Source organism: Pelodiscus sinensis, chromosome 18 (genome assembly GCF_052426305.1).
Source record: "Pelodiscus sinensis isolate ZL-2025 chromosome 18, ASM5242630v1, whole genome shotgun sequence".
NCBI lineage: Eukaryota > Metazoa > Chordata > Testudines > Trionychidae > Pelodiscus > Pelodiscus sinensis.
The window spans coordinates 8,104,536-8,312,500 of NC_143069.1; the positions used below are offsets into that span (position 1 = coordinate 8,104,536).

The following is a 207,965-nucleotide window of genomic DNA, read 5'->3' on the forward strand; positions in this document are numbered from 1 at the left end:
GCAGCCCCTCATTGCACTGCCACCCTCACCCAGCCCCGTGCACTGCAGCCCCTCATTGCACTGCCACCCTCACCCAGCCCCATGCACTGCAGCCCCTCATTGCCCTGCCACCCTCACCCAGCCCCGTGCACTGCAGCCCCTCATTGCACTGCCACCCTCACCCAGCCCCGTGCACTGCAGCCCCTCATTGCACTGCCACCCTCACCCAGCCCCATGCACTGCAGCCCCTCATTGCACTGCCACCCTCACCCAGCCCCATGCACTGCAGCCCCTCATTGCACTGCCACCCTCACCCAGCCCCATGCACTGCAGCCCCTCATTGCACTGCCACCCTCACCCAGCCCCATGCACTGCAGCCCTCATTGCACTGCCACCCTCACCCAGCCCCATGCACTGCAGCCCCTCATTGCACTGCCACCCTCACCCAGCCCCATGCACTGCAGCCCCGCATTGCACTGCCACCCTCACCCAGCCCCATGCACTGCAGCCCCGCATTGCACTGCCACCCTCACCCAGCCCCATGCACTGCAGCCCTCATTGCCCTGCCACCCTCACCCAGCCCCATGCACTGCAGCCCCGCATTGCACTGCCACCCTCACCCAGCCCCATGCACTGCAGCCCTCATTGCCCTGCCACCCTCACCCAGCCCCATGCACTGCAGCCCTCATTGCACTGCCACCCTCACCCAGCCCCATGCACTGCAGCCCTCATTGCACTGCCACCCTCACCCAGCCCCATGCACTGCAGCCCTCATTGCACTGCCACCCTCACCCAGCCCCATGCACTGCAGCCCCTCATTGCCCTGCCACCCTCACCCAGCCCCATGCACTGCAGCCCCTCATTGCACTGCCACCCTCACCCAGCCCCATGCACTGCAGCCCCTCATTGCACTGCCACCCTCACCCAGCCCCATGCACTGCAGCCCCTCATTGCACTGCCACCCTCACCCAGCCCCAGTGCACTGCAGCCCCGCATTGCACTGCCACCCTCACCCAGCCCCGTGCGCTGCAGCCCCGCATTGCACTGCCACCCTCCCCCAGCCCCGTGCGCTGCAGCCCCGCATTGCACTGCCACCCTCACCCAGCCCCGTGCGCTGCAGCCCCGCATTGCACTGCCACCCTCACCCAGCCCCATGCACTGCAGCCCCGCATTGCACTGCCACCCTCACCCAGCCCCAGTGCACTGCAGCCCCGCATTGCACTGCCACCCTCACCCAGCCCCAGTGCACTGCAGCCCCTCATTGCACTGCCACCCTCACCCAGCCCCAGTGCACTGCAGCCCCTCATTGCACTGCCACCCTCACCCAGCCCCATGCACTGCAGCCCCTCATTGCACTGCCACCCTCACCCAGCCCCAGTGCACTGCAGCCCCTCATTGCCCTGCCACCCTCACCCAGCCCCATGCACTGCAGCCCCGCATTGCACTGCCACCCTCACCCAGCCCCATGCACTGCAGCCCCGCATTGCACTGCCACCCTCACCCAGCCCCGTGCACTGCAGCCCCGCATTGCACTGCCACCCTCACCCAGCCCCGTGCACTGCAGCCCCTCATTGCACTGCCACCCTCACCCAGCCCCAGTGCACTGCAGCCCCGCATTGCACTGCCACCCTCACCCAGCCCCGTGCACTGCAGCCCCGCATTGCACTGCCACCCTCACCCAGCCCCATGCACTGCAGCCCCGCATTGCACTGCCACCCTCACCCAGCCCCATGCACTGCCACCCTCACCCAGCCCCAGTGCACTGCAGCCCTCACCTCCTGCTTGCCTTACACCTGTCATCCATCTCCCTGGCTTCCACAATGCACTGCAGCCCCTCACACTAGGCTAATAGCAAGGTGTGGGGGGCTGTAGGGATTGTCCACAGAGGACAGAGGTTTTACCTTCCCTGTCCAGTAAGAGGGGCCAGTCCTAGTTTGGATGGAGCACCATACGGGGGTAACAGTGGGCGTCCTTGCATTGCTATCCCTAAACAGCAGCTATAGCCTCTTTGGACTGGCTGGCTACATCCACATGTGCACTGTCTCAGTCCAGTCACATCTGGATAAGATGCTGGCCTATTACCATAGAGAGAGTGGAACTAGCAGACAGAAAGCTGCTTCTCCCAGTCCAGCTTTGGGGCCGTTGCCAGAACCTCAATATAGTGCTTGGCCCATGCCTAGAAAGTTCTGGGCAGTGTGGGAGGGTGTGACTACAAAGCAGGGGTGGGCAATAATTTTTAAATATGGGCCACTTCAAAAATTTTCAGAGTGGTCCTGGGCTGCCCCAAAAGGGGTGTGGCATCGGGCAGAAAGGTGGGCTTTAAATAGCAGGCGTTGAAAGGGCTTGTGCCTCCCCTGCAGCTCCCAGGCATCATGTTAGTGGGGGATGGAAGCTGCAAGCCCTTTCAATTCCTGCTATTTAAAGGGCTCACTGCTCTCAGCCTTGCTGCTAGCCCATTGCCTGGGAGCCAGGACGTGAGCCATTTCAACTGCTTCTATTTAAAGGGCTTGTGCTTTCCTGGGGCTGTTGCCTGACAGCAACGGGGCAGGCACAAGTCCTTTCAATAGAAGCAGTTGAAAGGGTTTGAGTCCCTGGCTCCTAGGCAACACGCTAGCCAGGAGCTGCAAGCCCTTCCAATTGCTTCTATTTAAAGGACTTGCATCTGCAGGATTGCTGCCAGGTAACGCAGCTACTCAGCCTGCATGAGCCCTTTAAACAGAAAGGCTGCGTCTAGACTGGCATGATTTTGCGGAAATACTTTTAACGGAAAAGTTTTTCCGTTAAAAGTATTTCCGCAAAAGCGTGTCTAGATTGGCACGGATGCTTTTGCGCAAAAGCATCCTTGGCCAGTCTAGACGTGATTTTGCACAAGAAAGCCCCAATCGTCATTTTAGCCATCGGGGCTTTTTTGCGCAAAACAGTTCTTCCCGGTCTACACTGGCCCTATTGCGCAAGTATTCTTGCACAAGAGGGCTTTTTCCCGAGCGGGAGCGTGAAAGTATTTGCGCAAGCAGCACTGATTTTTGTACATTACAAAGTCAGTGCTCTTGCACAAATTCAAGCGGCCAGTGTAGACAGCTGGCAAGTTTTTGCGCAAAAGCACCAACTTTTGTGCAAAATCTTGCCAGTCTAGACGCACCCAAGCAGTTAAAAGGGCTTGCAGCTCCTGGTGCCACTAGGTATTGCCAGGGAGCTGGGACATGCTTTTAACTGCTTCTGTTGAAAGAGCTCATGCGGGCTGAGTAGCTGTGTTGCCCTGCAGGTGCGGGGAAGGCATAAGTCCTTTAAATAGAAGCAGTTAAAAAGGATCATGTGCTCCGGCTCCTAGGCAATGCACTGGGGGCAGGGTCTAGAACTGCTGTGTGGGCCGGATCCGGCCCGCAGAGGGGCTTTTGCCACTCCTGCTATAGAGCAAGCACACTGCCATGCTGGGAACACGCTGCTAAGGACCCATGGGAAAGGTCCAAAGACAGTTCTTTTGCGGAAGAGTTCTTGTGCAAAAACTCTTCCAGAAGAGAGCGTCTACATTGGCATATGCCTTTGCGCAAGAGCATCCGTGCCAGTGTAGACGCTCTCTTGCGCAAGAAAGCTCTGATGGCCATTTTAACCATAGGGCTTTCTTGTGCAAGAAATTCATGTTGCCTGTCTACACTGGCCTCTTGCGCAAGAGAGCTTAGTCCTGAGCGGGAGCATCATAGTTCTTGCGCAAGAAGCACTGATTTCACACATTAGCATATCAGTGTTCTTGCGCAAGAACTCCCTGCCAGTATAGACAGGCAGCATGTTTTTGCGCAAAAGCAGCCGCTTTGGTGCAAGATCGTGCCAATGTAGACACAGCCTTGGGATTTAGAGAATGGCATAAAGCGTGAGGGCATAAAACTGGCCTAAAACTTGCTGGTTTGTAACCTCTCCTTGTCTAGAGAATACAAGCAGTAGGGGCTGGACAGGTATGGGATGAAGTGAGGAAAACATATATATTCTCTATGGCCTGGTCTATGCTATTAAGTTAGGTTGTCAGAAGATGCCTTGTGCATGCATCTATGGTCCAATATGTCCCCCACCAACATTTGTGCTCCATTATGGTGACCAGACAACCCATGTCCCCAGTGTGGCACTGACCTGCACAGGCCGACACAATGCGAACATACATCCAACATGGCACACGCTGATCCCAACAGTCCTTCAACAGCTGCTCCACCATGTTACGTTCCTGTGACAGTGACTGCTCTGCTCACAACTACAGACTCCCCTGCCCAGGACCCAGACTCTCAGAGTCCAGAAGCCACCCACTCCCCCCACCACCCCCTGGTTTTGAAATGCCTTTTCCTGATTGCCCAGCTTGGTAAGCATTCTTCTCAGCTCACCTTCATGCCAGGGTCGAATTAAGCAGCTTCCCAGTATCTCCTCTCTGCTCCAGGAGGAGTACACTCTTGACCCTGTGGCAAGAAAAGACTACAAACACAGCTACAGAATAAGTGTAGAAACATGGACATCTCCACTCAGCTTGCAAAAGGGATGCAAACACAGGGGTAGGACAGGGCTCAACAGCAGTGCCACATGAAAGCAAAGGAATTTCACCAGGAATACCACAAGACGAGTGTGGCCAACAGTCAATCTAGTGCTGTGTTGCAGACCTGCCACATCTTTAGGGAACCATGGTGATGATCCCAGCTGCTTGCTGTTAGTTACTTTGGAGGAGCCCAAGACAGAGTCCTATTAAAAGAGCAAGGAGAAGTGGGAGACACAGCAAAAGATTCCAGCCATGCTGTAAGCCAGGACCACAGTCTAGCAACCCAATATTTATAGACTGAGACAAACAACTCTCATACCACCTTACATGGTTCATGATATCTGCTTGTCACCTCCCCTTGCATCATGCTCCCAGTGCCTGGGACAAAACATCCTGTTTGGTGTTATCTCAGATGGCCTTGGACTAATCCTCTGGTGTGTGTTTTCACACATCCTCACTATCTGTCACTTCTTCGGGGTGCCTGTGATTTAGCAACACAAGCAGTATTTTTGCCAAGGTCATACAGCAAACTTGCAAACAGCTACTTTAACACATGGCCTCATTTTGATTGATAGTTTCACAGGCCTCAACATCTCAAACCGGGCCCAGTAGTTCAGGCCCTCGCTCTCCTATAGGTTGGTGCCCCAGGATCACCATTAGCATTTCAGCATTAATCTGCATGTCAGGAAAGAGGATGCCTGCTTGCAGCTTTCTGCCCAGCCCTGTGTTTTTAAGACATGCACGTCGTGCACTTTCCCTGACCAGTCCACGGAGATGTCAGTGAAGCATCCCCAGTGATCCCCAATAGTTGAACAATCATCAAAAAGCCCTTTCTGTTGATATCCTTTGGGACAAGATGGACTGTCACCAACAGAAATGTGCATGTTGTCTATTGCCCCACTGCTGTAAATCCATCCTCTGTGCCTTGCACACTACTGAGAGTCATAGGCCGGTGCAGCAGGAGACAAGCAACAGCCTTACATACTTTCATGACAGTGATGGCATGGCACCTACATCCCATCATGGCTGGGTATGTCTGCAGTCTTTAAACAGTCGCTGCCCTTGTAGCTTGAAGGACTCCTCTACTGCTTTTATTGGAATGGGCATGGCAGGACCCTGAGGCTTCCACCAATGTTCCTTCTAAATTTTTCCATCCATGTGAAGAATCAATTTTTGTATATGCACCAAGGCATGTGCGGATGTGCACCACCAGTAGAAACACATGCTGCCAGCTGTGGGCACTCTGCTGATCAGTGGGGAGGCATTATAATGTCCCCTGGGTGGCTGACCAAGTGTTCACCTTACAGGGAACACTGACCTCCATCCCATCACACCCTCAGAATGGATTTTCCAACTCCAGAATGATTTCCCATGGATGACTCCAGCTCCTCCATTGTCAGTGCAGCTCTACTCTGGTGTAACGGCACTCAAAGGCTGGGGCCAGCTCAGCCCCTAGATCCAGGAGCGTGGCCTGTCACACCGGAAAGCTCTGCAGCCACTGCATATTGTCCCAGCCTGCCTGATGATGCGATGCCACCAGTCAGTGCTCATTTCATTAATGTCACAATCTTGAATTGTTATGTCCCCCAGCAGACTGCCCTTGAGGAAATCTCACAACCTGCAAGTCTGCACACACAGGAGAATTGCATGTCCTGGGTTTGCAACGTTTGTGAGAACAGTGCAGAACACTGCAGGCTCCAGGTTTGTCACAGGGTGCAGACACAGAAGAGTGCCCAAAGGTTTGGGGATTTTTTTTTAAAAAAAAGATGAGATACAGATGCCATTATGAGAAGGAGAAAGTTGCAGGTTGGGAACTTGACCCCCTCATTCCCAGATCCCTGCCAAGACATACCTGTTCCACGATACATTGTGAAAATTTCCCAAAAGGCATTGTGCTGGACAGTATTGCATGCCACAGTGAGATAGCTGCCCATGGTGCAGCATCACACTGTGCAGCGACAAGCACTCTTGGGGTGCGTCAACACTGCAGCTGTAGCTTGAAATAAGCTACGGAATTTGAGCTACACAAATTGCGTAGCTTATTTCGAGTCAAATTTCAAAATAGCTTATTTGCCTACACAGCGCCAATTTTTAAATAACCCGCTATTCTGAAACGTCCCTTACTCCTCGTGGAATGAGGTTTGCAGAGACGTCAGAAGAGCGAGCTGGTTATATTTCAAAACAACGGGCTTGCTGTTAAGATGTGGGATACTCCCGTATCCTGAAATAGTGCTGCAGTGTAAACGTAGAAGCACGTGCAGCACCAACACTATTGGCCAAGTACACACGTGCCAGAGTGCTATACAAACTTCAGCACTCTCCTTGACAGCCTGGGGCACAGAATAGACTTGGAACAACTCGGCACAGAGCTCGCCTGATCAATTCCCTGCCACCACCCTTCAGTCGCTCCTCCCTGCCTGTGACACACAGTAGGACTGAAATGTTTTCATCTGACTCAAGTCCCTGGGATCAGTCCCAGTTGTCTAGGTGCAGGGTAACTCCCTGGTCAGGCTGGCCAGAGCAGATGAGCTTCCATCTGGGCTTCAACTGTACAAACTATGTACACCGTATCAAGAACCCGTCTCCAGCCTGTTCTTCCCCTGCCAGCCAATCCAGCCAGCCATGGACTCAACCTCTTAGCATAAGCCTTGTACAGATCAATTCCAACGGGTTCCTGCCGTCCTTTCCGGTTACATCAGTGGTTCCCAACCTTCTTTATAACCATTTAGCAAACCCATTCACAAACTTTTGGCAGACTGGTAATATTTTATTTGCATATTCTTTATGTTAATAATGCATATGCAAACATGGAAATAAAATGTTACTGGTCTGCCAAAATATGTACCCCAGCCAGGGCTGGCCTTAGGGAATATAGTGCCCTGGGCAAACTTGTATGTCGGCACCCCTGCTCCCCCACCCTGGGCATGGTGCCCCCCATTTCCCTTGGCTGCCATGGGCTCCCATACCCCTGGATTCTGTGCCCCCTTTGCCATTAACTCTAAGTTCTACACTGTTCCCCTACCCCCAACATTTTGTCACCGTTACTCCAACCCCTGCACTTCCCTCCCTCCTGCGCCCCCAGCTCCAGCCCTGCGTTGCCAGCGTGCCCACACTGCCTCCCTGCCCAGTATCACCCACCTGAGGCACTTCACTCCTCTGGCGCTCCAGCCCTACTGCGGGAAGGACAGGAAGGACTGAGTTCAGGGGTTCCCATAGACCAGATTTACTCTTCTGGGGTTCCAGGGTTAGTGGATTTTGTGGACCCTCTAGGCTCTGGGGTTGGGACAAAAATGGGGGGTTCAGCATGCGGGACAGGACTGCCAGTGAGAGGAATGGGAGTACAGGAGTGGGGGAGGGTCTGAGGTCTGGATGGGAAGAAAGATGCAGAAGCAGGCTGAGAGTAGGGTGTCCAGCCGGGGGGAGGGTGCAGGAGCACAGGAAGGTGCAGTGTGTGGTCAGAAGGAAGGGTGCAGGAGCAAGAGTGGGTTCAGGAGCAGGCTGGGGGTAAGGTGTCTGGCCAGGGGAAGGGTGCAGGAGTGGGCTGGGGGGAGGGTGCAGGAGCAAGAGTGGGTTCAGGAGCAGGCTGGGGGTAAGGTGTCTGGCCAGGGGAAGGGTGCAGGAGTGGGAGCGGGCTGGGGGGAGGGTGCAGGAGCAGACTGGGGTTGCAGGGTCTCAGCAGTGTGGTGGTACCTGAGCGGGCTGTGCGTGTGGGGGTCTGGGCATGAGCAGGTGGGGGGCACTTACTTGCCTTCGTTCCCCATGCCGGTCACAGACGCAGCCTCCACTGCTCCCATTGACTGGTTTCTGTTGGAGCGCCGGCACTGGCTTCCTGCTGGTGGGGGCGGGGGGAGAGAGAAAGCCCCGAGCCTTGCTGCATGGTCCCGTTCATGGGGAAGAAACACTCCCCCTCCCCTTCCCCCTGGTTGGGGGAACAGCTGCACATCCGCTGGGAGTGGGGGAGCACTTCTTCCCCACAGCAAGACTTGGGGCTTTCTTCCCAGTGGGAAGCCAGCATGGCACTGCAGCCTGCCCCCCCCCCCCACCCCAAATGGAGCACCAGAGCTGGCTTCCTGCTGTGGAGGAGGGGGAGAGAAAGCCCTGAGCCTCGCTGCCGGTTCCCCCAGCCAGGAGAGGGGGAGGGGCAATGTTTCTTCCCTGGGAGCTGTATCACGCACTGACGCACTGGGGCTCCAACCGCACGGGCGAGGGGGGGGCAAGGCTGCAGTGCCCTGGGCCTGGGCCCCTATTGCCCGACCCTAAGGCTCTGCCCCCAGAGCTGCTGTGAACAGACGGCTTCAGCTCTGGCACCCGCCGCAGCCTGGCAGCCAGTGGTTTGCGTGGACCAGCGGTTGGGAACTGCTGGGTCACAGGAGAGGATCAGGGGGAGCCTGAGTTCCATCCCCAGCTCTGGGAGGGGTGTGGAGTCTAGTGGTTATGGGGGCGGAGGCTGGGACTCTGGGTTATCTAGTGGGCTGGGGGGCACTGGGACAGCTGAGCTTGGGCAACGACTGAGCAGTACTTGCGGATCGGGGGCAGGGTCACACTGACCTGCTCCCATCCATCCCCTCTCTGGCAAATAGGGGTCTCTCATTACCCTTCCTGGCCACACATGGAGCAGACCCTGTGGGCAGGGGCCACCCCCCTCAAGGGCCACCCTCGACTTTTTGGCAGGAGCAGACCAGGAAGGAATCAAGAAGGAATCAAGGCTCTCACCAAGGCGGTCAGCTGGGGAGACAGAGCTGGCCTGGGCTCGGGGCTGACCACAATGGGCTCTTCTTGAACCTCCAGGTCTCTGAGCTACAGATGGCCTGGGCTGCGTGTTGCTGATGTTCACGATGCTGCCCAGCATCGCTGTCAATCTTGGCTGAGGTGCGCTGCCCCTGCAGAGGGAACCCGTCTCTCCCAGGAGTCTGTCTGCCTTGGACTCACTGCGGGGGCAGGGCTCTGAGGGCCAGGCAGGGAGCCCTCTCTCTCCTCAAATTGCCCCATGCCACAAACAGCACCTTCCAAATGGCATTTTATTGATGGGAAGCTTATAAAGTGTCACTTCCAATCAGAGCCCCCTCCCCCGCCCACCCAAGCACCTCCAGGCCCCTTCTCACTGCCCCAAGACCATGCGCCCTCAGCCTTGTGCCATGGGGATTTTCCCATCCCACGCACCCCCCCAGTACCACCCACTGGACCTGCTGGCAGGCAGGTCTCACCTCTCCACCCCAGGCAATTCCTGCTCTCCACTGCCACAGCAGCTCTGTGGGAGCAGCCCTGAGGCTGTCAGTCCACAGGGCACCCTGGGGCCAAGAGGTGGCTGGTCCTTTTAGTGCCTGACAGGGGGTGCAGCCACCCAGCGCAAACAAACTCCGGTTAGGGCAGCCGCCCAGTGCTAGGTGTCCTGCCCCTCACTGCCCGAAGGGGAGTGCAGCAAGCCAGGGTCATACAGGGGCTGCCCAGTCCAGAGGCGGGTGGCAAAGAGGTGGCGGCAGGGCCGGCGGCTGGAGACGTAGATGGAGCAGGAGCAGGTGGCCAGGTCGCGGCTCACCAGGAAGGAGCAGATGCCGCCATCCAGCAGGAAGCCCTCTGGCACCTCCTTGACATGGTAGTTGGCGTGCTTGGCCAGGCCCAGCTCCTCAGCGATGAGCGCGGCGCTGTCGGGCGGGCACACGGCGCGGTACAGCTCCGACACCCGCTCCTCATTGAGCGCCGCCATCTCCACCCGCAGCGCCTGCAGCTCCAGCAGCCCCCGCACGCAGGCCGCCAGCCCCAGGGGCGGGCTCAGGGCCGAGCGCAGCTTCTGCTGGTGGAAGCTCATGTGCTCCAGGAAGGGGCAGTCGCGGTTGCGCTCAAAGGCCCAGCACTCGGCCCACGTGCCCTTGTTGTGATGCCAGTGCTCCAGGTAGTACTGCAGGAAGGGCAGCGGCGCCACGTCCTCCAGGTCGCTCAGGTACTGGCTGTAGACGCGGGGCGAGCTGGCGTTGGCCATGTTGTGCAGCAGGTTGCGCACCTTGTCCTCCTTGGGTACAGCCAGCTCGCGCGCCTTGCAGTACAGAGCCTCCAGCACCTGCAGCCGGCAGATCTGCACCCGGGCACAGGGCAGCACCTCCTCCACCGCGTCCACGTCCGTGATGCCTGCCCCCACCGTCAGGCACTTCACCTTCAGCTTGATGTCTGGCGCGCTCTGCACCAGCGAGGCCACGATGAAGATGACCAGGTCGGGCACGCCCCGGCGGGCCACGCAGTAGGCGCACTCACGGCCCCGCCCGTTGCTGTCCTGGCACAGCACCGAGTAGAGCTCGAACTCGCTGTTGACGCAGGCCGCCTTGTCCATATAGAGGCAGCGGGGGAAGCGCTGCACCAGCCCCCGCATGTGTGACGTGGCCAGGAAGATACTGTTGAGCACAGCTACGTCCTCCTGGAAGACCAGCTTGACCTTGGCACCTGGGTCGCTCTTGAAGAGGCCGTCCAGCTGGCTCAGCAGCTCGCACATGCCCTTGTCCTTAGCCTTGCTGTAGTCCTCCAGGTTCCAGATCAAGTCAGGCGCCAGAAACCGCTTGGACACGCTGTTGGTGATGCGAATGGGCAGCCCCATGCTGGCCTCCAGCTGGTGACGCTTGAAGTAGTGAGCAAACTCCACCTCTGACAGCTTGTGGTTGTGCTCCAGGCTGGCCTCGATCACCACCAGCCGGTCCTTCTTGGGGCCCAGCCGCAGCGTGATGGAGGCGGGGCAGTCGATCTTCTCACTGCTGGGTAGGGGAAACAGAGGAGTCAGCAAGGGGGCAGCCTACAGGATGGCAGAAGGGTTCGCCTGAAGCAGAGCCAGGTGTCACCTGCTGCTGCCAGCGATGTGAACAGCTCTGGCCGGCCAGCCACACTGGCCCTGTGCCCGACTCATCCCTTGACCTGGGGAGACTAAACAGAGAAGGGCCAGCGAGATGCTCCAGCTGCCACAGCGCTAGGAGAGGGGCTCAGGCTGCAAACTGTCACACCTAGGGCAGGCCAGGGAGCCCCATCACCAATACGTTTAACCCTGGGCATGGCCCAGCCTGGAGACTCCCTCACCAGGAAGCAGCTGGAGCAGCCCCAAGTACAACTCAGCTGCAACGCCCAGCAATCCCCTGGCAAGGCTAATGGCAGCTCCCCCAGGCCCACACAGGGCCCCCTTGGCCACCAGAGCGGAAGGATCATGACAGGTCTCCAGCTGCGCCTAAGGGGAAGCAGAACACCATGCAACTGCAGCATCAGGACTGCGAGGGAAAACATCTGCTGTCAGAACCTAAATGCTGCAGTGTGGACTTGGGGAGAGGGGGGGTCTGTAGCCGGGGGGATGGGAGGGATTACGGTGGCCCAGCCAGCCCAGGGCCCCCACTCACAGCCGGTTGCGCTGCACAGTGCTCTGTCCCACATAGGTGCCACTGTGCTTGCAGATGAGGCGGACGAAGCGGAAGCGCAGGGTGGCGGCCAGGCTGGGCTGGTAGTGCAGCGGGTTCTGGCGGAGCGAGATCAGCGGCTTGAGGCTGGCGATGATGAACAGCACCTTGTGCTTCTCGCACCAGTCATCGAAGAAGCTGCTGAACTGATGCCACGTGTGGAACTCCTGGCCCAGGCCCAGATCCCCCATGGCCCTGCGGGCAGAGGGTGGGCGTGGGAAGCCACCGCCACTGCTGCAGGGGACACGGAGACAGCATCAGCTGGATGGGGGTGACAGACAGCTGCCTGCCCAATCTGGTCCCCTCCCACTCTCAGCCCCCACCTGCCATCCTCCATCTGTTGCAATGGGCCCAGCTCCCTCGATGCACCCTATGCCCCCCTAAGCAAAGGACCCCGACCTGGCCCGTGCAATGGACCCCACCCTCTCTCTGTGCAACAGGCCCAGCAGCCCCCTCTATTGCACCTCGTGCCCTCCCCCATGTAACAGAACCTGTCCCCCCTCCATGCAATGAAATGGACCACGCCCCCTCTCCATGCCCCCCTGTGCAATGGACCTGCCCCCTCTCCATGCCCCCCTGTGCAATGGACCTTTCCTCTCTCAGTGCCCCCCTTGCAATGGACATGCCCCCCCGCGTGCAATGGACCTCCTCATGTCCCCTCTCCCTGCAATAGACCCTAATCCCTCCCCAAGAAATGGACCTGTCCCCTCTCCATGCCCCCCTGTGCAATGGACCTGTCCCCTCTCCATGCCCCCCGGTGCAATGGACCTGCGCCCTCTCCATGCCCCCCCGTGCAATGGACCTGTCCCCTCTCTGTGCCCCCCCGTGCAATGGACATGCCCCCTCTCCATGCCCCCCCGTGCAATGGACATGCCCCCTCTCCGTGCCCCCCGGTGCAATGGACCTGCCCCCTCTCTGTGCCCCCCCGTGCAATGGACATGCCCCCTCTCTGTGCCCCCCGTGCAATGGACATGCCCCCTCTCTGTGCCCCCCCGTGCAATGGACCTGCCCCCTCTCCGTGCCCCCCGGTGCAATGGACCTGCCCCCTCTCCATGCCCCCCTGTGCAATGGATCGGTCCCCTCTCCATGCCCCCCGGTGCAATGGACCTGTCCCCTCTCCATGCCCCCCGTGCAATGGACATGCCCCCTCTCCATGCCCCCCTGTGCAATGGACCTGCCCCCTCTCCGTGCCCCCCCTGTGCAATGGACCTGCCCCCTCTCCGTGCCCCCCTGTGCAATGGACCTGTCCCCTCTCCGTGCCCCCCTGTGCAATGGACCTGCCCCCTCTCCATGCCCCCCTGTGCAATGGACCTGCCCTCTCTCCGTGCCCCCCTGTGCAATGGACCTGCCCCCTCTCCATGCCCCCCTGTGCAATGGACCTGCCCCCTCTCCATGCCCCCCTGTGCAATGGACCTGCCCCCTCTCCATGCCCCCCCTGTGCAATGGACCTGCCCCCTCTCCATGCCCCCCCGTGCAATGGACCTGCCCCCTCTCTATGCCCCCCGGTGCAATGGATCTGCCCCCTCTCCGTGCCCCCCTGTGCAATGGACCTGCCCTCTCTCCGTGCCCCCCTGTGCAATGGACCTGCCCCCTCTCCGTGCCCCCCTGTGCAATGGATCTGCCCCCTCTCCGTGCCCCCCGGTGCAATGGACCTGCCCCCTCTCCATGCCCCCCGGTGCAATGGACCTGCCCCCTCTCCATGCCCCCCCGGTGCAATGGACCTGCCCTCTCTCCGTGTCCCCCTGTGCAATGGACCTGCCCCCTCTCCGTGCCCCCCTGTGCAATGGATCTGCCCCCTCTCCATGCCCCCCGGTGCAATGGACCTGCCCCCTCTCCATGCCCCCCGGTGCAATGGACCTGCCCTCTCTCCGTGTCCCCCGGTGCAATGGACCTGCCCCCTCTCCATGCCCCCCGGTGCAATGGACCTGCCCCCTCTCTATGCCCCCCGGTGCAATGGACCTGCCCCCTCTCCATGCCCCCCGGTGCAATGGACCTGCCCCCTCTCTATGCCCCCCGGTGCAATGGACCTGCCCCCTCTCCATGCCCCCCGGTGCAATGGACCTGCCCTCTCTCCATGCCCCCCCGGTGCAATGGACCTGCCCCCTCTCCATGCCCCCCGGTGCAATGGACCTGCCCCCTCTCTATGCCCCCCGGTGCAATGGACCTGCCCCCTCTCCATGCCCCCCGGTGCAATGGACCTGCCCTCTCTCCATGCCCCCCCGGTGCAATGGACCTGCCCCCTCTCTATGCCCCCCGGTGCAATGGACCTGCCCCCTCTCTATGCCCCCCGGTGCAATGGACCTGCCCCCTCTCCATGCCCCCCGGTGCAATGGACCTGCCCTCTCTCCATGCCCCCCCGGTGCAATGGACCTGCCCCCTCTCCATGCCCCCCGGTGCAATGGACCTGCCCCCTCTCTATGCCCCCCGGTGCAATGGACATGCCCCCCCCCGTGCAACGAATGCTCCTCGCGGCTCCTCCCGTGCACCGCGCCCCCCGTACCTGCCGCGCTCCCTTCGGTCCCGCAGACCCGGGCACTGGGGCTCCACCCCACAATGCACCGCGCGCGCCGCGGCCGAGCCGGGACCGGACAATGCCTCGGTGTCCCAGCATGCACCGCGCGTGCCCGGCCCTGGGGCGGGACTGATGGGGAGAGGGGCAGTGCTGGGGGGAGGGGCGCAGGGACTCTCGGGGGGCTGTAGTGGGGAGTGGCTTGGGGGTATCCTGGGGAGGGGTACAGGGACTCTTGGGGGGTTGGGGGGGCTCGGGGTATCCTGGGGGAGGGGTGTAGGGTCTCTCGGGGGGCTGTGGGGAGGGGCTCGGGGTATCCTGGGGGAGGGGTGTAGGGTCTCTCGGGGGGCTGTGGGGAGGGGCTCGGGGTATCCTGGGGGAGGGGTGTAGGGTCTCTCGGGGGGCTGTGGGGAGGGGCTCGGGGTATCCTGGGGGAGGGGTGTAGGGTCTCTCGGGGGGCTGTGGGGAGGGGCTCGGGGTATCCTGGGGGAGGGGTGTAGGGTCTCTCGGGGGGCTGTGGGGAGGGGCTCGGGGTATCCTGGGGGAGGGGTGTAGGGTCTCTCGGAGGATTGTGGGGGGGCTCGGGGTATCCTGGGGAGCGGCGCAGGGACTCGGGGGTTTGTGGGGGGGGACTCGGGGTATCCTGGGGGAGGGGCGCGGGGAGGCTCGGGGTGTCCTGGGGGAGGGGCGCAGGGACTCTCGGGGGGCTGTAGTGGGGAGTGGCTCGGGGTATCCTGGGGGAGGGGCGCAGGGACTCTCGGGGGGCTGTGGTAGGGGAGGGGCTTGGGGGTATCCTGGGGAGGGGTGCAGGGACTCTCGGGGGGCCATGGTGTGGGACAGGGTGTAGGGAGGCTGTCCTTAAGGGGAGGGGCACAGTGGGTACCCAGGGCTGAGAGGTGTAAGGACTCTGGTGGGGGTGGGGAACCTTTTTTTCTATCTGGGCCATTGACCCACAGAAAAAAAAATCACTTGGGGGCCACAGGCCAGAGAAAATCAAGGCTAGGAAAACTGGATGGGCCCCTACTTTTGGGTGGGTAGGCAATGATGGGGGGACGACCTCTCCCCCTACCCCTGCCTTCCACCTGCAGTTCCCCCCTCCTGCTGGCAGCCTGGATGAATTTAAAATAGGGGACAGATCCGCTCTTGGGCTTGCAGCTTTCCTACCCGTGCCCTCGGAGGATGGGGGAAGGGGACTCTCCAAGGGGCTGTCCTAGAGAGATGGGGTGCAGGAGTGGATGAGTGGAGGATAGCTTCTGAACTGGATACCAATGCGGTCAGGGAGGCAGCGCTGAGGTGGGGGTGGGGTGTATTTATGGAACTGTGTAACCATGTGCATGTGGTTGTGCATTGTGCAGAGGACTGTGTTTAGTGTGTGTCCTGGGTGTGGTTGTTAATAGATGTGTGTGAGAGTTTGTGCAGGTGCTGTTGCCTAATAATGGCCAAAACTAAAATCAGTTTAAATCATTAATAAACTATAAGGTTTGGAGAGACTCAGTGGGGGAGCCATGTTAGTCTGTATCTGCAAAAACCCACAAAAGCTTATGTCCTAATACATCAGTTTCTAGAGGTGCATCTGCACAGCACCCTTAGCTTGAAATAAGCTACGCAATTTGTATAGCTTATTTTGTAATTTGGTGCTGTTTACACAGCATTGCAATAAGCCAATAGATTTCTAAATCTATTTCGAAATAACAGGCTGCTTCAATCGACATGGAATAGCTATTTCAGGATACTTCCGGTATCCCGAAATAGCTCCTCAGTATAGACGTATCCTAAGGTGCCAGAGGACTCATTTTAAAAAAGGTGTGGGGTGTTTTATATTGAAAAGCCATTAGCTTATCCAGTTAACCCAGAATGGCTTTAAAACTGCACCTCACCCTGACTCTCACACTAACCTTAACCTGAAACTTAATTCTAACCTACTCTGAGATCTGATGTTAACCACGGCCATTGGTGCTCTACCCCTGACCTTCTGCGCCATGGCTGCCCCTCACTCCACCCCTTCCCCCAAATCTCCATCCCTGCTCTACCTCTTCCCTTGAGTGCATCCCATCCCTGGTCCTCCTCCTTCTGCCCCAATCAGCTGTTTGTGGTGCTATGGAAGCTTTGGGAGGGCAGTGGAGGAGCTGGTCAGTGGGGCCACCAGTGGAAGGCGTGGGGCTGGTGGGGAGGGCGACAGAGGGCTGGAACTTGGCTGCCGGTGGGTGTTCTTCACCCTGCTAATTTTACCCAGAGAGTGGGTGCCTTTGACCGTAACTAAGGAGACCATTTGGTCATGGATCTTGTGACTTTAACAGATCTCCGTGCCTTCTTCGGCTTCAGATGGGCTGCTACGTCAGCAGCAGGCAGAAAAAGTAACTTGAATTTCTTATAAGTACTGTCATATTACAAACCCCTCCGCCCCCAAAAAAGGGGACTCAGAGCGGAGGCTGCAAGGTGTTACGGTAGAACTATAAGAATTGTAAGTGTGGGGTGGAGTGTGTGGCGGGGAGCTCAGGGCAAGGCTTGGGGGGGTGTGGATGTAGGAGGGCTCTGGGCATGGCGGTGGGGATGTGGGTGGTGCAGTAAGGTCAATAGGTTGGGTTGAGAGGTGTGAGGAGGGATCAGGGCAGGGAGTGGGGAACTTGGGGCTGAGAGGGCAGCCACTATGCTGCCTGGTCGTCCATTCCCCAGCACTGCCTGGCCGCCAGCTCCCCAGGGCAGGAGCCTGGGTGAACTGTGGCTGCATTGCATAGGGTGTAGTGACAAGCAATTTTTTTTGCTATGCTGGCAGCATCCAGAGTGCTGCCCCCAGCAGTCCAAATACTTACCAGTGCCCCATGCTGGCTTGCTTTCACCATTGACCTCAATCCCCCGCTCTCCCTGACCATACCCTGATTTTATACAGTTTTCCCACGACTTTCTCATGAATTTTATTTACATTTACTATGACAATAATAACTGTGCCCCAGCCCTGGTTCTCATCCTAACCCCTCAGGGTACTGGCACAAGGAGGTAGGTTAGATTTGGCACTGTGGGTCCTAACCCATTTCACACTCATTATAGAGAGGCATGGGCAGCGGGTGAACTATTGGCTAGTGTTCACTGTAAACGGAGCACCTGGGCAGCCACCCATGAGACATTCAAGTGCTACCCAGCTGATAAGCAGAATGCCCACAGCTGGCAGCATGTGTTGCTACTGATGCTACCCACTCATCTGCACATGCCTCAATGCATGTAACAAAATGTATTCCACACACAGATGGAAAAAATCAGAGGGAACACCTACAGAATGGGGAAGTGGATACAGGAAAGCAGTGTCTCAGAAGAGAACTTAGGGGCTATATTGGGCAAGCTGTTTGCCATGGGTGTCCAGTAAGATGCTTTGATGAACAAGAGTGAGTGCATCATTGGATGTAGCAGCCGAGCAGTGAGTGGGCGAGGGAGGTGACACAGAGACTGGAATAGTGCATCCAGCTTTGGTGACAACATTTGGAAAAGATGGTGAAAACTTGGAAATGGGGCAGGAAAGAGCCACAAAATGTTTTGAGGGCTGGAGAAAAATGCCTTTGAGTGAGCCAATGGAAGACCTCAAACTGTTTAGCTTAGAAAAAAGATTAGGACGTGACTTAATGGATGTGTTGAAATGGCTTCATGGAGAGAAACTGTTGGTATTAAAGGGCTCATTAATCAAGAGCCAGAGGATGGATACTGAAAAGAGACCAATTCATATGAGAAAAGAGGTGTGACTATTCACCTGTGAGAATGATTCACCAAAGAAACTTCCACGGAAAATGATGGGGATTCTCCATCTTTTTATGTCTTCTAATGAAGACCAGATGCCTTTCTGGCATATGTTAGATTTAAAACTAGCGACTGTGCTACATGGGAGGCCTATGATCTGCAGGAGTTCCGATTAGATGCACTAATTGTCTCTTCTGGCCAAAAACCTCCCACCTCTTTTGTCATCCATGAGGCCTGGAATTTGAAGGGGGTTAGATGATCTGAAGGTTACTTCTTGCCACACCATCTGCTAATTTATGAAAACGTGAGTGAGGCCTGGGGTGTAGCCTCTGATGTTTTATGGGGTAGCCAGCTTTCTCCCTAGAATGAACACTCGTTGTGTGAAATAATCCATGGAGAGTAGCTCCAACATCCAGTGTGGCTGGCCAAGGGCAGGATATTAACACTGCTAGGGAAAGGTGGGCATGGTGGTGACATCACAAGGGCCTTTTGCAGGACCTCATCTTATTGGCCAAAAGTGATGGGGAGGTGATGACCTCACAGAGAGATTCTGCTATCAGCTAACAGGCCAGGAGCACAGGACCAGGCCAACCTCAGAGACCCGTATGGCTTTACCTGAGCAAGTCTCCTTCTTGAGGTCTTTTCTGAAGGACGAGAGAGTATTTTGATTAACGAATGTGAGCACGAGGACAACTTTGGAGTTTTCTCTTTGTCTTTGACTGATTTTGCAGCGACTCTGATTAGATGCACTAATTATCTCTGCTTGACTGATTTTACTAGAAAATTGACATCCCCATTTAGAAGATAAGAGCCTCCAAGAGATTTGTTCAGTCTGATCATCCTGGCTCCTGCTGAATTCTAGGCACAGGGAACACTGGATTGAGATGTCAGTATTGTATTTTCCACCTAAGACTTTGTCTCTGAGAATCACTGGGGACATGGTTCTTTTTTGTTTTCTTTTCTTTTCCCTATTCCTCCACCCCTCCTTTCTCTTTTTGCATCTTTTGTCCCTTTCCCTTGCTTTCCTCCCATCATCATCAGCTCTGTATGTGTGGAGTGGGGGATTGGTCTCCAGCTCTCATTGTGGGAGGCCCTCATAAAGGGGTCATTCTAGAAGAGTGCTCCAAGAGCGATGCTCTCCGGTGGTGACCTGGCCCATCTTGGGGACATCAGGTGACTCCTACCACAGTCTCAGAGTCTTAACACTGATTGAGCAAGCATGGGGCTATTGAAAAGGAGGAGGCTCATGCCCTTGCTATTCTCTTTTAGGACCAAGGAAATGAGTCTTATCCAAACATGTATGTGAGTACTCTGGCTGCTTCCCTCCATTCATTGTCTCTGAGAAGTTCATGATTCTCTAATGGTCTAGTTCTTCTAAAATACTGAACAATGAGGTTTTAATTAGGGATGTTAAATGCTCGCTATCCTGCTGCCTCTCTCCCTTTGAAATGCACAAGAGCTACCCATGGCTTTTGTACATTTCAAAGGGAGAGGAGCAGCCGCCAGGACCTGGTGGGAGCAGGACTGTTTCAATCCCTACTGCCCTCTGCCTCCCCTGCCCCCTGCGGAGATGGTGCTGGGGGAACCTGCTTTTAAGCTGGCTCCTCCCAGCACCTGCTCGTGCTCCCCCCCCCCCTTGCTGCCTCTCTCTGGTAGAGGCAGAAAGGGCGGGGAAGTGACTAGTCGAGGTCCTACTTGACTATCCAATAAGCGTTTGCTTATCAGGTAGTCAACTTGTCACTTACATTCCTAGTTTTAATAAAGTCATATGCAAACCTAAGGACCAAAGGAGTCAGGCTGCACCTATGCCTCTGGAAAGCAGTGACTCTGAAAAGGATTTGGGGGCCAGAGTGGACAAGCCGCTCCACAGGTGATCTCAGTGTGGAGCTGTAGTAAGAAAGATTAAAGTCATCCTTGGTGGCTTATAGGAGTGAGTATAGAACAGGACGTGATCCAGCCTTGGGGAGACTGACACTGGAATGTTGAACCCAGTTCTCATGAAGGGGAAGGGAGTCCAGGAGAACTGGCAGTATTTTAAAGAAGCCTTATTGAAGGCCCAGGAACAAACCATCCTGATGCACAGTAAAAAAAGCAAACGTGGTAGCAGTGAAATCCTTGGTGAGCTTAAACACAAAAAGGAAGCTTATAAGAAGTGGAAACTTGGACAGTTCACTAAGGAGGAGTATAACTATATTGCTCAAAAATGCAGGGATATAATCAGGAAGGCAAAAGCGCAATTGGAATTGCAGTTAGCAAAGGAAGTAATGGGTAACAAGCAAGGTTTCTACAGGCATGTTAGCAATAAGAGGGTGATCAGAGAGGGTGTGGGGCCCTTACTGGATGATGGATGTAACCTAGTGACAGACGATGTGTGGAAAGCTGAAGAACTCAATGCTTTTTTTGTCTCTTCACAGACAAGGTCAGCTCCCAGACTGCTGCACTAGGCAACACAGTATGGAAAAGTGGTGGGCAGCCCTCATAAGAACATAAGAGCGGCCATACTGGGTCAGACCAAAGTTCCATTTAGCCCAGTATCCTGTCTCCTGACAGTGGCCAATGCCAGGTGTGAACAGGACAGCTCTTCTGCCATCCAGAAGGCCTAGGAAATGAAGGAGGTCAGATTAGATGTTCTAATGATTCCTTCTTGCCAGACCATCAGCTAATTCATAAAAACATGAGTGGAGCAGCCTTTCATGTTTTACAGGTGAGCCAGATTGCTGCCTAGAATGAACACTCTGTGTGGGGTAATCCATGGGGAGTAGCTCAAACATCCAGCTACATCTACACTAGCAGCTTCTTGCACAAGAACTGTTTTGCAGAAGAGTTCTTGTGCAAAAAGTCTTCCACGAGAGCATGTCTACACTGGCATGTGCTTTTGCGCAAGAGATGTGCTTTTGTGCAAGAGCATCTATGGCAGCATGGACGCTCTTTTGTGCAAAAAAGCTCTGATGGCCATTTTAGCCATAGGGGTTTCTTGTGCAAGAAATTCATGCTGCCTGTCTACACTGCCCTCTTGCACAAGAGCTCTTGTGCAAAAAGGCTTATTCCTCGTGAGGAGAGGAATAACTCTTCCGGAAGAAGCCCTGTTTTCCGACACTGTACTGTAAATTTACTTGTGCAAGAACACACGCGCAGTGTAGATACCCGGCAAGTTTTTGCACAAGAACCTGCCAGTGTAGACATAGCCCCAATGTGGCTGGCAAAGAGCAGGACATTAACACTGCCAGGGCAGGGTGGGTGTGGCAATGACATCACAAGGGTCTTTTGCAGGATCTCAGCCTATTGGACAGAGGTGGTATGGAGGCGATGACCTCACAGAGAGACCCTGACTTCAGCCAGTGGGACTAGGGCAATCTCAGCGACCCATGGCATTGCCTCTGCAAGGTCTGTGGTGCTGGGACTGGCAGATTGCTGGGATACAGGACCATAGCCAGGGTGGGGGAAGTAAGGACACTTTGCCAGGCAGAACATGGCTCAAGGAGTGAGACTGGCTCAGTTCCCTGACGCGCTCTCAAAAGGAAACTGATTGCTATTTACAGAATGGGCACCTGGGCTTTTTTTGATTGCCTCTTTTTGCGCAAAACCCCCGTTCCCTGTCCACACACACCTGTTTGCACAAAAGCTCTTTTTTTGCGCAAAAATGTGCTTGAGGTGTAGATGCTCTGTGAGTTTTTGCAGAAAAACTCTGCAGTGTAGACATAGCCAGAGAGATTAGTATCCAGCAGTTAGTGGTCACCTGACCAAGCCCTTTTCCAACCCTCACTACAATACACATCAAGGGTGTAAATGCAGCAGGGTCACAGTTCGCTGCCACCTTGGCACGGGGAGCCAGGTTCCGTATCTCTCACCCATGGGCTCCCTCCAGTGGCAGGCGCTTTGCACGGCCTGCCTGGATGCCAGGCTGAAGGGCCTGCTGGCAGCAACCCCCAGCACAAACTGCAGCCCCTGGGGGAGGTGAACTACATGGGAGGAGCAAAGGAATTGTCCCTTAGCTCTGGGAAGGCCTGGAAATGAGAGACTGGACGATCCACGTTTCTACTCTGTCCTAGGGCTCACCCCCAAACCTGGGCGGGAGCAGCAGAACGGAGTCCCACCCCAGCCCTTCCCCTGGGGCACTCTCTTCTCCCCACCCCGGGGCTATTTTGCTTTGGTTCTATGAGCAGGCAACAAACGGGAATTTCTCCATCTTTGAGGAGCTGCGCAGGGTTCCCAGAATTGTCAGACACTGTTACCCTGCTGCCTCAGCTGGTGAGCGTTCTGCTGCCACCAAGCTGGGTCAGCTGCCAGCACGTTGTTCACAGCTCTGCCAGACTAACACAGTGGGGGAGGGCTAGGTTGGATATTGGGGAAAACAATTTCCCTAGGAGAGTGGGGAAGCACTGGGGTGGGTTCCCTAGGGAGGTTCTGAAGTCCTGGCTTGACAAAGTCCTGGCTAGGAGGACTGAGTTGGGTTGGTCCTATTTGGGCAGGGGGCTGGACTCGATGACTCCTGTAGTCTCTTCCAAACCTCATCTTCTAGGAGTCTGTGAAATCTTGCCTTACCAGGAACAATCGGTGAACCATACCAGCCTGCCTCTGCCTTCCCCTGTGCCATGCCAGCTTGGGCAGCCCTCCTGGTGGCACTCGGTCTTGAGCTGTCGTCTGCAAGGAGATCAGAAAGTTCATAAAATGCTCCAGACAACTCCCACCTTTGGCCCAGGGTTCTCTCCCCTCACAGTCACTGCTGGCCCTGGTGCCAGCTGCCCCTCTTGGACCTGATGTCTGGTGTTGAAAAACTCACACTAAGGATCCTGACTCTTCCGTAGGGTTGTACAACTCAGGGCATTTTCCCCTGGAGTCTGAGGGTGAAACCTGCGTCCTGGACAAACTTCTATAGCCCACGTGGAGTTGTATCTCTCGAGGTCCCTACCGGTCCTAGTATTCTATGATTCTATGACTAGGTGCGGGGTCTCTTTATACACAGCTGCCCCACCCCAGAGGCAGCTGCATTTCAACATAGGGTACGGGGGCCCTGTATAAACAGCTGCATCACAGTAGAGGTGGCTGCATCTCCGTGCGGGGCAAGGGGTCCCTTTATAAACATCCCTCACGCTACACCAAGGCGATTTGGTGTCCATAGGGTTTGGTCCTCAGGCAGAGGGCAGGAACATGGCCCTGGTTCTAATGCCTGGAAGCGGGAGTGGCATCCCTCAGCAAGTCTGGAGTGCCCTGTTCAGTGGTATCGGGCCTGCAAAGTGTGGCCCAGCCTGGCCTTGTTCTGCTGGTTATGGTGGCCCCAAGCCAAGCTGTTCCCACAGGTGAGGCCCTGTGCTGAAGAGGTTGCTTCTGGCCCGCAGGTGGGGGGGCTGAAGATAGGGGAGTCACATGCTCTCTCTGCCCCTCCCACCCCCGCCCAGAGCAAATACCATGTGCTGTATTGGGGCCGTTGTCATGCTACCAGCACAAATGCCCCCAAGGGGATCCTAGAATAGGCCCTTGTTGTGGCCAAGTTGCCATGGTTCTGGGAAGAGGAATGGGCCAAGTCTCTGCCCCCCTGAGCCGTCCCTTGCCCCGCTCCCAGTCCTCCTTTGCCCTCCTGCCACCCAGAGACCTGGGAAAACAACAGAGGGAGCCACCCCACGGTACTTGGCCGTGGCAGGGGTCTGTTGATCATGGCAACCCAAGCTTCCCCTGCCGACCCCAGTCTCAGCAGCTCCCTGGGCTGGCAGGGCCCTCCCCTCGCTGCCCCATACCTTGCAGCCAGGGCAGGATCTGCAGGGGTCATGGGGATAGCAAAGGCATGGGAGGCGTGCATCAGCAGTCGGGGCTCCCAGCCCCCTGGAATAGCCTACTCAGAGCAATTCAGTGGTGGGACGGGGGGCTGCCTGGGGTCACGCCCCCATAGCGCCGACCCTAGTGCCCCTGTGTGGTGAAGGGGGTCTCAGATCAGTCTGACCAAAAGTCACACAAAGTCCAAACTGTTGCTGGGATTTCCACTTTGTGGGGGAGGGGCTGACGGACATATTCTCTGGTGTCTCAGCATCCTGGACAATCCCAGCCCCCTTCCTGCTTGAGAAACGCCCCCTCTCCACCTCCCTATGCCCACGCAGCCTGCCCAGGTGCTAGACCACCACTCACACACCCACCCCACAGGTCTGGTGCTGCAAAATGTAGCCCAGCCTGGCCTTGTTCCGGCCGGGCATGGTGCTCCCGAGCCAAGCTGCTCCCATGGGTAAGGCCCCCGTGCCAAAGAGGTTGTGTCCCACTCAGAGGGTGGGGGACTGATGATGGGGGGACTCAGCACCAGGAGAGGGGTTCCTTTGTAAACAATGCCCATGCCCCTCCCCAGAGGTGGCGGCAGTGTGGGGTGAGGGCTTCCTGTATTAACAGCTCCCATGCCACTCCCCAGAGGTGGCTGCAGGATTGGGTGAGGGCTTCCTGTATTGACAGCTCCCATGCCCCTCCCCAGAGGTGACTGCAGGGTCAGGTGAGGGGTTCCTGTATTAACAGCTCCCATGCCCCACCCCACAGGTGGCTGCAGGGTCAGGTGAGGGGTTCCTGTATTAACAGCTCCCATGCCCCACCCCAGAGGTGGCTGCAGGATTGGGTGAGGGCTTCCTGTATTAACAGCTCCCATGCCCCTCCCCAGAGGTGGCTGCAGGATCGGGTGAGGGGATCTTGTATTAACAGCTCCCATGTCCCACCCCAGAGGTGGCTGCAGGATTGGGTGAGGGGTTCCTGTATTAACAGCTCCCATGCCCCACCCCAGAGGTGGCTGCAGGATTGGATGAGGAGTTCCTGTATTAACAGCTCCCATGCCCCTCCCCAGAGGTGGCTGCAGGATCGGGTGAGGGGTTCCTGTATTAACAGCTCCCATGCCCCTCCCCAGAGGTGGCTGCAGGATCGGGTGAGAGATTCCTGTATTAACAGCTCCCATGCCCCTCCCCAGAGGTGGCTGCAGGATCGGGTGAGGGCTTCCTGTATTAACAGTTCCCATGCCCCTCCCCAGAGGTGGCTGCAGGGTCAGGTGAGGGGTTCCTGTATTAACAGCTCCCATGCCCCACCCCAGAGGTGGCTGCAGGATCGGATGAGGGCTTCCTGTATTAACAGCTCCCATGCCCCTCCCCAGAGGTGGCTGCAGGATCGGGTGAGGGGATCTTGTATTAACAGCTCCCATGTCCCACCCCAGAGGTGGCTGCAGGATTGGGTGAGGGGTTCCTGTATTAACAGCTCCCATGCCCCACCCCAGAGGTGGCTGCAGGATCGGGTGAGAGATTCCTGTATTAACAGCTCCCATGCCCCACCCCAGAGGTGGCGGCAGTGTGGAGTGAGGGCTTCCTGTATTAACAGCTCCTATGCCCCTCCCCAGAGGTGGCTGCAGGATCGGGTGAGGGCTTCCTGTATTAACAGCTCCTATGCCCCTCCCCAGAGGTGGCTGCAGGATCGGGTGAGGGCTTCCTGTATTAACAGCTCCCATGCCCCACCCCAGAGGTGGCTGCATCTCAGTGTTGGCTGAGGGGTTCCGGTATAAACAGCCCAGAGAGTGGCAGAAAATGTTTTGGGATCTGTTGGGGGTGAAAGTGTTCCCTGGAGCTTGACTCCAGCGGGGCCTCTGCCCTGTCCCTCCCCCTGCAGCTTCCCTATGGGCTACCAGGGTGGGGGGCTCCCCTACCTCCAGGAGCTGACTTTCCAGGAACACCTGGGACAAGCTCGTACTGGGGGGCCAGGTGAAGGGAGCAGTAAACCAGAGTGGGGGCTGGGGCATTCAGTGCCAGCTGGTAAAAATAACCCAGATAAGTGCCTGCTAATCCCCGCCCAGTGAATGCCAGCCCCCGGCACTGACCGCACCTGACCCCTGGCTCACACTGCTGCTTGGGACCTGCCAGGCACCACGGGACCCTCTCCAGCCCGGGGCTGACGGGATAAAAGGCTCAGCCTGGGCCACTGGGCAGACGCACAGAGGCAGGGAAGTAAAGGGGCTGGAATCAGCAGCTCCCCTGTGAGTAGCTTAGCAGGAGGCAGGTAAGTGGGGCCCCCCTGCAGCCCGGCACCCCCAAGCTCCCGGGCAGGTCATTTTGGTGTTTCCCCCTCTTGCTGTTGGCAGCTCCCTGCCTGAAGATGCCAAAGGGTATCTGGGGCTGCTGTTCCTGCTTCCACTGCACATGGTGCTGGGGGGCACTGACGCCAGTAGAAGCCATCCCTGGCTCTGGGAGGGAAGTGGGGTCTAGTGGTTAGAGCAGGAGGCTAAGAGCTGAAACTCCTGGGTTCTGGCTCTGGCATGGAAGTAGGGTCTAGTGGCTAGAGCAGGCGGTTAGGCACTGGAAATCCTGGGTTCTAGCTCTGACTCTGGGAGGGAAGTGGGTCTAATGGTTAGAGCAGGAGCCAGGCTGCCTAGGTTGCCTCCTAGCTCTGCCTAAAGCCTTGCCTACATGAAGAAGTTATAGCGGGTTTGCTGCTAGTATGATTTGGCCCAGGGCTCCAGGGTTGTAGAGGAGTCTGGGGCAATTCAGGCTTAGTGGGGCAGTAAGGCGTCATTAACAGAGCTGCTCATCCCCAGAGGCAGCGCATCAGTGGGGCCTTGAGTCAGTCTGCCCGGCCTCCACAAGCTGGAAGGAGAGCCCAAGGGGGGAGCCATGCCTCCTTGGTTCACAGCTACAGAAAGCCAGAACTTGGTGCCCCCGGACCCATGGGGGGAAGCAGCTGTCAGGCCTCGAGGGGCCATTACTCTTGTGTGAAACAGCCTCTGCACCCCGCCCCAGAGGTGGCTGCATTTCACCTCTGAGCGAGGGTCCGTGTATAAACAGCCCCATGCCCTCCCTGGAGGCAGTCGCAGCTCAGTGCCAGGGGCGGGGGTCCCTGTGTACACGGATCTATAGGCCTCAGCTTTTAAACTGTCTCTTGGAAAAATCCTGCAGTGCCAGCTCCCCTCCCCCACCGAGGGGTCTCCCCAAGAATGAATCCTGGGCTCCAGCCTCCTGCTCCACCCCACAAGCTCTGCCCAGTGAGTCCAACTCACCCCGAGTCCTGCGGGGGACTTGTCTGCTGGGCAGGGCCCCAGGCACCCAGGCGGAGCAGGGCCTGGGCGGTCTAAGGCCAATAACATGGTACCCCGGGTGGGCTGTCTGGACACTGCTCCCGGAGGTCACACCCCAGTCCCTTGTCCTGCAGCTATGGCCCTGCCCGCCCCATGGGGCGTGGAGCAGCAGCTGGAGGAGATGATGGAGTTGACGGCGCAGAACCTGCCCCATCTGGAGGTGACCGAGTCGTACACGGTCCTGAGAGAGCTGGGCAGAGGCTCCTTCGGCCAGGTGCTATTGGCCGTGCACCAGCTGCAAGGTAGGGCCTGGGCTGGTGAGGGAGCCAGTCTGTGCCCAAGGGGCCCTCTCTCCCACACACCCTACCGCTCCTGTTCCCCCGGGAGCGCCAGCGCCACACGCCCACCCTGATGGGCTGCAGCTGGGGAGGGAGAGCTCTGCCCCCAAGTCCCCACGAGCTGCCAGGCCCCAGGATCCTAGTCTGGCAGCTCTTGGCCCCACAGGGCTGTATGGGGTGGGGAAGGGAGGGCTGATCCAAGGAGGGGCGGGGTCTGGGCCAGCGAGGGGAGAGGTACATTCTTACGGGGGCAGGGGCAGCCCTGACCCCTCGCTCTGCCCCTCCCCCCAGGCCGGCCGTTGGCGCTGAAGTTCATCGAGAAGCGGGACACTGAGCTGCGGGGCTTCCTGAGCGAATACTGCATCTCGCTGAGCCTGGCCACCCACCCCTGCATCGCAGGCGCCCTGGGCATCGCCTTCCAGACGGCGCACCACTACGTCTTCGCGCAGGAGATCGCCCCTGCCAGGGACCTCTTCGCCCTGCTGCAGCCGCAGGTACCACGGGGGTGGGCGGGGGCAGACATGGGACACAGGGCCTTTCCCTCGAGGGGGCGCCGGTCCACACCCAGCCCCAGGGCAGGGGCTGGCTGGCACAGGGCGTGGGCAGTGGGACGTGGCCTTCCCCTCTTGGGGTGCTGGCTCCCCCTGGGTTTCAGGGCAGGGACTGGCTGGCTCAGAGGATGGGGTTTAGGGCCCTCCCATAGACCCTTTTCTCTCTCTGCTGCACCAGCTCCCATCCAGCCCCTAGGCAGGCACTGGCTGGGCCGGGGAGGGGAGAGGGGAATGGGACACGGAGCTCGGCTCCTCTCTGGGGCTCTGGCTCCATCCAGCCCCTAGGCAGGCATTGGCTGGGCCGGGGAGGGGAGAGGGGAATGGGACACGGAGCTCGGCCCCTCTCTGGGGCTCTGGCTCCATCCAGCCCCTAGGCAGGCATTGGCTGGGCCGGGGAGGGGAGAGGGGAATGGGACACGGAGCTCGGCCCCTCTCTGGGGCTCTGGCTCCATCCAGCCCCTAGGCAGGCATTGGCTGGGCCGGGGAGGGGAGAGGGGAATGGGACATGGAGCTCGGCCCCTCTCTGGGGCTCTGGCTCCATCCAGCCCCTAGGCAGGCATTGGCTGGGCCGGGGAGGGGAGAGGGGAATGGGACACGGAGCTTGGCCCCTCTCTGGGGCTCTGGCTCCATCCAGCCCCTAGGCAGGCATTGGCTGGGCTGGGGAGGGGAGAGGGGAATGGAACACGGAGCTCGGCCCCTCTCTGGGGCTATGGCTCCATCCAGCCCCTAGGCAGGCATTGGCTGGGCCGGGGAGGGGAGAAGGGAATGGGACACGGAGCTCGGCTCCTCTCTGGGGCTCTGGCTCCATCCAGCCCCTAGGCAGGCACTGGCTGGGCCGGGGAGGGGAGAGGGGAATGGGACACGGAGCTTGGCCCCCCTCTGGGGCTCTGGCTCCCATCCTCCTGGCCCAAGATGGGCAGTGGGTCCAGGAGCCCTTCTCTGAGCGCGCTGCGTGGTCCCTCTGCCCAGGTGGGGGTCGGGCTCGCGGAGCTGCCCGTCAAGCGCTGTGCTCTGCAGCTCTCCAGCGCCCTGGAATTCATGGGGGCCAAAGGGCTGGTGCACCGCGACGTCAAGCCCGAGAACGTGCTGCTGCTCGACCCCGAGTGCCGGCGCGTCCAGCTGACCGACTTTGGGCTGAGCTGCCCGCGGGGCACTGCCATCGAGGCCCTGCCGGAGAACCTGCCCTACACGGCGCCCGAGCTGTGCAACCTGGGGCCCTCGGCCCGCCTGCCGGCTCAGCCCAGCCTGGACGCCTGGGCGCTCGGCGTGCTGCTCTTCTGCCTGCTGACCGGCTACTTCCCCTGGCACACGGCCGCCGACAGGCACTACCGGGACTTTGCGCGCTGGCACCGCAGCCCCCGCGTGCGCCCGCGCCCGCCCCACTGGGGGCGCTTCACCGCCCAGGCCCAGGAGATGCTGCGAGGGCTGCTAACCCCCGACCCCGCCCAGCGCAGCCCAGCCGGCGCTGCCATGGCCCACGTCAAGTGCGGCTGGCTGGAGCCTGAGGGGCCCGGCACCCACCGGACTTTGCTGAGGAGCCGCCGTTACCGCTGAGCCGGGGCCCGTGGACACTGCTGCCAGGCACAGGCAGGGACCAAGGACACGCTGCTTACCAGGGACCATGGCCATAGGCCGGGGCGGGGCTGGGGCCAGGGACTGCAGAGATGGGGAGTGGGGAATAAAAGCAAAACCCTAATACAAACGGCTGGGAGCTTTCTCCACCAAACGGGCCAGAGCAAAGGGGCCCCCTGCCTGATCCCTTCCCCCAAACTCCAGGTCAGACCCATGGCTCATCCCCGCTGCTCAATCCTGCCCTCGCCCCTCAGGCCCCAGGCTGACACAGGGCAAGGAGGGGGCCCAGCTGGCCACTATCGGGGAGTATCAGGCCAGACATGGGGCAGGAAGGCAGTGGCTAAATATCTAACAGTGGAAATGCCGGGGGTGGGGCTGAGACACCCCACGGTGGGGCTGCAAGCTGTAGTTTGATCAGCACCTGTAGTGGAGAGGCCATACAAAGTGGGGGGAGGGCTGAACCCCATGTGGAGGCTGTATGGAGTGGGGGGAAGGCTGAGCCCCACGGTGGAGGCTGCTATGGGGGAGGAGCTAATCCCCACAGTGGAGGCTGTATGGAGGGAGGGAGGCTGATCCCCACAGTGGAGAATGTGGGGGGGGGGGCTGAGGCCATGGTGGAGGCCATACAGAGTGGAGGCCGTATGTACAGGACCCCTGGTGCACATCCTGTAGGGCTAGGGCCAGCGTTGCGTCCTGCGTCCTGCCTACATTTCCGGCACACGGCCCAAGTCTGACCCCCAGATGCCGAAGGCCTCAAGACATCAAGCTCCGGGTGCAGCTGTAACTGGAAACTGTCAGCAGGTGCCCAAGGCAGCAGCCTCACACAGCCACTAAATATAACCAGGGAGGGGCTCTCCCCACATCATCCTTAGCACAAATGGGTTCAGGCATCGACTTGTAGGGCTGGGAGGGACCTTGAGCGGTCGTCTAGTCCAGCCCCCTGCACTCAGGGAAGGCTAAGTATCACCTGGTATTATCTAAACATGGGGCGGTCCCCAGAGCTGGGGCAGCGGCAGGCTGCAGATGACGATTGAGGGGCATCCAAATGATGCACAGGGGGGCAGGGACCCAGCACCTAGTCTGTGTGTGTGTGTGGGGGGGGGGTCTGGCAGCACCGAGTCTGTGGGGGCAGGGACCCAGCACCTAGTCTGTGTGTGTGTGGGGGGGGGGGGTCTGGCAGCACCGAGTCTGTGGGGGCAGGGACCCAGCACCTAGTCTGTGTGTGTGTGTGGGGGGGGGGTCTGGCAGCACCGAATCTGTGGGGGCAGGGACCCAGCACCTAGTCTGTGTGTGTGTGTGGGGGGGGGGGTCTGGCAGCACCGAGTCTGTGGGGGCAGGGACCCAGCACCTAGTCTGTGTGTGTGTGGGGGGGGGGGTCTGGCAGCACCGTCTGTGGGGGCAGGGACCCAGCACCTAGTCTGTGTGTGTGTGGGGGGGGGGGTCTGGCAGCACCGAGTCTGTGGGGGCAGGGACCCTGCACCCAGTCTGTGAGTGTGTGTGTGGGGGGGGGGCCAGCAGCACCGAGTCTGTGGGGGCAGGGACCCTGCACCCAGTCTGTGCGTGTGGGGGACCCAGCAGCACCCTGTCTATGTATGAAGGGAACCCAACAGCCTGTCTGTGTGTGCGTGGGGGGGGGGGGGACCTAGCTCCCAGTCTCTTTGCTGGACCCGCACTTAGCGCATGCTCAGGGGGAACCGGTGCTTAGTCTTTGCACGGGTGCAATCAACGGGGCAGCTACATGCCAGCCAATAAGCTAAGGGGGTTTTCTGGACTCGGAGGACACATGAAGTTTGGGGCTATAAGTAGAAGGCAGAAACCGCCCCCCCTCCTTCATCCTGCACGTGGGCAGGAATTGGGCAGTGTGGGTACCCGCAGCTGCATCAGAGAATCTGGGGCGTGCTGCGGGCCTAGCATTGTGGAGCAGGCTGGCCTCGGCCGGTTGGGTGGCTGCCAGGCGGAAGGGGTCAGGGAGCTGGCACCCCCCTAAGAACCAGCAGGGGTGACATGGTGACACCCAGCTCTGGGCATCCCAAGAGCCATCCCAGGCCCCTGGTGGCCAGGCAGAGCTGGTCCAGTGTGAGAGACCAAGCCCTGTCCTGAGCAGAGAGCAGGCAAGGCAGGCGCCTGGGCCCGAGGGGTGGCTGGCTCGGAGCAGTGGAGAGCACTCCAGTGCCCAGGCTGCCTCACGCCTTCCACGCTGAAAGAGTCATTTCTTGCCTCCCCTCCATTGTTTGCTGTGGGCCTTTGCTATGTGGCACAGAGAGCCCCTGGCTACAGCAAGGCCTATTCGTTCCCAGCGACTATCCACTGGGCTTGGCCAGCACACAGGTCACAGGGAAATACAGCACAGGGAAAAGGGGGCCACGGCCGATATAATCACAGCGCAGGGAACGAGGGGCCACGGCCGATATAATCACAGCGCAGGGAACGAGGGGCCACGGCCGATATAATCACCGCGCAGGGAACGAGGGGCCACGGCCGATATAATCACAGCGCAGGGAACGAGGGGCCACGGCCGACATAATCACAGCGCAGGGAACGAGGGGCCACGGCCGACATAATCACAGCGCAGGGAACGAGGGGCCACGGCCGACATAATCACAGCGCAGGGAACGAGGGGCCACGGCCGACATAATCACAGCGCAGGGAACGAGGGGCCACGGCCGACATAATCACAGCGCAGGGAACGAGGGGCCACGGCCGACATAATCACAGCGCAGGGAACGAGGGGCCACGGCCGACATGATCACAGCGCAGGGAACGAGGGGCCACGGCCGACATAATCACAGCGCAGGGAACGAGGGGCCACGGCCGATATAATCACCGCGCAGGGAACGAGGGGCCACGGCCGACATGATCACAGCGCAGGGAACGAGGGGCCACGGCCGACATAATCACAGCGCAGGGAACGAGGGGCCATGGCCGACATGATCACAGCGCAGGGAACGAGGGGCCACGGCCGACATGATCACCGCGCAGGGAACGAGGGGCCACAGCCGACATAATCACAGCGCAGGGAACGAGGGGCCACGGCCGACATAATCACAGCGCAGGGAACGAGGGGCCACGGCCGACATAATCACAGCGCAGGGAACGAGGGGCCACGGCCGACATAATCACCGCGCAGGGAACGAGGGGCCACGGCCGACATAATCACCGCGCAGGGAACGAGGGGCCACGGCCGACATAATCACAGCGCAGGGAACGAGGGGCCACGGCCGACATAATCACAGCGCAGGGAACGAGGGGCCATGGCCGATATAATCACAGCGCAGGGAACGAGGGGCCACGGCCGACATAATCACCGCGCAGGGAACGAGGGGCCACGGCCGACATAATCACAGCGCAGGGAACGAGGGGCCACGGCCGACATAATCACAGCGCAGAGAAAAGGGGGCCACGGCCGACATAATCACAGCGCAGGGAACGAGAGGACACGGCCGACATAATCACAGCGCAGGGAACGAGGGGCCACGGCCGACATAATCACCGCGCAGGGAACGAGGGGCCACGGCCGACATAATCACAGCGCAGGGAACGAGGGGCCACGGCCGACATAATCACAGCGCAGGGAACGAGGGGCCACGGCCGACATAATCACAGCGCAGGGAACGAGGGGCCACGGCCGATATAATCACAGCGCAGGGAACGAGGGGCCACGGCCGACATAATCACAGCGCAGGGAACGAGGGGCCACGGCCGACATAATCACAGCGCAGGGAACGAGGGGCCACGGCCGACATAATCACAGCGCAGGGAACGAGGGGCCACGGCCGACATAATCACAGCGCAGGGAACGAGGGGCCACGGCCGACATAATCACAGCGCAGGGAACGAGGGGCCACGGCCGATATAATCACAGCGCAGGGAACGAGGGGCCACGGCCGATATAATCACCGCGCAGGGAACGAGGGGCCACGGCCGACATAATCACAGCGCAGGGAACGAGGGGCCACGGCCGACATAATCACAGCGCAGGGAAAAGGGGGCCATGGCCGACATAATCACCGCGCAGGGAACGAGGGGCCAGGGCCGACATAATCACAGCGCAGGGAACGAGGGGCCACGGCCGACATAATCACAGCGCAGGGAACGAGGGGCCACGGCCGACATAATCACAGCGCAGGGAAAAGGAGGCCTGTGCTGCTTGGCACGTGGATATGTGGGCCGGTGCTGCTCGGTGTGTGGCTCTGTGGGCTGGGGCTGCTCGGCGCGTGGCTCCGTGGGCCGGTGCTGCTCGGTGTGTGGCTCTGTGGGCTGGGGCTGCTCGGCGCGTGGCTCCGTGGGCCGGGGCTGCTTGATGCATGGATCCTTGGCCAGTGCTGCTCGGTGTGTGGCTCCATGGGCCGGGACTGCTTGGCGCGTGGCTCCGTGGGCAGGTGACAGTACAGAGGCTGTGGGACCGAACCGTGCAGTTCAGGCTACTGCCAGGGAAGCTGATTTCAGACAACACCCCCTCCGCTGAGGAACTCACTGCCACCAGACTGCGTCGGGCCAGGGCTCAGCACACAGCTGGCAGTGGCTACTGACGCCCTGGGGTGTGGTGCCCATGTGGGGAGGCTTAGGGGTTACACTCAGCACCAAAGCAGGGGGATGCATTGGGCTCCCTGGCCCGTGGCATCAGTCCCCGTCCACCTGCCCCAGCCCTGTTTACAGGGCCAGGATTTACTGTCCCTTCAGGGAACACTGGCTAATCCCCCCCCGTCCCCATCCCGAATCACTGATTAAAGGGAAGCCAGGTGCAGAGCCAATGCCTGTGCCCCGTGCTGCTCTGCTCCAGCCAGGGACTGGCCCAAACCGCTTCTGTTTATTGCGGAGACACCTCGCACGCTGCAGGCTCCTCGCGTGACAGCCCGAGAGCAGCCGGGGCTGGGTGCGGGGCCTGCCACAGCAGATGCTGTGGGTCAGATGGAAGGGACATCGGCAGAGCCTTGCAGGGTGGGGGCCAGGGCTGGACATGGGCTATGGGTTGGGACTGGGGGCCCTGGCAGAGCAGGGGCCAAGGGGCTGCAGGCATTGCAGGGGCCAGCCCACACGTCCCTGCTCTGTGCTCCTTGGCAGCGCAGTGACTTCCCAGCAGCCCCCTCCTCTCCTGCCCCCCGGCTCTGGGCCAGCCGTATCCAATTCTGCTCCTGGCGGCAAGCCAACCTCCCTGCTCAGCCCTATGGGGGTCTGGCCCTGGCCCTGCCCGTAAATCACGGGCCGTGTCCTGTGTCTGCCAGCACCCAGCAGCACAGAGCCATGTATGTCATGGAATCCCAGGGTTGGCAGGGGCCAAGGGGCTGCACACGGCTGCTTGAGTCCAGAGCCATTTGGGTGCTAATGCCGGGGCTCCTGCCACCAAAGCTTCTTGCAGATGGAGAGCTGCAGGAGCCTCAGTGCTGCACAGCCCTCTGTGGGGAAACTGAGGCCCAGAGAAGGGATGGCTCTACCTGTCATCATAGAGTCCCTCAGTTGAATAGAACCCAGGAGTCCTGACTTCCAGCACTACTATCCCCCACCCCCAATTTCCTGGGCCCTTGTGTAATACGGGGGATTTTGGGGCAATATTTTTATCAAAACTATTCACAGAGCCAGAGATTCCAAGGCCAGATGGAACCACTGTGATCGTCATCTGACCTCCTGTATGACACATTGTGTGACTCAGTTTCCCCACTCCCAGTGCATGGCTCCCCACTGGCTGGGAATGGGTTGATTTCTCCTCGTGGAGTGGGGGTGGCTTAGCACAGGCTGAGCATCATGGACACTGTCTGAGTTGGGACCAGACATATTAACAAGGTGTGATGAAGCTGGAATTTTGTGTAAACATTTTATTAGTCGGCTGTGTGCCTCAGTTTCCTGTTCTTGGCATGGCTCCTCAGTGGGGAAAAACAGGTCCAAGTCTGCTGTCAAGATGGACTAAAAGTCACAGGTGTGTATGTCACCTCCCAGTCTGGCTGGAATATCCACTAAGTCCGTGTTTCGCAACCTTTTTGTTTATAAAATACCCCTTTAAAACAATTTATAAGTACCCCCAGTACCTAGTTTTCAGACACACGGGTTTTTTTTCTACCATTGCAACACTTTTGTTTAAATAACTTAATCGTAGCCGGGCAGGCGATACAATTTTTGGGTGTAAAAAGTACAAAAATAATAAAGCACAGAAAAACTTAAAACAAAAATTCCGTTTTCTCCAAATTTCAGTTGTGTTGACATGCCCCCCAGATTTCTCTCGAGTACCCCAAGGGTCCTCATACCACTGGCTGAGAAACACTGCACTGTCAGAAGGGATTGGCTGAAACGGCCCCAGACCTGCCAGGAGGGCAGAGAGACAGTGTCAGGAAGCTGAGCACCCCCCAGCTGGCGAACAGAGGGGATAAGTGTGGGTTTGGCTCTGGGTCTGGGGTTCTCACTTGGCAAGCAAGTCAGAGAGAGACACAGATCCTGAGGACAGTCACGGCAGCTCACTGGGACAGAAGTGGTTCTACTTGAAACTCAGCTCTGTGCTAAGCTAAGGGCTTCCTAGGCTGGGTGCCACTCGGTAGCACTGTAAATCCGTGCGGAGGTGAATTAATCCCTGCAGAGCGGACAAGGCTCTCCCAGGAGTCTGGCTCAGCCGCACTCGCTGGGCTGAGCACGCAGGGAGAAGCAGGAGGCGGGAGCCCAGAGTCTCCGGCTCTGCTCGCTAGAAAGGCTGCCGTGTCCACTCCTGCGTAGCCCCTCTCAATCCCCTCCCCTGAGAGACAGTAGCTAGGTGGATGGGCGAAGTCTCCCTGCACCCAGCGCTCTTCTCACTATACTCAGCGAGGGAGTTGGGCCAGCCTGGCTTTGGGCGTAGACTAGGGATGAGAATGTTAACGGGTTAACCTTAGTAGGCGAGGGTCATCGGTTAAGGTTAACTGGTGGGGGCTGGAGCAGCTCCCCCCTGCTGAGGGCAGGAGGCTGCTCCAACCCCTTGGGGGCCCCGTGGAGAGGGGCTGCTTCAGTCTTCAGTCAGTTAACGGGTTAGCCAATTAAAGGGGATTTTACATCCCTCGTGTAGACGTGGCCTCAGTGTCGGACAGTGAGGCTGCGTGGTCCCTCCTGGGGATGTTTAGAAGCTGGGACGTAGCGCCCATCCGGGGGTTCTGGGCGGACTGCAATCAGCACACACAGCTGAAGCCAGCACCGGGGAAGCGGCTGGACACAACTGGGGGTAGAGGCAGGAGGTGTCGGTGGCTGTTTGTAAGGTGCCAGAAAGACCCAGGATGTGAGGAGCTTGGACACCAAGGGACAGGGACAGAGCCAAGGCGGATTGCCTGGAGGTGGAACCAGGGATCCGGTGTGAGGAGCCAGGGCTAAAGGCTCCTTCCTGTATAGACTTTCTGCTGTGCAGCTTCCCCAGGCTGCGTTAATGGCTCTCCCCCACTGGGGCCAGGCGACTGGCTGTTAAACGGGGCCTGTCTTGAACGGGCCGCGCTTCCTTGCTGCACCCACTCCCAGGGTGTCGCTCCCTGCTAGGATGGACCCTTTCCGCAGCTCAGTGCTGGGCAGAGAAACAGGCTGTGGGCCAGGAGCGTGTGAAAAGGCCAGGACGGAGCACAGAGCCTAACAGCTCAGGACCCTGCACAGTTTCTGGGTAACTGCACCTTTGACTCCCTGCCTGTGTAGGGTTACCAGATGGTTTCAAAAAATACCGGACACACTTGATCTCAGATGGGGGAGGGGGGACTGGCTGGGAGGAGGGAGGGGGAGAGGGGGAACCGGCTGGCGGGAAGCAGGGCTGGCTGGGAGGGGGTTGGGAGGAGCGGGGCTGGCCAGGGAGGAACCGGTTGGTGGGGAGTGGGGTTGGCTGGGAGGGGGTCGGGGGGAGCGGGGCTGGCCGGAGGGGCAGGGGGCAGGGGAACCGGCCGGCAGGGAGCAGGGCTGGCTGGGAGGGGGTTGGGAGGAACCGGCTGGTGGGGAGTGGGGTTGGCTGGGAGGGGGTTGGGGGGAGCGGGGCTGGCCGGAGGGGCAGTCAGAGGGCGGGGGAACCGGCCGGCAGGGAGCAGGGCTGGCTGGGAGGGGGTTGGGAGGAACCGGCTGGTGGGGAGTGGGGTTGGCTGGGAGGGGGTTGGGGGGAGCGGGGCTGGCCGGAGGGGCAGTCAGAGGGCGGGGGAACCGGCCGGCAGGGAGCAGGGCTGGCCTGGGCGCACGCAGATCCCGGGGTGCTGCCCATCCCATGCACGGTCCCGGTAGGGCACATGGCGAGTCTGGCCCTGGGGATTCCATCCCGCCCCGCCCCCCCACTGTGTGGTTGCTTACTGCCTGGCTGGTAGACACGCTCCGCAGAGTGAGCATGTCTACCAGCTAGGCAGGAGGCAACTATGCACTGCTACTCAGTGCTCGACAAACAATGTAATCTACTTGCCACAGGTGAGAAACCGACATTTCTATCTCCGGTATTTTCTCAATTTGTTTCCCGGACAGAAAGCTCGAATCCCGGACTGTCCGTTCAAAAGTGGACACTTGGCAACCTTGCCCCTGAGTGGCCGGCTCCAGCAAAGCCCCTCTGGTCTCAGGGCTCTCTCTGGGCAGAGTCCCACATCACACTCCCTCCAGAGCAGGGCGTTAGGCTGCAGGACCCTGCCACTCGGCCAGCAATGCCAGTGGTGCCTGGGGAGACCACAGATGTATGAGAAATGCCGCCGAGAGAACAGACCCTCCTCAGACCCTGCACGGAGCAGGACTTCCCATCGCCCTCCTAGGGCTGGCAGGGACCCTGCAGGGTGGCTGCCCCCTTGGCCCAAAGGTCAGGTCCATCTGACAGCCCCTTGCTCAGGCTGAGTTCACAGCAGATGCTCTTTGTCTCTTGGCCTCTGGTCCCTGGCTGAGCCAGGCCTCTGGATGGGGGCATCTCTGGAGCGGTTCCCACTGGCCAGCGGGAACAGCAGTTATGACCTATCCCCACTGCTCCGAGCTCCAGCAGTGTCCATCACACGCGGAGCGGCCCCCAGTGACCCTTTGCACATTCATAGCACTAGCCCAGTCAGACCCCATCTGGGATCGCAATCCATGCCCCCTGCCTGGATCCATGGCCCCAATACTGGCTCCCCACGGAGGCTGACTGAGCCCTCACTGGACCAAGGCAACTCTGTAGAGGGGGCCCTGCAGCCCTGTCCTGTCCCCTCCCCTCCCCTCTTGCAGCCTGGGAGCAATTCTCCAGGACAGCACCAGTGTGCCGGCTGGGTCACAGTGTGGAGGGACAATCCAGCCTCACAGGGAGCAGAGCAGGGGCGCGGCAAGGGGTGCTCTCTCCTCACAGTCACTGCTGGCCTCAATGCAATGACATATGGGGAGATGATGAGGCAAAACCATGGTCCTCCTCATTACTGCGCCCCAATGGGGCTGAGCCCCACTCCATGCCAGCACCAGCATGTGGCCACAGGGCCAAGCCATGCCCTTGCTGCATCCCTGCCGTGGCTGGATGGCTGCCAGAGGGCTGTTGTGTAACGGGGAAGAGGGGGTGTTGCTTCCCATGCTACAAATTTAGCTGCGTGGGTGAGATCTCTCATCACCATTCCAGGGATCAGCACACTGGCCGCTGTCCTGCCAAGCTCTGTATGTATGTGCGTGCATAGCTCTGTGTGCGTGTGCTGTTGGCAGGCCAGATGCCAGCTCACGCTAAGGCCCCGAGGTCTCGACTGAACGCTGAGAAACCCTGCACTGGAACCTCTGGCAGTGTTGTTAAAATAGGCATTGGAGTTACAAGAATGTGTTTAGTGTTTAGACTTTGTGAAATGCTTGTGAATTGCCACATGCATTAATCACTTATTGCAGCCGTATCCCGTGCTATAATTATATTTAAGAGTTTGCTTGGTAACTATAAATCACCAGACAGGAGACAAGCATTAATCAGTTTCAAATACTAGTTTCCAATAGGAGGTGTTACCCCCTACCCAACAAGAAGGCAGAAGAATATCAGAGGCCTTGTTTGCTTGTTGTTTGCTCCTCCCCTTGCAAAGGAATTCCTTCCATCCACTGCATTTACAACTCAAAGCAGAAGTGGGGAAGGAATATAAAGTCCTAACAAGGAGGAACTATAAGTCTCTGGTGCTTGGACTCAGAGTATGTCTACACAGCAAAATGAGGAAGAACGGCTCTTGTGGAAAAGGGGATTTTTGCACAAAAAGGAGCCGTCTACACAGCTCCTTTTTGTGCAAAAGCCTCTTGCGCAAAAACGGCTGCTAATTAATTATGCAAATGAAGTGTGGCGATATTCTACTCTGCACTTCGTTTGCATAAGCTTTTGCGGAAGAAGGCTGCAGTATAGACGTAGTCTAAGACAGGAATTCATGTGTGTATGTACATGTATTGACCTGCTTTAACCTTGTAAACAACTTTCATTTCCTTTCCCTGTATAAACAGCGAGAAGTCCTGTGGCACCTTATAGACTAACAGATTTATTGGAGCATACACTTTTATGGGCAAAGACCCACTTCGTCAGATGCCACAAGACTTCTCGTTGTTTATGCAGATTCAGACTAACACTGCTACTTCTCTGATATTTTTTCCCTCCATAACAGATCTTTAGTTTGTTACAGAAAAGCTACAAGCATTGTGTTTGGTGTGAGATCTAAGGTGCAATTGATTTGGAATAAGCAACAGAATCCTTGGGAGTAACCCAAAAATTGCTGTGACCTTTGGAGTAAATGACCAGTCTGTCACAGAGGAAAACTCATCTGGTCAGCAAGAGAGCTTGGAGAACTGAAGGGAACTGTCTCTAATGACATGGTCAGGCCATATAGAGCTTGAGGAGTTCATACTGGACACTTGGCTGGTGAAATGTAAATATAGAACTTGCAGTTTGTGTTCCCACATCCTGAGCTACTACAGGACGCCTTGACCATGTATATGTGAGAGTAGTTTTGTGTGTGTGTAGGTGTCTGTGTAGACGTGTGTGAGCACAATCTGGGTGTGTACATGTGCATAGCTGGGTATGAATGCACACAGCAGCCTGTGTGACTATGCATAGATCTGAAATTATGTGTGAGTAGCTTTCTATGAGTGTGCATGTAGAGTTGTGTATGTATGTAGGTGATGGGGGCTCAGTGTGAGAGCATGCATAGCTTTGCGTGTAGAACTGTATGTGTACACACTGGGTATGTGAACAACTAGTTGACCAATTGACTATCTGATAAGCAAATGCTTATGGGAGAGTTGACATCCTTGTCCACTAGTCACTCTCCCCCTTTGCTGCCTCTATCAGAAAGAGGCAGCGGGGGCAGGGCGGAGTGAAGGGGTGCTTCAAAGTAGCAGTATTGCCTGGAGCCCGGAGTCAGCTGCGGACTCCTTGAGTCCCCCGCTGGCCCTGTGCTACCTGCAACGCTTTCTCCTTTGAAGTGTAGCAACATCCCAGCTACGTCTACACTGGCATGATTTTCCGGAAATGCTTTTAATGGAAAAGTTTTCCATTAAAAGCATTTTCGGAAAAGAGCATCTAGATTGGCAGGACGCTTTTCTGCAAAAGCATTTTGCGGAAACGCGTCTGTGGCCAATCTAGACGTGCTTTTCCACAAAAAAGCCCCGATCACCATTTTCGCGATCGGGGCTTTTTTGCGGAAGAGAAATCTCTGCTGTCTACACTGGCTCTTTTGCGCAAAAGTCTTTCGGAAAAAGACTTTTGCCTGAATGGGAGCAGCATATTTCCACAAAAGCATTGACAATCTTACATGAGATCGTCAGTGCTTTTGCAGAAATTCAAGTGGCCAGTGTAGACAGCTGGCAAGTTTTTCCGCAAAAGCAGATGATTTTGCGAAAAAACTTGCCAGTCTAGACACAGCCCCCTAGTACACACAGCTGGCTGTGGAGGGATTAAGGTCTGTGTCAGGGGTGGGCAAAAGGGCCTCCCCGGGCCGGATCCAGCCCACCAAGCAGGTGGATCTGGCCCGCGGAGGCCTTGCTGCTCCCCTGCCCCCAAGCCAATTAGGGCCTGGGGGCAGGAAAGTGCCCAAAGCCGCAGGCTGCTCGCAGGGCGGGGGCAGAGCGGAGAAGGCTTCGGGCACTCCCCTGCCCCCAGGCCAATCAGAGTCTGGGGGCAGGGGAAGCTGCGTGAAGCTTCCTTCACCCTTCCCCCTCCCTGCGAGGAACCCGTGGCACTTCAAAGTGCCACGTGCTCCTCGCAGGGCCGGAGGAGGCTTCCCACGCTTCCCTGCCCCCGAGCCCTGATTGGTCTTGGGGTGGGGGAGCGTGTCAAGCCTCTTCCAGGGCATGGGTGCCTAGTGGGAAGTGGAGGGAAAGGGGCTCTCTCACCCTTAGCTTTCTGGGGTGGCCCGAGGATACTTCAAAAATTTTTGAAGTGGCCGCCGGGCAAAAATGATTGCCCACCCCTGGTCTGTGTGCATGTGGGTCAGTGTGCGGGGGCAGGGCCCTCGGGGTGTATGACAATGCTGCAGCCCATTGTCACCTGCTGGTTGGAGGGGAAGCTCCTTGTTGTGCTCCTATCCCCTGCCCAGCTGGTACTGGGGGCGCTGTCAACCAGGGAAGGGGGTGCAAGCTCTGGCTCCCGGACACAGGAGTGTTGGGGAAGATGCCAGGTGAGGTCCTTCAGGAGAATCCCCATCATTGCTGGCGGGGGTTACAGAAGGTGGCTGGGTGACTGTCCAGACCAAGCCAGGAGCTCTGATCCCACGTGCATGATGAAGACCCCGGTGCAGAGTGGGGCCCCCGCGGCCGTGGTGAGAACCGACAATCCGTGGCTCCGCTTGGAGCATGTGACAGTGGATCGTCCCTGGCTGGGTTTTGCAGATACAGAACTGGGGCACGGAGCCCGCAGGCTGGGGCACCGCAAGGCCTGCGAGTCCAGGGGGCAGGGGGTGGGGGAGGGGCAGGGCCAAGGTCAGCAGGGTCAATGTGGGGACAGAGGTCACTGTCAGTCACTGGGGGGCGTGTCCAATCAGGCTCCACCCCTCACGAGTCTGCTGAGGGGGGCCCTTGGTCCCTGCCCAGCCACTCATTGGCTGTTGCCATGGAGACTACACCCAGTGGTGAGGGGGGGTGAGCTCACTGCGCGGTGACGTCCCCCCTGGGTGACGATGTCTGTCCATCCCGGATTGGATTAGCCCCGCCTACACTTGCCCTCACCCAACATGGCCGGCGGTCGTGTTCGGGCCGTCTAAGATACTACACTTCCCAAGGTGCCCCGTGCGGAGCAGCCGGCCAATGGGCGCTGGCGGAGGGGGCGGGGCCGCGCGCGCGGCCCGGCGGTTAGTGTGCGCGCGGTAAAGGTTGGGTGTCTCGCGCCGGCGGCCGTTGGGAGACAGGAGCGGCCCCGCCCCCTCGGTCCCCCGCCACGCGAGGCGGCTGCCCCCCGCCCGCTGGGAAGGAGCCCCGGGCACGAGGTAGCGAGCGGGCGAACTGCCCCTCCCCACGGCAGGTGAGATTGCAGAGGCCTACGGGGGAGGGGCGGTGGGCGCTGCGCTTAAAGGGGCGGGGCTCCGCTTAAAGGGGCAGGCACGCGAGGCCGATTTTGTGTCCGCCAGGGGACTTTTGGCCAGTGTCAAGGGGCGGGGCGAATGGTTCTTAAAGGGATGGGTCCCGGGGCTTAAAAGGGCAGTCACTCGCTCCCCCCCCCCCCCCCCCGGCCCCCCCCCCCCCCCCCGGGCAGCGCTCGCCTCACTCACTGCCTGCCAGTTAGTGGGGTGGGGGCGTCCGCCAGAGAAGTGCAATGAGGGGCCGCCCCGGGCGGGGGGCTCACGCTGGGGAGGGGGGGTGGGACGTGGGGGGGCGTGTGACACGGGGCGGGGGGGGGGGTGGGGGGGCGGGACGTGGGAGGGGGGGGCGTGTGACACGGGGCGGGGGGGGGGGGGGTGGGACGTGGGGGGGGGCGTGTGACACGGGGCGGGGGGGGGGTGGGGGGGCGGGACGTGGGGGGGGCGTGTGACACGGGGCGGGGGGGGGGGTGGGGGGCGTGGGGTGGGGGGGGGGCGGGGCGGGGGGGGCGTGTGACACGGGGGGGGGGGGGACGGGGGGGGGGGTGGGAGGGGGGGTGGGACGTGGGGGGGCGTGTGACACGGGGCGGGGGGGTGGGACGTGGGGGGGCGTGTGACACGGGGCGGGGGGGGCGTGGGGGGGGCGTGGGACGTGGGGGGGGGGGGGGGTGGGACGTGGGGGGGCGTGTGACACGGGGGGGGGGTGGGACGTGGGGGGGCGTGTGACACGGGGGGGGGGTGGGACGGGGGGGGGGTGGGGGGGCGTGTGACACGGGGGGGGGGGTGGGAGGGGGGGGGGACGTGGGGGGGCGGGGGTGGGACGTGGGGGGGCGTGTGAAACGGGGGGGTGGTACGTGGGGGGGCGTGTGACACAGGGTGGGGGGTGGTACGTGGGGGGGCGTGTGACACAGGGCGGGGGGGTGGGACGTGGGGGGGCGTGTGACACAGGGCGGGGGGGGTGGGACGTGGGGGGGCGTGTGACACGGGGGGGTGGTACGTGGGGGGGCGTGTGACACGGGGGGGGGTGGGACGTGGGGGGGCGTGTGACACAGGGCGGGGGGGTGGTACGTGGGGGGGCGTGTGACACAGGGCGGGGGGTGGTACGTGGGGGGGCGTGTGACACAGGGCGGGGGGGGGGTGGTACGTGGGGGGGCGTGTGACACGGGGGCGGGGGGGGTGGAGGGGGGGGTGGTACGTGGGGGGGCGTGTGACACAGGGCGGGGGGGTGGTACGTGGGGGGGCGTGTGACACAGGGCGGGGGGGTGGTACGTGGGGGGGCGTGTGACACAGGGCGGGGGGGGTGGGACGTGGGGGGGGGCGTGTGACACGGGGGGGGGGGTGGTACGTGGGGGGGCGTGTGACATGGGCGGGGGGTGGTACGTGGGGGGGCGTGTGACACAGGGCGGGGGGGTGGGACGGGGGGGGGCGTGTGACACGGGGGGGGTGGGACGTGGGGGGGCGTGTGACACGGGCGGGGGGTGGGACGTGGGGGGGCGTGTGACACAGGGCGGGGGGGGTGGTACGTGGGGGGGCGTGTGACACAGGGCGGGGGGTGGTACGTGGGGGGGCGTGTGACACGGGGGGGGGGGGGGTGGTACGTGGGGGGGCGTGTGACACAGGGCGGGGGGGTGGTACGTGGGGGGGCGTGTGACACAGGGCGGGGGGTGGTACGTGGGGGGGCGTGTGACACAGGGCGGGGGGTGGTACGTGGGGGGGCGTGTGACAGGGTGGGGGGGGAGGTGGTACGTGGGGGGGCGTGTGACATGGTGGGGGGTGGTACATGGGAGGGCGTGTGACACAGGGTGGGGGGTGGCACTTGGGGGACTGAGTGACCCAGGGTGGGGGGCGGTACATGGGGGGCATTTATAGGGGTGTTGTGTGACACAGGATAGGGTGGTGGTACATAGGGGCTGTGTGACACAGTGGAGGTGGTATACTGGGACTGTGTCACAGGGTGGGGGGCAGTACACGGGCTGTGTGACACAGGGCAGGGTGGGAGGTGGTACAGGGGGCCATGTGACAGGGTCAGGGGCGGTATGTGAGGGGTTGTGTGACACAGGTGGGGGGGCTGTGTGATACAAGATGGGGGTGGTACAATGGGGGATCCGCACCCAGTGTACCTGCGTATATCTAGAGAGGGCTGTACCTGTAGTGCTTGGGCTGTGTAACACTGGGGAAGAGGGGGGCAAATAGCTCTTTCTACTAGGTTTCTAACAGTGTTGTTGATTAACCAATAAGCAAAAGTTTATAGGTTAATGCTATAGAGTACATGCATTCCCTCCCCGCCACTCCCACCAGTGAATTTTTTAGCAGGCTGGCCAGTAGCCCGGCTCAGTCCTGGCTCACGGCAGGTCCTGGGCCTACCTCCACTGTGTGTTTGCATTTAAAGTGAATTAGGAGCTAGGTGAGCAGGCAGCCCAGCTTGGTTCTGACTCGCACCAGGTCTGAGAGCTCAGCCTCTCTGCGCTGCTGCCTCTGATACAGAGGCAGCAGCACTGGGTGACAGGCAGCCAGTCTGTGAAGGGAGCTGGTTTTTAAACTGGCTCCTTTTATGGACCTGCCTGGCATCCCAGGCTGTTGCATCTAATACAGTATAGAGTGGCAGGGGGCTTTGCAGGAGCAGGGCTGCAACACACTGGCTGCTGGCCCCACCCCCGGGGACTGTAGACTAGCCAAGTAACCAAGAAGAATTCATGAGGTTAATCAACTATTCACGTAACCGATATTTAACATCCCTACTTCCCACAAACTGTTGGCGAGGGGAGCCTATGGGATCCTGTGCTGAAGTAGTGGGAGGGTTGCAGGTGGAAGTAGAGAGATTATTTTCTTTTTATTTGGCACTGATGGAGCCACTGCTGTGGTGTTTGGTCCAGTTCTGGTGCCCACAGCTGAAGGCTGTTGATAAGTTGGAGGGGGTCAGGGAAGAGTTATAGACCACCAGGATCCAATTTGGATATGGATAGAGACCTCTTTAATGTTTTTAATGAAGTAAATACTCATGGAAACTGCGTAATCATGGGAGATTTCAACTTTCCAGATATAGACTGGAGAACAAGTGCTAGTAATAATAGTGATAGAGATGTAGCCGTGTTAGTCTGGGGTAGCTGAAGCAAAATGCAGGACAATGTAGCACTTTAAACCATCTTGTTAGTCTTTAAAGTGCTACATTGTCCTGCATTTTGCTTCAGTAATAATAGGGCTCAGATTTTCCTAGATGTGATAGCTGATGAATTCCTTCATCAAGTAGTTGCTGAACCAACAAGGGGGGGATGCTATTTTAGATTTGGTTTTGGTGAGTAGCAAGGACCTCATAGATGAAATGGTTGTAGGGGACAACCTTGGCTCAAATTAGATCTGAGATTAGGGATTTTGATTTCAAAAGGGCTAACTTCAATAAATTAAGGAAATTAGTTAGGGAAGTTGATTGGACTAAAGAAATTATGGATCTTGATGTGGAGGAGGCATGGGATTATTTTAAGTTAAAGTTGCAGAAGTTGTCAGAAGCCTGTATCCCAAGAAAAGGGGAAAAATTATAGGTAGGTGTGTTAGACCAAGCTGGATGAGCAAGCATCTCAGAGAGGTGATTAAGAAAAAGCAGAAAACATATAAGGAGTGGAAGATGGGAGGGATTAGTAAAGAAAGCTACCTTATTGAGATTAGAGCATGTAAGGACAAAATGAGAGAGGCTAAAAGTCAGGTAGAGTTGGACCTTTCAAAGGGAATTAAAACCAATAGTAAAAGGTTTTATAGCCATATAAATAGGAAAAAAACAAACAAAAAAAAAGAAGTAGGACCGCTAATTACTAAGAATGGAGTGGAGGTTAAGGATAATCTAGGAATGGCCCAATATCTAAACAAATACTTTGCTTCAGTCTTTAATGAGGCTAATGAAGAGCTCAGGGATAATGGTAACATAACAAATAGGACTAAGGATATGGAGGTAGATATTACCATATCTGAGGTAAAAGCCAAACTTGAACAGTTTAATGGGAGTAAATCGGAGGGCCCAGATAATCTTCATCCATGAATATTAAAGGAACTGGCACATGAAATTGCAAGTCCATTAGCAAAAATTTTTAATAAGTCTCTAAACTCAGGGGTTGTACCATTTGACTGGAGAATTGCTAATATAGTTCCTATTTTTAAGAAAGGGAAAAAAAGCGACCCGAGTAACTATAGGCCTGTTAGTTTGACATCTGTAGTATGCAAGATCTTGGAAAAAATTTTGAAGGAGAAAGTAGTTAGAGACATTAAGGTTAATGGCAATTGGGACAAATTACAACATGGTTTTACAAAAGGTAGATCGTGCCAAACCAACCTGATCTCCTCTTTTGAGAAAGTAACAACTTTTTTAGATAAAGGAAATGCAGTGGATCTAATCTACCTCGACTTTAGTAAGGCATTTGATACAGTACCACATGGGGAATTATTGGTTAAATTGGAAAAAATAGGGATTAATATGAAAGTTGAGAGGTGGATAAGCAACTGGTTAAAGGGGAGACTACAGCGGGTCATACTGAAAGGTGAACTGTCAGGTTGGAGGAAGGTTACTAGCGGAGTGCCTCAGGGATCAGTTTTGGGGCCAATTTTATTTAATCTTTTTATTGCTGACCTTGGCACCAAAAGTGGAAGTGTCCTGATAAAATTTGCGGATGACACAAAGTTGGGAGGTATTGCCAATTCAGAAAAGGATCGGGATATTATACGGGAAGATCTGGATGACCTTGTAAATTGGAGTGATAGCAATAGGATGAAATTTAATAGTGAGAAGTGTAAGGTTATGCATTTAAGGATTAATAACAAGAATTTTAGTTATAAGCTGGGGACACATCAGTTGGAAGTAACGGAGGAGGAGAAGGACCTCGGAGTCCTGGTTGATTATAGGATGACTATGAGCCGCCACTGTGACATGGCCGTGAAAAAGGCTAATACGGTTTTGGGATGTATTAGGCAAAGTATTTCCTGTCGGGATAAGGAGGTGTTAGTGCCATTATACAAGGCATTGGTGAGACCCCATTTGGAATACTGTGTGCAGTTCTGGTCTCCCATGTTTAAGAAGGATGAATTCAAACTGGAACAGGTACAAAGAAGGGCCACTAGGATGATCCGAGGAATGGAAAACCTGTCTTATGAAAGGAGACTCAAGGAGCTTGGCTTGTTTACCTTAAACAAAAGAAGGCTGAGGGGGCACATGATTGCACTCTTTAAATATATTAGAGGGATAAATACCAGGGAGGGAGAGGAATTATTTAAGCTTAATACCAATGTGGACACAAGAACAAATGGATATAAGATGGCTAGTAGGAAGTTTAGACTTGAGATTAGATGAAGGTTTCTAACCATTAGAGGAGTGAGGTTCTAGAACGGCCTTCCAAGGGAAATAGTGGGGGCAAAAGATGTATCTGGCTTCAAGATTAAACTAGATGGCTACGTCTACACTGGCATGATTTTCAGAAAAGCGCGTCTAGATTTGCAGGACGCTTTTCTGCAAAAGCACTTTTTGCGGGAAAGCGTCCGTGGCCAAACTAGACGCGGTTTTCTGCAAAAAAGCCCCGATCGGGGCTATTTTCACGATCGGGGCTTTTTTGCGGAAAACAAATCTCTGCTGTCTACACTGGCCCTTTTGTGCAAAAGATTTTTGGAAAAAGACTTTTGCCCGAACGGGAGCAGCATAGTATTTCCACAAAAGCACTGACAATCTTACATGAAATTGTCAGTGCTTTTGCGGAAATTCAAGCGGCCAGTGTAGACAGCTGGCAAGTTTTTCCGCAATAGCAGATGATTCTGCGGAAAAACTTGCCAGTCTAGACACAGCCGATGGGTTTATGTAGGGGATGGTTTGATGAGATAACATGATCTTGGTAACTAATTGACCATTCATTATCAGTGGTAAATAGGTCAATGGAGGGATGATAGGAATTACTATAGAGAACTTTCTGGGTGTCTGGCTGGTGAGTCTTGCCCACGTGCTTAGGGTTTAGCTGATCGTCATATTTGGGGTTGGGAAGGAATTTTCCTCCAGGGTAGATTGGCAGAGGCCCTGGAGGTTTTTCGCCTTCCTCTGTAGCATGGGGTACAGATCACAGCTGGAGGAGTCTCTGCATCTTGGGGTCTTCAAACTGTTTGAAGGCTTCAATATCTGAGATATAGGTGAGAGGATTATTATAGAAGGGGGTGGGCGAGATTCTGTGGCCCGCATTGTGCAGGGGGTCAGACTAGATGATCATAATGGTCCCTTCTGACCTTAAAGTCTATGAGTCTATGAGTAAGAGCCATGACAATGGTTAAGGGGCTAGAAAACATGCCTCAGTGTGATAGACTCAATGAGCAAAATCTATTTAGCATAACAGTCAGTCCTTCGAGTGATGTTCCCGTGGGTGCTCCACCGTTGGTAATGGGTCACCCAGAGCTGTAAATTGGAGCATTGCAAAGCAGTTCCTGCCCCGCCCCCTTGCCAGGTTGTGCATGCACAGGAGGCATCTTGTGCCACTGCCTCCCAAGCGCCTGACATGCGCGGCCCGACCCTTCCCCTTCAGTTCCTCTTCAACTGCCCTCAGCTGCAGACAGGGCTTCAACATGTTCTCTCACTCATTACCTCAGATAGTCTTTAGTGTTTGGACAGTTTCTTTTATAGGATAAGTGTTAAAAATTTGTGTAAATAGTTTCCCTCCTTCATTTTTACCTAAAAAAAGTATTTTTTTCCCCTCAGGGGATTTGAACGCGGCATTAGCCACTCAAGCGTGGCGAACCGAGCACCTTTTGGTTCCCTGGTTCTCTGAGGGGGGGAAAAAAAAGAATGGAGTTGAATCAACAGATATTAACTAATATGTCTGCCTCGTCAGACATATTGGCTTTAAGAAATGTACAGACTGCCGAGAGCCCATGCCAGTATCTGATGACCATTCCCTCTGTATACGCTGTTTGGGGGAAGCCCATAACCTGCAAAAATGCGAGCACTGTTCAAGCCTGAAGGCAAGAGTGAGAAAAGATAGAGAGCTGCACCTGAGAATGATAAGATGCCTCCTCTAACCAAGACGGCTCTCCAAAGAAAAGGACTGCCTCCCTGCCCCTCAGGAAAGCCATGAATAAGAGAGCTTCTCCAGCTCACTTTCTCCTTCCTTCCTCCTCCCCAAGAATTAGCAGGGAGAGAGACCTGGAACATCTGGGGCCACCACCACAAAATCAGCAGGCAGAGCTCATACTGCAGCACCTACACTGATGTGCGCCTCCTTGGTTCTGAAAGAAGCACCAGGGCGCTCTACTCTCCCAGAGCTTGGCACAACAAAAAGCTGCGGCGCCATAGGCAAAAACAGCGCGTTCTAACAAGCCAGCACTGCCTTCACTGCCGCCACCCTCGGCACCAGCTATGCTGGCACTTGATACAGACCCGCAGCTAACATGGGCAGTATCTGGCAGATCCAAACTCTTTACCTGACAGCCAGGGCAAGCACACTCAGTCACGGCCTGCTTCTACAGGTCTATCACCTGCAGTATATCCAACTTGCATCCCCCATGTGGGATTGGGTCTCCAGTACTCTCTCACCCAAGTACCTTGCCCTACTTCCTACTCCATTCCTCTTCAGGGACCCCTCTCACAAGAGCCTGCTAAGACAGGATGTCAATCATCTCCTGCTGCTCAGAGCTCTAGAAAGGGTAGAAACGAATTCCACGCATGGGGGTTCTACTCCAAGTATTTTCTTACAGTACTGTACCAACAGATGTCCTCACATCCCTACACTGGTGGACATCAGTGGACAATCTCCTTGCAGGCATCCCCTTCCACCAACCCTAGCTCAGTGCACAAATCGCAACATATGCATCCCTGCTGGGTTGGGAAGCCTATCTTCAAGAGCAGGTAGTTCAGGACAAGTGGTCTCTACACATCAGTCTGTTAGAACTCAGGGCAGTGAGAAATGCCTGCACGCACTTTGTGTCTCAAATTGCCAACTGTACAGTTTGAGTCCTCACAGACAATATCTCAACAATCTTTTACATAAACAGGCAAGGCAGCGCCCACTCCTGTTCCCTGTGCACAGAGGCCATCAGCTTATGGAACTGGTGCATCTGCAACCAGGTTACACTCGTAGGATCATACCTCCCTGGTGTCACCAACACCACTGGGACACTCTGAGCTGCAACTTTTCTGCGGACCATAAATGGGAGCTGCATCTTGAGGCCGCAAACCTGACCTTCTGTCAATGGGGCTGACCAGCATTAGACCTTTTTGCCTCTTCCCACAACACCAGATTACCCTGATTCTGCTCCAAAGTGGGACTTGGCCAGGGCTCACTTGGAGATGCGTTCCTGACCCAGTGGAGGGCCCCTCTACGCTATGCCTTCCCCCCCATGCCACTCATTCCCAGAGTACTCCACAAGAACTGTGCAGTAGGGGCTTAAGTCATTCTGATAGATCTATTCTGGTCACGCCAAACATGGTTTCCAGTTTTGCACAGGCTGTTGACTCAGCCTCCATACCCATTACCACGTCGACGCAACCTCTCCCAGAATTGTGGGACGATGCTGCATCCTCAGCTGCACACCCTTCACCTCCTTGCATGGCTTCTATCTGGTTTAGGGAACTAGAGACCCAATGCTTTCAACAGGTGAAGAATGTTCTCCACAGTAGGAGACCTTCCACTCAAAAAACTTAAAAAATGGACTCGTTTCTCTCACTAGTGTCAAAGAGTGATGAGGGACCTTGTGCGTCCCCACTGAAGATCATCCTTGATTACATGTTAGAACTTAAGATATTGGGATTTCACTTTCTTCCCTCTGGGTACGTCTACACTTGCTCCCTAGTTCGAACTAGGGATACAAATGTAGCTGACCAAAATTGCTAATGAAGCGGGGATTTAAATATCCCACGCTTCATTAACATAATCTGGCCCGCGTGCTATTCCGCTCGCCAGCTGATTCAAACCAGGAAGTGCGCTCCAGGACGTGTTAGTTTTAATCAAACCCCTTGGTTCAAACTAAGATTACTCCTCAAAAAAATCCCTTCTTCATTAGCAATTTTGGTCGGCTACATTTGCATCCCTAGTTCGAACTAGGGAGCAAGTGTAGACGTACCCTAAGAGTACACCTGTTGGCTATAACAGCTTTCCACAATAAGGATGTTAAAGACTCATTGAGGAGGAGTAACGGTAGTTTGAATTAGGAGCTTTAATTCGAACTACCTAGCCTGTGCAGCGTGTAACCGCGGGCAGGTAGTTCGAAATACGGGGCATTAAAAATGGCGGCGCCCGGAAACATGCAAATAAAGCCTGGGATATTTAAATCCCGGGCTTCATTTGCAAGTTCGAATGACTACATTAGCCACCCTAGTTCAAACTAGGGTGGCGGTGTAGACATACCCTCAGAGACTTTATTTCCATTGCCGAGCGATTGAGAGGCATGCCTATTTCATCTCAGTGAATCTCGACTTGGATATCGATGTGCATACTCAGATGCCATTCTATGGCTAACAGGCTCTTACAGCATCCATCATGGGCACGTTCCACTTGAGCTACAGCTGCCTTCACAGCCTTTCTGAACAATGTCCCCCTAAGAGACATTTATAGAGCTGCAACATGGTCCTCAGACCACACTTTTGCGAAACACAATGCAATACTACCACAACTAGCATCTGACTCAGCAGTGGCCGTTGCATTCTTGTCCACCGCTGCCAAACAATGACTCCGACTCGCTCCATCCAACAGTGGAGCACCCACGGGGACATCACTCGAAGAAGAAAAGGGAGTTACTCACTTTGTGCAGTAACAACTGCTCTTCAAGATGTGTGTCCTGTGGCTCCACAACCTTTCCTTCCTCCCCTCTACTTGGAGTCTTAGGGTATGTCTAGACTGCATCTCTCTGTCGGCAGAGGGATGCAGATTAGGCAGGTCAACATTGCAAATGAGGCAGGGATTTAAATATCCTGTGCCTAATTTGCATAAAAGGGCCACCGCATTTTGCCAACTCAGCACTTTGTTGGCAAAAAGCAGCAGTCTAGAGGGGGATCTGTTGAGAAAAAAAGCCTTTTTCGACAGATCCTGTAAACCTCTAGACTGTTGCTTTTTGCCACCAAAGTGCTGAGTCGACAAAACGTGATGGCCATTTTTATGCAAATTAGGCACGGGATATTTAAATCCCTGCCTCATTTGCAATGTCAACCTGCCTAATCTGCATCCCTCTGCCAACTAACATACCCTTAGTTACTTGGACGGAGAAGAGGAACTGAACGGGAGGGGCCAGGCCGTGTGTGTCAGGTGCTCAGGAGGCAGCAGCATGAGATGCCTCCTGTGCATGTGCGGCCTGACAAGGTGTGTGTGTGTATAGTGTTTGTGTGTGTGTGTGGGGGGGGGGGACTGCTTTGCAATGCTCCAATTTGTGGCGCTGGAGCACCCACAAGGACATACATCTTGAAGAACAGTTGTTACTGCATGAAGCAAGTCCCTTTTAAGTGGTAACAGGACCACAGTCTGTAAGTACCTCCATGAGAATCAAATACTGAATAATGGGCTCTCAGTCTATCAGAGAAAGGTAGAATATGTCCAGTGGCTGGAAGCTGGAGCTGCATAAACTCAGGCTGGAAATAAAATGTACATTTATAATTACATTAGCCCTCAGAACAATTTCCCAAGGGTTGTGATGCATTCTCCGTCACTGACAATGTTTAAATCCAGATTAGGTGTTTCTCTAAAAGTTCTGCTCTAGGTATTATTTTGGGACAGGTCCCTGGCTACACAAGGTCAGACAAGACCAGTGGTCACCAGCCAATAGATTGGGATCTACTGGTCGATCTTGGAGCCTTTAACAGGTGATCCTGTCAGGTTTGGCTGGGGAGCTGTCGAGTGCCAGGACTTCATCTGCCCCCTCTCAGCACTGCTGTGCTGCTCCTGCCCTCTGCCGTGGAGGTGCCCCCCCCCACTCCTGGGAGCATCTTGGTTGCTACGTAGGGCACAGGAAGAAGAGGAGGGGGTGCTGATGTCAGGATGCTCCTTCCTCTACCCTGTACTCCATCTCCATAGAGAAGAGGGGGGGCAGGGATGGAGAGAGTTTGATGGCTGCTTTTGGGAGTGATGCAGGGCCAGATGAAGGGTGAGCCTGCCTTAGCCCCCTGCATCACCACCTGGAAGCCACCTGTGGTAAATGATGCCCAGCTGGAGCCTGCATTCCAAAAACCTGGCCCCAGTCCTGAACCCCTCCTGCACCCCAAACCCCTGAGTCCCACTGCACCCAAACTCCTTCCCAGAGCCTGTGCCCATTCTGCACCTCAGCTCCCTGCCCCAGGCTGAGCTCAGAACCCCTGGCACACTCCAAATCCTTTAGCCCAAGATCAGAGACCACATTCTCCTCCCTCGCATCCCAACCCTCTATCCCCAGCCTGATAAAAGTGAATGAGGGTGGGGAAGGGATGGAGTGAGCAGGGACTGCGCCTTGGAGAAGGGGTGGGAAGGAGGCAGGGCAAGAGTGTTTTGGGTATGAGGTGGATCCTGGATTGCATTTAAATTCAAAAAGTGATCTCATGCTTAAAAAGGTTGGAGAACATTGGACTCGATGATCAGAATGATCTTTTTTGGCCTTTGAATCTCATTAACAGCATAACAGAGCAGTGGTGCACGAGGCAGGGCTGGAGGTGCCAGGGCCAGTGACAGGAATGAGTGAGGATGTGGTTCAGCTTTGTGACATCTAGCAAGTTTCCAGCCAAAATTCTGCTTGGAGCTCAGAAATCACCGCTGGATTTGTTAAAAGCCACCGGACAGGAGGCAGGGATACTTCAAGGCTGGGTTCCCAGGGAGCCAGGCTGTCAGCAGCACAACAGCAGGATACATCTTGGCTGGTACTCCCATAGTGGGGTCAGCTTCCACTCAGGTAAAAACAAAGTGCAGTTGAGCAATGGACAGGAGCCAGAGCAGTCCTGGAGGTACAGGGCTGCTCCTTTACCAACCCTGCTTTGACAGAAAGCCACAGAGTCCCAGTAACCAAGGGCTTAATGTGAACCACAAAGTTTAAAATAGAAGAGAGGTTACCCTGACTGTTGGGGGATCCGTATTCTGATCTCAATTCTCCCAAGACTGTCCTGGAGTCACCCTGACATCATTGGCTGGCTCTGGGCAGCTGCCGATTCTGGATATCTGCAGGTTCTGGCCCAGTTCTGGCTGGCATTGGGCTCTGGACTGATTGTTGGTCTCACCAAACTAAGTAATTGGGCAACAAAATGGCAAATGAAATTTAATGTTGATAAATGTAAAGTCATGCACATTGGAAAAAATCATCCCAACTATTCATACAATATGATGGAGACTTATTTGGCTACAACTACTCGAGAGAGAGATCTTGGAGTCATTGTGGAGAGTTCTCTGAAAACAACCACTCCATGTGCAGCGGTAGTCAAAAAAGCAAATAGTATGTTAGGCATCATTAAAAAGGGATAGAGAATAAGACAGAAAATATTTGATTGCCTCTATATAAAAGCACGGTACGCCCACATCTTGAATACTGCGTACAGATGTGGTTGCCTCGTCTCAAAAATATACATATTGGCATTGGAAAAGGTTCAGAGAAGGGCAGCAAAATTGATTAGGAGTTTAGAATTGGTCGCATATGAAGAGAGATTAAGAAGACTTGGACCTTTCATCTTAGAAAAGAAGAGACTACGGGGGGATATGATAGAGGTCTATAAAATCATAACTGGTATGGAAAAAGTGAATAAGGAAACCTTATATATTTATTCCCACAAAATAAGAACTAGGGGTCACCAAATGAAATTAATAGTCAGCAGGTTTAAAAGAAACAAAAGGAAGTTTTTCCTTCACTAAGTGCACAGTCAACCTGTGGAACTCCTTGCCAGAGGATGAAGTGAAGGCTAGAATGTTAACAGGGTTAAAAAAAGAGCTAAATAGATTCATGGAGGGTAGGTCCATCAATGGCTATTAGCCAGGATGGGTGGGAATGGTATCCCTAGCCTCTGTTTCTCTGGAGGTGGGTGACAGGAGGGACCTGTTGTGATCCCTCCCTCTGGGGCCGTGGTCCCCAACACGGTGCCTGCGGGCGCCATGGCACCCGCGGGGGCATTTCAATGCGCCCGCCAGGTGCTCGGGTCTGGCCTGGCCCCGGGCACATGATGCACGGGCGCTTGCGGGGGGAGCGCGCTTGGCGGGGGGCGCGCCGGGCGCGCGGCACTCGGCGGGGGGAAGCGCCGGCCCCAGGCGCGCGGCACTTGGCGGGAGGGGGGGAGCACCGGGCGCGCGGCACTCGGCGGGAGGGGGGGAGCGCCATGCGCGTGGCACTCGGCGGGATGGGGGGAGTGCTGGCCCCGGGCACACGGCACTCAGCGGGGGGGCGGAGCGCCGGGCGCGCGGCACTTGGGGGGGGGCGGAGTGCCGGGCGCGCGGCACTCGGCGGGAGGGGGGGGGGGAGTACCGGCCCCGGGCGCGCGGCCCTTGGAGGGGGCCCTGCCCCCGGGCGCGTGGCTATGGGGGGGCCGCCCCCGGGCGCGCGGCAAGGGGGGGGCCGCCCCCGGGCGCACTAGTGTCCCTGCCCCCTGGCGCCCGGCGGGCAAACGGCCACGCCCCCTGGCGCCCGACAACTTCAAAAGGTTGGGGACCACTGCTCTGGGGCATCTGGTATTGGCCCCTGTTGGCAGACAGGATACTGGGCTAGATGGACCTTTGCTCTGATGCAGTATGGCCGTTCTTATGTTTTTATGGTGTTTTGCTGACATGTGCCCTCTTTCCCTGCAGGCTCGGCTGAGATGGTGGGAGCCCAGCAGCTGGAGATGGCTGAGATGCAGCCAGCCCCAGTGCCGCAGCCGGGTGCCAGCGACCACCAATATGAGTGCCAGGAGTGTGGCAAAGTGTTCAAGTGGTCGTCGCGACTGATTCATCACCAGCGCACACACACGGGTGAGCGCCCCTACAAATGCTCCGAGTGCCCTAAGGCCTTCAAGGGCTCATCAGCACTGCTCTACCACCAGCGCAGCCACACTGGCGAGCGCCCCTACAAGTGTGCTGACTGTGGCAAGGCCTTCAAACGCTCGTCGCTGTTGCAGATCCACCAGAGCGTGCACACGGGTCTACGCGCCTTCAAGTGCGCTCTGTGTGGCATGGCCTTCAAGTGGTCGTCGCACTACCAGTACCATGTGCGCCAGCACACAGGCGAGCGCCCCTACAAGTGCACGTTGTGTGAGAAGGCCTTCAAGAACTCATCCAGCCTGCGGCGCCACCGTAACATCCACACCGGCGAGCGCCCCTATGTCTGTGCCGCCTGCGGGAAAGCCTTCACCCAGTCCACCAACTTGCGGCAGCACCAGCGCATCCACACAGGAGAGCGTCCCTACCAGTGCACTGAATGCCCCAAGACTTTCACCCACTCCTCCAACCTGCTGCTGCACCAGCGCACCCATACCGGGGGACGGGCCCACAAGTGCCAGGCCTGTGGCAAAGCCTTCATCTCGGACGCCTACCTGCAGAAACACCTGCAGACGCACGCAGCCAAACCACTGGCACCCTTTGGCGAGGCGGAGCTGACCTGTGCACCAGCTGAGCTCTTCCTGGCTCCTGCCGAGCCTGTAGAGACAGTGGAGATGCTATGGAAGTGTGGGGAATGTGAGCTGACCTTCCCCAGCGAGGAGCTACTGCTGGGCCACCAGCACAGTCACCTGGCTCCCCCAGTGCCCACTGAGCCGCCCGTCCCACCGCTCTACACCTGTGCCACCTGCGGCAAGGCCTTCAAGAATGGCTCGGGCCTGGCACGCCACCAGCACAGCCACGTGGGTGAGCGCCCTTACAAGTGCTCCATCTGCGAGAAGACATTTGTGCAGCTCTCTAGCCTGCTGGGGCACCAGCGCAGCCACCCGGCCGAGCAGCAGCTCATCCAGGCAGAGGCCGAGGTCACCTGTCCCCAGACGGCGACCGAGCCAGCCCCACCCCCTGTGCCTCCTGAGGTGGCCGAGCGCCCCTACAAGTGCACCGAGTGCGGCAAGGCCTTCAAAGGCTCATCAGGGCTGCGCTACCACCTGCGCGACCATACAGGCGAGCGCCCCTACAAGTGCTCGGAGTGCGGCAAGGCCTTCAAGCGCTCGTCACTGTTGTCCATCCACCAGCGCGTGCACACCGGCCTGCGCGCCTTCAAGTGCGCCGAGTGCGGCCTCACCTTCAAGTGGTCGTCACACTACCAGTACCACCTACGCCTGCACACGGGCGAGCGCCCCTATAGCTGCACCGACTGTGGCAAGGCCTTCAAAAACACCTCATGCCTGCGACGCCACCGCCAGCTGCACACTGGTGAGCGCCCCTTCGCCTGCCTGGTGTGTGGCAAGGCCTTCACCCAGACCTCCAACCTGCGGCAGCACCAGCGCACGCACACAGGCGAGCGCCCCTACAGCTGCCAGGAATGCGGCAAGAGCTTCACTCACTCCTCCAACCTGCAGCTCCATCAGCGCACGCACTCCAGCGAGCGCCCCTTCAAGTGCTCTGTCTGCGCCAAGGGCTTCGTCATGGCTTCCTACCTGCAGCGCCACCTGCGCACCCATGCTGCTGAGGCCAAGGGGGAGAGCCCAGGCCCAGGTCTTCCCACCCCACCTGCCACCCAGGAAGTGCATATTGTGCCCAACTTACAGGCCACCCTCAACCTGGAGGTGGGTAGCACGCCCAGCGCCCCCAACTCACAGACTTTCCTGCTGGTGCAGACAGCCCAGGGGCTGCAGCTTATCCCCAGTGTCCAGCAGAGCCCCCAGAAACTGCTGCTCCTGCCCAGCCCACAGCTGGTGCCGACGCAGCAGAAAGTGTCTGTCCTCCAGAACACCCCTAATTTTACACTGGTGCCCAGCGGCCCTGTAGCCCCAAGCAAGCCTGCCCCACGCCAGCAGAGCAAGACCAGGAAGCAGGCAGCACCTGGCAATCCCCAGAACATCATCCTGGTGCCTGGTGGTGGGCCAGTGCTGCCCAGCATGCAGATCCAAGCACTGCCAGGCCCACAGCCAACACCAACCCTCCCGGCTGGGCAGAATATCATTGTGCTGCAGAATGTGGCCGAGCAGCCTCCTGCAGATGTGTCTGGAGTCCGGATCCAGGCCCAGCCTCAGGAGGTGGCCAGCATCCAGCTACAGGCTCTGCCGCCGCCCCCTGCTGAGGCATCAAATGTGCAGACTCTGCCCCAGCCCCCAGAACTAGGCAGCATGCAGCTGCAAACCCTAGTGCAGACTCCCCCAGTAGGGGGTGAAGAGCAGCACCTGCCTTGCTCCTCAGCACTTTCGGGTACTGTGGGTTCTGGGCCAGATGTGTCGGGCCTGCAGGAGAGTCAGGATCTGCTGGTGGTGCAGAGCGGGCCAGGGGAGGAACTGCTGGGGTCGGGTGGGGAGGTGGGTGTGCATCTGGAGACGCTGCAGACGGAGGAGGGGGTACAGAGCGTACTGGTGCTGCGTGGTGCTGATGGTGAACAGACCCGACTCTGTGTACAGGAGGTGGAGAACCTGCAGGAACTGCCCCCAGACAATGGAGTAGGAGCCCTGGCACCGGCAACAGGGCAGAAGCTCTTCATCATCCGCAGTGCGCCTGGTGAGCAGACTCTGCAAGTGCTGGAAAACATGGGCTCTGGCAGTGGCACGGCGCATGGGGTGTCAGCTGGCGGGCAGCCCTCTGCCACCAGTACCCAGATGGTGCAGCTGCTGCCAAACCCAGTACCACCCCCCCAGGAACTGCCCTCTATCCAGATTGTGCAGACAGTGCCCAGTGTGCAGCTGGTTCACACCTTCTGAGCCCCTGGCTACAGACACCAGCCGGGGTATGTGCAGTGGGTTGGCATTGCAGGATCTGCTAGAGCTCGTGTTCCCCGATTGTCTTGCCTGTGCAATATGAAAATAGTGGGATATCCCCACATGATGACCAGTGGGGGCCGCAAGCTGTGAGACTTGTGCAGGTAGCCTGGTTCTGCATCATCCTAGCTATCCTGGCTGCAGACTCCTGAGTTCTATCCTCAACTCTGGGAGGAGACTTGGTTCTAGGGGTTAGAGTGGATGGGTGGGCTGGGAGTCAGGACCCCTGGGTTCCATCCCTGACACTATGGGGTCTAGTGGTTAAAGTGTATGCAGGTTTGGGAGCTAGGTCTCTTGGGTTCTGCTGGGTGAGCCTGAGCAAGTCCCTCCCTGGTTGGAGCATTTTCCCTTCTGTGGGCTGAGCATAGCATTCCGGGAGGCTAAATGCATGAATAAGAGGTAGGAGCTCTGCAGTCAACCCGTGGGTGGAGCAGTTGGTGCTTGCTTCTTCACAAGTGGTTCCTATAGGAGAGGGGTTCCCATGGCACTGGCAGACAGAAGACTGGCATGAGAGCAGTTGCCACCTTCTGTATCTTTGTCCTGGTAACCAGGTAATACCTACTCCCCAAAGCCCTGGCCTATTCCTCCAACGCCCAGATGGCCTCCTGTGTAGGCAGAGCACCCCTGTCTCTTCTAGAGCCCCTTCTGTATTAGGGCAGTTGGCACAACCCTTCAACCTACAAGGCAAATAAAAGACTGATTTGAAAGTGCCTCTGTTTGGTTTGTTCAGTGCATGAAGGGTGTAGGAGAAAGAAAGAGCCTGAAGAGCTGGGTGCTTGAACCAAAGTAAGCAAAAGTTTTATTACGAGTAACAGACAGTCCATGTCAGAAGCAGATGTTTGCTCGCAAGTCAGTGTCTCTCATTCCTAGAACTGCTAGCACTGATAAAAGCACATGAAGTATGTAAATACATGCCACCAGGACAATACAGGGACACCCACCTGAGTACACAATAAAATAGTTTGAAACAACAGGAGTGAAAGCAGAACGGGTAATGAATGCTTTGGAGGAAAGTATAAGAAGAGGTACCAAACACGTCATTAATGCGTAAGATGATATGTATGGCGTGGATCATAAATTGTTCATTTCTGACTATAAATGTGGGGGTACCTCACTTAACTCTTTAGCTGGCCTAGGGGGAAATAGTGAAATCCATACTATTGATTGGCTGTGTCCATTGTCCTGGGTACAAATATGTAGGGGGCTCAGAGGCCATCTGGCTACCAACAATTATTAATGTACTTCGTTCAACAATAAACCTGACTCAGGTGCCTTTGTATCTTATCTAAGTGTGTGGTCTTTGGGGGCTCTCGTAAAGTCTATTATGCTAGCTACCAGCACAGAGCAGGCATAATATACTGAGGGAGCATATGAAAATGCATGGAGCCGAACATTTATCACTAACGGATCAGGAGACCTGTCAGAATGCCACACCAGTAAATCCTGGATTTGCTGTATCACTATCCTGTCTTACTACAGACGGGGATGTGGCCTCACGCCTACACCCATCTTGTGGTGGCTGAACACCACAAAGGGCTGCATGGGAACTGGGCCTAATTGGTAGATAGTGCCCTCCTGCTGCCACCACAGCTGCAGCTCCTGCACTAAGCCTGGCTGAGGCTGGTGGGTGCCTGCAGGTTCAACTTGGCAGCTCTGTGTGCATGAGAGACACTAGCATCTGCTCAGATATGGTGCTGGGTTCCTGCGCTAGAGCTGCTGGGTGGGAGGAGGTATGCAGGGCCCCGCCAAACCTGAGTGTTCATCAGATAGCCTTTATGCTGGGGGCTGCAGGGCCTTGCCTCAGCAAAGCAACCATCTGTGGGTGCTGAGCCCAGTGTTCAAGGATGACACTAGCAGGCCTGTGCTGCAGAGAGAGGGGTGTGGCTCAGCAAGGGATTTTTTTACCTCCCCCGCATACCCTGCACTGTGTTGGATGTGGCCTGCCCATCAGGTCACTGGGTCCAGCTTAGCCTGGCCCCTTGCTCACTGGTCTAGCTCAGCTTGCTCACTGGGTCTGGTTCAGCTTGCCCCCTCAATCCGTCAGCTGGCTTGGCTCACACATTGGTCTGGCTTATATTACTTATTCATTGCTGGAACTGGCTGGGCCTACTGGGTCCAGACTCACCATCTCGCTCATTGGTCAGCAGGTCCCTTAGGGTCCAGCTCAGCTTGCCCCCTTTCTCAATGGGCAGCAGGTCTGGCTCGACCTGATCCCTGGGTCCAGCCCGGCCCCTCTCTCGGCGCTCACCGGGTGCGTCTTGGCACTCACCAAGTCTGGCTCAGCCCCTCACTCAGCAGTCCTTGGGTCTGGCTCGGCCCCTCTCTCGGGGCTCCCCGGGTCCGGCTCGGCCCCTCTCTCGGGGGTCCCCGGGTCCGGCCCGGCCCCTCTCTCGGGGGTTCCCGGGTCTGGCTCGGCCCCTCGCTCCGCGGTCCCTGGGTCTGGCTCGGCCCCTCTCTCGGGGATCCCCGGGTCCGGCTCGGCCCCTCTCTCGGGGGTCCCTGGGTCTCGCTCGGCCCCTCTCTCGGGGCTCCCCGGGTCCGGCTCGGCCCCTCTCTCGGGGGTCCCCGGGTCCGGCCCGGCCCCTCTCTCGGGGGTTCCCGGGTCTGGCTCGGCCCCTCGCTCCGCGGTCCCTGGGTCTGGCTCGGCCCCTCTCTCGGGGATCCCCGGGTCCGGCTCGGCCCCTCTCTCGGGGGTCCCCAGGTCCAGCTCGGCCCCTCTCTCGGGGGTCCCCGGGTCTCGCTCGGCCCCTCTCTTGGGGCTCCCCGGGTCTCGCTTGGCCCCTCGGGGGTCCCCGGGTCTGGCTCGGCCCCTGTCTTGGGGATCCCCGGGTCTGGCCCGGCCCCTCTCTCGGGGGTCCCCGGGTCTGGCCCGGCCCCTCTCTCGGGGGTCCCCGGGTCTGGCTCGGCCCCTGTCTTGGGGATCCCCGGGTCTGGCCCGGCCCCTCTCTCGGGGGTCCCCGGGTCTGGCCCGGCCCCTCTCTCGGGGGTCCCCGGGTCTGGCCCGGCCCCTCTCTCGGGGGTCCCCGGGTCTGGCTCGGCCCCTCTCTCGGGGGTCCCCGGGTCTGGCTTGGCGCTCACTGGCTCAGCCCCTCGCTCCGCGGTCCCTGGGTCTGGCTCGGCCCCTCTCTCGGGGGTCCCCGGGTCTGGCTCGGCCCCTCTCTCGGGGATCCCCGGGTCCGGCTCGGCCCCTCTCTCGGGGGTCCCCAGGTCCAGCTCGGCCCCTCTCTCGGGGGTCCCCGGGTCTCGCTCGGCCCCTCTCTTGGGGCTCCCCGGGTCTCGCTTGGCCCCTCGGGGGTCCCCGGGTCTGGCTCGGCCCCTGTCTTGGGGATCCCCGGGTCTGGCCCGGCCCCTCTCTCGGGGGTCCCCGGGTCTGGCCCGGCCCCTCTCTCGGGGGTCCCCGGGTCTGGCTCGGCCCCTGTCTTGGGGATCCCCGGGTCTGGCCCGGCCCCTCTCTCGGGGGTCCCCGGGTCTGGCCCGGCCCCTCTCTCGGGGGTCCCCGGGTCTGGCCCGGCCCCTCTCTCGGGGGTCCCCGGGTCTGGCTCGGCCCCTCTCTCGGGGGTCCCTGGGTCTGGCTCGGCCCCTCTCTTGGGGGTCCCCGGGTCTGGCTTGGCGCTCACTGGCTCAGCCCCTCGCTCCGCGGTCCCTGGGTCTGGCTCGGCCCCTCTCTCGGGGGTCCCCGGGTCTGGCTCGGCCCCTCTCTCGGGGGTCCCCGGGTCTGGCCCGGCCCCTCTCTCGGGGGTCCCTGGGTCTGGCTCGGCCCCTCTCTCGGGGGTCCCCGGGTCTGGCTCGGCCCCTCTCTCGGGGGTCCCTGGGTCTGGCTCGGCCCCTCTCTCGGGGGTCCCTGGGTCTGGCTCGGCCCCTCTCTCGGGGGTCCCCGGGTCTGGCTTGGCCCCTCGCTCCGCGGTCCCTGGGTCTGGCTCGGCCCCTCTCTCGGGGGTCCCCGGGTCTGGCTTGGCCCCTCGCTCCGCGGTCCCTGGGTCTGGCTCGGCCCCTCTCTCGGGGGTCCCCGGGTCTGGCCCGGCCCCTCTCTCGGGGGTCCCTGGGTCTGGCTCGGCCCCTCTCTCGGGGGTCCCCGGGTCTGGCCCGGCCCCTCTCTCGGGGGTCCCTGGGTCTGGCTCGGCCCCTCTCTCGGGGGTCCCCGGGTCTGGCCCGGCCCCTCTCTCGGGGGTCCCCGGGTCTGGCTCGGCCCCTCTCTTGGGGGTCCCCGGGTCTGGCTTGGCGCTCACTGGCTCAGCCCCTCGCTCCGCGGTCCCTGGGTCTGGCTCGGCCCCTCTCTCGGGGGTCCCCGGGTCTGGCTCGGCCCCTCTCTCGGGGGTCCCTGGGTCTGGCTCGGCCCCTCTCTCGGGGGTCCCCGGGTCTGGCCCGGCCCCTCTCTCGGGGGTCCCTGGGTCTGGCTCGGCCCCTCTCTCGGGGGTCCCCGGGTCTGGCTTGGCGCTCACTGGCTCAGCCCCTCGCTCCGCGGTCCCTGGGTCTGGCTCGGCCCCTCTCTCGGGGGTCCCTGGGTCTGGCCCGGCCCCTCTCTCGGGGGTCCCCGGGTCTGGCTCGGCCCCTCTCTCGGGGGTCCCCAGGTCCAGCTCGGCCCCTCTCTCGGGGGTCCCCGGGTCTCGCTCGGCCCCTCTCTCGGGGGTCCCCGGGTCCGGCCCGGCCCCTCTCTTGGGGGTTCCCGGGTCCGGCCCCTCTCTCGGGGGTCCCCGGTCCGGCCCCTCTCTCGGGGGTCCCCGGGTCCGGCTCGGCCCCTCTCTTGGGGGTTCCCGGGTCCGGCCCCTCTCTCGGGGGTCCCCGGGTCCAGCTCGGCCCCTCTCTTGGGGGTTCCCGGGTCCGGCCCCTCTCTCGGGGGTCCCCGGGTCCAGCTCGGCCCCTCTCTTGGGGGTTCCCGGGTCCGGCCCCTCTCTCGGGGGTCCCCGGGTCCAGCTCGGCCCCTCTCTCGGGGGTCCCCGGGTCCGGCTCGGCCCCTCTCTCGGGGGTCCCCGGTCCGGCCCCTCTCTCGGGGGTCCCCGGGTCCGGCTCGGCCCCTCGCTCCGCGGTCCCTGGGTCTGGCTCGGCTCCCCTCCCTGTTATCACTGGTCCCAGCTCAGCCTGGCCTGCGCCCCCGCAGGGTGCCCGGGCTGGCCCGTGTGACGATGCAGTTGCGGGGGGGGGTATTCCTGGAGGTTTTACACAACACCCTCGCTAATTCCAGGCCGCTCCCAGGGCAGGGCTGCAGGGAGCAGATGGGGCCTCCCAGCCTCTCCTCAGCGCAGGCCTGGCCAGCGCAAGATCAGCTGTAGGAGCCCATGGGGCGGTGCCTGCTGGGAGAGCCCCCGTGCCCGCACGCGCCCCACTGCCCTCGCGCCCCCGCACTGCGAGGCAGGCGCTATGCGGGCGCGCTAGGCCGCAGTTGTGCCCTTAGCAACGGTTACTAAGTAAAACCTGGGCGGGCGGAGGAAAGTGGGGGGGGGAGGAGGGGAAAAGCTGCGGCGCATGCGTACTGGGCAGAAGGAGCGAGGCTATCGCCGGCTGCGCGCTGGGCTAGGGTGAGAGGCTGGGCTAGCTTGGAGCGGGTCCATTGCGCACCGGGAGGGGGTGGCGTGGGTTGTGGGAGGTGCCACAGGGTGTTTAGGGCTCAGGGCGTTCCACCGCCTGTGCTGCGGGGGTTGCATTCTCTGGGGAGGAGGATTGTACCATTCTGTTCTTGAAGGGAGGGGATGATTACGGGGGGAGAGGCGGGCAGTCCCATTCCCTTTAATGGGGGAAGGGTCAGTGGTTGCAGGGGGCGGGCAGTCCCATTCCCTTTAATGGGGGAAGGGTCAGTGGTTGCAGGGGGCGGGCAGTCCCATTCCCTTTAATGGGGGAAGGGTCAGTGGTTGCAGGGGGGCGGGCAGTCCCATTCCCTTTAATGGGGGAAGGGACAGAGGTTGCAGGGGGCGGGCAGTCCCATTCCCTTTAATGGGGGAAGGGTCAGAGGTTGCAGGGGGCGGGCAGTCCCATTCCCTTTAATGGGGGAAGGGTCAGTGGTTGCAGGGGGGCGGGCAGTCCCATTCCCTTTAATGGGGGAAGGGTCAGTGGTTGCAGGGGGGCGGGCAGTCCCATTCCCTTTAATGGGGGAAGGGTCAGTGGTTGCAGGGGGCTGGCAGTCCCGTTCCCTTTAATGGGGGAAGGGTCAGAGGTTGCAGGGGGCGGGCAGTCCCATTCCCTTTAATGGGGGAAGGGTCAGAGGTTGCAGGGGGCGGGCGGTCCCGTTCCCTTTAATGGGGGAAGGGTCAGTGGTTGCAGGGGGCGGGCAGTCCCGTTCCCTTTAATGGGGGAAGGGTCAGAGGTTGCAGGGGGCGGGCAGTCCCGTTCCCTTTAATGGGGGAAGGGTCAGAGGTTGCAGGGGGCGGGCAGTCCCGTTCCCTTTAATGGGGGAAGGGTCAGAGGTTGCAGGGGGCGGGCAGTCCCGTTCCCTTTAATGGGGGAAGGGTCAGAGGTTGCAGGGGGCGGGCAGTCCCGTTCCCTTTAATGGGGGAAGGGTCAGAGGTTGCAGGGGGCGGGCGGTCCCGTTCCCTTTAATGGGGGAAGGGTCAGAGGTTGCAGGGGGCGGGCGGTCCCGTTCCCTTTAATGGGGGAAGGGTCAGAGGTTGCAGGGGGCGGGCGGTCCCGTTCCCTTTAATGGGGGAAGGGTCAGAGGTTGCAGGGGGCGGGCGGTCCCGTTCCCTTTAATGGGGGAAGGGTCAGAGGTTGCAGGGGGCGGGCGGTCCCGTTCCCTTTAATGGGGGAAGGGTCAGAGGTTGCAGGGGGCGGGCGGTCCCGTTCCCTTTAATGGGGGAAGGGTCAGAGGTTGCAGGGGGCGGGCGGTCCCGTTCCCTTTAATGGGGGAAGGGTCAGAGGTTGCAGGGGGCGGGCGGTCCCGTTCCCTTTAATGGGGGAAGGGTCAGTGGTTGCAGGGGGCGGGCGGTCCCGTTCCCTTTAATGGGGGAAGGGTCAGAGGTTGCAGGGGGCGGGCGGTCCCGTTCCCTTTAATGGGGGAAGGGTCAGTGGTTGCAGGGGGCGGGCGGTCCCGTTCCCTTTAATGGGGGAAGGGTCAGTGGTTGCAGGGGGCGGGCGGTCCCGTTCCCTTTAATGGGGGAAGGGTCAGTGGTTGCAGGGGGCGGGCGGTCCCGTTCCCTTTAATGGGGGAAGGGTCAGTGGTTGCAGGGGGCGGGCGGTCCCGTTCCCTTTAATGGGGGAAGGGTCAGTGGTAGCAGGGGGCGGGCGGTCCCATTCCCTTTAATGGGGGAAGGGTCAGTGGTTGCAGGGGGCGGGCGGTCCCATTCCCTTTAATGGGGGAAGGGTCAGAGGTTGCAGGGGGCGGGCGGTCCCATTCCCTTTAATGGGGGAAGGGTCAGTGGTTGCAGGGGGCGGGCAGTCCCATTCCCTCTCATGGGCGGAGGGGTGGATCTCTGTGAAGGGGTTCATCCATTTCTTGGATGGGGGTGAAGGGAGGAGGCTGCCCCAAGGCAAAGTGTTGAGACTGTTTCTTCCCCACCTTGTCTCTGTGGCCCCACCCCCCTCGCCAGCTTCGTCATGGGCCCTTTCCTCCTCTAGGGGATGCTGGCTCCAATCTGGCCGTAGGGCAGGGGCTGGCTGGCCCAGGGGGCGGGGATTGGGGCTTGTCCTCTCTGGGGGGCACTGGCTGTGCTGCTGCCTGAGAACACCACGTGGGTCCAGCCCCTGGACCTGCCCAGCTGCTCTCTGGGCTGCCGTGGCTGAGTGACTCTAGTGTAGTGATGGGGGGCACCGGGCTGGGCGCAGAGCTGGAGCAGGCAGTGCTGGGGGAATGAGCTGCTCGGAGCCTCACCAGACCTGTGAGGGGGAGGAAAAGCCCTCGGCATTCAGCCTTGTTTCCTGCCTTGCAGGTCATCTTGCTCCCACCAGGCGCCATGCCCACGGTGGATCCTAGCCAGCTCGCCATCCGCGAGATGCAGGAAGATGAGGAGCAGATGGTCCTGGAGCTGCTAAAGGTCTGGGGAGAGGGCATTGCCTGTCTGTCCAGCCCTGGAGATGTCTGTCTGTCCGTCCATCCAAGCTCTAACCCCCTGCCTGCCTTTAGCCCTGTGGGGATCTCAAAGCTAAAGAATGATCCTGCATGATTCCCTACCCCTACCGAGATATGCAAGTCAGTATGAATCCCATTGTTTGTGGAGGACGCTGAGGCACAGAGATCCCAAGCGAGCAGCGCTTGAAGTCCCAGAGGGTCGAGGAAGAGCTGAGATTAGCACTGACCTGGTTTCCTTGACCTGCCATTTCACATTGTGACCAGAGTCCCATCCATAGAACAGTTCAGGGTGGATGCCCTGGTCCCTGTGCTTTGGGGGGGCCCTGCAGCAGCCATCCCAGCCATCCAATGGGGCAGTCCCCCATACTGATGGGAGCCCATGGAGCCCCGGGTGGCTTGAGGATTTCAGGGCTTGGGGAGGAGACGCGGAGCAGCAGGGTCCCCCTGCTGCACTCAGAGTGGCAGCGGAAGCCTGGGAAGCAGTATCTCATGCAGCAACTTGAGCTGCTCTGCTGTCATATCCCAGCCTGGGTGCTCCATTCCCCCAGGAGATGTGGGGCTTGGGGAAGTGGGCTGGGCTTGGGATGCTCTGCTTCCTGTCGCCGTGGTGAAGTCAAGCAACCCGGCTGGCAGATGGCAGCCAAGCAGAACAAGCTGTGGGTTGCTCTACTCCTGCAGCTCCTGCTGCTGTGGTGAGTGCGGGGTGGGCGGGGGGGCCAAACCCTGCTGCCACCTTGAGCTAGGCTCCCCGGGTCACGTAGCTTCAAGGAGGGGAGTTTGGGGGAGGTACAAGGGGGCCAGGAGGGAGCAGAGCAGGGGCAGGAAGAGGCAGGGTGGAGGTGGAGCAGGGGTAGGCCTTGGGGAAAGATGTGGGTGGGAAGAGACAGAATGGGGGCAGTGTGTGGGGGGGATGTGTGTGGGGTGGTGTCCATGGCCCCCTAGGGACAGCCCTGACCATGAGCATTAGACCCTGCTGTCCTCCAAAGTGCAGGGCTAGAACCCAGACATCCTGCCAGCTTCTCTTTTCTCTTAACCTTGTGCTCTGTGCACTACCTGTGAGAAATGCATGGGATTGGGCCCCTGTGTCCCATCCAGGACTTCCCTCGAGACCAGCCCCCCTGGCCACAGTGCCCTTTCTGGTAGGGTTACATCCCTCGGGGAGAGTTGCTGCCTGTGGCAAACCTGCCATCACAGCTGCACTCCCACCTGGCCTGGGCACGCAGCAGGCCCCCTGCCCTCAGCCCCCTGCTGACATGCCCTCTTCCTCCCCAGGATGGGTTCAAGGACACGGAAAACCGGCTGATCCTGTATGTCCTGACACGGCCCCTGGCACTGCTGCTGCTGGCCGTGGTGAGCAGTGGCCTTCGCTTTCTGCTCAACTCCTTTGTGGCCGCGCTGCTGGGCCCCGTGCTGCTCACCATCCTGGCCCTCAAGCTGCTGCTGCGGCGCTCTCCGGACCTGGGCCGCTTGCACGCGTACTACCGCTCAGGGCGGCGTGGGCTCTGGGTGGCGGTGTACGACGGCGACGACGTGTGCGGCTGTGTGGCACTGGAGCCCCGCCCACCGGGAGAGTCCCGTGCTGCTGAGCTGAGGCGCTTGGCCGTCAGCCGCTGGTACCGGCGCTCGGGCGTGGGGCGGCGTCTGCTAGCCTTCCTGGAGGCGCAGGCGCGGGCACAGGGCTACGAGTGTGTGGTGCTCTATGCTGCTGTGGTTGCCAAGGCTGCTGTCAGCCTCTTCGAGAGCAGCGGCTACCGCCCCACCGGTGGGCGCAGCTGGCTTGGCTACACCATCCTGCAGGAGTACAGCAAGGACCTCTAATACCCCCCACTCCTCAGCCCTGCTTGGGGGGACTGGCTTGTAAGTAGTCTTGGCCAAGAGCTGGTGGGCCGTGTCTGTCCTCATGCCCGGGGTCTCTCTGCTCCACGGACGCCACCACAGGACGTGGGGTATCGATGGCTGGGATGTGGGATTGGGGTGCAGCAGCCCTGGCCTTCATTCTCAGGATGCAGGGCCACCTCTTCGTTGACCGGAAACAGCGAATTCTGGATGAGTCCCTTTCTGGAGCTGAACAAGACGGGCTGAACCCAATTGTGACAGACTGGGTTCTGACTGTGTGTGTGTGTGTGTGTGGAGGGGGCGGGGGAGGGGTTGTGACTGTGTGTGTGGAGGGGGAAGGGGTTGTGATTGTGACTGTGTGGGGGGGTAGAGGTGGATTACAGATTCGATTGTGACTGCAGGAGTGTGGGGATAAATTGCAGACAGATGGTGATTTCAGGGTGGTGCAGGGGGGATCACAGACTGCTCTGGGGAAGGGGCTATCGAGTGGGTGGCCTTTAGGCATGGAACAGAGCAAAAAGGAAGGTAAGCTTGGTGACTGGGAAGTGCTGCAGGGGTGGAGGGGCAGGCGTTGAGGTTCAGGGGGACCCCAGCATTAGCGCGGGGCTGTGGAGAAGGGGGCTCTCCCCTCACCAAGTTGGCTGTGTGAGGGAGTTTGGCCGTGATTTGCGATGGGCATGGGCCTGGCTGAGGATTGCATTGCTGAACCCAGGCGAGAGAATTCTGGATCTGTCAGTTGCCCCTACAGCTTGAGGGCCAATGGAACCTTGCTGCAGCCATCGCGGGTCCACGTGTGTCACTGCATGTTGTGAATAAAGCTTGCTATTGCGGATACTGCGGCTCCATCTACCTCCTGCCCTCATGGACCCGGGGCAGCTCCCCAGCCAGCAAGGGGCTCCACTCAGCCCGGGAGGCCAGCAGGAGAGTCGCCCCCAGGAAAGGCTGATGGCAGCTGTCTCTCCATCTCCAGACATGCTCTGCTCCGGTTGTCGCCAGCATAAAACAACAAATATCCCTTCCTCCATCAATGGCTCGAGGTCTGGCTGGCGGTTTCAAGGGGGGTGCCCCCGGGGTCGGCACTGGGGCCAGTTTTGTTCAGCATCTTTATTAATGATCTGGATAAGGGGATGGATTGCACCCTCAGCAAGTTTGCAGATGACACTAAGCTAGGGGGAGAGGTAGATACATTGGAGGGTAGGGTTAGGGTCCAGAGTGAGCTAGATAAATTGGCGGATTGGGCCAAAAGACATCTGATGAGGTTCAGAAAGAACAAGTGCAGAGTCCTGCCCTTGGGACAGAAGAATCCCAAGCATAGTTACAGGCTGGGGACCGACTGGATAAGCAGCAGTTCTGCAAAAAAGGATCTGGGGATTATAGTGGATGAGAAGCTGGATATGAGTCACCAGGGTGCCCTTGTAGCCAAGAAGGCTAATGGCATATTAGGGTGCATTAGGAGGAGCATTGCCAGCAGATCCAGAGAAGTGATTACTCCCCTTTATTCAGCACTAGCAAGGCAACATCTGGAGTACTATGTCCAGTTCTGCCCCCCCCCCCCCCCCACTACAGAAAAGAGGTGGATGCATTGGAGAGGGTCCAGCGGAAGGCAATGAAAACGATTAGGGGGCTGGAGCGCCTAATTTTTGAGAAGCTGAGAGATTTGGGCTTGTTTAGTCTAGAGAAGAGTGAGGGGGGATTTGAGAGCAGCCTGCAACTACCTGAAGGGGCGTGTCAAAGGCGATGGAGAGAGGCTGTTCTCAGTGGTGGCAGGTGGCAGAACGAGGGGCAATAGTCTCCAGTTGCAGTGGGGGAGGTCTAGGTTGGATATTAGGAAGAAGTATTTCCCTAGGAGGGTGGGGAAGCCCTGGGATGGGTTCCCTAGGGAGCTGATGGAATCAACGCCCCTAGAGATTTTGAAGTCCCAGCAAAGCCCTGGCTGGGATGATTTAGTTGGGGTTGGTCCTGCTTTGGGTGGGTGGGGTTTGGACTGGATGACTCCCGAGATCTCTTCCAACCCTGTGATTCCTTTCATCCTATGTGCACCGGGGAAGGGGGGGCACTGACTGCAGGGTGCCGGGGAGAGCGCCCCCTTCTGGGCCCTGCAGCACAGCCCCCTAACACTGCCCTGGAGCAAGGAGGCCATGACTGCCCGGGAAGAGAGCCCCTGCCCGCCCCTTGCAGCTGCCTGCCCATTCCTTGGCAGTCTCCATCCGTGGCAGGCCAGGCAGGCTGCAGCGTGGGATGTTTCGTTGTATGACAACACAGGTTGCTATGGTTGCCAGTATCCTGGACTCGCAGCAGCCGCAGTGGCGATTAGAGTCTGGGGAGCAGCCAGGCCACAGTGCTCCATCTGCCCTGTGGTGCAGCCAGCCACGCAGGGGCAGTGCTTGGCATGAGGGGCCAGGTGGGCTGGGGCCCCAGGCCTGCCCTGTGTCTACAGGCATCCCAGAGACCCGGGCTGGGCCGTCCCTCCTCGTGACGCTGCTGGCTCTAGGCTAGCCTGGCTCTCACACACAGCGCTGACTCAATCTTTCTATGACTCGCCCCCAGCTGGGACCGTGCAGCCAGGCCGTCCCGGGCTGGGGAACACAGGCATGTCCCAGCCCAGGCCCCACACCCTGGTGGGACAGGACCCCCCACTCACAGCCCTGGGCCCGGATAACAGCACAGCACCCAGGGTGCACTGGAACCACGGGGCGTGTCAGGCTCTGTGCACATGTGTGTGTATGTGAGTGTGGATGATAGGTACGTGTATCTGGGCCTGTGTGTGAATTGGCGGGGGGTGTGTGTCCACGTCTGTGTGCCCATGTGAACATCTGGATGTGTGTCCATCCGTGTGCATCACTTGGTATGTATATTTGTGCAGGGGAGGGCTGGGGGTGCACGTGTGTGTCGGTTTGCACTGCACACACAGGCATGAGCCCAGCTGTTGCAGCTGCTTCTGTAGCTGCTCGTTAACCCATTGGCTGCCGGGGCAGGGCTGGAGGATGCCACTCACTGGGCTGGGACATGTGGCTGGCAGGGCTCTGCCATCCAGCATCCCTGGTGCTCCGCTTGCCTCCGCCTGTGCTTGGGCTCCCCTGCGGCCCCTGGCTTCCAAGGTCACCACCCTCAGCTGTGGGCGGTTCAGGCTCCCTGCTTCTAAATGGTGTCTGGGCTGAGTCATCCCCTGGCCTGGCCAGTCCTGCTCCATGAAACACCCCTTCGCGAGGCCACTGTGCCGTCTTGGCCCCGGGCTTGCTCCACACCAGCCACCATGCGGCTGCCCCTGCTCCTCCTCGGTGAGTACCAGCTGCTCGGGGGGCGAGGCTCAACTCCAGGGTCCCAGCTCAGGTACTGCCAGAGCTCCCAGATGCTCAGGGCTGCAGGGGCACTGCGGGCCAGGCAGAGGCCACTGGGCAGGGTGCACCAAGCACTGAATGCGAGGCGCTGGGCACTGGGCGCTGAGCACTGGGTGCTGAGCACGGGGCAGAGGGTGCTGGGGTGGGGGTGCTGAGCGCTAGGCACAGGGTGCTGAGTGCTGGGCCAGGGACACTGGGCAGGGGGTGCTGAGCTCTAGGCAGGTGGCACTGTACACAGGGTGCTGAGAACCGGGCAGTGGGTGCTCAGTGCTGGGCAGGGGGTGCTGGACACAGGGTGCTGAGAACCGGGCAGGGGGTGCTCAGTGCTGGGCAGGGGGTGCTGGACACAGGGTGCTGAGAACCGAGCAGGGGGTGCTGAGCGCAGGGCAGGGGGCGCTGGACACAGGGTGCTGAGGACTGGGCAGGGGGTGCTGAGTGCAGGGCAGGGGGCGCTGGACACAGGGTGCTGAGGACCGGGCAGGGGGTGCTGAGCGCAGGGCAGGGGGCGCTGGACACAGGGTGCTGAGGACTGGGCAGGGGGTGCTGAGCGCAGGGCAGGGGGCGCTGGACACAGGGTGCTGAGGACTGGGCAGGGGGTGCTGAGCGCAGGGCAGGGGGCGCTGGACACAGGGTGCTGAGGACCGGGCAGGGGGTGCTGAGTGCAGGGCAGGGGGCGCTGGACACAGGGTGCTGAGGACTGGGCAGGGGGTGCTGAGCGCAGGGCAGGGGGCGCTGGACACAGGGTGCTGAGGACTGGGCAGGGGGTGCTGAGCGCAGGGCAGGGGGCGCTGGACACAGGATGCTGAGGACCGGGCAGGGGGTGCTGAGCGCTGGGCAGGGGGCGCTGGACACAGGGTGCTGAGGACCGGGCAGGGGGTGCTGAGCGCAGGGCAGGGGGCGCTGGACACAGGGTGCTAGGACCGGGCAGGGGGTGCTGAGCGCAGGGCAGGGGGCGCTGGACACAGGGTGCTGAGGACCGGGCAGGGGGTGCTGAGTGCAGGGCAGGGGGCGCTGGACACAGGGTGCTGAGCGCTGGGCAGGGGGTGCTGAGCGCTGGGCAGGGGCATCAGTTGCAGCCAGACACACACTGGGAGCCCAAGGTGCCTCACTCCAGGGCTTGCTCTGTTCACAGACATTTGCAGCGTTAATCTAAATGCTGCTCATGCCGGTTGTTCTGGGGTCAGGCTCAGATTGGCCAGGCCTCCGCATCCGCCAGTCCGGACTCTCTGACCCGCTGGGCAGGGGATTGGCTGTTTGCTGGGTTTGGCTCACCCGCTGCGCTCTTGTTTTTCAGTTGCTTTCCTGGAATTTCACTGCTCAGGTAACTGCGTATTGTGGGGGTGCATGCCTGTGTGTGCGTGTGTGTGCGCCCTTGTGCACGTGTATCACTGACGTGTGGGCGAGTCCCCGGGCCCTGCACCCCCATCCACAGTGAGATGTGACTCTCAGCCGGCAGGTAGAACGGGGTTTATTAGTTGACAGGGACACGGCGTAGAACTGATTTGTCAGCACAGAAATCAGGAGCAGTCAGGACAGTCCATCCTGGGGAGAGGGGGACCCAGACCCAGGGTCTTGGCCCTCCCTCTGCCTCCCCATGCACGGCTTCTGGTCCCAGCCGCCCCAGCCAGGCTCTTCCCTCTGGCCTTTGTCCTGCTTCCCAGGCAAACGATGTCACCTAGTTGCACCCCCTCCTGTGCTCAGAGTACAAAGGGAGGGGGCCCGCAGCCTCCCTCAGTTAGAGTCACACCCACAATTCCCATCACCATCTAGGAATTGGTGCAGCGCCCAGGGAAACTGAGGCACATGCATGGGGTTAGTACAAGACCATAAAAAACACATGCAACATAACAAGGAGACTAAAATCCCCCCCATCCCCACTACGTCACAATGCGGCCCTGTCTGCTGTCTGTATGTGTGCGTGTAGCTGGGGGGCTGAATGCTGCAGTGGGGTGGAGAATTACAGGTGGCGAAGCATCACGGTGGGGTATAGAGTGTTGTAGTGGGTGGAGGCTCAGAGGGGTGTGGAGTGTTGCAGTGGGGTGGAGGCTGACGGGGGGGGTTGCAGTGGGGTGGAGGCTGATGGGGGGTGTCACAGTGGGTGGAGGCTGACGGAGGGGGGGTCGCAGTGGGGTGGAGGCTGACGGAGGGGGTGTCGCAGTGGGTGGAGGCTGATGGGGGAGTGTCACAGTGGGGTGGAGGCTGATGGGGGGGTCGCAGTGGGTGGAGGCTGATGGAGGAGGTGTTGCAGTGGGTGGAGGCTGACGGGGGGGTCACAGTGGGGTGGAGGCTGATGGGGGGTGTTGCAGTGGATGTAGGCTGACGGGGGGGTCGCAGTGGGGTGTAGGCTGATGGGGGGGATCGCAGTGGGTGGAGGCTGATGGAGGGGGTGTCGCAGTGGGTGGAGGCTGATGGGGGGAGTGTCACAGTGGGGTGGAGGTTGACGGGGGGATCGCAGTGGGTGGAGGCTGACGGGGGAGTGTCACAGTGGGGTGTAGGCTGACGGGGGGGATCGCAGTGGGTGGAGGTTGACGGGGGGATCGCAGTGGGTGGAGGCCGACAGGGGGGTCGCAGTGGGTGGAGGTTGACGGGGGGGTCGCAGTGGGTGGAGGCCGACAGGGGGGATCGCAGTGGGTGGAGGTTGACGGGGGGGTCGCAGTGGGTGGAGGTTGACGGGGGGGATCGCAGTGGGTTGTAGGCTGACAGGGGGGTCGCAGTGGGTTGTAGGCTGACGGGGGGGGTCGCAGTGGGTGGAGGCCGACAGGGGGGTCGCAGTGGGTGGAGGCTCACGGGGACTGACGGTTCAGGGTGTGACAGGCCGTGCCGTGCCTGCAGGCCCGTTCCAGGTGCGTCTGTCCGGGGGCCCCAGTGCGTGCGTGGGGCGTGTGGAGATCAGCCACAAGGGCCGCTGGGGCTCGGTGTGTGACGACGAGTGGGATCTGGCCGACGCAGCCGTTGTGTGCCGCCAGCTGGGCTGTGGCACTGCGCTCTCTGCCCCCGTGGGCGCCTGGTTCGGGGAGGGCACCGGCCCCATCTGGCTCAATGAGATGCGATGCCAGGGCTCCGAGCAACACCTGCGCCACTGCCGCCACCGGGGCTGGCGCCAGCACGTCTGCACCCACGAGGAGGACGCCAGCGCCGTGTGCTCAGGTAGGGCCAGTCGGAATGCGTGATGTGCCCACTGGGTTCTCCCCACCCAGCACTGGGCCAAGGGGAGCCGGGCCCCGGGCCCCATTCCCCACCCCCTGGGGCCGGATTGGAGGACATGGCCATAGTGGGTCCCTGTGTGTCACTGCAGCAGCGGTTCGCAGGCCTCATGTGGCCCAGTTAGCACCCAGCCGTGGCCTGAGTGTGTGCTAAAAGGTGCCAGCCTGCGCAGAGAGGTCTGGATTCCTGGCTGCCTGTGCGGCAGGGTCCAGGGTGGGGTTGTCCCTGTGGGAGTCTGGGGGCGCTGCCCAGCTCTGCACAGTGAGAGTGTGGGACTGGTGCTGGCGGTGGACCTGCTGGGGTTGGGATCAGGGTTCCCAGCCAGCTGACAGACAAGTCCAGGGTTGGGCCTGCCACCCGGCCTAACATAAAGGGGTCTGGGCCCTGCCCAGGTCCCCATTCCAGGCCCTACTCTGTGGAGGGGTCTCTGGGCAGGTGGCGCTGGGCATAGGGGTTGGTGGAAGGGCTGGGGGGCGCACTGCGGTTTTCAGCCTGCGGCCAGGTAGCACACGGTGGTTCAATGCTAATTAGGGTGAGAACCACTGCACTACACTGGGGCTCTGGATGTGCAGGTGAGAGGGCCCGTCCCATGGCTGTGCCCAGTGTGGCTGGCACTGACCCTTCTGGGGCCCAGGCACCACACTCTGCATGTGGCCATGTCTCTGTGCCCGTCTGACCCTGCCGCGCCCACAGCTCACCGCTTCCTGCCCTTCATCACCACCGAGCCCTCGGTGCAGCTCAGGGACCCCCGACCCCCAGCACAGAGCACAGCCCGGGCTCCCACCACGCCAGCGCACAGTGAGTACGAGACACACCAGTCCCCCCGGCCCCTCTGCTCCTAGCACATGCCCCCCTCCACTCCAGGCCCCTGACTTCCTGGGCTTCATCCCAGGGGAAGTGGAATTGCTTGTTCATGGGCCTCGAGTGGAGCTAGTGGATGCGACTGGCCCCTGGTGGGATGAGCGCTGGAACGTTAAAATCAAGGGTAGGGCCTGTGGAGCAAGCATCGCGTGGGCAAACCCCATCCCGAGAGCGGCACTGCTTGTTTCGGAGTCACTGATCAGTAGCTTGGACTTCAGTTCCAAGGCCAGAAGGGGCCGCTGGGACCATCTGATCTGACATCCCCCCCATAACTCAGGCTTGAGAACGCGCCCAAGTCATTCCCAGAGCAGAGTTTTGAGAAAAGCTTCCACTTGGAGCGACCTCCCCTGGAGGGCTCACGCTGCCAGGATCAAAACGTCCTCTGAACTTCAGAACACCGTGACAATTTCCTCACACAAAGAGCGCCACAGCCGGTGTGTGGGGGTTTTACATTTGAGCACAGCTATGGCTGTTACCCGCTCTAGGGCACCCCACCTTTACCCTGCCATGGGCTCAAGGCAAATTTCAGTACCATCACCCTTTCCCAGTTCCTAGGGCTCCGGGCAAAAGGCACTTACCCTCACCCAGGTCCTAGGGCCCAGAGCCACCCATCCCCCATTTCTAGGGCTCAGGGAGGAATCTGGGGGCTCAGAGGCCTTTTCGCCAGTGAAGAACCTGACACAGTCATACCCAGGTCTCTGTGCGCTAGCAGCCACCCAAAGAGAATGCAGATGCTGAGCATACAGCGCTCCCCAGCTGCTCCCAACAGGGCAGATGAAATATCCTGCTGGCTGCCCAGGACCAGGTCATGTGGGGCTCTGGCTTCCTGCAGGGTGTGGGTGCAGGGTGTGGAGGTCTGGCAGCTCTGATCAGAGGCCGTTTCCTGGACTTAGGTTCCAGTCCTAAAAACTTCCTTTTGGACCCCAGTTTATCTAGTGAAATCCAGTCCTGCTTAGCTGTACCGTAACCAATCAGTTTAGACTAAAGAACCACAACACAGTGTTTTTCCTCAGTCCTAGCCCAATACGAAATAATTCTTTAAGTACGCATACTCCCTCCCCCCCCTTCGCTGGTTTAAATCTTGCAAAATGAGTTATGCAACACACAGAGCCCAGATAGGTAAACAATACAGAAGTGAGGTGGGGACCTTAAGGGCAAAATCATAAAGAAGTGGAGACTTCACCCCCCCAACGACTGACAGCATTCTGTCTGGCAAGGGCGCTTATCACAGCTTTCCTTGATGGTGGGTGCTGTTAGGAGAGGAGTGCCTCTTCAACAGCCCCATATTAGTTTGCTTTGATAAAATCTAGGTGGAAAGGGAGGATGTGACTTTCTGCTCCTTAGCTCAGGGCTGTTGCTCTCCTGTGTCTGCAGAAAAAGGCTGTGGGCCTTGCGAAACAGGCTGCACTCACAGCTTAGGTTCGAGTCTCACAGAGCCCCAGGATTGATGCTCCATCCCAGTGTTTAAACAGGCTCTTGGAGGAATCCCTGCAATGTGCCAGACCCCGCAAGGGGTCTCACTTTCTGCCAGGGCAGGCCAGGGGGTCTCACAGACCCCAAAACAGCTCTCTGGGCAGAGCCGTCCATACACAGAAATACACAGCTGCATAGGGCACCCCAAATGTTGGGGACCACTGGTCTTAGTGTCCCCTCACTCGGCTCTTCCCATCCCTGCTCTCTGGCTCTGCTTCCTCTGGAAAGGAGGTAGTTCACTTACAAGTGGCAAAGCCTGGCAGAGCTCGTAGCAGACACTGAACCTGTGAAAGAGCCATAACGGGCATTTGCCAACCCCAGGCATACACTGCCAGTTTTTGAATGTATCGTGTGAGTCAAGAGGACCTTAGTTAAAATGTACTTCAAAAACTATTTCACTAGCAAAGACCCACTTCGTCAGATGTCTTGCATCTGACGAAGTGGGTCTTTGCCCACGAAAGCTTATGCTCCTACACTTCAGTTAGTCTATAAGGTGCCACAGGACTCCTTGTCGCTTTTGCAGATTCAGACTAACACGGCTACCCCTCTGATATTTCATTAGCGTGTAGCTGAAGATTATTAAATCACAGCTCTAAAAAGTCCACCCCCCCCCAGCTGCCATTGGTTATGGGGCACCAGTTTAATAGTACTGGATAGAGTCCCATTGGGATGGCCCTGTCTTTGGGCTCCAGCCTGCTTCCTTTGCCCCACAAGCGCTTTCCTGCCAGGGAAACTCAGCCAGACTCCTGGGAGAGCCTTGTGAGCACTGCCAGGATTAATGCACCTCAGCACGGATGGGCGGAGACACTCAAACCATCCTTCCAAAGCCGGTGGGCTTGCTCGGCCCTGGCACATGGGCAGGGAGTCCCGAGGGCAGCGCAGAGAGAGGAAGGTTCCAGCAGAGCCAATTCTGGTCGTCCCCGAGCCTATCTTCAGGCTCTGTTCCTTAGTCACTTGCCAGGGGTTTCTGCAGAAAAGGACCTGGGGGTTACAGTGGATGAGAAGCTGGATATGAGTCAACAGTGTGTCCTTGTAGCCAAGAAGGCTAATGGCATATTAGGGTGCATTAAGAGGAGCATTGCCGGCAGATCCAGAGATGTCATTATTCCCCTTTATTCGGCTCTGATGAGGCCACATCTGGACTATTGTGTTCAGTTCTGGGCCCCCCACTACAGAAAGGATGTGGACGCATTGGAGAGGGTCCAGAGTAGGGCAAACAAAATGATTAGGGAGCTGGAGCATATGACTTATGAGGAGAGGCTGAGGAACTTGGGTCTGTTTAGTCTGCAGAAGCGAAGAGTGAGGGGGGGATTAGAAAGCAGCCTGCAACTTCCTGAAGGGAGGTTCCAAAGAGGAAGGAGAGAGGCTGTTCTCAGTAGTGACAGATGGCAGAACAAGGAGCAATGGTCTCAAGTTGTGGTGGGGGAGGTCCAGGTTGGATATTAGGAAAAACTATTTCCCTAGGAGGGTGGAGAAGCACTGGGATGGGTTCCCTAGGGAAGTAGTGGAGTCTCCATCCCTAGAGGTGTTTAAGTCTCGGCTTGACAAAGCCCTGGCCGGGTTGATTGAGTTGGGATTGGTCCTGCCTAGAGCAGGGGGCTGGACTTGATGACCTTCTGAGGTTTCTTCTAACTCTATGGTTCTAGGATTCTATGGTTCCATAGTTCTAGGTAAGAACATGGAGGTTTCTGCCAGAGCCCACCCATATCCCCGTCCCAGGCCTCTGTCTCCAGGCAGGTTCACAGCCACGCCTGCTGGGGTCATTTGGTGGAGTGTCCATTGTTCCCTCCTGGAGCTTCCATTGATCCTCTGGCTGGCTTGTGGGTCTGGGCTCTGTCTAGACTGGCAGTGTTAAAGCGCTGCCGCAGCAGAGTTTCAACAGGACAGTGTGGTTGTGAGTGACACCAGTGCTGGGGGAAAACACGCAGAGCACATGCGGAAAACCACCTCCACAAGGGGCGCAGCTCCCAGGTGCTGCTGATTTTTCACTCCCCCGAGTGAGTTTCAGTCCAGTAACTGGTCCGTGTAGACAAGCCCTGGGTCTGTTTCAAACACTTCCTTCAGGGCCATTTGATCCATCCAAACAGCGAGATAACACAGCACGATAACGTACACCTGCACCCCCCCCATATATCTAGTGCTACCCCTCTGGGCAGCAATGCAATCTTCAGAGAGAAACTGAGGCACACATAGGCGTAATAAAATATTACCCAAAATTCCTGCTTCCTCACAAGTGAGCATGATTTGATGACATTTGTAATAAGCAAAAAGGAGAAACTCCAGTCTGCATTCTTGGTGCTTGAGAAGGGGCAGTTTGACAAAGTTGAAAACAAAATTATGAACAAAATTCTCTGGGAGGAAGAATTAACATAAAATAGTAGCCCAATGTCTGTGACTCTGTAATGCTGGCTGTTCCCTCTGAGCGGCGCTGTTGCCTCCCTGGCTGTTCCCTCTGAGCGGCGCTGTTGCCTCCCTGGCTGTTCCCTCTGGGCGGCACTGTTGCCTCCCTGGCTGTTCCCTCTGGGCGGTGCTGTTGTCTTCCTGGCTGTTCCCTCTGGGCGGCGCTGTTGCCTCCCTGGCTGTTCCCTCTGGGTGGCGCTGTTGTCTCCCTGGCTGTTCCCTCTGGGCGGCGCTGTTGTCTTCCTGGCTGTTCCCTCTGGGCGGCGCTGTTGCCTCCCTGGCTGTTCCCTCTGAGTGGCGCTGTTGCCTCCCTGGCTGTTCCCTCTGGACGGCGCTGTTGCCTCCCTGGCTGTTCCCTCTGAGTGGCGCTGTTGCCTCCCTGGCTGTTCCCTCTGGACGACGCTGTTGCCTCCCTGGCTGTTCCCTCTGAGTGGCGCTGTTGTCTCCCTGGCTGTTCCCTCTGAGTGGCGCTGTTGTCTCCCTGGCTGTTCCCTCTGGGCGGCGCTGTTGCCTGAGTCACGTCCTTTGCCTCCCGCCGTAGCACTCGACTGACTTCTGCGCCGCTCAGCCAGGCCGCCGCGGGGGAGCAAGCAGCCATCTGGGCGCTGTGGTCCCCATGCATCACAGGGGTGGCTGAGCGGTGCAGGAGTCAGCCGAGTGCCACAGTGGGAGGAAAGGGGGGCGGTGACGTACACGGCCAGGGGGTGGGGCCTGCCTGTGTATGTCACCGCCCTGCCCCCCTTTGCACCCCCCTTCGCCTCCTGCCGTGGCACTTGGCTGACACAGGGGAGCCGAAACAGCCGCTGCGGGGGAGCCCAAATGGTGTGACAGAGGCACTGGGCCCTGCCCCCTGGCTATGAACATCACTGCCCTGCCCCCCTTTGCCTCCCGCAGTGGGCTCAGCTGACTTCTGCGGCGCTCAGCCGGGCCACCGCATGGGAGAAAGAGGCGCAAGTGACCGTTTGGGCTCTGCGCTCCCCATGCAGCACAGGGAGCGTGGTGCCCAAACGGCTCCCTGCGTGGGAGGCAGGAGGGGGAGAAGAGAAAGAGCGAGACAGAGAGGGTACGTGGAATGAGGAGTAACAGTAGTTCGAATTAGGATCTTTAATTTGAACTACCTACTCTGTGCCGCATATAGCCGCGGGCACAGAGTTCGGACTAAGGGGGATTTAAAAATGGCAGCGCCCGGGAACATGCAAATGAAGCCCAGGATATTTAAATCCCGGGCTTCATTTGCAACTCCACTTGCCCTAATTACCCTACCTAGCTCGAACTAATGAGCTAGTGTAGACGTACCTAGAAAGAGGCAGGAGGCGGAGGAGAGCTGAGAGGGTATGTCTACACTGCCACCCTAATTCGAACTAGGCTGGCTAATGTAGGCATTTGAAGTTGCAAATGAAGCCCGGGATTTAAATATCCTGGGCTTCATTTGCATCTTGCCGGGCACCGCCATTTTTAAATCCCCGTTAGTGCGGACTCTGTGCCCGCGGCTACACGCGGCACGGAGTAGGTAGTTCGAATTAGGCTCTCTAATTCGAACTACCAGTACACCTCGTTCCACGAGGACATCTTCTCTGACCCCCTTGCAATTCATCACCCTCCTTCTGGAATTGCGGGCATAGGAGGGCTCGAGGAATAACGGTAGTTCGGATTAGAGAGCCTAATTCGAACTACCTACTCTGTGCTGGGTGTAGCCGCGGGCACGGAGTCTGCACTAACGGGGATTTAAAAATGGCGGCGCCCGGCAAGATGCAAATGAAGCCCGGGATATTTAAATCCCGGGCTTCATTTGCAACTTCAAATGCCTATATTAGCCACCCTAGTTCGAACTAGGGTGGCAGTGTAGACATACCCAGAGAGAGCGGGGGGAGGCAGTAGGAGGAGGAGAGACAGAGAGAGGGAGAGACACGGAGTGAGAGACCGGAGGCTCAGGAGAGAAGACCGACGTGAAGGAGAGACCTGAAAATCCCCTCTTATAACGAGCTAATTGGCTAGTTAACATAAGAAGGGCCATACTGGGACAGACCAAGGGTCTGTCTAGCCCAGTATTCTGTTTTCTGTCAAAGGCCAATGCCAAGTCCCCGGAGGAAGTGAACAGAACAGAGGGATAATCAGAAATTTAATAAGAAAAAAGTGTGTATTGGGAATAGGCTGAGAATTGGACGCCACAAAAGCCACAGTCCTACAACTGAGGAAGAAGGCCTTGCTGATTTAAAAATCCAACCAGACTTAAAGGAAAAGTGAAAGCATGATAAAAATAAAAACAATGATATGCAACAAATGGAAGAAAAGGGAAGTTGGCAATAATGACTATATCTCAGAAGCTCCAGAGGGGTAGCCAAGTTAGTCTATAACAGGAAAAACTTAAAAACCAACAAATAGTCTAGTAGCACCTTAAAGACTAACAAAACATGTAGATGGTACCATGAGCTTTTGTGGGCACAGCCCACTCAGAAGCTAGGAACTGTAGAAAATTGATAAGGGAAGATTTTTTTTAAAAAGTGTAGAACAAGCAAAAAGAATCCTGACCATGGTATTGGCCCATTACTGGATGGAAATAGAAAACAAATGATGCTCGTATGGTGATAATAACACTCTTCTTATTCCACTAATATATCAGGAGGATAAGAAGAGAAGCTACAAAAGTCAGAAATGTTTAAGTTGGCAGGTCTAGATGAATTGCATCAACGAGTTTTGAAAGAGCTTCCCGAGGAGCTTGCTGGATCTTTACTTTTGATTTTCATTTGTGGAGGACTGGGGTAGTTGGGTAAACAGGATGACCCAGGTAGTTATAGGCCTGTCTTCCTGACATTATTCCTGGGCAAAATAGTGGAGAAATTGATATGAGACTTGATTAATAAGGAATATAAAGAGGATAATGTAATTATTGCAAATCAACATGGGTTTATGGAAAATAGTTCCTGTCAAATTAACTGGATATATTTTTGGAGGTATGATGGGTTTGATTACAGAGATCCCATTAAGACTGTCACTTGATGTGCTGAAAATACCACTGAGCTTGCCTTCCCGCCCTGGGAGGCATCCTGCCACCCTGGGGGACAGGAGACTGCAACAGGGTGGTACGGCTCACTTGGCACATTGGGAGCAAGCAACAACTTTAGTGGCTGGATGCAAAAGTATTGCTCTGGGGAGGAACAGTGCGGCTGCACTCCCAGGGGGCCTCTCTCCGGGAGCAGGGACTCTGAAACCGCCCCATGCTTCCCCCACTCTGCCCTTTCCTCCAAGCCCAGCTTCTGCCCCTGCTCCACCTTTGTTCTACCTCCTGCCCCAAGCAGTGCGACCTGGGATTACAAGGGGTGGCAATGGGAAGCAGAGGAGCCAGGCCCCAGCCTGCAGCGACCTGGCTGGGATATGGTGGAGCAGAGCAGGCTGGGGCTGGGTCGCTCTGCTTCCCACGGCTCCTGCCACCGCTGGTGTGGGGGCAGGCCTGGCCCTTGTTGCCGGCACAGGCCCCCGGTAACTCCTGCCCTCCCTGAGCCCTGCGGAGCCTGGGGCAGCTGCCCTGAGCCCTCCTATGCCTGCAATTCCAGAAGGAGGGTGATGAATTGCAGGGGGGTCAGAGAAGACGGTGAAGGGGGTAGAAAACCAGCCTCGGCGTGGCAGACTCAGGGAGCTGGGTCTAGGTGGCTGAGCAAGGAGACGGTCGCAGGCTGTAGGTAGCTGCCTGGGAACGAAGGTTCAATGCTGCGGTCAGATGCCTTCCAAAGGCTGGATGCTGAAGCTGGACGAGTTGAGTCGGGAACTCAGACGTTCCTTTGTGGCAGGGAAGTGCTGGAACAATTTACCGAAGGTTGTGGGGGGCTCTCCAATGTGGACGATTTTGGACCCGGTTGTTGTAAATGCTCTGCTCACGGAATTATTTGGGGGCAGCTCTCGGCAGGTCGTCAGCAACATGACCACCAAGGTCTCTTCTGGCCTCAGGAGCTGCAAGCATCCCCTTGTGTCCGCCCTGGCGGCCATGAGCCTGTCAGAGACCCGTCCCCACCCATCAGCCTGGACAGTGGGCTCCCTTCCCATGCAAAGACACCCTCCCCCCCCAGCCTGGCCTGCGGTGCTCCTCCCCGTACAGGTGGCCTGCCATTCTGGTCTGGGCTGTGGATCCGCTCTGTGATCCCCATCCCCTGGTGACCTACTATCTGCCCCGCAGGTGGCGCCCCCCTGCGGCTGGTTGGGGGGCCCCACAACTGCGCGGGGCGCCTGGAGGTGCTGCACAGGGGCCAGTGGGGCTCAGTGTGTGATGACGGCTGGGGGCTGCCGGAGGGCGCCGTGGTGTGCCGGGAGCTGGGCTGCGGTGCGGTGCAGGCGGCCCCCGGGGGGGCGCATTTTGGGACAGGCACTGGCCCCATCTGGCTGGACGACGTGGGCTGCAGCGGGAAGGAGGTGTCTCTGCGGCACTGCCGGGCACGGCCCTGGGGGCGCAGCAACTGCCAGCACAACGAGGACGCCAGTGTCGTTTGTACAGGTATCACCCGGAGCTATGTACCCCCCCAGCTACCCCCACTCGAACTTCCCCCCCTCAGCTATTCCCCCCCGGAGATACCTACCCCCCAGCTACCCCCACTCGAACTTCCTCCTCCCTCAGCTATTCCCCCCCGGAGATACCTACCCCACAGCTACCCCCACTCGAACTTCCCCCCCCTCAGCTATTCCCCCCCGGAGATACCTACCCCCCAGCTACCCCCACTCGAACTTCCCCCCCTCAGCTATTCCCCCCCGGAGATACCTACCCCCCAGCTACCCCCACTCGAACTTCCCCCCCTCAGCTATTCCCCCCCGGAGATACCTACCCCCCAGCTACCCCCACTCGAACTTCCCCCCCAGAGATACCTACCCCCCAGCTACCCCCACTCGAACTTCCCCCCTCAGCTATTCCCCCCCGGAGATACCTACCCCCCAGCTACCCCCACTCGAACTTCCCCCCCTCAGCTATTCCCCCCCGGAGATACCTACCCCCCAGCTACCCCCACTCGAACTTCCCCCCCTCAGCTATTCCCTCCCAGAGATACCTACCCCCCAGCTACCCCCACTCGAACTTCCTCCTCCCTCAGCTATTCCCCCCCGGAGATACCTACCCCCCAGCTACCCCCACTCGAACTTCCCCCCCTCAGCTATTCCCTCCCAGAGATACCTACCCCCCAGCTACCCCCACTCGAACTTCCCCCCCCTCAGCTATTCCCCCCCGGAGATACCTACCCCCCAGCTACCCCCACCCGAACTTCCCCCCCTCAGCTATTCCCTCCCAGAGATACCTACCCCCCAGCTACCCCCACTCGAACTTCCCCCCCCTCAGCTATTCCCCCCCGGAGATACCTACCCCCCAGCTACCCCCACTCGAACTTCCTCCTCCCTCAGCTATTCCCCCCCGGAGATACCTACCCCCCAGCTACCCCCACTCGAACTTCCCCCCCCTCAGCTATTCCCCCCCGGAGATACCTACCCCCCAGCTACCCCCACCCGAACTTCCCCCCCCTCAGCTATTCCCTCCCAGAGATACCTACCCCCCAGCTACCCCCACCCGAACTTCCTCCTCCCTCAGCTATTCCCTCCCAGAGATACCTACCCCCCAGCTACCCCCACTCGAACTTCCCCCCCTCAGCTATTCCCCCCCGGAGATACCTACCCCCCAGCTACCCCCACCCGAACTTCCTCCTCCCTCAGCTATTCCCTCCCAGAGATACCTACCCCCCAGCTACCCCCACTCGAACTTCCTCCTCCCTCAGCTATTCCCCCCCGGAGATACCTACCCCCCAGCTACCCCCACTCGAACTTCCTCCTCCCTCAGCTATTCCCCCCCGGAGATACCTACCCCCCAGCTACCCCCACCCGAACTTCCTCCTCCCTCAGCTATTCCCTCCCAGAGATACCTACCCCCCAGCTACCCCCACTCGAACTTCCCCCCCCTCAGCTATTCCCCCCCGGAGATACCTACCCCCCAGCTACCCCCACCCGAACTTCCTCCTCCCTCAGCTATTCCCTCCCAGAGATACCTACCCCCCAGCTACCCCCACTCGAACTTCCCCCCCTCAGCTATTCCCTCCCAGAGATACCTACCCCCCAGCTACCCCCACTCGAACTTCCTCCTCCCTCAGCTATTCCCCCCCGGAGATACCTACCCCCCAGCTACCCCCACTCGAACTTCCCCCCCTCAGCTATTCCCCCCCGGAGATACCTACCCCCCAGCTACCCCCACCCGAACTTCCCCCCCCTCAGCTATTCCCTCCCAGAGATACCTACCCCCCAGCTACCCCCACTCGAACTTCCTCCTCCCTCAGCTATTCCCCCCCCGGAGATACCTACCACTCAGCTAACCCCACCCCGAACTTCCTCCTCCCTCAGCTATTCCTCCCCGGAGATACCTACCCCACAGCTACCCCCACCCTGAACTTCCCCCCCTCAGCTATTCCCCCCCGGAGATACCTACCCCCCAGCTATCCCCACCCTGAACTTCCTCCTCCCTCAGCTATTCCCTCCCAGAGATACCTACCCCCCAGCTACTCCCACCCCGAACTTCCTCCTCCCTCAGCTATTCCCTCCCAGAGATACCTACCCCCCAGCTACTCCCACCCCGAACTTCCTCCTCCCTCAGCTATTCCCTCCCAGAGATACCTACCCCCCAGCTACCCCCACCCGAACTTCCCCCCCCTTAGCTATTCCCCCCCGGAGATACCTACCCCTCAGCTACCCCCACCCTGAACTTCCCCTCCCTCAGCTATTCCCTCCCAGAGATACCTACCCCCCAGCTATCCCCACCCTGAACTTCCCCTCCCTCAGCTATTCCCTCCCAGAGATACCTACCCCCCAGCTACCCCCACTCGAACTTCCTCCTCCCTCAGCTATTCCCCTCCAGAGATACCTACCCCCCAGCTATCCCCACCCTGAACTTCCCCTCCCTCAGCTATTCCCTCCCAGAGATACCTACCCCCCAGCTATCCCCACCCTGAACTTCCCCTCCCTCAGCTATTCCCCCCGGAGATACCTACCCCTCAGCTACCCCCACCCTGAACTTCCCCTCCCTCAACTATTCCCCCACAGAAATACCTACCCCCAGCTGCCCCCAACTTTCCCCTTCCTCAGTTATTCCCCCCCAGAGATACCTACTCCCCAGCTGCTCCCACCCCAAACTTCCCCCTCCCTCAGCTATTCCCTCCCAGAGATACCTACCCCCCAGCTACCCCCACCCGAACTTCCTCCTCCCTCAGCTATTCCCTCCCAGAGATACCTACCCCCCAGCTACCCCCACCCAAACTTCCTCCTCCCTCAGCTATTCCCTCCCAGAGATACCTACCCCCCAGCTATCCCCACCCTGAACTTCCCCTCCCTCAGCTATTCCCCCCAGAGATACCTACTCCCCAGCTGCCCCAACCCTGAACATCCCCTCCCTCAACTATTCCCCACAGAGATACCTACCCCCTGCTGCTCCCACCCCAAACTTCCCCCTCCCTCAGCTATTCCCCACAGAGATACCTACCCCTCAGCTACCTCCACAGCTACTCCCACCCTGAGCTTTCCCCTCCCTCAGATATTCTCCCCCAGAGATACCTACCCCCCCAGCAACTCCCCAACCCCGAACTCTCCCCTCCCGGAGCTGTTCCCCCCAAGAACTTCCCACTTCCCACAGCTACTCCTCACCCTGGACTCTCTCCCTCACAGAGCTATTTCCCCCTGAGCTACCTACTCCCGAGCTACTCCCCCCGAACAACCTTCCTCCCTGAGCTATTCCCCCCGAACTACCTACCCCCCAGCTACTCCCAACCAAACTCCCTCCCTCCCTGAGCTAATCCCCCCAGAGCTCCCTACACCCCCACATTGCCTCAGAGCTACCTCCGCCCACCTCAAAGTTACCTTCCCCCACCCTCGAGCTACCTCCCGTCACCCCAGAGCTACTTCCACCCACCTCAAAGTTACCTTCCCCCACCCCATGTTACCTCCCCCCGAGCTACTTCCTCCCACTACGAGCTACCTTCCCCCACCCCGAGCTACTTCCCCCCCGAGTTACCCCCCTCACCTCAGGCTACTTCCCCCCACTCTGAGCTACTTTCCCCCACCCCAGAGCTACCTACCTAACTTGCAGACAAGCTACCCCAATATCTCTGCTCTCTCCTGGGGTGTGTGTGTGTGTGTTGCTCTCTTCTTGGGGTTGTGGAGTGGTTCCTGCTGACTCCCCGTGTGTGGACTGGGATGATTTCTGCTGTCTTGCTGTGGGGAGGGGGGTGGTAAGGGGATGATCTGTGCTGTCTCACTGGGAGGGTAGGGGGATGGTGTCTGCTGTCTTGCTGTGGGGGGGGTAAGGGGATGATCTGTGCTGTCTCACTGGGAGGGTAGGGGGATGGTGTCTGCTGTCTTGCTGTGGGGGGGTAAGGGGATGATCTGTGCTGTCTCACTGGGAGGGTAGGGGGATGGTGTCTGCTGTCTTGCTGTGGGGGGGGTAAGGGGATGATCTGTGCTGTCTCACTGGGAGGGTAGGGGGATGGTGTCTGCTGTCTTGCTGTGGGGGGGGAAGGGGATGATCTGTGCTGTCTCACTGGGAGGGTAGGGGGATGGTGTCTGCTGTCTTGCTGTGGGGGGGGTAAGGGGATGATCTGTGCTGTCTCACTGGGAGGGTAGGGGGATGGTGTCTGCTGTCTTGCTGTGGGGGGGGGAAGGGGATGATCTGTGCTGTCTCACTGGGAGGGTAGGGGGATGGTGTCTGCTGTCTTGCTGTGGGGGGGGTAAGGGGATGATCTGTGCTGTCTCACTGGGAGGGTAGGGGGATGGTGTCTGCTGTCTTGCTGTGGGGGGGGTAAGGGGATGATCTGTGCTGTCTCACTGGGAGGGTAGGGGGATGGTGTCTGCTGTCTTGCTGGGGGGGGTCTCTGCTCGCTGGGGGGTAGGAGGATGATCTCTGCTGTCTCGCTGGGGGGGTGGGACTGATCTCTGCTCTCTTTGCAGGGGGTGCTGTGCTGCGGCTGGTGGGCGGGGCAGGTCCCTGCTCCGGGCGGCTGGAGGTTTTCCACCAGGACCGCTGGGGCACGGTGTGTGACGACATGTGGGCGCTGCCCGGCGCGGCTGTGGTGTGCCGGGAGCTCGGCTGTGGGGATCCCCTCTCGGCTCCTGGCGGGGCCTTCTTTGGTGAGGGCAGTGGCCCCATCTGGCTGGACAACGTGCGGTGCCAGGGCAACGAGTCGGCGCTGAGCCGGTGTCCCGCGGCGCCCTGGGGCGTGCACGACTGCCAGCACGCGGAGGACGCTGGCGTGGTGTGCACAGGTAACTGCGGGGCGTGGGTCTCTCTTCCCTGCACTGGCCTCTCCCCAGCCAGCACCCACGTTCCACCTCTCGGCTGCTCGGCTGCTTCCACTGCCAGATCCCTGCACCTGCCACGCTGAGCCAGAGGGTTCGCTTCATGGCCTGCAACTCAGAATTAGCCCTGCTGGGTAACTGGGTCCCATCTGCTCCCGCTCAGCCGATTCTTTTAACCTTCCCCAGTTGTACCTGGGAGGTGCCGAGATCTGCCACTATTCCCTTCCCCTCCCTGGACTACAGCGGCTAGGGGCGCTCTGGCTGGCTGGGGTTGGGGTCCGGCTGGAGCGGGTGAGGGGCACTGGCTGGGGTTGGGGTCCGGCTGACAGGGGTGAGGGGCGCTCTGGCTGGGGTTGGGGTCCGGCTGGCGCGGGTGAGGGGTGCTCTGGCTGGGGTTGGGGTTCGGCTGGCGTGGGTGAGGGGCACTGGCTGGGGTTGGGGTCCGGCTGACAGGGGTGAGGGGCGCTCTGGCTGGGGTTGGGGTCCGGCTGGCGTGGGTGAGGGGTGCTCTGGCTGGGGTTGGGGTTCGGTTGGCGTGGGTGAGGGGCGCTCTGGCTGGGGTTGGGGTCCGGCTGGCGTGGGTGAGGGGCACTGGCTGGGGTTGGGGTTCGGCTGGCATTGGTGAGGGGTGCTCTGGCTGGGGTTGGGGTCCGGCTGGCATTGGTGAGGGGTGCTCTGGCTGGGGTTGGGGTCTGGCTGGCGCGGGTGAGGGACGCTCTGGCTGGGGTTGGGGTTCGGCTGGCCTGGGTGAGGGGCGCTCTGGCTGGGGTTGGGGTCTGGCTAGCGTGGGTGAGGGGCGCTCTGGCTGGGGTTGGGGTTCGGCTGGCCTGGGTGAGGGGCGCTCTGGCTGGGGTTGGGGTTCGGCTGGCCTGGGTGAGGGGCGCTCTGGCTGGGGTTGGGGTCTGGCTAGCGTGGGTGAGGGGCGCTCTGGCTGGGGTTGGGGTTCGGTTGGCGTGGGTGAGGGGTGCTCTGGCTGGGGTTGGGGTCTGGCTAGCGTGGGTGAGGGGCGCTCTGGCTGGGGTTGGGGTCTGGCTAGCGTGGGTGAGGGGCGCTCTGGCTGGGGTTGGGGTCTGGCTAGCGTGGGTGAGGGGCGCTCTGGCTGGGGTTGGGGTTCGGTTGGCGTGGGTGAGGGGTGCTCTGGCTGGGGTTGGGGTCTGGCTAGCGTGGGTGAGGGGCGCTCTGGCTGGGGTTGGGGTCTGGCTAGCGTGGGTGAGGGGCGCTCTGGCTGGGGTTGGGGTCTGGCTAGCGTGGGTGAGGGGCGCTCTGGCTGGGGTTGGGGTTCGGTTGGCGTGGGTGAGGGGTGCTCTGGCTGGGGTTGGGGTTCAGCTGGCGTGGGTGAGGGGTGCTCTGGCTGGGGTTGGGGTTCAGCTGGCGTGGGTGAGGGGCGCTCTGGCTGGGGTTGGGGTTCGGTTGGCGTGGGTGAGGGGCGCTCTGGCTGGGGTTGGGGTTCAGCTGGCGTGGGTGAGGGGTGCTCTGGCTGGGGTTGGGGTCTGGCTGGCGCGGGTGAGGGGCGCTCTGGCTGGGGTTGGGGTCTGGCTGGCGCGGGTGAGGGGCGTTCTGGCTGGGGTTGGGGTCTGGCTGGCGCGGGTGAGGGGCGCTCTGGCTGGGGTTGGGGTCTGGCTGGCGCGGGTGAGGGGCGCTCTGGCTGGGGTTGGGGTCTGGCTGGCGCGGGTGAGGGGCGTTCTGGCTGGGGTTGGGGTCTGGCTGGCGCGGGTGAGGGGCGCTCTGGCTGGGGTTGGGGTCCGGCTGGAGCGGGTGAGGGGCGCTCTGGCTGGGGTTGGGGTTTGGCTGGCCTGGGTGAGGGGCGCTCTGGCTGCCTGGGGTTGGGGTCCGGCTGGCGTGGGTGAGGGGCGCTCTGGCTGGGGTTGGGGTCCGGCTGGCGTGGGTGAGGGGCGCTCTGGCTGGGGTTGGGGTCCGGCTGGAGCGGGTGAGGGGTGCTCTGGCTGGGGTTGGGGTCCGGCTGGCATGGGTGAGGGGCGCTCTGGCTGGGGTTGGGGTCCGGCTGGCGCGGGTGAGGGGCGCTCTGGCTGGGGTTGGGGTCCGGCTGGCGCGGGTGAGGGGCGCTCTGGCTGGGATTGGGGTCCGGCTGGCGTGGGTGAGGGGCGCTCTGGCTGGGGTTGGGGTCCAGCTGGCGTGGGTGAGGGGTGCTCTGGCTGGGATTGGGGTCCAGCTGGCGCGGGTGAGGGGCGCTCTGGCTGGGGTTGGGGTCCAGCTGGTGTGGGTGAGGGGTGCTCTGGCTGCCTGGGGTTGGGAGTCCGGCTGGCAGGGGTGCTACCTGCTGGTCAGCAGGTCTGTGTTCCAGGAACGTGGAAGCTGGGAGCGTGTTTGTGCCAACCCCCTCAGGTTGCTGGGATTTCCCCCGGTCTCCTCCACAGACGAGTTTGCCCATGTGGGGCAGCGCTCTGGCAAGCCCATGGCCCCACAGCCACGCACGCAGAAGCCCCGGATGCAGAAGCCCCGGCCCCGGCCCCCTTCAATGGCACCAGCCCAAGTATCCCCCCGGGCAGTTCTACCAGGTGAGTGATCTGTGGGGAAACCCTTCCCAGAAAAGCCCCTGCTCCCTAGTCCATCCCACCCCTCCCCCATCCTCCCACCCCCTCTTAGCTCCTGAGAGACCCCCCAGGGAGCCCTGCACCCCGCCGGGATGTGCAGAGAGCCAGCGCGGCCTGCTCAGGACAAGCCACGTCCCTTAGCAACCCAGCCCTGGAGGGTCCTTAGGGCAGCCTGGCCAAACTGCACTGTGGGGTTGGTATGGAAAGGGAGGGGAGCTGGTGGGGGGGGATTCATCTGGCGAGGGGTTGGGGGGCTGGCTGGTGAGGGGGGTGGGGGATTCATCTGGTGGGGGGGTTGGGGGGCTGGCTGTTGGGTGTAAGGGGGATTCATCTGGCGGGGAGTTTGGGGCTGGCTGGTGGGGGGAGGGGGTTTCATCTGGCAGGGGGTTGGGAGGGCTGGTTGTGGGGGCAAGGGGGATTCGTGTGGCAGGGGCTTGGGGGGTTGGTGGGGGGAGGGGGATTAGTCTGGTGGACGGTTGGGAGGCTGGTGGTGGGGATGAGGGTGTTTCACCTGGCAGGGGGTGTGGGGCTGGTTGGGGGGAGTTGGGGGTCCAGCTGGTGGGGATAAGGGGGTTTCACCTGGCAGGGGGTGTGGGGCTGGTTGGGGGGAGTTGGGTGTCCGGATGGTGGGGATGAGGGGGTTTCACTTGGCAGGGGGTGTGGGGCTGGTTGGAGGGAGTTGGGTGTCCGGCTGGTGGGGATGAAGGGGATTTGTCTGGCGGGGAGTTGGGGGGCTGGTTGGGGGGAGTTGGGGGTCTGGCTGGTGGGGATGAGGGGGTTTCACCTGGCAGGGGGTGTGGGGCTGGTTGGAGGGAGTTGGGGGTCCGGCTGGTGGGGGTGTTACCTGTTGGGCTGGCTGCTCTGTGCTCCAGGCAAGTGGAAGCCGTCGCTGTTTCTGGAGCCCAGCAGGCCGCGGGAGGCTGCCCCACCAGAGGTGAACACGCGGCGCCCCCCTCCCTCAGAACCAGAGCTGCCCACGGCTGGGCCCACAGGTCAGTCTGGCATCCTGCAGCTTGTCCTGCCTGGCCCCATTGACGCCTGCAGGCTCCGAGTGCTCTGCTGCTCACCCAGCACCGCCCCGCAGTGCATGAGGACCAGTGTGGTCCACTGTCCTCTGTCAGATCCCCCTGCCGGAGAGGTGGTGTTTTGGGATGGGTGTGCTGGTTGGTAGCGCTGTGCTGGGTGGTGTGGTGGATGGGGGTGTGGGGCGGGGCGGGGCGGATGTTAGGGCTGTGCTGGGTGGTGGGGGGTGAGATGTGCTAGCACTGCTCTGAGTGGTGTGGGTGTGTTAGCACTGGATGGGGTATGGTGGTGTGCATGTGTTAGCCCTGCACTGGGTGCTGTGAGGCAGGGTGTAGTGGTGGGGGGGATGTGTTAGCTCTGCACTGGTGGGGCCAGGATGGACATGCTGAGTGGGGGCAGAGCTGGGTGGACAGTGTGGCTCTGGTCTGGGCACGCTGAGCTGGGACAGGGCGGGGTGGGCAGGGTGGGGCCAGGCTGGGCACATTGAGCGGGGGCAGGGCCGGGTGGGCAGTGTGGGGCCAGGCTGGGCACATTGAGCGGGGGCAGGGCTGGGTGGGCAGTGTGGGGCCGGGCTGGGCAGACTGAGCAGGGGCAGGGCCGACCTAGGGCCTGGCTGAACTGTGTGGGGAGCAGGAGGGACCTGGCACTGGCCTCGTGTCTGTGTCCCCCCTTGGGGGAGCTGCCCGACTCGGGGGGGAAGGGGTGGGGGTTAGGGGTTCTGCAGGGGGAGTGTTACCTGCATTCCAGCTCTGCGGCTTTCTCCCCACAGCCCAGGCTGCGACAGATGCTGCTGTGGGGGTGAGCAGCCCCAGGGATACCCCCCGTCCTGGACGGCATGGAGCCCCGCGGGCGCCGCACCCCGTCCTGAAGAGCCGGCGGCCCCGCCCCAAACCACTGGAGACACGCCCAGGTATTGGTGTCACTGCCCGGTGCGCTGCAGCCAGTGCCCACCTGCCACTGCCCCTCTGAGCCCAATTCCCCGGGGTGGCACCAAGGGCCCTGTGCTGCAGAGAGCAGGGGGCTGAGTAGGGGCGCTGTCCTGGGCACAGTGCTGGGGGGGGGGCGTGCTGCTGGACACTGGTGCCTGGAGGTGCTGTTGAAGGGGGTGAGGTGGCTACAGGTCGCAGTGCAGAGCTGAACCCTGGTGTCCAGGCAGCATGCCAGGGAGGGTCAGTTATCCTGCCCCCCCTCAGGTGGTGCTGGGCACAGGGGGCTGGGCTCGGGGGTGTGGAGGGGCAGAGCCGGGTGGGAAAGGCCCAGCTGCCCTCAGGGCATTTTGGAAGCCTGTGTCATTCTCTGTCTCCTGCCTTACATAGATGCTGTCCGGCACCGAGCTCCTGCTGCCACCCCCACCCTCAGGACCCGCACTGGGGCCCAGACTGACCCCCATCTGCCTCGCCTCCCGCACCGGCCCGGAGACAGCACCCTAGCGACTGTGGCTTCCCCAGTCCACCTTCCCATCCAGCCCCACAACACCTGGACCAGCCCCGGCACCCACCCTACCACTCTCTCAACCAGCCCCACAACCACCTACCCTCCCAGCCAGCCCCACAGCGCCTGGACCAGCCCACGCTCCCTTCCCCTCACCCTCACAACCACCTTCCCTCCCAGCCAGCCCCACAGCGCCTGGACCAGCCCACGCTCCCTTCCCCTCACCCTCACAACCACCTTCCCTCCCAGCCAGCCCCACAGCGCGTGGACCAGCCCACACTCCCTTCCCCTCACCCTCACAACCACCTTCCCTCCCAGCGAGCCCCACAGTGCCTGGACCAGCCCACGGTTCCTTCTCCTCACCCCCACAACCACCTTCCCTCCCAGCCAGCCCCACAGCGCCTGGACCAGCCCACGCTCCCTTCCCCTCACCCCCACAACCACCTACTCTCCCAGCCAGCCCCACAGCGCCTGGACCAGCGCACACTCCCTTCCCCTCACCCCCACAACCACCTACCCTCCCAGCCAGCCCCATAGCACCTGGACCAGCCCACACTCCCTTCCCCTCACCCCCACAACCACCTACCCTCCCAGCCAGCCCCACAGTGCCTGGACCAACCCAGGCGCCCCAGCCCACACACCTGCCTCCATAACTACTTTCCCTCTTGACCAGCCCCACAGCCCCCAGATGGGCCAAAGCTCCCCCTCCTCCACAACAGCCCACCCTTCCCGCTACCCCCACAACACCCAGGTGGGTCTGGCCTCTCCAACCCTCTTCCCAATCCTCACAGTGACCGACAGAGCCCAAACAGACCCACGCTCCCCCATTCCCACAGCCGTCCAATCTGTGGAGAAGACCCACAGCACCTGGCTAGGCCCAGCCTCTACATTCCCCTCCTATGCAACCTCCCAGCCTCCTAGCCAGCCCCACAGCACCCAGATGGGCCCAGCTCCCTCCCGCCCCACAACCCCTCAGCCTCAGGATGAGACCCACACTGTCCAGATGGACCCAGCTCCCTCCAGCCTCGCAATAGCCCAGCTTTGGGATGAGACCCAAAGTGCCTGGACCGGATCAGTTCCCTCCCGCCCCACAACCCCTCAGCCTCAGGACGAGACCCAGAGCGCTGGGACGGGCCCCGCTCCCTCCCGCCTCACAACCCCTCAGCCTCAGGATGAGACCCACAGAGCCTGGACGGGCCCCGCTCCCTCCCGCCCCACAACCCCTCAGCCTCAGGATGAGACCCACAGAGCCTGGATGGGCCCCGCTGCCTCCCACCCCACAACCCCTCAGCCTCAGGATGAGATCCACAGCGCTGGGACGGGCCCCACTCCCTCCCGCCCCACAACCCCTCAGCCTCAGGATGAGATCCACAGCGCTGGGACGGGCCCCACTCCTTCCCGCCCCACAACCCCTCAGCCTCAGGATGAGATCCACAGCGCTGGGACGGGCCCCACTCCTTCCCGCCCCACAACCCCTCAGCCTCAGGATGAGACCCACAGTGCCTGGATAGGCCTCGCTGCCTCCCGCCCCACAACCCCTCAGCTTCAAGATGAGACCCACAGTGCCCAGATGGGCCCCACAACCCCTCAGCCTCAGGATGAGACCCACAGCGCCTGGCCGGGCCCAGCTCCCTCCCACCCCAAAACCCCTCAGCCTCAGGACGAGACCCACAGCGCCCAGACAGGTCCCGCTCCCTCCCGCCCCACAACCCCTCAGCCTCAGGACGAGACCCACAGCGCCCTGATGGGCCCAGCTACCTCCCTCCCCACAACCCCTCAGCCTCAGGACAACACCCACAGCGCCCAGACAGGCCCCGCTCCCTCCCGCCCCACAACCCCTCAGCCTCAGGACGAGACCCACAGCGCTCAGACAGGCCCAGCCTCCCTGTCCCAGATCATGCCCCCTGGTGCCCACGTGCCGTGCACCAGCTCAGCAGTTAATGGTTGTGCCAAGACACCTGCAGCACCCAGGCTGCCAGGCACCCAGACTGCACAGACAGGTAGGTGCAGGGGCCTGTTCCCAGCAGGGGTCCAAAGCCCTGGGCTGGGTGGGGCGTGTGGACAGCACCTAGACACCAGGCCTGCCTGGAAATGTCTCTGGGGGTCTGTGTTGGGGGGGCGATTCTGCCAGGCCCTCGTAGGGTGATAGCACCCTCCCTAGACTGGCGGGGCTGGAACCCGTGCGCCCATAGCCCGTCCTTCTCCCCCGTGACATCCATTCCGCACCACCCCACATTGGGAAGCCCCAGGCCTTTGCAGAGGGAAATCCCGTTATCCACCGTTGTGGGGGTAAACCGAGGCACGAGTGAGTCAGTGCCTAAGTTGGGGGGAAAAACCCAGGAGTCCTGTCAGCGTATCCCCCTCCTTCCCCTCCCCACTACGCCCCCATGCCAGAGCTGGGATAGAACCAGGAGTCCTGGCTCCCATTCCCCCTTGCCCTGGTTCTAACCAGTGGATCCCACTCCCCTCCCTGAGCTGCCTTGGCGTGTTCAGTAGCAGACAAGGCCATAGTCAGTGGGGGAGGGGTTGGCAGCCAGGTGTTCCCTGGGCCCTGTTGGTTGGGGGTGCTGTGTGGGGGGTGTCTCTGGCTCAGGGCTTTACAGGTGGTTTCCTTGTGTCCCATCCCACAGACGCTGCCTCCACGCCGGGCCGGCCTCAGGAAACCATGCTGGAGACGCCACATCCTTCCACCCACCCCCTCCCAGTTACTGCCTTCCCTCCAGCCACCCCCTCAGCTGGGGCCCCCCCACCTCCCGCCACTTTTCCCCCCACCTCCCGCCCTCCTGCCCCACCGAGGGCCGTGGCTGTGCCGAGGGAGACAAAGGCCCCTGTGCCGGCGGCAGTCAGACAGGGGGCGGATTGCCGGGAGCCAAGCCATGAATCTCCCCAGCTTCAGGAGCTGATCCAGGTGGTCCGGGAGCTGCGGGGGGACGTGCGCGCCCTCGTCCACATCCAGCGGCAGGAGGGTCGCTGGCTGGGCGCCATCGCTGGCAGCCTGGCTGAGCTGGCGGGGGCCGTGCGGCAGGTGGTGGGGGAGCTGCCCAGACAGGGACTTCGGGGGCAGAGCCAGCTCCCCCCTTCAGCACGGCACAGGCTCCCTAAAGACAGCCTGGCCTGATGCTTGCCCTCCACAGAGCCCTGTGGAGAGACAGACCCCCCCCCGGGCTGCACACCCCTGCTGAGACAGACCCCTGCCTGCCCTGCCTCTGAGGGTATGTCTACACTACAGCACTAATTCGAACTCACTTAATTCAAATTAGTTAATTTGAACTAAGCTAATTCGAACTAGTGCATCTAGACCTAAAAACTAGTTCGAATTAGCATTTTGCGAATTCAAACTAGCATGTCCACATTGAGTGGACCCTGAACCGAAGTTAAGCCTGGCCGGAAGCAGTGCCGGCAGGGCATCAGGTTAGGACTTAGAGCGTGGAGCTGCTGTCTCAGGCTAGCAAAGGGCTGTGCTTAAAGGGACCCGACCCCCACCCCGGACAGACAGTTCTCAGGGTTCCCCGCTTGCTTGTCTACCTCGATGAGAGACAGCAAAGCCGTCCTGTTTTGGAATGCCCTGAATGCCCGCGCTCGGCACATCACAGCACTCGGTCATCAGCCCGGCTGCACTTGCCGCAGGCTGCCATCTGGGGGGGGGTTCAATCGGGGGCCTGCAGGAGAGTTTCTACCCCGAGGAGCCCGCAGAGCCACCCCAGTCCTCCCCATCGGGGGCTCGTACCCCATTCCTCCCTCACATCCTTACACTTACCCCTCCCTAGCCCCCCTTCCTGATGTACAAAATAAAGGACACGTGGTCAAAAATAGAAACTCTCTTTATTTAACAAAACTGGGGGAGACTGGGAAAAGGAGGTGGGAGAGGGGAAGTGAGAGGGTGGGAGAAGGGAGGGGGAAACCTGGGAGGAGGGAGCTGGAAGGGGGAAGCCAGGGGAACAAGGAGGAGGGGAAGTAACAAACTATGGTACGCCATATCTTCAGTACTGTGTACAGATGTGATCTCCTCACCCCAGAAAAGATATTTCGACCTTGGAAAGGGTTCAGAAAAGGGCAACTAAAATGATCAGGGGTTTGGAACAGGTCCAATATGAAGAGAGGCTAAAGAGACTGGGACTTTTCAGCTTAGAAAAGAGGAGACTGAGGGGGGATATGATAGAGGTCTATAAAAGCATGAGTGGTGTGGAGAGGGTGCATAAAGAAAAGTTCTTCATTAGTTCCTATAATAGAAGGACTAGAGGACACCAAATGAAAGGAATGGGTAGCAGGCTTCAAACTAATAACAGAAAGTTCTTCACAAAGCAAATAGTCAACCTGTGGAACTCCTTGCCGCAGGAGGCTGTGAAGGCTAGAACTATAACAGAGTTTAAAGAGAAGTTAGATAAAGTCATGGAGATTATGTCCATGGAGTGGTATTAGCCAGGGGGTAGAAATGGTGTCCCTGGCCTCTGTTTGTGGAAGGCTGGGAGATGGATGGCATGAGACAAATGGCTTGGTCAGTGTCTTCGGTCCATCCCCTCCAGGGTACCTAGTGTTGGCCGCCGTCAGCAGACAGGCTACTGGGCTAGATGGCCCTTTGGTCTGACCCAGTACGGCTGTTCTTATGTTCTAAGCTCAGGGCTCAGGGTTGGGGGGGTCTCACTGGACCACCTTGATTTTCATGCAAACCTGCTCCTGGGTGGCCAGGCTGGCAGCTATCCTGCCCTAGATGGCCACTTTCCTGTGCCTAGTGCGGAGATCGTGAACGTTGGACGCCCCCCCCCCAAACCTCGATGAGGTCCACGATCTCCGCACTAGACCAGGTGGGCGCCCACCTCTTGAGGCCCCGGGCAGGCTCCTGGGAGCCGCCAGCCTGGACCCAGGAAGAGGCGGAGGGCTGGGTGGCAGTGGGTGGCTGGCTCGTGCCGTGCCAGGTGCAGGGTCTGCTGGCTGGGTGCTGGCAAGCTTGCACCCATACCGTGCCCCTTTAAGGGCTCCGGGGCCGGGAGGGGGGAAGACAAGTTTCCACCAGTGGCCAGAGTGGCCACCAGGGAAAGCTGGGGAGGGCTAGCCTCCCACTAGTTCAAATTAAGTGGCTACACAGCCCTTAATTCAAACTACTTAATTTGAACTAGGCGTTAGTCCTCGTAGAATGAGGTTTACCTAGTTTGAATTAAGCGCTCCGCTAGTTCGAATTAAGTTCCAACTAGCGGTTTGCATGTGTAGCACTTATGAAAGTTAATTTGAACTAACAGCTGTTAGTTCGAATTAACTTTGTAGTGTAGACATACCCTGAGGCTACATCTACATTGGCCCCTTTTCCGGAAGGGGCATGCTAATTTTTCAGATCGTAATAGGGAAATCCCCCGCGGATTTCCCTATTACGATCTGAAAAATTAGCATGCCCCTTCTGGAAAAGGGGCCAATGTAGACGTAGCCTGAGAGACAGACTGTCCACACCAGGGCCGGCCCACAACATTTTGGTGTAAGCAGGGTCAGGGTAAAGTCTATCCTGACATCTAGTGGTGAACTGTGGCAAGTGGTGCAAAGAGACTTCAGGGGCTGAGCCCAATTTGCATAGACACACCCACCCTGTCTAGTATGTGCTCACAGCAGCCCAAATCGTCACTTTGGCCACTGTGGGAGCCCCAGTCTCTCTGTTATTGAGGCAGGGGGGATAAAAGTGTTGTTACCCTGATTATGCGAATCAAGGACAATGGAATGGTGGAACTGTTTATGACAGAGGGATTCGCCATAAACTAAGTAGCACTCGCTAGACATGGGGCATGGCTTCCAAACCCAGTCAAATTGAGAGAGGTTGGGGGACAGGTCTTTGTACTTGGGGTGGGGTTGGGTCGGGTCCTGTTTGAGGATCTAAACAACACTGATTGCACTCTTTTCTCTGTGGACTGTCAGAGTTAATTTAGATTCCTTTAGGAGTTTAGTTATGAGCTGTGGAGTTAACTTTACTGTGGGCCAGTGCTCTCTGTGATGAGTTGAAATCACTGTGCTGCAGCTGGCATGTGCAGGTGGACAATAGATGCAGCTGGAGGGGTGACCTGCCCAGAACCCCACGGAGAGGCAGAGCCGCCACCCCGAACCCGTGCATTGATCCCCTGCCCATTGATCCCCTGCCGTGCATTGATCCCCTGCCCATTGATCCCCTGCCGAACCCGTGCATTGATCCCCTGCCCATTGATCCCCTGCCGGGTGGACTTTTGAACCCTGGGGCGGCACTGACCCAGGGCTGAGACTTTTGGGACTTGGGGAGATTTGTGGCTGGGGGGAGGGCCTTTGCTCATTGTTTGGTCGGTGTGTTTCCCCAATTTAATGCAGATGTCGGTTACCTCATGTCATTAAAGGTTTGCTACTATACTGAGGCTCTGTGCTTGCGAGAGGGGAAGAGTTGCCTCTTTTGAGGCACCCAGAGGTGTATGTAAGATTTCCCAGGTCACTGGGTGAGGGCTCGAGCCGGTGTTGTATTACCTGATCCCGGTGTTGTATTACCTGATCCCGGACGAGCCCTGTAAGATTTTCCAGGTCACTGGGTGAGGGCTCAAGCCGGTGTTGTATTACCTGATCCCGGACGAGCCCCCAAAAATGTAACCCTTCTGCCAGGCCGAGCAAATAGCAGTAAATAGAAGCAAGGGCCGGCTCCTCCCAACGAGGTAATACAACACCGGCTCGAGCCCCCACCCAGTGACCTGGGAAATCTTATATACACCTCTGGGTGCCTCAAAAGAGGCAACTCTTCCCCTCTCGCAAGCACAGAGCCTCAGTATAGTAGCAAACGACCAAACAATGAGCAAAGGCCCTCCCCCCAGCCACAAATCTCCCCAACTCCCAAAAGTCCAACACCCCAAAAGTCTCACCCGGCAGGGTTTCAGCATCCCAACCTGGAGTGGTGGGGATCAATGCACCTTACACTCCGCCGATGGCTCCGCCTCTCCGTGGGGGGCTCCAACGATGGCTCTGCCTCTCCGTGGGGCTCTGCCGCTGCCGTCAGCCGCTCTGCTGTCCGCACTCACACTCACAGGTCACCCCGCCAGCTGCATCTACTGTCCACCTGCGCGTGCTGGTTGTCCCTTGCAAACTGCTCTGCTAGTAGCCCAGCAGCACAGTGCCAGGCTCCCCTCAGCAACAGTGATTTCAGCTGTCGTCCGCAGCACAGCACACAGTGATTTCAGCTCATCACAGAGGAGCCTTAGCGCTAGTGCTCCACTGGCCCACAGTGAAGTTAACTCCACAGCTCACAATGAGACTCCTAATGGAATCTAAATTAACTTTGAGGCTATGTCTACTCTGACCCCTTTTCTGAAAGGGGCATGCTAATTTGACAGGTCATAACAGGGAAATCCACAGAGATACAGCATTTAAATAAAAATGTCCACTGCTTTTTTCCAGCTTTTAGAAAAGCCAGAAAAAAAGCAGCAAACAGACATTTTTATTTAAATCCCCCACAAATTTTCCTCTTATGACCTGTCAAATTAGCATGCCCCAAAAAGGGGTCAGTGTAGACACAGCCTAATAGTCCACAGAGAAGAAAGGAAGGAGTACAATCAGTGTTGTTTAGACCCTCAAACAGGACCACCCCACCCAAGTACAAAGACCTGTCCCCAACCTCTCTCAATTTGACTGGGTTTGGAAGCCATGCCCCTTGTCTAGCGAGTGCTACTTAGTTTATGGCGAATCCCTCTGTCATAAACAGTTCCACCATTCCATTGTCCTTGATTCGCATAATCAGGGTAACAACACTTTTATCCCTCCTGCCTCAATAACAGAGAGACTGGGGCTCCCACAGTGGCCAAAGTGACGATTTGGGCTGCTGTGAGCACATACTAGACAGGGTGGGTGTGTCTATGCAAATTGGGCTCCTCCCCTGAAGTCTCTTTGCACCATTTGCCACAGTTCGCCACTAGATGTCAGGATAGAGTTTACCCTGACCCTGCTTACATTGGCACCTGAGGCGAGGAGCTCAAATGCCCCCTTTTCTCCTGCCTGCCTGTTATGTCTCTTGTGCCCTCCTTCCTCCAGCACCGCACTCCCCCATCTCTGTGCATCTAGAGCAGAGAGAATACAGATGTACCAGCAGCAGACACAATTTTCTATACTCTGGGTCCTAGTCGCACCGCCCCCCCCCCAGTCTGGCACCTGAGGTGGCCGCCTCAGTTCTCCTCATGGTAGGACTAGTCCTGGTCCCCACTCCCGCATGCATACACCCCCCTGCTGAGAAACAGACCCACTGCTGGCTCTGCTCCCCCCCCCCGCTGCTGAGAGACAGACCCCTCCTGCCTGCATACACACCCCACTGAGAGACAGACCCCTCCTGCCTGCATACACACCCCACTGAGAGACAGACCCCTCCTGCCTGCATACACACCCCACTGAGAGACAGACCCCCCCCCCCGCTGCTGAGAGACAGACCCCTCCTGCCTGCATACACACCCCACTGAGAGACAGACCCCCCCCACCTTGCCCCCTCTGCTGAGAGACAGACCCCCCGCTCCAGCTGCCTGCATGCACACTCCTGCTGAGAGACTCCCTCCCTGCCACCACTGCCCCCACCTCCAGTCCAGAGGTTTCTGGGATCCCCCCCAGATCAGGCCTGTCTGCCCCACATGGTAGCACAGAGCTCTGGGCTGTGGGCGTCAGTCTGAGCCCAGCCTGCAGTAAAGAGGAAGCAGCCGGAGCTGTGGCGTCTGGTTGTCTGTCTGTTCTGGGGAGCCCTGTTTGCAGCGGGCAGCAGTTGTAAACCCTGGGAGCCCCAGCACGGAGTGCTGCGCAATGCAGGGGGGCTGGGGGTCCGTGCTGTTAGGGTTTATCCCTGGCCTGGCTGCCCATCCGCCCATCACAGGTGCATGGGCTCTGGTCTAGGTCATCTGACTCCTTGGAGCGATGCCCCCTTTGCGCTGGGCTCGGAGGCCCCTGCACTGTTCCCAGGGTAGGGCCATGGTGCCCCCGGCAGTGAGCTGAGTCCAATCAGACACCTGCGGGAGCCTTCCCAGCAGCCTCTGGCTCGCTGCCTCTGTCAGTCCAAGCTGGGCCCCCACTCTCCCCACAGGCAGCGACAAGCCCCCCAGTCCTTTGGCGCCAGGCCAGGCCATGCTGAGTCCCAGGCCCCTGCTACCAGGGCTGGGGACCCCCAGAGGCTGCAGGATCAGGGCTGGGGCTCCCCTTGCTCTCTGGCCTCTCTGCTGGTTGGGGTCGGTGTCAGTTCTTGAGTGGCCCAGGCAGGTGGAGGCATTGTTTCTGCTCCGCACCTTGAGCAGCATTACCTGCTGTCCTGGCTTCCTACCGCCTCATTCTCCGGGCTCTGTGCCCCTCTGCCCTCCAGCTCCTAGGCTCTGTCCCACCAGGCCCCATACCCTGGGCCTGCACCCCGCCCCCACTAACTGCTGGGCTGTGCACCCCTACTCCCACCCCTAGCACTCCTCCCCTATCTCCTGTCCTCTGCACTCCAGCCCTATGCTCTCCACCCCTACCTCTAGGGTCTCTGCCCCACCGGGCCCCATGCCCTGGCCTCTGCACCCCACCCCCACTATTCCCTGACCTCTGCACCCCTTGCACCCCCAGTTTTGGTCCCCCACTGACCTGGTTTACCAGGCAGGAGCACAACAGGAGCCGTGGGTTCCAGCAAGAGGCTGGTTTGCCTGAACTCAGCCAGCAGCTGGGTCCCTCGGCCCTTTCCCCAGGAGGGCCAAAGGGACAGACCGTTCACAAGCGTTCTCCAGCCCCCAGAGCACGGCATGCCCTGGGGAGGGGCCTGGCCCACACAGTACAGGGAGCTGGGGGGGGGCAGTGCTGGGGGCCTGCGCTACAGGGAGGGGAGTGGTGCTACCAGGGGATGCTCTTCCTTCACAGTGCTCCAAGCCGACTGTCCCCTCTGTGCCGTCCTCTGGGGGGAGGGGCCCCTTTCCCTGCCCCCAGGATTCCTCCGCTGGGAGGGGAAGCAGCCAGGCACACAGCCTTGTTGTTGTGTAGGGGAGGGGGCTTGTGGATGGGCGGGGACCACTCCCCTGCACTCACGGGCTGTGGGAAGCAGAGTGAAGGGGCTGGGAACTTCTACAGGTGTTAGAAGGAGAAGGGAAAAAACTGTTCTCCTCAGCCTCTGGGGATAGGACAAGGAACAATGGGCTTAAGTGCAGCCTGGGAGGTTCCTGGCTGTCTGGGGGGTGAAACACTGGAATAAATTCTGCTAGAGAAGGAAGTGGAGCCGGCTGCAGAGATAATGAGCTCAAGTAATAGAGGAAGCAGGGCCAGAGCCATGGGCCCCAGGACAGAGTCACGGGGTGGGGAGCTGCCCCCTGCCCCATCCCCTGTTTTAACCACCTGACACCAGTTCCTGTCCTGTGCTGGGGGGAGACCCTAGAAGCCCCGCCTTGGCCTCCCAAGGGTGGCAGCTTGCAGAAATGTTGCTGGTTCCTGGAATGTCCAAAATGCCCTGCTGCTGGGCTTGGGGAGGGGCAGGTTTGGGTGCAGGGGGGCTGAGGGGTTGGGGTCAGGGAGGGAATTTGAGTGCTGGGGGGGTGCAGGTGCTTGGGGGGGAAAGAGGAGTGAAGGGAGGAGGGTGTTGCACTGATCTTGAGCATCCCCTCTGGCAGAGGCTTGGGGACGGGAGTCAGGAACAGCGTAGGGAGACACCGACACCCTTCGCCACAGGGTGGCAGGTGGGGCTGGGGGAGGGGAGCGTGCGGGGTGGCAGGCGGGGCTGGGGGAGGGGAGCGTGCGGGGTGGCAGGCGGGGCTGGGGGAGGGGAGCGTGCGGGGTGGCAGGCGGGGATGGGGGAGGGGAGCGTGCAGGGTGGCAGGCGGGGCTGGGGGAGGGGAGCGTGCGGGGTGGCAGGCGGGGCTGGGGGAGGGGAGCGTGCGGGGTGGCAGGCGGGGATGGAGGAGGGGAGCAGGGCGGGGGGCTGGGGGAGGGGAGTGTGCGGGGTGGCAGGCGGGGATGGAGGAGGGGAGGGGAGCGTGCGGGGTGGCAGGCGGGGATGGAGGAGGGGAGCGTGCGGGGTGGCAGGCGGGGATGGGGGAGGGGAGCGTGCGGGGTGGCAGGCGGGGATGGGGGAGGGGAGCGTGCGGGGTGGCAGGCGGGGATGGGGGAGGGGAGCGTGCGGGGTGGCAGGCGGGGATGGGGGAGGGGAGCGTGCGGGGTGGCAGGCGGGGATGGAGGAGGGGAGCGTGCGGGGTGGCAGGCGGGGATGGGGGAGGGGAGCGTGCAGGGTGGCAGGCGGGGATGGGGGAGGGGAGCGTGCGGGGTGGCAGGCGGGGATGGGGGAGGGGAGCGTGCGGGGTGGCAGGCAGGGATGGGGGAGGGGAGCGTGCGGGGTGGCAGGCGGGGATGGCGGAGGGGAGCGTGCGGGGTGGCAGGCGGGGCTGGGGGAGGGGAGCGTGCGGGGTGGCAGGCGGGGCTGGGGGAGGGGAGCGTGCGGGGTGGCAGGCGGGGCTGGGGGAGGGGAGCGTGCGGGGTGGCAGGCAGGGATGGGGGAGGGGAGCGTGCGGGGTGGCAGGCGGGGATGGCGGAGGGGAGCGTGCGGGGTGGCAGGCGGGGATGGCGGAGGGGAGCGTGCGGGGTGGCAGGCGGGGCTGGGGGAGGGGAGCGTCTGGGGTGGCAGACAGGGCCATACAATTCGTTGCCTCAGCCCCCTACTGTAAATCACCAGACCCCCGCCACTCCTTTCAGAGGGCCGGGCACCAGCAGATCCTACTCCCCTTCCACAGCTGGCGTGAGAACCCAGGAGTCCTGGCTCGCAGCAACTACCCTGCCCTGTCTCCTATAACCACCGAGCCCCACTCCTCTCCCAGAGCCGGGGCTAATGGGATCCCGGGACAGCCCCAACTGCACCAGGACAGAGCCCTCACTGAGATCCCAGCCCCCTCCCTGCGGCGCAGGGTCACTGGCAGGAAACGCTCTAGGCCGCAGAGCTGTGCCCTGCCCCGGGATGTGCTGAGCCAGCGCAAGGCGCGGGGAAGTGCCCTTGAGACCAGCCCGTGGGCTGGCCCCTCCCTCCGGCTCCTCCCTCGCTGGCCGGCAGAGCCCTGCACAGGCCGTAAAAGGGGCTGCCCTGGGTGGGAGGGTGAGATGCTCTTGGCACCGGATCGTGGCACGAAGGAACCACTCGCTCGGGCAGCCATGGACCTGCGGCTGGGCCTCTGGCTCTGCTTTGGTGAGGGCCCCCTGGGGGTGTCAGGCCCCAGCCAATTGTGGGAGGTGCTGGCGGGGACGGGCTGGGCCCTGATGGGGCTTCTCTGTGCACCAGGGTTAAGAGGGGGGCCAAGCAGCCTGGGGTTGCCCCGGTCTCATGGGTGCCTGCACCTGTCACTGCTGTGACTGGCCCCAACCGCTCTGGACTTTGCTCCACCTGGCGCCACCTTTCTGCAGGAACCGTGTTGGGGTGCGAGGGCCCCTCTCTGCTCCTGACAGTTTCCTCTTCTCTCCCCAGCTGCCGGCGTGAGAGTCTCTGCCCCTTCAGGTACGTACGTCTGGCCCCTCGGCCCCTGCCCTTTGCCAGAGCCCAGGCCAGGATCCCACCCTGGTGTCACGGCAGGGCCTGAGCAGCGGTGAGCACGACCAGCTTTGCAAAGTCAGTTACCCGAGGGCAGGTCCCAGCATGCAATGGGAGCGAGGCTCTAGGAGCTGCCCACTATGGGACTCATTTTCTCCCCGTCCAGCCGCTCTGGTTTGTCCCTGTGCTGCCAGGCCCAGCCTGCACTGGGACTTGCCAGACACCCTGCGCTGGATCCAGGGGAGCAGACCCCCAGCTGTTTGCCCACCCCCAGCAGGGAGCCTGCCAGCTCCACCACCTGGACAGTCGATAGCCCAGTCAGCTGTGCCGACCGGAGCTGGGGGGGGGGGCATTTTGGTATAGAATAATATTAATAATAATAAAAAAATAACCCTCCCTCCCAGACACCACCAAATAACTTTCCACGGGGAGCTCCTCCCTCGCCGAGCTGCCCCGTGTGTTCACACACAATCTAACTCCATCTCCCCGGTCAGGGTGGCCTTGTTTTGCCCTCCAACTGCCAGCCCTGGCTCCACAGCAGGGGCACGGCCCCGACTGCCCAGGAGTCGTGTGCTCTGCAGGCAGGCAGCTGATCTCCAGGGGAGACCCCCCCCTTCTCTCCCCAGTGTGTGGAGTGGAGGGAGGTTCTAGTCCCTGCTCTGTACAAGGCTCTTGGTGTGACCAGGAGTAAGTCAAGTCCTGGCTGCGTGCCTCAGTTTCCCTTCTGCAAAGCAGGGGCAATGAGGCTTCAGCATGTCCTGGGGCTCAGTGACCTGCCTGTGCAGGCATGGAGGTGCAGGACAAGGGCCCAGGGTCACGGGGGAAGCCCGTTCTGCCCTGTTCTGCACTCGCTGGCGATGCCTCACGCTGGGCCTTAACCCTGCACAGCCCTGGAGCAGGCGTCCCAGCAGCTGTTTGCTTTGCCAGATGTCAGGCTGGTGGGGGGCCCCCACAGCTGCGCCGGGCGAGTGGAGGTGCTTGTGGCCGGGCGCTGGGGCACCGTGTGTGACGACGGCTGGGACGAGAAGGACGTGGCCGTGGTGTGCAGGCAGCTGGGCTGTGGGCAGGCTGTGGAGTCCCTGAGTAGCAGCGTGTTCGGCCCAGGGTCCGAATCACAGCCTGTCCTGCTGACGGACGTGCAGTGCCAGGGGACGGAGGCGGCGCTGGGGACCTGCACGTACACGGATGCAGGACACCACTGTGAGCATGATGAGGACGCGGGGGTTCGCTGCCAAGGTGAGCTGACCTGAAGCGGTTATGAACAGAAAACTCCTTTCTGCAGCAGGATTAGTGACCACACACACTGCCCGCGACTGACAGCCCCCAGCAGGGCCGGGAGTCAGAACTCCTGGGGTCCATCTCCGGCTCTGGGAGGGAAGTGGGGCCGAGTGGGTTGGGGGCTGGGAGCCAGGACTCCTGGGGTCTGTCCCTGGCTCTGGGAGGGAAGTGGGGCCTAGTGGGTTGGGGGCTGGGAGCCAGGTCTCCTGGGTTCTGTTCCTGGCTCTGGGAGGTGTCACCTACATACACTAGGGCAGGGCATCCACCTTGTCCCAGTTCCTAGAGCTCAAGGAACCCCGACCTGCTCCCAGTTCTTAGGGGCCTGTGAGAAAGGCACCTGCCCTCCGCCAGGCCCTGGGGCTCAGGGAGGAACCTGGGGGTTTGCAGGGGATTTGCACCAATGAAAGAGCCTGACAGTGGTACCTAGATCGGAACACACCCCCTAAGTGTGCAGGGCTCTCTGATGGCTCACCCTGGGGACCCGCGGCTCTGCCTCTGGCTCTGCTTTGGTGACGATGTCACTGGGTGCGTAAAGCGCCCGCCAGCCGGGTGTTTCCCTGGTGGGAGCACAGAGAGCTCACCTGTTCTCACCCTGGGCTGAGCCCTGCCCTGCTGAGTCCCCTGCACAGGGAGTGTGGATCAGTCTGTGCTGGTAGGGCCCCGGTGGGGCTGGTCTGTGCACAAGGGTTAGGAGCAGGTGTAACATGGCAGGTGGTCGGGGCACCACTGAGAGGGTCACATCAGGGAGAATTCTTACAGCCAGGGTTACTTACAGCCCTAGACTGGGGCCCTTCTCCATAAGGCGCCAAGCTAGCCACACACAAACCACTTCAGCTGCCAGTGTGGCCAGTAGGAAGTCACACACGCAATCCCCTTAGACACTCCAGCTTCACCCGTGCCACAGCCGGCACCGCTCCTTACACAGAGGAGGGGTTATCAGACCGATCTCACTGACTCCAAACAGGTTCTCCCAGTCCCAAGGGCCAGCCCCAGTCCCGGCTCAATTTGTACCTCAGCTCTTACCCAAAAGCACACGCTGGGCCAGGCCTGTAGCATCTGAAATCTAAGGGTGTATTAATAAAAGGAAAGACAAGGTGGAGAATGAGATTGTTAAAGCGATCACATGACATGCGCCAATCACCAAGTCCCTGATGCAGGCCTAGCAGAGATGGAACAACCTGCTAGTGTAACCGTCTCTGGAGGGCATGGACGGTCGGCCGGGTCGACGCTCCTGCTCAGCTCTGTCTCTGGCAAAGGTTCTTCTGGAGCGGAGAGTAAGCCCAGGATCCTTTTCTAACCTTGTCCCTGCAGAGGGAATTCCATTGTCCCCCTGGGTGCTGGGGCCTCCCAAAATGGGGCTGGTCACATGACCACTAAACTAGTTTAAGGCGATGTCTACACTGCAGGTTATTTTCGGAAGAAGGTCACAAATGGTGAACCGCAATTTGCATACCTTTACCCGATTCTTTTTTCAGAAGAGGCTTTTCCGACATTTGGCCCATCTACACGGGTGCCAAATGTGGGGAAAACCTCCTCTTTCGGAAGATCCCTTATTCCTCATAGAATGAGGGATACAGGGCCTCCAAAAAAGCGTGCCCACTTTTTCAGAAACTGATCCAAAAGGTATCCCAGAAAAACTCTATAGTGTAGACATAGCCTATGTCCTTTCTAGACAAGGAGCCAGGGAGTATCCAGGTGTGTCCTTCGCAGACCAAGGCCCAGCGTGTGCTCCTCAGGTGTCAATTGGCAACGCTTAAGAGCCTTTGTCCATGCAGCATTCACTATTCATTGGGCCACAGCCCCCCAACTAATAGGTGGATGACGCCTTCTGCTGTCTCCCAGTCAGAGAACGTTAAAAATATAAGTACAGAGCCCGTATCCGTAACTTGACCCATGAAAATCATACATGGATGTGAGCAGCGTAGACAGAATCCGCAAAGCACGAGCTTTCCTTAGACGCCTCCCATGGCCCATCTTACGCAGAATTTGGGGCAAACCCACCAGTGGGAGCATCACTGATCTGCCTGCTCACATTAAAATCCAATAACATCACCGTGGGGCAGAGCAGCTCATGGGCAGCCAGCCTGGCGCCACCTTCTTGCAGGTGCTGTGAGGGGGGGAAGCTTTGGGGTGGTGCAAGGCAATGGGAACAAGGAGCTCCCTAGGGCAGTCCCAGCATGCAGTGGGAGCAAGGGGCTGCCTGGGTTCAAGCACACAAGAGGAACAAACTGGAGCGTGGCTCTAAGACTGTGGTGTCCAACCAGTCCTGAAGCAGTAGCCACTATAGCAGATGAGCTACAGTCAACCAGATACATAGTTCAAGCCAACTAGCCACACTTAACTGGCCAAATAGCTACATGTGGCTAGTGGCTGGGGCAGGGCTACTCAGCTTTGGAAGCCCTGGAGGCCGCAATGATACTCACAGCACCTGCCGAGGGCCACATCTTAAGTGTGGTTGCATGTGCATGCAAACAGCTTCTTTCACACTGACAGGTATGAATGCAAAGATTAAGGCAAGAGTACACAGCTGTAAGTCAGTTCTGCCGATAGTAATAAAATGCAGCAGTTACCTGATTTCCACCTGTGTTGCACTTGTAATGAGCAATGACAGTCCAGGGATTTAACTACTAAAACACATCTCAACAGAAGACCGTTATAGTGACCACATTTTTGTTTGGCTCCCACCCATGGGCCACAGACAAATGGGCCTTGGGCCACATGCAGCCCACGAGCCGCGTGCTGAGTAGCCCTGGGCTAGGGCATTGGATACCCCAGTTCTAAGAGCTGCTGGCTATGGGGCTTCTTGCCGCGGGATCCATTCTCTTGGTGGGGGACCTCCTCTTCTTCTCCCAGCCCCAGCCGCTCTGGTTTGTCTTTGTGCTCACGGTCCCAGCCTGCACTGGGATCAGCCCGACACCCTGCGCTGGATCCAGGGGAGCAAAGGCATCAGCACCCAATCTAGCCCCGCCTCTCAGGTCAGCATCTGGGGCTCCACTGCAGCCCCGGAGTAGGCGTCCCAGCTGCTGTTTGCTTTTCCAGATGTCAGGCTGGTGGGGGGCCCCCACGGCTGCGCCGGGCGAGTGGAGGTGCTTGTGGCCGGGCGCTGGGGCACCGTGTGTGACGACGGCTGGGACGAGAAGGACGTGGCCGTGGTGTGCAGGCAGCTGGGCTGTGGACAGGCCGTGGGAGCGACGAATAGCAGCGTGTTCGGCCCGGGCCCTGAGTCACAGCCTGTCCTGATGATGGACGTGCAGTGCCAGGGGACGGAGGCGGCGCTGGGGACCTGCACCTACAAGCATGCGGAGAACCTCTGTGAGCACTTCGAGGACGTGGGCGCTCGCTGCCAAGGTGAGCTGGCCTGGAGAGCCCTGGGTCAGGGGAGGGACAAGCAGACGTCCGGGGTCCCATGGCGGGGGCTGGGCTCTGACTGAGCAGCCTCTCTGGGTGAGCCCTGCACGGTCTGGCCTGGTGGCAGGGAGGGACATGGCACGTCCTGGGGTTGGGAGAAGCAGGGCCTGGGCGCCGCTTCCCGGCAGGGTTGCCAGATGGTTTCCACAATAATACCGGACACACTTGCCATGACATCACAGTGGCACATCACATCTTATTTAGAAAATACTGGACATGGATAATTCCTCAAAACCGGACACCTGGCAACTCTACTTCCTGGCCATGGTCAGTGTCCACACGACCACGATCCCCCCACCCCCCGTGAGCCAGGACTCCTGGGCAGGGGCAGATGATCATTTTGCGGGGCCCAGAGCAGCCCAATTTCGCGGGGCCCCCCTTTGCCATGGCGCATGCGCGGGGCTTCTTGAAGCGCGGGGCCCGGGGCGGCCGCCCCGCTTGCCCTGCCCTATATCCGCCCCTGCTCCTGGGGTCCATCGCTGGCTCGGGGAGGTGTCACCTAGACAGGCTAGGGCAGGGCACCCACCTTGGGCCAGTTCCTAGAGCTCCTGATGGTTTTGCCTCCTACCCCCATCTGCCGGTCTGGGAGTGTCTGTCTCCCCGGCACCTGCCCTTTGGCAGAGCCCAGGCCTGGATCCCACCCACTGGCATCACAGCATGCCCTGCGCAGAAGTGGCCACCACCATGCTTTGGGGTGGTGGCTGCCCTAGGGCAGCTCCCAGCATGCAATGGGAGCAAGGTTGCTGCCCGTATGCCGGTTCCAGCATCCAATGGGAATGAGGCAGCTGCCTGAGCAAAGTCCCAGCATGCAATGGGAGTGAGGAGGCTGCCTGGGTTCAAGCACAGAACTAGAGCCAGCTGGAGCATGGCACTAGACGTTCCCTCCTATGGGACTCCTCGCCGTGGGGCCGCTCCCCAGAGGAGGTGACATCACCTTGTTCCTCCAGCCCCAGCTGCTCTGGTTTGTCTTTGTGCTGCTGGTCCCGTCCTGCACTGGGATCTGCCAGACACGACCCCATCCCCACTCCACCACACCCCACTGCACCCCCCCACCCCACCACACCCCACCGCACCCCACCCCACCCCACCCCACCCCACCCCACCCCACCGCACCCCACTCCACCACACCCCACCGCACCCCACCCCACCCCACCCCACCCCACCGCACCCCACTCCACCCCACCCCACCCCACCCCACCCCACCCCACTCCACCGCACCCCACCCCACCGCACCCCACTCCACCCCACCCCACCGCACCCCACTCCACCCCACCCCCCCACCACCACCCCCCCACCGCACCCCCCCCCCCACCCCATCCCACCCCACCGCACCCCACTCCACCACACCCCACCCCACCGCCCCCCCCCACCCCACCCCACCCCACTTCACCGCACCCCACCCCACTCCACCCCACCCCACCCCACCGCACCCCACATCACCCCACTCCACTCCACCCCACCCCACCCCACCGCACCCCACCCCACTCCACCGCACCCCACCCCACCCCACCCCACCCCACTCCACCGCACCCCACTCCACTCCACCCCACCCCACCCCACCACACCCCACCCCACTCCACCCCACCCCACCACACCACACCCCACCCCACTCCACCGCACCCCACTCCACCACACCCCACCGCACCCCACTTCACCGCACCCCACCCCACCCCACCCCACTCCACTGCACCCCACCCCACCCCACCCCACCACACTGCACCATATGAAGAAGCCCCCTGCTCTCCAAGCCCCCTGTGTGTTAAAGGAGAATCTAGCCCCATCTCTCAGGTCAGGGTGGCCCCTCTCCCCATGGGATGCCCTCTTGTTGTCACACTGACCCAGGCTCCCATTGTATCCCTGCACACGGGTCACATGCTGTGATCATGGTGTTCAGAGTGTGGGAGTCACTGGGCCCGGCACCCCCATCTGCAGCCAGACGTGACTCAGCCGGCAGGTAGGACAGAAGGGCTATTGGTTGACGGGGACACAGCGTAGCCCAGACTGGTTGTTACCAGGAGCATTCAGTACAATCCATCTGGGGCAGAGGGGGGCCCAGAGCCAGGGCCCCTGCCCGGCCCCCCTAGCCAGGTAGACTCCCCTCTCCCTAAGCCAGCCGGAAACTCTCACGCCCCCAGCAACTGGTCACAGCCCTCTAGGCAGCCTCTCTTCTTCCTTTGTCCTGCTCCCCAGGCAGAGTGCCCCCTGACTGAACCCCCCACCTAGCTCAGGGGTCAGGCTGGCCTGGGCCATTCCCTCTGCGCCTCCCTCAGGAGTCCTCCCCCAGAGACCCCATCCCCTGCTGGGCACTGCACACACAGAGCAGCACAGAAGAGCCGGAATCACACACATCACAACAAAGCACCCAGTGAATCTACAACCAGAGTGACACCGTGACTACTCGAGTGGGCACAGTCCCCTCTGCGTCACACATGGCCGTGGACACAGTGGCTACTTCTCCACTGCTCGGCCGTTTTTGTGCAAAAACCTGCAGATTGTCCACACCTCAAATGCGTTATTACGCAAGTAAATCGGCAGTAAAACGGCAGAACTGAGGGCTTTTACCGGTGTAGGTAAACCTCCTTTTACAAGGCAGAACTCCTTTTTGCGCTACAGCTCTTGTGCAATAAGGCACGTGTGGAGGCTCCGCAGGGGTTTTTGTGCAAAAAACCCTCTGGGAAAAAGCACAGGTGCTCTGATGGCCATTCTGTGAATGGCCATCAGAGCTTTCTTGCGTAAGAGCGTCCATGCAGTGGTTTTTTTTGCGCAAAAACTCTTGCATAAAAGAATTCTGGCGCAAGAAGCCTGCGGTACAGTCGTAGCCAGTCAGTGTGGTTGCAAGTGACGGAGCTGGGCACGGCAAGAAGTTCATCGGGAGGGGCAGTACATGGTGTATGCCAATGAGCGGGGGCCGGTAGGGGCAGGTGCAACTGGCACTGGAGTGAGTCAGGGTCTCTCCCCTCCAACTACCAGCACTGACCCCACAACAGGGGCACGACCGTGACTGCTCAGGAGCCGTGTGCTCTGCCAGCAGGCAGCCGATCTCCAGCGCAGACCCCCCATCTCTCCCCAGTGATGCGGGGAGAGCTGGGTTTTCAATGCTCACGCTACTGAGTGGAAACGGGGGTGCGACACATTGGGAAGAGCTGGTGGCTGCACGGTCTGCCCTGGGGGCAGGGAGGGACATGGCACGTCCTGGGTTTGGGAGAAGCAGGGCCTGGGTGCCGCTTCCTGGACACGGTCAGCATCCACACAAACTCTCCGTGACTGACACCCCCCAGCAGGGCCGGGAGCCAGGTCTCCTGGGGTCCATCGCTGGCTCGGGGAGGTGTCACCTTGTGCCCGTTCCTAGAGCTTTAGCTGCCCCAACCTCTTCCCAGTTCCTAGGGGCCTGTGGGAAAGGCACCTGCCCGTACCCAGACCTGGGGCTCAGGGAGGAATCTGGGGGCTCACGTGGCCTTTTTGCTAGTGAAAGAGCCTGACACAGTCGTACCCGGATCCTCTGCGTATTAACAGTCACCCAAGCAGCACAGGGGAAGTGCGCAGGGCTCCCTGGCAACTTTCCCCGGGGAGCCATGGACTCCAGTTCTGCCTCTGCCTCTGCTTTGGTGAGGGTGACACTGGCTACGTAAGGTACCTGCCAGCTGGCTGCATCCCTGGTGGGGGCACACAGAGCTCGCCTGTTCTCCCTTGGGGCTGTGGCTGAACCCTGCCCCATGCCCTCGCACAGGGAGCAGGGCTCAGTCTGAGCTGCAGAGCCAGGCCCTGATGGGGCTGCCCAGTGCACCAGGGTTAGGAGCGGGGTGGAGCAGCCGATGGGCAGCCGGCCTGGGGCTGCCGCAGTGTTCTGGGTCGCAGCACCTGTCACTGCCATGTCTGGCCCCAACTGCTCTGGACTCTGCCCCGCCTGGCCCCACCTTCCCGCTGGAGCCGTGGGGCCCACTAGTGATGATTTCGCCTCTTTGCCCCAACCACCGGCCTGGGAGTGTCTGTCTCCCCAACACCTGCCCTTTGGAGAGGATCCCACCCACTGGCATCACAGCATGGCCTGTGCAGAGGTGGCTATAGCAGAGCTTTGGAGAGGTGGCTGCCCTAGGGCAGGTCCCAGCATGCAATGGGAGCGAGGCGGCTGCCCGGGTTCAAGCGCAGAACCAGAGCAAAGTGGAGTGTGGCTCTAGGATTTGATAGCAGCCTTCAACTTCCTGAAGGGAGGTTCCAGAGAGGATGGAGAGAGGCTGTTCTCAGTAGTGACAGATGGCAGAACAAGGAGCAATGGTCTCAAGTTGTGGTGGGAGAGGTCCAGGTTGGATATTAGGAAAAACTATTTCACTAGGGGAATGTCTACACTAGCCCCCTAGTTCAAACTACCCGTTACACCTCCTTGCAGCAGGAATAACAGGAAATTTGATTTAGGGATTTAATTCTAAGTACCGGGTCCCTGCTGCATGTAGACGCGGGCAATTTGTCCGGACTTGTAAATTTCAAAAAATGGCAACCGTCCGGGAAGATGCAAATCAAGCGCAGGATATTTAAATCCCGGGGCACATGCTGTGATCATGGTGTCCGGAGCGTGGGAGTCACTGGGCCCGGCACCCCCCATCCGCAGCCAGACGTGACTCAGCCGGCAGGTAGAACAGAAGGGTTATCGGTTGACGGGGACACAGCGTAGCCCAGACTGGTTGTTACCAGGAGCATTCAGTACAATCCATCTGGGGCAGAGGGGGGCCCAGAGGCAGGGCCCCTGCTCGGCCCCCCTAGCCAGGTAGACTCCCCTCTCCCTAAGCCAGCCGGAAACTCTCACACCCCCAGCAACTGGTCACAGCCCTCTAGGCAGCCCCTCTTCTTCCTTTGTCCTGCTCCCCAGGCAGAGTGCCCCCTGACTGAACCCCCCACCTAGCTCAGGGGTCAGGCTGGCCTGGGCCATTCCCTCTGCGCCTCCCTCAGGAGTCCTCCCCCAGAGACCCCATCCTCCGCTAGGCACTGCGCGCACACACACTGTCACTACAGAACAGCACAGGACAGTAACAATCACACACAGCACCACAAAGCAACCAGTGAAAGCACAACCGGAGTGACACTGTGGCTACAGAAATGGTCACAGTCCCCGCTGCGTCACGCGCCCATGGACACTCTCCAGGCTGGCAGCTCTGGGCAATGCGGATGCAAATGACAGAGCCGGGGAGTGTAACCAGTTCCCCCACGGAGGGGCAGTCAGTGGTGTATGCCAATGAGCGGGGGCCGGTAGGGACAGGTGCAGCTGGCACTGGAGTGAGTCAGGGTGTCTCCCCTCTAACTACCAGCGCTGGCCCCACAACAGGGGCACGACTGTGACGGCTCAGGAGCTGTGTGCTCTGCTGGTAGGCGGCCGATCTCCAGGGCAGACCCCCCATCTCTCCCCAGGGATGCGGGGAGTGCTGGGTGTTCAATGCTCACGCTGCTGAGTGGAAATGGAGGCGAGTGGCACTGGGAAGAGCTGGTGGGGAAGGGACAGACGCGGATCCAGGAGTCTAGTTCGGACCCATCCTCGTCTTGATCCCCATTCCCCGTGAGCCAGTGACCAAGCTTCTGTCCTTGTCTCTAGGAGGGGAGTAGGGACTGGTGTTTAAAGGCAAAGGTGGCTAGAAGCTGGGGTGGGCAGGGATCTGTCCCTGGCTCTGCATAGAGAGTGGGGTCTAGTGGTTAGAGTGGAGGGACGTTATATTCCTTGCTCTATTCAAAGTTTACTGTGTGATTAGGAGTAAGCCAAGTCCTGTCTCTGTGCCTCAGTTTCCTTCTGCACAGCAGGGACTCTGATTCTGTGCCCCTTTTTGGGGCTCAGTGACCGGTAGGTGCTGGAGGCAAATGCTGGCGAGGGGCCCAGGGTCATGGGGGAAGCCCGTTCTGCCCTGTTTTGCATTCGCTGGCGATGCCTTGCATTGGGCTGGGCAAGCATCCCAGCAGCTGTTTGCTTTTCCAGATGTGAGGCTGGTGGGGGGCCCCCACGGCTGTGTCGGGCGAGTGGAGGTGCTTGTGGCCGGGCGCTGGGGCACCGTGTGTGACGACGGCTGGGACGAGAAGGACGTGGCCGTGGTGTGCAGGCAGCTGGGCTGTGGACAGGCCGTGGGAGCGACGAATAGCAGCGTGTTCGGCCCGGGCCCCGAGTCACAGCCTGTCCTGATGATGGACGTGCAGTGCCAGGGGACGGAGGCGGCGCTGGGGACCTGCACCTACAAGCATGCGGAGAACCTCTGTGAGCACTTCGAGGACGTGGGCGCTCGCTGCCAAGGTGAGCTGGCCTGGAGAGCCCTGGGTCAGGGCAAGGACAGACAGACACCTGGAGTTCCAGGGTGGGGGCTGGGCTCTCACTGAGCAGCCTTGCTGGGTGAGCGCTGCACGGTCTGCCCTGGCAGCAGGGAGGAACCCGGCAGGTCCTGGGGCTGGAACAAGTGGGGCCTGGGCGCCGCTTCCTGGACACGGTCAGCATCCACACAAACCCTCCACGACTGACAGCCCCCAGCAGGGCTGGGATCCAGGGTCGCCAGGTGTCCGGTTTTGAACCGGACAGTCCGGGATTTGAGCTTTCTGTCTGGGAAACAAATTGAGAAAACACCGGACATAGAAATGTCTGCTGTTTTCTAATTAAGTATGTTTTATTATTATCATGAGTATCAGTACGTAGGGTACTGCCTGGCTAGTAGACACGCTCATGGTGCGTGAGCATGTCTACCAGCCAGGCAGTACGCAGCTACGCAGAAGAGAGCGGGGGAGAGGCAGGGCCGGGATGGATTCCCCGGGGCCAGATTTGCCCGTGTGCCCCTCAGGGATCATGCACGGGACGGGCAGCACCCTGGGATCTGCATGCGCCCGGGCCAGCCCTGCTCCCCACTGGCCGGTTCTCTCTCCTACTGCTCCCTCTCTGGCCAGCACCACTTCCCCCAACTCCCTCCCATCCAGCCCCGCTCCCCTTCCAACTCGTCTCCCCCCCACCATCTGAGATCAAGTGTGTCCAGTATTTTTTTTAAACCATCTGGTAACCCTACTGGGAGCCAGGACTCTCTGGTCCATGCCCACTGTGGGAGGTGTCACCTAGACAGGCTAGGGCAGGGCACCCATCTTGTGCCAGTTCCCAGACCTGTTCCCAGTTCCTAGGGGCCTGTGGGAAAGGCACCTGCTCACACCGTGGCCCTGGGGATCAGGGCGGAATCTGGGGGCTTGCAGGGCCTTTTTGCCAGTGCAGAGCCTGACTCAGCCATACCCGGATCCCCTGTGTATTAGCAGCCACCCGAAGAGACTGCAGACAGTGCACAGCGCTCCCGGCTGCTTCCCACAGGGCAGGTGAAATTTCCTGCCAGCTGGCCAGGATCGGGCCATGTGGGGTCCTGGCTTCCTGCCAGGTGTGGGTGCAGGGTGTGAGGTCTGAGCTTGGGGGTGTGTCTCAGAGTTAGATCCCTAAGGAACTTCCTTTTGGACCCCAGTTTCCCTGGCGATGGCTGGGTCCTGGCGGGGTCCCCTTCGCTAGTCACCGGAAAGCAAAGGACCGTAACACGGTATTTTCCGGTCCTAGACAGGGACGTGCTGAGGCAGAAGCGGCTGCGTAGGACTCCACACAATGCAGGGCCTCCCCCCCTGGACCGGACAGCAGGTAAGAGGGAGGCAGGGGCTGGCCAGAGCCGAACGCCACGCATGCTGTGTGGGGGGAGGGGAGAGGGTACTTGCACCTCCCCTGCGGGGGACTCAGCTCTCTGCCACCCTGTGTCAGGCGGGGGCTTGTCTCGGTGTCTCTGCCACCCAGGCTGTGAGCCCAGGCTGCTTAGTCCAGACAGTCTGGGCCCCCGGCCCAGGGTGCAGGAGGCAGGCCAGGTACTGCGCAGGGTTCGGACTTTGGCTTGTCCTCGCTGGCTGTGGCTGGACTCCACTCCCGCCCCTCTGGGCTCCCCAACCGCTCCAGCCTCCCGCTCTGCCACCCCAGGCCCAGCACCACAGCCTGGCCCACCCTGTCCAGAGCAGAGTCCCTCCTTGGGCCCAGCCTGCTGGCTCTGGGGCCAGAAGGAGCTAAACCTCCCCGTGGGGGAGGCAGGGACTGACATGTGCAGGGTCACTGGCAGGCAGCGCTCTAGACCGCAGAGCTGTGCCCTGCCCCGGGACGTGCTGAGCCAGCGCGAGGTGCCGGGAAGTGCCCTTGTGACCAGCCCTCGGGCCGGCTCCTCCCTCGTTGGCCGGCAGAGCCCTGAGCAGGCCATAAAAGGGGCTGCCCTGGTGGGAGGGTGAGAGGCTCTTGGCACTGGATCGTGGCAGGAAGGAGCAGTTCAACGGGGCAGCCATGGACCTTCTGGGCCTCTGGCTCTGCTTCGGTGAGGGCCAACTAGGGGCGGTGCCAATGGGGTCCTCTGTGCGCCAGGGTTCGGAGCGGGGTGGGGCAGCTGATGGGCTGCTGGCCTGGGACACCCCTAGTCTCCTGGGTCCCAGCACTTGTCACTGCCGTGTCTGGCCCCAACTGCTCTGGAATCTGCCCCTTCCAGTGCCACCTTCCCGCAGGTGCAGTGGGGCTGGGAAGCTTTGGGGTGTGAGGGCCCCTTTCTGCTCCTGACAGTTTCCTCTTCTCTCCCCAGCTGCCGGCGTGGGAGTCTCTGCCCTCTCAGGTACGTACGTCTGGCCCCTCGGCCCCTGCCCTTTGCCAGAGCCCAGGCCAGGATCCCACCCTGGTGTCATGGCAGGACGTGAGCATGGCTCTGCCATGACCCGCTTTTCAGAGTCAGCTGCCCTAGGGCAGGTCCCAGCAGGCAGTGGGAGCGAGGCGGCTGCCTGGGTTCAAGCACAGAACCAGAGCAAAGTGGAGCGTGGCTCTAGGAGCGCCCTGCGGGGGGACTCCTCGCCGTGGGGCCGTTCCCCTGGGAAGGTGACATCAGCTTGTTCCTCCAGCCCCAGCCGCTCTGGTTTGTCCTTCTGCTGTCGGCCCAGCCTGCACTGGGATCTGCCAGGCCCCCTGCGCTGGATCCAGGGGAGCAGACTCACAGCTGTTTGCCCACCCCCAGCAACACGGAGGGGCGCCAGCTTTCCACTTGCACAAACACCCTCTCTCCCTCTCCTCCCTTCCTGCCGAGTCCTTGCCCTGCCCCTCTCTGATGCCCCACCCATGGTGTCCCAGACCCTCCCTCTGTCTCTAGCTTCCCACCTGCCCTCATGTGGCCTCCGCTCCAGCACAGAGAGCGGAGAGGACCGAGAGGGGGAAGTGAGGAGGCTTCATTTGCTCCCCTGGCTTCAGCAGAATTTCCCAGCTCCTATTGGCCGGACACTGGGGCAGTGCAGGGAGCTTTCCCCTCCCTGTGCAGATTCACAGCAAGGAGCAGCCTGCTCTGTGAAGTGGCTGCAGCTGCTCTGCAGTAAGAGTGCTGGCGAGGGGGCCGTGGCTGGATCAGGCACCGTGGCGGCCGGATCTGGCCCCCGAGCCGCCTCTTGCCCAACCTGGGTTAAAGTGAGTGTGTGGGGGGAGGGGTGGTTTCTATTCCCTGTTTGCACAAGACTCACAGGCTGCGTCTAGACTGGCATGGTTTTCCGCAAATGCTTTTAATGGAAAAGTTTTCCGTTAAAAGCATTTGCGGAAAAGAGCGTCTAGATTGGCACGGACACTTTTCCGCAAAAGCACTTTTTGCAGGGAAGCGTCCGTGCCAATCTAGACGCGCTTTTGCGCAAAAAAGCCCCAATCGCCATTTTTGCGATCGGGGCTTTTTTGCGCAAAACAAATCTGAGCTGTCTACACTGGCCCTTTTGCGCAAAACTTTTGCAGCTGCTTTTGCGGAAAAACTCGCCAGTCTAGACACAGCCACTGTGTGACCAGGAGGAGTAAGCTAAGTCCTGTCTCTGTGCCTCGGTTTCCCTTCTGTAAAGCAGGGGCACTGGTTATGACCCATTTCCAGGGGCGCAGTTACCGGCCTCTGGCCCTGCAGCCTCTGGGCCTTTCCCCCCAGCCCGGAGCGGGCATCCCAGCAGCTGTTTGCTTTGCCAGATGTGAGGCTGGTGGGGGGCCCCCACAGCTGCGCCGGGCGAGTGGAGGTGCTTGTGGCCGGGCGCTGGGGCACCGTGTGTGACGACGACTGGGACGAGAAGGACGTGGCCGTGGTGTGCAGGCAGCTGGGCTGCGGGCAGGCCATGGAAGCCCTGAGTAGCGGCGTGTTCGGCCCAGGGTCCGAGTCACAGCCTATCCTGCTGACGGACGTGCAGTGCCAGGGGACGGAGGCGGCTCTGGGGAACTGCACATATGAGGATCCAGGGATCGACTGTAACCACAACGAGGATGCGGGGGCTCGTTGCCAGGGTGAGCCTCTATGGAGGGGAGGGTTTCTGTGGTTCCAGATTGGGGGCTGAGTTCCGACTCACTGGCCTTGCTGGGTCAGCGCTGCCCGGTCGGCCCTTGTGGCAGGGAGGGACCCGGCAGGTCCTGGGCTTGGGACAAGCAGGGCCTGGGCGCCGCTTTCTGGACATGGTCAGTGTCCACACAACCCCCCGTGACTGACACCCCCCAGCAGGGCTGGGAGCCAGGGCTCCTGGGTCTGTTCTTGGCTCTGGGTGGGTGTCACTACACAGATGAAGGCACCCACCTTGCACCAGGTGCTAGGACTCAAGGCAGTTCATTTTAAAAAGTCCCAATCAATTCCTAGAGCCCGGTGGGAAAGGCACCTGCTCTTACCCATTCCCAGGGCTCAGGGAGGACTTGGGGGGGTTGCGAGGCTTTTTTGCCACTGACACAGTGACAGCTGGATCCGCAGTGTGTTAATAGTCAACAAAGCAGCACACAGACACGCACACACACAAACACATGAACGCGCGATGTGTACTGGGCCCCCTGCAATGGTGCCTCTGCCTCTGCCTTGGTGCGGATGCCTCAGTGTGTGTCAGGCACCCACCTTGTATCCTCCTGGGGGCGCTCACAGAACTCGCCTGTTCTGCCTCCTCCCCAGGCTGTGCTGAGCCCAGCCCTGCCGCGTGCCCCTGTACAAGGCGAGAGGCTCAGTCTGTGCTGGTGGGATAGTGCCCTGATGGGGCTGTTCTGTGCACCAAGGTTGGGGGGGGGGGGCAGAGCAGCCGATGGGCCACTGGCCTGGGACTGCCCCGGTCTCCTAGGTTCCAGCCCCTGTCACTGCCGTGTCTGGCCCCAAGTGCTCTGAATTCTGCCCCACCTGGTGCCACCTTCCCGCAGGTGCCGTGGGGCTGGGAAGCTTTGGGGTGCGAGGGCCCCTCTCTGCTTCGACGGTTTCCCCTTCTCTCCTCAGCTGCCAGTGTGCGAGTCTCTGCCCCCTCAAATATGTATCTCAGGGTGGGACCGTGGCACCTGCCCTTTGCCAGAGCCCAGGCCAGGATCCCACCCTGGCGACACCGCAGGGCCTGAGCAGATGTGACCACGACCAGCAAGCAGTGGTGTCCCAGGGCAGGTCCCAGCATGGAATGGGAGCGAGGCGGCTGCCTGGGTTCAAGCACAGAACCAGAGCAAAGTGGAGCGTGGCTCTAGGAGCACCCTGCGGGGGGACTCCGCGCCGTGGGGCCGTTCCCCTGGGAAGGTGACATCAGCTTGTTCCTCCAGCCCCAGCCGCTCTGGTTTGTCCTTGTGCTGCCGGTTCCATCCTGTGCTGGGAGCTGCCAGACCCCCTGTGCTGGATCCAGGGGAGCAGCCTCGCAGCTGTTTGCCCACCCCCAGCAACACTGAGGGGCGCCAGCTTCCATTTGCACACACACCCTCGCTCCCGTTTGGGCCTTCCCGCCCGAGTCCTGGCCCCGCCTCTTTCTGATGCTCCCCCCCCAGTGTCCCAGCCCTTCCCTCTCTCTCACTCTCCCCTCCCTCCCTCATGTGGCTCTGCTCCAGCATTGGGAGGGCGTGGGGGGGAGAGGGAGGAGGCTTCATTTGCTCCCCTGCCTTCAGCAGACTTTCCCAGCTCCTATTGGCCGGACACTGGGGCAGCGCAGGGAGCTTTCCCCTCCCTGCGCAGATTCACAGCAAGGAGCAGCCTGCATAGGGTTGCCAGGTGTCTGGTTTTGAACCAGACAGTCCAGTATTGGAGCTTTCTGTTCGGGAAACAAATTGAGAAAATAGAAATGAGACAATAGAAATGTCGGGTATTTTCTAAATGGGATGTAATGCAGATTGGGATGTCATGTCAAATGTGTCCGGTATGTTTCTTGAAACCGACTGGCAACCCTAAGCCTGCTCTTCGAAGTGGCTGCAGCTGCTCTGCGGTAAGAGTGCTGGCGAGGTGGCCGTGGGCTGGATCTAGCACCGTGGCGGCTGGATCTGGTCCGCAAGCCTCCTCTTGCCCACCCTGGGTTAGAGTGAGAGTGTGTGGGGGGAGGGAGTGGTTTCTATTCCCTGTGTGTACAAGGCTCCCTGTGTGACTGGGTTAAGCTGAGCCCTGTCTCTGTGCCTCTGTAAAGCAGGGGCACTGGTTATGACCCATTTCCAGGGGCACAGTTATCGGCCTCTGGCCCTGCAGCCTCTGGGCTCTTCCCACAGCCCGGAGTAGGCATCCCAACAGCTGTTTGCTTTGCCAGATGTCAGGCTGGTGGGTGGCACCCACAGCTGCGCCGGGCGAGTGGAGGTGCTTGTGGATGGGCGCTGGGGCACCGTGTGTGACGACGGCTGGGACGAGAAGGACGTGGCCGTGGTGTGCAGGCAGCTGGGCTGTGGACAGGCCGTGGGAGCGACGAATAGCAGAGTGATCGGTCCAGGCCCCAAGTCACAGCCTGTCCTGCTGATGGATGTGCAGTGCCAGGGCATGGAGACGGTGCTGAGGAACTGCACCTACAAGGATCCTGGGGGCAACTGTGATCACAGGGAGGACGCGGAGGCTCACTGCCAAGGTGAGCTGGCCTGGAGATCTCTGGACAGCCCTGGCTCAGGGGAGAGATGGGAGGATTTCTGGGGTTCCAGGTTCGGGGCTGAGTTCCGACTCAATGGCCTTGCTGGGTGAACGCTGCACGGTCGGCCCTTGTGGCAGGGAGGGATCTGGGGCTGTTTGGGGCATGGAGAGCACTGGAGTGTCAGAGGGGTTTGCTTGTGAGTCTTCTGGCTGGCCAGGCAGGCAGCTGAAGCGTTCTGGGGGACTGGTTTGTGGCCTATTTGGGAAGGTCTCCAGTCTGGGGGCTGTAAGGAGCCCCGAATTTGAGCAATTTGCCTTGAGTGGACGCCCTCAGCTGTGCCCAGACCTAGCTCGGTCTGTCACGGTGGCGTAGTCGGCAGGATACTGTGACAGACTGGGCCGGATCTGGGCACAGCTGAGGTCGTCGGCGCAGGGCGAATTGCTCAAATTCAGGGCTCCTCACAGCCCCCGGACTGGAGACCTTCCCAAACAGGCCACTAACCAGTCCTCCAGTCCACTTCAGCTGCCTGCCTGGCCAGCCAGAAGCCTCACAAGCAAAACCCCTCTGACACTCCAGTGCTCTCCGTGCCCCAAACATCCCTGGGCCTGCCCACAGGTGAGGGGTCTTAGAACCTAATCCCACCTACCCCGAACAAGTTCTGTCCAGTTCCAAGAAACCAGCCACAGATCCCTGGTCAATTTACCCTCCGGATCTTACCCACAACTCACGCTGGGCCAATGCATTAGAATCTAACATCTAAAGGTTTATCACTAAAAGAAAGAAAAGCGCGAGAGTAAGGTCATACATTACATGCTTCAAATCTCCCAGTTCTCAATGCAGGCTTGCAGCAGAGATGTTATAACTGCTGGTTTAAAAGTCTTTGGTGTACATCCTACATCAGGATGGGTCCACACTTCTTTGCAGCTCCTTGATCCCTGCACTCTTGCCTCTGGAATGAAAAGCTAAGCTGAGCACCAAGATGGAGTGGGCCACATGGCATATTTATATCCCTCCCCCCCTCCCCCCCGCTCCCCGGCTTCTTCCAAGCTGGGGACAGTCACATGGTCAGTGTCCAGGTGTGTCTTTGGCCTTCAGAGGTCTGTTGTTCCATGGAGACTTGCTCATTAGCATGTCCATAGGCTGAGCATTCTTCGTCTATTGCTCAGCCACAAACAGAAGTTTCCAATATTGACACAGAGTACATAGCTATAATGTCACACCCAGACATTATACAGGTACATGAAGAGCATATATAGAATCAGAAGGAAGTAAGCTTTCATTTGACACCTCACATGAACCCCTTTGTACCACTTTTGGGGCAACCCCCCCCCCATGGGTGCAGCAGTGATCTGGCTGCTTCCCTAAAATGCAGTAACATGACAGGGCTGTTCTGTGCACCAGGGCTGGAGCTGGGGCCAGCCTGGGCCTCCCCCGTTCTCCCAAGTCCTAGCACCTCTCAGCGCTTTTTCTTAACGGCTCTGGACTCTGCACTACCCGGCGCCACCTTCCCGCAGGTGCCGTGTTGCAGTGCGAGGGCCCCTCTGTGCTCCTGACGGTTTCCTCTTCCCTCCCCAGCTGCCAGCGTGGGAGTCTCTGCCCCCTCAGGAACGTATGTCAGGGTGGGCCCCTGGCACCTGCCCTTTGCTAGAGCCCAGGCCAGGATCCCACCCCAGTGTCACGGCAGGGCCTGAGCAGAGGTGACCACCACGTGCTTTGCAAAAACAGCTGCCCTAGGGCAGGTCCCAGCAGGCAGTGGGAGCGAGGCGGCTCCCTGGGTTCAAGCACAGAACCAGAGCAAAGTGGAGCGTGGCTCTAGGAGCGCCCGGCGGGGGGACTCCTCGCCGTGGGGCCGTTCCCCTGGGAAGGTGACATCACCTTGTTCCTCCAGCCCCAGCCGCTCTGGTTTGTCCTTCTGCTGTCGGCCCAGCCTGCACTGGGAGCTGCCAGACCCCCTGCGCTGGATCCAGGGAAGAGACCCCCAGCTGTTTGCCCACCCCCAGCAACAATGAGGGGCGCCAGCTTTCTACTTGCACGAACACCCTCGCTCCCCCTATGGCTCTTCCCGCCTGAGTCTTTGTCCCGCCCCTCTCTGATGCCCCACCCCCACTGTCCCGTCCTTCTGTCTCTCCCCACCCTCCCTCATGCAGCTCCGCTACAGCATGGAGGGAGGGGAAGGGGGGAGATGGAGGAGGCTTCATTGGCTCCCCTGCCTTTAGCAGAATTTCCCAGGCCCTATTGGCCGGACACTGGGGACAGTGCAGGGAGCAGCCTGGTCTTTGAAGTAATTGCAGCTGCTCTGCAGTAAGAGTGCTGGTCAGGGGGCCGTGAGCTGGATCTGGCACCGTGGTGGCCGGATCTGGTCCGCAAACCGCCTCTTGCCCTCCCTGGGTTAGAGTGTATGTGTGTGGGGGGAGGGGGTGGATTCTATTCCCTGTGTGCACAAGGCTCACTGTGTGACCAAGGGTAAACTGAGTCCTTACTCTGTGCCTCAGTTTCCCTTCTGTAAAGTAGGGGCACTAGTTATGACCCATTTCCAGGTGCTCAGTTACCGGCCTCTGGCCCTGCAGCCTCTGGGTCCTTCCCCACAGCCCTGAGCGGGCGTCCCAGCAGCTGTTTCCTTTGCCAGATGTCAGGCTGGTGGGGGGCCCCCACAGCTGTGCCGGGCAAGTGGAGGTGCTTGTGGACGGGCGCTGGGGCACCGTGTGTGACGACAGCTGGGACGAGAAGGACGTGGCCGTGGTGTGCAGGCGGCTGGGCTGTGGGCAGGCCTTGGAAGTGACAAATAGCAGCGTGTTCAGCCCGGGCCCCAAGTCACAACCTGTCCTGATGACGGACGTGCAGTGCTGGAGGACGGAGGCGGCGCTGGAGACCTGCACGTATGAGGTTCCTGGAGACAACTGTGACTACGTGGGGGCTCGTTGCCAAGGTGAGCTGGCCTGGAGAGCCCTGAACAACCCTGGCTCAGGGGAGAGACGGGAGGATTTCTGGGGTCCCAAGTTGGGGGCTGAGTTCTGAGTCACTGGCCTTGCTGGGTGAGCGCTGCACAGTCGACCCTTGTGGCAGGGAGGGACCCGGCAGGTCCTGGGCTTGGGACAAGCAGGGCCTGGGCTCCACTTTCTGGACTTCGTGAGAGTCCACACAACCCCCCCGTGACTGACACCCCCCAACAGGGCTGGGAGCCAGGTCTCCTGGGTTCTGTTCCTGGCTCTGGGTGGGTGTCGCTACACAGACTCGGGCACCCACCTTGCCCCAGGTGCTAGGACTCAAGGCAGTTCATTTTAAGAAACCTCGATCAGTTCCTAGGGCCTGGTGGGAACGGCACCTGCCCTTACCCATTCCCAGATCTCAGGGAGGACTCCGCGGGATTGCAGGGCCTTTTCGCCAGTGAAAAGCCTGACACAGTGACAGCCGGATCTGCAGTGTGTTAACAGTCACCAAAGCAGCACACACACACACACACACACACACACACACTATACAGAACCCCCTACAACTGTGCTTCTGCCTTGGACACACACACACACACACACACACACACACACACACACACACACACACACACACACACACACACTATACAGAACCCCCTACAACTGTGCCTCTGCCTTGGTGCGGGTGCCTCAGTGTGTGTCAGGCACCCACCTTGTATCCTCCTGGGGGGGCTCACAGAACTCGCCTGTTCTCCCCCCCAGGCTGTGCTGAGCCCATCCCTGCCGCGTGCCCTGTACAGGGAGGGGGGCTCAGTCTGTGCTGGTGGGATTGTGCCCTGATGGGGCTGTTCTGTGCACCAAGGTTGGGAGGGGGAGGGGGAGGGGGGGCAGAGCAGCCGATGGGCCACTGGCCTGGGACTGCCCCGGTCTCCTAGGTCCCAGCCCCTGTCACTGCCATGTCTGGCCCCAAGTGCTCTGAATTCTGCCCCACCTGGTGCCACCTTCCTGCAGGTGCCGTGGGGCTGGGAAGCTTTGGGATGTGAGGGCCCCTCTCTGCTCCTGATGGTTTCCTCTTCTCTCCCCAGCTGCCAGCGTGGAAGTCTCTGCCCCCTCAGGTACGTACGTCTGGCCCCTTGGCCCCTGCCCTTTGCCAGAGCCCAGGCCAGGATCCCACCCCGGTGTCACGGCAGGGCCTGAACAGAAGTGACCACGACCCGCTTTGTATAGTCAGGTGTCCGAGCGCAGCTCCCAGCAGGCAATGGGAGCGAGGCGGCTGCCTGGGTTCAAGCACAGAACCAGAGCAAAGTGGAGCGTGGCTCTAGGAGCGCCCGGCGGGGGGACTCCTCGCCGTGGGGCCGTTCCCCTGGGAAGGTGACATCAGCTTGTTCCTCCAGCCCCAGCCGCTCTGGTTTGTCCTTGTGCTGCCGGCCCAGCCTGCACTGGGAGCTGCCAGACCCCCTGCGCTGGATCCAGGGAAGAGACCCCCAGCTGTTTGCCCACCCCCAGCAACACGGAGGGGCGCCAGCTTCCTACTTGTACAAACACCCTCGCTCCCCCTGTGGCCTTTCCTTGCCCCGCCCCTCTCTGATGCCCCACCCCCGCTATCCTGGCCCCTCCCTCCGTCTCTAGCTCTTCCCAACCTCCCTCATGTGGCTCTGCTCCAGCACAGGGAGGGCGTGGGGGGCAGAGGGAGGGGCCATTGCCTCCCCTACCTTTAGCTGACTTTCCCAGCTCCTATTGGCCGGACACTGGGGCAGTGCAGGGAGCTTTCCCCTCCCTGTGCAGACGTCACAGCAAGGAGCAGCCTGCTCTGTGAAGTGGCTGCAGCTGCTCTGCAGTAAGAGTGCTGGCGAGGGGGCCGTGGGCTGGATCAGGCACCGTGGCAGCCAGATCTGGTCCACGAGCCGCCGCTTGTCCACCCTGGTTTAAAGTGAGTGTGTGTGTGTGTGTGTGTGTGGGGGGGGGGGGGCTTTCTATTCCCTGTGTTCAAAAGGCTCACTGTGTGACCAGTAGGGTTACCAGGTAGACTCTGCCAAAAAAACAGACATACTTGAGCGAGGGAAGGGTACCGGGGGGCGGGAAGCAGAGCTGATGGGGAAGGTTTGGGGGCCAGCCAGGAGGAAGGAAGGGGACGGGAGGGGGGGATGGGAAACAGAGCTAGGGGGGTCAGGGGCCACGGGGCTGGCCGGGAGGAAGGGTGGGGCCAGGAAGCAGAGCTGGGGGGGGTCGAGGGCTGTGGCGCTGGAAGAGAGGAGGGGAGAGGTGGGAGGGGGGGCGGGAAGCAGACCTGGCAGGGGTGGGGTGCAACCACTATCTGCAGCCGAAGTCCAAGGGGCCACGCCCCGGGCAGGCACTCCCTTTAGTTGCGAGCAGAAGACGGGCCGGGGGCGGGGCTGGGCGTTCCAGTCCCCGCCCCACCCGGCTTTTGCACGTGACCACAGGCTCCCAGTGCCAATTGCGCCCCCACCTCCCAGTCACTCCCCCGCCCCCGCCAGGCTTAGGTCCGGCACCCAGCCGGAAATTCAAACAATACCGGACATTGCACTTGTCCGGTATTTTCTGAATTTTTCTACCAGACAGACGGTGCAAATACCGTACTGTCCGGTACAAAACCGGACACCTGGCAACCCTGGTGACCAGGAGTAAGCTGAGTCCTGTCTCTGTGTCTCCATTTCCCTTCTGTAAAGCAGGGGCACTGGTTATGATCCATTTCCAGGGCCTCAGTTAAGGGCCTCTGGCCCTGCAGCCTCTGGGCCCTTCCCTGCAGCCCGGAGCGGGCATCCCAGCAGCTGTTTGCTTTGCAGATGTGAGGCTGGTGGGGGGCCCCCACAGCTGCGCCGGGCGAGTGGAGGTGCTTGTGGCCGGGCGCTGGGGCACCGTGTGTGACGACGGCTGGGACGAGAAGGACGTGGCCGTGGTGTGCAGGCAGCTGGGCTGCGGGCAGGCTGTGGAGTCCCTGAGTAGCGGCGTGTTCGGCCCAGGGTCTGAGTCACAGCCTGTCCTGCTGACGGACGTGCAGTGCCAGGGGACGGAGGCGGCGCTGGGGAACTGCACATATGAGGATCCAGGGGGCAATTGCGACCACAAGGAGCACGTGGGGGCTCGTTGCCATGGTGAGCCCAGATGCAGGGGAGGATTTCTGGGGTCCCAGGTTGGGGGCTGAGCTCTGACTCACTGGCCTTGCTGGGTCAGCGCTGCACAGTCGGCCCTTGTGGCAGGGAGGGACCCGGCAGGTCCTGGGCTTGGGACAAGCAGGGCCTGGGCGCCGCTTTCTGGACACGGCCACTGTCCACCATAGGCGTGTGCAGCACATTTCATTAGGGTGTGCACCCAGGGAATTTTTTTTTTTAATTTTTTTTAAAGGTGAACATTTATTGAATACTCCATCATAAAGGACTTTATTTTTATTCATCAAACAAACTAAAGAAACTAAAACTTAACTAAACTTATTTTTTTTAATTAACTAAACTTTACTTAAAAGAGCATATCATGCAATTAAATTAAAATGCAAAGCCACTTGTTTTTTAGACATTAGGGTGTGCCTGGGCACACTGGGCACACTCCCTGTGCACGCCTATGGTGTCCACACAACCCCCCCACCACTCTCACCCTCCAGCAGGGCTGGAAGCCAGGTCTCCTGGGATCTGTTCCTGGCTCTGAGAGCGGAGTGGGGCTGAGTGGGTTGGGGGCTGGGAGCCAGGTCCTAGCACCCTTCAGTGCTTTGTCTGGCCTTAACTGCCAGCCCCAGTGCACAGCCCCGCCTACTGGACGGTCTACAGACCACGAGGCTGTATATATTTTTGTTAGTCTCTAATGCAGTGGTCCCACGTGGCGCCCGCCGGGACATTTATATGTGCCCGCTTAGTGACCAGGTCCGGCCTGAGCTATTCTTGCGCTGCATGCGCAGTTCCGCCCCTGGGTGTGCGGCACATGCACGGCCCCGCCCCCGCCCGGCTTCTATCCCAAATGACTGGAAGATTGCTAATGTGACACCAGGTTTTTTTATAAGGGTCTAGAGGTGACTTCAGTACTGGGCCAACTGGTTGAAACGATAGTAAAGAACAGCATGTGCAGACATAGGTCAGCATAATTTGTTGAGGAAGAGTCCACAGGGTTTCTGTAAAGGGAATTCATACCTCACTAATCTATTGAATTCTTTTAGGGGGTCAACAAGCCCCCCCACTGAGGATCTAGATTTCCAGAAAGCCTTTGTCAAGGGCCCTCACCAAAGGCTCCTAAGCAAAGTCAGCTGCCATGGGATTCGAGGGAAGGTCCCTGAAGGATTGTGACGGACCGGGCCGTGTCTGGGCACAGCTTAGGGCGTCCGCTCAGGGCGAATTGCTCAAATCCGGGGCCCTTTACAGTCCCCCTGACTGGCAACCTCTCCAAACAGGCCACAAACCAGTCCCACAGAGCGCTTCAGCAGCCTGCCTGAAGCCTCCCGAGCAAAACCCCTCCGACACCCCAGCAATATCCATGCCCCAGATGGCCCCGGGCCTATACACAGGTGGGGGGTCCTAGCACCCAATCCCACCTACCCCGAACAAGTTCTGTCCGGTTCCAAGAAACCAGCCACAGATCCCTGGTCAATTTACCCTCTGGACCTTACCACAAATCACGCTGGGCCAATCCTTTAGAATCTATATCTAAAGGTTTATTATTACAAGAAAGAAAAGCCTGAGAGTAAGGTTATTAAAGTACAGTACGTTACATGCACCGAATCTCCCAGTCCTCGATGCAGGCTCTAGCAGGGATGTTACAGCTGCTGGTTAAAAGTCCTTATTGCACATCCTACGATCAGGATGGGTTCCCAGGTCTTCCGGGCTCTTCAATCCCTGCAGTGCTGCCTCTGGGATGAAGTGCTGAGCTGAGAACAAAATGGCCTCGACCACATGGCCTCTTTTATTCCCTTCCTGACCTCTTCTTGTATGCAGCCAGTCACCTGGTCAGAGGCCAATCTCTATGTTTCCTGCTGGCTGCCCTCAGGTGACAAATCCCATTCTTTGGGTGTGTCCATAGCCTATTGAGAGTCATTGTTCCACAGGGCTTTGCTACTCAGCCTGTCTATAGCCATGCTTAACCACATTCACAGAAATATTCAGCTTCCACACAGATTACAGATACCTACCTACACACACAGACATTATATACTCACATAAATATTGTACATAAGATTAACAAACAATAAGCTCCCATTCAATACCCCACATGGCTCCCCCCATACCAATTTCTGGGGCCAACATCCCCACCTAGGGGTGCAGCAGCGATCTGGCTGCTTCCCTCCAATTCAGCAACATGACAAGGATTGATTACTGGCTCAAGATAGGAAAGAGGAAACAAAGGACAGGGTTAAATCTTCAGTTTTCAGAATGGAGAGAGGTCACTAGTGCTGTCTGCCTGGGGCTTGTTCTGGGACCAGTCCTATTCCATATATTCATAAAATGATTTGGAAAAAGGGATAAACAGTGAGGTGGCAAAATTGCAGATGATACACAAGTACTCAGGGTAGTTAAGTCCCAGGCAGACTGTCACTGGGTGACCGGGCAACAAAATGGCAAGTGAAATTTAACGCTGATAAATGTACAGTATTGCAGATTGGAAAACGTAATCCCGACTAGACATATAAAATGATGGGGTCTAAATTAGCTAGGTGGAAATGGAGATGGGAGACAGATGTGTTGAGTGTCTCTGGGTTAGGCTAAAAGGGGTAAAAAACAAAGGTGATGTCATGCGAGGGGTCTACTACAGGCCATCTACCCAGGTGGATGAGGCTTTTTTTAAACAACTAACAAAATCATCCAAAGCGCAGGATTTGGTGGTGATGGGGGACTTCAACTATCCAGACATATGTTGGGAAACTCACAGCAGGGCTCAGACTATCCAATAAGTTCTTGGGCCTTTTGTCTGACCCGGTATGGCCGTTATGTTCTTTTGTTGAGAGTAAGGCCTAGTGGTGAGAGCAGGAGTCTGGGAGCCAGGTCCTGGGTCTACCCTCGCTCTGTATGTTTTGGTCACTTCCTGCTCGTCATTTCTGTCTCTCCACCTGCTTTTCCCTGCAGAGGTGCCAAAGGTGCCGGTCCGGCTGGTGGGCAGCAACGGCACGCGCTGCAGTGGGCAGGTGGAGATTTTCCACCAGGGCCGCTGGGGCGCCGTGTGTGGGCTGGGTTGGGACCTGACAGATGCCAAGGTGCTTTGCCGGGAGCTGGGCTGCGGGAGCCCGCGGTACATCACCCAAAGCTGCCGCAAGTTCAGTCGGAGCTCGGAGCCCATCCTGCTGGGCCTGCTGGACTGCACCGGGAACGAGACCTCGCTGACCCAATGCCAATTTCAGGACTGGGCAGAAAAGCCCTGCCCTTACCACCGGGACACCGGAGTCAAGTGCCAAGGTGAGAAAGCAGAACTGGTGCCAGGCCCTCACCCCCTTTCCGCCTGGTGCCTCCCAGCCCGGAGGTTGGGGGGCCCTTGTAGGGATATTTGTTTACCAAGACTCTGTGTGTGTGTGATTTGTTGCCCAAGACGTGTGTGTGTGTGTGTGTGTTCCCTCCTCTGTAAGGCATCCAACCACCCACAAAGAACACCTCAGCTGCCAATCTGGCTACAGACCAGCCCCAGTCTATACAGAGGAGAAGTTATAAAAACCAATCTCACCAAATCCAAATAGGTTCTCCGAGTTCTCTGTGGTCATGAAGCCTTGTGGCTCCCATTGGTTGTTGTTCGCTGTTTGCAGCCAAGGGGAGCTGGCACATGCTGCTTCCCGCAGCTCCCCTTGGTAGCAAACAAAACAGCAAACTGGAGCCAATAGGAGCCATAAGGCTCCGTGGCTACGGAGCCTGCAAGTAACCCTGGAGCGGCCAGTGAGCAGCTTTCTCAGCGTGGCTTTGTGGGTCGCTTTAGAAACTCTGCGATAGGTGGTTGACGCCTGCTCCTGTCTCCCAGACAGACAGGCTGCGTTTAGACTGGCAAGTTTTTCCGCAAAAGCATGTGCTTTTGCGGAAAAACTTGCCAGCTGTCTACACTGGCCGCTTGAATTTCCGCAAGAACACTGACGATCTCATGTAAGATTGTCAGTGTTCTTGCAGAAATACTATGCTGCTCCCGTTTGGGCAAAAGCTCTCTTGTGCAAATGCTTTTGCGCAAGAGGGCCAGTGTAGACAACGTAGTATTGTTTTGCGCAAAAAAGCCCCGATGGCGAAAATGGCGATCAGGGCTTTCTTGCGCAAAACCGCGTCTAGATTGGCACGGACGCTTTTCTGCAAAAAGGGCTCTGTTCTGAAAATGCTTTTAACGGAACACTTTTCCGTTAAAAGCATTTCCGGAAAATCATGCCAGTCTAGACGTAGCCACAATGTTTAAGATATAAGTGCAGAGCCCATTCCCATAACTCTACATACAACCCCCCCATGCATGTGAGCAGCACAGACAGACTCAGCTAAGCAGGAGCTGTCATTGGACCCCTCACGTGGCCCAGAATGTGGGGAAACACACACCAGGTGGCGCAACAATGATCTGCATGTTCCGACTGAAATCCAATAACGTGACAGTCCCCGGTGCCTCGTGGGTATCCTGGGCGTTGCACATCCCCTGCCTCCCTGCCCAAAGGAGCGGCATGCGCCGTGGTCCCTGCTGAGCTTGGCGACAGCTGCCCCCGCTGGCTGGGCTCAGCTAGCAAAGCCATCTGTGTGTGGGGGGGAGGAGGGGTCAAGTCCCCTCCACCAGCCAGGTCATGCCTCCCCAGGATGCACTGGGGCACTTCCCCAGCTAACGCCCCCCTTCCTTGCAGAGCCCTTTGCGCTGCGGCTGGTGGACGGCCCAGGGAGGTGCGCCGGGCGGCTGGAGGTGCAGTATGACGGGGAGTGGGGCACCGTGTGTGACGACCACTGGTCCAATTCCAGCGCCAGCGTGGTGTGCCGGGAGCTGGGCTGTGGCCCTGCTGAGCCAGTGGCCCCAAAGCTGAAGGACCGGCCCCGCTTTGGCAAGGCTACGGGGAGAATCTGGCTGGATGACGTCCGCTGCAAAGGCACCGAGAAGACCCTGCAGAACTGTGCCCACCGCGTCTGGGGCTACCATGACTGCACCCACCATGAGGACATCAGCGTGGTCTGCCAGGTACACGGCCATGCGCAGATAGAGAGAGCTCCTCTCTGGGAGAGGAGTGGGGTCCAGGGTGTTAGAAGGGAGGGGGCTGGGAGCCAGGACTCCTGGGATCTGTCCCAGCCCTGGGAGGGGAGTGGAAGCAGGAGACAAAACAGGGGACGTGGGAGCCAGGAGTCCTAGGACCAGGCAGGGCCTAGCTCTAGGCACTAGCTATGTGGGTGGCGGGGTTCAGGGAAGTGCCCAGGTGGGTGAAGGGTCGGGAGCTCCCTGCATCCCTGCCCAGGCCTGCAGGCAGGGCTCCCTAACCGCCCGTGCTCTCTTCATCCTGCAGGAGAGCTGAGCCATCCACAGCTCCTCCGCGGCCTCCCACGGCTCCCCTGCCGTCTGAGCTTCCAACTTCCCGGCCCTGCCTGCCCAGCCTGGGATGAACACAGGGACCCAGAGCATTCCTCTGCCCCCCATGAGACACATTCTGTGGGCTCTGAGCCCCGGTCCCCGGGGAATGCAGCACGAAGTTGGCACACACCGGGGCGGGTGTCTCATTAGCAGTGGGGCAGCCCACCCACCATCAGAACAGGAGTTTCCAGGTCCCTCATTCCAACCCCAGCCAAGGAGGGGCCGTCCCTGATGGATCCCACCATTGCTGGGGTGGGGCTGCACCTCTTCCCCACGGTGCAAGATGGCCCCTCCCCGCAGGTGTCTGTGCTACATGGCCAGGCTGGAGCCCTGGGGGAGACCCTCATGTCACAGCCATCTCGACTGCGCAGATGCAAATAAAGAGCTGAATCTGCTGGAGGACTTGTGTCTCCCTGCGGCTGCCGAGTGCTCGGTAGGTTCCCAACCCACAAAACCGAACACCCTGGCCCTGCCCACCCTTTCTCTGAGGCCCCGCCCCCATTGCTCATTTTCCCCTGGCTGGCTCAAGGGGCTGGGATGCGGGAGGGGATGAAGCTCTGGGACGGGTCTGGGTACAGGCAGGAGCTGTGGGCTGGGACCAAGGAGTCCTAGGAGGCGGATCAGGGCAGGAACAGGGCGGCGCTTACTTCACTTGACTCCTGGAAGCAGCAGCATGTCCCCCTCCAGCTGCTAAGTGGAGGCATGGACACACAGCTCTGTGCACTGCCCCATCCGCAGGCACCGCCCCCACTGCTCCCATTGGCCACGGTTCCTAGCCAATGGGAGCTGCAGAGCGGTATGGGACGGGGTCAGTGTGCGGAGCTGTCACATAAAAGTCATATGTGGGTCCTGCAGCTTAGCAGGCCTGGGATGGAAGTTTCCATCCCTGCTGTACCCACCTGAACATAGCCTGGGACCCTGCAAGCCCGAACAGCAGCTGGGCGTTATCCGCTTTAAGCCATGCCTGGAGCTGGGACACTACTGAGCAGTAACAAGTTTGACCTCGGTCTCAGCTCATAGGAGCGATAAGAACGGCGCTGAGCCAGGTTCGTGCCCACCCGGTAAACAATTGGAGTGTAACTAGTGCGGGGAGTTTCCTGTCTGGTGAGTCTCTCCAGGGACCTAAACCTCGAGGAGTGCCCTGCCTCCCCCTAGCTGGAGCCACGCCCACTGCGGCCCGTGCGAGGTGACCGGAACCGGACTCCCTGCAGACCTGAACGGGCGGAAGCATTTCCAAGTGCCTGTTACTCTCCTGTGCATTGCTTTGCCTCTGCTGATTGGGGTATTACTTTGCAGTAGCTGGGTAACCATGTGGCAGTCTTAAGCCTGTAATAGCAGTGACACAGTGAGATCAATAAAAGCAACTCTCTGTCCCTAACCGACTCTGTCTTGAAGCGAATCCACAGCCCTGTTGGGCCCTGCCCCTGTGACGTGACAGGACCCCTTGGCTGCCCCGATGTGTAGGAGCTGGAAGGGGGCACGTGGCTGCTCCTGGGGGACGTGTGGAGCCGGGGCAGGTAGGATCCTGTCTCAGCCCCTCTGTGCTGCTGGGCTTTTAACACCCAGCACCCAGCCAGGCCTCGCCTCAGCAGGGGCCATTCCTGAGAGCTGTGGGCGGCTGCCTCCAGAACTCATGCCGAGACAGCGAGCGGGAGTCCCGGCCTTGGCCAGTAGCTGGAAACGGTCTGCCTGGCAGCACACACCGGCCTCTGCATCCCGGGGCTGGGCATAGAACCCAGGATCTTGCTCCCAGTGCCTTGCTCTAGCCACTAGACCTCACTCCCCTCCCAGACACCTGTTCTCAGGAGCTGCCCCTGTTTGCTCATGTAGATGGGGCTGCCCTTGGAGCTCACTCTGCTCCGACAGCCGTTGCGTGCTGACTGGGAGGCACGGCTGGAAATGGGGCCCATGCCCAGGCAGCTGGTATGAAGCCTCTGAACACCCGTGTACCAGCATGGGGAGGCTCAATGGGAGTCAGCCTCCCTTTACACAGACGCCCTTAAAACACCGGCGAGACTCCATTTCCCTTTGCCAAGGCCACACGGCCTCTTTCCCAAGGTACCATGTTACCGACGTGTCTGCTCGCTCTGGTCTTTGCGACAGCTCCCTGGGCCTGACACGGGCTCCCTGGCCTGGAAGTGCCAAGAACACCTCTGGGGCCTTTCGAGAACTTCCACGTGGCACCAGCTACCTTCCCGCCATCTGGGGCAGCGCCTGGTTGCAGCAGGAGGTTTCATACCACAGAGGGGGGTTCTGCAGGGTCCCGTCTCAGCACCTGCAGAGCTCTTGGGAGAACACACACATCCTGCGCTTCTAGGCCCTTAGGACTTGCCTCAGAGGCTCACAGCGACTCTCAGCCTAGCCTCTCTCCCTTTCTGGGGGCAGGCGGCCTGCTGGGCCACCTTCCCCATAGGCCAGTCCATGCATTTGTCTCCATCTTCCCTCTCGGGCAGGGGGGTGTCTCTGTAGTGGTGCAGGGAATGTTGTGTGGTTCCAGCCCAGAGATCCCAATGGCAGCAGCAACAGGTAGTTTTTCCTCCACTACCAGAGCTGTAGCCCTGCCCTGCATCAGTTCCCATACAGCCCCTCCCAGCACCTTTCTCCTGGCACCCGACCATGCTTGTCCTCCTAGCCCCTCACCCTCCCAGAAGGGGAGTCTTTGAAACTAATCCCAGTGGGTCCTTCACAGGCGGCAGGTGTTCTGATTAGCCTGCTTCATTGCTTCTAGCAAGCTCTTAATTGGCTCCAGGTGACCAGGCTTACTTGATTCCAGCACATTCCTGGTTGCTCTGGAGAAACGCTGCCTTGGGCATTGAGCACAGAAATCTCTTTATCCCGTGGCCAGTGGACTTGCTTCCACCAGACTCCTGCAGCCAACCGGTCTGGGGCTGTCACACTCGTTGTTGGTTAATGTACCAGTCTGCTCCGAGGTCTCCTCTGCTGTCAGACCTCAGTCTGGGGCAGTTCCTCAGATGTGCCGTCTTAACGAAACTCTTGGCTGTGGTATCTCCCCAATAACCCCTCCAGCAAAGACTGATGCAAACAATTAATCTAACTTCCCCTCGATGGCCGTGCCTTCCTCGAGTGCTCCTTTAGCAACTCGATGGTCCGATTCCCTCCGAATATCAGTAAGAATCAGGCTTCTGCAGCCTTTTGATGCTTTAGATCAGGGGTCTACAACCTATGGCTCTGGAACCAAATGTGGCTCTTTTGTCATTCCCAACATACACACAACTTTTACAATTAAAATGAAAAATTAATTCACAAATTTAAAAATGCGCAGTTACTCATGTCGCTTGCATGAACCTGGATTCGACCAGTGGTGATGTAAATGTCAAAGAAATGTGCAAAAAGATGCAGCAGAAGCAGCAGCAGCAGCAGCAGCAGCAGAAGTCCCATTAAATAAAGTCTGTGAGCGCAATGTTTCATTTATCCTCTTGTAACCCTTCTGCCGGGTAGGCCTGGCAGTAACCAGGGCTGGGTTCAATATCTTGGTGTCAATCTCACAAAGAACCGGCTCGAGCCCCCACCCAGTGATCTGGGAAATTCACACATCCCTGGGCGCCTCTGAGAGGCAATGCTTCCCCACTCGCAAGCACTGAGTCTGAGTGTAGGAAAGAAACATTTAATGAAACAGAGAGAGAATTCATACGGCATTAACTTGGGGTTCATAACCCAAACATGAGCCAAGCCCCCACCCCAGCCAAAAATCACCCGAAGTCCACAGAGTCCGACATCCCAAAAGTCTCTGTCCCTGGTCTGTGCCACCCAGAGTCCCAAAGTTCACCCGCAGGGTTCCACCTCCCAACCTGGGTAGAAATGGGAGGATAGATGGGGGCACCTTATACGAAACTCCACCACGCTCCACCAGCTGTCTCATCCCAGCCCTCTGGACGCTCCACTGGGCACCTGTCGCCGCTCCTTGTCTGCTGCTGCCACTGGTCACCGCTCCTCGCCTGCCGCCGCTCCACACCACACCGCCGCCGGTCGCCGCTCCTCGCCTGCCGCCGCTCCACACCACACCGCCGCCGGTCGCCGCTCCTCGCCTGCCGCCGCTCCACACCACACCGCCGCCGGTCGCCGCTCCTCGCCTGCCGCCGCTCCACACCACACCGCCGCCTGCCGCCGCTCCTCGCCTGCCGCCGCTCCGCACCACACCGCCGCCGGTCGCCGCTCCTTGCCTGCCGCCGCTCCACACCACACCGCCGCTGGTCGCTGCTCCTCGCCTGCCGCCGCTCCACACCACACCGCCGCCGGTCGCCGCTCCTCGCCTGCCGCCGCTCCACACCACACCGCCGCTGGTCGCTGCTCCTCGCCTGCCGCTGCTCCACACCACACGGCCGCCGCTCCTGGCTGCAATAGGTCTAGCTCTCAGCCAAACCAGTGATTTCAGCTCTTTAGTCACCAGCTGGGCTGCCAAATGAATCCAGCTTTCACTGGACTAGCAAACAAAAAGATTCCTCAGGGAGTCTGCTTTAGGTTTGTCCTTAAAACAAAGGGGAAAAGGTGCAGGCTGGGTCAGTCTTATAGCTCATACCTGGTAGGTGTGAAGCAGGTTGACAAGTCCTTTAACCCTTTCCCCCAGCTCTGTTCACTCAACTCTGGAAGGGGGGAGGCTTGTTCTTCCGAGACCTCTTGCCATGATGGTGTCTCTCCTGCAAGCACTGGTGGCATGTTTTACAGTTCCCACATTTCGGGGTAGCATGATTAGTTACCCCCACAACAGTCCCAAATTATGTACAAGTCTCCACATTCCATTCCAACACTGACCCTCCATCAGCCCTGGCTGAATGGGATTTCCATAGCCACACCTTGGATTCTCTCCTGAGCAGTATTTACATGTCAACAGTTAACAGTTAATTACCTTGCAGAGCTAAACAACTGTAGTGGGCACTCCCACCCCTCCTTTCAGCTGGCTGATAGCAAGCAGCAGTTCAGCCCCTGCTTACATCCTTATTAATCATCATGTCAATGATCAATAATATTAAGTTGGATATTTTCAGATCTGCGAATGGGCGTTCTTATCTGGCTCTTTGCTGACCACTGGTTCTGAATTCTGAGGTAGGCTGGCTCTTTGGTTTGAAAAGGCTGCTGAGTCCTGCTTTAGAAATGCCGGCTCATCCCCACCCTGCCCCAGGAGGGTCTGATGTCACCCAGAACCACACGTTCAAGATTCAACGTCTTGTGAAACTGTGCACAAGTGACAGGGAACGGAGTTTTCACAGCAGAGCAGTGAGCACCTTGCCAGTGTGGAGACAGTTACAGCGCCGGGGGCGGGTTTACAGCGCAGTCATGTGCCAGTGTTGACTTGGCATTGGCATTTCGGCAATTGTGAAAGCTCCCTGCTTGGCTCGTGCTGCCCCTGCAGGCCCAGGCACACCCCCGCACAACAACACAGCCATGAGTCAGTGCCCTTTCCAAGGCTGAAGTTCTGAGCTGAACTTCCCTAGAACTGAAGAGGCAGCTAAAACAAAGGTGAAGGCCGGCTCTGCCTGGTTTTGCTCATGGGTAGAGCCCGGCGCGGATCCACAATTTTGTACTCGGAGCCACAGCTGTAGTTGCAAAAAAGAGCCACAGGGATCCACATCTCTAGCTGGCCCTGGGTTCGCACAGACGGGCGCAGCGGGTGGAACTGAACGGCGGTTCCCTGGATGGGCCACTAAATTGCTGACAGCGTGTGCTCTCGGAGGGATTTCACTGGGGCTTTGGTGTTCCCTCTAATTCTTTCCATCCAGGTGCAGAATAAATGTTATTATGTGCATGGATCCATGTGCAGATGTGCACCACAGGAATAACACATACTGTCAGCTGTGGGGGCTCTGCCTATTAGCTGAGTGGCATTTGACTGTCCTCTGGGTGGTTGCCCAAACTCAGCTTACAGGGAACACTGCTGCAACTCTCACCTTCTCCCTGGAGCTGTGAGCCTTCCACAGAACTCACTGTGCATGTCAATAATTCACCCGTCACACCCAGTCACCTGTCCCCCATGCACCCTATTGCCAAGGGGAACAGCCCAACAGCAAAGCCACCTGCAGCGAGAGGCGCCTCCGAGGCAGAGGTGGGAACGGTGTCAGCTTCCCGGGAAGCTCCCAGAGTCTGGCCTGTCATGTCAAGACAAGAGACCCTGCCTCAAGCACCCACCCAGCAACGTGGGAAAATGTCCACTGGGTGCCTCTCCGAGGCAGTTCTTCCCTCTCACAAGCACTGAGTCTGAGGCAGAACGAGTCTCCTTAATACCAAGCACCTGGCATTAATCTGAGCTGGCAGCACAAGCTGTATCCTACACATAAAAGCAGGAGCAAGACACCCACAGTGGGCCGTGTCCAGCTTTGGGGTCTTGAGTCCCACAGCAAGTTCTTGTAGGGGGTGCCCGTCCTTACCGCCCCGCTCACTGCTACGGCGCTGGCCAGCACAGACCGAGGGGGTCACAGGTACAGCTGTGTGAATTGTCCTCCCGTTGTGCACACGTGCGTGTGCAAACACCGTCACCATTCTTATTCCGCTCTCCGAGCTCCGAGGGCCACCTGCTCTCAGCTTCTGCCAGCCAGTCTCGGTGATTTGAGCTCAGAGGTGTCCAGCTCTGGGCAGGGAGGACAGAGACACCTGCTTCCCCCCCCCCCCCTCAGCTTCCAGCACTGACTCCTCATTGCATGAGGAGTAGCAGTTAATTCGAGGGAAGGGTTTTGGATTGGACTACCGCGTCTACACGCAGCAAGTTAAATTGGGCGACCGGCATTTTAAAATGGCGACCGGCTGCGAATATGCTAATCAAGCATGGGATATTTAAATTATTCATTAGCAACTTCGGTATGCTTCATTTGCCTCCCTAGTCCGAACTAGGGGGCCAATGTAGACATACCCTCGGGCAGGGAACCCACCGTCTCCCAGTTCCTAGAGCTCAAGGAACCCCGACCTGCTCCCGGTTCCTAGGGGCCTGTGGAAAAGTCACCTGCCCTCCCCCTGGTCCTGGGGCTCAGGGAGGAACCTGGGGGATTTGCAGGGGATTTTCACCAGTGAAAGAGCCTGAAAGTGGTACCTAGATCGGAACACACCCCTAAGTCACAGCTCACCCCAGGGAGCCATGGACCCGCGGCTCTGCCTCTGGCTGGGTATGTCTACACTACCCTCCTAATTCGAACTAGGAGGGTAATGTAGGAATACCGCACTTGCAAATGAAGCCCAGGATTTGAATTTCCCGGGCTTCATTTGCATGAAGCCGGCCGGCGCCATTTTTAAATGCCGGCAGTTCGAACCCCGTGCCGCGCGGCTACACGCGGCACGGAGTAGCTAGTTTGGATTAGGCTTCCTAATCCGCACTAGCTGTACTCCTCATGGAATGAGGAGTAAAGCTAGTTTGGACTAGGAAGCCTAATCCGAACTAGCTACTCCATGCCGCGTGTAGACGCGCGGCACGGGGTTCGAACTGCCGGCATTTAAAAATGGTGCCGGCCGGCTTCATGCAAATGAAGCCGGAAATTCAAATCCCGGGCTTCATTTGCAAGTGCGGTATGCCTACATTACCCTCCTAGTTCGAATTAGGAGGGTAGTGCAGACATACCCGCTCTGCTTTGGTGACAATGTCACTGGGTGCGTAAAGCGCCCGCCAGCCGGGTGTTTCCCTGGTGGGAGCACATAGAGCTCACCTGTTCTCGCCCTGGGCTGAGCCCTGCCCTGCTGAGTCCCCTGCACAGGGAGGGTATGTCTACACTACGAAGTTAGTTCGAACTAACGGACGTTAGTTCGAACTAACTTTAATAGGTGCTACACTAGCGCTCCGCTAGTTCGAATTTGAATCGAACTAGCGGAGCGCTTAGTTCGAACTAGGTAAACCTCATTTTACGAGGACTAACGCCTAGTTCGAACTAGCTAGTTCGAACTAAGGGCTGTGTAGCCCTTTAGTTCGAACTAGTGGGAGGCTAGCCCTCCCCAGGTTTCCCTGGTGGCCACTCTGGCCAACACCAGGGAAACTCTATGCCCCCCTCCCGGCCCCGGACCCCTTAAAGGGGCACGGGCTGCTACAGTGCCCGTGCCAGGTGCAAGCCTGCCAGCACCCAGCTAGCAGACCCTGCACCTGGCACGGCACAGAGCCACCCACCCGATGCCCCCCAGCCCACCCCCTCTTGCCGGGACCAGGCTGGCGGCTCCCGGGAGCTTGCCCTGGACCGCAAGAGGCGGGCACCCACCTGGGCTAGTGCGGACATCGTGGACCTCGTCCACGATCTCCGCACTAGGCACAGGAAAGTGGCCGTCTAGGGCAGGAGAGCTGCCAGCCTGGCCACCCAGGACCAGGTGTGCATGAAAATCAAGGGGGTCCACTGAGACCCCCGACCCTGAGCCCTGAGCTTACAATGGCCGTACTGGGTCAGACCAAAGGTCCATCTAGCCCAGTAGCCTGTCTGCCAACAGCGGCCAACCCTAGGGACCCTGGAGGGGATGGACCGAAGACAATGACCAAGCCATTTGTCTCGTGCCATCCCTCTCCAGCCTTCCACAAACTTTGGGCAGGGACACCACTCCTACCCTCTGGCTAATAGGACTCCATGGACCCAACCTCCATGACTTGATCTCCCTTCCCTTTAAACTCTGTTCTAGTTGTAGCCTTCACAGCCTCCTGCAGCAAGGAGTTCCACAGGTTAACTATTTGCTTTGTGAAGAACAACAACTTTCTCTTACTAGTTTGAAGCCTGCTACCCATTCCTTTCCTTTGGTGTCCTCTAGTCCTTCTTTATGGGAACTCAGGAAGAACTTTTCTGAATGCACCCTCTCCACCCAACCCCTGCTTTTAGAGACCTCTATCCTGTCCCCCCTCCATCTCCTCTTTTCTAAGCTGAACAGTCCCAGTCTCTGTAGCCTTTCTTCATCTGGGACCTGTTCCCAACCCCTGATCATGTTAGTTGCCCTCCCCTCTCCCAGCCTTTCTCTTCCCCTCTCCCACCTCCTTTTCCCAGTCTCCCCCAGTTTTTTTTCAATAAAGACAGAGTCAATGTTGGAAGAAACGTTATCTTTATTTTGTACATCAATAAGAAGGGGGGCTAAGGAAGGGTAAGTGGAAGGAGGTGAGGGAGGAATGGGGTACGAGCCCCCGATGGGGAGGACTGGGCTGGCTCTGCGGGCTTCTGGGGGTGGAAGCTCTCCTGCAGCCCCCCAATTACTCCCTCTCCCCAGATGGCAGCCTGCGGCAAGTGCAGCCGGGCTGATGGCCGAGTGGTGTGATGTGCCCAGTGTGGGCACTCAGGGCACTCCAAGCCAGAACTTCTTTGCAAGCAGGGCACCCCTTAGAACTGTGTGTCCGGGGTGGGGGTCGGGACCCTTTAAGCGCAGCCCTCGGCTAGCCTGAGACAGCATCTCCATGCTCTAAGTCCTCCTTTTATGCCCTGCCGGCACTGCTTCCGGCCATCCTTAAGCCCTGTTCAGAGTCCACTCAATGTGGACTTGCTAGTTCGAACTAGCAAAACGCTAGTTCGAACTAGTTTTTAGTTCTAGATGCGTTAGTTCGAACTAGCTTAGTTCGAATTAACTAATTCGAACTAAGTTAGTTCGAACTAGCGCTGTAGTGTAGACGTACCCGGAGTGTGGATCCGTCTGTGCTGGTAGGGTCCGATGGGGCTGGTCTGTGCACAAGGGTTAGGAGCAGGTGTAACATGCCAGGTGGTCGGGGCACCGCTGAGAGGGTCACATCAGGGAGAATTCTTATAGCCAGGGTTACTTACAGCCCTAGACTGGGGCCCTTCTCTATAAGGTGCCAAGCCAGCCACACACAAACCACTTCAGCTGCCAGTTTGGCCAGTAGGAAGTCACACACGCAATCCCCTTAGACACTCCAGCTTCACCCATGCCACAGCCGGCACCGCTCCTTACACAAAGGAGGGGTTATCAGACCGATCTCACTGACTCCGAACAGGTTCTCCTGTTCCCAAGGGCCAGCCCCAGTCCCGGCTCAATTTGTACCTCAGCTCTTACCCAAAAGTGGACACTGGGCCAGGCCTTTAGCATCTGAAATCTAAGGGTGTATTAATAAAAGGAAAGACAAGGTGGAGAATGAGATTGTTAAAGCGATCACATTACATGCGCCAGTCACCAAGTTCCTGATGAAGGCCTATGGAGTGTGTGTGTGGGGGGAGGGCATGTGATGGTTTCTTAAAAATCAAAAAGGGGGCGTGATGCTGAAAAGTTTGGGAACGCTGATCTACATTTGTTAGTCTTTAAAGTACTATCCCTGCAGAACAGCACAGGACATCAGGAATCATACACAGCGCAACAAAGCAATCAGTGAGTGCACAACTGGAGTGACACTGTGGCTACAAAAGTGGGCAGAGTCCCCGCTGCGTCACACGCCCATGGACACTCTCCAGGCTGGGCAGCACCGGACAGTGCGGATGTGAATGACAGAGCTGGGGAGTGTAACCAGTTCCCCCGAAGGTGGGGGGACGGGACAGTGAGTGGTGTATGCAAATGAGTGGGGACCGGTAGGGACAGGTGCAGCTGGCACTGGGGTGAGTCAGGGTGTCTCCCCTCCAACTACCAGCACTGACCCCACAACAGGGGCATGACTGTGACTGCCCAGGAGTCGTGTGCTCTACCGGCATGCGGCCGATCTCCAGGGCAAACCCCCCATCTCTCCCCAGTGACGCGGGGAGCGCTGGGTGTTCAATGCTCACGCTACTGAGTGGAAACGGGGCGAGGGGCACTGGGAAGAGCTGGAGGGGAAGGGACAGATGGGGAGCCAGGATTCCGGTCCAGACCCATCCTTGTCTTGATCCCCATTCTGCATGAGCCAGTGACCAAGCTTCTGTCCTCGTCTCTGGGAAGGGAGTAGGAACTGGTGTTTAAAGGTGGCTTAGGGGTGGGCAGGGATCTGTCCCTGACTCTGGGTAGAGAGTGGGGTCTAGTGGTTAGAGTGGAGGGACGTTATATTCCTTGCTCTATTCAAAGTTTACTGTGTGATTAGGAGTAAGTTAAGTCCTGTCTCTGTGCCTCAGTTTCCCTTCTGCACAGCAGGGACTCTGATTCTGTGCCCCTCTGTGGGGCTCAGCGACCAGTGGGAGATGGAGGCAGATGCAGGCGAAGGGCCCAGGGTCACGGGGGAAGCCCATTCTGCTCTGTTCTGCACTTGCTGGCGATGCCTCGCGCTGGGCTGGGCCTTCAGCCCCCGCAGCCCGGAGCAGGCGTCCCAACAGCTGTTTGCTTTGCCAGATGTGAGGCTGGTGGAGGGCCCCCACAGCTGCGCCGGGAGAGTGGAGGTGCTTGTGGCCGGGCGCTGGGGCACCGTGTGTGACGACGACTGGGACGAGAAGGACGTGGCCGTGGTGTGCAGGCAGCTGGGCTGTGGCCAGGCTGTGGGAGCCGTGAGTAGCGGCGTGTTCGGCCGAGGGCCCAAGTCACAGCCTGTCCTGCTGATGGACGTGCAGTGCCAGGGGAAGGTGGCGCTGAGGACCTGCTCCTACAAGCTGTGACGGAGCGTTGGGGGTCCCCCGTCTCCTGCACCCCGAAATGGCACAAACAGACTCCACCAGCCAGTAGAATTGAGGGTGGTTTATTGCTCCTCCAGGATACAGCATAGCACAGATGTGATCTGGTTACAGGAACTGGGGCTAAGAGGCCTCAGTTCCCCCTTTGAGATGGGGGGATCCCAGCCCCCTCCCCAGTTCCTTCTTCCCTGCTTTCCAGCCAGGAACTAACTAACTCTCCTCCAGCCCTGCCCCCCAGCCAGGGCAGCATCCACCTTCCTTTGTTCCTCTCCATGGGGGGTGGCTGGTCAGACTGGTTTGGAGCCCCCTTTGCATAATGACCAGACAGCAGAGGTCGCCACAGGCCTAGCAAGGCACCCCCACTACGTCACACAAGCATGCGGAGAACCTTCACAAGCTGCGGCATCCACCTTGACCCAGTTCCTACAGCTCAAGCCACTCCAACATGTCCCCTGCCCTCACCAGGCCGTGGGGCTCAGGGTGGAATCTGGGGGCTTGAGGGTCCCTTTCGCCAGTGCAGAGCCTGCCACAGCCATACCTGGATTGCCTGTTAACAGTCACCCAAGCAGCACAGGGGAAGTGCGCAGGGCTCCCTGGCAGCTCGCCCCGGGGAGCCATGGACTGCGGCTCTACCTCTGCCTCTGCTTTGGGGAGGTGCCCCTGTCTGCATAAGGCGCCCGCCAGCTGGCTGCATCCCCAGCTGGGGCACACAGAGCGCTCCTGTTCCCCCTTGGGCCTGTGGCTGAGCCCTGCCCCGTGCCCCCACACAGGGAGAGGGGCTCAGTCTGAGCTGGCGGGGCAAGGCCTTGATGGGGCTGCTCGGTGCACCAGGGTTAGGAGCAGGGTGGAGCAGCCGATGGGCAGCCGGCCTGGGGCCCAGCACCGGTCACTGCCGTGTCTGGGCCCAGCTGCCATGGACTCTGCTCCTCCCGGCACCAGCATCCTGCAGGTGCTGTGGGGCTCGCTCCCAATGGTTTTGCCTGCTGGCCCAAGCACTGGCCTGGGAGTGTCTGTCTCCTTGGTACCTGCCCTTTGCCAGAGCCCAGGCCTGGATCCCACCCTCTGGCAGCACAGCATGGCCTGAGGAGAGGTGACCACAGCCGTGCTTTGGAGAGGTGGCTGCCCTAGGGCAGGTCCCAGCAGGCAACTGGAGCGAGGCAGCTGCCTGGGTTCAAGCACAGAACTAGATCAAAGAAGCATGGCGCTAGGCTATTCCTGCGGGGGACTCCTCGCCGTGGGGCTGTTCCCCTGGGAAAGTGACATCAGCTTCTTCCTCCAGCCCCAGCCGCTCTGGTTTGTCTTTGTGCTGCTGGTTCCATCCTGCGCTGGGATTTGCCTGGCACGGAGGAAGCTCGTTCTGCCCTGTTCTGCACTCGCTGACGATGCCTCGCGCTGGGCTGGGCATTCAGCTCCCGCAGCCCGGAGTAGGCGTCCCAGCTGCTGTTTGCTTTGCCAGATGTCAGGCTGGTGGGGGGCCCCCACGGCTGCGCCGGGCGAGTGGAGGTGCTTGTGGCTGGGCGCTGGGGCACCGTGTGTGACGACGGCTGGGACGAGAAGGACGTGGCCGTGGTGTGCAGGCAGCTGGGCTGCGGGCAGGCTGTGGGAGCTGTGAGTAGCAGCGTGTTCGGCCCGGGCCCCGAGTCACAGCCTGTCCTGATGATGGACGTGCAGTGCCAGGGGACGGAGGCGGCGCTGGGGACCTGCACCTACAAGCATGCGGAGAACCTCTGTGAGCACTTCGACGACGTGGGGCTCGCTGGCCTGGAGAGCCCTGGATCAGGGCAGGGACGGGTGGACGCCTGGGATACCGGGGGGGGCTGGGCTCTGACTGAGCAGCCTTGCTGGGTGAGCGCTGCACGGTCTGCCCTGGCAGCAGGGAGGGACCCGGCAGGTCCTGGGCTTGGGACAAGCAGGGCCTGGGCGCCACTTCCTGGACACGGTCAGTGTCCACACAACCCCCCCGTGACTGACACCCCCCCGCAGGGCCGGGAGCCAGGGTTGCCAGGTGTCCGGTTTTGAACGGACAGTCCGGGATTCGAGCTTTCTGTCTGGGAAACAAATCGAGAAAATACCGGACATAGAAATGTCTGCTGTTTTCTAATTAAGTATGTTTTATTATTATCATGAGTATCAGTACGTAGGGTACTGCCTGGCTGGTAGACACGCTCACACTGTGTGTGTCCACCAGCCAGGCCGTATGGAACTACGCAGTGGAGAGGGCAGGGGTGGGGGGCAGGGCCGGGATGGAATCCCCAAGGCCGGACTCGCCCATGTGCTCTGCCGGGACCGTGCATGGGACGAGCAGCACCCCGGGATCTGTGTGAGCCCAGGCCAGCCCTGCTCCCTGCCAGCTGGTTCCCCTCCCTGCTTCCCCCGACCCCCTCCCGCCCAGCCCCGTTCCCCTCCTGGCCGGTCTCCCCCTCACCGTCTGAGATCAAGAGTGTCCAGTATTTTTTTTAAACCATCTGGTAACCCTACCAGGAACCAGGACTCTCGGGTCCATCCCTGCTCTGGGAGGTGTCACCGACACATGCTAGGGCAGGGCACCCACCTTGTACCAGTTCCCAGACCTGTTCCCAGTTCCTAGGGGCCTGTGGGAAAGGCACCTGCTCTCACCCTGGCCCTGGGGCTCAGGGCAGAATCTGGGGGCTTGCGGGGCCTTTTCGTCAGTTCAGAGCCTGACTCAGCCATACCCGGATCCCCTGTGTATTAGCAGCCACCCAAAGAGACTGCAGACACTCAGTGCACAGCGCTCCCGGCTGCTTCCCACAGGGCAGGTGAAATTTCCTGCTGGCTGGCCAGGATTGGGTCATGTGGGGCCCTGGCTTTCTGCCGGGTGTCAGGGGTTGGCCAGAGCCGAACGCCACGCATGCTGCGTGGGGGGAGGGGAGAGGGTACTTGCACCTCCCCTGCGGGGGACTCAGCTCTCTGCCACCCTGTGTCAGGCGGGGGCTTGTCTCGGTGTCTCTGCCACCCAGGCTGTGAGCCCAGGCTGCTTAGTCCAGAGAGTCTGGGCCCCCGGCCCAGGGTGCAGGAGGCAGGCCAGGTGCTGTGCAGGGTTCGGACTTTGGCTTGTCCTCGCTGGCCGTGGCTGGACTCCACTCCCGCCCCTCTGGGCTCCCCAACCGCTCCAGCCTCCCGCTCTGCCACCCCAGGCCCAGCACCACAGCCTGGCCCACCCTGTCCAGAGCAGAGTCCCTCCTTGGGCCCAGCCTGCTGGCTCTGGGGCCAGAAGGAGCCAAACCTCCCCGTGGGGGAGGCAGGGACTGACATCTGCAGGGTCACTGGCAGGCAGCGCTCTAGACCGCAGAGCTGTGCCCTGCCCCGGGACGTGCTGAGCCAGCGCGAGGTGCCGGGAAGTGCCCTTGTGACCAGCCCTCGGGCCGGCTCCTCCCTCGCTGGCCGGCAGAGCCCTGAGCAGGCCATAAAAGGGGCTGCCCTGGTGGGAGGGTGAGAGGCTCTTGGCACTGGATCGTGGCAGGAAGGAGCAGTTCAACGGGGCAGCCATGGACCTTCTGGGCCTCTGGCTCTGCTTCGGTGAGGGCCAACTAGGGGCGGTGCCAATGGGGTCCTCTGTGCACCAGGGTTCGGAGCGGGGTGGGGCAGCTGATGGGCTGCCGGCCTGGGACACCCCTAGTCTCCTGGGTCCCAGCACTTGTCACTGCCGTGTCTGGCCCCAACTGCTCTGGAATCTGCCCCTTCCAGCGCCACCTTCCCGCAGGTGTCGTGGGGCTGGGAAGCTTTGGGGTGCGAGGGCCCCTCTCTGCTCCTGACGGTTTCCTCTTCTCTCCCCAGCTGCCGGCGTGGGAGTCTCTGCCCTCTCAGGTACGTACGTCTGGCCCCTCGGCCCCTGCCCTTTGCTAGAGCCCAGGCCAGGATCCCACCCTGGTGTCACGGCAGGGCCTGAGCAGAGGTGACCACCACGTGCTTTGCAAAAACAGCTGCCCTAGGGCAGGTCCCAGCAGGCAGTGGGAGCGAGGCGGCTGCCTGGGTTCAAGCACAGAACCAGAGCAAAGTGGAGTGTGGCTCTAGGAGCGCCCGGCGGGGGGACTCCTCGCCGTGGGGCCGTTCCCCTGGGAAGGTGACATCAGCTTGTTCCTCCAGCCCCAGCCGCTCTGGTTTGTCCTTCTGCTGCCGGCCCAGCCTGCACTGGGAGCTGCCAGGCCCCCTGCGCTGGATCCAGGGGAGCAGACTCTCAGCTGTTTGCCCACCCCCAGCAACACGGAGGGGCGCCAGCTTTCCACTTGCACAAACACCCTCTCTCCTCCTCTGGCCCTTCCCACCCTAGTCCTTGCCCTGCCCCTCTCTGATGCCCCACCCCCGCTGTACTGGCCCCTCTCTCTGTCTCACCCTCCCTCACGTGGCTCCGTTTTAGCACAGGAAGGGTGTGTGTGTGGGGGTGGGGGGGGAGAGGCAGGAGGCTTCATTGGTTTCCTGCCTTCAGCAAAATTTCCCAGCTCCAATTGGCCGGACACTGGGGACAGCGCAGGCAGTGGCTGCAGCTTCTCTGCAGTAAGAGTGCTGGCGAGGGGGCCGTGGGCTGGATCTGGCACCGTGGCGGCTGGATTTGGTCCACGAACCGCCTCTTGCCCACCCTGGGTTAAAGTGAGAGTGTGTGGGGGGCGGAGGGGGTTTCTATTCCCTGTGTGCACAAGGCTCACTGTGTGACTGGGGTAAGCTGAGTCCTGTCTCTGTGCCTCGGTTTCCCTTCTGTAAAGCAGGGGCACTGGTTATGACCCATTTCCAGGGACTCAGTTACCGGCCTCTGGCCCTGCAGCCTCTGGGCCCTTCCCCGCAGCCGGGAGCAGGCGTCCCAGCAGCTGTTTGCTTTGCCAGATGTCAGGCTGGTGGGGGGCCCCCACAGCTGCGCCGGGCGAGTGGAGGTGCTTGTGGCCGGGCGCTGGGGCACCGTGTGTGACGACGACTGGGACGAGAAGGACGTGGCCGTGGTGTGCAGGCAGCTGGGCTGCGGGCAGGCTGTGGAGTCCCTGAGTAGCGGTGTGTTTGGCCCGGGCCCCGAGTCACAGCCTGTCCTGCTGACGGACGTGCGCTGCCAGGGGACGGAGGCGGCGCTGGGGACCTGCACATATACGGATTCAGGGATCGTCTGTGAGCACAAGGAGGATGCGGGGGCTCGTTGCCAGGGTGAGCCTCTATGGAGGGGAGGGTTTCTGTGGTTCCAGATTGGGGGCTGAGTTCCGACTCACTGGCCTTGCTGGGTCAGCGCTGCCCGGTCGGCCCTTGTGGCAGGGAGGGACCCGGCAGGTCCTGGGCTTGGGACAAGCAGGGCCTGGGCGCCGCTTTCTGGACATGGTCAGTGTCCACACAACCCCCCCCGTGACTGACACCCCCCAGCAGGGCCGGGAGCCAGGGCTCCTGGGTCTGTTCCTGGCTCTGGGAGAGGAGTGGGGCTGAGTGGGTTGGGGCTGGGAGCCAGGTCTCCTTGGGGTCTATTCTGGCTCTGGGTGGGTGTCACTACACAGACTCGGGCACCTGTCTTGCCCCAGGTGCTAGGGCTGAGGGCAGTTGATTTTAACCCCCCCCCCCCCCGATCAGTTCCTAGGGTCCGGTGGGAAAGACACCTGCCCTCACCCATCCCCAGGGCTCAGGGTCAACTCGGGGTGTGTGGGGCCTTTTCGCCAGTGAAAACCCCGACACGGTGACACCTGATCTGCTGCATGTTGACAGTCACCAAAGCAACACACACACACACACACACGCCTCCGAAGTGTACAGGGCCCCCTGCAACTGTGCCTTTGCCTTGGTGAGGGTGCCTCAGTGTGTGTCAGGCACCCACCCTGTATCCTCCTGGGGGGGCTCATAGAACTCGCCTGTTCTCCCCCCCAGGCTGTGCTGAGCCCAGCCCTGCTGTGTCCCCCTGTACAGGGAGAGAGGCTCAGTCTGTCCTTGTGGGACTGTGCCCTGATGGGGCTGCTCTGTGCACCAGGGTTAGGAGCTGGGGCCAGCCTGGGCCTCCCCCGTTCTCCTAAGTCCTAGCACCCCTCAGTGCTGTGTCTGGCCTTAAGTGCCAGCCCCAGTGCAGAGCCCCACCTACTGGACAGTCCACAGACCAGGAGACTGTATCTATTTGTGTTAGTCTCTAATGCCTGCACTGGGAAGTTATTTTGAAATAACAAGGCAAGCTCCACACAGCAAGCCCATTATTTCAAAGTAACAGGCTTGTTATTTTGAGCTAATGACTCCTGCTGAAATTGTTATTTCGAAGTAGCGGTAGTGGGGACACTCAGCTGCTGCTATTTCGAAATACCTACTCCCCAGAGTCATTCAAAGTAATTACTCCCCAATGTCTCCTGGGGCTCTAAGTCAAGGGAGCCTTCCTTGGACTCATTTCAAGGCTTCCCTGCAGTGTGGACGTGCTATTTTGAAATAAATAACTCCCCAGAGCAGGCCAGGGCTAAGGTGCCATAGGACTATTAGTCATTTAAAAATGAAGAAGTTAGTCAAACAGAAATTAAAAGGTTCAGTGCCAAGGGTGAAATCCCTGCAAGCTACGTGGAGATTTTGCAAAGACACCACAATAGAGGCTCAACTGAATGTATACCCCAACTTAAAAAATATAAAAAGAGAACCAAAGAAGTGCCACCATGGCTAAACAACAGAATAAGAGAAGTAGGCAGAGGCAAGAGTGGAAGTTAAATTGTAGTGAGGAAAAAAGAAAGGAGCAAAAACTCTAGCAAATGAAATGTAAAAATATAATTAGGAAGGCGAAAAAATAATGTGAAGAGCGGCTAGCCAAAGACGCAAAAAGTACTAGCGAAAAACATTTTTTTAAGTACATCAGAAGCAGGAATCCTGCTAAACAGCCAGTGGGGCCCCTGGACAAGCAAGATGCTAAAGGATCACTCAAGGACAATAAGGCTACTGCAGAGATACTACGTGAATTGGTTGCATTAGTTTTCCTGGCTGAGGATATGCAGGAAATCCCCAAACCTGAGCCATTCTTTTGGGTGACAGATGTGAGGAACAATCCCAGATTGAGGTGTCATTAGCGGAGGTTTTGCAACAAATTGACAAATTACTCAGCAATAAGTCACCAGGCCCAGATGGCATTCACCCAAGAGTTCTGATGGAATTCAAATGGGAAATCACAGAGCTACTGACTGGGGCATAACCTATCCTTGAATTAGCTTCTATCCCAAATGACTGGAAGATTGCTAATGTGACACCAGGTTTTTTTAGAAGGGTCTAGAGGTGACTTCAGTACTGGGCCAACTGGTTGAAACTATAGTAAAGAACAGCATGTGCAGACATAGGTCAGCATAATTTGTTGGGGAAGAGTCCACAGGGTTTCTGTAAAGGGAATTCATACCTCACTAATCTATTGAATTCTTTAAGGGGGTCAACAAGCACCCCCACTGAGGATCTAGATTTCCAGAAATCTAGGGTCCCTCACCAAAGGCTCCTAAGCAAAGTCAGCTGCCATGGGATTCGAGGGAAGGTCCCTCAGGGATTGATTACTGGCTCAAGATAGGAAAGAGGAAACAAAGGACAGGGTTAAATCTTCAGTTTTCAGAATGGAGAGAGGTCACTAGTGCTGTCTGCCTGGGGCTTGTTCTGGGACCAGTCCTATTCCATATATTCATAAAATGATTTGGAAAAAGGGATAAACAGTGAGGTGGCAAAATTGCAGATGATACACAAGTACTCAGGGTAGTTAAGTCCCAGGCAGACTGTGACTGGGTGACCGGGCAACAAAATGGCAAGTGAAATTTAACGCTGATAAATGTACAGTATTGCAGATTGGAAAACGTAATTCCGATGACATATAAAATGATGGGGTCTAAATTAGCTATTCCTGCTCAAGAGAGCGATCGTGCAGTCATTGTGGATAGTTCTCTGAGCAGCAGTTGAAAAAAAAAAGCAAACAAAATGCTGGGAATGATTAAGAAAGGGATGGACTAGGGACCATGGGCTATAATAGGAGAGAAAAAGGAGGGACAAGGCAGAACGGGGAGGCAAGATCAGAGCAGTATCGTAGATGCCTATATACAAATGCAAGACGTATGGGTAATAAGCAGGAAGAACTGGAAGTGCTAATAAATAAATACAAGCACGACATTGTGGGTATCACAGAGTCTTGGTGGGATAATACACGATTGGAATATTGGTATAGAAGGGTCCAGCATACTCAGGAAGGACAGGCAAGGGAAAAGGGGAGGAGGTGTTTCTTTATATATTAAAAACGTACATGCTTGGACTGAATCTCTGGGTTAGGCTAAAAGGGGTAAAAAACAAAGGTGATGTCATGCGAGGGGTCTACTACAGGCCACCAACCCAGGTGGATGAGGCTTTTTTTAAACAACTAACAAAATCATCCAAAGTGCAGGATTTGGTGGTGTTGGGGGACTTCAACTATCCAGACATATGTTGGGAAACTCACAGCAGGGCACAGACTATCCAATAAGTTCTTGGGCCTTTGGTCTGACCCGGTATGGCCGTTCTTATGTTCTTTTGTTGAGAGTAGGGCCTAGTGGTGAGAGCAGGAGTCTGGGAGCCAGGTCTTGGGTCTACCCTTGCTCTGTACGTTTTGGTCACTCCCTGCTCCTCATTTCTGTCTCTCCACCTGCCTTTCCCTGCAGAGGTGCCAAAGGTGCCGGTCCGGCTGGTGGGCAGCAACGGCACACGCTGCAGTGGACAGGTGGAGATTTTCCACCAGGGCCGCTGGGGCACCGTGTGTGGGCTGGGTTGGGACCTGAGAGATGCCAAGGTGCTTTGCCGGGAGCTGGGCTGCGGGAGCCCGCGGTACATCGCCCAAAGCTGCAGCAAGTTCAGTCGGAGCTCAGAGCCCATCCTGCTGGGCCTGCTGGACTGCACCGGGAACGAGACCTCGCTGACCCAATGCCAATTTCAGGACTGGGCAGAAAAGCCCTGCCCTCACCCCTGGGACACCGGAGTCACGTGCCAAGGTGAGAAAGCAGAACTGGTGCCAGGCCCTCGCCCCCTGCCTTTCCTCCTGGCCCCTATTTGTTGCCCAAGACGTAAGTACATACGTGCATGTGTGTGTGTCTTGTGGCTCCCATTGGCTGTTGTTCGCTGTTTGCAGCCAAGGGGAGCTGGCCCATGCTGCTTCCTGTGGCTCCCCTTGGCTGCAAACAGCAAACTGGAGCCAATAGGAGCCACAAGGCTCCGTGGCTGTGGAGCCAGAAAGTAACCCTGGAGCGGCTTTCTCAACGTGGCTTTGTGAGCCACTTTAGAAACTCTGCCATAGGTGGTCGACGCCTGCTCCTGTCTCCCAGACAGACAAAGTTTAAGAAACAAGTGCAGAGCCCATTCCCATAACTCTACATACAACCCCCCCATGCATGTGAGCAGCACAGACAGACTCAGCTAAGCAGGGGCTGTCATTGGACCCCTCACGTGGCCCACGTGGCCCAGAATGTGGGGAAACACACACCAGGTGGCGCAACAATGATCTGCATGTTCCGACTGAAATCCAATAATGTGACAGTCCCCGGTGCCACATGGGTATCCTGGGCGTTGCACATCCCCTGCCTCCCTGCCCAAAGGAGCGGCATGCGCCGTGGTCCCTGCTGAGCTTGGCGACAGCTGCCCCCGCTGGCTGGGCTCAGCTAGCAAAGCCATCTGTGTGTGGGGGGGAGGAGGGGTCAAGTCCCCTCCACCAGCCAGGTCATGCCTCCCCAGGATGCACTGGGGCACTTCCCCAGCTAACGCCCCCCTTCCTTGCAGAGCCCTTTGCGCTGCGGCTGGTGGACGGCCCAGGGAGGTGCGCCGGGCGGCTGGAGGTGCAGTATGACGGGGAGTGGGGCACCGTGTGCGACGACCACTGGTCCGATTCCAGCGCCAACGTGGTGTGCCGGGAGCTGGGCTGTGGCCTTGCTGAGCCAGTGGCCCCAAAGCTGAAGGACCGGCCCCGCTTTGGCAAGGCTACGGGGAGAATCTGGCTGGATGACGTCCGCTGCAAAGGCACTGAGAAGACCCTGCAGAACTGTGCCCACCATGTCTGGGGCTACCATGACTGCACCCACCATGAGGACATCAGCGTGGTCTGCCAGGTACACGGCCATGCGCAGAGAGAGAGAGCTCCTCTATGGGAGGGGAGTGGGGTCCAGGGTGTTAGAAGGGAGGGGGCTGGGAGCCAGGACTCCTGGGATCTGTCCCAGCCCTGGGAGGGGAGTGGAAGCAGGAGAAAAACAGGGGACGTGGGAGCCAGGAGTCCTAGGACCAGGCAGGGCCTAGCTCTAGGCACTAGCTATGTGGGTGGCGGGGTTCGGGGAAGTGCCCAGGTGGGTGAGGGGTCGGGAACTCCCTGCTTCCCTGCCCAGGCCTGCAGGCAGGGCTCCCTAACTGCCTGTGCTCTCTTCATCCTGCAGGAGAGCTGAGCCATCCACAGCTCCTCTGCGGCCTCCCACGGCTCCCCTGCCGTCTGAGCTTCCAACTTCCCGGCCCTGCCTGCCCAACCTGGGATGAACACAGGGACCCAGAGCATTCCTCTGCCCCTCCCCCCAAGCCACATTCTGTGGGCTCTGCAGTTCCTGGGGATGCAGCACGAAGATGGCACACACCAGGGCGGGTGTCTCATTAGCAGTGGGGCAGCCCCCCGCCATCGGAACAGGAGTTTCCAGGTCCCTCATTCCAACCCCAGTCAAGGAGGGGCCGTCCCTGATGGACCCCGCCATTGCTGGGGTGGGGCTGCACCTCTTCCCCGCGGTGCAAGATGGCCCCTCCCCGCAGGTGTCTGTGCTACATGGCCAGGCTGGAGCCCTGGGGGAGACCCTCATGTCGCAGCCATCCCGACTGCGCAGATGCAAATAAAGAGCTGAATCCGCTGGAGGACTCGTGTCTCCCTGCGGCTGCCGAGTGCTCGGTAGGATCCCAACCCACAAAACCGAACACCCTGGCCCTGCCCACCCTTTCTCTGAGGCCCCGCCCCCATTGTTCGCAGGCTCATTTTCCCCTGGCTGCCTCAGGAGGCTGGGGTGTGGGAGGGGATGAAGCTGGATATAGGCGGGGGCTCTGGGCTTTGACCTAGGGGTTGGGAGCCAGGAGGGGGATTAGGGCGGGAGCAGGTCAACAGGGAGCAGGGCGGCGCTTACTTCACTTGACTCCTGGAAGCAGCAGCATGTCCCCCTCCAGCTGCTAAGTGCAGGCATGGACATACAGCTCTGTGCACTGCCCCATCCGCAGGCACCGCCCCCACCGCTCCCATTGGCCACGGTTCCCAGCCAATGGGAGCTGCAGAGCGGTATGGGGCGGGGACAGTGTGCGGAGCTGTCACATAAAAGTCATATGTGGGTCCTGCAGCTTAGCAGGCCTGGGATGGAAGTTTCCATCCCTGCTGTACCCACCTGAACATAGCCTGGGACCCTGCAAGCCCGAACAGCAGCTGGGCGTTATCAGCTTTAAGCCATGCCTGGAGCTGGGACACTACTGAGCAGTAACAAGTTTGACCTCGGTCTCAGCTCATAGGAGCGATAAGAACGGCGCTGAGCCAGGTTCGTGCCCACCCGGTAAACAATTGGAGTGTAACTAGTGCGGGGAGTTTCCTGTCCGGTGAGTCTCTCCAGGGACCTAAACCTCGAGGAGTGCCCTGCATCCCCCTAGCTGGAGCCACGCCCACTGCGGCCCGTGCGAGGTGACCGGAACGGGACTCCCTGCAGACCTGAACGGGCGGAAGCATTTCCAAGTGCCTGTTACTCTCCTGTGCATTGCTTTGCCTCTGCTGATTGGGGTATTACTTTGCAGTAGCTGGGTAACCATGTGGCAGTCTTAAGCCTGTAATAGCAGTGACACAGTGAGATCAATAAAAGCAACTCTCTGTCCCTAACCGACTCTGTCTTGAAGTGAATCCACAGCCCTATTGGGCCCTGCCCCTGTGACGTGACAGGACCCCTTGGCTGTCCCGATGTGTAGGAGCTGGAAGGGGGCACGTGGCTGCTCCTGGGGGGCGTGTGGAGCCGGGGCAGGTAGGAGCCTGTCTCAGCCCCTCTGTGAGGCCGGACTTTTAACACCCTGCTCAGCAGTGCTCATTGGAGCCTGCTGGGTCCTTCCCAACAGGGCATTCTGGTCGAAACCCAGACACCAGGCAACCTGCTCTCAGTGCTGCTCACGTGGGCCCAGGATCACCCAGCGCCCAGCCAGGCCTCGTCTCAGCAGGGGCCATTCCTGAGAGCTGTGAGCGGCTGCCTCCAGAACTCATGCCGAGACAGCGAGCGGGAGTCCCGTCCTCAGCCAATAGGCAGCACACACCAGCCTCTGCATCCTGGGGCTGGGCATAGAACCCAGGGGTCTTGCGCCCAGTGCCTTGCTCTAACCACTAGACCTCACTAGTTCCCTGGTTGGCTCGTGCTGCCCCTGCAGGCCCAGGCACTCCCGCACCACAACACAGCCATGAGTCAGTGCCCTTTCCAAGGCTGAAGTTCTGAGCTGAACTTCGCTGGAACTGAAGAGGCAGCTAAAACAAAGGTGAAGGCCGGCTCTGCCTGGCATTGCTCACGGGTAGAGCCCGGCGCGGATCCACAATTTTGTACTCGCAGCCACAGCTGTAGTTGCAAAAAAGAGTCACAGGGATCCACATCTCTAGCTGTGCACGGGGCACCTGCCGACGTCAAACAGAGCCACAAAGTTGCAGGGTTTGAGACACGAAATGTGTAGCCGCAACTGCATCCATATCTGCAAAAGTGGACCACGGCTATAAAGCAGATCTCAGCGGATTTTGAAGGCTTTACTCATGGGCCCCTCAGCTTATCCTCAGATTCCTGATCCTGTGCCCCAGTGGAGGGGGCATGACCCCGCCCTGCTCAGCTCTGGGGTCATCGACCGTGGTACGATCTCTTGGACTCAGAGATTGGCTTAATCTTAGGGGCTGGTTTTGTGCCCTGCTGCCAAACTCTGATTGCAGTAACTCATTACTCTGGCTAGAACTGATCTATCCCAGCTCTGTGAGGGGAGTGGGCTCTAGTGGTTAGATCGGTGGGTTGGGGGGGGGGACTGCTGAGAGCTGGGTCTGACCTTGGCTGCAGCACAAGACTCACCTCAAGATTGGGGGCTCCCCCTGGGCTCAGGACCCTCATGGGATCCATGGGGGCAGCTCTGCCTGGACCCTGGTGAGATCTAGGCTCCAGCATGAGGCTCCCTGGTCTCGGCTCCAGCCTGACCCCCAGCCTCTACATTGCAATTTGAGAGCGTCCCAGTCCCAGCCTGAGCCAGCTGAGCTGGGCCAGCAGCTGCGGGTGTTTTCTTCCCATGTACACTTACCCTTGTGCTCATTTGAAATGCCACCTCCACTCACACGGCCCCTGCAGGCCCCTGCCCGTCACAGAACAAAGCAACGGCCCTGCCGTTGCAACATGGACAGTCTCCCTGGCATGAGCTGGCCCTGGGTTTGCAGAGACGGGCGCAGCAATTCCCTGGACAGGCCACTAAATTGCTGGCAGCGTGTGCTCTCGGAGGGATTTCACTGGGGCTTTGGTGTTCCCTCTAATTCTTTCCATCCAGGTGCAGAATAAATGTTATTATGTGCATGGATCCATGTGCAGATGTGCACCACAGGAATAACACATATTGTCAGATGTGGGGGCTCTGCCTATTAGCTGAGTGGCATTTGACTCTCCCCTGGGTGGCTGCCCAAACTCAGCTTACAGGGAACACTGCTGCAACTCTCACCTTCTCCCTGGAGCTGTGAGCCTTCCACTGAACTCACTGTGCATGTCAATAATTCACTGGTCACACCCTGTCACCTGTCCCCCATGCACCCTATTGCCAAGGCGAACAGCCCAACAGCAAAGCCACCTGCAGCGAGAGACGCCTCCGAGGCAGAGGTGGGAACGGTGCCAGCTGTGACTCAGTTCCCGGGAAGCTCCCAGGGTCTGGTCTGGTCACGTCTTGACAAGAGACCCTGCCTCAAGCACCCACCCAGCAACCTGGGAAAATGTCCACTGGGTGGACACCTGCCACTGTGTGCCTCTCCGAGGCAGTTCTTCCCTCTCACAAGCACTGAGTCTGAGGCAGAACGAGTCTCCTTAATACCAAGCACCTGGCATTAATCTGAGCTGGCAGCACAAGCTGTATCCTACGCATAAAAGCAGGAGCAAGACACCCACAGTGGGCCGTGTCCAGCTTTGGGGTCTTGAGTCCCACAGCAAGTTCTTGTAGGGGGTGCCCGCCCTTACCGCCCCGCTCACTGCTACGGCGCTGGCCAGCACAGACCGAGGGGGTCACAGGTACAGCTGTGTGAATTGTCCTCCCGTTGTGCACGCGTGCGTGTGCAAACACCGTCACCATTCTTATTCCGCTCTCCGAGCTCCGAGGGCCACCTGCTCTCAGCTTCTGCCAGCCGGTCTCGGTGATTTGAGCTCAGAGGTGTCCAGCTCTGGGCAGGGAGGACAGAGACACCTGCTTTCCCCCCTCCCTCAGCTTCCAGCACTGACTGAGCTATTTAAAAAGCCACAGAGGCTCCGAATGAAACGTATTTAGTTCCATTCCTTGGGAAGAGGTGAGGAGCAAGTTGAACCAGTCTAGAGAGGGTCCTTACTGGGGGGGTGTAGCCTCCTGCCGTAGACACCTGTGTCCTCTGCCCCCTCCCCTTACTTTCTCTGGGCTCTGACATTCAAGCCCTGGGCTCATCCAGGTTCTTTAATTGAGGGTGACCCCCTCCTTTGGGACAGGGTAAGCACAGTCCCTCTCTTCTGTCTTCCCATCCAATTGCAACATTAGTGACCATATTTCACTACTCCTGTGTGCTCTTGTAGCCAAGCAGGCTAATGGCATATTGGGCTGCATTAGGAGGAGCATTGCCAGCAGATCTAGGGAAGTCATTCCCCTTTATTCGGCACTAGTGAGGCCACATCTGGGCTGCGTCTAGATTGGCCAGTTTTTCCAGAAAATCAGCCACTTTTCCAGAAAAACTTGCCAACTGTCTACACTGGCCGCTTGAATTTCCGCAAAAGCACTGACTTCCTACTGTCTGAAATCAGTGCTTCTTGAGGAAATACTGTGCTGCTCCCGTTCGGGCAAAAGTCCCTTTTGCGCAAAAGGGCCAGTGTAGACAGCTGAGTTTTGTTTTCCGCAAAAAAGCCCCGATCGCGAAAATGATGATCGGAGCTTTTTTGCACAAAAGTGCGTCTAGTTTGGCCACAGACGCTTTTCCGCAAAAAGTGCTTTTGCGGAAAAGCGTCCGTGCCAATCTAGACGCTCTTTTCCGAAAATGCTTTTAACGGAAAACTTTTCCGTTAAAAGCATTTCCGGAAAATCATGCCAGTCTAGACGTAGCCCTGGAGTACTGCATCCAGTTACAGAAAGTACAGGCAGTCCCCGGGTTACGTACAAGATAGGGACTGTAGGTTTGTTCTTAAGTTGAATCTGTATGTAAGTCGGAACTGGCGTCAGCTGCTGCTGAAACTGATCAGTTTCAACAGCGGCTGAATCTGGACGCCAGTTCTGACTTACATACGGATTCAACTTAAGAAACTCAGGCGTCCCCAAGTCAGCTGCTGCTGAAACTGATCAGCGGCTGATTCCAGGAAGCCCGGGGCAGAGCAACTCTGCCTCGGGCTTCCTGTAGCCAGCCGCTGGTCAGTTTCAGCAGCGGCTGACTTGGGGACGCTTGGGGCAGAGCAGCTGGGGTGCTGCTGGGTTGCTCCAGTAACGCCGCTCCTCGGCGCTACTGGAGCAACCCAGCAGCACCCCAGCTACTCTGCCCCAGGCGCCCTGATTCAGCCACTGCTGAAACTGACCAGCAGAGGCTGAATCAGGACGCCTGGGGCAGAGCAGCTGGGGTGCTTCCGGGTTGGTACAGTAGCGCCGAGGAGGGGCGCTGCGGGACCAACTCGGCAGTGCCCCAGCTGCTCTACCCCAGGCGTAGGCAAGAAAAGCCTGGTCTGCTGGGAGGGGGGGGCACTAGCTGCACCCGCCCCCCCAGCAGACCAGGGAGACACGGGTGGCGGGACCGCCCACGTCCTCCACGGCTTTGCTCCGTTTCCCTGGTCTGCTGACCAGGGAGACGGGGAGCAAAGCCTTGGAGCACGCCTGCAGCGGGATAGCTCTGTGTCTTTGGTCTGCAGGAGAGGCTGAGGGATTTGGGCTTGTTTAGTCTAGAGAAGAGAAGAGCGAGAGGGGATTTGATAGCAGCCCTGCACCATCTGCAGCCAGACGTGCCTCTCAGCCGGCTGGATTATCTGAAGAAGTGGGCTGTGCCCACGAGAGCTCAGGATCCCATCTACATGTTTTGTTCATCTATAAAGTGCTATCAGACCATTTGTTGTTTTTGAAGTTCATCCTGTGCAGCAGCGGTGGCCAACAGGCGGCTCGCAAAGAAAAAAATTGCAGCTCCTGGCGAAACCGGGACGGAACCTGGAACCGCTCAGGTCAGACGCTCTCACGGCTGGGCCGTTCTGTTCACAGCCCACAGCGCACTGTGTCATAACCTGCACATGCAGGCTGGGTCGTACTCAGCATCCCAGCCTGCACGTGCTAGCAGCCACATGCTGAGCACAGGCAGCGGCGGCGGCAGCTCCAGCTCCCGGCCCTGGGCATAAGGTTAGAGGTGGGGAGGGGAACTGGGTTAGAGCGGGGGGGGGGGGGGGGGGGGGGAGGTGTGGAGATGGTTGGCTCTGGAGAAGGAAAAGGGAGGGGGATCAGGTTGAGGGGGGGCGGTGCATGGCGTCCCAGCCAGCACATGCTCAAAGCCAGCCATTCAGCGCACGCGCCCAGTGCCTGTAGGGCGATGTGCGTGGTGGAAGCAGCGGCGGCGGCAGCTCTGGCTCTGGGACACCAAAGAGGATGGAATCGACCAGGGGCCATGCGCAGCTTGACCTGCTGCTCACAAACAGGGAGGAAGTAGCAGGGGAAGTAGAGGTGGGTGACATCAGGATCCTGACCAAAGGAAGAAAGGAGAGTAGCAAAATACACTCCCTGGACTTCAGAAGAGCGGACTTTGACTCCCTCAGAGAACTGATAGGCAGGATTCCCTGGGATGCTAACATGAAGGGGAAAGGAGTCCAGGAGAACTGGCAGTATTTTAAAGAAGCCTTATTAAAGGACCAGGAACAAACCATCCCGATGCACAGCAAGAAAAGTAAATATGGTAGGCGACCAGATTGGCTTACCGGGGATTCCTTGGTGAGCTTAAACACAAAAAGGAGGCTTACAAGAAGTGGAAACGTGGACAGATGACTAGGGAGGAGTATAAATATATTGCTCGAGAATGCAGGGGAGTTATGAGGAAGGCAAAAGTGCAATTGGAGTTAAAGCTAGCAAGGGATGTGAAGGGTAACAAGAAAGGTTTCTACAGGCATGTTAGCAATAAGAGGGTGATCAGAGAGAGTGTGGGGCCCTTAATGGATGATGGAGGTAACCTAGTGACATGATGTGGGAAAAGCTGAAGTATTCAATGCTTTCTTTGCCTCTGTCTTCACGGACAAGGTCAGCTCCCAGACTAATGCACTAGACAATGCAGTAGGGGAAGGAGATGGACAGCCCTTTGTGGGGAAAGAACAAGTTAGGAACGATTTAGATAAGCTAAACATACACAGATTCATGGGCCCGGGTTTAAAGCATCCGAGGGTACCGAAGGAGTTGGGAAATGTCATTGTGGAGCCTTTGGCCATTACCTTTGAAAACTCATGGAGATCGGAAGAGATCCCAGATGACTGGGAAAAGGCAAATGTAGTGCCCATCTTTAAAAAAGTGAAGGACAATCCAGAGAACTTCAGACCAGTCAGTCTTACCTCAGTCCCTGGAAAAATCATGGAGGGGTTCCTCAAGGATTTTGAAGCACTTGGAAGAGGGGAAAGTGATCAGGAATAGTCAACATGGATTCACAAAGGGCAAGTCATGCCTGACCAATCTGATTAGCTTCTATGATGAGGTAACTGGCTCTGTGGACATGGGAAAGTCAGTGGATGTGCTGTACCTTGACTTTAGCAAAGCTTTTGATACGGTCTCCCACAATATTCGTGCCAGCAAGTTAAGAGAGTATGGTTTGGATAAATGGACTGTAAGGTAGACAGAAAACTGGCTAGACTGTCGGGCCCAATGGGTAGTGATCAACTGCTCGATGTCAGGATGGTGGTCGGTTTCTAGCAGAGTGCCCCAAGGATCTGTTCTAGGGCCGGTTTTGTTAAACTTCTTTATTAATGACGTGGATGAGGCGATGGATTGCACCCTCAGCAAGTTTGCAGATGACACTGAGCTAGGGGGAGAGGTAGATACGCTGGAGGGCAGGGATAGGGTCCAGAGTGACCTGGACAGATTAGAGGACTGGGCCAAAAGAAATCTGATGAGGTTCAACAAGGACAAGTGTAGAGTCCTGCACTTGGGATGGAACAATCCCAAGCATTGTTACAGGCTGGGGACCAACTGGCTAAGTAGCCATTCCGCAGAAAAAGACCTGGGGATTCCAGTGGAGGAGAAGCTGGATATGAGTCAACAGGGTGCCCTTGTAGCCAAGGCGGCTAATGGCATATTAGGCTGCATTAGGAGGAGCATTGTCAGCAGATCCAGAGAAGTGATTATTCCCCTTTATTCAGCTCTGGTGAGGCCACATCTGGAATATTGTGTCCAGTTCTGGGTCCCCCACTACAGAAAGGATGTGGATGCATTGGAGAGGGTCCAGCGGAGGGTGACCAAAATGATTAGGGGGCTGGAGCGCATGATGTATGAGGAGAGACTGAAGGATTTGGATTTATTTAGTCTGCAGAAGAGAAGAGTGAGGGGGGATTTGATAGCAGCCTTCAACTTCCTGAAGGGGGGTTCCAAAGAGGCTGGAGAAAGGCTGTTCACAGTAGTGATGGATGGCAGAACAAGGAGCAATGGTTTCAAGTTACAGTGGGAGAGATCTAGGTTGGACATTATGAGAAACTATTTCCCTAGGTGGGTGGGGAAGCACTGGAATGGGTTCCCTAGGGAGGTGGTGGAATCTCCATCCCTACACGTGTTTAAGTCTCTGCTTGACAAAGCCCAGGCTGGGTTGATTTAGTTGGGGTTGGTCCTGGTTTGGGGTGGGGGCTGGACTTGATGACTCCTGAGGTCTCTTCCAGCTCTGTGGTTCTATGATTGTATGACACCGGGCATAAGGTTGGGGGGGCAGAGGGGAAGGGGATTGGATTAGAGAGGGGAGGGGAGATGTCTGGCTCTGGGGAAGGGGAGGAGGATCAGGTTGGGGGTGTATGCATGGCGTCCCAGCCAGCACATGCTCAAAACCAGCCGCTCAGCGCATGCATCCCAGCGCCTGTACGGAGACACGTGTGGTGGTAGCAGTGGCAGCAGCGGCTCTGAATTCGGGACTGAAGCATAAGGGTGGCGGGGATGGGGATTGGGTTAGAGCAGGAGGGGGAGGGAGTAGGAATCCCGGTACTGCACGCCAGCTCCAACTTCTCAGGAACCACGCACTGCCGTGGGGAGCAGAGGAACAGCACACGCTTCCTGAGAAGTTGGAGCTGGCATGCAGTCCTGGGACTTCTACACACACACACCCCTGCACAGGCAGGCAGCAGGGGGAAGACCCGGTGTTTCAGGAAGTGTGACAGCTGTTTGTGGGAGTGGAAGGGAGGACAGGAGAGGGGAAAAGCAGTCCACATGCTTCTTGAGTCCCGGGATCCCCAGGTGCTGGCTGAGCTGTCCCTGTCCTCTTCCCCTAGCCAGCCCCCCCCGCCACCAGTACCATGTCCCCTGCCCCAGGACCCTGCCTTCTGCCCCAGCACCCCCTAGCACCCTGCCCCAGCACCCCCTAGCACCCTGCCCCAGCACCCACCAGCATCTTGCCTCAGCACTCTCTCCCCTGCCCCCACCAGCATAGTTGGGGCCACATTAGTGAGGCTTGGGGTTTTTTGGAGGGGTTGTTTTTTGCATCTCACTTGTGTGGCCCCTACTGACTTTTCTGTGGGTCAGTGACCCCTGACTCAAAACAGGTTCCCTGCCTCTCTCATAAACAAAGACAATGCTGAAACATGTTGTGTCTGACATAATATTTTATTTAAAAATGAAGCCTGGCCAACAAGCCCCCAATTGGGTCAAGCCCCCATCTGGTTGCAGCATCATAACACCTCTGCACTCCCCCAGACCTCAGACCTGAGCCTATCATACACTGGAACCCCCTGTCCTGAGCCTCTCACATCCCCAAACTCCTGCACCCCCCCCATCCACAGTCTTCTGCCACAACACTCCTGCACCATCCACACACTGCAAATCTGTGTCCTGAGCCCATCCTACTCCCAGCCTCCCTGCCCTGAGCCTCTCATGCACCCCAGCCCAAACTCCTGCACCCCACAGTCACAAGCCTGCAGCTTGCTCAGCACCCCAACCCTCCACCTGACCCCAACACTGTCCAGCCTGGAGCCCCCTCCCTGGGACGGTGTACCGGCACCTATTTTCCCCCGGTGCGGCTGGTTTGTTTTTGCTCAACAACTTTCCTCCCTGGTACGTGGTTCCTCGCACTCTGTCCACTGCTATTTTGGCTCTAATGGGTTGGCCACCCCTGCTGTACAGACTAACTCGGCTACCCCCTGAAGTACCGGAGATAACAGTTTCTTTGTGATTTAATCTGTTCTTTTCTCGGTTGCTCTGTAACACATAGCAACCAAGTCTGCTTTATCAAGGATGTCTTTTTGTTGTGTTAATAAAATCGCCTTTTTTAAGGTGATGATTTGAGTCTTGTGTCCTGTAAAGTAGCAGGAGGTCTGTGTGTGTGTGTGCCTAAGACTGGGAGGTCAGCTACCAGAGACTGCAGTTTGTTTTCCTGTTTTTCTCAAGCTCTTGGGTGGTTAAAAAAGCTTGAGAGTGCCTCTCCAGAAGAAGTTCAAGTACTTCTTTCTGGTCTAAAAAGAAGGGGGTTCTTTTTTTTGTTTTACACTTGATGGTGGCAGCCTATCTCCCAAGGGAAGGAAATCTGCGACACTGAAGAATTTTTGTAAGCAGAAGCCTAGAGAGGCATTGTATTTAAGGTCTTTTGCGGGCCCCCACCTTCTGCACTTGGATGCCAGAATGGGGAACAGCCTTGGGGAACAAAGAGGCTAGAAAGATGCTGCTCTCAGTGGTGACAGACGACAGAACAAGGAACAATGTTCTCAAATTGCAGTGGGGGAGGCCTAGGTTGGATGTTAGGAAAAACTATTTCCCTAGGAGGGGGGTGAAGCACTGGGATGGGTTCCCTAGGGAGATGGTGGAATCTTCATCCCTAGAGGTTTTTAGGAAACAGCTGACAAAGCCCTGGATCGGATGATTTAGTTGGGATTGCTTCTGCTTTGAGCAGACGGTTGGACTCAATGATCTCCTGAGATCTCTTCCAAACCTCATCTGAGATTTTACGATATGGGCCGAGACCCAACCAGACAATTGCCAATGCAGATTCGTTAACCATAATGAGAATACTCTGATCAGACAATGGGTATGCTAAGGAGGGTAGCTAGAACGTCATGAAATTCTTGTACAACTTGCTCATGACAGAGGACTCCGGATTATTAATACATCTATATAACCGCACCTTTTTAGAAAAATGAATTTTATGCATATATTTTCAAATAAAGCTGATTCAACACCTGCACCAAGGTTACAAACTATTAGTATGCGAGAGAGAAACTATGAATATAGAGCTAGTTACATATCAGAGGGGACAGTCACCTTCCAAAGGTGTAAGTTGTCACGGAAGGAAAAAAGAGGAGAAAACAAATCTTACTTCACAGACTCTTGGTGGCCAAATGGCAGGAATCTGGTTTTGCCCCTTAGCTGACACATAGGGAAGGTTTTCTGTGACCAGGGCCCCTTCTGAGAAATCAAAGGGTTAGTAAAATGCATCCCACTTTCTGCAGCCACATAGTGCTTTCTCCGTTGAGACTGGATTACTCCATCTTCTCCCACGACGCTCTGAACACAGCCCTGTACTGAAGAGTGTTAAACTGCTTGGCTCCGTCTAGACTGGCATGATTTTCCGCAAATGCTTTTAACGGAAAAATTTTCTGTGAAAAGCATTTGTGGAAAAGTGCGTCTAGATTGGCATGGACACTTTTCTGCAAAAGCACTTTTTGCGGAAAAGCGTCCATGGCCAATCTAGACGCGCTTTTGCGCAAAAAAGCCCCGATCACCATTTTCGCGATCGGGGCTTTTTTTGCAAAACAAATCTGAGCTGTCTACACTGGCCTTTTTGCGCAAAAGTTTTGCCCAAACGGGAGCAGCATAGTATTTCCGCAAGAAGCACTGATTTCTTACAGTAGGAAGTCAGTGCTTTTGCGGAAATTCAAGTGGCCAGTGTAGACAGCTGGCAAGTTTTTCCGGAAAAGCGGCTGATTTTCCGGAAAAACTGGCCAGTCTAGACACAGCCTTTGAGCTCAGATCCCAATCCAAGGGTGCATACATGCCAGTTGCCTTCACTCTTTGTCTCTAAAAGCTCCAGTGCCTAACTTGGACTCCAGTTCCCCATATTGCATTGGTTCAGAGTAAAGTCTATCTTCATAGCTGGTGCTATGGATTGCTAATTATCACCTTTAGCTGCAAAGAAGCCGGTTACCTTGTGATACCAGCTCACAGGCTACCACTCAAACAGTGTGCGGGTTTTTTTTTTGGGGGGGGGGGAAGGATAGTAATCCCCATCATTTACAACACAGGGGTTTTACCGTAAAATAAAAAGTTTGAGAAGACAAGCTTGACTTCAATGACTGCATGAAGGAGAGGGAGATTAAAATGGGGTCCCTCTAACAATGGGATCTGAAGAAACATGCCCCCTCCTGATCCCATCCTCCTTTCCACTAAGACACATCTTGAGCAAAATAATATTACATTTTGGGATTAAAATGAAATCCAAGGAGAGTTGAAATAAAGCATTTCCAAGCTCTACTGTCCCAACCTTGTAAAAACATTAAAACCCCCTTCTTTTTTTTATCTTGGATCTATACCTTACACCAGTAGTTTTTGGCCTTTTATTCATTTGTAGACCTCTAAAATTTTTCAGAAGAAGGTGCAACACCCTTTGGAAATCGTACACATCATCTGCAAACCTCAGGTGTCCATGGACCATAGGGTGAAAGCCACTGCCTTAAACCCGAGGAAGGCCAAGCACAGGAAATTGCAACATTTCCTTCCTTTCCAGATTGAAATACTTCTCATTTTTGCAACACAGAGACAGGCTAAACCTGATGTTTAGCAAAAACACATGCACATTATGCAAATTGCCCTGTAAAATCCTCTGTCCACAGTGCAGGGGCTATGACACATGATTATAAGAACTGTCAGACCAAGAGACCCGTATCCTGTCTTCCAACAGTGGCCAAGGCCAGATGCCCCAGTGGGAGTGAACAAAACATGGAATCATCAAGTGTTACCCATTCCCAGCCTCTGACAAACAGAGGCTAATCGCCATTGATGGACCGAACCTCCATGAATGTATCTAGTTCTTTTGTGAACCCTGTTAAAGTCCTGTCATTCACAATATCCTCTGGCAAGGAGTTCCACAGGTTGACTGTGTACTGTGTGAAGAAATACTTCCTCTTGTTTGTTTTAATCCTGCTACCTATTAATTTCAGTTGGTGGCCCCTAGTTCTTATGTTATGGGAACAAGTAAATAACTTTTCCTTATTCACTTTCTCCACATCAGTTATGATTTTATAAAACTCTATCATACCCCCCTTTTGACTCATCTTTTCTAGGCTGAAAAGTCCCAGTCTTTTTAATCTCTCTTCATATGGCACCTGTTCCAAACCCCTCATCATTTTTGTTGCCCTTTTCTGAACTTTTCCCCATCCCAGTATATCTTTTTTGAGATGAGGCAACCACATCTGTACACAGTGTTCCAGATGTGGGCGTACCATGGATTTATATAGAGGCAGTAAGATATTTTCTGTCTTATTCTCTATCCCTTTTTTAATGATTCCTAACAGTCTGTTTGCTTTTTTGCCTGCTGCTGCAAACTGCGAGGATGTTTTCAGAGAGCTCTTCACAATGACTCCCAGATCTCTCTGGAGTGGTCAGGTAGATCCGAGCCCAGTCACAGGCATTGCCACATTGTTGGCCTCACTGATACGGAGAGCTCTGATGCAATCCCAGGGCAGAACATGCTGCAAGACAAGCCCAGCCCAGCACCAGCCCCGCCTTGCAGGGGCCAGCCCAGCACCGTACATCAGGTGCTGCCTCTGCCTTGGGCTTTCCATCCCCAGCAACTCCTGACCTGCCTAGGGTGGATGGTAACAGCAGCCATGGCTCTGATTCCAGACAAGCTGGTGAGTTGCTGGCTCCTCCTTAGCTCTCCTGCTTCAGCAGCTGCCCATGCCTGAGATGGACAGCCAAGCAAAGGCAAGACATGGCCAGGAGTGATGGGGGGGAAATGGGGCATCCCAGGGCAGCTCTGTGCCATGTCCAGGGAGGGGCAGGGGGCTCAGCAGTGGGTGCAGGAGGGCCTAGGGCCGGAGGGGTAATGGGAAGGGAGGTGGCCGTGTAGGGAGCCATGCTCAGCAGTGGGTGCAGGAGGGCCCAGGGCCGGAGGGGTAATGGGAAGGGAGGTGGCCGTGTATGGAGCCATGCTCAGCAGTGGGTGCAGGAGGGCCCAGGGCCGGAGGGGTAATGGGAAGGGAGGTGGCCGTGTAGGGAGCCATGCTCAGCAGTGGGTGCAGGAGGGCCCAGGGCCGGAGGGGTAATGGGAAGGGAGGTGGCCGTGTATGGAGCCATGCTCAGCAGTGGGTGCAGGAGGGCCCAGGGCCGGAGGGGTAATGGGAAGGGAGGTGGCCGTGTAGGGAGCCATGCTCAGCAGTGGGTGCAGGAGGGCCCAGGGCCGGAGGGGTAATGAGAAGGGAGGTGGCCGTGTATGGAGCCATGCTCAGCAGTGGGTGCAGGAGGGCCCAGGGCCGGAGGGGGAAATGGGAAGGGAGGTGGCCGTGTAGGGAGCCATGCTCAGCAGTGGGTGCAGGAGGGCCCAGGGCCGGAGGGGTAATGGGAAGGGAGGTGGCCGTGTAGGGAGCCATGCTCAGCAGTGGGTGCAGGAGGGCCCAGGGCCGGAGGGGTAATGGGAAGGGAGGTGGCCGTGTATGGAGCCATGCTCAGCAGTGGGTGCAGGAGGGCCCAGGGCCGGAGGGGTAATGGGAAGGGAGGTGGCCGTGTAGGGAGCCATGCTCAGCAGTGGGTGCAGGAGGGCCCAGGGCCGGAGGGGTAATGAGAAGGGAGGTGGCCGTGTATGGAGCCATGCTCAGCAGTGGGTGCAGGAGGGCCCAGGGCCGGAGGGGTAATGGGAAGGGAGGTGGCCGTGTATGGAGCCATGCTCAGCAGTGGGTGCAGGAGGGCCCAGGGCCGGAGGGGGAAATGGGAAGGGAGGTGGCCGTGTAGGGAGCCATGCTCAGCAGTGGGTGCAGGAGGGCCCAGGGCCGGAGGGGTAATGGGAAGGGAGGTGGCTGTGTATGGAGCCATGCTCAGCAGTGGGTGCAGGAGGGCCCAGGGCCGGAGGGGGTAATGGGAAGGGAGGTGGCCGTGTAGGGAGCCAGGCTCAGCAGCCAGGAACTGCACAGAGCATGCTGCAGTGCGAGCAGCTGCTCTGGGTTTGGGGACTAGCTCGGGTAGCTACATGAATGGGCACGTTGGCTCGCAGACAGGCAGCGTGTTCAGAAAGCCCCACCCTCTCCAATCCCCAGAGGCACAGGTACCGACCCTACACAGAAACACACGCAGTCCTCTCCCTGCCACACACAGACCCCTCTCCTGCCTACCCACAGGAGTACAGACAAACACGGAGCGATTGGCACAGAAACCCCCGCCCCTTCTCGTCTCCAGAGGCAAACATACACACCCCATGCAGAAACACACCCAGTCTTCTCCCTCACTCAAACACACACACACACACACACACACACACACACACACACACACACACACACACACGTTCACCCAAACCCGCCCCCCATGCTCCCACACCTCCCAAAAATGACCAGACCACCCCAAATGCAGGCTCCTTTGGTTCAACCCAAGGGGTCGCTCCCATCTGAAAGGCTGCAGTGGGATAAAGTGAGCCCCTGGATTTGGCTCTGGGCCACGTGGGGGGCGGGCGGAGCCGCTGGGGGTCGGGACGTCTCTGCCAGGGTCCTTGCAGGCGGCTGAGCGAGAGTCACTGCGAGGCCGTGTCAGGGGGACACTTGGGAGATGGGCAGGTCCACAGAGCAGCCTGGGGCCCCTCCCTGGAAGGCAGAGAGAAGCAGGGGACGTGTGCAGCCAGGGATGGCTGTGCAGCCCAGCGAGGAGCTAGGAGAGGGTCTCCCAGCAGAAAGCCAGTGGCAGGGATCTCCCTGTCTCCCTCTCTCCCTCCCGCCCAGGCGTGGGTCAGTGCCCTGAGCCCTGCCCCCGCACTTTCTGTCTCTCTCAGACCATCCCGTACAGCATGGCTTTCCCAGAAGGCCTCTGGCCGCCCACGTGGGTGAAGATCCAGGGCTCGGTGCCTGAGACAAGCACAGGGTGAGTGATCAGCACGGCCGGGCACGGGCTCAGGGCTTGCCCTGCATCGCCGGGGAGGGGGACCCCCAACAAGGCAGCGAGGGGCCCTCAGTCCCTTCTGCGTGGTTCCGATGCCAGGAGCGCCACTGGGCCATTGACGGCGGCTCTCCACACACGGGCCCATCACCCCAGCCAGCCTTCCCCAGCACAGATGGGAGCAGCCTGGCAGGCAGGAGATGAGTCCTGGCTCCCCCTTCCTGGTGCATGGCCTCAGCTCAGCCTCCAGGCCCTTTGCAAACCGGGCCCTGCCAGCCGGTAGCTCTGGAGGAGGGTCCGGAACGCTGTGCACAGGCTTGGGGACGGGGACTAAGAGTGTGGGGGAGATACAGCTGCAGCACCACCTGCGAGGGGTCCCAGCTGTCAACCCCATGCCTGGGATTCCAGCTACTCTCCCACCTGCCCAGAGTCCCGGCTGCTGTCCCATGCCCAGGATCCCACCTGCTGCTCTACCTGCCAGGGGTCCCCTCTGCCAGCCCCATACCCGGGGTCCCGTCTGCCAGCCCCACCTGCCTGGGGTCCCAGCTGCTCTCCCTCCTGCCTGGAGTCCAGGCTGCCATGCCCAGGGTCCCAGCTGCTGCTGCATGCTCAGGGTCCCGGCTCTCAACCCTGCACGCTAGGACTTTGCTCCTGGCTTCAGCTGGGGCAAAAGGTGGACGGGGCAAGGGGCTGGATTTCACCCCCCCGCCCGACACATTCCCACACCACTGGGCACAGGCTGGGAGTGTGGCCCCTAAAGCGGGCTCCAGCCGCAAGCCCTGGCTCAGCCGGTGCCGTCTCCACTCCAGCTTCCAGGTGAAATTCCTCCGTGGTCAGTACAAGGAGGCCAACGTGGCCTTGCTCTTCAGCCACTGCTTCCAGGGCTCTTCCCACATCCTCCTCAACAGCCTGGTGGAGAAAAAGTGGGGCCAGGAGCAGAGGGAGGACAACAGCCCCCTCTGCAAAGGGGGCAGCTTCACACTGATGTTCACCATCACCGACAAGGAGTACCAGGTACTGGGGGGCCAGGGCCCCCTTCCCCAGCAGGGCCACAGGGCACGTGCTCCTGAGGCTGGCGGGAGGGTCGGGTCTGCTTTTCTTGTGTGCAGAGGGTTGGGGAAGGGAGGGGCTGGGGTGCCAGAGGCAGGATCTGGCTAGAAGGCACTTACCTGCAGAAACCTGAGGCAGACTGTTTGCTGCAGGCTGCTGCTGCTCCACATGGCTCCACTCTGGACATGAGAGCAGGGGGGTGGAGGTCGAGGAGGAAAGGCTTCTAACCACTGTCTCTGTGCCCAGCAAAAATTCTTAGTTCCTATTGGCCAGAAACTGAGAGATTGGCCAGTGGGAGCTAAGAGGTTTTTGCTAGGGGGCGGGAACAGCATGAGAAGTCTCCCTCCTCCCTCCCCAGCCCTCCGGAAAGGAGAGCAGCTGGCTTTTTAAAGTGTGAGCTGTTCTCTGCCTAAGGGTTCCAGCGCGGTGGCTGTGGCTCGGATCTGGTAGCCTGATGGGCCAGATGCAGCCCGCTGGCAGCCTCTTGCCCACCCTTGCCTTAACTGGATTCAGCTTCCCCTAACTGGCCAGCGGTAACCCCTGCTCAGGTCACAGGAAGGAGGCTGGCCCGACTTTGTCACAGCACGTACTAAGCAGGGTTGTAAACATGCGGGTTAAAAGGTAACCGTGCAACTGCTAAAAATCTGACCTGTTACACAGCCGCATGCTGCAGGCCCTGCATATAGAGCTTAGCTATGTTTACATTGCAGAGCCCACAGCGAAGCCTCCTTCCCAGGAGCCAGCATGAAACCTGCAGTGCAGGGTGGGGGCGCAGCTGGGCCCGCCACGAACAGGGGCTGCTGCAGTGGGCCTGGGGGTGGAGCAAATCCCTACCCGAGGTGGGCAGGGAGCTGCTCCAGCCCCTACAGGTTAACCCAGGGGTGGGCAATCATTTTTGAGGTGGAGAAGTAGCTGCAGGCTGACGTGGAAGGGGCAGGCGTAGAGCTACCCTACCGGGAGCTTTTCTAGGCCTGGGATCCCTCCCCCCATTTTCTGGCCAATGGAAAAGACCTGGAGCAGAGGGGAAGGTGCTGGGGTTCCTCCCAGGGTTGTCTGGGGTGGAGGCTTAGCATTCACAGAACATGGCTGGCAGTGGCTGGTCCTGCTGCCCGCCTGTTGCCTGGCAGGCACAAGCCAATGGGCTAGTGGGACAAGAGCTGCGAGCCCTTTCGATTGCTTCTGCTTAAAGGGCTCGCACCTGCCGGGCGACTGTCAGGACACGCAGCCCCCAGCAGGCGCGAGCCCTTGAAATAGAAGCAGTTAAAAGGGCAACGCGCTAGGGGGCCGGGCCTGGAACTGCCTCGCGGGCCAGATCCAAGCCCTAGGCGGGTCGGATCCGGCGGCTGAGAGGCTTTTGCCCTATCCATTAAGGGAGAGGTTTACCGGTTCACTGGCTAACTGTTGACATCCCTAGACTCAGCCCCTGCCACTCGAGAGAGGTTTCCCGGCTCCTTTGCTTCTCCGCCGAGGAGTGTCAGCTCAGGAGCGGGGCTGGCCCAAGTGTTTCCCATGCAATGCTGATTTGCTGACAAGGAAACGCCACCGGGAAATGCACCGACTCCAATTCAATGGAATTTGTTTTTGTTGGGGGGGGGAGGAATCGATATGAAGCATCGAAAGGTTTGGAAATGACTTTTCCGTTATGATGTTAAACAATTTCTATCATAACTCATGCCAAGAAATTATTTTAGCCCCCCAGCAAACAAAATGTTCCCATTGACCCAAAAGGAAAGTGGGCTTTTGAAAGTTTAGAGTTTTCCGGCTGAGCTGAAATGGATTTTTTTCTATCCCCAGAATGTCAGAATTCCCTGCAGTACAGAAGGGCTGTGTCTAGACTGGTAAGTTTTTCCGCAAAAGCAAGTGCTTTTGCGGAAAAACTTGCCAGCTGTCTACACTGGCCGCTTGAATTTCCGCAAGAACACTGACGATCTCATGTAAGAAATCAGTGCTTCTTGCGGAAATACTATGCTGCTCCCATTCGGGCAAAAGTCCGAAAAGTATAGACAGCTCAGATTTGTTATGGCAAAATTGGCGATCGGGGCTTTTTTGCACAAAAGCGCGTCTAGATCGGCACGGACACTTTTCCACAAAAAGTGCTTTTGCGGAAAAGCGTCCGTGCCAATCTAGACGCTCTTTTCCGCAAATGCTTTTAACGGAAAACTTTTCCATTAAAAGCATTTGCGGAAAATCATGCCAGTCTAGATGTAGCCAAATTGTTTTGACACCGTCCTTAGCCAGGAGTTCACAGTAACAATGTTTTACAGAAGGGGAAACTGAGGCATGGGACGTGACTCTCCCAAGGTCACTGAGCAGGCTAGCACGCTATTCACTTGGCCACACTGCCTCCCAGAGTCTGTTTTCATTGTGAAGCCCCTGCTTAGGCAGGGCGAGATTCCTCCCCCCCGCTCCTCCGCCTTGGGCCAGGAGTGGATGACATTGTGCGTGAGCAGGGCCCTGTTATCTGGAGGGGGAAGTGGAACTAAGATGGTGCCCAAGCCTCATGCATGCTGCGCTGCCAGGAGAACTGCCCCCTGCCTGTAGGGACGGGCCTGGCTGGGATTAATACCTGAGGGTATGTCTACACTACAAAGTTAATTCGAACTAACAGACGTTAGTTTGAATTAACTTTGATAGGTGCTACACATGCAAACCGCTAGTTCGAACTAACACCAAGTTCGAATTAACTAGTTCGAATTAAGGGGTGTGTAGCCACTTAATTCAAACTAGTGGGAGGCTAGCCCTCCCCAGCTTTCCCTGGTGGCCACTCTGGGCACCACCAGGGAAACTCTTCTGCCCCCCCTCCCGGCCCCGGAGCCCTTAAAGGGGCACGGGCTGGCTACGGTGCCCGTGCCAGGTGCAAGCTTGCCAGCACCCAGCCAGCAGACCCTGCACTTGGCACAGCACGAACCAGCCACCCGCTGCCACCCAGCCCTCCGCCTCTTCCCAGGACCAGGCTGGCGGCTCCCGGGAGCCTGCCCGGGTCCGCAAGAGGCGGGCGCCCACCTGGTCTAGTGCGGACATCGTGGACCTCATCCACGATGTCCGCACTAGGCACAGGAAAGTGGCCGTCTAGGGCAGGAGAGCTGCCAGCCTGGCCACCCAGGAGCAGGTTTGCATGAAAATCAGGGTGGTCCAGTGAGACCCCCCGACCCGAGCCCTGAGCTTACAATGGCTGTACTGGGTCAGACCAAAGGTCCATCTAGCCCAATAGACTGTCTGCCGACAGCGGCCAACACTAGGGACCCTGGAGGGGATGGACCGAAACAATGACCAAGCCATTTGTCTCGTGCCATCCATCTCCAGCCTTTCAAAAACAGAGGCCAGGGACAACATTTCTACCCCCTGGCTAATAGCACTCCATGGACCCAACCTCCATGACTTTATCTCACTTCTCTTTAAACTCTGTTGTAGTTGTAGCCTTCACAGCCTCCTGCAGCAAGGAGTTCCACAGGTTGACTATTTGCTTTGTGAAGAAGAACTTTCTGTTATTAGTTTGAAGCCTGCTACCCATTCATTTCATTTGGTGTCCTCTAGTCATTCTATTATGGGAACTAATGAAGAACTTTTCTTTATGCACCCTCTCCATACCACTCGTGCTTTTACAGATGTCTATCATATCCCCCCTCAGTCTCCTCTTTTCTAAGCTGAGAAGTCCCAGTCTCTTTAGCCTCTCTTCATATGGGACCTGTTCCAAACCCCTCATCATTTTAGTTGCCCTCCCCTCTCCCAGCCTCTCTCTTCCCCTCTTCCACCTCCTTTTCCCAGTCTCCCCAAGTTTTGTTCAATAAAGAGAGTTTCTATTTTTGAACACACGTGTCCTTTATTTTGTACATGAGGAAGGGGGGCTAGGGAGGGGTAAGTGGAAGGAGGTGAGGGAGGAATGGGGTACGAGCCCCAGATGGGGAGGACTAGGGGTGGCTCTGCGGGCTCCTCGGGGTGGAAGCTCTCCTGCAGGCCCCCGATTGACCCCTCCCCCGGATGGCAGCCTGAGGCAAGTGCAGCCGGGCTGATGGCCGAGTGCTGTGATGTGCCCAGTGTGGGCACTCAGGGCACTCCAAGTCAGGACTGCTTTGCAGGCGGGGAACCCCTGAGAACTGTCTGTCCGGGGTGGGGGTCGGGACCCTTTAAGCACAGCCCTCGGCTAGCTTGAGACAGCAGCTCCACGCTCTAAGTCCTAACCTGATGCCCTGCCGGCACTGCTTCCGGCCATCCTTAACCCCGGTTCAGGGTCCACTCAATGTGGACATGCTAGTTCGAATTAGCAAAACGCTAATTCGAACTAGTTTTTAGGTCTAGATGCACTAGTTCGAATTAGCTTAGTTCGAATTAGTGCTGTAGTGTAGACATACCCTGAGGGATCCAGCCAGACTCCTTGGGTTGCATCTCCCCTTCCACATGCTGCTGCCTCTTCCCACCCCAGCTCTCCGCCCTCAGGGGTCTGTGGGCCCCCTCCACTCACAGCTGGAGCCTGAGGTATGATGGGGAAGAGGCTCCACTTTGCAAACGTCCAATGCGCCCCGGCCATGGGCGCTGCCTGCCCTGGAGAGACATCCCAGCGCAGTGGGTCAGGAGCCCCGCCCCCTTGGTCTGACGCTGCCCGTTGCCTTCCAGGTGACTGTGAACGAGCATCATTATTTTGAGTTCCAGCACCGCCTGCCACCGGAGGACGTGCACTACCTGGAGGTACACGGCGAGGTGCAGCTGGAGGCCGTCAGCTGGGGAGGGGGCTGCTGTGACAGGAGCTGCCCCACGGAAGTGTCCTGTCCTGGAGCCTCCAGCGCATCGTAGCCTTTGGTGCCAGTTGTGCCCCCCTGCCCCAGCCGTAAGGAGGCAGCCAACGCCGAGGTCTCTGAGCTGGGCAATGTGTGGGAAGCTACAGTAGGGAGAGGCTGGTGCCATCAGAAAACCAGCCCGGGGGAAACCAGCTGCCCCTTTTCCCCAGCTCAACTCCCACCTCGAGGGCAGACTCCAACCACTTCCCTGCTCCTGCCGAGGCCACTGCATCCGGGAGAGCTTTGGTGCCAACGTTGCTTCAGAATGTGGTCAAGGTTTGGCCCCATGTGACTCACCCCAGGCCAGCCTAGAACAGAGCTTGGCTCAAATGCCGGGTCTTCAGCAGCCTCAGTGCGAGCATCACTGGCACCCAATGACTCCAGGGGGCGCTTGCAGGTGCAGGGGTCTTGCCAGAAACCTCCTATTGCCTGCTGCATTGAATAAAACTGCACAAGGCGCTTTGTCCGAGACAGAGGCCCTCAGCCTGTTTCTTTCTGAGCCGCCCCCAATAAACCAAGCAAACGCCCCTGTCCAGTCCCACAGCAGCCCTGCTTCTGCATCTCCAGGAGCAGCAGATTAAAATCCAGGGCTGGGCTTCAGGGTAACAAGCCGGGCATCCACCCAGGCCACAGAGCCCCACAAATCTAAGCTGCTCGGCTTTGGCTGAGCCTCAGTGCATCTCATGCCAGCTCTGCTGAACCCAGCTCACAGGGCTCCACCAGGCCCTGGAACAGTGTTCCCTCTAAGGGTGCGTCCACACTGCGGTGCTAGCTTGAAATAAGCCACCCAATCTGAGCTACGCAAATTGCGCAGCTTGTTTTGAGACGGTCTATTTTGAAAGTTGGCGCTGTCTATGCAGTGCCAGATTTCAAAATAGACTGTTGTTCTGACAAATCCCTTAATCCTCATGGAACGAGGTTTACTGGGCTGGCAGAGCAGCAAGCCTGTTACTTTGATTGCATTTCGAAATAACAGGTGTGCTGTCAAGATGCGGAACAGGCTATTTCAGGATATAGAATCATAGATCCATAGAGCTGGAACAGACCTCAGGAGTCATCAAGTCCAGCCCCTTGCCCCAGGCAGGACCAATCCAACTAACTGAACCCAGCCAGGGCTTTGTCAAGCAGAGACTTAAACACCTCCAGGGATGGAGATTCTACCACCTCCCTAGGGAACCCAGCCCAGTGCTTCACCACCCTCCTAGGGAAATAGTTTTTCATAATATCCAACCTAGACCTTTCCTACTGTAACTTGAGACCATTGCTCCTTGTTCTGCCATCCGTCACTACTGAGAACAGCCTCTCTCCATCCCCTTTGGAACCTTCCTTCAAGAAGTTGAAGGCTGCTATCAAATCCCCCCTCTCTCTTCTCTTCTGCAGACTAAACAAACCCAACTCCCTCAGTCTCTCCTCATAGGTCATGCGCTCCAGCCCCCTAATCATTGTGGTCACCCTCCACTAGACCCTCTCCAATGCATCCATATCCTTTCTGTAGTGGGGGCCCCAGAACTGGACACAATATTCCAGATGTGGCCTCACCAGAGTTGAATAAACGGGAATAATCACTTCTCTGGATCTGCTGGCAATGCTCCTCCTAATGCACCCCAATATGCCATTAGCCGCCTTGGCTACAAGGGCACACTGTTGACTCATATCCAGCTTCTCATCCACTGGAATCCCCAGGTCCTTTTCTGTAGAACTACTACTTAGCCATTTGGTCCCCAGCTTGTAACTATGCTTGGGATTCTTCCATCCCAAGTGCAGGACTCTACACTTGTCCTTGTTGAACCTCATCAGCTTTCTTTTGGCCCAGTCCTCTAATCTGTCCAGGTCACTCCGGACCCTATCCCTGCCCTCCAGCATATCTACCTCTCCCCCTAGCTTAGTGTCATCAGCAAACTTGCTGAGGGTGCAATCCATCCCCTCATCCACGTCATTAATAAAGATGTTGAACAAAACAGGTTCAAGAACAGATCCTTGAGGCACTCCGCTAGAAACTGACTGCCAACCTGACATCAAGCCATTGATCACTACCTGCTGGGCCTGACAGTCTAGCCAGTTTTCTGTCTACCTTACAGTCCATTTATCCAAACCATACTCCCTTAACTTGCTGGCAAGAATATTGTGGGAGACCGTATCAAAAGCCTTGCTAAAATCAAGGTACAGCACATCCACTGACTTTCCCATGTCCACAGAGCCAGTTACCTCATCATAGAAGCTAATCAGATTGGTCAGGCACAACTTGCCCTTTGTGAATCCATGTTGACCATTCCCGATCACTTTCCCCTCTTCCACGTGCTTCAAAATGGATTCCTTGAGGATCCCCTCCAGGATTTCTCCAGGGACTGAGGTAAGGTCTGTAGTTCTGTGGATTGTCCTTCTTCCCAGAAGCATCCTGAAATAGTGCCGCACTGTAGACGTACCCTAATTGTTTCCATCCATGTGTGAAATAAAGTTTGTTCCATGCACTGAGGCATGTGCGGATGTGCACCACCAGTAGCAACAGCTGGGTGGCAATGGACTCTCTCCTGGGTGGCTGCCCAAGTGCTCAGCTTTACAGGGAACACTGCCCTGGTCCCCTGAGGGAGAATGGCTGGTCTAACAGAGACCAACCACTGACCTCAGTGGACAGCTGTCAGTACTTTGCTTGGACCCAGTAGTACATCTCAACCCTGATGAATCCAGGCCTAGTTCCTGTGCAGGATCATTCGCTCTGTGCCATTCTGACAGGAAGGATCCCATTGGATTTTCCTTCTCCCAACCCCTCAGGGCCGGGTTTTCTGCAACCCAAATGTCGAGTGCCTGACATTCCGCTTCGCCCTTGGGAGCCAACTTTCAAACGCAACGAAGAGACACAACGAGGAATCTGGTGGCACTTTGGAGACTCCGGGTATATCTAGACTACACGGAGATTGCTAATGAAGCAGGGATTTAAATATCCCGCGCTTCATTAGAATAAAAATGTCTGCTGCTTTTTGCCAACGCGGCACTTTGCGGAAGGAGCGAGCCACAGCCTTCCACAGCAGCACGGCCCTGCTCAGAGTCACCGCCACCCTCCTGGAGTTTGACGTAAGTGACCTCTGAGCCCAGCGTTGGCTCCAATGGGCTGTAGGATCTGGTGCTTCAGGGCAGTGGGTTAGAGTGGCAAACAGTATGATGTTAGGTAACTGGCTTTTATTTACAATATTTTCCTTGTAAATTGTTTATTAAAGCAAGAGTCCAATTTGCCAGTCTCGGGTGGCTAACTCTCCCTGAGTTCGCTTTTCCCAGTAACACATACTTTACAGGAGTATGCAAAGTCCTTAGTATAACAGGAGACATTTCTATGATGAATTCCCAGTGCGAATTCCTATGCTGAATGCCCACACCAATGCTAATACATCTTTTTTGCATTGAGTAAATTGTTCTTCTACTGCACTGAGAACCTTTGATCCATATGCAATGGGCTTTAGAGATGTTCCTTGTTGCTGTAACGTAAGAGCTGCCATTGCTGTCTTTTGTGAGAGTGAGTTATAGGTGGAATGGCTCATTGGGTTTCAGAAAGGCCAAAGCTGGAGCTGTTACAATAGCAAGGCGCAACTGCACAAATGCCTCTTGCTCTTCAGTACCCCACTGCCATTGTTGATCTTTACGCAGCAGTCTGTATAAAGGCCTTGCCTTTTTGCTGTATCCTTCTATAATGTCTCGTGAGAAACCAACAAGACCCAAAAATGATTGTAGGATGCTCACATTGGTAGGCGCTGGTAATCTTGCTATTAGTTATCATTCATGTTAAAATTCGACACTCTCCAAAAAGGAATGAACAAACACTTGAACTATCTCACCCATTGCCAAGATAGCTTCCCCAATTATCACCTCTAATACCATTAACTCACAAACGTCCCACTCTCCCTACCTCTAATATCATCAATTCACAGACACTTACCTTCCTTCCTTCCCCCCCCCGCCCCGCATCTCCCTCCTGTTCTGCAATGTGATTTGTCCTTTTCATATGTGTTCATTTTTTTAATTGTATCCTTTGGTATATATGGTTGTGACTATTTTCTTCCACTATTTGATCTGAGGAAGTGGGTCTGGCCCACGAAAGCTCATCATCTAATAAACCATCTTGTTAGTCTTTAAAGTGCTACATTGTCCTGCATTTTGCTTCAGAACTGGAAGAGACCTCAGAAGGTCATCAAGTCCAGCCCCCTGCTCTATGCAGGACCAATCCCAACTAAATCAACCCCAATTCCAACTAAATCAATTCCAACTAAATCAGACTTTGGTAGGATTAATCAGGTAGCCAGTGTCTTGTATTTTTCCTAGGATCAGCTTTATTGCTGACAAGTTTTCCCTATGTCTATGTTGCAATCAATATAACATCGACATAGCTGACGATGTACCTTTGGTGTTCCAGGTCCTTACACATTGCTGCCACATGCTAGTGACAGATGCTGGGTGCATTCTGTAGGCCTTGCGGTACTCTAGTGAATGTTAGCTGGTGATCATCGAAAGTAAATGCAAACTTATGCTGACAAGACGGGTGGATAGGGATGGAAAAGAACGCATTTGCAATGTCCAATACTGTATACCACTGTGCTCCTGACGTTTTCAGTGCCATCACTTCTGGGAAGCTCACAACTATGGGTGCACGGGGGGCATCATGTTGTTGAAAGCCCAGTAATCCATGGTGAGCTGCCAGGTTTTCCCATCTGCTTTGTGCAACAGACACTATTGCATGGAATGAGAACTCCCTGCTCCTTTATGGCCTCTATGGTAGGTCTCATTCCCCGCTTGGCCTCCTCTGGGAATCAGTACTGCCATAGCGGTTTGGGATCTGGCCCTTCTATATTTACCACTGCCTTGATTTTCCCGCAGCTTCGCTTGCCGGTAGCAAAACCAGGTCAGTCTGATTAACAATGTCGATGATTTCTTTCTCCCACTCAAGAACCAGCAGGCCTTTACTGCTGCAATATCATATAGTGTACTGCTGGGATCACTTCTCCTTCCCTTTTTCTGCTCGGGTCATCACTCTGTTTGGCAGATCTATACTGATTTTAAACTTGGAAATGAGATCCATTCCCATTATGCCATGGCCATCCAAACTTTGCAAACCCATTGAGTGTTCATTACGGACAGTGGCTCTAGTACACAAGTTATCTCCTGTGTGAAAGGGAATAAATTCTCCTTGCCATTATATGAGATTAGAGATTTAACCTCCTTAATAGGTATCTGATAATAGGTATTCTGATATCAGGACTGTTTCTTACACACACAATACTGGCTGACGCCCCCCATCTATCAGTGCATGTTGCTTTAAAATACCGAACCTTCCCTTAATTCCACAATTGTGTGGTGGGCTACTCCCAAGTATCATTATCAATATGGCTACCACCTGAGGGTCTCAGAAGCCTCAACGGCTTCGTAACTGTGTTTCTGTTGGAACTCGATTACCACCTGTGGCTGCTGCTATTTTACCACTACCTTGCTGCTACTTGCTCTGCAGCTGACCGGATTCATACGCTGCCAGACTTCCAAACATTCCCTCTGCCAACCGTTTTTCTTTTACAAGTTGGTCCCACTTGGATAACAGTCTTATGTTTTCATAGCCCTTATTTCTTCACCAGATCCTCTGAATTCCAGACTTTGGCTCCGGCCTCTGGTTTGGGCTGTCTGGTTCAGGTGGCCCAAGCTATTATTAAAGGCTGCCAGCCAGAATAACAGCTTTTTCCTCAAGAAGTACCTCTTAGGGTGCTCAGAGGGTTGCTGTTTTTCTGAATAGGCCCTGCCCACAATGTTATCTCGGGGAAAGAAGACCCTTAATACTTGTCCAAATAATTCCGTTTGAATACAATTATCATCCATGATTACTTCATAAGGGAGTCTGGAGAACTCCTCTGAACTCATGCACTCACGCATGAGGACCCAGACTTTGTGTCTGTGACAGACATTTTAGGGCAGTCAGTCTGGGATGAGAACGGCCCAGGAAGGAGCAGCCTAAATGTTGGTCCCCGGGCCGGGGGGCTCAGCTCCTAGCCAGCAAACTGCCAGAGTGCCAGAGCAGCTCTCCAGAAGAGCTAGCCCAGCCAGAAAGCTGTGACCCCAGGCCTGGCCCAGCCTTGTGGTGAGTGACCCTGTTCCCAGCCTGGCTTCCATACGGAACCAGCCGAGTCAGGGAGAGCAGTGGGGAGAACACAGAAATGGGAGGCTGCTGAGGCTGGGTTGGCCGAATGCTGTGGGCCTGGGAGGGGACCAGAGAGGGTCCTGCTGGCTGTGTCTGGAGCTCTGTGGAGCCCAGGGCTCTGTACTGTTTAAAGGTGGGGGCCACTTTAGCAAAAAGCCTTGGATATGAGAGCCACTCTGTGGGGGTGGGGGTGGGGCTGGGGATGAGGGGTTCTGGGTGCAGGAGGGAGCTCAGGGTTGGGGCTGGGGGTTGGAATACAGGGAAAGGGGGAGGGCTCTGACTGGGGGTGCGGGCTCTGGGATGGGGCCAGTTTGGGGTGCAGAGAGGCTGCCCCAGAGCTGGAGCCAGAGGACTCCCCAACCCTCAGCCCTCTTCCTAGGGTGCCGCTAACTTTGGGGAAGGGGCCCTCTCTTCTCCGCCCTGCAGGCAGCACAGAGCCAGAGAAGAAGGTCCCCTTTCTCAGAGAGAACTAAGGGACCACATTAGGGCTGATGGGAACCCCACTGGCTCCCAGGCCTTGCGAGGAAGGACACTGGCCTGAGGTTACCAAGCTTTGCCCAGACAGATTCCACATTCCTGTCTCTCAGCCAAACTTCTGTACCCAGCCTGACCCCACAATGCAGGGAAATTACCTATTTCCAGCCTCTCACAGTTGATGGCACCCCCCGGCCTCTGTCACACAGGGCTGGTCTCGCCCAGAGGGGTCTCAGCGGGTTCCTACCGCACTGACATGAGACCTGAGCGGTATCAGAATTCTCTGCGGAATCAGCTGGGTTAGTGGCTGAGTCTTTGGGGTTCAGAGCCTCTGTTCTCCCTGTGGGGTGCCTGGCCCCTGACTGTCACCTCTGTCGTCCAGGCTGTGCCCCAGGCTCTCCCCAGATGTATCCTGCAGCCAGCCCAGCTCAGAGCCGTGGGGACAGGCGATCCCTTGTGGAGCCAAGCAGCCGGGCCAACCCTGCAGCCCTGACCCGCCAGGCAAAGCTTCTCCTGCTCTCAGTGGGGCTGTGGCGGGAGCCGCCGGCCAAGCCAGGGATTTCCATCAGACTGCTCCATGGAGGGGCAGAGCAAAGCTGGACCCTCCGCTGAGCGGCTGCCATAAAGTGTGCCCAGCCGGGGGAGAAGAGGGAAAACCCGGTGGCGGCTGTGGGGGGGACAAGCAGTTTGGGAGCCAGGAGAGCAGAAATAAACAGTGACTGAATCCTGCCGGGGGAAGGGTTTCACACGCCATTGTAAAGCAGCTGTGTGTGAGCCAAGAGCAGGTGACTAATGGTCAGAGGTCATGCTAGGAGTCTGACGTCTCAGATTCTGTTGTTCTTTCCTGCTGCCAGTAGCCTGGGGGTGGGGGTGGGGGGAGAAATACAGACCATGAGCTAGAACCGGCCCACCAAGCCATTTAAATCTAGCCCATGGCCTGCCCTGCCGGGACCGTCAGGCAGAGAGCAGCCCCACACGGCTCAAAGTAGCTGGGTGCTCCATGTGCCTCTCTGATGTGCGCGGGGGGAGTGGCTTTGTGTGCTGCCCCGCTCCCCAGCACAATCTCTCAGCTCCCATTGGCCAGAAATGGAGCAGCCAGCCACTTATGGGACTGTGGCAGGCAGGATGCCTGCTTGAAGGTCCCGCTAGGCTGCTGGCTGGGAGCCACATAGGTAAGCACCTCCAGGTCAGAGCCTGCTCCACTCCTCACCCTCCTGCCCCAAGTCACTGCCTCCTGCCAGCTCAGAATCCCCTCTTGCACCCTTCCCCCTCCCTAATTCTTTGCCCCAGGTGACCACTCAACCCCCCAATGTACCCCCCTCCTGCAGGTCACAGCTCCCTCCCAGACCCTGCTCTCAAATCCCGTGCCCAGGTCACAACCCCCTACTTCACCCAAACTCTCTCAGGCCCCACACTGCCTCATGGACCCCACCCCACAGTCCCCTACCCTGAGCTCCCTTCCCCACCCAATCTCTGTCCCAGACCCCCACTCCCCATCCCTAGAAAAGTGCAGCCCTTGACCATTTACCACAATCTGGGAGGCTCCCCTCATCATATTTAATGCTTCCCCGGTACCAGCTGATCAGAACCCAGCTGACCCTCAGGTGGTGATAGCAGTGAGTGCTTGTCCTCTCTCGCTGGACCAGCCGCCTGACAAAGACACAATCCCTGTGGCCAAGGCACAAAGAGGCCTGGGGGTCCTTGCCAGAGCTGCTGTGAATGGGTCTCTTGTGGGGGAGGCAGCTGGGGTGGTGGCCTAGGCAGGAGCCACATGTCTCCAAACCTGCAGCTCCTGCTGGGCTCCGTATCCCCACCCAGCCAGTCTCTGCATCTGGGACACCAGCCTGGGGCAGTGGGGCTAACCCAGCTGTGGGGATTCCCTGGGACGTGGCCACGGCTTGGAGACCTAGGCCAGTGGGGGTCTGCAGAGCACGAGTTTCAGCCTGAGGCCAGCCTCTCAGTGTGGTTGGTTTTAGAACACCCCTGTGAGTCCTCCTAGCCCGACTGTATCCTGGCTGGCTCCTGCTGGCGCCAAAATACTGCTCGCTTCCCCACATCCCTGCTGGAGCAGACAGGTTCTATTGCCCATTGCTGCTCCAAGCACTGTTGTCCCTGCCACTACGGACGTGGAGAGAAGGGTCCAAGCCCTCAGAGCTGCCTCTCCAAGAAACTGGGTGTGATGCCCTCTCCCTCAAAGGTGCACCCTGTCAGCCCCACAGGCCTCGTCTGCACCTGTGTGCCCACCGGGGAGGGAGGGGTGAGGGGGAGGGGGGTTGGGAGATGCCCCTGCTTGCTGGCCGGAGCAGCAAAGAAGGTGCCCCCTGCACTGAGTGACGAGCGCGGGCTCCGGGCCAGCCCCCAGAGCACGGGAATGACACTGACTTCGCCCCAAGGAGCCTGCCAGTCAGGAGACCTCAGTGTTATTCTCAGCAGGAGACGCTCATCAGAACAAAATCTCATCGTCCAATCAGTGACCCTAGGAACAGGCAACATTGTCCAAACACGTCTAAGTCAGCTCCTGTGTTTGTCCCTCTCCCCTCCCTGAGCTACAGCTCCCACCGAGCAGGGTGGAGATCCCAGCTGAGCTGTTCAGCTTCGCTGACATGCAAAGAGCAACACCAACTTCCACCTGCCACACAACCAGCCCCCCCCTGCTCGCCACCCTGGTCTGCTCTCCTTGCACCCTCACCCCCACCCACAACTGTATCCTTGGAATCCTTACCCCTTATGCAACCCCCCCGCTCCCCACCCTGGTCTGCTGTTCTCAGAGCTTCACCCCCACCCAACCCTCTCGCTGTACCTCTGGTACCGTCACCCTCTATCCAACCACTCCTGCTACCCACCCTGATCTGCCCTTCTTGCACCCTCACCCCCATCCAACCTTTCGCTCCCTACCCCCGACTGTACCCCTGGAATCCTTCCCCCCATCCAAACCCCCTGCTCCCCACCCTGTTCTGCCATCATCAGACTCTCATCGTCTAGCCAGCCCCCTCATTCCCCACCCTCTGACTGTACCCATGGGACCCTCACCCCTTATCTAATCCCCCCCCTTGCTCCCTGCCCACTGACTGCACCACTAGAGCTGAGGGCACCTGGAATATCAGCTCTGTCCACGTGGGGAGCAGAGGTGGCTGTGGAGGAATCAGCAGGGGACGGGTGTCCCCAGGCAAGAACTTGGAGACTCCCATGGGCCATAGTTCACCCCCCTCCAGATAATTCTGAGTTTCCAGCTCCCTGCGGGTGGCTGTGCGGGAGCATGGCTTGGGGCAGTCCCATTTCAGGGCACCTGGAGCATTCCCCTCCCCCACCATGAGCCACATTCTGTGGGCTCTGAGCCCCAGTCCCTGGAAGACGCAGCATGAAGTTGGCACACACCAGGGTGGGTGTCTCATTAGCAGCGGGGCAGCTCGCCTTGGCAGCCTCCCTCCCCATCAGAGCAGGAGTTTCCAAGTTCCTTGCTCCAACCCCAGCCAAGGAGGGGCCATTCCTGATGCACCCCACCATTTCTGGAGTGGGGCTGCACCTCCTCTCTGGGGGGCTGGGATGCAAGATGGCCCCTCCCTGCAGGTGACTGTGCTACATGGCCAAGCGGGAGCCCTGGGGGGGCCCCCCATGTCACATGCCATCCCGACTGCGTAGATGTAAATAAAAAGCTGAATTTGTTGGATGACTTGTGACTCCCTGCATCTGCCAAGCACTCAGTAGGGTTCCCAACCCACAAAACTGAACACCCTGGCCCCGTCCACCCCTTCTCTGAGGCGCCCTCCCATTGTTCATATGCTCGTTTTCCCCAGGCTGACTGAGGGGGCTGAGGTGCAGGAGAGGATGGGAATGAAGACAGGAATGGAAATGAGAGTGTGGAGACAGGAGCAGGGCTCTGGGCTGGGACCAAGGGGTTGGGAGCCAGGAGGGGGATCAGGGCAGGAGCAGAGGGTTGAGACACAGGGAGAGCATCGGGAAGCAGAGTGGCACTTACTTCACGTGACTCTTGGAAGCAGCAGCATGTCCCCCTCCAGCTGCTAAGTGCAGGCATGGCCACACAGCTTTGTGCACTGCCCCATCTGCAGGCACCGCCCCCTCCGCTCCCATTGGCCACGGTTCCCAGCCAACGGGACCTGCAGAGCAGCAGGGGTCGGGTCAGTGTGCGGAGCCCCTTGGCTGCCCCGATGTGTAGGAGCTGGAAAGGGAAATGTGGCTGCTCCTGGGGGGTGTGTGGAGCCGGGGCAGGTAGGAGCCTGTCTCAGCCCCTCTGTGAGGCCAGACTTTTAACACCCTGCTCAGCAGTGCTCATTGGAGCCTGCTGGGTCCTTCCCAACAGGGCATTCTGGTCAAAACCCAGACACCAGGCAACCTGCTCTCAGTGCTGCTCACGTGGGCCCAGGATCACCCAGCGCCCAGCCAGGCCTCGCCTCAGCAGAGGCCATTCCTGAGAGCTGTGGGCGGCTGCCTCCAGAACTCATGCCGAGACAGTGAGAGGGCATCCTGTCCTCGGCCAGTAGCTGGCAACAGTCTGCCTGGCAGCACACACCGGCCTCTGCCTCCCGGGGCTGGGCATAGAATCCAGGGGTCCTGCTCCCAGCCCCCCTTGCTCTAACCACTAGACCTCACTCCCCTCCCAGACCCTTGCTCTCAGCAGCTGCCCCTGTATTCTCATGTCTGGCTGGTGCCCCTGCTCTGCTGGTGTCTCTGAAACCTCTCCCAGCACTGCTGGGCTGTGGTCATGTGTCCTAGGGCTGGGGGGCTGCAGGGGCTTCCTCTTTTTATTGTAGCACAGATGGGACAGCTCCTTCCCCCCCAGGAATCCCCATTGATACAGAGGCCCCCTGTGCACAGCTCTCCTGCCCCACCTGAGGGAGAGGTTTGGGGCTGGGTGTTACTGCTTAAACAAAGCACACGAGATCTTTTATAGAGGAAAAGGCACTATGCTGCATTTATTGAGAATGCTTTTTAATCACTCACACACAAACTTCATACACACACGGTCCTGCCAGATGATGCTATAGTTACCAGTCCAGATTCTGTATCAGTCTAGTGGCCAGCTAGATTGAACACAGAGGGAGAGCAGGGCCTTTGACGGTCGATCGATCCGATGCTTTTCTGGAGTTGGTGGCAAGATGAACCCAAAGTTTCATAGCAAGGCACCCTGCTTTTATAATCCTCTCCTCTATGGATTTCTCTGTGTCAGTCTGTGACACAGTCTGTGTCAGTCTGTGACACAGTCTGACGAAGTGGGTCTTTGCCCACGAAAGCTTATGCTCCTAAACTTCAGTTAGTCTATAAGGTGCCACAGGACTCCTCGTCGCTTTTGCAGATTCAGACTAACACGGCTACCCCTCTGATACTAGTCTGTGACTGGTTACTGTTATCTTTTGATGTTGACATTTATTCCCAAAACATCTTGAAAGGCTCATCCTGTCCTGGATTTAATCAGTTGTTTTCAGGGGTGCCCACCCTTTACCTTTAGAGCTGTCACTTTTGCCAATCTGATCAATTCTTGACTGTGGCTACACACGGATGTTTTTTCTGATGCCAATATGTTTCTTCGCAGTCTGTCTTTTACAGTTTGTCTTCAACCCACATTCTCCCCTTCTGTATTGACCAGCTGGCTCTACTGACGATCTTTACACTGTATCTTATTCATACAAACAGTCTTTCTCTCAGAATCCTTCAAAGGTAAACAGCCGTGTTTTATTTTAAGCAAAATTAAAATCAAAACAATTCACAATGAAGGCCCGGGCCTTCAATATTTCTAATCTCATTAACATAGCCGCAATATGAGATCCTGTCTCTTTACTTACTAAGCTTACTAAACTTTAGAACAAGGAAATAGAGGAGATATATACTTAACTAAAGCATTTAACTTACTACAGTATTAAATATAATTATCTATATTACCTTACATCACTACATTACTAAACCTAAAATACAAATATAAAAAGAATAAAACCTTCAGTTCCAGCACAGAGAGGGAGCAGACCCCGTGCCCGAAGGTTTATCGAGCCTTTGAGCCCAGCACAGGAACTCTCAGGTTGACTGTGCATTGTGTGAAGGACATCTGTATGTTTGTCTGAAACCTGCTGTCTCTTAATTTCATGGGTGACCCCTAGTCCCTGTGTAACATGAAGGGGCTGATAACACTTTCCTACTCTCTTTCTCCACGTCAGAATTTTATCAGACCTCTGTCATATTCAGCCTTAGCCATCTCTTTTCCAAGCTGAGCAGTCACCAGCTTTATATTCTTCTCCCCCCATCATTTTGGTTGCCCCTTCTCTGTACCTTTTACAAGAGATGTTTTCTGAGATGGGGTGACCGGAACTGCACACTGTGTACAAGGTAGGGGCGCACCGTGGAGTTACAGAAACACATTGTGATATTTTCTTTTTCATTATATAGCCCTTGCTTAACGGTTCCTAATACTCCCCTTGCTTTTTTGACTGTCGCTGCCTGTGGAGCAGATGTTGTCAGGGAGCAGATGTTTCTCTGATGACTGGGCGATTCCCCCTACCTGGCTGCAAGGATTCCCTCAACCCACACTGCAGGGACTCCCCACACCAGCTCCAAGGACAGCCCCACCACCAACATAACAGCAGACTGGCCAATGCTGGGTCAGACCAAAGCTCCATCTAGCCGAGTGAGGAGCAACCTAGGCTAGGGAGGGGGCTGCATGTGTGGCCTCCTTCACCTCAGTGGGCTGCAAGATTGTCGTAACCAAGATGGCTTCCTGGGATGGGGTCGTTTTGCTACTGCATTTCTGTACCTAGAATTTGCTGGGGTGCTGACTGAACGGTAGCAGCGCCGTGATAGGCTGCAGAGGGAGTGCGCAACTCTCACAAGGTTGTGTGCAATCAGCACCCACCTCGCTTCACGTGGCCTGGCTTTACGTGCGTGTCATGTTAGTAACACCGGTCGGGAAAACCTGCCGGACTCTGGCAACCAGCGGAATCTGGCTACGGTCACAAAATGTCTCTCAGAACCCCTCGGGCCCCAGGTTGGCTACCACTGATCTAGCCCGACAGTGGCCAGTGCTCCCTGCCCTGCCCCACACACTGAAAGGACCCCCTCCAGCTGCAGGGATCCCCTTACTCCTCTGACTGCAGGGCACCCCCTCCGGGCTCCATGACCTTTCCTGCCCTGGCTACAGTGCAGGGCCCTCCCCAACCCCGTGCTGCATGGCCCACCCGCCCACCTCCCGCTGCTCAAGTCCTGTCATCACATCCTGATCTCTGACCCCATTATGAAAGCTGGTTAGCAGCTAATCCCACTCCTCCCCCGCAGCTCCGAAAGCTGCCACCTGTCGCTGGCTCTGGCCCGCGGCCCATGCCGGTCCCCAGGGGGTGTGGCGCTGTGGGGGGAGAACCAAGCGGCGTCGCGCATGGCGGGTCTGAGGCCCCAAATCACCAGCCTGGCTCAGACTAGCCCAGTGTGGAGGGCCCACCACCGGCGTCGAGGTCCTGGCCCTGGTCAGCGGCCCTCTGCCTCCATGGCAACAGAGCTGGCGTTTCTGGGGCTTGTCGGATCGCACAACATATTGGGAGATTTGGGTGTGTTCTGAATCAGAGCAAAACTGAGCTCGGGTCAATTGCCTCCTCCAGCAAGAGCAATGAGTGGGGGGCTCTCCCTGGCAGTCACTGCTAGCCCCAGGCCCAGGGCAGCGCTAGGGGGGAGCTGTGCTGTAGGGAGGGGGTAGTAGGAGGTGCTCTCCCCTGGCAGTCAGTGCTGGCCTTGATGCCCAGAGCAGTGCTCGGGGCCTGTGCTGCAGGGAGCAGAGCGGGGGTGAGCTGGGGCACTGGGTGACTGTATTGTGGAAAATGAGCTATCCGAGGCTGCTGGCCTGGTCCCCTATTACAACGGGTGGCGGTTTCAATGCAGTCAGGTTTGTTAAGCCAGGGCACATGGCACGAGGATTCCTCAGGGCAGCACAGAGAGGGGAAGGGGCAAGCAAAGCCAGGTCTGGTCAGCCCCGAGCTCAGCCGAGCTGTAGGGAACGCCAGAGGCACTGTTTTTTCTTTCCCTGGGGCACTCCATCCCTACTCAGCCTGAAGGCCCCATCCCCATTCTTTCCTCTCCCCCAAGTCTCCTCCCTAGCTCCAGCCTCCCCCCCCAGACCTCACCCTCACTCTACCTCTATCCGTCCCCCCTCCCCAAGACCCCGGCCTGCTTGCTGCTCTTCCCCTCCCCTGAGCTCCTCCTTCGGCCACCAAACAGCCAATGGGGGGGACACAATCTGCTGTGGCTGGTGGGTACTGAGCACCCACTATTTTATTTCCATGGGAGTTCCAGCCCTGGAGAACTCAGTCACCCTTTTCAGGCCCTGGGGCTTTCTTCCTTAGGGCTTGTCTGCACTTGAACTGCTGCTGTAGATGTCTGTGAAGATGCTGCGGATGCAGACAGGAGGGGATCAGTGTGGCCAATCCACCTCCCCGCGAGACGAGAACTCCCCCATTGACCTGGCGCGGGCTACATGGAGGTTCGGCCGGGTTAACGGCGTCGCCCAGGATAGTGCACCTGAGAGACGTAGTTGAACTGAACTCATGAGAGCTCCCAGCTTCTTCCAGAAGTCAACATGTAACCCCCGCCTCCCAGGCCTGTGTTCGCCAGCCTGGGTCTGCATCCAGCGTCCTGGCAGAGACTGTCCAGCTAGGAGTTACAACTGCATGGTCTCTCTGGTCCTGGGCTGATCTGAGTCGGTTCCTTAACTTAGTTCCACCCAGACAGGACAATTGGATGGACATAGATGCAGACTCTTTTCCCCCCATGAGGCAGCTATGTTTTACCACACATAGGGGAAACCGAGGCACACATAGGACTCATAAAAATATCATAGAAAATTCCCACTTTGTCACACTCCTATCCCTTGCTATACTAGCACTCCCAACTCACTGTCCCCTGCTATGCCCTGTGCCAGCTCCCTTTGGAACATGCCCCTTCCACCAAATCATCTATGCCAGACCCCCCAAACACTGCCTGCGATGGGATTGGGGCTGGGAGCCTGTGCTAGCTGCATTGGCTTCCTGCCTTGCCCCCACCCCAGCCCCCTGGAGTCACTGGTCCCCCTGGCCGATCTTTGGGAGCCAGTGAGGGGTCACACAGGAGCTGCATGGCTTTGGGTTGTTGACCCCCAAGCCACAGCATCACACAGGTCACTCAGGAGCTATTTCCAGCTCCGGGCAGCTATTTATACCCCACCATCCTCAGGCCACTTCACTCCATCACACATCTCCTGGCAACCTTGCCAGCGAATACCGCCAACTTACCCATGAGGGACAGACACCTACGTTCTGCTTCCCCACCCAGGGCCAAAGAAGGAAAGAACTGGCTACATACGGGCAGCAGGACTCCTGGGTCCCACCCCAGCTCTGGTAATGGGGTGGGGGCTGGTGGGTTAGAGGGCAACTCCAGAGAGCCTCTCCCGCTCTGTCACCCTGGCAGGCTGGTAACTTTCCCTCCGTTCCGTTTCAACCATCAATCTCCGCTCAGGGAGTAAACACATCAGCTGGCTATGCAAACAAGAGCAGTGCACGGAAGTCTTTGCTGGGAGGCAGCTGCCTGACCTTTCCTCTTCAGCCACCAGCCAAGCCCAGGTGCTGCTAATGTGCTGTCAAGTATTAATTCCACCAGTCCATGCAGGTTGGGTCAGGGCAGCGGCGAGCAGCTGGCAGGGGTGGTGATGGATCAGATTGGAATGGGACAAGGACCCCTGACAAGACAGACACAGGCCTATCCTAGAGCAGCACAAAATTCAGGCCCTTCTGGGGCTGTGAGTGGACCTTCCCCCAGTCCTAGCTCCCAGCCCCCCTTGCTCTAACCACTACACCCCACTCCCTTCCCAGAGCTAGGCATAAAACCAGAAGTCCTGGATCCCAGTTTCTCGGGCTCTCTCTAGGCTCTTAGGGTCTGAGCGCCTTTGCCTCTAACAACTAGTCGACTCCGTTCAATACAATTATACCCTGCTGGCAGGACACACAACACTTGTGCTGCCAGGATAGACACCTCCCGAAATAGACCCCCGGAGCATTCCACGCACAGAGGCGGTGAGCTGGAGCAGGGGCTGTGAGGCACTGGGCCACCCAGGGCTGGCTTAGCAGGGGCTGCGGGTTGGGACTAAGGGCTCTGTGAGTGCGGGGGCGGGGTGCTCTGGCTGCTCCCTCCGAGAATGTGCCCCTGACCTTTGAGATGATCCTTTCCCTGTGCCCAGCCCCAGGATTTGTCTCAGGGTTAGAGGGAGTGCCCAGGTGGGGGAGGGGCCGAGTGTGGCCCCCGCAGGATCCTTTGCTGACCCAAGGTTGGGTCAGCTCCCTTACTTAGCCTGTTTCCAGGCAGCTTAACCCTTTCAGCAACCTCCCCCCCCCCCCCCCGGGGCTCTGGGCCCCTGTCACTGGTGCCAACCTTCCAGGATTGCCCTGGAGTCCCCAGGAATTAAAGTTAATCCAAAGGTGCTGACTTTCTGGTTTCTCTGGGAATGCTCAACCATTGACAGCCACCCCCAGGCCCTGCCTCTGCTCCACCCCGCCCCCGCCTTCCTGCCCCCGCACTGCCCCAGGCCCTGCCTCTGCTCCACCCCGCCCCCGCCTTCCTGCCCCCGCCCGCCCCAGGCCCTGCCTCTGCTCCACCCCGCCCCTGCCTTCCTGCCCCCGCACTGCCCCAGGCCCTGCCTCTGCTCCACCCCGCCCCCGCCTTCCTGCCCCCGCACTGCCCCAGGCCCTGCCTCTGCTCCATCCCGCCCCCGCCTTCCTGCCCCCGCCCGCCCCAGGCCCTGCCTCTGCTCCATCCCGCCCCCGCCTTCCTGCCCCCGCCCGCCCCAGGCCCTGCCTCTGCTCCACCCCGCCCCCGCCTTCCTGCCCCCGCACTGCCCCAGGCCCTGCCTCTGCTCCATCCCGCCCCCGCCTTCCTGCCCCCGCCCGCCCCAGGCCCTGCCTCTGCTCCACCCCGCCCCCGCCTTCCTGCCCCCGCACTGCCCCAGGCCCTGCCTCTGCTCCACCCCGCCCCCGCCTTCCTGCCCCCGCCCGCCCCAGGCCCTGCCTCTGCTCCACCCCGCCCCCGCCTTCCTGCCCCCGCACTGCCCCAGGCCCTGCCTCTGCTCCACCCCGCCCCCGCCTTCCTGCCCCCGCCCGCCCCAGGCCCTGCCTCTGCTCCACCCCGCCCCCGCCTTCCTGCCCCCGCACCGCCCCGCCCCAGGCCCTGCCTCTGCTCCACCCCGCCCCCGCCTTCCTGCCCCCGCCCCGCCCCAGGCCCTGTCTCTGCTCCACCCCGCCCCCGCCTTCCTGCCCCTGCCCCGCCCCAGGCCCTGCCTCTGCTCCACCCCGCCCCCGTCTTCCTGCCCCCGCCCCAGGCCTTGCCTCTGCTCCCCCCCGCCCCCGCCTTCCTGCCCCTGCCCCGCCCCAGGCCCTGCCTCTGCTCCACCCCGCCCCCGCCTTCCTGCCCCTGCCCCGCCCCAGGCCCTGCCTCTGCTCCACCCCGCCCCCGTCTTCCTGCCCCCGCCCCAGGCCCTGTCTCTGCTCCACCCCACCCCCGCCTTCCTGCCCCTGCCCCGCCCCAGGCCCTGCCTCTGCTCCACCCCTCCCCCGCCTTCCTGCCCCTGCCCCGCCCCAGGCCCTGCCTCTGCTCCACCCCGCCCCCGCCTTCCTGCCCCTGCCCCGCCCCAGGCCCTGCCTCTGCTCCACCCCGCCCCCGCCTTCCTGCCCCCGCCCCGCCCCAGGCCCTGCCTCTGCTCCACCCCTTCAAAGTAGGAATAAGAGATCCTCCGGAAAAGGGCTTTATTCCGGAGGATCGCGCCAGTCTAGACTCTTTTTTCCGGCTTTTCCCCAAGCGGCGGCCATGTTTATTTAAATATTTAAATCCCCCGCGGATTTCCCTATTCTGAAGTTGGAAATTAACATGCCTCTTCCGGAGAAGGGGCCAATGTAGACGTAGCCGTTAGGTGTCCAGCATTTTCTGAATTTTTTTACTGGACAGGAGGCGAAAATACCGGACTGTCTGGTTCTATACTGGACACCTGGCAACCCTACTCTGGAAGGCCCAAGGCCTCAGGTAGAAGGGGTGGGGCTGAGGGCAGCCAGCCCCAGGGCAGCCTGTACTGCGCAACCCCTCTCCCCCTGCCAACCTTCGGAGTGAAGTGGTGGCTGGAGCCCTGGGCCCCTTTGAATCAACAGGCCCTGGGGCGACTGCCCCCTTTGCCCTCCCTGTCGGTGGGTCTGCCCCAACAAATCCACACACACACACACACACCCTAACATACCTACGGTGAATGGCTTCACTCTCTCTCACACATTTAACACATCCATACACCTACCTAAAACACCCACAAACAGTGGCCTAACACATACAAACCTAACTCCTCCACACACACACAATGGCTTAATATACACACACCTGACACATTCACATGCACACCTAACCCACACACACAACGTCCTAACATACATACCTAACTCTCCCACCCACAATGGCCTACCACACAGAACTGCCTGGCTTTCCCCATGGACACAGCCCTTCGAGCAGCCGGGCCGGACGCCCTGCCCTGGTGAAGGTGCATTAGAGCACAGGGGCTGGGCTGCTCCTATCTCTCAGAGCCGGAGCAGAATTCCAGGCTATGGAGCCTGTGGAGCAAGAGTAAGTGAGCACTTTGCTGCCAAGAGCAGTAAGTCCCTGGGCCCAGCTGCTTTCCATCCCTGGATCCTGAAGAAGCTGAGCTACTAGCAAAAAAATGCCCTCTCATTAAAAGCAGCTGCTGCTCCAGCACATGGGAGGGGAGCAAATGTTGTAGCTATATTTACAAGGGGCTCGAGGGGAGATCCAGGGGCTTACAGCCCCGTCAGGCTGGTAGAGACAACCATTAGAAACGGAACAAACCATCCGGCAGCTTTGCTAAGAAACAGCCTCACTACTGTGGCTTCTGCAACAGGAAACCCGGTCTCTCTGTCTTGCCAGAACCGAGGCTGTACCTACAGCCTTAAGTCAGCCCCCTTGTGCATATAGAACTGCCAGGAGGCCGATTTGAATCCGGGATCTCAGTGTAGGAGCGACTACAGCTTGAGCTATACAGCCAGCTGCTGCTCAGCTTACGCTCTAGAGCTCCCTTGTTCTTATCTCTCATTGTAAGCGGTTTACGTGCCACTTCCCTTGTCGACCGATCCGCGTCGTGACTCGCGCACTGTGCTGACGATCAGCTGAGCCGGCACAGCATGGCAGCCATTTTTATTTTAATGAAGCCGGGGATATTTAAATCCCCGCTTCACTGACTATGTCGGGTAGCCTATTTTACATGCCTCTGTCGGCAGAGGCATGTAGTCTAGACATATCCTAGGTGTGTGGGTTACACATGTGCCCTATGGGCAATGTTCCCTCATGTTTTTCATCCATGTGCGGTTTTTTTTCCATCCATGTGTTGAATGTATTTTTTTCTGTGCATGAGGCATGTGTGAATGGGCACCACCACTAGAAACACAAACCTAGCTGTGGGCACTCTGCTAATCAGCGGGGCAGTGTCGAACTCTCTCCTGAGCGGCCGCACATGTGCACAGCTTACAGGGAACACTGCCAATGGCACAGGCTGGTATCACAACGGACAGGGCAGTACTTGGCATGGGGGACCAGGTGTGGCCTGGGCCTGGTGAATGGGTGTGCTGGACACACAGCACAGACAGTGCTGAGAGCTCCAAGCGATACTTCTGGGTTATGCGTCACCACAATGCCATACGCAGAGCGAACACCCTATTGAGAGGAATGGGGCCCTCAGCACACACTGCTCCAAGCCTTTGCGGCTGCCGGTGGGTCTGGAGAGCCCTTTCCTCACAATCTGGGCCCAGACCTGGGGTAGGAACTTTGCATTGCTCTCCACAGCCCTTCCTGTCTGCAAAGCCCCAGCAGCTGTGTGTGTGTGTGTGTGTGTGTGGTGGTGGGACAGAGCAACAGGCGGGTGGCTGGAATGGGGGGTATCAAAGCAGAGTGAGGAGCTCAGCATTTGGTGAAGAACTGGGGTGTGGGGGTTGGGAAGGTGCTGCCCCTTTGCCAACATTCATTGGCTCGGCTCGATGACGAGTTTTGACTGAGAATGGGGACCCAGATCCACAAAGGGACTTAGGGGGGGGTCAACCCCCCCCGACTTAGGCACCTACAGTGAGTCCCTTTAAGAGGGACAGGAGCAGGGGCACAGGACTGGGGTCTCCCCCTACCCAGGGGGGTGCCCGAACTTCTGGGCTGCAGAGCCATTCTTACTCTCCCTTTGGCCCAGTCGCTGACATTGGCGTTCCCACAGCTCAGGCCGCTGCTCTGGCTGCTGAGCTTAATGGCATGAGGTGGGCGCTGCCCCCTCTGGCCACGCTGTGGGGCACAAAGCAGATGTCTTGCTCCTTCTGTCAAGAGGCGGGTTTGGTGCATAGAGCCTCAGGAGATGGTTTCCGCCTTCCAGGGCTGGACTTAGAGTAGGAGTGGGCAATAATTTTTGATGGGGAAGGGCACTCTGAGATTTTGGTAAGTGGTCATGGGCCACACTTTTCTATGGTGGGGGTGCAGGATCTGGGGTGGAGTTTGGGTGCAGAAGCAAGCTTGGGATAGGGATTGGGGTTCAGGAGAGGGTGTGGGGTCTGAGAGGGAGTTTGGGTGAAGGAGGTGATTGTCTGGGGCAGGGGACTGGGATGCAGGGTTGGGGAAGGGGTTTGAGTGCAGGAGTGAATTTTGACCTGGAGGAGGCGTGTAAGAGGGGGTGCAGGGTCTGGGAGTGGGTTGTGACCCGAGGCAACGGTGGGTGGGGAGGGTTTGGATGGTGACCTAGGGCAGGGAATAGGGGGACAAGAGGGGGCGGGATGCCAGAAGCAGGCTCTGGCTGGGAGGCGCTCACCTTGGGTGGCTCCTAGCCAGCAGCTCAACAGGGACCCCAAGGCAGGCTCCCTGCCTGCTGCTGCCCCAAGCCACTCAAAATGGCTGGAGGCTCCTTCCATGAGCCGCTCTGTGCCATGCGCCCAAGGCAGTGTCGGGGGGGAAAGACAGACTTTGTGTGCTGTAACCTCCCCTGAGCCAATCATTGCAGCTTCCATTGGCCAGTTTCTGGCCAATGGGAACTGCAGTGATTGGCCTAGGAGTGGGGGCAGTGTGCAAAGTCCCTCCCCCACCGGGGGGTGTGGTGCCTAAAGGGAGCCGCAAACCGTTTTGAGCAGCCTTGGGCTGGCTTGGCCTCACTGCCACCTGTCAGCCTCATGGGCTGCACAGGCCCTTGGGGTCTCAATGCCCACTGGCCCCACGCTCACAGCCTGCCAGCTCTGTCAGCCCCAGGGTCCCAGCCCCCGGCGCCGGAGGCTCCGCTGCTGCCCAGGGTCCCACCGCCAGCCTAGGGCTCAGCTGTGGCTGCTCTGTGGGCGGTGAGGGGCTAGGGTTGCCAACTCTCCCAGACCCTACGGACTGGACGCTACCGCCATTACCGGCATCCAGTCAGTCTGGACTGGGAAAGCTGGCAGGGCACGGAACAGGTGTAAGGGCAGGCATAGCTCAGCACTGCTGCCGTAGGCATTCAGTAGCCTAGGCGGGGGAGGGCTTGCCTTCACTCCGCCCCCAGAGCGCCTGCTGTAGGTGTTCTGGGGGCAGAGTGGTGCTGCCTCCGGCGCCCGCCCTCCCCATGCTCCTGGCTGGGGATGCTGGAGCCACATGGCTTCCTCCCTCCCTGGTTCTACAGAGCTGGGGCTGCACCACGCAACCTCCTCCCTCCCCTGGTGTGCCGCGGCTGGGGAGGCTGGGGTGCGCATGTATGCTCACCCCCGCCCGCCTCTTCTCCATAGTGGGTGGGGCCTCAGCAGTGGGGGTGGGGCTGTAGGTAGAGATGGGGGCCTGCCTCCCCTAGCTCCAGCTGCACCAACAGACCATGACGCCACCCTAAAAATTGTTCCAGAGCCACTGATCAAAGGTGCCATCATAGCTGCCAAAGAAAAGGCAGAATATGTAGGAGCTGAGCCTGTTGTCAAGGAAACTTTTATTCATCAGAAGAAGAGACAGTTTGGTCACTGGGGCAGAGATATGGTGAGGGAAGCTCAGAAGAAAAATTCAGGAGGAATGTTTTTTGCTGACTTGTTGAGTGTCCATCACAGAAAAGTTTGGACAAATGATGCATCCTGGAGAAAACCAGAGTTCTTTGTGTGACCTTAGTAAGCTGCTGGCAGACACGAAAACACTCTCGAACAGTTGCCCCAGACACTCATACATGGGGAATGTTTGGATGCCAGCAATTAAGACCTGTATGTCGAATTGCATGTCTGTCACATTTTGCCCCATGGAGGAGCGGGGAGGGAAGGGAAGCGCTCTCCACCCCAAGTTCTCCAAGTTGCGCCTGAAGTGAGTGGAGGGACATGTTTCCTAATGTGTGGGCAGCTTTGAGGATTCTGCTGATGCTGCTGGTCACAATCAAAAGTGGCACGTGCAGTTTTTTGAAGCTTGAGATCATTAAAACATGTCTTCAGTCGATGGTAGCTAACGAGAGACTGACTTCACTTGCCATTTTATCGCTTAAAAATGCCACCAGCCAGTCTCTGGATCTCTCTGGCTCTGGGCTTCTGTTCATGAGGGCAAAGGTGAGAAAAGCGACCCTTTGCACCAAAGGACAATGGTTCCCATTCGAAGGCTGTTGTCTGCTGTAACACTATTTCATACAGAGCCAGCCAGGGTGGGGGCACAGCTCAGTTCACAATGTTAGTGCATTTCCATGATTCTTAACAGTGAAAAGTTTCTATAAGCTGAGAGGAAACTTTTTATCTACTATTAGCACATTTACTTGGTGTTGCTTGGGTCCATTTTTGGAAAATAAAAGAAAAATGAACGGGCTTTATTTCAATGAGTGTATTTTTAAAAAATACAGTGTTATTTTTATGAAGGTAATTTTTGTTTCATATTTCTTAAAAAGGGATTATTAAAACTTTTTCATTTAATTGTTTTTATTACTTGTTTTTAAAATGGGTATTCCAGCAAGTTTATTTTTTTCTTGACCCTGTAGATTCTCATAATTCGTGATGTTTTAACAAAAAAGGGATATATTCACTGTGGTTTCACATTTTCTTCTAGTTTTCAAACCTTTAGCATTGATTTAACTGTGTCAAAACAGAACTACTCCAAATTTCTCCATTTTCACCTCCCTCCATGTGTACCTCCCCCGACATAAACACCCCTCATGCACACACACCTACCTCCACATGTACCACCCCCGACATAAATACCCCTCATGCACACACATCTCCCTCCACATGTACCCCCTATATAAATATTCTCTTGCACATATACCTCCTTTCACACTCCATACCCCCACATGTACCTCCCCTATGCACAGATACCCTTGCCCAAATGTACCTCCTTCCACATGTGCCTCCCCGGTATATAGACACCCCTCACACACATACCTCCCTTCACACTCTGTACTCCTCAAACACACCTCCTCCTACACCCAGGGTGTGTCTAAATTACATGTAGATTAGGCTGATCGGCAAAGGGAAATGAAGCTGCGATTTAAATATTTTTAAAAAAATTCATTTAAATTTAAATGGCTGCCCTGCTGAGCCGACAAACAGCTGATCTGGAAGCTCCTGCGCCAACCTGAAAGCCCTCTATCAACCTCCCCGTTATGCCTCGTAGGATGAGGTTTACCGGGGAGGTCGATAAAGGGAGTGTCCAGACTCGTGCGATGAGCCGACAAACAGCTGATCAGCTGATTGTCAGCTCAGCGGGGCAGCCATTTAAATTTAAATGAAGCCGCGATTATTTAAATCGCGGCTTCATTTCCCTTTGCTGAACAAACAAATCTACATGTCTCCATCGACGGAGCCATGTAGTTTAGATGTACCCTCAGATTCCCTGTGTGCACACGTACCTCCCTCCTCAAGCTGTACCTCCCACATGTACCTCCCCCACACATAGATACTTCCTCACAAACAGCCCTCCCTCCACACTCTGTATCCCTCACACGTACGCTGCTCTCCCATGATTTAACTGTGATTTAACATGCATGCACACACACACCTCACCATAGACATTCACTCCCACATACACCCTCCCACATACATACCCACTTCTGCACATACATCCCCGCCTATGTACCCCATATATACACACCCCAAACATACATACCCCACACAAACACCCATATGTACACGCCCCACACATATACACCCCCCACCAGTACAACCTGCATGTAGCCTGCCCCCACATATACACACAAACTGCCCCTATGTACATCACCACAAACTTATATATACACCCATATACATACAAATATATACACCTGCCTCCCATATACATCCCACAGGCTCATATACAGCCCCAAACACAGAAGTGCCACCCCCAACAGCTATCACAAACAAACACCCAGGCAGGGCACAAGCCAGCACCCACACACATACCACAAACACTTCCCTGCCCACCCACGCACATGGCTTCACTCCAGCTGTCTGCCTGCCATGGCTTGGCCCAGCGCACTGCGGACAGCTGGCTGCGGGGCCGCATGGCTGAGCCCTGGTAATGGGTGGCTCTCCCTTGCCTGTCCTGATTCCTAGGTGCTCTGCCAGCCACAGCCCCCCAACTTTCTTTTGGGGGGATAATTGATAAGTGCATTTACCTAACTGGGATGTGTGTGTGTGTGTGCGTGCACCAGGCCAGAACCAAAGTACCCCTGGCTATGGCAGCCCCACACAGGGCCCCTATGAAACAGATGGCTTAGTGGTGCATTCAGCTCCCCCCATGCTGTTTATACTCCAACATTTCATTTGTTTTGGTTCCTTTGTAGCACCCCACTTCCATGGTCTCCCTGCCACCGGCCCAGTAAAGCAAGTCTGCCTGTGCACCTGTCTGTCCCCAAATAATCCCATCTATCTATCTATCTATCTAGCTAGCTAGCTATCCCCATACACCTCATCTATCTATCTATCTAGCTACCATACACCTCCTCTATCTAATGTAATTCTCTCTCTGTCTATACACCCCCCTTTTCAACATTGCAGCGCTTTGTCCTGTCTGTTTGTCTTAAGCACAGCCCTCTGGGTTGTCTGTCTCTCTGGCTGCACTTGCCCTGCAGCTGGGGAGAGCTGGGGGTATTGTTGAGGGCTGTGGGGAGGGGGCGGGGGGCCGGACCCCTGCACTGGGCAGCAATGCTGGGCTCATTGTTGTCAGCGGACTGCCCAGCGCCAGCCTCCCTGCCTATGTTTGGAAGTCAGGCTGAATGGTGTTTGAGTCAATGACACATGCTCTCCGCGAGCGGGAGATTATCCCAGCACAGGACACCCCGGGGACAGAGAGCGCGGGCCAGTGCAGGGAAAGTCTGAGTCACAGCTCCAGCTCCTGGGGACTGCACGTCTGGTCCACGGCTTGGCCCAGTGCAGAGAGAGACTCGAAGACACAGCAGCGCAGAGTCCCGGCACACAGAGCTCACCGCCATGGTCCCGGGGTGCATGCCAGCAACAGGATCCCTGCACCGCACCGCTTGAGAGACGCCAGCCAGACCCAGTGTGGACACTAGGTGAGAGAGAGAGGCCTTCAGTCAGTCAGTCAGTCAGTCAGTCTGTCTGTCTGTCTATCTATCTATCTATCTATCTATCTATCTATCTATCTATCTATCTATCTATCTATCTATCTATCTATCTATCTATCTATCTATCTATCTTCCAGACCCCCTGTCCCAGGGGAGCTGCCTGCAAAAGCCATCATACTCTCTAAGTGCAGAGAGCTGGTCCTGGATCCTGTCTCAGGGCATGAGTATCTCTGCTGGTCCCCCCTTGCCTCCTTGGGGAGCAGGGATGCTCCCCGCACATGCTGTAGGACATGACCTGGGCGGATGGTGCTGGAATGTCCCAGGTCTCTGTGCAGGCTCAGGACAGAGCCAGGGCTGAATTCCGCCAGTTCTCGCAGCCCCAGAGGAGGGTGCCTTTGCACCCCGTGGGTGCTGTCCCTGCTAGACTGGCACTGGGGTAGGCTTGCTCTGTGGCAAGGTGCACACAGTGCTGCAGGGTGTTACAGAGAGCACTGGTACACTGCTGGCTCCAGGCCCCCACGAAGGGCTGTGAGCTCTAGAGCCCTGCCCTGTCATTGTGTCTTCGCAGCCCGGGGCCTGCTGCACAGAGCTAACTGGCCTTGTCCATCAGGCCTACTGCCCAGCAGCCAGCATGCTGCTGAAAGTGAAGCCGCAAAAGAGGTAACCTAGTGACAGATGATGTGGGGAAAGCTGAAGTACTCAATGCTCTCTTTGCCTCTGTATTCACGGACAAGGTCGGCTCCTGGACTAATGCGCTAAGTGACACAAGATGGGATGAAGATGGACAGCCCGAGGTGGGTAAAGAACAGGTTAGGAACTATTTAGAAAAGCTAAACGTACACAAATCCATGGGGCCGGACTTAATGAACCCGAGGGTACTGAGGGAGTTGGCAAATGTCATTGAGTAGCCTTTGTCCATTATCCTTGAAAAGTCATGGGATATGGAAAAAGGCAAATGTAGTGCCCATCATCAAAAAAGGGAAGAAGGACGATCCAGGGAACTATAGGCCGGTCAGTCTTACCTCGGTTCCTGGAAAAATTATGGAAGGGATCCTTAAGGAATCCATTTTGAGGCACTTGGACGAGAGGAAAGTGATTAGGAATAGTCAGCATGGATTCACAAAGGGCAAGTCATGCCTGACCAATCTGATTAGCTTCTATGATGAAGTAACTGGCTCTGTGGACATGGGAACGTCAGTGGATGTGATATACCTTGACTTTAGCAAGGCTTTTGATACGGTCTCCCACAATATTCTTGCCAGCAAATTAAGGGAATGTGGATTGGATAAATGGATGGTAAGATGGATAGAAAGTTGGCTAGAAGGCCGGGCCCAGCGGGTAGTGATCAATGGCTCGATGTCAGGATGGTGGTCGGTTTCTAGCGGAGTGCCCCAAGGTTCGGTTCTAGGATTGGTTTTGTTCAATATCTTTATTAATGACCTGCATGAGAGGATGGATTGCACCCTCAGCAAGGTTGTGGAT

At 58.3% G+C, this 207,965-nt stretch overlaps 6 protein-coding genes across 13 annotated transcripts; 5 read left to right on the forward strand and 1 right to left on the reverse strand.

Annotated features, from left to right (window-relative positions):
* Positions 1 to 8,597: 8,597 nt before the first annotated feature.
* Positions 8,598 to 14,541, reverse strand: LOC149523203 (uncharacterized protein ZSWIM9-like). Its single transcript, XM_089770292.1, has 3 exons — positions 14,411 to 14,541; positions 11,854 to 12,144; positions 8,598 to 11,226 (listed from the first exon to the last, which is right to left on the reverse strand). The coding sequence occupies exons 2-3, from the start codon at positions 12,099 to 12,101 to the stop codon at positions 9,870 to 9,872; spliced, it is 1,605 nt and encodes a 534-aa protein (XP_089626418.1). The 5' UTR covers positions 12,102 to 12,144; positions 14,411 to 14,541; the 3' UTR covers positions 8,598 to 9,869.
* A 10,655-nt stretch (positions 14,542 to 25,196) lies between these two features.
* Positions 25,197 to 30,678, forward strand: LOC102445017 (serine/threonine-protein kinase SBK2-like). 4 transcript variants are annotated; one of them, XM_089770306.1, is made up of 4 exons: positions 25,197 to 25,268; positions 27,290 to 27,457; positions 27,785 to 27,987; positions 29,014 to 30,678. In XM_089770306.1, the coding sequence occupies exons 2-4, from the start codon at positions 27,292 to 27,294 to the stop codon at positions 29,596 to 29,598; spliced, it is 954 nt and encodes a 317-aa protein (XP_089626432.1). In that variant the 5' UTR covers positions 25,197 to 25,268; positions 27,290 to 27,291; the 3' UTR covers positions 29,599 to 30,678. The 4 variants fall into 4 exon arrangements, with proteins under 4 accessions (XP_089626432.1, XP_089626433.1, XP_025045409.3 ...); XM_089770307.1 differs by lacking the exon at positions 25,197 to 25,268 and adding an exon at positions 25,430 to 25,568; XM_025189624.3 differs by lacking the exon at positions 25,197 to 25,268 and adding an exon at positions 25,678 to 26,120.
* A 12,061-nt stretch (positions 30,679 to 42,739) lies between these two features.
* On the forward strand, positions 42,740 to 60,545 carry ZNF628 (zinc finger protein 628). 3 transcript variants are annotated; one of them, XM_075914365.2, is made up of 3 exons: positions 42,740 to 42,988; positions 54,625 to 54,896; positions 56,768 to 60,545. In XM_075914365.2, exons 2-3 carry the CDS (start codon positions 54,692 to 54,694, stop codon positions 59,779 to 59,781), a joined length of 3,219 nt encoding a protein of 1,072 aa, XP_075770480.2. In that variant the 5' UTR covers positions 42,740 to 42,988; positions 54,625 to 54,691; the 3' UTR covers positions 59,782 to 60,545. The 3 variants fall into 3 exon arrangements, with proteins under 3 accessions (XP_075770480.2, XP_075770481.2, XP_075770482.2); XM_075914366.2 differs by lacking the exon at positions 54,625 to 54,896 and having other exon boundaries at positions 42,741 to 42,988; XM_075914367.2 differs by lacking the exons at positions 42,740 to 42,988; positions 54,625 to 54,896 and adding an exon at positions 54,915 to 55,226.
* A 4,741-nt stretch (positions 60,546 to 65,286) lies between these two features.
* NAT14 (N-acetyltransferase 14 (putative)) lies at positions 65,287 to 70,499 on the forward strand. 2 transcript variants are annotated; one of them, XM_075914426.2, is made up of 3 exons: positions 65,287 to 65,351; positions 67,692 to 67,796; positions 69,104 to 70,499. In XM_075914426.2, exons 2-3 carry the CDS (start codon positions 67,716 to 67,718, stop codon positions 69,647 to 69,649), a joined length of 627 nt encoding a protein of 208 aa, XP_075770541.1. In that variant the 5' UTR covers positions 65,287 to 65,351; positions 67,692 to 67,715; the 3' UTR covers positions 69,650 to 70,499. The 2 variants fall into 2 exon arrangements, with proteins under 2 accessions (XP_075770541.1, XP_075770540.1); XM_075914425.2 differs by lacking the exon at positions 65,287 to 65,351 and adding an exon at positions 67,157 to 67,176.
* A 2,305-nt stretch (positions 70,500 to 72,804) lies between these two features.
* On the forward strand, positions 72,805 to 159,943 carry LOC102449031 (scavenger receptor cysteine-rich domain-containing protein DMBT1-like). Its single transcript, XM_089770392.1, has 26 exons — positions 72,805 to 72,945; positions 74,300 to 74,326; positions 75,838 to 76,152; positions 76,903 to 77,007; positions 85,112 to 85,426; positions 89,893 to 90,207; positions 92,616 to 92,756; positions 93,665 to 93,784; positions 94,585 to 94,725; positions 95,132 to 97,246; positions 97,877 to 98,362; positions 106,819 to 107,385; positions 107,662 to 107,691; positions 108,652 to 108,960; positions 112,042 to 112,350; positions 118,364 to 118,672; positions 119,951 to 120,028; positions 120,996 to 121,025; positions 122,390 to 122,698; positions 124,924 to 125,232; positions 127,859 to 128,158; positions 129,248 to 129,277; positions 152,957 to 153,265; positions 156,721 to 157,047; positions 157,829 to 158,154; positions 159,562 to 159,943. The coding sequence occupies exons 1-26, from the start codon at positions 72,810 to 72,812 to the stop codon at positions 159,736 to 159,738; spliced, it is 7,935 nt and encodes a 2,644-aa protein (XP_089626518.1). The 5' UTR covers positions 72,805 to 72,809; the 3' UTR covers positions 159,739 to 159,943.
* A 12,227-nt stretch (positions 159,944 to 172,170) lies between these two features.
* LOC102444560 (galectin-7-like) lies at positions 172,171 to 187,719 on the forward strand. Of its 2 annotated transcripts, none has more exons than XM_075914324.2 (4): positions 172,171 to 172,302; positions 174,426 to 174,514; positions 175,339 to 175,543; positions 187,374 to 187,719. In XM_075914324.2, exons 1-4 carry the CDS (start codon positions 172,264 to 172,266, stop codon positions 187,482 to 187,484), a joined length of 444 nt encoding a protein of 147 aa, XP_075770439.2. In that variant the 5' UTR covers positions 172,171 to 172,263; the 3' UTR covers positions 187,485 to 187,719. The 2 variants fall into 2 exon arrangements, with proteins under 2 accessions (XP_075770439.2, XP_075770438.2); XM_075914323.2 differs by lacking the exon at positions 187,374 to 187,719 and adding an exon at positions 180,191 to 184,478.
* Positions 187,720 to 207,965: the final 20,246 nt, after the last annotated feature.

Excerpts from the sequence above, each read along its gene's own strand:
- LOC149523203 (XM_089770292.1), bottom strand. The coding sequence starts at position 12,101 with ATGGGGGATCTGGGCCTGGGCCAGGAGTTCCACACGTGGCATCAGTTC. Across the intron at positions 11,227-11,853 it reads ACTGTGCAGCGCAACCGGCT|CAGTGAGAAGATCGACTGCC; the intron begins GTGAGTGGGGGC and ends TCCCCTACCCAG.
- LOC102445017 (XM_089770306.1), top strand. The coding sequence starts at position 27,292 with ATGGCCCTGCCCGCCCCATGGGGCGTGGAGCAGCAGCTGGAGGAGATG. Across the intron at positions 27,458-27,784 it reads GGCCGTGCACCAGCTGCAAG|GCCGGCCGTTGGCGCTGAAG; the intron begins GTAGGGCCTGGG and ends CCCTCCCCCCAG. Across the intron at positions 27,988-29,013 it reads TCGCCCTGCTGCAGCCGCAG|GTGGGGGTCGGGCTCGCGGA; the intron begins GTACCACGGGGG and ends CCCTCTGCCCAG.
- ZNF628 (XM_075914365.2), top strand. The coding sequence starts at position 54,692 with ATGTGGTTCAGCTTTGTGACATCTAGCAAGTTTCCAGCCAAAATTCTG. Across the intron at positions 54,897-56,767 it reads TGGGGTCAGCTTCCACTCAG|GCTCGGCTGAGATGGTGGGA; the intron begins GTAAAAACAAAG and ends CTTTCCCTGCAG.
- NAT14 (XM_075914426.2), top strand. The coding sequence starts at position 67,716 with ATGCCCACGGTGGATCCTAGCCAGCTCGCCATCCGCGAGATGCAGGAA. Across the intron at positions 67,797-69,103 it reads TGGTCCTGGAGCTGCTAAAG|GATGGGTTCAAGGACACGGA; the intron begins GTCTGGGGAGAG and ends CTTCCTCCCCAG.
- LOC102449031 (XM_089770392.1), top strand. The coding sequence starts at position 72,810 with ATGGTGTCTGGGCTGAGTCATCCCCTGGCCTGGCCAGTCCTGCTCCAT. Across the intron at positions 77,008-85,111 it reads TCCCACCACGCCAGCGCACA|GTGGCGCCCCCCTGCGGCTG; the intron begins GTGAGTACGAGA and ends TCTGCCCCGCAG. Across the intron at positions 120,029-120,995 it reads CCCCCTGGACCGGACAGCAG|CTGCCGGCGTGGGAGTCTCT; the intron begins GTAAGAGGGAGG and ends TTCTCTCCCCAG.
- LOC102444560 (XM_075914323.2), top strand. The coding sequence starts at position 172,264 with ATGGTAACAGCAGCCATGGCTCTGATTCCAGACAAGCTG. Across the intron at positions 174,515-175,338 it reads GTGCCTGAGACAAGCACAGG|CTTCCAGGTGAAATTCCTCC; the intron begins GTGAGTGATCAG and ends TCTCCACTCCAG. Across the intron at positions 175,544-180,190 it reads TCACCGACAAGGAGTACCAG|GTGACTGTGAACGAGCATCA; the intron begins GTACTGGGGGGC and ends GTTGCCTTCCAG.